Source organism: Drosophila subobscura, chromosome O (genome assembly GCF_008121235.1).
Source record: "Drosophila subobscura isolate 14011-0131.10 chromosome O, UCBerk_Dsub_1.0, whole genome shotgun sequence".
In the NCBI taxonomy this organism is placed as follows: domain Eukaryota; kingdom Metazoa; phylum Arthropoda; class Insecta; order Diptera; family Drosophilidae; genus Drosophila; species Drosophila subobscura.
In genome coordinates this window covers 21,006,451-21,216,171 of record NC_048533.1, presented here as the reverse complement: position 1 = coordinate 21,216,171, position 209,721 = coordinate 21,006,451, and the positions used below count along the sequence as shown (strand labels likewise).

Here is a 209,721-nt window from a genome sequence, read left to right as displayed (position 1 = left end):
ACCGCACACCGCATACCAGACACCGAGCGCTCCGTCGGGGCGTTGTTCGGCGATCCTTGTGCGGCATCATCAAACTGACATAAATCTTTAATGGAATTCATTCATTATGGGGCCACAAAGAAGCCAAAGAGCTCCGCTCCGCTCGGCTCACTTTCGAATTGGCAACAATGGACCTGACGCGGTCCTCGTTCTGGCCATCTTTGCTCGCTGCTCGCTGGTTGCTGGCTTGCTGGTCGTTTGCCAATGTTCTTGCTGTCCTTGCGGGCATTGTAAATTCTCTTTTGTATTTGAGGAGTCCGCAGCCGGGCACCCAGAGCCCATGTTGCGACTAAAGGTTGCAATTATACGTTTATATGGATTACCGCATGTGGAGCGGCGAAAAGGAATAGCAGATCCTTGCCCTTTGTCTTGCGTGTTGCGTTTTGTCAGTTATAAAGCGAAGGCGCTAAAGGATAACACCCTCTTAACACCTCCAGGCACATTGTTTGTGTGTTTCTGCTGCGGTAAATTGAAAGCAAAAACTGGGCCACGAAAAGCATTCAAAAGTCATTGATGAAAAGAAGGAAAAGAATGGAGAAATGGATCGAAAGAGAACAATGTTTCAGTCTGGAGAATGGCGATCGGTAGGGATCGCTGGAGTTGGTTCTGTTTATTTATGTCTTTATTTTATTATGTGTTTTATTCCTCAATGAATTCAACTGAGTGACACTTGGGTGGCGGATTTATAAGGCAGCAAAAGGAATTTTGGATAGGCAGAAACAATAAATATAAATGGAAGGAAACTCTTGGGGTTTCACGGTCACGGCTCACACCCAATATCTGCTTGGCCCAGGGTTGACCAGACCGAAATTCAATCCTTTTCCCAAGTGCATTACTCATTACCATCATCGACTTCCGACCCGGAGCCGGACTCAACCCAGCCCATCCTATGGCCACACAGTGTGTCGGAAACACCTCCCCAGACGTAATTAAGCCGTTGCCTTCAATCGCTGCTCCTCCTGCTCCTCCTGCTCCTCCTCTAATCCTTGCTCAGCAGCAACATCGGGGCTGTGATGGTTGTTGTGATTTCGAGGCGTGAAATAAATTGATAATTTCGGCTTTATTGGATTCTGCGGCATGGCATACCACAGCGGAGCCGCGCATATGTCTGCTGCATGTTTTCGATGCGCTGCTGTAGGTCTCCAAGCCGTACCCAAAGCCATGGCAACAATCTTAGCCCCTTGTCCGTCCGTCCGTCCCATCCTTCATCTGCTTGTGGGCAATTAATCTGGGCGAGCGTGTGCGCTCCATGGAGCGGCGGCGGCCGACCGAGGTGCTGGCAAGGATTAAATCGATTTTATGTAGCCGCAACTCGGTCATGATTTTCGTTTGTTCTCAAATTATGAATTCGTGTGGCTGGGGATTTGGGCTAAAGTCGGAAACATCTTTAGCAGAACGCTTATGAAAATTACAACGCTTCGGGGCCCCCGTAGCACCACAGAACGGTAGCCAGCAGCAAACCATCCAGCGACCATCCATCCACCATCGACCATCCGGTGACGAAGAAACCAATCGAAAAAGCCACAGCAGCCGCCAACAGTTTAGCGCTTTTTCTCTGTTGTTATTTTCTGCTGTTGGTTTATGGCCCCCCCGAAAATGTTGTTTATTGATGGGCACAACGACTAAGCGGATCTGTATGCGCATAAATTGCCTGCCACTGCCCTGCCCTGCCGCACACTCTTAAAAATCAATAAATTCCCAGTCAAATTTTGTCGGCCGGAGCAGTGCGTTCCTAAAAACTCACGTTAAAATGTCATAAACAACTTTGTCATAATTTTGATAATTAAAATTGGCCGCCCGCAAGCGTTGGTCAGCATGGGATGGGAAATCCTTAGGGATGGACGCGTGAGGGAGAATTTTAAGCAAAGAAAAACTCCAGTCAAGATCTGCTGTGACTCTGCTTAAATATGGGTAAATATCTAAGGCAAAAATAAACTTCTTTGCATGAACTCACGCGCCCATCTCCTCTCAAAGTGTTTCAGTCCCTGTAGCTGATTTATCTCACCGCCACGAGGTGTGACTGTGACTTTGTTGTGCGGCTTTATGGTGCCTCCGCTGGGCTACTTACTTACAGTGGTTCAGTGGTTCAGTGGTCGCTGGTCTGTGGTTTATAGCGCCTTAATGACGGCTTTTACAGTTAATTGAATTACTTCTGAAAAGTATCGTTTTTATGGCCGATTGATGAGTAAGAGAAAAGGCCAGGAGGCCAGAGGCAAGCCTTTTGATTTAGCATATTTTAATGGCCAAATGTCTTTTGTTTAGCATCTGCGACGAACGTTGAAACTTGGCCGCGTCGTCTCAGATTAGCACATCCTTCAACTGGTACCAGTTGATCTAAACATATATAATTGCTTGGCTCAGGGGTCTCTAATTGATGCCAATCAAAGACACCACGACAACGATGACGATGACGACTGGTGCCGTTTCCAATTCACGACAGTTGTTGGATCCACTGGCCCAAAAATGCTTCCCGCTCAAAGTCCAAAGTCGTGGAAGAGTCGGAACCACAAGTCAAGAGATTAACTCATTTTGAGCGGTTAACAAACAACAGTTGGCCCGGGGCAGAGCCCCGTCGAATAGAAAGCGGCTGCATTAGGAGTACAAACAATTTAAAAACCATTTGGCAAAACAATTTTCTAATGACGCTCATACAAATGCCGCTGTCCCGTGCATTTTCGTTGCGGTTTCTGAGCGGCAATTTGCCCTGCCATGCCCTGGCAACGGACGGGCAATTAGACCAATGAAATCCTTTATCAAAACAATAGCCAGACCAGCACACACAAAAGGGTTCGTTCTGTGCCCCTCACACCGCTGAAGAAAAGATGGAAAGATGGAAAAAGGAAGGCTGATGGAAAGGGCGCACTAATAGACACAATGCAGCCTAATAGATACGTTTTACAATGGCCATGGCAGAGCGTGCTCAATGGCCATCACACTGTGGCACTCAAACAAACAATAAAAAATTTATTAAAGAAAGGCAGAAGACGGCAGGAGAAATTACACAACGAACAAATTAAAAACAACAGACAAAAACAGACGCTGAAACACTGTGCCGCACAATGAAGCGAAAAGGCAAAGGAAAGTGGCATGTCATATGGCCCAGTGGAACACCCAGAAGCAGAATACCCCGAAAAAAAAGAGAACAGAACCCCAGCCCAGCCCAGAAAGTGAAATATCGCTCGTAGCGGACCCTGGGGGTAATGTATCAATTTTGGGCTCTTTCGGGTGCTTGATTGGTGCGCTTAGGGCTCGCAGCGAACGGAATCATTTAGGAAATTGATATGGCTTTGGTTAAATATAGACGTTCTTGCCACACCGCACGCCAACAACGATTATAAACAAATTTCCGCTTTTGACGCGCGCTCGCACTCTCTCCCAGAGGGGAGGTGCGGTGCTGGGCGATGATGACCTGAGAAAGTCCAGAAACGAATTTGTGCAATTAACGCCAGCAGCCCCAGATCGACATGAAATATGAATTTTATATGGAGAAGAAAAACACTCGTTCGCGCTGCGCGTGTACAAATTATTAATTATACGCCACGTTGGGCCCCTGCCAACGCCCTGCCATGCCCTGCCAATAAGCGCAGACCACACAGAAGAGAAGCCCCCCCATTCGGGTCTCATTTTGTTTGAATGTAAATGCTTACTTGCTGTTTCTTCTGTACATTTGCTGTACAACTTTGACTCGCAATCAGCGCTGAGTCGAGCCCACGCAAAGAGCTTTCATTTTGTACCATTATTCCGTGGTGTATTAAGGGCTGATTGCGAGCCTATTATAAGTACAAACGAATGCTATTTGCGTTTAATTAGATTTTAATATAGGCAGCTCGTAGGGCTGTAAGTGATCTTTACATAATGAGTTGCCTATGCGATTACATCATCATTAGAGGTTGAGGAAGGGAAACTTTGCATACGAGTAATTACACGGAATATGCCAAGGCATCGTTTAGGAGCTCCCATATGGAGCTCTCTGTGTGTGTGTAACATGAGTCAGACCCACTCCCCAGCCACGTGCCGCACCCAGCGGAAATTCAAGACTCAGCATGTGGCATGCCGCAAATTGCAAATTAAAACAAATAAGGCAGCAGCCAGGCCAGAAATTGAACCAACTTAATGATAGATAGAAGTTGGATTCGACTACAAAACGAATCGATACAAGGCAACCAATCAATATGGCGAATGTCAAGTAATTCAGGGCATACTCGAGAGAGTGTGTGAGGCGCTTGGGGTTGCGTTTGCTGGTCGCTCGCTTTAAGCCTATTTAAGCCATTTTCTCACTCGAGCCCAAAGGGGTGGCTCTGTGCCAGTCGTTGAATTTTTCCATTAGTGTCCAGTCAGGCGTTTGATGCGATGATGGGACTGGGACTGGCACTGGGACTGTGACGCTCCTGACGCCATTCTGCGCTGCGTTTTGTTGCCGGTTGCCCAGAACCTGACTGGCATATAAATAACCAGCGAAAGGCAAACGAAATATTTTCGGTAACCGTATTTGGCAAACAACCACAAACACAGATAAACTTAAACTCATTTAACGGTGTGCGAAATTGTAAATGTTTATGTTGGTTCGCGCTGCTAACGTGTCCAATGGACGTGGCTGGTGGCAAGGGATGTGCTACCAAAAAAAGGAGACTGTGGAAGTGGTGGGAAAATCGAAATTTTTGGATGGTCGCCTTTTACAAATGCATTTTATGGCTGTTAAGTCTTTGTTAAATTACACAAAAATTAAGTAAGAAAATGTAATAAAATTAACATTGAAGTTCTTCCAGCTTAAAGCAGAATTTAAGTGCATTTTGGAGGCAACAATAAATGTCATAAATAAAGAACAATTAAATGTTCCACTTATGGTGAGTTTGGGGATAAGAAAACATTTACCAAACTGTAATAAAATAATTTAAAAATCAATGAAAAATCATTCTTAATTCCGCTTATTATTCTCCCTTTCACCATTTCAATCGGCACTCCCGAAATGTGCGCTGTGTTCCACTGTACTTGCACCAGCATCACCTCACCTTCGGGTACCCATCCAGCTCCCTTCGGCGCCATGTTGGTTCTGTTGTTGTCACTCTTATTATTGTCATCCTCATAGTCATTGTTTTGTTGTTGCTGCTGCTGGCTGCTGGCTGCTGCTGCTGTTGCGGGTTGCTATTGTTATCCTTACGCTTCACAACACTTAATGCGGATAAATGGTCTGACAATTACGTTTATGTCAACAATAAAAATTAAATTAAATCGCTTTTCATAGCCCATCCCGCCACACAAACTGTTTGGCTGCCCTTCAGAGACGAGACGCGCCGAGCCACCACCCTGACAGATGTTGGAAATAGATTGAGGTGACGCTGCCACAGACACAAACCAATCAGAACGAGGGCTGCCATGCTGCTGGTGGCGTCAAAAGGGGGTGGAAAAATCAGTCAACGTGTGAAGAGTGTCGTGCCGCCATGCAAACTGTCAACCGGCATGTCAGGCAAGTGTCAGGCATTCGGCTGTGCGTTCAGCGGCGAGGCGCGACTTCAAAGTGCGCCCCCGTCCCGGCTCCCGTCCCAGCGCTCGCCTGTGAGCGGATCGACTGCTGCCCCCGCGTCTAGGACCTGCAACGCACAACATGCGTGACAATTTAATGAGCACCACTCGGGCAGCGCTGTGAGGCAATGTTTTAATCAAAATTGCGCATAATGGATTTTGATTTTATTAAATGCGACTTAAATGACTTGGGGACACACTCGATGTCGCAGTGGAGCACTCGCGAGAGCAGGGTGCGGGGAGCACTGCATGTGCCTGTGGATGAGGATGAGGCAGACTAATTAAGCAGACTGCACTCTGCAACGGCCACGGCGGCCATGCCACATCAGCAACAGCGCCGCCCGTGTTTATGAGGGGTTGGGGGTGTGTGTGTGTGTGTGTTACTTGAGGCTGGGCCAGGGGGGAGGTGTGTGTGTGGAGACCCTGGCGATTTGCTTGAGATCCACTCGGCGCTAATTGCGTTTATATCCTTCAGTTAATGGCACTTAATTAACAACTGTGCCACGGCACTGAGGCGTTGCCACCAAAAAAATATGGGCAAAATGTGCCAAGCAAAATGTTGCCTCTTAGCTGATTGGAAAAGGAAACTACACGAATTATGTGCGAGTGCATATTCAAAGGAAATTGCGGAGATTTATGGCTGTGCCCAAAAGAGTTTTTAGAAAGATCAAACAAAAAGTGGATGGGATTTTTGGGGGTACTAAGATAGAAAGTCGAAGAAGTGCAGAAATGGGAGAGTAATTTGTATTTATTTATTGAATAAATAAATGTAACGGAAACATAAGTATTAAACCGATATATTCACATTTATTAAGTATTTTTAGGGAGTATAATTTAATATATTTTATATATTTCAATTACCAGCTTTCCCATTCCCATTTCTAAATAGTTTTAAAGGGAGAAATATGTGTGCCTGATTCTAGAAATGTATTAAGTACACATGGATCAAGCTCAATAAAATTATTAAACTTAAAAAATGTACTGGAATCACACATCATTAGCGTGCTAAAAATCACGTTCTCCGCTTCACCAGTATTTTACACATTGAAATGCTCTTGAAAAATGTCAAAATACTAACCAAAAATAACTGGAAACTTCTAGACAGACCCCAGTTTGTGGCAGTGTAATTTGGTAGTCTGTATCGCTGTCATTCAGTCTCAATTTGTGCTAATCTTTTGCCATATTTGCTGAACCAAAGGCTGCTAACCAAAGTGAAATGTATGCCAGTTAAATGCGCCAAACACCCGAAACCACTCAGCAAGTCTCGGCAGTGCTCCAAACTGACAGTCCAATTAGCAGCAAACACATACAGATCTACATATATGTGAGTGCTATAGCCCCTGGGTACATGTGTGTGGAAATATCTCATATCCATATCTGGGCCGGATGTCATGAATCGCCCCCAAAGCAGCACATCGGTCAATCCATACATATACTTCATATATGTACAAATTCATGAATTTTAAGTGCCACGCCAACGCCAAAAAGAGAGACCCGATCAGATGCCGCTTCCCAGGCCCCCAGCCAAGCAGAAAGCCTGTGGAAGTCACGCCCCCACGTCTGAGGGGCTGCTCCGTCAAAGACTCTCCTCATTGCACGCATCACTGCCGAATTCTTAGGAATTATACGAAACGTTAACTTTTATTAAGCAGACATCAATTATTTTGAATAAAACTCGAATAAATAACCCCAGACAAAAGGCAGGCAGCGCCACTTTTTGTCAGCCTTTGTTTTTCGCGGGATTTTAAATTTTAACTCGGGGTACAGTTGGCGCCAACTGTCATTCAGTCATTGGGTTATGATTTCTAGTTACCTCAAAGATTGTTGACGAATATTAGTGCTAATTGGCAGCTGTCTGTGGCTGGAGACGGGCCCCAGTCCCAGTGGCCGTCGTCGCCTGTTGCTATGGATCAAGTATGACTATTGTTTCGGCTTAATTGTTTAGCTTGATTATGGCCACGATGCTAATGAAACTCATATGAGAGCATAAAAAACAAACAAGTGACTGGCTGGCTGAGTTGAGGTTTTCCTCTGGAGGAATTGAGGAATGCTGTCTCAGGCCCCGGTCTGGGATCTGGGGTCTGGCGGCTGATTGGGGCGTGATTTGCGCAATGCTAAAATGGGTTCAAGTGGGTTTTAACTAATTCTGATTAGCGGCTTTTTGTGGCTGCAGCACCGACGGGGACGTGATATTTTTGTAAATGTGCAAATTAAAGTCATAGATGTCGCGGACTGGACTGGGACTATTAATATGAATGCAAACAAATCTTAGCCGCTGTGGATATTGAGATTACCATAAACATAATGTGCTAATTGGTGAAACTTTAAACAAATTAATTTGCGCCAGTCGCCACAAAAATAGAGTCCAACTAATTAGTCAGCCAGCCATTAGGCCAACACCAAAAACACAGAAGCTAAAGGCAAAGCCAGAGATAAGGCTTGAAGCCAGCTCAATGGCAAAGTCCAAACAGACTCAGGCTTAAGCTAATTGATTTATTTTCGTGTTTGTCTTTCCAAATCCAACCAAAATGGTCGGTCGTCTTGGGCAGCTGACTCAACTTTCCGTTGCCTCCAGCTCTGCCATCACGAGCATTACGAAGCAGCTGACAAATCCACTTGATAATTATGATGGCTACCACATATAGGAGTATTGGTATCCACACATGATCGAATTAGCACTTTGATTTAGTTTCGCCTTACGTTAACATGACTACAGAACCACACAAAATGCAATTAAGACAATCAAGCCGGGAATGGAAAATGCTGCCTGACTGAGCTATGGTCTCGGGCTGGACGTGGCTGTCTAATGATGCACTGAGCGAAAATGGGTGTGAAAGTAATTTACATTGAAAGATATATTCTTCTTGTATTTTCCTGAATTTTCTGGTATTTTTAGGCACAAAATTAGTGTACCAAATTCTGTTTTTTTCTACCTTAAACTTTCACTCTTTTTTTCTTTCCTTTTTGATATTTTCCCATCAATTTCCCAAGTGGCGTAGTTCTCTCCCGTGACCTGCAACATGGCGGCGCCTGTTTTGTGCCATAAACAAATTTCCAGCAAAGCCTTTAAAGCCGCGCTTTCGAGCCAAGCCAAGCCAAGGCAATGGCCGCCTGCACAGCAGAACTGACCAATCAAAGCGGCCAATATCCAGTTTGCCACTTGCTTGGGCTTCGCCCGCTAGCCAAGTTAGTGCAGCTACAAATGGTGCACTGAAGTTGTGCCTTTTCCTCGAAAGGATTGCCATGGGATAAACCTCTGTTGCTGCACAAAAATTTGCATAAAAGCACACAAAGAGTAGAGGTGGAAGTGGACCCACATCGCCTGACACATTATGTCATTATTATGTCGTTGCAACGTGTAATTGGACAAATGACAAATGCAGGACGCGAAAACATCAAAAAGCCGCCGTCAAGCTTATGAATTACAAATAACCAGGCAAGCAGGCAACCAGGCAATGAAATGGTCCCCGGTGGGGCGAGGCAGCCGCATATGCATACACTACGCCCAGAGCCAGGCCGAAAAAGGAGCAGCTCCAGTGGGAGAAAGGTTTTGCACTGGGAGAAAATACACTCAGGGAGAACTTGGCACAGCTTAACCTTGGATTGCCAAGATTTAGAGCGCTGATTAAGCTGATAACTGGAATTAATAGAAAGCGAAACTATGATTATTTATTCAGTTCATTATGGCCGCAATTAAGATAACATTTCCATTCCAAACTCTGCCAGCAAACTCGTTTGATCAGCTATCTGTCTACACGTAAATTTATTTATCTGCAAAAGATTGTGGCAAGTTTTTCTGCCAGTGTTTTTTTGCCATCCGTCATGGACGCTCGTCTCGTTCTCATTGCGGCTACGGGGAAATGCATTTAGCCAACTAATGCGCCAATTTAAATGCAGCAAACAGCAAAACAGACAAAATATTTAACTTAAATGGCAGTTGAAGTTGAATTGGAAATGAAAATGGAATTGCAATTGGCATCGGCAACGGCAACGGCATTGGCACTGGGGGATGGAAATGGGAATCGGCATGGGGAATGGGGAATGCTAATGGAGTTGAAGTTGGTTTGCGTTCGCGTTTGCTGGGCTCGCTTTTTGTTTAGCGTATGTAATTTGGAAAATGAGATACTTTTGTGAGTACTGCCGGGGCTATAATTAATACGAATACAAATGCACCACGAGGCAGCACCGACACCAACGGGCAACAGCAACAGAAAACATTTTGCTGGCACAATTTCAAATATGGCGGCGGCAACGTCAACGCTGTCATTATATTTATCTTTTATTATTGTTACCACTTTGTTGCTCTGCTGGCTGCCATTGTGGGCTCTGGTTGCGGGTGGATGTGGGTGTGGGCGCTGTTGGCTCTTGAATTAATTGCATTTCACACGGCTTTTGGTTTCGACATTTTCGGTATTTTGCATGAAAATTAATTGCTGTTATTATTTATGTGATTTTTCAAAATGCCATTAGTTGGGGGCAACAACGAGTGTTGCTAGCATTGAATAAAACCCAAAACCAAGAGAATCTCATTTGCTCGATTGGCATCAGGCTACAATTTGTGTTTGCCATTATTATTTTTGTTTAATGGCTAAATTATTCGAATGTAAATTAGGTAGATGAAGGTGTCATGATATGATTGCACTCGATTTTGCCGCTGGTAAACAAATTCGAAAATAAAACTCAGGAAAAACAGCCTGCAGTCGTGCGAAAACTTTGAGCACATGGAAAGGGATTTAAGGCAACTCTAACAAACATTTTCTATTGAAATATTCCCTCAATTCCCTTGCTAATACTCTGCCTCATATTCTCATCAAATCTTCCCTTTGTGCTGCACTGTAAATTGCACAATATTAAACCCAAGTCGACCTTTTCTTTAGTCACTGCTAAATACACATGACACAACTAGCCCATAACGATGATGACGCCTGATGGGATGACGTTATCGATTCGGCTTGTTTGCACTGGCACTGGCACTGGCACTGCCCCTTCGCTGTCTGAGAGTGTCTCCCCAACCAGTAATTACATTGGCGATGCACCAAACGGAGCATCGAAGTGTCACGCGAAGTGGCGGCTCCTAACGTTGAGCCGCCGCAGGGCCTGTGGCTGCGGCTGCTTAGAGGGCCGCCAGCATTAATAAGCTGCCACACGAAAATTCAACAACAACTAGAAAAAAAAAGAGTCAACTCACAATTACGTGTGCCGGACCACAGCGTCGATACGGGCGGGTTGGGGGACTTTTTTCCACTGTAGTTTAATGACCAACGAACGCCTTCTCATTAAACGCTAAATTGCACAGGCACATGACACGAATCGGAGAGACACGCTGACAAAAAACGCAAACACACGAAAAAAGAACACCTCAAATTTACTAAATATTGTTACCAAGTGCGGCACAACAATGTGCGGGCATGTTACACGTTGCATGCAACACCCCAACTATGCCATTTAAGCGCGGAGAATGTTAACGAACAAACAAAGTCGATGCTGGGATCTGGGCAGGCAAAAAGAGGAGAGGGCGGGTCTGGCCAGAGTTTCGTTAGCTGATTTAAAATAGCGCATTGCATGCAAGGAAAACACAATACACAGAGAGAAATTTTGGCATAGTTGTAAAGGGTGCAACAGCCAAGGAAATGCTGAAGTTAAAACTTAATTCTGGGGCATTTTTCCTTAGAGCATTTGCAATATAAACTTATTGGTCTACGATTACAATGAAGTCTGGGCCCGCAGGCAATTTTGTTGGATAAAAAACTCTAGCCTTAGCTCCCAGACATACGGCCAAAGGGAGTGGGGAGCGGGTAGCTGCAACGCATGCAAAAATCAGGCTAATAGACGCTTGACGTTTTGACGTTTACTGCACCGCCCGTCAGCTCTATCATTAGGCATTGGGCATACGTGTAGCTGCGGGGGGAGTGTGGCGGGGGGTTGTATGACAACATGCAATATGCTGATTTCAGTTTTGCATGTCGGACTGGCAACAAACGAAGCCGTCAAGCAGTTGCTCTGTGCTGTGTGGTGTGTGTGTGTGTGGCACTCTGTAATTTGCCGCACAGCAACGTTGCAACAACTTGTAACTCGTAGTTAGCCGTAGTAATATGCTAAATTAATTGGACAATATGAAGTGCGTGATATTGACTGCTAATTAAGCAAGTTATAGCCAAGTTAGTGGCGCTGAAGCACGCGCGAGCACTCGACTCGACTCCCCGAGAGCATTCAAAAGTGCGCCAAGTGCCATCGGAGTGTAACTCCCAGCTCAGAGCCAGCTGGCCGCTCGATCACTCCTCCACAAATAGACGTCGGCATTTCATTCATTGAACCTTTCGATTGGGAGGAGCGGCGGCACACAGCAGGCAACTCGGTAGCCGATGTTGATGCCTTTCCAGGAAGGACAACTGCAGAGCCTCTGACCTGACCCGAGCTGTGAGTGCATTTGGGTGCATTAAATTGCATATAATTATGCAACGTGCACAGTTTTTGATGGTTCACACCTACCGCTGCTCTCCATGCATATCCAATTTCCACTCTCACCCTCGAAAAGCTGTCGTCCAATTTGATGCCTCGGACGCCATTAGAGTCGATAGCCATCAAGAGATGCGTTCGCATGGCAGCCAGCACTTAGAAGCGCAACTTAAGCCCTCGATTAGGCCATGACAACAGGTGCGGCACGTACGGCCATGCAAAAGGATTGGATGGCCAAAGGATAATCGATTTGAGCATCGACAACGTCGCTCCGCGGCGCGGCGCGGCGCCTGCAGCTGCCTGCTCCTAATCTGATGAAGGGTTATTCATGAGTGTCTTTGCCCTGCCAGCTATTGCCTTTATAATGAAATTGTGTTTACCAATTTGTTATTTAATTTGAACGATTCACCCTGGCCCTTGCGCATCCTTTTGTTTGGCCTGTGAAAGTGTGAAGTGTTCGTGGCTGGGATTGGGGCGTGTCCTGATGAGTCGCCTTGGAGCAGGTGCCGCTGCCGCAGCTCCAACTAACGGCTTGCAGACACGAGAAAACACACAAAACTTTTTGCCGCAATTTGGCCAATTTGGAGCCAAGTCAAATGGGAATCAGTGGCAGAACTTTGTGTTCTTTGTGGGCACTCCTTGACCTGGCGGGGGTGGTGGTGGCTAATAAAACAAAATGTTTTATTGCCCAGCAACAGCCGAAACAGCGATAGCCAAACAAACAAATATGGCAGCCACATAATTGGCAGCCATTTTGAGTTGCATTTTCATTTTAGTTCATTTCTTTTTCTGTTTCTGTTTCTGTCTCGCTTTCTGTTTGTTTGTCTGTCTGGGAGCGACACGCGCCGCTAAGCTCGACCTGGAAACCGGTAGAATTGCCACTGCCACTGCAATTCCAAACTGCCGCAGACAATTGCTGAAATGTTGATTACAAACTGGCGCAGCTGTCACCAGTCCATTGGTAAGCAGCACTTCAAATCCCAAGCCCAAGCCCAAGCCCATTTCCGCTCAGCAATGGTGGTGCACTTCCCTGGGTTCCCTCCGCTTTTGGCTTTAATAAGTGCTAATGGGTTGCCGTAACTTTATGCGCTCCAAGACCAAGATAACCGCGAGATTTCGTGTACATATTTCTCGTAAAATGTGAGGATTACCTCAGCACTTGTAGACACTAAAATCTCATAGATCGGAATAGATATATTTCTCCTGCTCTATTTCACCATGTGATGTGCTTGCTCTTTTCCTTGTACTCCCCTTCGAGTACTCCCCAGCTCTCAACTCTTACAGCAAAATCACTTTACATAAATGGTTCCTTCTGGAGCTGTGTTCCTTCTTGGTCTGTGCGCCGCTTCCGCTGGCGTTGGCAACTTTGTGTGAAAAGTGCTCGTTACGATGCTAACCGCAAATAACTTGGCACTGGGCAACGTGGCAGATTGCACCAAAACAACGAAAAGGGCTTTGGGTCTGGGCTGGCTGGCTGCAACCGCAAACTTGGCCGATCAGCATCAATGCCTCATAACTCATGACATTTATGTTGGCCATGTCGCAGAGATCAACTCAGCGCTGACTCATCAATATTTGCATATAAGTTTTGCCTCAAATGTACACATAATAAACGAGTACATAGAAATATATTATGGACTGTTCGTTCTTGTAGATATCTGGGCATTAGGCTCATTAGTGTGGAAGCCAATTAATAAACAAAAATAAATAATTGCACAATTCATTTGGTAATTAGACATGGCTCATAAAGCTGAATTAGGCAAAAGGCATAGAGCCCGATGGCCTAGAGATATCACAGAGATAGCACACGGCCATATGCCGAAGCAGAGAAAGAAACAGAGAGGGACACAGACACAGACACAGACACAAACAGAGCCAGAGACGGGGAGAAGAACTTCATGCAAATGAAATGAAATTGACTAGAGAGACAGCAAATTGAGTGTGTCTATAAGGTACGACGATATACGTACGTACTCGTGTGTACTTATTTCTGTCCCTGCTCAGTGGATGGCAACCACAAGCACACAACCGCAACACCGCCCAATCTCTTCATACACCATATCCATATATGTGCATACAAGTTCGCGTACGTCGTACGTATGTGAACAATTCATTTGTCACACTAAATTTGTTTCAATTCATTTGCTCGAAATGACAAATAATGCGATATAATTACATTTCTGTGACTGTTCGGCCTGCTCGCCTGGCCTCAGTCCCGCTTCCGCTCGCCCAACGCTCATTAGGGGCTCTCGGCTCTCTGCTCTGTGCTCTGGGTGTAGATTTTTAAATGAGATTGTTACTATTTATGTACGTTTTTCCATAAAACTTACGCATGTCTGCGAGCTTACTCTAATTATCATTTCTACCCCATCAGCAGCCAGCAGGGCAGAGCAGGGCAGGGCAGGCACTTCGGTTAGCGAATCAGATCTTGGCACGATTCCCAGGGGGACATGCGGTGGGGCTGTGGGGAGTCCATATCAATTTTAATCAAGAAAGGAAGTAGAGCCTTGAATGGCTTGCTTTAAATATACACCGACTGACTGTCTGATTCCTACAGTCGGAATCTTGTTTGGGAATCTTTATGTGAGCTAAGGAGAATTTATCTGTAAAGCAGAAGTAAGCAATGCATTGACAATTTTCAGTTCCCTTGCTTGAGAAACACCGACTGCTCAGTGGCGCCATATTTGAAATTCCCGCTGCGCCTGTTTATGGAACCTTGGAATTGTTCAGTTCTCAACGTCCAGTTCAAAAGAACTGGACACAGGAGAGGGTTTCCCTGACCATTTACACAGGAGAGAACTTCCCTGGGAGAACCTCCCACGTAGGATTAAAATCGCCGGTGTAATTTACCTGGCGCCACTGTAATTTATCTGACGTATTTACCTGTTGTCGACACCTTTGTTTTTGGTACAAATTTCGCAACATGAAAGCTTTTGCTTTGTTAAGGGAGTTTTGAAAGCTATTTTCCTTTGCGAAGGGAGTTTGAACAGCTAATGAGAACAACTAAATATAAATGAAAATATATTAATATTTGACTATCGACAACACAGTTTATGGTGTTTATTTTTTTATATTTTATATGAAGAATTAACTGCTAATTATGGAATAGGAATAAATAAAAAGCGATGGTGTAAAGCTCCACTAGTTTTAGCCTAGATTGGTGGTAAGAGTCTGTCAGAGTCCCTTTCAGAAAACCAATGGAATTTCTTAATCGCTTTTGTTGTGTGCTCCATTTTTCAAATTGTTCAATGTTATCAGTTAATATACATGTATCTTTTAATAATTTACATACATTTACATACTGTAGACAAAGCTCCCTTGCTTCCAGAAGGGCGGTTTCAATGAAAAATTCAAATACAAATTTGTAATATAAAGGGTCATAAGGAATACAATCCAATAAAAATTAGTATTTAAAATACATCAAATTGATTCTTCAAACGGATTTAATTATTTTTTCAGTGTTAAAAGTCTTTGCAAGCTGGTAATATTTAATAGAACATCAAAATCGTGGAACGGCATTTAAGACTACGGTATATTTACAGTATATTTTGAAGATGCAATGGTATATTTTGGTATATTTTATCGATAAGTCCGCGGGGATCGCGGCGAATCATAACAAAAACTTTTAACAAAACAAAAAAATAAAAACATTTATTAATGATGTCGTGATGGATGTGGACTGGAACGATAATGATGACGACTTGGTGGCGGCCTTGGAGATACACGAGCTGCTGGAGAGCAACGTAATTGCGCTTTAGTGATAACGCGATCAGCCAGAGACTAATCACAATTTCCGTTCCCACCAAACAGGATCAATCTGTGTCGAAGCCGCAGGAACCTTCAAGCCATGCCGAGGATGAGTGCCATGGCTTCGACATGGCCACCGGCCACAATTGGATCTATCCGAACAATCTGCCGCTGCGCGCGTACCAGCAGACCATCGTCCAGGCGGCTCTCTATAAAAACACACTGGTGGTGCTGCCGACGGGCCTGGGCAAGACCTTCATCGCAGCCGTGGTTATGTACAACTTCTATCGTTGGTATCCGCAAGGCAAGATCATCTTCATGGCGCCAACGCGGCCGCTTGTCGCCCAGCAGATTGCCGCCTGTCAGAAGATCATGCCCTTCCCTTCCTCCGACACCGTGCAGCTGACGGGTAAGTGGAGCTAATAGAGAGGCTCAGAGAGTAATTATTTATCTTCGGTTTTATCAGGACAACTGGCACGTGCGAAGCGCATAAATCTCTGGGCCAACAAGCGAGTTTTCTTCGCCACACCTCAGGTGGTGCACTCCGATATGCTGGAGACGGAGGACGGAGCTCATTTTCCATTTTCCGACATCAAACTGCTGGTGGTGGATGAGGCGCATCGGGCGAAGGGTCGCTACGCCTTCACCCAAGTCGCCGACTGCATGATGGCCCACAATCGGAACTTCCGCATGTTGGCCTTGTCGGCCACGCCAGGACGAACAATTGAGGACGTGTCGAGTGTCTGCCAGAACCTGTACATTGCCAATCTGCAAGTGCGCTGGGACAACTCGATCGATGTGCAGCCCTACGTACACAAGCGCATTATACGCACGATTGTGGTGTCCGTCCAAGATAAGATTAAGGAAACGCGCGAGCGTCTGCTGCAGATAATCGAACCCTATCTGCGACAGCTCATTGCCGCTGACGTTCTGAAGGGCACCAAAGGCAACATCAGCAAGAACAATTTGCTGTATGACCAGAAGGCGTTCAACGAACGCTCAGCCAGGGGCCAGCGACATCCGGAGCACAACATTATAACTGGCAACTTTGCCGTGTGCATCAGTCTGTATCACTCGCTGGAGCTAATGGAGCGGCACGGACTGCGTGTCTTCGTGAATAACTTCGATGCGGATGAGGATGGACGTGAAAAGTTTGTCTTATCACGAGACAGAGACCTCAGGAATCTGATTGATCAGGTGCGCATGGATTTGGGTACTAATCCTCTGGATTACACCACACATCCCATGACGAATGGCGAGCTGCCGCCAATGCCAGCAGACTTAGACTTCGGTCATGCCAAGTATGAAAGGCTGCGACAGGTGCTGGTCGAGCACTTTACGGTAAGAAAGATTCCTTAATCAAAGATCGACTGATGACCCTTCTCAATGTTCCAGTCGCATGCCGATTCCCGTGCCATTGTTTTCTGCGAGTATCGTGAGTCTGTGATGCTGATTCATCGTCTACTCCTGCAGCACCGGCCACTGCTGCGTGCGCGATGTTTTGTTGGCCAAGGCAGCACCGCGGGCGCGAGCTATGCCCTCACGCAGAAGCAGCAGATCCAGATCATGGCTGACTTCCGCAGCGGCACCAGCAACGTCCTCGTGGCCACCTCCATTGGCGAGGAGGGCATTGATGTGGGCGAAGTGGAAATGATTGTGTGCTTCGACATTTGCAGCTCAAACCCGACGCGCTTCGTGCAACGCATAGGTCGAACGGGAAGAAAGAAGAATGGAGAGGTTGTGATGCTCGTCACCGAGGGACGGGAGCACCAAGTCCTCAAAGATGTGCTGGCCAACAAGGATCAAACGAACAAGAAGCTGCTCAACTCGTCTGTGGTGAAAATGTCGCTGTATGCGAACAATCCCCGAATGGTGCCAGCACAGTTTCAGCCCAAGTGCGAGGAGACGCACATGGAAGCAGCGGCCCTTGAGGAAAAACCGAAGTCCAATGCAAAGACAAAGGAACGAAAGCAACCAAAGCCGCCGAGTGTCACCCTCCACAAGTTCTTTAAGCCAAGTAGCCAAGGGACGCAGAGCCAGGAAGGAATACTCCAGGGTTTCGAACCTTATCAGATGAGTAAAGCCTCACAGCTAATGATCCAGGAAGAAGTCTCTCGAAGTGTAGGCGTTAAGAACTTGTTCCTAGACACCCAGGCAACAGCCACACTGAGCAACAGCCAGGAGGATGTGCAACGCCTGCGTAAGCTCACACGCCTGCTGCAATCGAACAAGCCAATTGTCAGTGCCTCCCAAGACTTGGTCAGTCATCTGCAAGACAAGGAACTGCCACGACCGCTGAAGCTCCATTTGCTGCGCAGCAATCCTGACTTTGTGCAGGAAACACATTCAAAGATGCTGAATCAAATCCAGATGAACATACCCGAGCAACGCTTGAATGGCAGGCAGCAGCGCACCAGAAATAATTACCAGCTGCTGTTGGATGTTTGCGAGGGACCCGACAACCTAGAGGAACTCTTGCAGTCGGAGCCATCTCTGGCAGAGATTACACTCAAAGATCTGGAGAGTCCACTGGACGAGCAGACAGAAAGAGATTTTAGAGCCACCTGTGATAAGATATTCGACGGCCTGGATGAGCAGGGCCTGAACTCGGACAATTTCGAGCTGAAGCAGCAGCTGCTGGACAAGTTGGAGCTGCGAAATCTGGAGGCGACAGTTCACGAGCAATTTCGTGTCGATGAAGACAGCTGGTCGGAAGATGAATTCGAGCAAGAGGTGGAAAAAGAATGCAATTCCATGTATCAAAGCCAGTGGCTGGATTTTGCAGCCACAGAAGCGGTGCAGCATAAATCCACGCCGCTTAGAGCGAAGCCGGAGAGCAGAGCAAAGTTCGACGCACTCGAGGAGGAAGATGAAGGCGACTCAAGAGTAGAGGCAAGCGATTTGGGTGATAACTTGGGTCGATTAAATTGCCTGATGAGTGTGGCGAAAACTGAGCCGCAAGAAGCGACAGTTGCGGAAGCTACGGCAGAAGTCACTCAAAGTCCACCGCCAGATGTGCAAACGGAGACAAACCTAACGCTAGAACCTGTAACCACTCAGGATGATGACTTGGGAATCGATTTAAATGACTTCCTAGAACCAATGGATGAGGAGGTGGAGCTGATAAGCCAGCAGAAACGATACACGCTCCTTCCTTGTGATGATATGAAAGAGAACCTGCCTTATGCACCCAAATCCTGCTCTACGCCGCGAAATGTTTCACCAGACATATTTGGATCCGACTCCATGTCACCCTGCAAGCCACAAATCAAAAGTTTAGCCGCCAAATTAGCGGCCAAAACCAGCTCAGCTGCAGCCACAAGTAGCTCTCCCTCAAAAGCTTTCAAACTTCAGTCGCCAGAGCATCGAAAGCGAACGACTCCGAGTTCACCAGAGAAATCACCCAGCATTTTTGATCTGTACCTGAATCGAGTGCGTGGACGCGGACGCATGGCCAAGGCAGCGCAGTCGCTGCATCAGCAAACATCAGTGAAAGCCTCTGCTCCCAGCAACCTTGCAAAGGTCATTGAGGAGGATTCACCTTTCATACGGCGACCATCGAAGCGAAAGATCGTCATCAGTTCCGATGAAGAAGGGCAACAGAAATCAATCATGCAGGTGCCGGCCACCCAGGCTGATTTTGATACGGATGAGGGCGAGACCATTCCAGCCACACAAATGGTACGTCAATCGCATAATTCTTACAGTACTCAAATAATAACTCCCATTTATATCAGGAAACGCCACCGCCCAAGCCACTCCAGAAACGTCGAAGGTTCAACTCCTTTATTATGGATGAAGCTGACAAAAGCGGATCTGATCATGATGAGGAGGCCGAGACCACAATAGGCACGTATCTGAAGGATTCTGTGGTCGTTTCCAGCGACGATGAGCACCACAATAACACCACTGATCATGCCATGTACCTGCAGGCAATCAGGTGAGCAGAGAATACTCTTTAATGCGATTACGTTTACTATAAAATCACATTTTCAGGAGCCCCGTGCAACGTCCTGGTGCCTTTAAGATACCCGCCCGCCGTGTATATCACGATGAGTCGCACATCTTCTCGCAGGCCGTGGAGGCAGAAGCCTCCCAGTATATGCCCTCCTCCTTTGTTGTGGACGATGACAGTTTGAGCCACGAGAAGCATGATGTCTCCGAATGCCCGCTGGAGCGGGCGGAACGTATTCTCAAGGAGCGACGGAGACAGCGACGACTTGGCGTCGTAGTGCCACCAGCTGCATCCAACAAGCGTCGTCGTGTGCACAGAGTAGCCAGTTCCAGCGATGATGATGATGTGATCTGTTTGGATTGAAGTCCCAATCGAATACGATATTCAGTGTACAGTGAATGCGGGCAATACATGTGTTCAAGTTCAAATTAATTCTAAGATTATTGTAAATCAAAGCAATTTGTTATAGTTTTTACTCTGTTTGATAATTCATGTTCATTTGTGTCTTTGTGCCATTCCATTGTTAGAAATTATTTTGAGAATTATATTTTCGTCATTCAATCGATTGTGTCATAAATATAATTTATGCAGGCCGATTTCTGCGCCCCTTTTTTGGCCTTCTCGGCCACGACCCACTATGCGCCCATTGTCGCCAAAGTTCCTAAAATTGCCGTCGAAGTTCATAAAACTGCCGACATTTCTACAAGACTTTATTTGACTTCTTACTGCTAGATGGCGCATATGTACAAGAGTTTCATATCTTTCAGCTTTTAGTCACAAAAAGGAGGATGTATATTTCGGTATATTTTGTGGACTGTCAGCACAGCTGTTCGTCAGTTGCGCAAAAATGCGCACATTCGATTTGAAATTTGAAATTGTTGTGGGGGCGGGGAGGAAATGAAACCGACATATCTTTCAACAAATTTTTCCAAAATCATACCTCATGAAAGAGCTTCATGAAAGAAGGTATAAAACCTTCCATTAGCGGAAAGGCCAAGCAGAATTAAACCGGGCTGCAAAGCATTACTGGAACCGTAACATAATGCATTAATTAAGGCCAAGTTGCAGTAAAAATATGTCCATTTAATATATGTCCAGTAACTACAACCAGAGACCCATTACTATACTTCATGGCATACATAAAATTGAAGGTACAGTGCCGATAAAGCACATTCAAATTGCCCGCATCGGGGGGGTTTCTACCAACATTTTTGCACTGCAGTGTGCGCGGCATAATCAATAATTTTTAATTTAACAACAATCGCACAATCGTTTCAGCGTAATAACCATTATTATATTTTCAACAATAACAGGCACAACAACAACAACAATAGTAAAAGCAACAACGAAAACTCAATTCAATTTTAATGGAGTAGCAATAAAACAGAAAAAGCGAAAAAAATTGCTAAAGCCATGCGGCGGCCATAAGCCAGGTCCGGGGGAGACTGTGGACCGGGCCACGGAACGATTGCTGGAGTCAGCCAACCAGACGGAAAAGCGAACCAGTCAGGCAGTACAGTACAATTTTGCAATTGCAATAAAATAATTTAAAATCGTTTTCATCAACATCAACTCAAAGAGTTGTTGTTGCCAGTCGAAATGCAAAAATGATTTTGCGGCAATCAGCAATTCCTGGACCGGCTCCGGCCCGGCCTGGCCTGGCCTGGCATGGCCCGATCAAAATGATGGATGGCTATTTGAAATTGATTCGCTGTGAATGTGAATGCGATTTCCATGCCATTCCCCTGACTGTGTGTGTGTGTCTCTCTCTGTCTTGGCCATCATTTTCATAGTGGCAATCGCCATTGCCAGAGCCAGAGTCCAAGCCAATTGCAGGTTCAGCTGGCTGACTGGGCTGGGATCTGGCCCGAGTCGTCTTTACGGTCTCGACGATTTCCTTAATACGAAACGTGCTTGCCTGATGCGCCGTGTCCAATTTTGTAGTTCGTTCTTTGTAGGGTATGCTAAATCGCACCGCACTCAAATCTGAGCGTTCTCAGAGTTTCACTTTGGCTTTAAGTCTGGCTTTGGGTTTGGGGCTTTGCTTTTATAAATGGTCTGCCTCTAGTGGGCTGGGCCTATCGTTTTAGTCGATTTGCGGTTTAAATTGTCTTGCGAAACAAAACCAATTCCAATTTCAAACAAAACGTTTTGCTAAAATTACGCAAAAGGTGTACCCCGGACGTGCTGTTGCAACGCGATTAAGTTGAAGTTGAAGTCGGAGATGAAGATACAAAAAAACTGCAGTAAATGATCTGCAGAGCTCATCGGAAGTGCTTTTTTTACTGATTGGCATTCTGCAGGAAATGATCTGGTGATTTACGATCATAATGAAGAGCAGTTTCCAGGCCATATGCTTGATTCCTTCCCAATGACAAATCGATTTCAAATTGTTCCGCTGACTCGGGGCAAACACAATGGAAACGCCCACCAACGAGGGTCTCTCTGTGCGATCGCGCTCTATCATATCTCTTGACAAATTGATATTGTCTAGGCCATTTTCGATATGCATATTTATGTTTTCGATACACGACTTTGTTGCCCGGCCTGTTTTTATCGTTTTATAATTTTTCTTGGCTCCCCCCACTCCGTCCTGGGCGTCTTGTCAACACACTCACTTAGGGACAAAGGGCGGGTATAATGGGTTTTTGTGGCGGCCATCGCATCGCCAGCAGAGCGCATCCACATCCGGCCTGGCCTGAAGTTCTTTGTTTTGCCTGATAAGTTTCTTGATGCCCCGTTGACTCGTCTTGTCATATTATCATGTTGGCATGTCAAAAGTGCTAGGCAATTATGGCCTGTCGCTCTCTCGTCTGGGCTCTCGTTTTGTGTGGGCTTCGCATTTGTGTATTTATTTATGAGGTTTTATGGACGTTGTCTTTGATTAATGTATGACAGCGCTGGCCATATGAATATTAAACTTTTGCCTGGCCTGCCGCTTTCCCATTTAGAGGCGACATCAATTAGCCGCTGGCCGAGCTCAGCTCGCGTATAAATACATTAACACAAATCGTCGAGCATTCGGAGTGCCCCAAGCCGCAGGCCCCAGGTCGTTCCCTGCCTCTCTCTGTTATCGCCACTTGTAAATGTCTCAACTATTTGTTAAATGCTAAAGCGACATGGTCATAATGGAAATGACAACTTAACAGCGTCGACGTCGAAGTCGTCGCACAGCCAGGCAAGGAGGAGGACAACGACGACGACGACAGTCCCGATAGGAATGGCAAAAATGTTAAAAGGCTCGGTCAAGTGGCCACAGTCCTCGGCCAGACCTCACCCGGTCACTCTGTGATAACTGTATTGAGAGTGTCATTAACATTTTGATTTGGCTTTGGACACAGGCTGGACGACAGACTTCTCGCTGTAGCTGGACCTGGGCTCTGTGCCTCAACTTCAACTCTATTATGAGCTCCGACTGCATTTCGCTGGCTACTTATCGGCACTTGGGACATGCACATCATTTGTTAAATAAAGTAGAGTGTCCAAGGTGTCCCTGCTCCGTCCCCCCCCAAACCGCACTCCCCTTAGCATGTGCGAGGCAATTAATCAGGGGCGATGTTTTCGCATGCAAAATGAAAACACCTTTTTAAGGCAGCTCGGGAAGAACAGAAACAGCAACGGCAACAGCCTCCGCGACAAGAACAACCACAACGATGTCATCAATCAGTCGACCAAGAGAGACAGAGAGAGAGAGAGAGAGAGAGAGGGGGGTAGGGGTTGGGGTTCCTGGCATCCGTGTGGCGCTTTTCGTTTCGACTGGTGCGGGTGCAGGGCAAAAATTAAAAAGCGTCAATTTGTCACACGTGGTCAGCTTTTGACTTGGCATCTCTCCCCGCCCTCCATCTCATTCTCATCGCAGGTCCTCGTCCTCGCTCGTTCTCGTCATTAACAACGGTTTTGTGGTTGAGTTTTTAATTGCCACCGGGTTCGAGCTGTGCTTCAGTTTCAGATTCGGATTGGGATTGCGATTCGGTTTGGGTTTTGGGTTTGAGTTTTGGCGTTACCCAAGCTGGCACACTTTTAAGGCCTCAGCGATCCATTAAGTGAGCAATTGGACGAAGTTGACAACGTACTGGGAGCGTGGGTGTAGTGGAGGAGGCTGGCCTGACCAATGAGAGTGTCTCTGATGATGAGGAGCGTGGGGGTGGTGCGCGCTACGACGCTTGCACATACATCAGGCTTTGTCACTGGACGACCCTGATTGCCGTTGCTTTCGCGTTGATTTGTGTGAATGATTTGCCGTTGACCATGGATGGCCTGATGTCTGATGTCTCGTTGGTGTTGCACCTAATGGCACTTTACTTTATGGCTGTCTGTCTGTCGATATTACGGGAGGAAGAGGAGTGAGGGAAGTTTCCATAAGCAAATGTAACACAAGGAGCACGTGCAACTACCTCAAAATGGAATAGTTTTTGCATCTTTCCTCCAATTCCTACACCGATTCGTAGCGGACACCCTCCGGTTCAATGTTCATTATTCTTCAGCTAATGACAGCGTCGCCATTTTGAAGTATTCAAGTGGCTGTTGGAGATCTTTGCTCTGAAGCTGTTCTATCACCATTAGTTGCAGTCGGAGTCCCACTCGCTGTTCGGTGTGGCACGAGTACTCCCACTTGACACAGCTCTGGGGGCCAGACGGAGCAGCAAACAAGTTTCATTTGTCAGTTTGGCCAAGGCAATTTTCCGACTGGCCCGCTGGATGCATTTTCAAGCCGACACCTGGACCCGCCCGTCTGCCAGCATAAGGCCATTTGAAATTAATGAACTGTGATTCACAGTCCTCTCTTTTTCTCTTTCTTCTTTGCTTTCTCTTGGGCTCAAGTCCCGCTTCCGGTGCTGTCCAGGCCCAAGCTTTTCTTGTTTTTGTGTTCATTTTCACTCTAAAGTGCATTTTCACATGATGAACGAGACTCGAGCCCGTCTGCAGACACCCCTGAGCGACCTGAGCTCCTGGCTGCCATTTTTAATTGTTTTGGGAACAAGCGGGCCAGCAGCAATGAACATTTTCATTTGTTATACTCCGGCAAAAAATTGTACAAAAAAATGAATGGGAAATGCTAATTTGTGTTTGCCGTTTGAAAAATGAATTTAGATTTCGATTTGAGCTTCATTTATAACACGCCTCAACGTGAGTAATTTTTCAGGCATGTCCCTAGCGGGATGTCCCTGTGTGAGTTTATTCACAAATTAAATATTAAACACCTCAGGCAGAAACTTGTTAATGATTTGCTTGAAGAAATAAACACATTTTAATTAACATTTAAAATACGTTTTAAGCAGAAAAGCTTTTAAGAAACGGCGCCATAACAATAATCATAACAAAAGCACAAAACAAAGTCGCTCACAGATCGATGCATCAAAATATGAGAGGGGAGGGAGCGGGGAACGGAACGAAGAACACTCGGGGGGAGTCTCGACATAAAGATACAAATTTAGTTGTGCACTGAGAGGAATTATTCCTTGAAAGTTTTATGCATTTCAATGTGGAATATAGAAATATTTAATTATGTAAGATCTGTGTAGACTTTTGTCTTAATTTATATTCTACTGGCAAATTGTAGGACTTTTTCCAAGTCAGTCCTTCCAAAAAACTGTATAAATTGTGTTTAAACTAAATTTTTTCTCCAAGTGCAGCTTCGGGCTGAGCTCCAGCTCTCCAGCTCGTTCATTAACAAGCGCGTCAAACTGATAAGAGAGTTCGAGAGTGAGCAGTAAGCAGAGAGGAGCAGGCAGAGAGGAACAGTCGGAGGGTGAGGGAATCGGTAGAGAAACAGGTCACAATGCTAATTGATTGCAGCGAAGTCGTCGTCAGCGGGCCATACCAATAAAATTATTGAAGCCACCGCCAGGAGACACGCATTTCTCGAGTCGTTTTCGGAGAGGCTCGATAAGCAAATTGCATCCCAAAATGTGACCCGGGCCAGAAGATCGAATATGACTCATCCACAGTGCGGGTACGAACCGAACCTCAACAGGTAGGTGAGGTGAGAGGAGAGACTCAGGGGAACAATAAAAATATTCAAGTCGTTGTCTAATGCATTGAGCGCCTGAGCGGTCTTAGCGGATCTCAACGATCTGGTCGCTGTCTCTAGAAATTAAGCAATTAACTTGGGTAGTTGAGATAAGTACGTGCTATACATACATATATAGACAGAGAGATGGAGAGAGTGAAGACGGAGACGGGTAAAGGTGTCGTTTTAATATTTGTAACCCGATCGTGACGATTAAAATGCATTTAGCCAATTTGTTTATGCAAATAAAAATTCCAAACGGGTTGTAGAAATTCCAATTCGAAATCAGAGTCCCGCGAGAAACTTTTACGATCGATCCGCATTTTTAATGCCAACACAAATGTTATAATTTGCTCTCAAAATATCTAATGTCTCTCCGTGTTTTTACTGTTTACTCATTTATGGAGCGGTTGGGAGGCCTCTACTCTTAAAAGACTTCAACGAAAGCTCGACTTGAGGCTGTTTTCGTATTGTTTTGTTTACTTTTAACGACCGTAGCTTATTTAATTATTTTTATGTGCCAGAGAGGCACTAAAATGTTGCATTTCGTTTTCCTAATAAGTTAAAAGAGTTGTTATACAAATTAGTTTGAATGTGCTGAAATTCTATAAAAGGCATTGGGGGAAAAGCGTTCAAAGTTGGCACGGATAATGGCATATAAAGCAATTATAAGACCTGGGAATTTCCAAAGATTATAATAACAGTTAAACTTTCATATTTTTATTAGAGCGAAATCTATTTGTATGGAGAACAGTAAGAAAGTTTCTATTCACACTTTATGAACAGAATACAAATGTCATTTAATAGATCCATAGATCTTCTAAGCCTAATGGGTTATAATCTGCTCTGCGCTTGTCCGTATGTCGGGTTTCGCAGCCTCTTATTCCCCTTTAAAGTCTCCAGCTCTGGCGCCACATTTACTGTTTGTTATTTGCGATTCCCACTGCACATATGTATGTACATACATACATACATACATATGTACATCTGTATGTACACGTACATGTATGTTTGTATATTTCTTATTCGCAAAAGCTTACGCACGTCAGCGGCCGTTCTTTCGTCTATCTCTGCCACCTTCTTCGTGTTTGCACTTCTCTCGCGCTCTTTCGCTGTACCCATCACTCGTGCCCTGCTTAGCAGCAGCCCAAACTGTTCTTACGCTCTCCTTCTATCGCTTCTTTCGCTCTCTGTCGCTTGCATTTAGTGCACGGGCAATTCGTTCCGCCCGCCCTTAGTTTGTCTTATCTGATCGTCATCATTATCGCACTCACTTGTGCAAGACAAATCTCCAATTGTTGATCAAAACTTTATAAGAGCCTCGCAAATGTATCACGCTACTTACTTTACCCTTACTTATCCCACAAGGATTTGCAAAAACACAACATGCACTCGTATATCTAAACAATTACCCTCCGCGTACGTAAATTGGGCAATTTGCCATCGAATTTATGACCCACATATCATACTCCATACCAAAAGCCAACCCCAAACAACTCCTATTCCCTCGGCGCCAAAAAGCCACTTGAAACAATAAAAATCATGACTCCCCCAATGCAGAGTCCACACAGTCTGCAGAGTAGAAAAGAATGATCCATAAATTTGGCGGCTAATCGCACACACTCCCGGGTAACAGTGCTCGGAAATGGTTTGTAATCATACGAAAATTGCCTACAAATGAACTGCTTAACGGCGTGTCGCACATTCAGACAATCAGAATCAGAGCCCCAGCCCTAGCCCCTGCTCCGCGCGAAAACCCATTTAACCCGGCCCCGAAAATTGTGCCAAATTTGCGTTTGCGGGTAGAAATCCTCGACTGGAATTGCGCGGGGGCATATTTAATTTATAAAACAGCCAAAACGGCACCCACCAAATTGGCCTGGAGACCACGGCGGCGCTGGCGAGTGGCTGTGTGGGTGGAGCGCCCTGCTTTTTCGCCTGTTGTTCCGGCTGAACAATGCGTGAAAAAAATCGGTAACTTATTAAAAATGCCCATTGTACATGAAACATACATGAGCCTAAGCACATCCAAGAATATGTATATGGCTACATTAGCGTGCTCAAAGAGCGGGTGTGTGGCAGCATAAAAATCAGTAGCTCCTTGTGGCAGCTGTGGGAGTGGGTGCGAAATTAATTAGAAACACCCTTCAGCCGCTGTACTCCTGGCGCTACAGGCGAATTTACGAAATGGAAGTTCCCAATCAAAGACCATGTTTAATTGAACTTGAACATAGAATCGAATTGGGGAGGAAGTTGCAACAGATCCCAGGTGGTTCCATATGGGGTGGAGAATTTATGGATTTCAAATCTTGCCATATACAAAGTTTTAATTAATTAAATGTTGGAGTAATGGAAGTGGAGAACTTATTTGAAGTAGAACAGGAATGGAATGGGGTGTAGAAAAATCTTAAAATTCTGATTGTAATCAAAGAGTAAGGATGGGGATTTGAATCTATTTTCTATTCCTTTCTACTGCTCCTCCACTGTGATTTTATTAACTCCAAATAAGATATCAAAGTTGCTGTCTTTACAACTTTGATTTGAAAAAAAGGAAGAAAACAGAGGGGAAAGCTTTGTGTTCCTAGCAGTCCCAGCGAAAGGTCAAACGCGTCTTAGAACTCAGAACCCACCATCGAAGCCATAGAGAATCCTAGCCCCAAGGCTTTTCAATAATTGATGCGTTAATTTATCGCTTAGTAAATTGTGTGGCCAATTGACTCACAAAAAGACACGCATAGACCCGAGCCAAGACATTTTGGAGCTAGCCTGGCGCTGGCCCTATCCCTGGCCCTCTAATCGAACTCAAGTGTGGACAGACGGAGCGAATTTCGAAAAACAATCACGACGTCCTTGGTCTAGGAACTTGGAGTTTGATTTTATCGAGAACAGAGCTCCCTCCATGTGTTGAGGGAAATCACTTAAATGGGCGCCAAACCACCCACAGACAGACACACAGACACTCGGTCGAAAGGATATGTCGGGACATGGCGCACACATCTGGCGAACATTTGCCGAAGTATGTCCCTGGCATGTGTGCATTTGAGAGAGATTCGCATAAAGGTAAAACTGTCACCAATAATAGCCAAGCCCTGACCGCACATAAAATCCTCGCTGCGACATCCTGAGAGCACAAAAGAGGGAGGACTGAGACAGAGCCATAATCAGTATTGGCATTTTAAGTGACACTTGCGCTGCCTTCCTCCCACCAGCCACCAACTCAATTCGCGTCATGCGCCGCCATTTGTATATGAGCCAAATAAAAATGCATATGAAATGAAGCTGGCAACGCTGCAGCAGCAGCAGTCAGTCCGGCAGAAAGCTGTAGGTACAGGGAGGAGATATTATTCGGAGGCACTTGCGCCAAACTTTGCTCCTGAATATTCCATGAAGTTGCCAATAAAGTCAAGTGGCAAGTCCTGGCAACGTTGCCAGGAGGCAGGGCCACACATACAATGCTGAAACAGTGCACCAGCTACAGTGCATACACTTGAAGAAAACTTAACGGATTTGAAGACTGATTTTAGGGAATTCTCTGTTAACTGATCATCGACTTCCGAAGCTTCTTTTGGCTTATATTCGTTAACTTAATCCATGTCGCTGCGTAATTTCTTTCAGTGCACTTTAGAGCTCTACACTTAAGCGAAGTTTTGTTTGCCTGCTGCCATCCAGCTGCAGTGCGCTGCTGCATACTAATTTCCATCCACCCTGCCACCAGTGCCACCCTCTCTGCTAGCTCCAGCCTCATCCTCTCCCCCCACTCTCTGCATTGTGGTGGTCTTGGCATCATTCCGTATTCATACCAAGCACCAATTTCTCGATGCTGTTTGCTGTTGCTGTTGTTGTTCTTGTTGCAGTTATTGTTGTTGTCTGCTATTAACTGAAATAAAGGTAAAAATGCAATAAAAATGTTGCCCGCCTCTCGTTTTGCATTAAAATTGCATTACAATTGCCCATTGGATGGAGGCAAATGTTGTTGCTTTTATTATGGCAATTGTACGGGCGCTGTTGTTGTTGCTCTTGCTGTTCAAATGAAATCCAATTAGCCAACTACAAGGCCTACTACCAAGAGCATCAACAGCAGCAGCAACGACAGCGAAGAGCGTACGACGCGTCGTGACTTCTCTTCTTCAGAGTCCTTTCCAGCGACGTGCGTGTGTATCCGTGAGTATTTGTGTGTGTTTGTGTCTCTCTGCCTGTGTGTTTGTGCCTCTTTGTGCGGTAAATTGAATATGCAGTAATTGCTTGTTTGCCTTTCTTCATTTTTGGCCATGATTTTTTCGTGTCTGACACAGAAACATTGTCGGTTAAGTGCAAAAATTAATATTTTGTAACCGTTAGGCATAGGATCTGTGTCCAGCTTAAAGTGGTTCTAATACTCGAATGTACGCTAGAGAATTTGAGCTGAAAATTTGGGCTGGCTTAACCAGTCTTTGCATGGAAGATTAAGTGGCATTAGAAGATGCTTTTAAATGCAAAAAGAATGTAATAAAATAAATATTTAGATGTAACTGTGAACAACTTTGTTTACGCTAAAAGCAGGGGAAGTCAATGTGCAGTGTTTATTGTGGTTAAAAGAAACATAATTTAATGTAAGAATTTACTTCTTCGATAGAGGGAAACATCAGAAAACCTCTCTTCAAGTGAAGACGTTTTATGGGAGATTTTTTCGAGCCAAAGAGTGGTGTCCTCGGACCACAGGTTAGCGAATTTGATTCCAACTTCATCATCACTTCTTGCAGTGCAAAAAGAGCTGCAGAAAATGCGTAATCCACCAGCAAAGAGTTTGCAACTAGTTAGACCCACTCCAGCCCAAAATTGAGCCCCTCTAGCCGCTGAAATTTCCTTCTTCGGCATGACGGGAGATTCGGGTGAAGACTCCTCCTCCTGTGCCACCTGCAAACTAATGAAGAAAGACTACCCCTTGCCACATGCACATTCCAGGCAGCCTCCTGGACAACACCTGACTGCTGATTTGGCTTGGCATGGCTCGTGCCCGAGTCGGCCAAGGAAAACTGTCAATTAACCCACAAGGTTAACTCGGGGAAAATGCCAGAGAAAGATGCTGCCGCACTGCACTCGACACACAAGCCAATTTCCATTTGCATGGCTGGCAAATGGATTGGATTCGTGTGGTTTGGGGATCGGACTGAGGTTGAGTTGGAGTTGCGGCACTCTTATCGCAATCACCGCCTGCCAAATACCAGACGATAGCTGGGGAGAACACTCTTTGCGCTAATAAAGATCTCAGAGCAGGCATTAGAGGAAGTTGCGCACCCCACCAGCCCCCTCTTGTAACCAAGAACTCGCTGTGTGCTTTGTGAACTCAAGCTGACAGAACGCTATTTCCAATTGTGCTATTAATCTGCCACATTTGCGCTTCTTCAGAGCCAGAGCCGAAGCCAGAGCCAGAGCCAGAACCAGGACAGGGCACCAGCCAGCTCCCTCGCACTCAAAGGCGAACGCCGAGCCGCGAAAGCGAGACGGCAGCCGCAGTTGCAAGCGCGAAAGAGAGGCACAGATGGAGAGCGGGGAGTGGGGCGAACGCTTGGAAACGCTTGGCTAACCCGAAAATAGAAACAATCAAAATAAAAATACATTCTCTTCATGCTCTCGTCTAATAAAAAACCCCAAAAGCAAAACGTTTTCCATTTAAAATGTCGTCGCAAAACGCCAAAGCGCGGCGAGCTCCACGGCCCCGTAGACCGTTGGGGCAGCAGCAGCAGCCAATGGCGGCGCGGCAGCACCACGCCCCCAGAGCCAGGCGAAAACCTGTTCCGATGGAGCGAGCCGGAGCGGCGCATGCGCGAGACAGAAGATGGGCGGAGCGGACCAACCACAGCAACCACCGCCGCAGAATGGTGCAGAGAGAGCCAGGGTACAGGTGCGCGGGGCAGCGAGGGTTGCTGCTGCTGCTGCTGGTATTATGGTAGGTTAGGTTCAAACAAGGTGGCAAACAGGCTCGTTAACCGAAAGAGGAAGGAAGTCGACCGACCGACGTCGCAGTCACCGTCAACGTCGCTGCTGCCCGTCACAGCGGGGAAACTGGTTTGACTTGTTCCGGGCGGGGTGAATGTGAATTGTGCTCTTACTCCTGCGGCAGCAGCAGCAGCGGAACGCAGCAGCAGAACAACATCAGCAGCAGCAGAGGCCGGCAACGCGCAGAGGCAATCCTCGTCCGTCGGCACATTTTTTGATTGCATTTATGAAAAGCGTTTTCGCCCGCCAGCACGCGCCCGCTTTCCCAGTGTCTCGTCTCCCAAAGTCCGCAGTTCGGCAGTTCGAGGGTTCACAGTTCGCAGTTCGCAGTCAACGGCAGCGCTTCAACTTTATCGAGTCGAGTCGCGATCGTATAATGAATTAAACATTTTGCCGTGCAAACAATTCAATAACTAAAAGTGATTTTTAGTGTGACAAACAAACAAATAAACAAACAGATTTTGTTGACTGTTGTTGACTTTTGAGGAGTAGGTGAAGTGATAGCAAATTGGCGCCACTTGTTGTCACCATGTCCAGCCACGAGGAGGATGATCACGAGCACGAGCACGCGGATGATGTGGAGGAGCAAGAGATACACGTGGACGTGGACTCCGATTCGCGGATGTCGTGCGGCAGCGGCTCCGATGTGGATATGGATAATGGCAGCTGCTACGATGAATCGGAAACGCCATTAAGGTAAGGATTGAGAGAGGAGCCGAGGGAGCAAAGATAATGCTTTTGGGTTGATTAGAGTAAATGGCAATAGCTGTAATTGATTCGTGGTCATGTGGTTGAAATTAAACGGTCTGTGGGTTCATTTGATGGGGTCACAATAGGTGTTTAACTATTTATTTGGCCGCTTCACTTTGTTTCGAAATTTGGATTAAAACCCGGAACCGGTAAATTAAACGACAATTGCCATAAATGCGCATATTTTGGGGCTATATATTTATGCAATTAAAAGCAGTTGAACTAGAAAAATAACCAACTTTTATTTGATCACGCAGAGTAAACTACTTTGATTATTGTCGGACTTTGTTCACAAACTTCTCATACAAAAAGCTACAAAAAAGCGCACTAAAAATGTAAATAATTAACTGGCTCTATACAGTTTCATTGTAGATCTATAAACAAGGTCAATAGTCAGTGAAAAGCAATTTGTGTACATATTTTCATGGCTCCCACTGTTTTATGGTCACATTTAAAGTCATACATAATAACCCAAAGGCCGATTTTCGATACAAATTCTTTGGCTTAACGCAATTAAACTTTGTGGCATAGAAAGACTCGAACAACATGTTCATTGTCAGAGAATACAACCAACAAAAGCGCCTAACAAGCTGCCAGAATATCGAGCTGGCCGTGATAACTGCTCTCATTCATATTGCTCGGTGGCTGGGGGGAACTTTGGGACTTTGGTTTTGAAGAACGGCGTGAACAAACCTCTTAAGAGCTAATGAATTGACCATACAATGCCACCAGAAGAATGGAACCCCGAACTTACCCATAAAGTTGTGGGTAAAAACCAAAGAAACTTCCTGAATTAACATAGAGACAGACCTGGGCAGGTAATGGCCGTTGGCTATGGGGTATTGGGGATCGCCGCAGACGATAAAACGCACATTAGTAAGGCGCCAAAAACGCGCTCTGATAAGAGCATCCAAATGGACCTAAACGGGTTCGGATCTTGAACAAAAACTCTCTGTCGTTTGTTGGATTAACATTTTAATAGAGCGTGCCATAAAAATGCCATAAAACCCGCGTTCCAGGGAATCTAGAGCAGTGCACCAAAGACAACGAGTTTGAGGCAAAGCTTTTGGTATCCATAATTTGGAAAGTGTTTCCAGATCATTGTTCCGATCACAGCCCTGAAACGAGCGGAGAGCCAACAAATGGTTTTTATTTCGTTGATTTATAAATTAAATGCTGTGCGTGACTTGTTTTTAGTGCGTCAGTTGATGGCATTCGATGATTTATGGAATCGTATTAAAAGGCCTAAAGGCCTGCCTCTAGCTCTAACTCGAATGGCCGTCAGTATTTGCATAATTACTTAATTTCGTACAACATTGCGTATACGCGGCTGTGCCTGATTCGTCGATGATTTCTGCAACTGTCTGACGCTTGTCCGTGTCTTATCCGCTCGCGTGGGCTTTGGAGTTGGAAGTTGGAACTGGAAATGTTATGGATGTTGGGTCTGGGTTGCAGCATTAATTATTACCAATGTTCTCATGCTTTTTCCTCATATCTGGCGACACTTTTTAATGAGCCCGCACCTCTCTCCATCTCTCTGTCTCCATCACAGTGAGTCGCTGCAGTCGGAGCAGACGCGTTCCTCGTCCAGCGAGAATCTTCCCTTCAGCATATCACGCCTGCTATCCAAGCCCTTCGAGACGAACAACAATCACCATCACAGCCTCAGTCTCAGCCTCAGTCACAGCCACCAGCACAGCAGCAGCAGCCCCGGCTCCAGCAGCAACAACAACAACAACAACAACAACAATCACGGGGAGAAGGGTGAGGAGAAGGAGCTGCTTCAGGTGGAGGATCACGAACTGGCGGCCTACAAGCTGGCCACCAGCATCGCCAACTCAACGTACGGAAGTGCCGCGGCCCTCTACTCATATCCCCATCTGTATCCCTCGGCAGCGGCAGCCGCCGCCGGACATGTGCTACGTGTGCCGCCCCAAAGGACGCCCCTGACGTGGGCCCTGCCGCCGCTGCATCATGCGGCGCTGGCACATCAGGCGGTCAAGGATCGACTGGCAGGTGAGGAGTCGAGCCACCATGCGGTGCCGGGTCATGTTTTGATTTCCATTTCACTCTAATGATGGGCACCGGTAGCAAATCGCTACTGTGTGTACAGCACACATATACATATATGCAGCTACACGTACACGTGCACAGTAATAAGCGCGATCAGAGAAGTCTTTTAAGCCAACATGCCTATCGGCATGTCATTGCAGACCCGAACCCAGGGCAAAACACGATCCCCCAGTTCGAACCCAAACTCAATTCCTCATCCCACACACACACAAACACACACACAGTCTGAGAGATGCAGCTCTCTGGGATGCTAAAGTATAAAAACATGTTTGCCTTCAAATGCGCAATCGCAGCTTAAGTTAAAAACTTAACGCTGAGCCACCGCCCAGAAGCGACAGACAAGGAGGAGGAACATTTGCATACGCATCTGGATCTGTAGCTGTTGCTGTATCTGTGGCTGTGGCTGTTGCATCTGCATCTGTATCCGTATCTGTGGGGCTTCCTTTTGGCATCCCCTTTTTGTTAATTTGTTTACATTATGAGCTTCACTTGTAGCTACAAGCGGCAGGCACAGCGCGAGCCTTTTGAAATAATGAGACGGCGTTGATTTTATTACGCCTCAGTAGCTGCCCCAAACAGCTACCATTTTGGTGGCAAAGGGACTTGCTGTGTCTGTGTGTGTGTTTGTCTGGCTATAACTCATAATATTTTGGGCTGTTTTTGGCCATGTGGAAAAGCTGCTTAGCTGAGAGAATGCCGCGTCCTGAGCATGGCCTTTTATGGCCAACATCCGCTCAGTGTTTTGCTTTTATTTTGTGTTTGTTTTCTCTTTTTCTCTTTCTTTTTTTTAGTTATTTTAATGAGCTGGTTTTACATGACTTTTTAATTTCGCGCTGCGCCCGAAAAGGAATTAATTACGCATTGGGCGGTCGCAGGGCTCTACGTCCGTCGGCGGCTTACTATATTTATCGCCGAATGCCGCACTTCACATTTGAGTCCAACTGACATGGTCAGCTTTTAATTAGCCCCCAGCCAGAACTGGCCAACAGGAATATGCATATGAAAAGAGGCAAGAGGCATGGCCATGCCTTAGGGCTAGTCATGGGCTGAGGCACACTTATGAGGCACCGCCAAGGGTGATCCAAAGTCTCGTTTCAGTTCGTTTTGTCAACATCTTCGTTGTCTCCCAGCCACATCTCATCCACTTCTCTCCGTCTCTGTCTGTGTCTCTCTGTGTGTGTGTCTTGTTGCGTTTATTGTGTCGCTGCCTGGTGGCCGATAAGCTGGCGCCTTGGCTTTTTTCATTAACAAGACAAACGAGCGACTCCAGTGGCTGACCGACCCTTTTGCCACTTTGCCTCCCCCCTTCTCCTCTTCGGTCAGCACTCTTAGCGCCATATGATTAATAACCATTGCATGTTAATTTCTGTTATTTTTGTTTGTTTTTTGGGCTTTGACGTCGCAGCAGGCGCCAATTACTTTTCGGGCCGCAGCCCTTAGAGCGGTTTCATGACAATTTCCAGACCAAACTAAGCTCCACTCTGCGGGATACACTCAGTCACGATGTTTGCCAACACGAATGCAAACATTATTCAAATTGAGTTAATTTGGTGGATTTACATGGCAACGCAATTATTAAATGGTTTTTATATTTAATTAGGCACTTTTTTATGTGCCAGGTGGACATTTAAGGAGGTTCTCGCATTCTAAGATTCTGCTCTCTGCTCTTGAGGAAGTTTTAGCTTTCAAGCTCATGCCTTTAACCATTTCTACATCTGTTTTACCTAATGCTATTCATAATCTATAATCAAATTGAGTTACATTAGTAGAAACCATGAAAAAAGTCTCTAAAACATTTTCCTCCCGCTTTAAACTCTTTTTTTGTTCCGAATTTTCTTGTTCCTTGACTTGGAAACGTGACACAGGAAACCATAGCAATGATACAGCTTTTTCTTGGTTTGTTTTCTCCTTTAAAAACTTATAGCAATTCCGAGTTTGTTTTAAGTAAAATTCTCACCCCTTTTGGCAGTGCTTTTCAACTACCAAAAGAGTCTCCCATGCAGTACTCTGCCTCCCAATAGTTACTCCACTTTGCTCCTTAGTTCATCAGGCACAAACTTGCTTCTTAGAATGATGGCCACTTTCAGTGGTTATTCAAATCACTTGCTGGCAAAGGTTAAAGTGTAGCAGCTTCCAATGGGCGGAGTTGGAGCCGAGTCGAGCCCCTTCAGCCGCAGGCCGCCATCAATAATGCATGCTAAAAGCTTTTTGCATTATTTTACGTATTTCTGGCAAGGCGGTGCTCCGGCACACACACACACACACAGGGTCACAGGATATGTGTATCTTGAAGATACTGAGCCAAAATATCATAAATAAACGCAGGAGGCGGAGCGGCAGAAGGCTGCTCGGGTATGGCTATAAAATTATGCTTATGCGGCTTTTCCGCCTTATCCCGCTGGTAACCTTTAAGGATGTGCTGTGTGTGTGGCGGGAGAAAATCATGGAGAAGCTGCTTATGTGGTGCGATAAATGGCTTTTTATTGAAATTGATATTGCTTGAAATATTCAAATGATTGCCACAGCCCCAACACACGAAAGCTGCCGCAAAAGCCATGGGAAATTTATGCCAAAAGATGCTACGAGAAAAAAGGGTTCGTGCAGCTTCCGAGAAAACTTGCAATAAGAAACATGATTTGTCAGCTTAACACCCGCCCTCCATACATTGGGTCTGCCATTTGATGGCTTCTGACAGCCCAGCCACCACGGTGGCCATTTTCCTGCTCTACTTCGATGAGGGTTCTGTGGATTGGATGCCAGTTTCGGCTCTGGCACATCAATAAGCGATGCATATTGGAGAGGTTTTCATAATGTTAAAAGTTCAGTTCTGTAAATTATTGCACATTTACGCTCTGTTAAATTAGTTTTGGGTCTATGGGCGTTTTGGGTTTTTTTAGAGCTTGTGTTTCTGGATATTTCCAGTTACTCCATTCCCCGCAGCAACAACGCTGCTGATTTGTGCATGTTCAATCGTGTCCGCCTCACCTACTCGCAGGCATAAAAACTACCGCAAGAACTTTCAGCAAAAACAATGCACAAGTTCGATCGTGTCCGCGATTGCAAGCTTCTAACTGCTCGTACACAGTGAAAGCTTCCGCTGGAAGCGGAGATAGCTTCGCTCTCAGCAAAAACAACAACAAGGCGCTCACTCTCTACCTGCCTACAAACTACCGCAAGAGCTCGCTCTCAGCAATCGCAACAACCGCTCTCTTTCTAAAACCCTCCCTCTCTCGTGAAGAATCATTCCAGTGGCAAACATCTTGTCTGTGATAAGTTTCTAAAGTCGAAACTTTTTTTTAATCAGCAATAATCTGAAATATTCAACGGTTACGCCGAAAAGCCCTTTTTTAGAGACACTTGAGTATGAAATTTGAGTACCAAAAGTGTTTCTAAAATGTTTAAAAATGGGTCGAATATATGCCTTCCTGAAGAATATTTTTAGAAACAAAAGCACCATTTTCCAGCACCAAGGTTAGTTTTTTCATGGCTAGTCCAGAAATATACATAAAAAGCTGTTACGTAGGCTGCTATTGATTTATTGATTTACAACTAATTTAGTGCGCGAGAGAAGAGGACTCCGTCACATATGTATGTATGTACATATGTATGTATGTACATATGTACATACATACATACATATGTTCAATCGGTGTAATCAAAATGCAAATTCATTAAACACAAAACTTTCTGAATTGGTTTTTGGTTTTCTTTCTTTATTTTAAATTTACTTTTTATTCGAATCATTTTAAATAAAATTGCTTTTGATTGATTCATTAATTAATCTGCCACATTGTCATCTTCGATTGATTTGCTCAGTCAAAAATAAATAAATACTTCTGTCCCGTATAAATTTAAACTAATTTTGCTCAACTTTCAAGACGTTTGCAAAACATTTCAAATGGCTTCTGGCGTAGAAATTTCGCCAGCTCCCAACTCCCAGCCTGACTTCTCGCATGACCTCAGCAAACGGGCAACAAGCCGGTTTCCAAATTGTCGTTGGCTGCCTTTTGGTTGCTTTTGCCTTTGGTGGCGCTGTTTCGGCGACAACATTGCCGGTCGACTGCGAGATCGTTTTAATATTTTGTTGAGCTCTGCGCCGGTCTTATCGCACCCAATAAACAACAAAACACACACGAACACACACGCCAAGGCGACTGGCAGGAATTTTAAAAGGTTCAGCGCCAGTGCATGCGACTGGCCATAGACTGAGAGCCAGACACGGATTGGGTTCGCTGCTGCGATCCATAGCAGAGCCAGAGCCAGACGCAGATCCATCCCCGATCCAGAGCCAGACAGTGGGTCACTTACGCATCGCAGCCCACAAGTCCTACGCGACTTTATGACTAAGCGTCGGCTTTGAATGAAAATTGATGTCGCGTGCGTTGTCTACAAGACGCTGCGTCTGGGCTCTATGATAAGGGTTCATCCTCTATGGCTGCGCTCCTTCATTGCTGCCTGGGTCAGTGGCAATTAGGCGCTTAGCGGTCGAGTCAGTGACTCCTAGGGGCTGCGGCAACTAAATTGATTTCACAGCAGGAAGGAAGGAAAGGGCGGGAAGGTAGAGGCAGCAGCGGCAGTGGCCACGGCAGCGACAGCGCTAAGTAGTTGCAGTCGCACAGGTGCCGCCGCTCAACTCCGGAAGCAAATTTCGGAAACTGGCACTTATCTAGGAGTGAATTTATGGTTTGCTAATTGCTCGCCAGGACACACACAGAGGGAGATCTAAAGAGAGTGAAACCGAACTACTATTAAGTGCTCATGTCTATATCTGTATCCCTTACTGCCATTACAGCTGCCTTCCCCATTGCGCGACGCATCGGACATCCCTACCAGAATCGCACGCCACCAAAGCGGAAAAAGCCACGCACATCCTTCACGCGCATCCAGGTGGCCGAGCTGGAGAAGCGTTTCCACAAGCAAAAGTATTTGGCATCCGCGGAGCGAGCGGCACTGGCGCGAGGCCTCAAGATGACCGATGCTCAGGTGAAGACGTGGTTCCAGAATCGACGCACCAAATGGAGGTGAGTTCTACACGTTACACTTGGCCCTGTTCCTGCCAGCCCTCCTGCCGGCAAGTTGGTGGCAAAAAAATCAATAGCCCATCCCCCATGCCATCGCACATTTTCCCACTTTAGAAGTGCTGACAGCTTGACACCAACCCTACCCTATGTATCCTTTCCCCCCAACGTGTTTTTTGCTGTTTTTTACGTGCCTTTTTAAACTACAATATGCACAAAAGGCTTTTGTTTAAAAGGATTAATAGCGGCAGCAAAGATGTGGGATGTGACGAATGAAGGATGCTCTAACGAAGCAACAAAAAAATCCAACTTATTTGATAGAATAATAGACTAAACATGGGACGAAATTAATCTGAATAATCCCTCGAATATTTTCTATGGGTTCAAATGAATTTTTACCATAGCTATACACGATAATGGGCAGTGCTATAATGACTATAAAACCATCTCTACCCCAAAAAAAGTAAAAAAGAGTAACACAAAGCGTGATGTACATAAACGGGGAGACGGGGAGTAAATGGCTCATTCAATATGCATGAGCACATTAAGTGAAAAACTCGCAGCTCCAATGATGGAGGGAAGTTAACGTTGTATATAGGAACGAGGCTTAGCTGTGGTGGTAGTTGCATTTTGTAGCCACTTTTGTTTAACTAGCTAAATGACAGCTTTTTAACCTAAAGCGTTTCTAGCTAATAACCAAACAAAATGCTTATACAAATACTCACAAAGTTAAATTCACAAAAGAAGAAGCTAATCAAAAATGAAATTACTTAAAATTGAAACAGAATTAAAAGTGAAATTGATGCCAAGAATAATCTCCAAGGCAGTTTGATGAATTTTTCTGCGGCACACAGCTACACCTTTTCTCACACAACACTCCCACACAAATGTGCATCAAAAATGCTAATTTATTTGGAATAAATATTGCTCTCTCCCCCATCACCAGCTCCCAGGCATTTCCCCGCACATGACACTAATTTAATGGGGCATTGATGCGTCGCTTGCGTGTCTCTAATTGTTTTCTATTTTATTATTGCCAACAATGTATTTGAATATACAATTATTATGAGCAGAGGCGCGTCCATATTCATATGCAATTACCGACGATCATAATGCTGCTGGCAAATGGCGGCTAAATGGACAAAGTTTTTCAACTTTTCTCAGGCAAACAACGGGAAGGGGACGCGGGCGAATGGAGTCGCGTTTAAGACGCGTTAATTGCCGCTTAGCAGGCCCAGACCGGCCTGCCTCCCGCTCTTTGCCAGTGCCGCTCCCTCGGCGCTGTGCTCTTTCGGCTTATCAGCCATTTTGGGCCTATTCCCGCTCGTAAAAATTAATGATGTAAAACGCAATTTTGTTAACGGCAACTGCCGGGGCACAGCCCCAGCTCCAGCTACAGCCACGGCTCGTTTGTGGTTAAGTGAAATGGCAATGGCACAGCCACATTATATTATACAAGCGCCATGATTACGGACTCAGCATAACTCGTAAATAGCAGGTACGACTGTGTATAATGTGCTCACATAATTGCCTTAATGCACACTGTGCTGCATTTGCAAGTAATTTGAATAATTAGCCCTGTCCCACATGGCGTATGGGCAATGCGCGTTAAGCAATACAAATAAAGATACCCTCACCCCTGCCCAGTGCTCTTTTCCCTCTTAATAAATTGCAACTTGTTTGTGCCTCATTACGGGCTATGGTCCCCGCCATATTCTCGAGTGCTATCGGATCGAATGGCTCGCAATTGACAAGCAGGAATACGCAGCGGCAGCATAAATAATTAATAATAAATGGCGCGAGCAAATGAATGAATTCCTGTTGCCTGTCAGTGTCTGACAATGTGTTTAGCAAGCACAAAAAAACACAGAGACTAAAAGAAACAATCTGCAGAGACACAGACACAGAGGCAAAGCAGATGGAGAGAAGAAAAATTGTCTGTCATTTGCAGGATATTTTCCTGGTCCTGGTGCTGCTGGTACCCTTGTGACTCCCTGTGGGGGCTGCTAACAAATGGCCAAGTCTAACTGTTGTCTGGCTTCCGGTGGAGCCATTTGGCGTCTCCTTCTGCCATACTTTGGGTACATAATTCAATTAGTTGCCGGCCCATAAATCAACTCTCATTCTCTCTCTTTCTCCGCGCGAGCTAAAACCCTTTTTAATTACAAGCTCGTACATCATCGGAGGCAAGTTCTCTACATTCTGGTAAATCTTGAGGCAGCTTCCACTTTATATTAATTGCCTTGGCATATGCACAACTTTTCCTGCCGAAAGCTGACTAATTAAAAATTTACACACATGCCCAGAGAGAAGGAAAAACTTTTCTGACCGCCAAAGCGAAAAATCAATTTGACTGAAAGCAAAAGTTTTTGCGGCGGCATCAGCCCAAACACAAAAATCAAGTAAAATTAATTACTCGAGCGACGGCCATTTGTAAATTAACTTGGAATCCGGTTGGTCCGCCTGTCTCGCTCCCTTCGGCACGTGTCCTGAAGGGTCTCTGGGAAAATCTTGAGGCACAGGTCCCCGGGGACTTGGCAGCCAGCTCCTTGGGCAGTCAATTAATGGCCTGGCTAAATTGTTATGTCTTGAAAGATAATTACCGCAGGACCTTTTTGGGGCCAGCAGGCTGGGCTCAGCCGAAACTTGTCCCCCAATTTGCCGACATCGTTTGCGTGCAGTGTGTGAAATGATTTTAATTACCAGGACAGCAGCAGCTGGCTGACAGTTTAGTGGCTTTGCTGAGAGGCAAATTTATGTGCCCAGCTTTAATAAACATTTTAGCTTAATGTTCGGCCATTATTTATCTCGGAAAACTTTCCACATCAACGCGATGGCGCCAAGAGACCAACATTTAACATTTGTAAAGCGTTTGTTACATTTTCCAGCGACTCCCGTGCCTGGGAGGCCGAGAGGCAGATAAATTACAAACGCGTATCGTGTGGCTGCCTCCGCCGACTCGTGCCACTTTCGTTTGCCTTTGCCTGTTTTTGTTGGGAGTTTTTAATCAATTTTCGTTGAATTTTTTATGCGGTAGCTGTTCAAAATGTTGCCCGATAAAGCAGCCCAAGTAGCGAGAGGTGAAAAAGTAAAAGCGAAACTCACATAATAACTCACTTTGGGGGCTATACGACTGACAATTGAATTGTTGTGCCAGCGCAGATTACGGACAAACAGGAGGAGGGGATAACCTAACCCAAAACCATCTTTGGGCTGCTTCATTACACAAGTGTCTGCCTGTCTTTCTGCTCCATTTAAGGCACACACATGTCCACCCCCCCCAAAACTTTTGCACTAAATACCTACGGACTAATGCATTTTTAATGGTCTCTCTCTCTCTCGTTCGCATGCGAGTTATGAAATTATAGTTTGAACGATGACATTGCTGATGAAAACCGTAGTGAAAGCCATATTAAACAATAATTATGATATGTGCGGGGCAAACTCGTACGTAGTTGTGGTTATACATATTTATCTACATATATGTATGTATGTATGTATGTGTACTTATGTAGCAGCTCCTGCCGCTTGTCTATTTAGCTGGCAACATAAGAACTTCATTAGCTCATGAAATATTCAAGATGGCGTAGAGCAGAGCAACCCCTAGTCGGGCAGCCTTCCTGTGTGTGTGTGTCCATGAGGGTGGGTGGGACTGGTGGTGGTAATTTCAGCTCCATGGCCACAATTAGAGCAAAATGCTGCGCAAACGCGAGCCGGCACTGAGAGACGGGGCTAAGCTCTGGACAACTGCATCTGCAATGCATTTTCCCTTTGAATAATTCATCGGGCTGGCAGGGCACGGGCAGCAGGCACCGGCAAATCCCTTTTAAGCACAAAACATTTAAAATGCAATTTTACGCAGTCCGGCACTTGGCTCGAAATTAATTTTCCACAAAAACAGCAGCCCCCTGGCTGATTGGCAGCCGTGCCGTTTGGCAGACGGCATATTTGATTTGATTAGTTTTAAATGGTCTTAATAGGCCGCCCACATAACGACTTGATGAGCTTCTGCCACCAACACCCCCACCCGCTTGTACTCTCGCAATGTGTCATTTGGATTGGAATTCTGGCAAATTGCTTTTCCATAATGAATATGCACATTAAGCGATGACCATTCGCAGATAGAGACATCGGTGTATGGTCATCATGCGTATTGATTATATGGCTAATTAGAGGCGTAAGCAAAGGATCTAACTATTGGCAAGATTGCGAAGGCAAAAAATATTATTTTTAACTTTGCAATGAATTTCTAGATGTTTTATTTACATATTTGAACAGTCTTAAATGTATTAAATCATATTGAAGCTTCAAAAGAACTAAAACAAAATATTTTTAGCACTGCAAGAAACCGAACAAAATGTTCATTTTTATGCCTTTTACTTTTAATTTTACTGCAGGACCATTTTCTCTTCGTTGTTTGATTTTCCCGGAACTTCTTCTATTAACTCATTAGCTGCCTTTTCCCTTTAAGTAATTTTTGCCATTCAAAATTCCATAAAATAAAACTAACAAAAGCTTTTCCTCTCCTACCATTTCAGACGCCAAACCGCTGAGGAACGCGAGGCCGAGCGGCAGGCTGCCAATCGCCTGATGCTCTCGCTGCAGGCGGAGGCCATTAGCAAGGGCTTTGCCCCACCATCGGCTCCAATGAGCTCACAGGGCGGCGTCAATGGTGCGCCACTGGCAGCGTTGCATGGACTACAGCCCTGGGCAGAGGCATCGCATGCGGCGGGCTGCTAATCTCGAACCGCATCGAGTGGCGGCGGCAGAAGGTTTATTTGTGATACATTTCGCTCTGTACATAGTTCGATGGAGGCGGCGGGAGAGAACGGACAGTGATCGCAGGCTGTTTCCCACTGTACATATTGGATTGGTTCTCCCCACATCTGTAAATAGCTAGCTTTATTCTCTAGAGACGCTTACCCATCCAATCCCAGGCGGAGGCGGTGCAGCCCGTTCTACGCTTTACGTTTTGTGTAGATTTATCAATTTTTCAGTTTCGTGTTTCGTAGTTGCAGCATTTAGACACCCTTTCCCTTAGTTGTTGTTCGACAGTTTCAACGAAGGCAAATCGCATCTCAAAAACAATGTCGCAGTGAGCTTCAGAGCCACGCTTAGTAATAATGCAAAATAAAATATAAATATAAACATATACATAAATAATGTGTATATGTACGTGCGTAATTGTAATATCTGTCTGTAGAATTAAGGCAAATGGCATTACCTAGTATTATAAATTATAAACGCCTAAAATATGTACGATCATTGAAAATTAAAGAAGAAAATGAATGAAAATAAACACATTACAAAATCAAAGAATACAAATACAAATGGATTGCGTTAATTACTTTTTGATTAAGTGATTAAGTGATTAAGTGAAACTAAACTATTTTTCACGCAAAGTAAGCTATGGTAGACGGTGGAGATCTGATAACTAAGAACTCTTTGCTTGAAGCACTAAAAGGCTCAAAAAATATTGAACTGATTTTAATTTAGAAACAATTTTCGGGAACACAAATTAATGGTAAGAGTTATACATTTGTTTCTATAAAAATCTAGAGATAAATACAGTTAAGGAGAATTTTGTTACACGAGGAATGAACAGAAATTCACAAAAATCAAGCCGTTAGATTCCGTGTTAGGTTTTGGAACTATTTATTAATTAGTTACCATCTTGGACAGTTTTTTATCCATTTCATATTGTTGAAGGGGTGTGAAATAAAACCCGTTCCACTCCACAATTAAACCACATGCGAGAGTGAAGGTTTTCTTTGTAAACATCTGCAAGTTCATTCTGGAAAGTCAGTTCAAAACATGCAATAAAAGGAGTTTTTCTCTGCCATTAAAATAGCTGATGTACCGTGGATCTATTTCGAAATATTCGTATCCCCTTTTGAGCAACTTTGACCTCAAGACAGAGCATAACATAATGCTTATCATTTTCCTAGAATTATGTGCATGCCACTTGCTTTACCTCCTCCTAAGTAAACAAGGACGGTCCCTGGTACACACCCCCTAAACTAGTAAAATCGTTTAACAAGGGAAGTTTTCCTGCCGTACACACACACAAAATGTTTTTGGTTGAGTTCCGTAGTTAAACGTTAGAGTTGCAACCCCAAAATAGTCGAAACCCACCTCGATAAAGATGATTTATAGAGAGTTATTGACAGCCACAGGCGAGTATTGAACGGGTAGACCAATTTCTATAGGAACCTGCAGTTTAACCGGATATATTTGGACGTGCTAATGATTCCGGCTACCAAAAAGAAATCAGCCATATGCTCGCTCGACCCACACGAAAAACCAACAACAATTAGCAAACGAATATCCCCGGGGTCCCGTTCATTATAAATATATTACGTGTTTCGTTTTTTGTGTTTTTTTATGCCTTGCGTTGAAAGCAAAACAAACAGACGCCGCTGCGTTGGATCAGGTATACTAGAGGTATGGGACATGCCCTATACTTAAGGCTGGATCGGGCCAATGCCGCCTCTAAAGTGTTGGCCGCTGTCACATTAGCGCTGAGGTCGGGCTCTGGACTCCTACAAGTTGGCTGGTGGTCTGTGCGGAAGTAAACCATTTTCGTGGCCAGAAGAGTTGAAAGACGGCGCCCCGAAACAAAGTTGCAGACGCCAGCAGCCGATCAAATGCTGCTGCTGTTTATATGGACTGTTCGCAAAGACACCTTTTTAATTTTGCCATTTGCCGCTGCTTTGGCGGAGACGGGAGGGGCGACTCGTTTCTGGGCTACTTGGAAATTCACATAAATTGCGTTTAATTGGACAATTTTTGGTTTATTTCTTTGTGGCCAGCGGGGCCAACAAAAGAAGCAACAAAATGTTGTGTGTAATGAGGCTGTTCCCCCTCTCCCTGCCACAGCCTTGGCCCCTTCGTTTGTGTGGCATTGCATGTGGGGATGTCTCTAATTGGCTGGCACTGCCACTGTCCGAGGACCAACGACCGTTGGAGGCCAGAAGGTTTGATTGATTATTGAGCAAACTTGCGGACAGGCTCCGGGCCGAAGACCGACCAGCAATCTATTTGTGTCCACTTAGTGTAATACAACATGAAACGACTTTGGGCCAAACGGAAATGGGGTCGCCACGGCCATGGCACACGTTCAGACTTTGAGGCGAAGTTTTCGCCCCAAAAAGAAAAACCTCAAACAAAGTGACCAACGAGGATGGACACAGCAGGACGGGCGACGGAGCAGTCGAGTGTCAGTCAGAAAAGGTGGATATGAAAAATACAAATGAACAGCCATGCGGTTGGTCAACAAGACAGGCGCCAGAGATACGAGCTACGGAGAGGCGAACTCTGAGCCTCTTGGTCGCTCCATGGCTCTGGCTGGCTGCACATGTACACGTCAATTTGGATTATGGCAAAGGATTGAAAGGGATTTAGACCATTGCCACAGATAGGCAGAGCTCTGCTCTAAGCACAATTTTTCAAATTAGTTTTTCATCTTTTGCAGCGGCAATTTTCGAGTTGGACAGTTGGCTGTCTGTCAGTCAGTCAGTCAGCTGACTGCAGATAATTAGCGGCCATCGCGGGGACATTTAAATTAAATATGAGTCCGGCTATCTCGCTGCCCATAAAAAGCGCTGTCCAGGGGGTACGGCATATACAAAATTCCCTAATTATGGTACGGACTGTCAACCTGCACATGTCCAGTCATAAAAGCGTCATAAAGAAAGTAATTCTAACTACTGGCTGTATGTCTGCCCCTTGTCTAAGCGGGGCTTATGCGAAGTATGCATAAAAAAGCCACAGAAGGGCAGGCAGACCCAGCCCCAGCCCCAGCCATTGTTCCAGCCAACTGTCATTAGCCGTCTCCCTCTGCCACTCAGCGCACTCTCTCGCTCCCTCTTTTACATGTACATATCGTGGGTATATGGCTATTAAAAATGCTGTATACCAGCACACCGCTAAATGAGTTTAAAAATGGAGTAAATGGAGTGCGCTAATCACTCTGCCTCCACCTCCATCTCCACCGCCGCCTTCGCTCTTTCCCTGCTATCAGTAGAGGGCGGTCGTTGTGCCATACGGTATACCGTTTGCTATACGGTATTCGTATCGTTTCGGGAGCACAGCCAACACACAACTCTAATGGCAGCTCATTTGGGCTGAAAAGTAATCATTAAACTTGTCATTAGCCCGTCCGGCTCGCTCTGCACTTTGTTTGCTTTTAGAACTTCTGCGCTGCTCTTTGTCAAGTTCTTATCGCTGTGGGCATGATAAATCGATTAGTTACTGCTTATGGCTGGTTTTTGTTTACAGTTTTGAAAAGTTCAAAAGGGCACGGGCTTACAAATATGTGGAATTTGCAAAGCAAATTATTTATTCAATTGAAATAGGAAAAATGTAAGCAGAAATGTTGCCATTATTTGTACATTTCCTGATGTAAATTAATTTCTTATGTTCTAAATATAAAATGGAACGATTGGGGAGCTTCTCTCACACTTTTCTAAAAGAAGTAGAAAGACTTCCAGAAGCAAAGACATCAGGCTGCTCATCAACCAAATCTTTGAAACAATTTTCAGGCAGAGCCAAGTTCTGTTCGCTGTCAGCTCAAACCGTATGCAAACCCTTATCAAAAAGGACCCTTATTAGCGGACTTTGACTCAAGCAACTGAGATATAAGATGACAGGAAGTAATGCAATTTAGAAATCCAAATTCTTAATTTTTAAAACGGCTGAAAATAATTGAAACAACAGACACATAAAATTATGTAAAAATATGTAAATAAATGTACGTTTCATCTGCATACTTCATGTAACTATAAAATGTATTTTTAAAGCTATACGCAACCGTAGGAGACACCTGACGAAACGTGACGACAATAAGAGATCATCCGCACTTTGGAGGGGGGGACGTACGGCCAGGAGTACGTTTACCGTAAACAGTCAGCGCACGGCGAGGAGTGGCAAGTCATGTAACTGAGTTTCCCAGGCAATACGACATGAAAATTTAATCGAGTTTCTTTTCAATTGAGTGCAAAATCACATCAGCAGCAAATAAAAATTGTGTAAAGTGCCAGCTCGAAGCTCTACGCCATTCGGTGGTCAGTATTGGCAGCGGCAGCGGCAGCGGCATCGGGATTGGGGTTGCTTTTTTGGTTTTTTTACCACACTCCACAGTGTGGGCCCTCAGCCCACAAAATGTCAACGGCTGGACCTGCCACGTACACGGGGCTCTGATAGAATTATTTTCGTATTTATTGCCAAACACACAAATTTATAACCGACCAATGAAACGCCATAAAAAAAAACCCCAACAGCCAACTGAGCCAACGGGCCAACTGACTTTGACGAGCTGCCGTTGCTGCCAGCCAGGAGGAGTCGATGCGCAGCCCGAACAACATTTCAATTTTATGGCCATGCTCTCCGGCTACGTTCCAAAAGGGCTCATAAAATATTGAAAAGTCTGGAAAATTTATGTTGAATTCCATTAGAGTTATGGCGTGAAAATTGCGCCGCTTGTTTTTTTTTTTATTGCACGCCAGAAATCAATGGCAAACATTAATTACTCGACCTCGTTGCGCAGTCGGAAGGGAATGAAATGAAAACAAGGACCAAGGCAGGATGAGACCAGCAAGAGGGAGGAGCATAAAGCCAATCAAGTTGGCTACAAAATATTCAACGAGAGGCTGGGCTCTTGGCTGTGGGTCTCCAATGTCCTTTTAAGCGGGTGTCTTCCGCTCAAACTTTCCACTCACATAACTTGAGTCTCATTTCATTTCATTTCATTTGTTCTGTGACCCGCTTGGATTAGGTTTTTTGTGCACATTCCCTGATGTCCTTTTCATGGACGTGCGATTTGCATTTTTTATTTGCCACACAACAACAGAAATTTGACCTTTTTCTTTTGGCCTCGGCCTGCCCCTGATTCGGACCTTCTGTAAGTGGTCTTCGGGGTAAATTTTGATTTCTGCGTAATTTCTCTTCTGCCTGTTTTCGGGGGCGAGAGTCAAAATTCGTTGCTGCCACATAAATAATGCAGCTGAAGCTGCTTTTGTCTCTGGCAATCACACAAACAAGCTGGCCAAAATCTTCACGCATTTGTAAGGCAAATCCAGCAGAAAATTGAAATCAAAAGAACTTCATTGGGATGCTCTCCGATGGCCCGAGTGCTGGCCTCCAAATTTCTCCCAAATGCATATTAAAATATCTAACCTCAGGAATTTCCGGCTCCCACTGATTTGCGCTGGCCAAATAAATGTCTGGCTGTAAAAGTAAACGACAAACGAATGGGGCGGCCATAAAAAAGAGCACAAACAACGATCAAACAATACGGAGTACGAGTACGAGGATATGTATCTACATATAAAAAGGACATCAACTACGGGAAGGCAAACGCAAATGTGAACAAGGAAACATTATGTGGGGGGGTGGTGCCGTGTGCCCTGTGCCGTGTGGCAGGTTGTTCATTGTTGACTAATGTTAAACGCGCACAGCTTGTCCTTGTTGATGTTGTTTATGCGTCTGGCCCTGCCTGCCACGAAATCCCTGCGGCCTGGCCTCGAGAGATCCCCTCGGATACCCGTCGGAATTGACGCGCGTGCCTTCGAGTCACGCGTTTGGCAACATTTCAAATTGATGAAGTTGCTGTGTCCGTGCAGGGGGGGAGGGTGGTGAGGGGAGGAAGTCACCCCTTGGCTGGTGTCAATTGTATAATTGCCGAATGTTGTTTTCGAATGTTTAATTGAAAGGGTGTTTTGTCACTGGATTGTTGTTCCAGCAATCCAGACTCCTGGCAGCACATCGAACCATCCATCCTTGGACATCCTGACTCTGCCTTTTCGTGGTTACACGCGTATCCTGTTACAAATCCTTGTGTGTCCTGTGCTGTTTTGCCTGCTGTTTAATATAATTGTTATCCGCTTTTACCGGCGTTGAGTGCATGAAAGTTGTGCTGAGGGGTTGGGCGCTACATGTGTACTTTTCTGTTGTTTGTAGCTTGATTTCCCACTGATCTGCTACTGGCAAGTGTTGAGATTTTCTCTGGCGTTTCTATTGATAACATTCCAGTTGATCCCCAGAGTGATCTTGAAAGCAGTGGATTAAGATAAATGCGTGGAAGAATCCTGGGAAAGCTGCGAAATTTGTTTTGTTTCTCCCCAAAAAAAGTGATAGAATATATCCTTCAACTCTTAGGTGCATCTGCACCTGTGGCACCTGCATAAAAACTTTCTCTCTGACCATCACCATTCCCTCTTCTCGCTGAACGTCCCCTAGCTGCGCTGCACACATCTTTCAGCCTTTCAGCATGTGACAAACTCCACAGCAAGACGAGGCGTTGAAGGCATCTATCAATACAGTTTACGCAGGTCGCAGTGCCTCCCAAGGTAGGGGCTCGAATGTGTTGTGTCATTGACACCTACACTCAATGGCACTCAGCGTGGCAAAGGGAAGAGACAGCAGCAGCAGCACAGCGGAGAACGGACATTGGACATGGGAAAATTCGGAAACGGTGGTCGACCAGCAATTCGAATTGCATTTTAATGCAATTACAAGGATGTCAGTCAGTGCGTTGCTACCCCAAATGGAACGCCTCTTCCCACTCGAACTCCTTCCAGCGATTCACACCCCCCGAAGGCCCACTTGACACTGACAATAAAGAGCGTTGGGCTGGGCTGAGCTGGGCTGGGCTGAAATATGTCCTGCGTCCTTAATTTCACTTTTATTTTTGTGTGCCAGACAAGCAGCAGGACGACGCGGGGAAACAACAGTCATTGCTGCTGTCGCAGATTAAAAGATATAAATTCATATTCCCCAAGCACACAGCAGCAGGACTAGGACCAGAACCATGACCAAAAACGTGCAAGTCGAGTGCCGTGCCGTGTCCATGTACAAGCCACCCGACCCTCCCCGAGGATCGATTAGCTTGTTTGCGATTCAATTTGAAAACAAGCGACTTCCATCTCGTATTTCCTCTGCGTGGCTCTGTGTCATGTATCTTTTTTTTATGAATGGATTGCGTGAATGATGAGCGGGCTTAGCTTTATGGCAGGACGTTTGATTTCTCATGACTCTCCTGACTGTCCGATAGACAACTGGCGGGCAGGTGCACGAGGACTCCGTGTGTGTCCCAGTTGGCGCAACTATCCGCCCGCGCCCTGCCACTTAAAGTAATTAACTGCAAAGATGCTGAACGCCGCTCGTCAACATCTCATCCGTATCCTTATCCTCACTCGCAGCCTCCATTGGCACGAATTTTCATCCCCGAAATTAAGCAAAACAACGAGAAGGGACGTGTGAGACGCTTCTTACGCGTCACAACTTTTATACCCGGCACTCAGTACTACATCTGCACTTTAGCGGTTATTTGTCAAATTTTACATTTTTTCTTCATCTGTCATCTACATCAACAACACTACTCAAGCCAACACGCTCCTTTAGCTCGCCACCCTCCCCTAAAGACACACACTGCAGAGTCGCGGCAGGGGCAGTGGCAGAGGCAGAGGCAGCGGCAGAGGCAGCGGCAGAGGCAGTGACGTGTCAGGGGCCAGGCCATAAACAGCGCGAAGCAGAGTGTAAATGCTGCGGGACGGGGTGGGTTTGGCCACTGAAAATTAATTTCTCCATTGTGGCTATAATAATGATCCAATCGGATCCCAATTTGGTGATCTGATAGATATGGTCATTCCCTACGGAATGGCGTTTTTAGTTTTCTGTTATCTTTAAAATTGGGGATTTGGGAGGTTTTCGCCCTTTTGCGGGGGCGGAAGGGGGCGGGGCTCATTTTTGAAATACACTGGTTTCAGTGTGAGCATACAGCAGTCTGGTGCCAAAATTTGGTGGCTCTAGCTCTTATAGTCTCTGAGAACTAGCCGACAAACAAGACGGACGGACGGACAGACGGACAGACGGACAGACGGACAGACGGACAGACAGACATGGCTCAATCGACTCGGCTATTGATGCTGATCAAGAATATATATACTTTATGGGGTCGGAAACGTTTCCTTCTGTGCGTTACATACAACCGTTATCCGCACAAATACAATATACCCTATTTACTCTTCGAGTACCGGGTATAATGAAGCTGTTCGTGTTTCCATGGACACGGAAAACGTGCCTACAACGTTTTCACATCAAGACGAATAACATTTGTCATAAATGCGCAACTTTCTCTGCTCCCCCCCAAAAGATAATTTAATTGGAACCATTTATTAGATGAGCATTAAATGGACTGAATATGCATAGATCTCCTCTCCAGTTGATTCATGGCTTATAACGCTTCGATTTTGATTAAATATTTGTGCAAATGTTTTGTGGAAAAGCTGTCTGTATATGCTCCAAGGATGCCCATCGATTTTTCATCCTTGCCATCAAATACAACCCGTTTAACGGCTGCCATAATCGACCCCCCACAACCGCAGACTCTGCCAGCGGCACATTGATTGATGATGATGATTCAAATTCGTATATAAATCGTTATTATCAAAGGCACTGACGATAAAATAGATATTCTCCAAACTTGGTTTTGGCAAGCAAACGTCTTGAAGGTCCCGACGGAGTTTCTTTAGATGCTGGAAAGTTGCTCTGGATGTGGAATTTCAAAGTGAAATTCGAAATGATTAATATATTTGCATTTAGAGTCTCATTTTACTTAGATTATTAAATCATTATTTGTTTAGTTCTAGAGACTTATTGCCATATCACGTGCAAAAGTAAACCCCGACCGCGGGTCTGGGGGTATCCTCTTTTCTTTGATTAGATGTAAATGTGCATATGCAGCCTCTTGGATGTTTCAAGGTGTCTTAGCCTTTGTATTTTCATAGTTCTACTAAATAACAATCGTTTCACGCTTTTAAAATTAAATGTGCCACTTCTTCATTCGAATTCGATAGACACTTTGCCGAGAAACCGATTGCCGCAGTGAAGGCTATTAACTGCCGCCATCTGGCAGGGAGCGGAATTCTGAATCTTGCATTCTACATGTAGAAATCCTGTAGAGTTGGATGTAAGCTACATGTGTAGGTACATGCGAACTACAAAGTGAGTTTCACGACGGCCAGCTTTTGAAAGAGTGCATACGCGAATACTCGATTTAGTATCCATAGTCCGATAATTTGATAGCACAACATCAATTTCAAATATTGTCAGCTCTTGCCGACATATGCTATTCCATCGATATAATCTCATCTCTGTAGGCGCAAAGTTTAAAGTGTAATTAATCTCAGTACGCTATAAGAATAACTTCTAAAATATATGTATATACAGCAAAAGCAAACAAAATCAGCTTTATATTGTGTCTCACGTAATTTTGAAAACAGAAATTGAAAACACAATGGGGTATATGGCTGTATATTTTATACAGCTAGGTATATTTTGACGTCGAAATTGAGTCGACGCTACATGTACCGGTATATTTCGACAATTAGTTGGCAATATTAAATAGAAATCAAAATCGAAGAAAATTATTTAAGATTTACGTTTTATGCTGGTGTATTTTGGTATTTTTGGTATTTGGTACTCATTTTTGGTATATTTCTGTAGGATTTCTGTGCTCATATTGAAACGCAAAAATGAGGAGAGAGAAGAGAGGATCTAGCGGACCTAATCCTCTCTTTGCTGACAAAATCTGTTTTTTTAAAAGCTCGCTAATATACAAAAATTCAAATGAAAAGAACAACTAAAATTAAAATAACATATATAAATATTTGATTATAGAAAATAAAAAGTATATAGAAACAAAATTAGCGCCAATTATGTTGTGAAGATAGAAGAACTGCCCAACAAACCACTCCGAGCTATTAAAATTTACTTATGCTCCCTTTCCCTTTCTGAAAAACATTAGAATTTCTTTTATCTTTTGTTGCGCGCGCTATATGAAATCGAGGTATGGCAAGCAGGTAAAAAAGGACGGAACCTGTTGCGGAAATCATTAATAGAAAAAGAACGCCCCCAAACCCCTCCGAGCTTATTATAATATTTACCTATGTTCCCTTTCCCTTTCCCTTGCTGAAAAACGCTAGAATTCCTATTATCTATCACACAAAGCTCGCTTGCTTCCAGAAGGGGTGAATTGAATGAAAAACTCAAATACAAATTCGTAAAATATAAGGTCATAAGGTATACAATCCAATAAAAAGGAGAATTTATAATACGTCAAATTGATTCTTCAAACGGATTAAATTATTGATTCAGTGTTAGAGTTCTTTAGAGGCTGGTAATATTAAATAGAACATCAAAATCGTGAAATGGCATTTCAGACTACGGTATATTTACAGTATATTTTGAAGATGCAATGGTGTATTTTTGTATATTTACGAGGCCCTGACGGTATATTTTATCAGTAATTCCTCGGTAACACTGCTTCATTCCGTCATTCACTCAAAATACAATTCACAATGGGAACCCATTCCCCATTCACAATTGTTGCATGGTGAAATAGTTAATGGTGAATAGTAATTTCACCTTGCCTTGGTGTTCACAATGAATCCAAAACCAAATCCAATTTCGAACTGCGCGGGTCGCTGTGTCGCGCAATCTTATAAAAGCGAATAAAAATACGAAACTTTCGTGCGTGCGTGTGTGTGTGGTGGTGCTGCTATTTGCGTGCGTGTGCTGTGCCTGTGTGAAAGAGCGAATTGTGTTGAATAAATTGAATTAATGGCCTCAAAAAATAAATGCGAAACTGGTCCAAATTTCATTGATTCCCAGTGCACATGATACATAACATAATACAGCTGTTCCCCCAATCATTCTAAACAAATGCCAGCATGGCCCAAGAATGGAAATTTCAATAAGCAAAAACTTGCAGAAGCAGCAGCAGCAAAAGCAGCTGAAGAGATAGATAGTGCCCGCGAGAGAGAGGAATAGAGAGAGAGAGCGCGCAAAGCCCGTTATAATATCAGCACAGCTTTGTTGTTGTTTACTTCGCGTATTCGCGATTCGCGGGAGTGGAGTGGAGTGTTATTGTTGTTGTTGATTTGATTTTGTTCTTGCGGTTTTTCGTGAATGACGGGCAGCACATCCTGTTTTTTTAATTCATCTCGGAACCCCGCCCTGGTCCCCTCAACACACCCCTTGGTGCGGAGCTGGTAGATGGTATTTGTGCTGTGCAAGCAACATGCGGAAGCCTGCAGCTGAGCCGTCACTGACACGGGAAGTGTGATGTCACCACTTGTGCCCCCGCGAGAGAACAACAAATTGTACTATTACTTACCGCGTCGCTCATCCACGCAACGAAACCAAACACTCGCCCAAGAAAAACAACCAACAGCAGCAGCGCAGGAGGAGCAGGAGGAGGAGACACCATCCATCCCATTCCAGCATCAGCTTCATAGGAACGACACAACCGCATGGGGGACTCTTTGAACATGTCTCGCTCCGAGTCCCGGCTATCCCGTTCCCAGTTGCAACTGCTGCCACTGTTGTTGCTCTCGCTCAACATATGTTGGCAGCAGTGTGCTGCCACAGCTGACAGCGCCGACAAGTCAAAAGGTGAGTTGCAGCTCCACATGGATCACCTTTGTTGCATGTACTTCCCCACAGGCCCCGCAAAACTCGATTCATCAGCGTGTGGAAGGGGTTTATAGTGGTCAGAGCTTAGCAAAAGAATGTGGTTAATATTTTATGATTAAATAGATAACAATTTTGGGGCCAAGTGTTAGTCATGTGGCAAATTAGTTAGTGACTCAGTTTGGGGCTGCCATAATAGCAATAATGTTGGTAAATGGTAGAAGCCTTTCATACAAGCTTGAACCACTGTGCCGCCAGTGTAAGTCTCTCGTGTTGTTGAAGCTCTTGCCGGTTTGAACAACCTTGAAAAACCAGCTTCTATTTGGTCGGGAGTCGTCTGCTACTTCCACTACAAAGCTGTTTTAGGGCCGTTTTCCAGCCTGGACAAAGACTAGAGATAGAGGCACGCTCCATAGCTCCTCCCTTGGCCCTTGAGCACTTGGCACTGTCTGGCTTATCAGTGGGAGTAGTTTTTCGCTTTTCGCTTTTCCTTTTTGATTAGTATTACGCTTCTGTTCGGCTGTCTGTGGGACTATTAGCAGCTTGTTTATCTCATTGTTTGGGTCTATCAAAATCTCACGTAGTGCGATAGAGAGGCGCCCCTGGGGATCACACTTTCCATGCAAATCCATTGATTGCCTTCCTCGCACGTACAGCGCAGATCTGCTGGCCCTTCTTCTTGTTTCTTTTCGGTGTTTTATGTTTCTGCTACAGTAAAAATCGATTGTGAATGCAATGGCGTGCTTTACTTTTACTCTCATTGTGGCAGTTTTTTTGGGGTTTTTTTTTTGAGAAAGTTTGGCAACTTTTTCCGTCCACAAAGCGCCGCTCTTTTTTGTGGGTCACACAGACACTTCTTGGTAATTTTTCTGCCGTTCTGAGTTTTTTGTTAATGGCAAGCGTTAAATGTGTTTATATTTGATGTCTTTTCATTGTCATCAGTACGGGCCCCAAAAGGTCAGCGCCTTAAGCGCACACTCGTACCGCCATTCTGGCCAACTCTGCATTTGGCCAATTCGTTTCGTTTCTCGTTTCTTTTGTCATTGCCTTGATTTGTTGTGTGTTGTGTTTGTTGCTAACTGCTGCGATTTCGTTGATGATTGTTTCGGTTTTTTTTTGTATTCTCTTAACAATTTTTATATCATTTGCGCAATTATATGGCAACAGCAGCAGTGGCAACAGGCCGTAATAGCCTTAAGAAACAAGTTGTTCAAGTGAGGTAACATTCATGGCTCAAAAGTGGGCGGGAGCTGAAATCGTTTTGGGGCTGTGGATTCAAAAAAACAAAAAGGAAAGGAGAATGGTGATTGGCAAAGTTCCCCTTAGCTTCTTTTTGAATCGAAAAGCCAAATGGGGTTGTTGCATCAATGTAGTCAGTACTCAGTAGAATCTCATATTAGAATAATTATACAATAATAATTATAGTGTTTGTGTCATATAAATCGTTTCTAGGGCAACTGGAACTAGCTTCATATTTTCCCATGCATTTCATTGACTTTCTTGGGACATCCACGGCTACTGCAACACATACGGGCCACGCCTCTTGTCTTGGGCTTTGCCTGTATCTTGTTTACCCATGTGGCAAGCGGGCTAGCAACCATTACTATTATCTTTATCATTATCACAAGCAGAAGGCAAGACAAGAGGATCATTAATATGCGGCATCGCTGTTGTTGTAGCCTCTCAAATGGCTATGGGACTGGGTGGCTCTGAACGTGGGAGCCAGAACTGGAAACGTTGGCCACAATATATCAGTCTATCGGCCTGTATGACACTTGAAACGTTTTCCCGGCTTTCCAAACAACGTTCTAAGCATGAAATTCTAGAGTGGTCAGCCATCAGTCCATCATCATCATGAGCAAAACTTAATTGAAACCGAACTCAATTTACGGATCTTGAGCTGGGGCACAAGCTTCAAGCTCGACTTGATTGAGTCAGGTCAAAAGAATTTAAATGGAAAGAGCTTCTCTCCTTCTTATTGTATCTCTTCTGTGTCTGTTCTTCGTCTCTAGATCGAATCCAAACGGAAGCCTCTGAGCATGCATATTTTAGTAGACAAAGTCTGGCTGTCGTGTCTCTCCCCGGGTTGGAGAAGGAGGCCTCAGAATTGAACAACATTTGCATAAATTGTGTCGCCTCCAAGAACGTGACAACAAATGGGTAGAGTCTAGGAAATCAACATGGAAAACATTAGTAGAGTGTGGGGGGAGAAGCAATTAAGAAATAATAGAAGAAAGAAGAGGAAATTTACTAAATGTAATAATTCAATGAATGGCCTATTATTTGCCTGGCACGCAACGAGTATTCAAAGGTTCATTCAAAAATTAAATCATTTTGATGGCAATCGATGAAAATTGATTTGCCTGGAATTGTTTCTGTTGTTTGGCGGCCCATTACCATATAATTGTTGCAGAAAGTAGGACACGTGCCAGGATTCACTTTTGACTGAGGCACGTGCTCGGGGCATACCCCTCGATTATAATCGATCAGCCCTAAGCAGAGGGTTGTTCCTTCGAGCAGGTTTCGAGTGTAACCTTAACATTTGCGGAGATTAAGCCTTAAATTAATGCGACCTTAATTAAGGCAGAGATACACAGAGGCACAGCCTGCGCAGGGTGAACAGTGGGATGTATTTTTACCACTCTCGAAGGGCGAATGAGGGAAACACACTTCAGTTATTTATGACTCCATTTCCTTACATGTCTGTGGTGCAGGGTGAGTTTTTGGCTAGACAACCCCAAAATAATTGTCATTGCATTAGTCATCGCGGGACCTCTGCGAGTTGAAGTTAAAGGAAAACAAGTAAAACTTCTGTAGCACCCAAAGCTCTGAAGCTTCCACCACAATCAATGGATGCAATCAAAGAGTTCGGTCCCGGTGCCACTATAAAAGCAGGAAGAATTCTCAACACGTATCAAAGAAAACACTTGAAAAACTTTGTTTATGCCCAGGAACCGGAAAAAATTCCGTAGCAGCAGAAATTTCCTCTAAACAAATGCTAACGAAAGAGATGCGCAGACCTTCGTGGGGGTGTGCGGAGTGGGGGACGGAGAGCGGGGAGATGCATTGCATTCATTGTTGTTATCTCGCTTGTGCAATGCCAATGCAATGCATGATTGAGTAGCGGATGAGGTTGGGCTGGAGTGAAGCAAAAGAAAATCAAAGAAAGAGAAGGACAGACACAGGCAGGGCAGAGAGCAAGGTGAGCGGAGAGTACAGCCCTGACGATGATTAATCAAAATAAAAGAAGCAAAGAGTGCGAGAGGGAGGAAGAGGGCATCAGGTAGAGATGAACGGAGCGAAGGTGAAGAGAAATCCCAAATGCAATCAAGTGAATAAATAATCATAAAGATGGAAGACAAACAAAGCTGTGGCTGGGAGAGGGATCTCAATGGGCAATAGCACTCACTCTCTTTCGGTTCTCCTCTCTTTGGTTAATTTATGCAGAGAGACAGAGACGTGAGACGAGACCCCAGACCTATTGACTAGCATCCGTAATGGGAAGCGACAGCGACAAATATTTGCAACGGAAATGCGACAACACGCTAGAGTGAATCAAGCAGCGGAGCAGCCACCTCTTCCTGGTTATGGTCAGTGCTTTTAGTCTGGACGGGACGGGACAGTGGCTAATTTACCTTCCATTGCGAGTCATTTCGCATACGTTTCCAATGTTGCATTTTTTCGTCATCCAGGGGGAGAGGGTCAGAGAGAGCTTTGGCCACGCACTGAGAGGCACTCTCTGTCGCACGCTTTATGTTCCGCTCTTCGTATGTGTGCGTAGGTGTGTTCGCAGCAAAACTAAACATGAGAGAATGCTCAGGTGCCTCGACAATGAGATACCCAAATATGATGATGCCTAAGCAGCTACGTCGTGTGTTCCTCCACACATTCGAGGGTGCTTGTACACCCTTTTCGCTACGGGGTGTGACAGCAACAGCGAGAGCAAAAAAAACAGCTATCCATCCACTACTCTGATGACGTTCCTGTCGCAGCGGGTCACTGAACTGTAAAATAAAAACCGAATTTATGTTTACGTTTCCGTTATACAATATTTTCTTTTTACATACAAAAACTTTTAAAGTTTTCGGTGGCCCGATTTTACAGGCCTTTGTAAATGCATTGCATATGTTTGTGCATTTGTTTTGGTGTTTTTTTCGGTGGATAATTATTTACACAGTTACAAATTACAAGCACAAAGCTTTTTCAGAAACCAAAGAAAAAAGCGAAAGCCACGAGAACGAGCCGTGTTTATGGGTGGGAGGAGGGAGGTGTTAAATGTTGAGCCATAACGCCTACCATATACAGAGCTCTGTGTATGTATTATGGTGTGGGTGTGGAATAGTACAGTGGAAACACTAATAGTTTGCTGAAACCTCTTGACAAACCTTTCGTTCAATCAACAACAGCTTTTGATTTACGGTGTGTCTATAAAAAGCGCTCCAAGAAAATTAAGGTCAGGCCTGGGAATGGAAACGGATTAAACTCTGCCTTTCTTGTAATGTAGTATCTACAGCACAGTCATTTACATTATAAAATTCGTTTGAATCAATTCCCTGATTTATTAATGTGCATATTTCCAATGACAAATATTCTCAAGAAATGTATCTGAACAATATGTTCCTCAGCATCATTCGAGCATTTCCATTTTTGCAGTCAATGAACTGTTTATCTCGGGATTATCCGCTAGTCTGGCAAAGTCATAAGACCAAGTCTGGCGACTACATAAACGCCTCCACCTCTGACTCTTCCTATTACTCGTAATTTTGTGCTAGGTCATGGTTATTTGTGGTCGCTTTATGTTGGCAATATGCTAAACGGCCAAAAGGTAAACCATCCTCAGTGCGATCAAGCACAATGCCTAACAAATGCCGTCAGTCGTGGGTAAACAAAGCAGCAGCAGCAGTAACAAATTAAACCAAAAATCTTTAACCCATAAACACCGAAAAGAGAAGCAGCAGCGCCAGCCAAGAGCTAATTGAATTAACATCCCGGCGCTAATATCGTGATGCTTTTTCTTCCCGCTCTCTTGATTCTCTCGATTGGTTTCCATTTTATTTTTATCTTTCGAGTGTTACATATTTTTTCGGGAGCTGCATCTTGTATTTCTTTTACCCCTCCCACACCCCGTCATTCTCCTCTCTTGAAAAGCACTCACCGTGTGGGAGAAGCTTGTGAGCTGAGGAGGAGAGGGCGCTGGAAGAAGTTCTACTCGATTTATCTGTGTGCGATAAGCAGATGGCGAAGTCAGACCAGTCACCGCTCCCAGCAAAGCCAACGAACCATAAAGTAGTCTCCCCCCTCGCCGACCCGACCCAACCCGCTAGAAGTGGCTGCAGGAGAGAGCGAAGAGCAGCGCAGACAAAGCACAGAGATTAGAGCAACAACGGAGAAGGAGCTTCTTCTTCTTCTCTTCTTCTTATGATGAGTGGGCTTTATTGTTCGAGCGCGTTTATCAATTAACGAATAATGAATAAAGATAGCAGAGAAGAGTAGAGGGGAATGCGAACAACGGCACACTGAAGGACAAGAGAACTTAATTTTGCTTTTTGTTAACTTGGTTTCCTTATGTATGTTGTCTATAATAATTTTGCAATCAATATTGAGTTTGTAAAGATTTGGTAATGTTTAAAGTACTCCGAGCCCAATGGGAGTGGTGAGGTATTTTTCATGTGGTTACAACTTTGCTTCCCTGCCCCATGTGGTATTACCTAAGCTGTGATTTGCACATGGCACGTGTCTGAATACGAGCATTTCTCTTTGTCCGCGCACTCGTTCACTCATTAACTGGCATTAGTTAATTGCCGTTATGTAAAACATGAAGTTCAAGTAAATTGAAAGTACGACTTCAGTCTGTCTGTTTATCTGGCTATCTGGGGTAATTTTCCTCACTCGCTCACTCTCACTCGGTTCGTTACTGTAATTCTTGCAATAAAACTTTGTTTTATTAAAGCTCCCCATAGGCACAAGATATCCGCCGGATGTGCAGTACATGCTACTCACAAGGCATTTCAAAAGCTGATAAAATACTATTTAACATAAAGTGGGAGAGCGGAGAGCTTTTTCTTATATAGAGAAATTATTTTTCAAGAATTTATGGCACTAGGGTCGATTACTCGTACTTTTACGAGTATGTTCAAGCATGGCAGCACAATGAGTGCGAGAGATCACTGGGGGAAAGTTGAAGAAGGTTTCTGGTCTATTAGCCAGATAGAAAGGCATTACGAGAAGTGCCGTTGATTTATTTTGAGATTGATTACTGGCAAAGGCGATTGCAATGCCCTACAATTTGGTGAAATTAAAGTTACATTGTTTAGGAAATCTGTATTACATCTGTGGATTTCTCTCAGATTTATTTCATTTTGGATTTCACACAAAATGTAAAGCTTGTAGATAATTTGTCTTAGGAAACCAGCTGCTTGTGTGGAAAATTGTAAGACCGCATCAATGTAATTGGCAATTGAATGTTGAATGTTCTAGTGCTAGAAGGCTGTTAGTCATACTTAGATATCATTCGATAGTAGGAAGAAGATTGAATGAAGTGTTTAACCTCAACACATATTAAACTATACAATGGGGCCCTCTACCCTAAGCACCCTAACACCTGTCACAATTCCCTTTGTATATCCTTCCCAAGGCATTGAATGACTCACTAAGCCCCATTTGTATTGCCACAAGCAGTCACACACGCGGAGGGGTGCACGTGCACCGGGTCTGAGCTGGCAACCAAATGGCTCTAAAACGCTTGGACTATAGTTGGAAAGCACAATGAATCACACGAATCTGTGACGTGTGTTCATTGAGAGACCTTTGTATTGTTTATTATTTAATTGCTGAATCGAATACGCCTGACATTTCACAGCCACCGTGCAGCAGCGCAGAGTTGATTAGTTCCGCGAGGCAATTAATGCTGAATTATATAAAATGCCAATTACGCGTTGCAATTGGCGTTGCATCGACGCCTTGCCTTGGTCTCTGCCTGTGGGCTTTGGAGTGCTTGGGAGTAGCATGGGATATAGAGCATGTCGGTTGGTTGCTTTGTTGTTGTGCTCTTTGCTAAGACTTCACTCCCTGATCCGCTCCAATTTCCTGCCTCGAAGCTCTCCTCCGCTCTGCTCAGCTCTGCTCCACTTTTCGCTAATTGCATCGATGGCTCTGCCTCTGCCGTTTGCCTCGCAAGTTCGATAACGAAGTGCCGTTGGTGGCATGAAAATAAACAAATATTCAAGCAGCGTCAAGTTGTCTCCTTCCAGCGCTGCAGTGTTGATTGAGAGGGTTGATTGAACGGTAGACAGAACGGTGGCCCAACGATTGACAAATAAACAAACAGAATTGCGAAATGTTTGCACTGAGAACTCAGAGAACAAGCCTTGGCCTTTATGGATTTCATGTGCGAATAAATATCATAAATATTTTATGATAAATGGCAAAACAATCATCCAGCATTGAGATAGGGTATTCCCCATATATTGAGCTCAAAAGTGCCAATCAATTGGTTCGATTAATGATTCATTTTTCCATTTCGCAATTGAGGCTACAATTTCTGTACAATCTCTACGAAAAATTCAAGTCTTCTATTTGGAGCAAACTTCCTGTCTTGTTTGCTGTGTAAATTGGCTTAATTTGATGATGATGATGATCACTCCACCATAAAGATAATCACTTTAATTACACTCTAGAACAAGGCATCAGTTACGCGTACGCCAAGTATCTAAGTATCTGAGAGATGCGTGCAGTCGGCGATGGTGGGGCAAATGCAAATTGTGTAGCGGGATAGCATATGACAGATACAATTGAAGCCACAGCACAAAATCTAATAACGAGCACAGAAATTGCTCAATTCAATTGGGTCAACGAGGTGCTGCTGCTGCTGCTGTTGTTGCTGCTCCATAGGGCTGCTGCCACTGCCACTTGTGGCCCCTGGGTCTTCCACTTCATTGACAAAAAGATTCATCCATCAGCGAAAACAATATGCCAGCTATACAGAGATATAGATATATCTATCAGAGTTGGCGCCTGACACAGCGATCTCTCTCTCTGTGTCTCATCATCTCATTAGCATCCCCGCAGTGTCCGCTCCGAAGAACATTTCGAAATGAATCATCTGGCGATTCTCGCGAATATATCTTACGAATATCAATAACAAGCAACTGGTCCCTCCAGTACCCCATTATGCCTGAGAGAATTGTAATTAAAATATTTACTCTCTCGGAAGATAGAAGCTGTAGATACTTTTGTAGTGTTTTTTTCAGACTTTTGGGCTGTTCTTAATTGAGGGGAAAAGGCAGAAAGGTTACAACCCAATTAGCTTCAATTTGCAGAGCGGGAAAATCTTCTCTAGCGAGTCATCGCTTTTTCCCTAAGCATTTCCGTCTCTCCAGTGACAATTGTCATGCAATTTTAAGCCGATCAGAGGAAACCTTTTCGGCTTGTACTTCATCTATAGAGTTGGCTTCTTTTTTTTACGCCGCCCGTCATGCTCGTTCGCTTCTGCAGCTTTCATCACAAAAAGAAAGTTGCATTGATTTTTGTTCATTACGTTTTTTACTTTACTTTTCTTTCTCTCTCGAAGATTTCACTTTTTTCCGTGTATGGACAGGCGTCAGACGCACATTTGAAGCTACAAATGAAGGACATTCCTCTAACGATTGAGATCAGACGTGGCCTCGAAAGTTTTGTTCATTTGATAGTCCCTTTGGCTTAGCAAATGATGCACTGCCATTGGGAGCCCTCAACTGAGAAGCTTGCCCTCTACTTTATTACAGAAATCCTCTCGCTTACTTCTAGGAATTGCCTCGGAACACTGACAATACTTTTTGCTTGTTTCTTGTTTGTGTTCTGGTGCTGCTACCAGCTACCAGCTGCACGCGTGCGTCCTTGTGGCTGCAACAGTTCTCAGAATTGTCAGTGCATGCCCTCCACTGGATGGATGGATGGCTGTTGCGTCCCTACCCCTTTCCCTGTGGCCGCAATTAATTTCCAGCCAGAGATTCTTTGTTATCGATTGTGTCAAAACAAAAACAACAGCCAGAAAGGCACGAAACACAGAGGGCGAAGGGTCTGAAGAAAAGAAAAGGGTGTTAATTTTCGAGTCCTTGGGTGTGTGTGTCTGTGTCGTTGTGCTGCGGGTACCCTCTTTGATACCCTCCTCCAGGGTATAGCTAATTACAAAATGAACAAGCACAGAAGTGCAACATATTTATCTTGCATTTTTCCAGCGTTAATTTAAGAGTCCTTGAGAAGAGATAAAACTGCAGATTCCAGCAGATGCATTGACGATGCAAGTCCTTTTCAAATATGCTTTTCGCTCATCCAATCCAACCCTTTTGTCCTTGGAACATGTCCGTGACATGCACCGACATGACCCACCACCCTCCACACCCCTCTTTCTGGATTGTTGTTCTTGTTATTGACGTTGCACAGGCAGAAAAAAAAACAGAATAAAACAGAGAGCGGGGAGAGAATTTGCATATAAGCGAGTTATTTCAAGGTGTGTGAGTGGGGGACGAATGGGAGTGAGGTGTGAGGCGTGTCCGCATTATTTAGTTTACAAATGTTTTCATTGCAAAAATTCTTCGTTTATTTTTGTTGCATTAAGTGCTAGCACCTCCCCAGCCCTTGCAGCACTTACTCCCACGACAGGGCCACGCCACGCCCCATAGCCTAGTTGAGTTTTTCGCTAAGTTTATTACATTTTCTGCTTTTCCTGCAGCCTTGGCTGACGATTTGCTTTTAATATGCTTACAAAAGCTATTCAGATTGTGACTTGAAGTTGGATAGGCAGAGGCAGAAGCATTTTTCTCTGAGCTTTTACCTTTTCTGTAAGAAGAAACAATTTTTAAAATAAATTTTCAAGAGTATTGCAACTTCGGTTGCTCTTTTTTCGTTCCTTCCTTTTTCCTTTTTATTTCTGTGTCGCGCTGCTGATTTATGGAATTTCCTGTGGGAGGAACAGAGACGTTTGCTCCGACCATTCCCTCCCCGCTCTCCCTTTCGCTCGCTTAATCTTGGACTTAAATTAATGTTGCATTTGTCGTCTCCTGTTCCTGCTCCTGCTCCTGCCGCTTGGTTTAATTAAAGCAAACGCATTGACGTAATTAGCAATTAAATAGCCTTAAATACAGAAACCCCTCAACAGACGACCAACCATTCAACCAACCAGACCACGGCTCTTCAGCATCTCTTTTGTGACTGCAATTGAGTTGAGGATTCCGACCATCACAAGAGTCGCCTCTCGTCATCATCAGCCACAGTCGAAGCAATTAGTTGGACGCAAAAAAAAACATTCATACAATACATACGATATAAAAAGTAAATCAATTAAATTCGTTCAGTGAACCCGTTCCGAATGCCTTTTGCGGAGAGCCTGTCTGGGTTGTCTGTCTGCCTGTCCAACCGGATAAACTTTAACGAAACGTTGCCCAAAACTGCTCATATTTTATGAAGAAAAATAAAACTAAATCAAAGCCTAACCACATTCATGACAAATAATTGGCAACACGTTTGCTGTTTGCTGTTTGGCCAAAATTGCTGCTCACCAAAGTGTACAAAAAACTGATTCATGAGGATTCAACAAATTTCACCCATTTTATGCAACATTTTCTTTTGTGCTGTATTTATTATTACTATTTATTAGAGTGTAACGCAATGGAAGCCATATTTTGTTCAACATTTTTATATTTTTAGCAGATTTCTTTTGGCTTCCAAAATTTTATGAAAACAACAGTGGAACTTATGCAGAAGTTTTCTTTCTGTTTTCTCTTTAGAAACGGCACTCAAAAACAGCCAAATTAGAAAGATATAAATAATGAGCAAAATATCTAAATAATGATCTTGTCTTGGTTGCCGAAACACATCGAAAATGGATCATTATTTTTTATAGAATAAATCAGAGATATGAAGCGAACATTTGTGCCCGTTTGTGGGTAAGAGAACTATAAATTCGGAGGGTTTTTTGAGGATGCTTGCCAAGATCATGGATTGAACGCTCCGTGACAGTCGTGCAGAGTACTGGGTGGTGCAGGAAAAAATTTAAAAAAAATCGTGCATAGTATTATTATTATAGCCAATGTCTACTTGCACCTGTGGGTAGATGTACATATGTCTGTACATTTATCTTGAAACCAGCTTCAAGGTCAACCCCATGCAAGTCACAAAATCTACCTTCCACATTTTATTTTTTGCCGGCATGTGGGCCTGAAAATTCAACAAAAAATCTAAAAAATAACATCATTAAAATAAATGTGCTTTCATTTTTCTTCTTCATTTTTTAATATCAAACAAAATTTGTTTGCGCTCTCTCAATTTTTAGGGTGTTTGTATCTCGTGTGTATCTTTCCTCCGCAGCCTCTCCCTGTGCTGCCACTGGCTTCTCCTGTTGCTGCTGCTGCTCGCTCATAAAGTTAATTGGCAAAATTTTCGCTCTTCTTCCATCAACGAGAACGACCGCCAAAAACGCAACTTAACCGCCAGAGCGACCTTGAAATGTTTCAATTTGCGGCCAGACAAAGACTGCGATGCACAGCCACAATGGGAGAGAGTGTAAGGTGGGGGTAGGGGTGGAGCACGGAATGTAAAACCGCCGCCCAAACTTGAAATGCCGTTGTCGTTGAACAAAAATGTTGAACTGAAACCATTTTTCCGCTATGCGATAAATAATATCGATTTCACTTCAAGCTAAACCAGAAACAAGTGGAACGACAAGCGAGACAAAACGACTAAAAGATACCCCTTAATAGGAGGCAGGGGGGAGCTTTATACTCTCTAAAATGGTGTAAGAATTTGTTGAGTTGGAAAACTCTTCCATCCACTGATTACTTACTTTCTGTAACCTTCATCTTATATACCCTTGTAATCCAGAGTAGAGCTCCAAACAATTTGCTAACATTAATTGCCCACAGCCTTGTGTCTGTCTCTGGTGACAAGCTGCCTGCTCTCTCTCCCCACCACCAATCGACCCCAAACATAACCCAAAAGAAAACCCAAGCCAGCTCTCAACTTGTTTCTCACACATTTGTTGTCTTTTGGTGCAGTCTGCAAAGAGAGAGAGTGGAGCTCTCGATTTGTACATACGAATGATGATTTATTTGAGACGCGTGTTCGGTTCGCTTTTGACGGATCTGGGAAAGTTGTTGCTTGTCTGTTGACTGTTGTAGATGCGTTTTAGAGGGCGCCGAAGATGTAGTATTATTGATGGGTTATTAATCATAATGGCAGACAGACCTCCCTCCCGTCTAAGTGCTTATTGCAGTCTGGCTGCCCCTTAAATTTGTAATCCTTTTCCTCAATGCTAATTTAATCATATTTTCCCCTTTCTTTGTTCTTGCAGGTAAGCTCATGACATGCCATAAAACCATACTTCCTGCTCAGACCAGAGCCAGGTCGGGCCGGGCCAGGCCATCGCTGACTCACATCCCATCCACAGCTAAAGAGAACACAACTGAACAGATGTTTATCGCTGTTTTTGAGGGGTTTGCTTTTGTCTTTTATTTAAAATGTGTTTTATTTGGCGAATGACGGGAATTGGCGCTTCGTATTTGTGTCAGCTTTCCGACTGCTCTAACGGGAACACACGGAAAGCACACGCCGAAAATTTTAATGCAACAACACTGCACAGCTCTTATCTGATGGTTGTAATCGCAGTTCTTGGGAAACTCACTAAAATATGTGCAATAAATGTGTGAGAAAGCAAAGGGCGAACCATCCAATACACTTATTAATTCGGGCTGTGGCCTAACCGACAAAAATCGTTTAAAAATGTAAATATTTTCCTTTAATATTTATCTAAAAAAAACCACAAAGTTAACTATTTTAGCACGAAACATACGCTTTAAATATTTCCATTCATTCGCCTTGCCATAGCTCTATGACAACCAAAAGAACAGCTAAACAAAAAAGTAACCAAAATAAAAGTAGGGAAATTATTTTGTGGCCTGAATTGAGTCGTCATCATCTGCATAATCATTGTTACCTCCCTTCCCTGTCACTTGCTGTTGGCCGTATTCGTCGCCGACGACTTGCCTGTCATTTCGCATTATTGCCTTTTGTTTTGGGCCAAACAGCTGTTTGTCATGATACGACTCTGGCATATGGCTATATATTTATGTATTTCCAACAACAAATTTAACCTTTAAGCTGAAACTGTTCTAAAGCTACAAAATGTGGGATTCTCGTTGAGGGTTTTAGCCATTTTGGCTGCTTCTGCATAAATCCTATCTGTGCGAGTGTCAAGTGAAGTTACTTTGAGTCAAAGAAAAATCAATAAACGAAGGATTGTGCTCGTACATGTGCATATATAATACATACACACACATTCTTATAAATATATATGTAATATGCATATAAAGAACCTTCCCCCTGCCACGTTGACAAATATTTACAAATTTTCTTTTGCGTCCTAGTTTTTGTGGCATCGAATTCCTAGGGAGAGCATTTTTTAGGGGGTGTAACAATTGGCCTTGTGCCCTGACGTTTTATGAGTTCTTTGACTTTGCCATGGGATGGCATGTGCCCAATGGATTCCACTGGAATGTGCTAACCATAAGGAATGTTTGGAATATGTTATTTTGCAAACGGAAATAATAACACTCTTTTCAATGATTCGAGAGTGTTTTGGAGTTGTGGCTTTGCCAGATTTGTATTTATTTTATTGCTAATACCAAAAGAATACACAGATTTAAGGTGTAAAGATGTAGTTTAGATGGAGATGGATTTGGGTCTTTGACGGCTAATGGTTTTTCATTCATTAATTGTTTATTCTACTCACAAAATGGAACCCTGCAGGTTCCAATACCAAAATATTCCCTATTCTAATGCTGAGTATCTCTAACTCTCTCTCTCTCTGTCTCTCTTTTGTTGTTTGACAAATTTTTGCCCTCACCATAAACAGAATATTCTCTAACCAAAAATGGCCAAGGCCAAAGCCATGATTTAATGGCCGAAAGTCGTTGGCAAAATTTTAATGAACTCAAACAAATGCTTGACACATTATTCGAAGCCAAAAATGGTTGACCAATTTGGCATGTTCGCTCTTGGCCATGCCATAAAGTGTTCTTGGCATAGCAAAGCAAAGCAAATTGAAAACTAATTAAACCCTTAAACCATAACTGAATAATATTTTATCCAAGGGAAAACCTCACAGATGCACTTAGTTTTAGTTTTTCATACAACTTTTCTCGCCCATAACTTCAAATCCGGTTCCGGTGCCCGAATGTCCAGAGTGTTGGCGGGATGTGACCCAGTTCTGTGTGTGGCTGTAGCAAAATTATGATAATTATTCCTGGCTGAGGCTGTGCGTGGCATAATGGTAATTATGGGTAGAAAAAGGACCGAAAACGGAACTGAGACCGGCAGGAAAATCAACATGAAGGGGCGTGTCTGTGACTCATTGCAACAAATGGATGCACAATGGCAATGCATTTTCCAATACGTTAATGAACAGCCACGCCCCGGGCAAGCCACTAAGACGCCCCTTTATGGCTGCTTGTTTTTAAGTTTTGTTTTTCTTCTTTATTCGCCGCGTTTCCGCTTTTTTTATGCAAACATTTTCTTGTACTCCGCAAACAAAGAGAGAACAATGCCCGGGAAGGACTGAGGAGTGCGTATGCTCAAGGATCATTGACCACATAAAAATCCGTTATGGCCAGCAGCAGCAGCCGCACAGAGTGAAAAGAAAAAGGAAACACCGAGAAGGGAAGCCATACCCAAGCAACCATCGAGTCGTCGTCTTGTGTCCCAATGCATTTTATTTCCTTTTTTGGCGCTGCTGCCAGAGTTCTCAGTTCCCAGAGAACTGCAATGGGCATCCACAGAACAGCCAGAAGCCAGCAGCAACCAACGTCAACCATTCGGACCAAGTTCTTTTATATGGCCACTAAAGGGGTTCGTCCACCTCCTACACTGGGTAGGGGCAGGGGATGTCCAAAAAAAGGAAAGAACAATGTTTATGTGCAATTTTCTCTGCTCGCATTGTGCGTAATGTGGAGGCTGACAATGAAGAAAAGGAAGAAAGAAATCTGCAGTAAAAACAGAGAGAAAGAAAAGGGATATAGAGAAATAGAAGAAGAGCCATAAAGCGTGGGAAAATCTATCTTAAAAGAATTATTTTGCACAGCCAAATGCTGAAGAGAGATGTTCCCCAATGTTTCCTTGATTCTTTGCTAGAATTCCTCAACATTTCAATCAACATTTCAACTCAATCATACAGAAACGAAAACATAACTGCATAAACATAATTCTGTTGCAGCTATCATTCAATTGTGGCGCCAGAGATAAATCAAAATAAATCTTTATTTCGTTTATTGTTTATTGTACAATGCACTCGCGAAACAACACAATTGAGATTTATACTCGTATTTCAGCAATCACATTCAGCTCGTGACTGGTGTCACTCTGTGTCAGTCGGTCAGCAACATCATTATCATCATTATCATACAGCTGTTGCTGTTGCTGTGCCTGCTTATCATCATCATGATGTTGGAATTTCAGTTTATTAGCTCTTGATACATTTCCTATTTACTTTACTTTACCAAACATCGAATGACAGCTATATATTCCATAGATCCCAGCTAGAGATAAGGAATGATGGCGATGCTCAGTCTCTGTTTGAAATGGGATAAATCAAATGAAACAAAGAGAAATACTCAGTAATCGTAGTACTTGTAGGTGTGTAACCAGGAAGTAAATTGTTCAGAAATAATGCGACATTAAAATATGATTAATTGCATTTGAATGCAATCAAAAGAACGTAGAAGTGCATGCTAAGCGGGGTTTTAGTTGGAGATGGTTAAAGGTTAAACCAAAGACTATAAAAATGCGCAAAAATGTTGCAATTCGATTTAAGATCTTAAGAAATACTTTAGTAATTATTACAGAATATTTTCAAATTCACTTCTAGATATTTTTCAAAGGTTGCACCTTTGTCAGTGAACTAAAAATGTTTCTAAAGAATATCTTAAAAACTATTTCTTTTAGGTTTCTTCCACTTTCAAAGACATTCCCATCACAAACCGCCTTTAACCTTTTAGCCACCCACCCACTTGAACGCCACTGAGCCACGATATCTGTTGGTTTAGTGTCAGTTTTCCAATTACGGTATGTTCTCCATCGACTTGTTGACCTTTTGTCCACAACAGCTTTAATTGCTGCTCATTTCTCCATGCACTTTTATGACTTAATGACGAAGGGTCTGGCCTGGCTATGGCTGATATCTGTGCAATCATAGTTCGTTGTTGCTGTTGTTGTTGGCCTTATTCTGAGGTGTTTTTATCAGCGGCAGGTTGTTGGCTTTTTTTATGAGCCAAGCGGCCAGATAATAAAGTTGACAATTTTAATGCCAAAGCAAACAGAGGGCCACAGCGGATTACCGGGAGAGATAGTTACATGCAGAAAGAGAAGGAAATCCCTTTTGGGTTCCTTGTGCAAACAGGATTGTCAGGACTGACAGGACTGTTGTGTCCTGTACCTGATAAAAACCACAGCGGGTGTGAAATTTCACGGATTAACTGAAGAAGTCTACCTGGAAATCGATTGTAGCAGTCCATGCTCCCTGCGCACTTGTGTTTGTCCGTTGTGGGCCTTTCCCTAGATCATCCTGAAACAGCAGATGATGTCCTGGCTCGAGTCACAAAAGGAAAACGACCCATGGGTGGTCCATCCACCTGTAGCCTCTCACCTGAATGATGAGAGGGTGCAAAAATGCCGCCCGCTCGACCATCCTCGGGGTGTTAATTGCTCGAACACTTGACCCTGTGCCCCTGCAGCTGCAGCTGGTCCGCGGGGGATGCAGAGGGACAGCGGGACAGCGCTCTCTGAAAGAATGAAAGTCCTTGTCATTGAAGTGTCCGGGGCAATCGTCGCCCCGCTGTGCTCTGCCGCACTCGAAATGTAAACGCAAAAATGCAAACTACAAAAATGTTTGCTTTGTTTTATTAGACTTTGCAACCGGGTCTGGGTCTGGGCCACCCGTTGGTCCATTGTGTTTTTGCATTCCATGAAGTGCAGAAGGCAGGTGCGCAATCCACAGGATTCCAACTGATCTCTATCTGAGCGAGATGCCTCCATGATTTTGCACAATGCACTCTGTACATTATTGCACATTGATCAGAGTTTTGTGTTTATCTCTGGGTAACGTTTTCCGGGGTTGCAAATAGTCAGGGAGCGGCAGACGCGTATGTGTTTACCTCTCGGGGAGTGCAAATTATCTGCAGCTCAGTGATGTGTGTAGATAATTGACTTGATTTTGATGGACAGCCAGGAGCGGCGATTGTTGGGCAGGCTGTCTACCGGATGGAGGGATCAACAAAGGGACGGCAAAACGTTGCAAAAATTGAACGTGAAAATGGGAATAACAGAGAAAGAATTCCATTTTAGGAGAAACTTATTTTATGCAGCTAATGGGGGAACTATCTACTGGCATGTTCCAATTCTATTTAAACACATATTCCTGGACTGATTTTACATAATTTGTGCATTCCCATACGTGGTAGATATGTACTTTCCATTCAATTGCATTTCCACTGGCTAAAATATAAAGAAATTCGATTTGGATCAAATTTATATTCCAATTTGTTATTCTCAAGGCAAGTAGCCCTCTGCTGAACACCTACTCCTAACCCACTGAAACGACAACAAATACATGGCACAAATGTATGTACATACATACATACATACATATGTATATGTATGTATGGCGTCTGCACAGTGGCATACATCTGTACATATGTATTTACAAATAGGGCCACGGCTGTTTAGTCTACGTCTTCGGCGTCTTCCTTAAGCGCTTTGTTTCGCCTTCTCGAGAGGAGAGGCACAGGCAGAGGGGGAACAGGCACCGTCTGAGGCTGAGCCACAGGCCTGTCAGCGAGTACCAAAGTATTGATTTATTTAAATGGTTGCATTGAGAGCATAATTTATGCACAACGCCAGCCAAAACCTCAAGGCAATTAATTTCCACCGAGTGCCGATTGCCGAGTGTCGGCAGTGGGGGAAGCAAACTACAATAAGAAGAGAGCGAGAAAGCGGGAGAGAGAGAAGTGCAATGGGGCTGGGCAAGAGAGAGAACTCGCGAGTTCAAATTCTATTTATAGAATAGAAAGTGAGTAAATGCAAATAGGGCAATGGATACTTGCAGCAAAAGGCAACCAAATATCTTCATAAAGAGTAAAGAAGATCTCCAGATCCCCTATTTAGATGTCGCCGTATTTTATGGGCTGATCAGTGTCCAGTTTATGGCCTTCTAATGAAGGGAACGTTCGCTCCCTCCCTCTCCCCTTTCCCAATTCTTAAGCAGACCACACAGATGGAAACCGAAAGTCATGCTGGAGGATGCTCAGACAGACAGCCAGAGGAGGGGCTGCAGCTCCATCCATCCTTCGTTTCGACTATTGTGTGTTGATCCCATCGGATCCCCGATCTCATTCTAGAGTTACCTGAATGAATGAAGGCGCCTGGGTTTCATTTTTCGTTGTTTTGTTTGGTAAATCTGACAGCAGAGAGATGAGGATGGTTGTGGCATGAGAATCCTGCTTCCACTTCGCTTGGTTGAGTGCATTTTCAGTGGAAGCCCAACCCAAAGCCCAAGCCCCAAAGACCACAAGTGCTCCATAGGTCCAACACGATTGTCCGTTTGCTCAAGTGCCTTTTCACGCCCCGAATCATGGAATGAAAAGTACGAAAATGGAATGAAACCAACTTGAACAAAGCGGCTTTACCCCCATTATCCCCTTCCCACACTCTCTCTCAAAACACAATGTGACGTCCTTTTGTGGCCCCTCCCCCGCTCTCCCTGTCGTGCACTCAAGTTACAATTTGATTTCTGATTCCGTTTGGCCGCTGTTCTCTTTTGCAGTCCGTGCAGTCTGTGTGCCGTGTCGTTCGTGTCTGCAGTTTGTTGTAGTTTGTTTTGCTTCGTGCCCCTTGGCCAGGCCAAAGTTTTATTTATAATGCACACACACAAGACAGAGACAGACAGAGAGGGAGACAGAGAGAGCGAGAGAGAGAGAGAGTGGCAAAGCGGACAGCAGCTTATAAATAATTCAGGCAATGCCCCCCTTGCCTGCCCCAGGAGGTGCCCCATGGCCATAGACTGCCTTGAGTCGGGATTGAACTTTGACAAGACACGGGTTCTGCCTCTTGCATGGGGAATACTCATATGAGACGGAGCAGCAGGAGGAGTTCGGTCTGTCTGGGACTCTCACCTGCACTGAAATCCATCAACAGAGACGTGAGAATCATGCAAAGTTTTTATTTATAATCAAAGAAATGGAATCAAAAAAATAGCTCTTGGGGCTCATCTTTGGATCTATATTATTGCACATTTGTACAGAGTTATTCCACCATCACCTTGGGATCTTTCTGCTTCAAATTTTCACATTTTAGCGCCTGATCGAAAGTCGTCTGAAACATAAAAGTGGAAACGCTGTAGCTCCACTGAGAGAAACTTGACCATTCCGCAAAAGGTACATAAATAATTCCCCTGGGGAGCTTCCTCCTGGCTCCCTTCCCCTATTGTGCGAGGAGACTCTTGTCTTGCCTTCCTACCAAACTTTTGCCATGTGAAATCGCAACATCTTGGATGCTTATCGTCGCGTTTCGGCGGCGCATGCGCAGTTTTACGCTTAACCCAGATTTCGCATGATGTTCGTGACGCCGCCTGGCCCTGGCTCTTGCTGGATTGCGTGGCATGTTGCATTTTTTGTTGCCTCTGCCTTTTTGTCAGGTGAAAATTGAGGTGAAAGGCGGGTGCTGAGGTGCTACTGTTTTGGGGGAGTAGTGAGATTTTACTTTCCGATTTGGCCCATTTGGTAGTTGGGTAAACGCCGATTAACTCAATTTGTATTCATTATGTGATGATCAACTGTTGGCATTTATTAAGTCGTTAAGATACAATGTTTTCATTACAATTTTGGTGCTCGTTTGGTGAAATTTATAGATAGATCTGTCTGATTCCCTCTTTCTATTTTTATTCCAATTTTATTCCATTTAAATCGCTTTCTCCCCACTTGATTTATGCTTTAAAAGGGCGCACAGCATGGGGGTTCCTATAATATCTCACTGACTACTTTATATATCTCTCACTTCAATAAATATGTCCATACAATCTATTGCAATGATCCAAATTTTCGCTTCTTTAAAAATGTTTTCAATTGAGAAATTCTCAACCCACGAACCAAAAATTGATACCGAACCCAAACAATTTAATTAAATTGTTATGAATGGGTTTTCCTTTTCCCCTACCCCGCTGCCCTGTCTTTTAATTGAGTTTCAGTTTTGTTTTTGGTAAAAACAATTGAACATTTTGTTTTCTTTTTATTATTCAATTATGCTCTCGAGCGTAGAACTTTCTTTGGTTCACGCAAAAGGAAAACTATTCGTGGAGAGAGGAAAAATCAAGCCGTATGCGTTTCCAATTTGTATTCCAGAGTTGAGTCAAAAATTTCCCTATTTGCTTCCTTGTCTTGGTTATCAATTAGGCACACATTCGGTTCGATTTTTGTTTTTCTTTTTTTGGGATGAACGCAGCGACCAGCGAGCAGAGCCATTCCTGCTTCCAGACACGCCCCTCCTATGCCAAGGGGCACTAATCTGTTTATGGCTGCCACATTCTATTAATATTCTCTTTCTATTATTTTTTTCTCCATCGAGCGGTTGGGGTAGAGACTCTGTTAAAGTGTTGGAAACTTTATGGATTCCATTTCCCCCCCGCTCGAGGGTAAAACTTTAACCGAATTGACTTTGAGTCATAATTTAAAATATTTTAATGATTGAAGAATGCATTGGGCCCCGAAGCACTTGAAGAAGGTTGCACATTTCCACATTTTTCATTATTCAAATTGGAAAATATGAAAATTCTCATCCCCGCTTCAACCCCCGCCAACCCGCTTCTTCTATTCGACAATTTTTCAATGTGAAGTTCATTGTGCATTGAGATCTGAACTGGGAATATTTATTGGCTGCATATCATTTTTTATGACACGCTCTCTGGCATTTATTAATACATTTTTATTGTGGCCGCTGTTGATTGTTATACGAGTGTATGAGGGGGGCACCCCTTGGGGTTTTATCAAATGCAGCCACGATTGAGAGAGCCCAAATCCAACGTTTGTCCCACCGTTTGCCAGAGTTAAACAAACAAATGCCAAAAAAAAAGAAAAACAAACCCTGTTTGTGGAGCAGTGCGCATCCTTTGCTTGCCTCTGGCTCTGGCTCATCATCCAAAAGGGAAATAACAAACATCAAAGTATGCGACGACAAACAACCATCGGGCTGTAATTTGTTCCTTACTTTTAGGCTGCTGGGCTGCAGATGAATCTAGTGCATCGAATCTATCGCTCAACACCCGCTCTATAGCTCGAGGCGTTGATGGACAGCACAGCCCCTGGGCCCTGGGCCCTCGGCCTGGTTTATCCGCCATATGTTTGCCTCGAGCTCAAGACTCTGCCTCTGTCTGGCTGTGTGTGATAATTTCCTCTTCTCGAGAGCTCTCTGTATGCTACGAGCACGAGTGTTGTTTGCATTTTTTTGTGTGTTGTGTTCTAGTTTTAATGAGTTCCCACTTACTCGAGCACCATGTTCCAGGACAATGAGTAGGTCCTTGAGGCGCCTCCTGGCGCCATTTGTCCCACACACACATTCACGATTGTGTGTCATAATTTCTAGCTATCAGATTTCCAGTTAACCCACATACTCTGGCTATCCTTATCGCTGTTATCGCTTATCATTGAGGGAATTTCTTTGGCTATTTTTGGTTTATACTTTAACAGCGTCGAAGCGTCTGCACTCATTAGTCTTTTTGCGCCTATCAATCACTCGCAAGTTATTGGGCTTTGGGTTAATTGTTTTCCGAAAACAATAAGCAACAAATAAGGGTTCAACACACACACATGGAAGCAACTTTTGTAGCCTCCAACGAACAGATGCCGATGCCGACACTGCCACACTTCCCCTTCCCAAAATGGTACGAAGGGCAGGAATTTTCATTAGTCTGGGCCAGTCATTAGCTCTGTTTTATGATGTCTCTGCACTAAGTAGTTTTTCCTACACTCCTCCATCCCCCTCCCGTCCCCATCCACCATCACATTCTGAGTAATCGAATGCCCTGTCCCGCCACTTGATGCTTTTCTGGGAATTGAATTTTGTTTTCCAATTTGCATGAAAATATTATGAGTAAACAAATCTAGGGGGCAATTATTGAGCAGAGAGGAAAAACCATTCACTCATGGAACAAGAAAATTCATTCACTTAAGAGTTGGTTATTAAAAAATCTATGACAATGGAAATTTATATAGAAATTCATAATTATTTATTGCGAAAATAAAACCATTTCTTTTGAATGGGAAACGCCATACCATTGTATCCATATTTTGGTGTAAAAATAAATACAAAACCCAATCCAATTTTGGATATTTTTCAGAAGCTTTCTCTGTGGTTCCATTTCCCTTTTATGGAACTGCACATTATCTGTTATTTATGATATGCGTTTGTTTTTCACCTAATAAATGGGGTTAACGCGATCATTGGGCAACTCTTGGGAGAAGCAAATAAGGAAAAAACAGTAAAACAAGAATGCGAATGTATATCTACTTTTTCAGATAATTAAATAAATAAATCTTAATATTTACAGTACCTCAAAAGTCGAATCGAATCACTAGCTTTTATTTTGAGCTTTGTTTACTGTGACCCCCAAGAGCCCTTCGTTATCCAAGAGCCAAAAAGTCTCTCAAAGTCTCAGCGACATTTTCGCCAAAAAAGGAGAAATCCGCTTACAACAAAAACTAAAAAATAAAAACATACAACAAAGAATAAGAGTATATGTAAGAATTTATGTATATACATATAATACACACACTCTCGAAAAACTTGGCCGAGGCTCTTCATGATTTTGCGTTAAACGGCGGCGGGCGTGGTAAAAATAAATACACATTCTTTTTTTTTTTTGTCTCTTTTATTTTGGTACTTTCAACATTTTGTGCCGCGCTGTGTAAAGTCTGACGCGTGTGACATTTGGCGCTGGAAAGTGACTTTTGGAGCAGGTCTCCACCGTGCCAGTGGCTGGGAAAGAGGCAGCAGTCAGAGGCTGGGGCATGCAGCAGCTGAAAAGCAGAAGCGATGAGAAGTTTTTTTCTTGCAGGAGTTTCTTTGTGCATTTTGGATGCGATTTTATTGTTTTCTTTGGGGCAGAGCAGGAGCTGATTGTGTGTTTGCCTTTGGGGTGTGCAGAATCTGCATCTGCAGCTGTAAGATTCTTTTACAAGGAGGGTTGCATGCGTCGTCTGACATCTGCAGCGTCTGTGTGTTTTTGGGGCGCATTAATTGGACGTGTTCTGTGTTCTGTCTGCCCCTCGTACACTCGTGTACATATGGATCATATTTTTTGCTAATTTTAGTCCGAAATGAAAGACCAAACAGATGAGTGGCACAGGTCTTATCTGAGCATCTTAACAAGCCCCAAACATGGCCCACGAACATGGTAAATGATTATCAGACTTCGTGCATTCGCTTCGCCTTAATGTAGGGCTCAAGTTGTCAGCATTTTGCTTGGTGGCCTGTGACTCTAAGCCTATTCGAGACACCTTGCCGCGGCCTTTGTGTGCTGCCCCGCGTCTATGGCGAGGAAGGTGTGGCTGAGTTTTTTAAGTACTTTATAATTAACAGCATTTACATGAGTTATTAATGAGTTTTTTTCTCTCTCTCCTTTTGCAGCATACATCGCGGACTATTTTCCTGCCCTCAACGAGTTCTCCACTCACACTGTGATACGACCACAAGTGCAGCATGCCCACACACAGCAGGACCTGCAGAGCACCCTGGATGCAGCGGTGAGTAGTCGTCGGTTCTGCAAGGATAATTTGTGTGCTTTATAGGGAGTGATGAATGGAGATAGTTACTAAATGCAGTCACAAGTTGGAGTAGTTTGGGGAGAAATAAGAAAGGAAATTAATTTTATTTTTGCATTCACGGAGATTCTCTTTTGACTTTTCGCTTGTGTGACTGAAGAACAAATCTAACAGCAGGATCTTTAGAATATTTTCAAAAATTCACGACTAATGGCAGCTTCCAAATAAATTCTGAACTGCAAGTAAATGGAGGAAAACTGCCCCAAAAATATTTGAAATTTACTGCAAAAGTGCCGCAGGTCAGGGCAGGGCTAATCAGAATAAAACCAAAAATGAAGACCCCACGCGGCGTAGAAATTGCACGCGAAATATTAAATTACAGCCAGGATGAAGGGGAAGGGCAAGGGAGCGGTGGCCAGGCCAAACCCTTTTGTTAATTAGTTTCCACAAGCATCCATTTCATCCACCAGCCACACACACATGTAAAGTTGGAAGGGGGAGAGAGAGCGCCCCTGTGGCGTGGCAGGACTTGACACATTCGCACCTTCGTGTAGTCCCACGCCCACACTTTGCATGGAAATGTGGCATAAAGTAAACGCTGGTTGGAAAATGTCTTAATCTCGTTATCGCTATCTTCCATTCCATGCCTGCAGGATGGCCTGCACACGCCACACATTAGCCTGAGCTACAGCCACGAGGGCAAGCGGGTGCAAGTGGACTTGCAGCGCAATGATCGCCTGCTGCCCGACTCACACTTTCTGCGCTATCAGAACTCCAGCAGAGGGGCAGGAGGAGCACCAGGAAGCCATGTGGTGCGAAATTTCACCAAGACTGAGGTTGATTTATGCCACTATCAGGTAAGTTATGCCCAGCCATTCCCATTGCCTTCCCCAATCTCCTCAATAATTTGCATTTGGCTTAATCCCAGGGTCACATACGCGGCCAACCGGACTCCACTGTGGCTCTGTCCACCTGCGGCGGCGGACTGAACGGCATCGTCTTCGATGGCCAGCAAACGTATTTTATTCATCCCCATGTCGATGGCTCGGGCCGACTGCAGGACCAACACTATCTGCTACGGTAAGCATTGGCTCCGGGATTTAAGCGGAGAATTCAATTCAGAAACGAGGATGGGCTATAATTTAATGAAGGGAATGGCAAGAGCAGAGTTTATCTTAGCAAGAAGAGAAAAGTTTCAACATTTGCTGAGGTACATCTATGGGAATGATTTAAATTTAAATGAAGATATGTTTAAGATACTCCAACAATTGCAACATAAATTTTATTTTTTGTGGGGTATGTGGCTTGCATTTGATGCTAAAACATTTTACTTTGAAGTGGGAAAATATTAATTAAATATTGTTTGGAGTTCCAAAGAATTATCCAAATAAGTTCAGAAGTTTGCGAGAAGTAAATGCTTAAGAAATTGATTTAAATGCTTCGAAACTGAAAGATAAATTGCCTTAAATGTTGCTAAAATGTAGGAAATATTCCATAAAAGCAGTCGGAATCGTTAGTGTCGAGGACTCTTCATTTCAAGTTACTCAGTACTCAGTTTTCTTACCATCCATTTATGGCATATTTTATTTAATTTTATTTATGCCCGAAATCATTTATTCCCAAACGATCTGTTCATGGATACAACACAAGTTAATCCTTGATTCTTCAGCTCCAAATATCCATTTAATCTATATTTCGACTGCTCCTTCTTCAACTGCTGATAGCTGGGAAACCAAAATCAAATCTTTCGATCCGTAGCGACGGTCGTGGCGCTTATCTAATCAGCGAGCGTCTGCTCTGCCGCTGTGCCGCTGCGAAATGTTGTTTGCTCACTTGTCGAGCCCCGTAAATGTTTATGTTTTAAGGGGTCAAGGAATGGGGGTTTGCTGGCCAAATATTTGCCTATTTGTGGGCCACAAATATTTGCTTTAACTGGAACCGAAAAGAGAACAGAAACGAAACAGAAACGAAACGATTGCCCAGCCACTTCCGTTATTAGTGGACAGGAAAATATCGAATTACCTTAGTTTGATTTGCTTTTACAGGCACGCAGACATGCAGCCGCAGAATGCTACCTGTGGCTATGACAGCCACAAGGACAACCACAGCAAGGATGACAAGGAGAAACCTTCACTGCCACATCGATTGGCTGGCGATGAATTCCAGCGCATGTTGCTGAGGAAACGACGCCAGGCCGACGACAGCCGTCAGCTGATTCGAGGTCCGTACAATGCCAACAAATACTCGAGCTACGTGGAGCTGGTCATTGTGGTGGACAACAAGGTGTACAAACACTTTGGGGAGAGCACCAAGAAGGTGCACGAACACTGCAAGAATCTGGCCAACATTGTGAATGCTGTAAGTCGAAGGTCCAACCAGTTAAATGCCTCAACTAATGCTCCTTTCCCCTTAATCCCCAGTTGTATGTTCCACTGAACATATTTGTGGCCCTGGTGGGCGTGGTCATATGGAACGAATCGAATGAGATTGAGTTCTCCAGCGATGGAGATGTGACGCTGAGAAACTTTCTCAACTATCGCAGCACCAAGCTGGTGCTGGAACATCCCAACGATAATGCCCAGCTGCTGACCAAGGAAACCTTCGCCGGTGGTGTGGTGGGCAAGGCCCTGAAGGGTCCCATCTGCACATACGAGTACTCGGGAGGTGTCAGCATGCAGCACAGTCCCGTGACAGCGATGGTGGCCACAACGATGGCACACGAGATGGGACACAACTTTGGCATGGAGCATGACTCCCCGGACTGCCACTGCCCCGATGAGAAGTGCGTGATGGCCGCGTCCAGCACATCGGTGGTGCCTGTCAGCTGGAGCAGCTGCAGCATCGATCAACTGACAATTGCCTTCTCGCGCGGCATGAACTATTGTCTGAGGAACAAGCCGGAGCGGCTCTTCGACTCGCCCACCTGCGGCAATGGATTCGTGGAGCCCGGCGAGCAGTGCGACTGCGGCCTGCCCGAACATTGCCGCAATAGTTGCTGCAATGCCACCACCTGCATGCTGCACACGAATGCCTCCTGTGCCACGGGCGAGTGCTGCGACCTGGACAAGTGTCGGCCCAAGCTGGCGGGCAGCGCCTGCCGCGAGGCCGAGAACGAGTGCGATCTGCCGGAGTACTGCACGGGCGAGTCGGAGTACTGTCCCACGGATGTCTATCGCCGGGATACGGAACCCTGCGATGGGGGACAGGCGTACTGTTTCCACGGCAACTGCCGCTCCCATGCCAATCAGTGCCGCATTCTGTGGGGCCCCACCGGGGACAACTCGGTGCATTGCTACCACAAGAACATGGAGGGCTCGCGGCTGGGCAACTGCGGCTACAATCGCCTCAACAAAACCTTCGTGCAGTGCGAGGCGAGGCACGTGAACTGCGGCATGCTGCACTGCAATCATCTGAACGAACGGCTCGAGTTCGGCATGGAGTCGGCGGCCGTGCTGTCCCACTCCTACGTCAGCCACGATCGCAAGATTGTCGCCTGTCGCACGGCGCTGGTGGATCTGGGGCTGCAGACCACGGATCCGGGACTGGCGCCGAACGGCGCCAAGTGCGGCGAGGACATGATGTGCGTGGATCAGCGTTGTCTGCCCGTCGAGCAGGTGCGACAGCACGGCATGGGCACACCGTGTCCGGACGATTGCAGCGGCAACGGCATCTGCAACAGTCGGGGGCACTGCCATTGCGACGTGGGCTTTGGCGGCGAATCGTGCGCCAAGGCGGGCTCCGGCGGCTCCCAGGACAGCGGCCCAGCCACGGATCCGAATGGTGAGTGCTGCAGGCAGATTTTTGGTGGATTAAAGCCAACTTTTTGTTTCCTTTTCAGGTGCTTTGGGCCTCAAGCGTTTCCTCTGTGTGCTGTTCTTCATGGTGCTGCCCACGGTTGGTGCCTGCTGGCTGTTTTATCACTGCTACAAGAATGGAAAGTTCAGCGGGGGAAAGCTAGCTGACAATATGTATGTATCGACCTCCACATCCTCCAGCAGCGGCTGCCATCCGAGCAGCAGCAGCAGCAGCAGCTGCGTCGCACCCGCACCCACAACCACACCCATGCCCATATCCTCCACTAACACTGCACCCAATCTAACCACTGCCCCTGCCACCATCACTAACATACACGCCACATTGCCGAGAGCACTCAAGTCCAGCAGCAGCAGCGGCGGCAGCCCGGTCGCCGTGCATCCGCGTCCGCCCTGTGTGCCCAGGAGTCAGAGCAGCTACGTGGTGCAGCCGTCGGCGGCCACTATGCGGCGTAAGCTCTCCACGCCGCAGTTGCAACAGCACACGAACAACAACAACAATAACACAGAGTCACTGAACAACAACAACAACAGCCACACGACCAGCAGCAACAACACACTGAGACGCAAGCTGGACATCACGGCACCGCGTCTGCATGCAACCACAAATCCTCTGGCACTCACCGAAGGCGCCACGTACATACAGAGCGACCCCGCGAGGTGCGCCAAATACTAATCACAGCAAAAAACATGAAACTATAAACAGATTATACCAGTTGCAAGCTGCTTCTTATACTGCCACACAGCAACACGCACAACAAAACACAAAACAAAACCAAATGCTGCATGACTTTTGAGCCTTGGCTTTTGGCATTTCGAGTTCGTCTTAGCGATATTCCTGGCAGATTGTAGGGCATGTAATTATTTAAATTAAGGAAGTGTTCCAAAGATCTTAGGTTGAGTGAGAAATTAGGGCCAGAAAGTGCTTTTATTATTAATTGGTGTGTGGGTTACTTAAGGATGTGTCCCGCATAGCCTTACTTAGAAGAGAGCACAACAGAAACCGACCCCTATGCAGATTTTCATTTCTATGAGAGTTTTAACAAACTCGTTTCTCAGTTTATTTCTTAAGTAAATACCACAAGAAAACTGCCAATACTTTAGCGAATTTATAATATTTTGATATTCAATTTTAGACTTAAAATAAGAAAAAGTATCACCCAATGCCTACAATGTTGATTCGTTTCAATTACAACAAATCCTAATCTGCGAAACTCTAATTTAGTATCCATTTGTCGCGTCATGCACACGTCATGTACATAGTTTTGCGTTATTCTCTTGCATTCTCTTTTAAAACATGCTTTTGTGCACCCTGAGTCCAGCAGCACGAAATGTTAAGAGACAAATCGTGAAAATAGTTGGAAAATTTCGAATATAAAACGAACAAATACAATTAGTAAAATGAAAAGGATCTACTGCCATATATTGGTACTCCTCACTGCCATATAAATGTATAATTGATCAAGCGAATATATAGTACACATTGATAGCTTTTAGTCAGAGCAAAACTGTGACATCTGCCAGGGTATCCCCAAACTTCGGTGCACCGAAGAAACAACTTTTCCCCAAAGCTAACCAATCACCCCCCACTCCTTCACACCTGCACTCGTTTGTTGTGTCTAATCAAAGCACTAAACTAATCCACAACTAACGTTTGAAGCTGCCTTAAATGTAATGTGTTTGTAATGTTGAATGGCCCCTTGCCTAGTTTTAGTTTAGTTTTCGTTTTGTACGCACGTTTGAATAAATAATGTTTTTTGTTTTTTAATCCGTTTTGATGGTCTTGTTTTTGCCATTGCACTTGAATGTAACTCTTTTACCTACTATAAGCTTGTATCCTTGACACTTGTCCTGCCCTGCCCCGCCTTGGTGTTGGTTTTGTTGCCCTTCTGCACGATGCTTCTGTTTTTTGGTATGTTAAACACACTCAAATATCCCACAAAACACTCAAATATGCCCCAGTTTTCTCTTACGTTCATGATTGTTAATCCTTTATTTCGCTATCCTTGCAGCTTGAAGACATCGGGCGCCGGGCCGAGCAAACCCAACGCCTCGCGCAACAATCAGAATGGCAGCGGACCACCGCCGGGCAATGGACTGCCCAAGTCCACGCCCAGCAGCACGGACGACATGAACTCGGCGCTGTTGAAGTCGCCGAGCGACTCCAATGATCCCAGCGCCGGCGCTGGAATGTTTGGCAAGTTCCAGGGATTCACGCTGCGACCGCTGAACGCCACCTCGCCGGCGAGCAACTACAGTGGGCCGAATGTGGCCTTTGTGCAGCCCACGGTGCAGCAGGATAATGGAGTGCCGCAGCGCATGGCACCGCCACCACCCGCGGCCAAGGGGGAGACTGTTCAAACCACGTCGCCTGAGAGCGGAAAGAGCGGCGCCACTTGGCCCAGAGCAGCGCCTGCACTGCCGCCACCTAATCCAGGCTCCACGGCACGCCCGATCATCTCCAAGCCCGTGCTGGACTCGAGCACGCGGACGCTGGTGCCGCTGAAAGGCAGCACCGAGGATTTGTCACCCCAACGACAGGCACCCGCGCCGCCCGTGCCGCTGCATGTCGATCCCAAGCTGAATGTGAAGCGGGACGGCACCATACGCCGCTTTGCCTCGTTCCTCAAGAAGGAGGACAAGAAGGAGCCGCCCAAGGAGAAGACCTACATCGATCGGGAGCGCCTGCGTACGCTGGAGATATCCGCACCCATGCCCGTGCCGGCTGCACCGCAGACAGAGTCCTCAAACTCCGATTCGGAGACAACGCCACGCGAGGAGGAGACGAAGAATCTGGTGAAGCGCGCACAATCGATGCGTTCGCCCACGAAGAAGGGCGTGCCGCTGCAGTCCTTCGGCTCCATGCGCTCACCGCCCGGACTGCCACGGCCCAAGAGTCAAGCGAATAGCGCCGGAGGAGGCGCTTCTTCGCGTCCTAAGTCGCCGCCACCACGTCCACCGCCGGTGGTGAAGAAAACAAATTCTGTCAGCTCCTCGGGCTACCAGCGGCCAGTTGTAGCATCCAATCAGATGACGCCCGAGAACACCTACGATGACTGCGAGTGTGTGGAGACGCGTGCATCCACGGACGACATTTACTCGGTCATCGATGAGATACCGCCGGCGGCACAGACGCTCAAGCGCAGCGATCTGGTGGCCAGTTTGGCCAGCAACGGCAGCGGCGACATGGGCCTGCTGGGCGAGATCGTCAATGAGTTTGAGAAGCTCAACGGGGACTCCATTTACTCGGGCAAGCCAGCGGCAACACCCACGACAGCGGAACCCACAACCGTGGACGCACCACGAAGTCCACAGCGTCCCGCGCCGCCCAAGCCGGCGAGCAGCGTGATTGCCATGGCAGAGGATAAATCTGTAGCGGCTGCTGCTCCCACATATCTACGCTCCACGGCAGTCAATGCACCCGTGGCACGTGTGGCACCCACACTCTCCGACATATCCCCGTCGCGCGCCTTCTCGAGCTTCAAGCCAACGCAGGCGAACAGCAGCAAAGCGACACCAGCGCCAGTTGTGGTGCTGCCAAAGCGAACTGGCAGCAGCATCAGCCAGTCGACGCGTCCCAAGTCCTTCATGAAGAGCACAGCAAAAACACTGCCAAATGGAACGACAGCCGCGCCCTCGGCCACAATACAGAAACCCAAACCGCTCTCGGCCAAGCCATCATTCAGCGGTGCCTTGGGCAAGCGAGGGCCGGGCGGTGCAGCCTCTGCGATAGCGCCCACGCCGCCCACAGTGAAGGCAGCCGCAGGCGCTGGCTCAGCGACGCCAAAGTCCAACATTGCATCGCTGACGCAGCGCTTTGAGGCGAGCAAGTAGACTAAGGCATAAGCTAAACTTTTAAGTTAAGAAACGATCAAATTTTATTTGGCACTGACTACGACTACGACGACGCAGATGATGATGATGGGTGCTAGGAGCGTCGTTTTAAATTCATTCCTCTACCGATGTGTGTCCCCCCAATTAGTTAGTTGTTAAGGCTTGACTACTCCACTCACTGTGCTTAGTATAAGTACTATATGTATCTCAATGATTAATGTTTAAGCTCTGCATGTGAAGTGTTTTAGTTGTAGGATCTAGCGTTGTGTATGTCTGTATATTATATTCTCTTCTACTCTCTATCGTAATCCCCCATCAATGTATTTATACGCTATGTACTCTACATATATATATGTATGCTTTTGTAAATAAAAACCAAAGAAGTTCAATTGTCACAACAAATGCGCCGCCTAAATGTGCTAACCGTTTTTTGTACAGTCGGAAAGTGCATGCAAAAAAAAAACGAAAAAAATAGCGAAAATCAATTGTAATTGTCTCAATGTTTGAATGTATTATGTTGTATATCCCCCCTATAAATTAAAAGCCGATATCAAACAAGTATATAAGTCCGACGTTATGTTGAAAAATATATTTAACGAAAAGTAAAATCCAAAAGTTGTGTTTAATTTTTTTTTTTTTTTTTTTGATATTTAATCGCTACAGCGAAATTGGTTGGTTGCAGAGATGAGTCCGCATTAACCAGATACTTCAGTTTTGTGTTGAATATTATAAAAAAATTACTGAAAATTTTGAACTCAAAAAAGAGTTGTTTGCCGAACGAACACTAGAAATAGAAATTTAATTTTTATAGCTCCATAAACTTGTATGGTGTGACCATCTGCGTCAAACTGCGCGTTAGTGAATTATTCTTACCGCCTTCTGTCAAGCGTTAGTGTATTTATTCTTAAAAAAACAATGAGCGCACGAAAGGTAAACAATTTGAATTTAGTTTATTTAAAGCAATTAATATACTAGTAAATGCATAGAAAACATGGATAACCAGCGCTTTCAGCGAGTTTAACTTGACGCCGACCAGCGCCGGTTCGGAAGGCGCACCAGCCAAACGCACGCGAAGCGCACCAAGCGCGGCAATCAAAACTCAGAGTAAACAAAATCAAAATTCAACGCCTACGCTGCCCACCGCCTCAGTGGATCTGACGGCAGATAAAGATGAAGATAAAGAAGGATCAGAGGGCAGCAGCCAACCGCCACCAACGCTTAGGGCCAACTGGATGGATAGTTTCTCCCCCACCAGCAGCGAGGAGCTGGCGGTGCATCCGAAGAAGATTGGCGAGCTGCGGGATTGGCTGCGCCACTGCGAGGCTGTGCGTAGAAAGGCGCCCGCACAGATCTGCCTGCTAACTGGACCAACAGGCGCTGGAAAAACGGCCACACTGCGTGTGCTCGCCAAGGAATTTGGATATCAGCTGCAGGAGTGGATAAATCCAGTGGACTGTGAGGTTGTCAATGCGCTGGGCGATCAACGCTATGGCGAGTCGTATGTGGGTTCCCACCTCGAGGCTTTTAGAAGTTTTCTGCTGCGTGCCTCGCGTTACAAATCGCTGCTGGATGCGCAGAACAAGCGACTGCTGCTGGTAGAGGACTTTCCCAACATTCTGCTCAGCGATTCCGAGGCTAACTTTGATGAATTGCTGGAGTAAGCTCACCAAAGAAAACGTTTCTTAATTGCTAATATCACAACTCCCTTTGCAGGCAATACTCAGAGTCTGGAAAGTCCCCATTGGTGTTCATCGTAGCCGATGCCAAGTCGCGTGGCCTCAACATCAGCTATAAGCTATTCCCGGAGCAAGTGAAGGCCAAACATCGCATCGAACACATAAGCTTCAACTCCATAGCAGCTACGATAATGCAGAAGTCTATGAAGACATTCTGTGCCTTTATGCAGCAGAAGGAGAACAAGGCGCTGTATAAAGTTCCTCCGTCCGCAGTTGTCGATTCGATTGTGGTCGGTGCGCAGGGCGACATACGCAACGCGCTGATAAATCTACATCTCAGCTCCATGAAAGGAGTGCCCAACATGCCCACCAAAGAACTGAACGTGAGCGTCATCAGCAAGGGACGCAAACGCAAGACGCAGTCAACACTGAAGTCGATTGGACGTGATGAGTCCATTACCGTGATGCACGCACTTGGTCGTGTTATGAATCCAAAGTGTAAGTACTTTCGGCTGTAATGGAACCTCTTAATGATTCTTTTGCTTTTTGCAGTCACCGAGGACAAGCGCTTGCAGCACAGCCCCGAGGTCTTAACCGAAGCCTTTCGGACGGAGCCGCGAAACTTTGTCAATTTTATACACGCCAATTATCTGCCGCATTTCCGAGACATTGAGGATGTTGTGCCCGCCATTCATGATCTCGGTCTGGCAGATTGCATGCTCAACGAGTATCGTGAGGATGCGTTATCCCTCATGGGTCTCAATGTCGCTATACGCGGCAGCATGCTGGCCAACAGCGCGCCCGTCAGCGGTTGGATGCCCATACGCGGTCCAAAGCGCATCAATTGGCAGCCGCTGGCCACACTGGCGGAGCAGAAGCTTTTGGGCACGCGATATGCAGGCACCTCAAAAGGTATTTACGCCACCGAATACAAATCCTTTGTGAAGTGCATAGCCGCCAAAAGACCTGAAGAGATGCCAACAGAAATTGAACTTTCCATAGAGGATTAGCTTAGAACAGTTTTTAGATATTTAAGTGCCAGTGAACGTTGATTAAATTATGAAAATATATAAACACAAAAACAATTAAAATTCCATTTGTTATGTGACTGAAATTCACAATTCAACATTTTTATTCATCCACAAATGGTTTCTGTTCGCATTTATAAAAAAACATGCACTAAAATCGCTAAACGCTATGAAGCAACATCTTAAAAGGTGTAGAGTTTGTGTAGATATTAAAAATGTTTGAAAAAAAAAATACAATTGAAGCGTTTACACGTGTCTTAAACAACTAAACAAGAGTCTGTCCAGATGTTCTACCACATATTTTGAGTCATCTATTTACATAAGGAGTGGGGAGAGAGACATGTTCCTCTTTGTTGCTCACTTGCCGTTCTTTGGCTCATCACTGGAGTGGCCATCCTCATCCATGGGATTGGGATCGAGCAGACCGAGACGCTCCTCCTCATTGGCATGTCCGTTGAGATGAATGGGCGAACGAGACCTGGACCGACTGTGACGCCCCTCATGGTTGCTCCGCTCTGCATGGCCGTTGGCAATGTTTAGGCCTGCCACACCCATCTCGTGGGCATCGCTACTGTTCGAGGTTGTGCTGGACGTGGTGCTCGAGGTTGTGCTGCTGCTATCACTTTCGCTGTCCTCGCTGGAAGAGTCCATGGGCGTGGGCTGCTGCGGGGGCTGTTGACGTGCCTGCAGCTCGCAGGCAGAACTGGCAGTGGGTGCAACCGCTGATGGTGGTGATGCCGCAGCTGCTGCTGCTGCCGCCACTGGACCCGCTGCTGTGGAGCACGAGCGAAGGAAGTGAGAACGCAAAACTAGGGGGAAGAAATCATGATATATTAATTGGAAATTGAAATAGTCGAAGGTTATGCCTACTCACATTGATTCTCCCGCGTTAGCTGACGCATTTTTTCATCCAACGAACGAATTTTGGCCCCAAACTCCTTTGCGGTGTTCTGAGCCTTGGAATATCGATCCTCGATTTGCAGACACTCTTGAATGAGGTCCGCTTTGTTCATTGTTTCCAGTCGCTCAATGCGTGCTCGCTCGTACACATTGGAAAACTCCTTGGAGAGGAACAGAACCTCTGTCTGGGAGCCAAAGCAATTGTCATCGGAGTCATCTTTGGGCACCTCGGACATGTGCTCCTCCATCAGGAAACGATTCGTGTTGTAGGGCACGAGCAACGAACGTGAACGGAGCAGCTTGGTGCGTGTGGTGGCTGTCGTTGCTCCGTGATGGATCGATGCCATGTCCAGCTTCCACTGCGGACATTGGTTCTTGGTCTTTTTTGGCACCATTTTCGACTTTTTCCCACGGCGATGCTTTCGCTTGGGCATGGAATTGTGATTGGCCATGGGAGGACCACCGCTACCACTTCCTCCACCACCGCCACCTCCTCCATCCAGAGGCCTCTGCGACGCGCTCTCTGCAATAAAATTCAAATCGAAAATTGTAACGGTCGCCTTTTTGGAGCTCGTCGAATGCAGCTCTGCCTGATGCTTCGCAGCAGCAGCAGCAGCCGCAGCAGAGAAAAAGAAAGAAAACAACGCAGGAAGATTTCGTTTTCATTTTTCCTGAGACCCTGAACCAATTTTTACCTTTTTTTGCAGCTTCTGCCATTATAAATTGGATGCACTGAGACTCTAGACACTTTTTTTGGGCTAAAGTTTGTTTTTATTGTTTTTCTTTTAATTGCAATTTGTCGCGAATTTGTGTAGTTCGTTGCAGTGTGACCGCGGATTTATCGAACTGACATCCCAGCAGACCTTCGGAAATATACCCAAATATACCCTTTAATTTTCATAATATAAGTAAATATACCGTAATCTTAAATCATTTTCCACGACTTTGATCTTCTGTTTAATATTACCAGCTGGTTGGGACTCTCAGCTTTAAAAATGTAATTTTACTCGAATGATCATTTAATTCCCCACAAGATTGGCTAAGTTTCATGACTTATCTTTATTGGAATGATTGCAAATAAGGTTAAAATTAAAAGGGACAACCAAAAAGAAATAGCATTAAAAGATACGTGTGTGGGAATGGAATGTTACGACATTTGGCAATTTGCTGCTGGCCAACCGATAGTATAGTATAGTATGGGCACTTGTGTACCCTAATTGTTATACTATATAGTTCAATTCCATTTTACCAGCTGCGTTGAAAAATGAACAAATGACTTTGTCTTAGACTGATATGCTCTTAACCTTTTCATAGGTGTTCTATGTATATATTAATTTGAGCTATGTATATACCGATCTAGATACATTATCGGTATCCATAATATGCAAAATTTTGTTGAGGTGGCTCATCAACACAGATTGATTTGTTTTTGCTTTGATTGGAGCCAGAGATTTCCAAAATTTCTTCAAATCGAGGATTCTAAAGGTACTAAATGTTGCTTATTCCGTGACAAATGTTGGGGAACAGTGCTGCTCACTTTTGCAGAATGTTGCTGCCATACAAAGTATGTTGCCAACGGTTAAAACGTAAGGAATGATGGAATCGACAAATTCCCATGTTGCGAGCTACATATGTCCTTAAGGCACTTTTGAGAAACATGCGTATGGGAGTTTCGATACCCTATATTGTTGATTTTATGTACCTTAAATCCAGAATATGAAAATGGAAATATCCCCAAAAGTATATAATATACTGTAAATGGACACCCTGTTTGTGTGGTTCGTTGCAGTGTGACCGCGGATTTATCTAACAGATATACCGACGGAACCTCGAACATATACCGACCATCCAAACATATCGTAAATATACCGAGGGGAAACTAAGTTAGCCAACTAAGCCCCCGGTCTATTTTCACAATTTACGCGAAAAATAAAGCAGTCTTTAAATTCTTCTTTAAGATCCATAATATTTCTCTGCATCTATAAAGAAATGACCACCATTTCCAATAATTATGGCACAGTTGACAGGGCGGAGAGTGAACATTAGCGGTATTCCTGCAATCGCTTTATGCACATTCAACCAAAAACGAACTTTTAATAATTATGAAATAAATCAAAGGCCTTTGCTGTATTTGAGTTTTCAACAGAAATTTTCATAAGTATATACATTTGTGTGCGTATGGCTGAATGGTGTTCCACTCATGCCCTCAGCTCGCCATGTATCCAATCAACGTAGGAGGCCACGCGCGTGTAGACATCGGGCCAGTCGGGATTTGGGCATGGAACCGGGCCAAAGGACACCAGGCCACCCAGTAGATAGCCACCATTCTTGTACAACATCAGGGGTCCGCCCGAGTTTCCATGGCACTCGTTGGAGCTGGCGGCGCCGCACAACTGCGAGGATTGGAGATGCAGATTTTGGCGGGCATATTTTTTCTGGCACTCCTCAATGGATGTGATCGTCACCGTGCTCTTCTTCATGCGCGAGCTGGACTTGGCCTGCCAGCCGGCAACCTCGGTGATCAGACCCTCCAGTTCGTCGGCGCGGAGCTGCTTGTTGGGCAGACAAATGGGCTCCACGAACTGGTTGAGAAGGGCTGGCTGGGCCAGGCGTATCAGGGCAATGTCATTCACCTGGCTTACGTCGGTTCTGTTGTACAGCGGATGGCTGACGACCTGCTCCACGCCAATATCCTGGTACACGGGAGCACAGTCGGCGACGTTCGTGTGCTCTTGGAACTGGCAATCCGGATTCGTGCTTGTGTCCCATTCCCCCAGCCGCACGGCGCTAATCTGCAGATTATTGGCCGCAGCGCTGGCCACACAGTGTGCCGCCGTTAACAAGTAGCGGTTGCTTATCAGCACTCCACCGCAGGCATGAATCTTCTCGTTGGACGCTGCAAAAGGTTGAGGAGTGACCATGGCGGACACTTGCTATTTGGGGTAGGCCCCACTCACCCTTTGTATATTCGATGAGAGCCAGCCAAGGGAACTCCTTGATGCGCGTTTCCGTGACATTTGTGCGCTGCCATCTCACGGAGCCACAGTCCTGGGGCAGCAACGGGTGAGTGAGTGCACCCAGGCCATCCGTGCTGGGACAACAGACCTGCAAATCATTGGAGAGATTAAAGCAGTTAAGCAAAAGAGCCCGAGTCTCTGTGTTTACCTGAACATCACGGCCGCGTGCACCACATTGATTGTCGCGCAACAGGATTCGATCGCTTTGGGTCAGGTTGACGGATGACAATATCCTCATAAAGTATTCGCACTCCCTGATGGAGATGCAGTGGCCGGGAGTTCTTCCATTTTGGGTCTTCGATATACAGTTGCCTGTGCTCTGCGCTGCAATTTGACATGGAGATTTCATACAGAGCTTAGTTCACTGACTTCCCGCCCCTCCCGCCTACCGGTCAAGCTCAATGCCAGCGAGTAAATAATAGCAACGCATAGAACCTCCGCAGCGGCTGTGCTTCGGTCCGAAAAAGTTCTCATGGCGCGACGGATTAATCAGAGATCTACGAATATTAATCTGAACCGATGTGGGGCTGGCGATCGACTCGACGGGCGTGCGACAAGACTTGTGACTGAGGCTGGGAATTTGAATTGAGAGTTGTTAGACTTGGGAATGGGAAAAAAACCCCAGAGAGCCCTCATCTAGAGCCAGAGGCTGAGCCAGATCCAGATAACATAATCGTAATTGTGCAATTGGGTGACCCATGCTTTTGGTTTAATGTTGTTTTCTTAATCGCCTGTCCCTCATATAGGCAGAAAGATTATTAGATGCTCTTCTCCTTTGAAATATTTTAAAAACGTTATCAATTTCAGTTTTGACTGCGCGGTACGTTATCGAACCCAGCTGTCTGGCAACTCCGCACACAATCACACCCAAATTACTCACGCACCCATACAGTTGCACAGAGTTGTCCGCCATCTTAGTTGCGTGTTGTCTTCTCTCTTTCGAAGCGAAAATTTAATAATAAAACGCATTTAAAGCGATGCCCAATTAACCAAAACACAAAAAAGTGCTACAAAATATATTTACCTACAGCTGAGAGATCGTCTGGAGTTTGCAACTAAAAGATTTCAAGGCGAAAATTGCATTTGAAAGTGGAATTACAGGGCGAAGAAAAAATTCCCAGGTCTGTGCTGGCGTAATTGGCAATGTGTGTGTCTGTACATGTGTGCGCGCTGTGGTATATGTGAATGTGTCTGTGAGACGCTGCTTAGAGTTGCCAACGTACCGGTAGCTTCCAACGTAAATGCGCTTATCACAAAAAACAAACTGCAAATGTTCTAGCAAAAGTTATTAATAATAACTTTGGTAATTGTTATCTAGACCACTGCATGATTTGCGTTGAGAATTTCAGTCATTTTATGCCATATCGCCACCGTGCGCTCAGTCGACAACCCTGTCGATGGGAAGGGTACTCAAACAACAAAAACCAAGTATATTGCGCGCGTCGCTGCGGCGCCAGTTTAGTTTGGCTCGTCATCAGGTTGGGTAAATTTTTTTCTCGCTCTCGGTGCTCTCTCTCTGAGTGTGTGTGCAGCCTGTGCATGTGTGTGTGTGAGCTGAGTGTTGCGCTGATTGCTGGCAGTGACGCATTCTTGTTTTGCATCAAAGAAAAAGACAGCGCGCATTGATTACTCGGTGTATATGTGCAGATGTGGAATAAATCTAACAGCAATTAAAAATAGTTGATTAAAATCATTCATAGTTATTCCACCAAAGACCCAAGCAGTGCATGTGCAATTACACGGTGCGAATACACAAGTGTACGGTACGGCCGGATAAGGTGGGGGAACAAAGTGAAAAAGGAAGAGAAAACGAGAAAAAGGGCGAGGGCGACACCGCCTTTGAAAACGGTTGAAGAGGAACCAGGGAGAATAAAAGAAATCATAAAAACGCCGGCAACAGCGGTTTTTGAGTGTGCTCCACATATGTACATACATACATACTTTGTACATGTATGTCTACGAATACAATAAATAGTGCGAAAACGGATGACAAACAAAACGCTAAAACGGAATTCAAAACGCGTTCGTCGCGCTACTTCCCCCAAAGTTCATTTACACGGAATTTGTAATTTGTTTTGTTTAGTTTTTGTTGATTTGTTTATTGGCCTCTCCCTCACTCACGCAAATGGGCACATATGCATATGTAAATATGTATGAATACATGCTGGCATCAGATGTGCGTGTGTTGTGCTGTTAATATCGTTTTCCGACAGTCATGATTATCTCCGAGCTGTGTCTGTGCTTTTGCGCGTGTGTGTGTTTGTTTTGCCAAAAAAAAGTCTTGCGGCTCGAGAGACCCAGACAAACGTTATCTTTGGCTTTAACGGAACAGATGTATATATAAATATAAGTGTGTGTGTCTGTTCTCGGCTGTCTGTGTTTTTCCGCTAGTACCTGTGACAGCTGCTGCTTCGTTTCAGCGTGCACAGAAAACAACTGTAAACCTTTCGGAGTTTGGATTACTGTGAAAACGGATCTCTTATATTACACCTTGGATTACACTCAACAACAAAACGGAATAGTTCTCTCAACCTAGTTTCGGAATCACCTCACATCTTGGAATAACTTATAAATGTACGGGGTCATACTTGGGTTCTGCTGGTGCCAACATCAAGAACAGTTTTGTAAACCTGTCTGGAAACAGAAGGAACAGGAAGTTATGAGTCTAACCTCGTTAACCTGGTGGTGGAGATGGAGCAACAGCAACAGCAACCCACCATTGCACCATCCCACCAGGCTCTATCAACAATCTATCCCCACCATCCCCCACATAAATACCGCTCTGGAAGTGCAGAAACCTCAGTGGGAAGTGGACGGACGGGCCTACGTACAGCGCCGCTGAAGTGGAGCCTGAGAGCTCGTCTGGCTTCGCTGGCTGCCTTGCTGCCTGCCTGCCAGCCCGCCTCTTGGTGCTCTGCCTTTTGCCTCCATCTGCCGACGCTGCGGTTTCAGCCTGCCTTTGCCTCCAACTGACGTTCAGCCTGCCTCTGCCTCTGCCTCTGCCCCTTCTGCATCTTCTCCCTCTTCTCTCATTTGGCAGTGGCGGTCGCTGTCGTCATTATGTTATATAGCTTTTTTTTTATATTTAGCTTTACACAATTTAGCCTTCAGTTTCCGGTTATGAAGGAAGCAGCAACGACAGCAAACGGGTTCGGGCATGCCGTCTCCGTCGCCTTTCCTGCATTTGCAATGTGCATTTAAATGTAATTTTAGTTTTGCGTCGACAGATGCTGAATGAATGCTGAATGCTGGATGCTAAATTCCTGAAGGGTCCCAAAGAAGTCTGCCCTTCCAGAGTATTTTGAACTACAAATGTAGTACATATGTACAATCGGTTCAGTCTATAAATGTTCAACTGGTACTTCTATACGTACATATACAGTTGTGTTCAATGAAATAGTAGTGCCGCGCCACACAATTTTCACAACTATTTTTGAGACCCTTCCAGTCTTTCGAATTGAGCAAGTGATACCTTTTTGGAAAGCCTGAAATGTACACATTATAACCCAGAAAGAATCCTGGAACATTTGCATTCCATCTTCTTGTTTTACATGACTTTAGAAAAATACCCATGAAAAATGCTGTTCAATAAAATAGTAGTGCTGGGTGCAAAAATTAAAAAAAAAAATTAAAACAAATTAATTCAATTCAAAAAAGTTACCATCAGTAAGCTTAATTTATATATTGAATATTTTGATGAAAGAAATGTTTGAATATAACGGTACTTTTGTTTTTGGAGCGTAGAAGTAATCATTGAACGGTCCAATATGGGAGACTTAAGAGTTAGACTAAAAACTAAAATCAGGAGGTATAACGGAATTCAAAACTAATTTGAATGTGCTTTTACTGTTACATTAAATAGTTTAAACTAAAAGAAGCACCCTGAAAAATGATTTTTATGCGAAAAAATTGTCTTTTAGTAGATGGTCGAAGATGGTTGAAGGCAAGACCAAGGTCTTCAATATCCTCAAAAGTTATGAAAACAATTTTATATCGCTCTGAAAGTGTTTTGATAGTTAATACACGACTGATTACACATTATTTAGTTGCAAGAGGTCCCCGGAAGCTACGAGTTTGAGAATAAAAGCACATGGGTACACGGCTCATGTTTTGAAAAATGAGGACATGAGGCATGTGGACTGGGCCGTGTCACAGTCCGAAAAATACTTTTGACAGATGAGTGTAAAGTTGTTTTATATGGTAAGGAAGATTCAAAAGAATATGTTTGGCGTTCACAGATATCTGATAACTGCCCAAATTCTAGAAAAAAACAACATTGTGCATGTTGGGTTGACCCTTAAGAGCTACAGCCCATATAAACTCTTACTTCCTAGCCTTGTATTGACGTATTTCATAAAGTGGTGTGTGCAATAAAACTTTTTAATACAATACAGTAATATTACTATTGAAAAATGCCTCGCAAAAAAATCTATCAACAAGATAATGATCTGAAACACGCAAGAAAGCTCGCTAGGAATGGAATTTTATCCGAAAAGGTCGACACTTTTCCATGTCTAGCTCAGTCTGTAGACCAAAATCCCAACGAAATCTTATTGTGGAATGTGAAATGTGTAATTATGATAATAATTCCGACAACTAGAGCCAAGTTGGGCAAGTGGTTTTACAATTATAGTCTCAGATCCTAATTAAGCTTTGGACAGTACCTTATTTACACATGCCAGGTTGGAGAAGGGCCATAGTGAAAACAAATTTGATTAAAAACTACATATTAAACCTCAAGAAACATATAGAACATAAAACATATGCATTAATTCCAATTTCGTTTTTTATTTCGATTTTCTAAAAAAAAACTACTATTTTATTGAACAGCATTTTTCATGGGTATTTTTCTAAAGTCATGTAAAACAAGAAGATGGAATGCAAATGTTCCAGGATTCTTTCGGGGTTATAATGTGTACTTTTCAGGCTTTCCAAAAAGGTATCACTTGTTCAATTCGAAAGACTGGAAGGGTCTCAAAAATAGTTGTGAAAATTGTGTGGCGCGGCACTACTATTTCATTGAACACAACTGTATCTCTGGTTCTTTATGTTGTAAATTTGTAGCTGTTGCTGTAGCTCAGTGAGCGTAACGCTGCAAACGCTTTGCTCTCGTAATTAACCTCTCGACCGGCTTTCTGCCTGCCTGCCTAGCAGCCTGGCTGTAGTTGTGGCTGCGGCTGAGCCTAGGCTCTATAGAGCTCGTTTACCCAGCAGACCTTTCAGCAGACAAAGTTTCCTAAGCCAACAACCTTCATGTGCCAGGGCCTTCATTTTCAACGCGGGGTTTCTTTAACATTTTCTGGCTGCCTGCAGCAATCAGCAGCAGCAGCCAGCATCAACTCGGGAAGTTCTGGAGAAAAGGTTGTTGGACATTTTTCATGAATGCAGCAGAAATACCATAAGTCTCGCATTGTTTTAAAAGTTGTGAAAAACTACAACCATTGCCATGAGTTTTCCATGTTTTATTCCATTCCGTTTCTAGGCCCGCACCGTCTTCCTTTCGACAACAATTAGATATCTTTAAAAGATCTCTGATCTCATTTTCTTTTAAAGCTGCAACAAAAATGATTTGTAAGGCTTCTACATGTTTTTCTGTTGTTGTTTTTGTTTTTGTAGTTGTTTCCTACCCGGAGTCCGATGTCTTGCCACTAGCTTTTCTGCCTCGACTTCTTTTGTCTTGGTGTTCTTTGGTTGTTTTCTTGTATCTGCCTCTTATCATTCGACATTCGAGCATGTTTCCAAGTTGGACGAAAAAAAAAAAAGAGTTAACATTTAAGACCTAAAATGGCCAAAAACCTCGCGACTGGCTTTGCCAGAGATGGAGATGGACAAGAGAGAGAAGAGATAGACAGAGGGAGAGATCGCAGAGGAAGCAAACCATACCAAACAGAACGAACGGCTCGAACAGCAACAAAAGCAAACAATAACAAATTCCCAGCATCGTCATTATTTGCAATTATCGACAGTCTGCTTTCGTGTGGTTTCTCAGTTCGTTCTTTCTTTTATTTGTCTGTTAAAAGCAACTCGTTGTAGTCTTCTTGCTCTTCCTTTCTCTCTCTCTCTCTCTCTCTCTGTGTCTTTTTCTGGTGGATGGACTCTTGAGATCAAAAACCTTTGGTCGGAATTTATTTGATGTACTGGCCCGTGTTTCTGCGTTTCTGGCTTCTCTGGTGCGTGGTGCGTACGAGGTCTGGCTGTGTATTGTGAATTGCGAATGCGTATTCATTCGCTCGTCTTTAACCTTAAAGATTTCAATGCCGTGCGTATCGTGTTGCCTCCCCCGCCCCGTCTCGCCATCCTTCTCTTAGCGCATTCGACTCAACGGTTTTTCGCAATGAATAAATAAAACGAAATCATAAACAAAACTGTCACGTACACTCTTGCACTCAGGCACACGTATAAGAAGTGGGGGAGGTGCTCTTGAATGCCTCAGCACTTTTGGGTGGGGGAGAACGAACTGTGTGTGTGTTATGCAGGGATTCTTGCAAATGCTTTCAAAGTCATTTCCTTCTTTCGCAGAACATGTTAAGAAAACATAAGCAAACAAAGAAGCAGTACACTCCCCCTCACCCTTATCCTCCCCCACATTCAGCGATAAGTTTGATGTTCGGGTATAATCATGAAATGGCTTTCCTCCCCTTAAGAAAACAACGAGGGAAATGGAAATCAATATGTGTGTGTGTGTGAAACTAATCAAAGTGCAATGCAAATGAAAAAACAATGAAGACATAGAAAGTGCACACTGTGACGAACACTTTTTATGAAGAGGGATTCATATTATTCATAATAGAGACACCCTATATAAGGCACCAAGTATAGGTGAAGTCACTCTGCCTCAAAGTTATCTGTATGATGATATGATTTTGCACTGTCATAGTCCAAAAGTCCGAATTTCTGGGAAAGTGAATCACTTGAAACTTCCAGATCAACAATATAAAATCGTTAGTTGGTATTATTTTGTTGCTACAGCAATCTGCCTAAATTATTATGAAATTCTCAAGTTATTGAATGTTCTCTGCTCCTTTATTAATATCGCCTGTCTGTTATTTCCCCGTTGTGTTCTGCGCTGGAAAAGTCCAGTGATATTATCCGCTTATCTGGCTACACTGTGCAGCGTCTCTGACTCTGTCTCGCTCTTTTGCACTTGCGATCCGCTGCGATCCAGTGCTGTGGCGTGTAGCTCCAATAATTGTTGCTTTTCTAAGTTCAATATTATTCATTTATTTATACGCAATTTCTTTTGTTGTTGCTCATATACGGGTCTTTCCATGTGTGTAAATTTGTATGAACGTTTTTTTTATATGCAAATTTTGTGCTCACAAACTGTTCTCTATGCCGTCTAACCGGACTTGTGTGTATAGTATACACACACATATGAATAATGTATATGCATGTCGATGTAGAATGTATTTATCATTTATATACCCTTGCAAGGCAGTATTTTGATTTTGAACAGATGTTTCCCACCCCATAAAACATGTATAAATATCTGTGTTTGGTTTTTCCAGTCTGTGTAACCGGCTTCGGTTAGCATTAGCAGAAAATGTATGAACCATCGCTCTGTGAGGGTATCAAATGCGTCGCAGCCCGGAACCAACCTATCTTTCCTTCTAGTTAATTGCGAATTCGCTTTATTATCAGCATTTGTTATTAGCATTAACGGTGGCGGCACCCAGTGCGGGGGCTGGATGGGGAGGTAGAGTGACTGCGACGTTCAGAGCGGAAGAGAGAGAGAGGCCAAAAAAAAGCAACGAACGAGCGAACGAAACAGATTTATTTATTTTGATTGTAGTTTGTTTTTATTATCGCATTCGTTTCTCCTTCAGTCCCGTCCCTCAGCCACTGCCAATGTGTGTGTGAGAGCGTGTCGTAGAGTGAGAGAGAGCGAGGGACAGTGTGTAAATCAGAGAGCCTTTGTAGGTGTGTGTGTGTGTTTGTGTGGGTGAGAGTGAATGCATGTGTAACTGCATTTTGGAGAGCACGTGACAACGCCCTGTTATGACGTCTCAGGCCGGCTGCTGCTGCTTTTATTTCCGCTGACTTATCGATTCTACATTGCACCCACAGATCAAATAAGAAAAGTGAAGCGACGAACCAACAAAATAACAGGCAAGGCACCAAGCAGCGGCAACAACAGAAACAGACGAGACAGCGGGGACAGACAGAAGAACGAGGAGAGGACAAACAGAAGAGAGCGGCAACGGCTTCACATTGGACATGTCATGTCAGCAAGCGTCCAGATTTCATCCAGCCACAACAGCAGCAGCAACAGCAACACTAGCTAGAAACACAGCCACGAAGAGAATTGCCACAGCAGCAGCGGCAGCAGCTTTAAGCACAGCAGTAGCCGCAACAGCAGCAGCCACGCTGACGCCCGGGGAGAGCGTCGCCGGCAAGACGACGACAGAGGACTCGGATCCGTATGCATTCACAGAGACCGTTTCAGTCGCGCCGCCAATTCTATTCAATGCACAGGTAAGTGCCATAAGTGGGACGCATTGTCGGGCCGGGCTTTTGTAGACAATCCAAACAATGCACCCAGTTGCAGTTATAGTTGCAGAATAGTCCCTGCCCTGCCCCCACCACAGCAAGGGCACGACAAGAGTTGTTAACCCTTTTATTTTTTCATGTCAAACTCTTACACGTATCTTTTGTCTTTTTTCGCGTTTGTAGAAATCGCGAGCCCGCCTAAGCGAAAACAACAAGAGCAACGGCAACAACAGCAACAACAATAGGAGGCTAGCAGCAACAGCTGCTGGGGCAAGCAACAGAAAGGCCACTCTTGCGGCACAGCTGAATGCCACAGCAGCAGCCGTAGCAGCAGCAGCAGCAACAGCAACAGCAAAGGCGCAGGCGTCTTTGGCAACAACAACAGCAGCAACAGCAACAACGAATTTTAATAATGTCACGCAATCTCAGAGACAGCAGCCAGCATTGTCGCCGTCACAGTTGCCGCTGCAAGCGCAAGCGTCACCGAAGCGGGCTACCAACGTCTGCATCGTTCGGCCGCAGCAACAGCAGCAGGAGAAACTAGCAGCAGAGGCATGCCAGCAGCCGCCAACGCCGCCGCCGCCACTGTACTCCCACACGCCCTCGCTGTGGCAGACGCCGCTTATTCTGGACACCAGCCAGAAGCATCAGCCGCAGCCGCAGCAGCAGCAGCAGCATTCGTACCAGCAGCATCATCAGCTCCAGGCTGTGTCCATTGCATTGGTCAGCCCGCCAACATCGCCCGCCTCGTTACCCTCGCCCACACTGACGCCCACTGCAGCTGTGACCGCCATGGTGGCACCGATTGTCTCGCCCAAGGGTGGCCTGCCACTTCCGCCGTCGAAGTTCCATCACACCACCCTGGCCCAGCACTTGCAGAAGGTGGAGTGCCTCAAGAAGAAAAAGTCCTTGCCTCTGACATGCCAGAACAACAACAACAACAATAATAACAACAAGCAACATAACCACATGGTAGAGTCACTGAACAAGACGATAGGAACAGCCACCTACAACCTGACACAGCCGCCACCACTGACGGTGTTCAATACGGGAACAGTCCAAGCGGCGGCTCATATGCCAGCAGCCGCTCCTCCACAAAAACAGAAACATTCCACCAGCACCTTGGATGACAGCGATCTCAACGAGATACCCGTCAATGTTATCTTTCGCAAGCCGCCAGTTTTGATGGCCGGCACGGGAGTGGGAGGAGTAGCAACAGCCACAGCAGGACAAGTTCAGCCAAACGGCGTCAAGTTGGTGTTGCCACTGACGCCGCCAACTCCGCCAGAGGTGACCACGCCACCGCTGCTGGCTCATCGACTGCCGCAGACTGCCGGCGGCATTCCTGCATTGGCGCCCAGCTCGAAAGTCTCTTTGCCACCCGCTCCATCTGCTATGCACGCTGCCGGCACTCTGCTGGTCGTCTCAGCAGCAGCCGGCCAGGCAATGTCTCCGGTTCACACACCCACACCCCTCACTCCGCCCGCAACTCCTGCAACATACATAAAAACAGAACAAATGTCTTCCAAAGTTGCCAATGCTAATGCTGCCGCCAATGCAAACGCTGCGCCAAAACGTCAAACGCCAGGAGCTGCTGCTGGCGGCAGAAAAGGCAACAACAAAACCAACAATGCAGCGAGTGTCGCCAAGAAGAACTTAGCCTCAAAGCCACCTCCGCCACAGGAACCGAAAGTGATTTCCAATCCGAATCCGATTGCAGACAATGCTGAACCTGCTGTCCGGCAGCGGCGTCGCAAGGCCGCCTCCAAGCGTTACTCAGCGACGATCAATGAGAATGAGTTGACGGACAATGCCACGGACTCGCCGTACTGTGTGCAACAGCATTGGATGCACTCCACCGGCAGGGATGTGGTGCTTGACGCTCCCCTCTCGCCCAGCAATCGCCGCGAGGAACGGATTGCCGTCCGCAAGGGCATGCTGAGGCGACAGGCGCTGCAGCTACTGTCCACGCGCTCGCTGCAGGATTTGCCAGTACGAGCGGCCCGCCAGCGTCTACAGTGCGTCCAGAATATGCTGGTCAAATATCAGGATCACGCAGGACAACAGCAGGGCATGTAAGTGCATGTTTGTCTCTTGCTATTCAGCATTGAAATTAATTGAATTTTTATTCTTTGCAGTGGGATTGGTAATCGCTGTCTTGTGGCCACCTGTGGACTGCCCACGCTCACCATGGCCGCTCACTGTGAGCGCCACATTGTGAACAACAGCACACAGCAGCTGTTCCAGCCATGTGCGGCCTGGCGCATGGACGGTACAGCCTGCCTGGCGCCTGTCTTCGATGTTCTGCATACGCTGCCCCTGTGCACCGTGCACAGCCACCTGCGTGCCGGCCTTGAGATGGTCAGGCCAACGGCCAAGCTAACTGCCGCGAATCTGCCCTTGGCAGGAGTGCCACTGGCAGTGGCAACACCAGCTGTCGGCATGGCAGGCAAGCGCAAACGCAAGGCAAATCCCAATCCTGTGAGTCGTCCACAGAAACGGGGCCGGAAGCCGAACGCTGAGCAGCAGATGATGAGCCACCAAATAACCACGCTACCGGTGATGCCATCGGCAGTGATGCAACGAAAGAGCAGCACCACTTCGCTGGAGTCCATAGCCAGTAATTCGCAGTGTTCCTCGGCCAACTCTCATTCCCAGCTGTCCTACACGCCGCCCACAGCCACACCCGCGCCAGTTCCAGTCTCTGTACCACAGCCGCTGCCCGGTTTGCCACACTTGTCCATACCCCCAGCGCTGGCTCCACTTAGCGGTGACTACCAACCGAAGCCACAGCAGCAGCAGACGCCGCTGTTCAAGTTCGAGGCTGATCCGCAGGTGCAGCAGCTGGAGAGTGGCCTCAATCTGCTGGCCAGTGCCAACATCAATATAAAGGCCGAAGAGATTAGCCAAATTGTGGCACAGCTGGCGGCGGCAGGTGGGGATCTGCAGCCGCAAAACCATCAACTCAACAACAATAGCATACACTTTAACAACAACAATATGAGTTACACCAACAACAACAATAGTTTCCCCTCGTTCAACGCGGCCTTTGGCAACGCCATTGGCCAGCCAACGCACAACGGGCAGCACACGGCTCTGGCTCTGGCCAACACTGCGAGTCTGCTGGGCCAGGACATGTTCGGCATATGCGAGAACAGTTCGGCGTATGCCAGCTCCGAGGACACGGGACTGGGTGGCCTGAGCGAATCGGAGCTGATTGGCGCTAACGATGCTGGTACGTACCTTAGAAGCACTGGGTTTGACACTGTGGCTAACTGCTGTACCTTTATTTGATCTTCCAGATGACATAGCATTGAATGGCGCCCACTTGCTGGAGGAGCACGATCTGGTAAATGTGTTCGACACGCTGCCGGACGATGCCTTCAACGAGCTATTTCAATCCGGTGTGTATTTAACAGCAATTTTACTTGTTATGTTTTTCGTTGTACTAATTAATGTGTGCCCTCGCTGCCATTGCAATCGCTGTCCTGTCCGCCTGCCCACGCAGTGCAACAAGCCGAATGCGAGGCCATGGATCGGGCGCTCGAGATCGCCGACAAGAACCTCAAGTGTCTGCAACAGACGATTGTCGGCTCCGAGGACAATGACCTGCTTAACGATTTCCTCGATGATATGTTAGCCGACGGTGTGATTAGCTCAACGAACACGTCCGGCATCGATGCCGCCACGCTGTTCGTCGACAGCAGCAGCGGCGGCGGCAACAGCAGCAGCAACAGCGCAAATAGCAGCTGCACGCCAGCCACCGCCTCCGTGGCGGACATACGCGGCCTGGTGCAGACCTAAGACGCGGTCCCGGTCGAGGACCAGGTCAAAGGCTATAGCTGGCACACAACTAGCGTCACTTTCAAGCGATCTTTCGAGCTATAAACTGAAACTGCAATTCTGAGCAGCTTTCGTGAAGAGTTTTCGTGGTGTTTTCGGCAACATTTCTCACCAGATTCTGGTTCGGCACACACTTCTATATATATATATAGATATATATATGTATATGCTGCTTGAATGTATGTGCATCATCTCCTGCACACATATGCATTATGGAAATCGTATAGATATGGGGTTTAAATGTAAAAAATCAAAACAAACAAACAAAAAAACTACAAAAAATTCTAAAAAAAATTGAGAGAAAAAAAATTTCGATAAAATATTTAATGCAATTTAAACAACAAATACCTAATAAAAGAATGAAACTGTATGGCGAGCGCACACACACACAAGACACATACATACACACACAGCAGTAGCATTAGAAAAATCTTAATGTAAACAAAAACAATTTGAGGATTGTAGAGTGCAGCTTTATTATACATAAACATAGAAATCAAACAGACAGACAGATAAACATATAGAAAGGAATCAGAAATCAGAAAAGAGAAACCCCAGAAGGCAGACAAATTTCGATTTTCAATTAAATTCGTTGGCTCTGATGGAATCAGAAGCAATCAAATCTGTCAATCAATCATCGTGCAGCCAAGTAATCAAATGAATTTGTTTAACCATTTTGTGGGAGCGCATTTACAGCAGAAAACACTTTACACTCGAGATCGAGATCAAAACAAGGAAATACAGAAACAGAAGCATAAGCATAATAATTAATGTTAATTAGTTTTGTGTTTTATAATTGATTTGTACACACACACACAGCTCCATTTACACACACACACACACACACATACAACGTACAAGGGACTAGTTTGAAAACCGCGAATCGTATTACTAAATATACATACTATATACTTATATAAAACATATATAAATATATATATATATACAACAAATAATATATATATATGTAACACCATACAACTTAAGAGTAAGCTTTAATTTAAACCATAAAACTCCCCCCCACACTTCCCCACAAAATAAAACAAAAAAGAGAGAGAAAAATCAACAACAAAAAATAATACAAAAAAACTTTAAAACTCGATTTTAATTTAGCCTAAACAATTTTAAAAAGCAAAATTAGGCTGCCCCCTAAACAAACCCCGAAATCAACGTTTTTGAGTTTTTCTAACTTGCGATTCTTCTGTAAAATATTCATTATAAATAGAACTTAAAAGTAAATTGTAATTTTCTTTAGTTAGTGACACACACACACACGTAATTGATATATAAAAAAGGGGCATATACGAGTATATAGTATATATATTATATTATATATCTACAAATAACGAAACACATATACACAAAAAACAACATGCAAGAAAACTGTTACGCTTTAAAAATACGATATAAAAAAAGGAACTCACAACCAATCAATAACCCCACAGCCGCCCCAACAGACTTATCCCCGAATCATTTCATTCCAGACACAAGCACACAAAAATCCCAAATCATATTCCCCGACATTGTAAGTTTTTCATATCTCATCTGGCGTCTAAGCAAAGTATTAAATGAATGAAAAAAACAAAAGTTTCGTTTAATAAAACCCTGGATAAACTACATTGTATTTGTGTATGTATCACATGCATCGACTTGGCATTATGTTGTAGCATCCATCATCAGAACCCCACGACACACACACGCAGCACACTCATCAGGCTAACCCTTTGGGCTTTGGCCATCATTTACGGGGGAAGTTCTTGAAGGAAGATGGAACTACTTTATTCATAATGGAAACTCTGTAATATATTATATGATATGATATGTGTAACTCCCGCACTCTCACTCTCTATCTCTATATGCATAGATGTAACTGAACTTGTATGTATTCGCTCTTCAGTTAGTTAATTACTTCCCCCCCAAAAAAAAACCCCCTACACCGATCTATTTCGCTGTGCAAGTGACGCGAACAAAAATTTATGTTTACCAAAACTATACCCATGTATTTCTCTATGCTTTAAACTTAGTTTTTACACCACAATTGGTAGATATATTTTGTAAGAGCTCCCTGCCCCTGTAGCCACCTCGTTTCCATCAGTTGACGTTTTTTTTTTATACAAGTTTTCGGTATGAGGTACAATTTCATTTTTGTAATTTATGTGCATTTTTGTGATCTAATTTGTGTAATTATTATAAACGAAAAAAAAAAAAAAAAACAAAACAAAACAAAATACTTTAAGAAAACGAAACAAAAAAAAAAATACAAAAACCAACAGCAAATGAAAAAAAGAATTGATTGATTTTATGGCAACTGAATATTTTACCCTGAAAATATAATACAATATTTTTAGTAAAAAAAAAACAAAAAGAAACCAAAGAAGGCAATTTTTTTATTCATTATTCATTATGGATCCAAGTAGACACTGAGCTGGCAGTCATTATGCGGCAGCACTCGTAAATTATAAATTTCACAGCCACACAATAGAAGAAACAAAACAAGAAACAAAAACCAAACAAGAGGCAATATTTTTGAGACCAAAAGTAGACGAAGAGCTTTACTGACTGTATAAAATATTGTTTCTGTTTGGAGATTTGTGTGGCACGTGGGATCAAGCAGCCTGCAGGAGACTTCTCCTAAAAGCAGGCCTGTGATTTGCCCTTCACTTTGATGCATCCAAAAACCCAACACCTGAATCACATAATTTATTATTTAAATAAATTTTCAAGCTTCTGGTAAGTGTGTGCCGCAGCTCCCTGATCGTTGCCTAAAACTAATGGCAGGCCTTTCATTCCCCTTCCAGTTAGCTCGAATTTATTTATTTATATTTTATCATACCCGACCAGAAGCTGTTTTCAAAACTCAAATACGCAGTAAGTCATTAAGTACTTCAGTAGATCATATATTTACATGGGTCTTAGAAGCTAAACCTAAGTCTAAGCTAACCTAGACTAGTTGTAATAAATAATTGAATGGGGCTGTGGCTACAGCTCCGTTGTCTCCAGCTTGCGTGCCAGTATCTGAGCATTATTCGTTAGCTTATCGATCTGATTGTACAGATTGAAGTGGCGATTTAGATCGTTGCTGTTGTTGAATAGCTTGGCGGTGCCCTTGAGCGTTTCGTGCATGTCCTGCGTGGCCACGGCCAGAAAGTTGTCATCCAGCGAGTCCTGAGCGCCAATGCTGATCAGAATCAAATCTAAATATTAGTTGGTTATTTTGTGGCTTCCTTTCTTTGCTCACCTTGCAGTCTCCTCGTTTTTGAACCACTCGTTCTCGTAGCCCTTCAGCCAAATGGGATTGGAGCCTTGGACGCTGTGCTTGTTGGTGTTTGGCACACGCGTGGCTGGCTCGTTTGTGTGCTGCAGCGACAGCGATGAGTGAGCGCCTGGAAAAAGACAGAACTAAGACATTGTGCCATGGCTATAAATAGGAGTTGAACCTACGAAAAATATTAACTTTAGCGGCTCTTAGCTGCCTCCTGTAGCCATTCCGCTGTGAGGCGCACAGCGCTAGGATCACCACCAGCAGCGTGGCCATGAAAAGATTCGTGAAGACGAGCCACACGAACAGTGGGCCCTTGGTGGGGCCAGCTGTGAGCAGCTGCGCCTCCGCTGGCTGCGTGTCCAGCACATTGAGCTCCTTGAACAGTTCGTCCAGGCTCTCGATGTGCGAATCGATCAGCTTGAGCACATCGGAGACCTCGTAGATGGAGTTATCCTCGCGCTCGACTAGATGCATGTACAGATCCGTTTTGGTCTTGTCCACCGACCCGTCCTTGTTCTCATGCACTTTGATCTCATCGATGTTGACAATGGATTCGGTTATGTTGCCCAAGGTGCTGCAGGGAAGATAATTCATTTTATTCTTTCATCTTTGAAGGCCTTCCCCGCCCAGTACTTACTCTCTGAAAACGTCCACGCGGGAGCGAAGCTCATCCGGCTGCAGTCGAAAGACAAATCGCACCTTCTGATCCTCGCGCAGCAGATAGATAAACACATGGGCCACATCCCGCATGCCCAGCGAATCGTTGGCCAGCACCACAAAGTCAAAGTAGCCCTTCATGCCCTTCTGCGGATCAAAGTTCAGCTGCACCTCACCCGTCTCCGCGTCCAGCAGAAATGGGGCCTTGCGCACATTCTCCAGTCCCTCGGAGAGTGTTTGCCGGATCTCGCCTATCTGATAGTAGCCGATCTTCGCGTTGCTACCCTCATCTGCGTCCGTGGCCTCCACGCGCATAAACTTTAGGCCAAAGTCCGCATTGGTTGTGATGCCGCCCGTGAAGATCTTCGAGCGGAATCTCGGCGGATTGTCGTTGATGTCCAGCACTCTCACCTGAACCCGCACAATCGTGCTATCTGCTTCGGGCGGTGGCTCAACTGGGGGATCCTCCACTGGGTGAGCCTCCAGACTGTTGTCGTAGCTTTCGTAGGACACGAGCTCGGTCTCGGCAGACGAGGATGGAGCCAACTCCGACTCATACTCAGCCGATCGCAGCTGACGCGAGTGCTTGAAGCGATCGTAGCTGGTCGCGCCATGTCGCAGGTGTCCAGCGATCTTGTTATTAATCTCAATGCCCATTCTACGACGCTGATGAACACTTGAGCGATCTTCAGTCTCATTGGCGCAGTTCTCGGTGGCCTTAACATAAAGCGTAAAGTTTGCCACCAACTCGCGATCGAGCTCGCGATCCACAGTGAGGATATGGGACTCGGGATCCAATCGAAAGTAGCCAGCCTCATTGCCGCGCACTATGAAGTAGCACACCTGACTGGGCATCTGCTCGGGATCGTCCAGCTCCAGCTGATCCTTGTCTATGGTGTCGGGCAGCTTAATGCGCTCTGCACCTGGATCCGAGTGTTCCGTAAAATTTACTGATATTTCGTTGACTATAAACTGCGGCTCGTAGTCGTTGACGTTGCGCACATAAACGCTCAGATCGAGATCGGTGCTCAGGGATGTGGGCAGACCCTGATCGTAGGCTTCAATGCGGAGCTTTAAAAAAAACAAAAAAGATCAGTCAAGATCATTCTTCTCTCTTTGTAGGTCCTAGCTTACCTCATGTATCTTCTGCCTCTCGCGATTGAGTGGCTGCCGCAGAAACAACTCCCCCGTGTCCGCATTCATCCCGAACATCTTGTAGCTGCCCAAAGGATCGGGCTTCAGTCGGTACCGCACAAGCGCATTCTGTCCCATATCCGCATCGCTGGCATAGGCCTGTAGCAACAGACTCCCCACTGTGGCATTTTCCGGCACTCGCACTGTGGTGTTGTGCAAAGGCCTCACAAAAACCGGCGCATGATCGTTGAAATCCGAGACGCAAATGTCCAGCGTGCTGTGCACGATGTTAGCTGGCAGACCCAAGTCCCTGGCGGTTATGGTCAAGCTGTAGTTGCCGAATCTGTTGCGCAGACTTTGCCCGGCAAAGATTTGGGCATTCCAAGGGTCCAGCTGACGCAGCTCAAAGATGCCTAAGGGAGGGAGATTATAACAATCGTTTGATTAGGATAAGCAAAGTGCCAACTTACCCTCCTTGTTGCCTTGTGTAATAGCAAAGTTCAAGCGTCCATTGGGCGTGGCTGGATCGTCCGCATCCTTGCCCACAATGCTGGCAATGCGCTCGTGCAGCTCGTGGTACTCCGTGATGAGCACACAGCTCGTGGGCAGGCTGACCTCGGGCGGATTATCGTTCTCATCGAGGATGGAAATGCTGTAAGGCAAAGGCTTAATTATCTCTCTCCGTACCGATCTTCATCGACTACTTACAACACTTGCTTGAATGCATTCCGACTCTCTCCAGCCAGAAATCCAAACTGATAATTGTCCCATGCCTCGATGACCAGATTGTAGGAGTCCTTTGTCTCACGATCCAAACGATCGGCCACCGTCAGCACACCCGTGTCCGCATCTATGGTGAACTTGCCCTGCGAACTAATGCGGTCCATGAGGAATGTGATCTTGCCAAAGTCTCCAGCGTCAGCATCCGCTGCTTGGAGGGTGGCCACCCGCGTGCCTGGCGCTGCCTGCTCGCTGATTGTGTAATTCTTGCTGCCGCCAATGAAGTACGGATTGTTGTCATTCTCATCCAGCACCGTGACATAAACATCCACGAGGGAGGAGCGTGGCGGCAGACCCGAGTCTGTGGCTCGCACGCTAAAATTCAGCCACTGATGCTGCTCGTGATCGATTTTATTGGCCACCACAATCTCGCCCGTTTGGGCATCCAGATGGATCAAGCTGCGATAGGTGGGATTGCCTTCCAAGGCATAAGTGATGGTGCGATTCCTATCCACATCGTAGGCCAGCACATTGACAATCATAGCCCCATTGATGCTATTCTCGGTGATGGATTGGCGGTAGAAGGGCTGCTTGAACTTGGGATTATTGTCGTTCTCATCCAGCACTTGAATGCTAAGGAAACCTAAAAGGAAATGGAAGGAAGAGGGTTTAAGATCCAGCTTCTAGATTCTCCTCTCCATTAACTCACCTTCAACCAACTGCCTGCCCTTGGCTGCTGCCAGATCCTCCACTGTTATGGCCAGCTTGATGTGCTCTACCCTCTCGCGATCCAGCAGCTTGACAACCTTCAGACTACCCTCAATGGGATCCAACTCAAAGGCGCCCAAGTAGTCGTATTCGCTGGGCTTGACCAGTGCGCCCTCCTCGTTGCGGCCCTCACAGTGCTCCGCATTCAGTTTGTAGCGCAAAATGGCATTCTGATCGGAATCCGTTGCCCTGATACGATAGACCAGGCTGCCCACTTGCGTGTTCTCGACGATCTGCAGCGCAGGAAGCTCCGTCAGCAGCGGCAGTTTGTTGTTTACATCTTGAATGCTGATGTTCACAGTGGCGGTGCTCATTAGCTGCGAACTGCCCAACCCACCATCCAGAGCGAGCTGCAAAGGGGAAGATTTCAGAGTTTAAACCAAAAGGAAGATCTGCCAGAACTTACCACAGACAAAGTGTAGATGGAACGCTTGCTGTCGGTCAAATCGGGATCCAAATTGGCGCCCTGTGCCACGGATATCACACCCGATTCCGAGTTGATAATAAACTTATCGCTGGCACCCGTTTGGATGCGATAGACAACAACATTGTTGGGCGACGAACCATCACGATCGACGGCTGTTACTTGAAGCACTGAGCTGCCCCCGGGCAGATCCTCGGGCACTGTTTTCGCATAGAAACTCTTCTGGAAGATGGGCGGATTGTCGTTGACATCCTGCACATAGATGAGCACGGGCACGACCGTGGAGAGCATGGGTATGCCAGAGTCCCGAGCGCGCACCAGCAGATCGATCTCCCGCATGCTGCCTCCCGCCTGCCGCTCACTCCGCCGATCCGTGTCCACCAGCTCCTCAAAGTCAAAGTGATGCAGCGGCTGCAGCAGTCCGCTCTGCGGATCAATGGTGAAGTTCGAGCGGTAGAGACCCTCCACAATCTCGTAGGTGATCTGACTGTTCTCGGTGCCATTCAGATCCAGATCGCGTGCCTCCAGCTGCAAGGGAGTCTCGAATTCTCCTTTATTCTCCAGCAGCTTCGTCTCGTACTGTCGCTGCGGAAAGGTCGGGGCATTGTCGTTGACATCCTGTATGTCCACAATGATCTGCGCCGTGTTTCGATTGCCCTGACCAACATTATCAATGGCCTCCACGGTGAGGTAGTGTCGGGAGATGATCTCACGATCAAAGGCCGCTCCGCCATGCTGCTTGATGGTGATGACACCGGTGATGGGATTCAGTTGGAGTCTGCGGGTGGAAAGGCATTAGAAATCTCAGACTCCCCGTCTGGTTTACTCACAAATGTGCAATGCCTCCCCTGAGGTTCGTGTAGCGTATGCCCATGGTGCCATAGTCGCCCGAGTCCACATCCACAGCCTCCACTTTGGTGATGATCGTGCCCTGATCGCTGTTCTCCAGCACGCTGGCATTGTAGATCGCATGCCCAAACTCCGGAAAGTTGTCGTTCTGATCGCGTATGAAGATCTGCACATGAGCGGAACTGAAAGAGGGGAAGGAAAATCAAATCTTAGACTCCCTCTATCACCATTTCCAATATACAACCCACCTCCAACGACTGGGCTCATCGATTTCCCTTGCAAAAATCGTAAAATTAATCTCCACAAACTGCTCGAAATCCAGCGACTTGGAGTTCTTCACGCGCAGCATAAAGTTGGCCTCATTCACCGCCAGTTCGGGCACAATCTCAAACAGATCGTTGGGCGGATCGAGGAACAGTCGAAAGGTGCCATTGTTGCCTTCGTCGTGATCGTAGACAAAGTTCTGCACATCCTCATCGATGAAGTTCAGCGGCGTATTGGTCTGCGCATTCTCATTCACCTCACAGCGGTACAGCGACTGCCCAAAGGTGGGAATCTCATCGTTTACATCGCTGACAATGACCGTCACCTCGGTGCGAATGGAGACGGGTGCCAGCTGAGTGTTGGACTTGGACAGCTCCGTGGCAGTGATGCGGAGTATGTGAGCTCCATTCACCTGATCGCTCTGCTCCTCACGATCCAGTTCGGTGAGGGTGTGCACGATGCCAGTGTGTCGATCAATGTCAAAGAGATCATTCGCCTCCAGGCTGTAGGCAATGGGATTGTTGATGCCACGATCACCGTCGATCGCACGCACTCGGAGCACCCTTGTGCCCACTGGCGCATCCTCGGCAATGCGTGCCACCGCCTGAACCTCTACAAATTCCGGTGGCTGGTCCTCGATGTCCTTCACCTTGATCAGTATGGCAGCCGTGCCCGTGTTCACCGGTCCCTGGTTGGCACGATCAATGGCCAGCACGCGCAGCTGATACAAACTCTTCGATTCGTAGTCCAACTCCCGCTGGAGCCGCAGCACGCCCTTGCCCTGGTGCGTGGCAATGCTGAAGACATCATTATCCCCATCGAGCTCCTGCAGATAGTAGACAACCTGGCCGTAGGCACCCTCATCGGCATCGGTGGCCTCCAGAGTGCTAATCACTCCCGGCCCGCTGCCCTCGGGTATCTCGATGGCATTCTGATACGGCAGAAAGGTGGGAACATTGTCATTGATGTCCTCTACGAGCAGCAGTAAACTCTGCGTCACATAGCTGTGATCGCTGTAGTGGCTGTCCGTCAGCGTCAGGACTATGGCATACTCGTCCTGCAGCTCACGGTCCAGCTCCTTGGCCAGATACAGCTTGGCCTCATTGCCGCCGGTGTTTTCGATGCGTATAATCTCGCTGTCGTGAGAGTTTCGCTTGCCAAAGGTTAAAGGATCATTGTCCGGATCGTAGCCCTTGAGGGTGTAGATTAGAGTGCCTGGAAAGCGAGGGTTAGGTGGGGTTTTAAGGTGTTGTTTGCTTGATACTCACCCACTCTAGTTTCCGGACTCTCCTTGAGTCGCAGCACAATCTCCGACTGTCCATCAATAGCAAAACGTGGCGGACGATTGGCAGCCGCAAAGCCAATTAGGCTGGTAAAAACTAACAACAGGATGCTTATGTGTCTAGAGTGTCTCCGGTTCTGTGTCCTTTTTAAGCGCACCTTCTTGTAGTCTGTGGATTGCCGCAGCTGTTCGTTGTACATTTTGTTGCTGTTGGTGCTGGCGATGATGAGGAAGTTGTGTTTGTTGTGAGCACCTTTTGGTTACTGCGACTGCCACATGACAGCTTGGAATGACACCAGCCGAGCGACACCTAGAAAAATAGACCAAAAGTGTGGATCAAGAGTGTGTTGAAACCCAGTGTTAACCCATTTTCCCTGCGTTGTCTGGTGACTCTTGGGGCTGTGCCTTATGACCCCAAAAGAGTTTCGCTTGAGAAAGCAAAGACAGCAAGAACTTCAAGTGGAGTGGCGGCAGTGCTTTCGGTTCTGGTTCTGCTCTTGCAACATGGCGGGGACATACACATGTCAACAATTAGGTCGAACAAAAATGTTTCTCAATGGCACCGGGTACTGGCTACTGGACCTGCTCTTGCTCTGCGTGAGAATTGGCCAAATCTTTTTGCGAAAGTTTTATGCGCAAATTAATTAAAGCGTCTGGAGGAATTCCGCTAAAGAAATTTTTATTGACTTGGTTTTTGTGTGTTGTTTGAAGGTTTAACGACCGTAACGTTTTCTAAACTGCCCCGGCAATTATTATAACTCTTTTGCGGAGCACTTTTGTGGGTATTCATGTGCCAGATTTGGTCTCAGTTAATGCCAATAAATTCTGGCTAATCTGTCAATAAATAGTTCTTGCTGGAGTGCAAAGAAAACTGAAAGTTTGAGGGAATAACCAAACATTTTAATGATGTTTCTCCAGAGTTTGTTATCTTCGCTTTGGTTTCTCACAGCGCATCATGGAGGCGTGTGAAAAGTGCATCGCGATGACTGCATCTGCATCTATTTCTGCTGCTACAGATACCATTGGCTGCGGCTTATTAATGCCAGACATTGCCATTGTTTGAGAGTTCAACTTGGAGGCTTTTGAGCCTCATTTGCAATCGGAGCAATCTCATACTTTTCCACAGAGCCACAGCCTGTGGTTCATTGATTTCGCAATCACTTGGCTATAAGCATTGCTTGGGGGGGGATTATTTCTTAATTGTTGGCAATCGTAAATGTCTCTCCGGTCAACAGGTAATTGATTTGTGTACTTGTGGCTGCTGTTGCTCTTGCACAATCCCCAGTCCCCCACTCATCTTTATCGCATTGTGAAAAATCAGCAGACAAGGTCGTTAGTGGATCCGAATCCACTTTTGATTCAAAAGTAATCACAATTTGTGGCTGATTTCGCTTTCAACACGCGCCACATGCAACATCTTTTCTGAGGCACAAGGAGAAGAAGCTGTTGCAGCGGCTTGGTTGGGTTTTTCTCTTCGGCTTTCGGGGGTAATTATCCGTGTGTATTCATGGCCGAGAGGCAATTGGGTTGTTTGGTCAGTTGGCTGCCAGCGAATGCTCGGGTGGCCATACAATTTCATGCTGCAATGCTTTTTGGCCACATCAGAATGGGGCTACAGCCGGCTATCTATCACAGCTCGTCGATCAATTTATCCGAGCGATAGCTGTAGCTGTACCCCGACTGTCAGACTTCCCAGTTATGCCTGGAATTTGTAGCTGTAAGTATTGCCTATCCATACCCCCAATTTTATGGCTATCACTCCACATTAAATGAGGCTATTTAAAGCCACAACTAAATGCAGTCTTAATTAAGTCCATTAGTGGCTGGAGACGCACTTTCCTGTTGGCAATTTTCCACACGGCGGAAAACTCACTGAATTAAAGCAAATTAATAAGTCACGCCGCCGACTCGCAGCAGAGATCAAACCAAGCAAAGTTGGTTGCCATTTCACTTACAATTTATGTAAGTTGAAAGTGGAAGAGTCGCCCGGCAAAAGTCTCAGAGCCATGACGACGGGTGACGACGCTGCCTTTCCACAGCTACAAAATCTTCAAGATCTGAGACTCTTTTGGCTGTCTTTCCTAGTGCTAATGACTCTTGTTGCAAAGTTCACGCTTGGCATGTTCTGCCCTGATCTGGAATGGCCTTTGGTTTCCCTGTCCAAAAAGTGAAATCCTGCACGAAAATAGCTCTACCCAATCCATTGCTTTTCCCACTGCCTTGCCATTAAGTCTTGCGGTTAACCACAAAACAAAACTGCTGGGGGAACTCCCAAGATAATCCCACACAAATGGAAAACTCAATGAACAATTTTTGATTTCGGATGTTGTGCATGATGATGCGACAAGTTACTGCTCCTCCTCCTGCTGCTGCTGCTCCTGCATCTCTCCACTCTGCAGACATAATCGTACGTTGCTACCTGGCTGTTCACTTTCCATGTCAGCCAGAGCCAGGGGTTTCATTTAATTATATTAAAAATGTTAAGCGCGACTCGGCGAGAGAGAGAGAGAGTCAAAGGCAGAGCTATCTCTGTTTGTGACCAATGTTGCCTTCAGTTTCCGGGGCACGAGTGGCTGAGCAAACAGTCGCTGGGGGAGGCCCACGGCTGCTGCTACTCCAATTTGAACACTTCCTCCCTCATATTAGGGCCCTGTTTGTCATGCCCATCGATTCCGCGACAGTCAAGTTCAACGCCAGCAGCAGCAGCGGCACAGCTCCATGCCAGCTATTGTTTGTTGTTGGCTAACAAACAAAAGGAGAGTCGCTACGGAGGGAGGCAGCGCCGTTGCGGTAGCTTGGTTTTTGACTCATAGCCCAGGTTCAAGCGACGCCCGCATCCGTCTCACTTTCATGGTAATGTGCGTAGTCCCTGCCAGCTCTCTGCCGGCTCCAATCTACACTCCACTCTCTAGCCCTGAGCTCCCAAGTGTCGTAAAACATTTGTCCGTTACACTTGGTCTCCTTTTCTAGCTCGTTTTTTGCAACTGCTTCTGCTTCGTTCATCCAAAACTGCGGGTACGAGTATTGCCACATCTCTGGGCCCTTAGACAATTGGTTTCGCATACATGCTGCGATCGACGCGTGACTTGGAAGAGCAAGCAAGTCCTTGACCTGGCCAGTGCGACCTTACATACATTATTGGGCGAAGCGTAACGCCCCTAGAGCTTCTTTAACATTAAAACCAACCCCAGTGAGGAGGGAAGCCCCATCAATACATTACTTACCCTCTAAGAAAGGTATTCCTCTAGCACACACAGAGAGTCAGAAGTATCCTTTCGACTTTTATGTTAATTATTGTAAGGGCGCACTTCCAATGTCTCACTCGATTGCCAGCAGTCGACTGCTTACACAGAACTTTCAAATTTCTTGTACTGACACATTTTCGTAAAGGCTTCTTCTGTGGGCCAGCACAGGCACGACGACCGCGACGTCACTGGTAATTAGGCATGAGTCAAAGAACCCCAGAACTAAATAAACGTGTCGCATGCTCTAAAATTGGGCAATGCACGAACCGGAACTTGATTCCAAACAGGGTAGGTAGGGGGGTACCACTACCACATATACACATGTACGTATGTGAATGATGAGCACGCGGATAGAGATCACTGTAATGACACTTTTGACGCCGCCGACGGAACGTGCTTCAAACCACGCAATGTACTTAGTGCTGACCAGGCAAGCAGGCGGGGGATGGGGGCTGCGTGTTAATAAATCACGATTGCACTTCAAAACTTCGAATACCGTTAAGTGTTTTCGGAACACGAACTAGACGCCAAAAACGAACTGTAAGCTGCGAAAGCCGCAAAACGACTAAGAGCCTACGCTGAAGCTTGAGCCATGGAACGGTGTGCAGTATGGGAATGGAGTTGACAACGAACGGTATGGCAACGCTGCCACACAGAGAGAAAGAGAGACAGAGACTGCACTGCAGGCACGCGAGTAATTACCGAACCGTAAATTCCGCCGGCATGAGTAGTTTGGGTGGGGAGGGGGTCTGATTGGGGGTGGAATTGTTTGTTTACGATCTCGCACCGCTCAAATTGCGAAAGAGAGTGTGTGGTGGACAACGGAAGTGCGTTGGGCTTATGCAATTTTTAAGGTTAGTTTAGCATGTATTAAAGACCAAACAATGTTTAGTGGAATTAATGTTTAAATTAAGCAAGCTTTGAATATTTTTTACACCAGCATTTGTTACACACCACAAGTACATCAAAACTCGTGTAGGTGTTGTTGCGTGTAACAAAGGAAACATTTTTATTTTTGTATCATCAAAGTTTTCATTGAATATTATTTCCAGTACTTTTTACACTACAAATTGTTTTTGTATTATAAATATATCACACAGAACATGTCGCTGAATCGTGTCTCAGGGATCCGTAATGGACAGCTAAGGGAATTGGCAAAGAAATCCAGTTCGTCGGATATGATGCCGTTACTCGTCAAGAAATCAAGCAGAAGCCGTTGCTTCCATTTGCGCTACATGGAGCTGTGCCGTGCCAAAAATTTGACACCCTCGCCGGAAATCCGAAAAAAGTCAAATGACAAAACCAAGCTGGAGCTCTTCGCGGACAAGCTGGCTGTCAACGACTGGATGATGGTCATCGAGGCGCTGCAGCATGACATCGTCCTACAGAGCATTGTGTTGCGCATGCGTCGCCCCTACCCAAAGAGTGAGTAGCCAGGAGTTGGAGCAGACGTACTGCCGGGGAATATAAAATGTGGGTAACTTTTCCTTGTAGACACTATAGAGCCCATCGATACGGAGAGTCGGGCGAGACTCTTTCGACAGCGTCCCGTGGTATTCACACGCTTCATTTTTCGCTGCCTCGTCCATTCCATTGCCAATGCTGTGTCCACCAACAAGAATCTCACAGTGCTCAAGCTGGAGGGTCTGCCACTTTATGATGGCTACATCGAGTCCATTGCCAATGTAGGTATTAACTCGTGGTTCCATTCCTCTACCCAATGTGTTCCCTATATTTCTAGGCGCTAGGCGCTAACGAGAACCTGGAGACCTTGAGCTTTCGAGGCTCCAACATTGGGGACAGGGGATGCGAGATTGTGTGCAGCACGGCCAAGTACCTCCATCGGATTGCATACGTTGATCTCTCCGACTGTAACATCAGCGCAAAGGGAGCCGCTCACGTGGCTGACATGATCAAGGTATGAAGGAGCTAAAAGTCATATCTGCTATTGGTAACTCCCTCCCTCAGATGCAGAAGATTTCCCAATTCACAGAGGGATGGGAAAAGTCTCTGCGGTACCGGGATGTCGATCTTAGTTCCATCTCGGGGCTGCGCACGGTAATGCTAGCAAACAATCCGCTGATCGGTGACCAGGGCCTGCGATGCATTACCGAAGTACTGAAGGAGGATGCCTGGATAAGGGTTATCGACATGCAGTGCTGTGGCCTGACTGACTTTGGTGCCAAACTCGTACAGAACTGCCTGGACTGGAACACTTTCATTCAGGAGTTCAATGTGAAGCACAACAAGGGCATCAGCCACTTCATGCAGCGCAGCATTCGCGAACATCTGGGCATACCACAGTTCGAGAGGAAGGAGCCGGAGTGTGATCTGTCGGAGTTTCTCAGCATCTCCAAGGAGCTGCAGAGCCTGCCCAAGGGCCAGAAGTTTTCCTTCAGCTTTCTACTGGCACACATCAAGGTCCTTGAGCAGGAGCTCTCCTTCGAACGGATTGTACGCAAGAAGGCCGAGAAGCTAACGATGAAGCTCAGCAGTCAAATAATGAGTGAAGGTCAGATGACATCTGAAAACTTCTTGGAAACATCCCTCGTAACATCCCACATGCCCGACGAGTGTCTGGAAATGCAGGAAAATCTCATAGAGTATGTATTTCTCCGCTGTATTCCTCTGTGCATTGTGTATTTCCCCTTCCTCAGATCGCCAACGTATCGGCAGGCGCAGTTCGGCAAGCTAATCAACAGTGCTGTCCCAACACCCGAATCTACGCCGCGCAGCGACTTGTCGACGATGCGAAATGAGACGCAGGAGCAGCCATACTCCAGCCAACTGGAAGAGGAACAAACGGAGGAGGAACAGTCCGTGGCGTCCGTGGAGGTCAGCACTTGCGAGGAAGAGCAGGAGGCAACGCCACGGCTGGTCACACCGGTCCGCAAGGTGCGCAGTGAGATGAAGTACGTGGAGAAAAACGTCAAAGATGCCAACAAGAAAAACGAATCAAAGTCGGATCACGAATTCGCCAACGAGCGACACGTAAGTGATTGACAATCTGCCACAGTCTGCGAAGTGTAACACCAATTTCTATATTCCAGTTCAATCTGAAAACGACGGAGCGATTCGAGCAGGACATAGGGGACAGTGTCCAGGTGAGCGCGAATCAGCATGGGCAGGACTGTCACGAAGGAGGTGGCGATGGCAGCCCAACAAGCAGGAACGACAGCGAGGTGAAGGCGTTGCGTGATGACGAGCAGAAACACCTCAATAAGAATAGACAGGCTGGGGACAGCGCCAGCAACTGGAACTTCAATTTTAGCACACTCTTGGCCAGTAATCGCTTGGAGCGCAAAACAACCCAACTGTCCAAATCGGAGTCCGAATATTTTGCTTCATATGAAAAGAATATGAATGAAGCACGCGAGAAAATGGAAACGCTCATGGGACTGCGTACACCTCCAGTGTCCTCAGAGACGACGGGCTCTGCCTCTGGATCCGCCTCCGGCTCGGAGCTAGATGTACCAAATTCCAAAAGGTTTATCAAAACGCGCTTTGATCCCCGCACCAAGGCGTCCATCGAGCGCCGCAAATGCCCCGTCATAGACTTGAATGAAATGAAACTATTGTCGCCGCATACTGCCTACATGATGTTGAAGAAAAAGAATGAAGAGGCGCGCTCTTCGCGCAGCTCAACAACCGAATAGCAATTTTTACTTCAAATTGCCTCGAAAGAGTAAAATTTACAGTTTTACAAGCATAGCAGTCATGGAGCCTCCAGAGCCGTTGCCTCCGCCACGAAATGATTATTGAATTTGTTGAACAGACTCTGTTTTAATTAAAGATTTGCAATTTGTGATGACTACTCGAAATGTTAGTTTTATTACTGTCACATTAATTAATTGTTTTGTTTAATAGTTATGGAATATGCGTCTGGTTAAGTTTTGCTCAAGTATGTGTTTTGATTAAGTTCTCGATTAAGTTATAGTTTCCAAAGGGTGTTATAGTTAATATGTTTGTCGGTCGGGGTATTATTTAACCACCGAAACCGTACAGGGTACGTCCCTGGCGCTTCAAGGCGTAGACCACGTCCATGGCGGTCACGGTCTTGCGCTTGGCGTGCTCGGTGTAAGTGACGGCATCGCGGATCACGTTCTCCAAGAATACCTATGGAAAGAATGCAAATTTCAGTTTAGTTCTCATATTCAGTACTTTACTCAGTTCACTCACCTTCAAGACGCCACGGGTTTCTTCGTAGATCAACCCAGAAATACGCTTAACTCCGCCACGGCGAGCCAGACGACGAATGGCTGGCTTGGTGATACCCTGGATGTTATCACGCAAGACCTTGCGATGGCGCTTGGCACCGCCTTTTCCCAATCCTTTACCTCCCTTTCCGCGACCAGTCATTTTTAGTTGTTAGCTTTTTACGATTTACCTAGCAAAAGAGAAGAGAAAACAAACGGGATTAATTGCAGACTCAGACCGACGCCATTTTTGTCGGAAGAGACAAAGCATGTCTTTTCATGTCTGCATATGTGCATCTGCACATTACGTTGATGTTCTTTTTGCATTTCTTTTCATTAAAACTTATTTTTTGTTATTTTATTAGGAATCTTACTTGGTGTTTTAGTTAAAAATGTTTTTACGCACTTTGCAAGTGTAGGCGAATTTTTCAGCTGTGTGACCGTCTGTATGAAATATAGCGCATGACCCTTAATTATATACCAAATGTATATCATTCTCATTTGCAAAATATACGGTAAATACCCTATAAATCGTAACTTTGATATTCTGAGTAACATTACCAGCTAGATAGGACTCCAAGAAGTTAACTAATTGTTTTTTTTTTATTCATCAATCAATTCTCCACATGGTTTGCTAGTTTTTATGACTTCTGTTTATCTTAGTTTGTACAAAAGAAGGTTCAAGCCAAAAATGTTAACCGCAAAGATAAGTATAAAAAGTTACTTTAGTGGGAACGAACCCGCTAGGCCTATTTTCAAAATATTCCGAAAAACAACTAGATCTAAAAATACTAAATGGACTAAAACCCCCTTTTCTACGCCAGACACCGGTCTGGTATATTTCACAAATTCTATGGCATGTTGCGGTATACTTGATACATAATTTCGCGGTCACACTGGACAAGACGTGCACGATTAAAAAATTCATGAAAAAATCGCCCACAAAATTGTAAAGTGCATCAAAAGTGCATCCAAGTGCATTTCAAAGGTGTTTGACTAAAATGTGATTGAAAGGAGTGGACGACAGAGCCGCATAACGTTAAAAATGCCCATAGAAATAGCGTGTGGTCAGCGAATTTGCTGCGAACTCAGCAGCATACATACATAGTCTATAGATAGTGGCGTGTGTCCCGAGACCAGACCCTGGAGTGCATCCAAAGAGGAAGTATAGTTATAGTGTGTGCTCGAGTGCCTGCCAACCGACCAGCAAATCGAATCGCCAAAACCCTCGACCTGAAAACTCTGTGCCAAAATAAATCAACATCCTCACCGTAAACCTAACCACAGTGATCACTCGAGCCAGCGCGCATGCTACAGTTACGTATACACTGTACCGTACCGTGTGTGTTGTAAACAAGTTAGAGGGCGATAACGCTTAACAATGTCCAAATACGAATTAGTGCTTTATCTAGCGGCGCAGCTTTTACTGGGTATGTATTTGGTTATATTTTGCATCTGTGTGCACGATGGTGTATGTGTGTGTGTGGTGTACTTATTGGCGCCTTAATTGCGAGTGTCGTAGTCAATATTATTTGCATATTTTCCCCCATATTTTCCCTTGCGCCGCTTGTGCTTTGAGGCTGTAGTTTTCCTTGTGTTACACACAAAGTACATATTTGGGGCTGCTGCGTACAACTCGCTAGTGGTTCCATAATCCTTTAGTAAAACACTACTTTGATATTACAGTACATACCCTATACATTTAGGTGTATTAGTTGTGGGATGGGTGTTTATGAAAACCAATAAGAATTCCAAGCTTAATGGATTTAAGTATTCAACCATATGCTCGCTGTAACCTCATATAGTAAACAAATGTGTGCATATTTGTGACATAACGTTGAAATATTGTGACTTTTCACACTACAGAGTATCAAATAATCGACTCCTCTTCTGCTCATCTACTCTGGCCATGTGTGTGTGTGTGTGCGAGAGAGAGAATTTTTTTGAATGGATTGCGTTGCATTTGAAACTTGTTGTATTGCGGCTCGGGAGCGGGGGCTGAACTCTCTCACTCACTCATTCTTTCTCACTCTCTCTCGCTCACCCACTGCGCTCTCTTCCCTGTTGCTGTTGCTGCTGTTTCCTTTTTCCCCACAAGCGCCACTTTAACCCATCCCTTTCTGTGTGCATAATGTGCCTGCTTATGTATCTACTTTACTATAAAGCATGCATACTTACATACATACACACAGAAAGGCATGGATACATACATATGGATGTGCATGTGCATGTGCACAGGCAGCGATCCGATTACCCCAAAGGACAGTGGGGCATAAACTGGTTTTGCCCTGGTGCTAACCATTCAATTTGTTATATTTTTTATTTGCCAGTGATTGAGAGTTCCATTTTCTGATAGAACTTTATGCACAATAAATAAATGGTGACGTTGAATCGAGCGAGTGGTTCCACTGTGCACGCGTATATCCGTGCGGATACAGCTCGTGGCACGGTAGCTGCATTGGGGTTATGCCCACTCAAAGGCTCTGGGGCTGCTGGTGTGTGGCCAGTGGAGCTAATTTCGTACCAAAATGGGGTTGCTCTCAATGGGGTCGTCGGTCCACGGTCCACGGTGTGCGAGAATGTGATATGTGTACAAAGGATAGGAGGGCGCCTACAAAGAGCTCCGGTTCTGGGGCCTGGGGCTTTGGCTTTGCCCGGGAGGTCCACTGAGCAGCTAAACATTATTTACCCGCCTTTCAAGTTCTTTTAGCCGATAATTCCATTAACTTTGATCTTTGTTTTCATTCCACCCCAACAGCCTGCTGCTGTATGCCCCATGGCATCCACGGATCCATCCTGCCCGAGGGACACCACAACATAAACTGCGAGCACTACGATGAGAAGATGTGCAATACGGAGCAGGACTGCACCGTCCGCATCGAGCGTTGCCAGGTGGAGACGGACAAGTTACCCAGCTGCTATGTGCTGTGGTCCGCCAACGAGGAGACGGGTGAGTGAATTAAATGCGAATGGATTGGGTGACATCATAAAGGCATACTGATTGTGGTTGTTTCTCCCCATCGTTCCTGCAGGCGCCATGAAAATCAAAATGAAGGGCTGCTTCACCGACATGCACGAATGCAATCAGACGGAGTGCGTGACCAGCGCCGAGCCCAGGCAGGGCAACATGCACTTTTGCTGTTGCAAGGGATCGCTGTGCAACTCGGACCAGAAGTGGATACCCACGACGACAGAGGCAACAACGCAAGGTGGGATTTTGTGTTCCTGTTTGGAGATTTGTCATTGCTCTGTTTACCCCAATTTTTTTTGTATATTTTTTATTTTCGTATTTTGCGCAACTTGTTTTTTATTGCATCTTCAAGTTGCGAGGGGAGTTTTGCTCCCCAACCCATCCCACAGCCAACTGCCATCCGAGGCAGCGTTTTTCGTGCTAACGAACTCTCGACGCGAAGTGGCGCCGCAGCACCAGCAACCCCAGGAGCAGCAGCATGTGTTGCAATTTCTGCCCTCCCGTGCACGTTCGTGCGCTCTTTTCATTTTTTTTTATTTTTCATTTCATTTTGGGGTGTTGCTGCTGCCAGGCCAAGCCAGGCTAGGCCAAGCCTTTGCCTCTCGGTTAGAGCGTCTTTTGTGCCCTGCTCTTTGTTGTTTTGTTCTTGGGCATAGCCCTCTTTTATCTCAAACGAAATGAGGGAAAAAGAGATGCAAAATTGGGGGCGAACTTTCGTTTTTTGGTTCTCGTTTTGCCTTTGAGCAGCACACACACCCAGGCCCCGCTCCATGCTCCAACTAGGGGTGCCACTTGAGATGTTGTTCACCTGTGGCAAGCGCTTAAAGCCCCCCTCTTTAATGTACGTTTGCAATTTCAGTGCCCAAGGAGAAAACACAGGATGGAAGCGATTTAATATACATTTACGTTGGCACCTCCGTGTTTACCGTCCTCATGGTCATACTGGGCATGGGACTGCTCCTCTATCGCCGACGCAAACAGGCGCACTTCAATGAGATACCCACGGTAAGAATCCCCCTGCTGCCTCGCAGTTCTGTATTCTATAACAGTTTCTGTTTCTCCAGCATGAAGCGGAAATCACCAACTCCTCGCCGCTCCTCAGCAATCGTCCCATCCAGCTGCTGGAGCAGAAGGCCAGCGGTCGATTTGGCGACGTTTGGCAAGGCAAACTGCATGCCCAGGATGTGGCCGTGAAAATCTTTCGCATGCAGGAGAAGGAATCGTTTACCACAGAGAATGAAATCTACAAGCTGCCCCGCATGCGACACCCCAACATTCTGGAGTTCCTGGGCGTGGAGAAGCACATGGATAAGCCGGAGTATTGGCTGATTTCCACCTATCAGCACAATGGATCGCTCTGCGACTATCTCAAGTCACACACCATCACCTGGCTGGAGTTGTGCCGCATTGCCGAGTCGATGGCTAATGGTTTGGCGCATTTACATGAGGAGATTCCCGCCTCGAAGGCCGATGGCCTGAAGCCATCCATAGCGCATCGCGACTTCAAGTCCAAGAACGTTCTGCTCAAGGGGGATCTGACGGCGTGCATTGCCGACTTCGGCCTGGCCATGATCTTCCAGCCCGGCAAGCCTTGCGGCGATACTCACGGTCAGGTGGGCACGCGCCGCTACATGGCGCCCGAGGTGCTCGAGGGAGCCATAAATTTCAACAGAGACGCCTTCCTGCGCATCGATGTCTATGCTTGTGGCCTGGTCTTGTGGGAGATGGTGTCTCGTTGCGACATTGTGGGGCCAGTGGGCGAGTTTCAGCTACCGTTCGAGGCCGAACTCGGTCAGCGTCCCACCCTGGACGAGGTGCAGGAGAGCGTGGTGATGAAGAAGCTGCGCCCACGTTTGCTCAACTCTTGGCGCGAACATCCGGTGAGTGAGAAGTGGCTTATGCACTGCAATATATTTCATTACATTCTGCTTTCTTGCTGTAGGGTCTAAGTGTGTTCTGCGACACCATGGAGGAGTGCTGGGATCACGACGCTGAGGCTCGTCTCAGCTCGTCGTGCGTGATGGAGCGCTTCTCGCAAATAAACAAATATCCCTCGACACAGCTGCTCATTAAGAATCACGTCAACATTGATGATGCCAAGGAGTCGACGAACTGCTTATAGAAGCGGTACTAAGTCGCAGCCTCGAGGGCAGGGCTGTGACTTGCCGCCAACCACGAATCAAACGAGAGCCTTTCTCTCAGCAGTCGTTAGTTGATAGTTTGATAATTAGGTGCGGCATCATGTTTCGTTTATAGATTTCTAGTTTTGTAACATCATCATCAGCAGATATCACACACTCACGCTCACCCACACACAGCCATGATCTTGCAGCCGTTAAAAGTGAGCTAAGACAAAAAAACAAATTGTAAACTAAGCTAAAACAGAACAAAGCAGTGCGTTAGTCGTTTGCTACTTGCATAGTAGATGTGTTAGTAACTCATCCCACATTGACTTCATTGACTGATAACCGTACATACACTTATATATACATATACATATATATGCATACAGTACATACACGTAACGTAGCTTTTTGTTTATCATTTAGAAAGTAATTTGTTGAAATTATTGTCGCGCCAAGCAGCCTCTTTATTGTTTCATCAGCGAATGTCTCTTACCCGTTAGTTTTACTGTTTATTTCTATTAATAATTTTAATTTTATAAATTTAATTTTTATTCTGTATGTAGTTTTAGTGTTTTTATTTGCCGCACACTACCGTTTTGACTTCAATGTGCGTGTGTCTTTCGATGTTGTATTTTAAATAAACGAAAAATTACTTTTTAGCTGCTCCCTTTTGCCATTTGATTTGCTTATTTTTTTATAGTTTAAATCGTAGTGCCAACGACCCTCAGAGCTCACTAAACGCATGCAAAATGTGTGTGTAATTATCTAATTGTATTATAATTCTACTGGACAGTACAAGCATCACCTGAAGTTTTCAAATGAAAGTTTCTTTTTAACGAGAATCTAACATAAGCGCATATACATTATTATATATTATATATATCTATACATATATACACTCACACACACACACACACAAAAGCATAGGCACATGAAACACACACGCAGACTTAGGGGATTTATTTAATACATAATATGAAGCACACGCTGACAGCATCTACGAGCTAAGTATATCGCTAGAGGAGAGAACTTACCATACAATACGTGTAAAATAAGAAAAAGAATGAGTAAGTATGTTAAATATTGTTAAAAACGAAAGCAAGTCTTACCATGTTACACATAGAGGATGCAGGAAGGACTCACGTATCTTGATCCATTAATATTCTGTATATTGTTTGGCAGCGTTGAATGATTTCCTTTGAAATTCTGTTTGCTCAGCGTCGGAAATATTTCTTCATTCATGTAAGATATCAACTACACACAAAACAACACAAAACAAATCGAAACAAAGCTTCATTACCTGATTTTTTTGAGCAACTTACAACAACAAAAAAATAGTTTATTATGCAAAAAACAAAAGCCAATCTTAATCTTAATAATAGAACAAATTTTGTTATGCTGCATTTAGTTTGTATAATTTCCATTGGTGCTGGAAGATCATTGAAACATATTTAATAGCCAAGACATTAACGATAATAAGTCGAATCAGTATTCAGAAGAGAGCGAGCAAAACATGATATAGTGTATTTAATCAAAGTAGTTTGTTACATATCAGAATGGGTAAAATGAATATACACAGACGAGTACATCTCATAGAACACTTTCCATCGTGTTGCAGTGAAATTTTTATAAAATCATACAAAAGCGAGAACAAAACGCCCATAGAAAATGTTTGTATATCTTGTATGCACTTCATAAAACCATAAAACAATTTGAACATAGTCATGAAAATGTTTTTAAAACATCCCGTTTTTCGAAATATCATCTGCAAAAAGTTTTATTAAAACCTACGTGTAATACAATTATATACGAAAAGAAGTCATGTTAATGTATAATAAAAACGATCTTTGATAATAATGGATTTCAAATAAATAAGCAAATGTTTGATAATGAAACCAAACCCAACCTCCAATCATACAATGAAAAGTCAAGTCGGTTTCCAGCTTTCGTTCCCTCGTTTTTTTATTACAATTTTTCTTCCAATACGAGTATACATGTACATTGTAGTAGTAAATACAGACCATTTGGGTTATATAATTCAACAATACATATAGGAAAAACTTAGCCTTGAGCTACCACATACCACATGTACGAATGAGTTATAATTATTTTGTGTAAGAATTCAAGGGGTTTGAGTAGGATATAATAGGGGGAAGTTTTAGAGTTACATCCCGCATCAACTTATCGAACCGAATCGAACGAATATAGACTGGTTTTATTTTGCAGATAATATAAAATATATGTAAATGTGTGTACGATTATGTATTGTATGTATCTATGTACAATCATCTACGTAGTTTTTTGTTTTTCTTTGACTTTGGACCTTTTCAGTTATAGTTCTACATTCGTTCGTTCTCTGTTCGCTGTTCTTTCATCTCATGTCAGACTTATCCTTATGCGCCACCGTCAGAGAACTGTGTCTCTATGTCTGGGGAAAAAAATCGATCTCTATCAAATGCAAATTGTACGAGTAAAGCATTCCATGTCCTGTGCGTACTGAATGGGTGTCTTACTAAAATATATATGACTATATCTATATATATTATATATGTCTGTATATAGTACTTGCATCTGTGTGTGTATAGTCACCTATGTTTCTTATGATATCGAGTACATACATTTATCTTTCTTTATTGGGTTGCTCTGTAGCTGCAGTTGAGCTGTAACTATGTCCTAGGGCTAAACATATAAAGTTTATATAATAATATATATATTTATATATAGGTTTTAATGTATATAAGTACTTCTTTGAGTTTGTACGATATGTTTGTCCTAGGGAGAAGAGAAAACATTGCAAATGGAGAAGATACAAGTTACAAGTTACAAGTTACAAGAGATGCTTTATACGTGTGTGTTAGGGACGGTTTCTAGGTTCGTAAAGCGGTCACACTAGTGGAGAGACTAGCGGGGCAAAAAGGGTTTCGAGTATACAAGAATATATGTGTGTAGATAGAGCACCGACCCATCTCCAATCTTTGGTACGTTGCTCAGTTTAGATTTGGGTTCCCTCAGTAGGGATCTTCATTGCCGCCGGACGATACGCCGCATTTGGAGCGGAGTATGGCCGCCAGTCGCTGTGTCAGAGGTTCTGTGGGTGACTCCGAGTCGCTGCACGAGGCGGAAGGCACCTTGTTGCCTGTCAAACAGAGAAAAGTTAACGTTAAAATGCGAATTTTAAACCATTTGTTGAGGCACTTACCATTGCTCACATCCAAATCCGTTACCGTGGTGTCCTTCAGGCCAAAGCTCAGATTGACTGGCACAATATCGTCCTCCTCCTCCAGCAACAGGCTCGAGTAGGAGTGCGTGGTGTTGTCGCTGCGTCCGCCTCCACCGCTGGATGAGTTGCGCGAGGAGCCTGAATCATTGTGGCTATGGGAGTGGGAGTGGGAGTGGGAGTGGGGCACGGCCAGGCCATCGACAGCAGCCAGATCCTGTTGCTCATCGATCGGCAGCTCATAATCATCGCCACTGCTGCTGCTCTCCTCCTCACCCTCCACATCCACATTGTCAATCTCATCGTCGCCCCAGCCGTTGTCCTCCTCGGAGCAGTTGTTGCTGCTGTCACTGCCGTCGCCATCGCCATCGCCGTCACATTCAGCATCAGATTCATGCAAGTCCAGGGCCAGTTCGGGTGATGAAGATTTATTGTAGTTCTCATCGCTGTCACTGGATGTGGCCACTGCAGGATGGCACAGAATTATAAATGGAGCCTTAAGGCGGCAAAGGCTGTGCACACTCACCTCCCCGCAGCTTGTCCAGGATGAGCGGATAAAACTCCTTGGCCGTGCCATTGTTGGGCTCGTATTGGAGAACTAAATGGCAGAGGGAAGTATATCTATCATAAGTGCAAGCCACAAATACCTTTTTTCTCTCTACTCACTCAATTTGCAATATTTCAATGCCTTTTTGTAGTCCTTGAGCATGACGGCGGACAGGAACTGCAGGAGAAACAACGCATAAAATATATTTATATATAAAATATCAAACAATAAGCCGAATGCCATCAAATCCCTTTTGAAATTCTCATAACATCTCAACAACAATGGGCTCCTGCTACTGCTCCTCCTGCCCTGTTCCACTGGCCCACATTGGGCTGGAGGACACAAAAGTTGACTCTTCGCAAAGTTGAATGCGCTTGAAAGCAATTTATTAGCAATCAATACGCTGGCATGCAGAGCAGGAGGGTCGCGTAATCCTGCTGAGAAGGTCTTAAAATTAAATCCCCAATCTGTGCTGGCAGTGCAGCAATTTCGCATTTGCATAAGTTCTGTTGCATCTTTGTGCCAGAAGTGTGCCACACTCAGATAGTCAGATAAACGAAGGTACCCCAAGGGCACAAGGAGAGACCAAGGAGAGGCATAATCGCTCGATCTGTGGAGGGTTCTTGAGAGGTAACCTTTAGGGTATTGCGGTGGCATTGTGCAGTTTTATAGATCCATTTGCCTGTGCTCTTACCTCAGCGAGAAACTCTGTGGGCGCGGATATGCTCTCATCCGCATCTGTGTACTCGGACAGGCTCTGACTGAGGTCCTCGCTGGAAGCGGAAGTTGGCAGAGTGGACGCTGATGCAGCTGCTGCCGCAGCGGCTCCATTCATTATGTTTATGTTATTTGCTGTGGCCAACGTTGTCGGGCAGCCTGCTGCCACCCCACCTCCAGCTGCTGCTGCTGCTGCTGTTGTGGTTGTGGTTGGTGCCACACCTGCGCCCAGCATGCTCCCATTATCGTTGTCCGTTTGGCTGCTGTTCGGCTTGACCGCATAGACGCCGTTGCCATTCGATTTGTCCATGTAGAGATGCTAAAATGAAGAGGGATTACGACAGCTCAGATATGGTTTTATAAGACCTTAGGTAATGTTTGCTACTCACATTTGATGCCATGATCGATTTTTGTTCTTTAATTCTTATTTTGCGATTATATTTCTTGCTTTATTCAAGCATTCTTCGTAGTTAATCTGAAAGAAAACGTAAATTAAAGTTAGATCTTGATTGGCGGCTGACTGCAGCAATTGCTTTGCCTCTAATTGGATTGCCTCACCTTCGACCTTTGGCCCCAAAGGAGCTCGGAACTGCCTTTGGTTAAATGTTAAATGTCAAATGCTAATTTCACTACTTTCAGATCAGAGCGCAGACAACTCGTACTCCAACCGCCGAGATAAATTTAGCCAGACTGCAGGCAAAAAGCGAAATCAACTGTGGTCTGGCGCCCCCTTAGGGGGTCTTCCTTTTGCTCAACTAGTTGAATAAGGCTGCCTCGACACGCGAACATATTTGCATGACTGTGGGCTCTGCGCTCTCTCCCTCTGTGTGGCATGGGGCATGTGTGTGAAAAGTGGAAATGCACAGAATTGTTGGCGTTGTTTTGTTGCCCGTTTAATTGGCGCGCGACATGCGCCACGCCTGGAGCTATGCCACGAATGTTTGCCGCTGCACGAGTATCTGTATCTGTCTGCCCCATTCAATAATTGAAAGTTATGTGGAGTACTCCTCTCAAGCCCCCAAGGACTCGTGGCCCATCATTAAAACCAATAAATTTGCTTTACCGCTCGACAAGCTGAATGATTTACTTAACTGACTTTTGGCCAGGGTGCTGAGAGTCTGGCTGGAGTCCGACTGCAAAATCAATATCAATAATGGCATATCTCTCGACGTGCTGGGAAGTCATAGCTGACGTTGCCATAATTGCTTGTTTTCTCTGCTCCATACAGTGCTGTTTACGGTCCAAAATGGCACTTAATTGTATTTTATATCCAATGCATTGAATCCTAATTGCTTCGTTCCTCGTCTGCGTCTGTGTCTGCGTCTGGCGCTGTCTTTCCCAATGTCATTCTGTCCATCATTTGGTCTCCTTCTGGGGCTCTGTCTTTATAAACAACACGTCAGTCACTCAATTGTCTGCGATTTGTTTGCTTTTGCGCCGTTGATCCTTATTCACGTTTTTGGCATTTTCAAACGTCAGACTTGTCTGTGCGACCAGCCGTCAAAAGAACTCTCTAACCAAAAGTGAAATGTTTTCTATGTAGAAATATATGTACATACATATGTATGTATGTATGTGTATGTAGTACATAAGCTACACTGCTGCATTTACCAGTTGGCAAAATCTTTCCCAAACATGTTGCTCTTTAGTTGAGATTGCCAGAGAAAGCTTTCACTTTGGATTTGCCCCAACATGTGTTACAGTTCTCAGGACAGTTTTAGTTTTGTGGTTGTTTTCCCCTGTCCGTGTTTAAGTGTAGCTCAGCTAGAACCAGTAGCCAGTGGAATAACTAATTGCAAATACATGAAGTACCAGTTGGAGCAAAGTTTTAGCACAGAAGATTACTAACTTTATTGCAAAAAGCTGTCGCAGAAATTTACCCCAAATGCTCAACAGCCAGCGAGTTTCTGCCATTGAATCTGATCGAACTTGAGCTTACTGCGTGGCAAAATCATTTTCATTTGCATAATTAAAATGTCTGCGGGGAAATTGAATTTCCTTTGCTGACTGGCCACTCACCTTGCCCCAAGCAGCAGGCAACACACAGTCAGCCAGGCAACCCTTTGCAGAACGAACCAGAATTTAAAGTCAGCGAACCGGAAAGTAATATGTACAGGGTACATACATATGTATGTACATACATATATGTATGAATGTTATGTATTTTGTATGCGATGGGGTCAGTGCAGTAAAATTGCATGAAAAGTCATTACAGTTACTGCAATTCGGGGCTTGTCCAGTTTGAAAATGGTAGCGAATAATTTATAACAAAACACTTAAAAGCGACGGGCGATACGAATCCCAGGCTCGAACGTTTGCCAAATTGCCGCCCCGGTTTGGGGCTTATTTAGGCCCAAAACAACATGCAATATGTAACTGCTTTGCCGATGGCAATCCTGGCACTAGCCCAAGGAACAGGGGGAAGCAGTCTAAACCGTAGTTTCAAGTCCTTGCCATTGGCAAAAGTTAGCCGGGACACCACACGAACACGAGGCGTTAATGAGTTTTCCAATTTAATCAATTTTTTACCACGAAATTCGATGAACAATGTCCCGCTGGCACATCATTGACTGCGTCCTTGGGTTTGCTCAATAAAAAGCGAATTTATGATGACTTTTCAAACTGTAATAACATTTCGTTTTTTATTTATTTGTTGACATATCCCTTGTGTAGCTTCGGCACCTTACGTGGACTTGGAAGCGAGAGCTGGAATGGCGCCCAAATTGCCAGATTATAATGATCGCCCCAGAATGTTGTTATCGTTAGCTGTTAGCTGCTGCTGCAATTACGTTTTGCGGCACTTTGAGCGGCTGCCAAGCGTTGGCCATTGAGCCAGCAGACAGTTCACATATGTGCATATATTGGTACATAAATATACGTAGGACTAAGGCTGTTTAAAATGGCAAGTCGAAGCTGTAACTATAACAATTTTCATTGAATCTTTTACCATTTAGGCCGTGTTGTTGCATAAAAGTTCCTGAAATTTCTGCACATAAAAATATCTATACATATTTTCAATTTGTATTAAACTTTCTACGCCAAAGCACTATCAATTTCTTTTGCTTGAAAATCTACCGAAACTCCACCACCAAATTGAAGTGAAGTGAAATAAAAACTTTTACAACTGTTTAATACACAAAAAAAAAACAAAAAAACTTCTTGAACTGCGTTTAAGTGCTTCCTGTTTAAAGAAACTTTAAGACACGCTAACCCGAAACTCATATTCTGGCTAAAAATGAGAGAAATGTAAAGCATATTCTGGCCAAAAAATGAGAGCAATTTAAGGCTGCACTTTTTGCGGTGCTCCCACTATCATATTTCATAGTTTCATGGCATAGAAATGTACAAAAAAAATGAGCACAAGGGTCCCCGAGTAAGACTCTCCTTGCCGGACCGAAAAGTTGTCTATGAAAAGTTGAATTTGCCTTGCCACCCCCTAAGGGAACCCGCACAGGACGAGGATAATAAGCGGTTTGTTGTGGTCATTGCCTTTATAGGAATTACAATCGATATTCAGAGGCGGTTTGCTTGGATTGCTGGATGTTGGTATCTATTCGTGTATGGCCAAAACTGAATGCGGCTTAGATGGCCAATGAAGCGGAAAATAAGCAATTATGATACATACTTTACATAGCTAGATGGCAAACCATATATGGAACACCTCTGACAGGCGCATACGCAATATTTCCTTGGTTGTGGCTTTGCTTTGAGGTTTGCCTGAATCCACAGAAAATCCCAATGCAAAAAGTGCCCATACAATAGAACCAAACAATGCGGGGCTTTTCAGGAGAATATTGCGCATTGTCAGTGCGTGGTTTTGTTCCACGTTCTAATGGCTTGTACAATGTGCATATGTATGTACAAATATATTATATACTTGGTATATAGTGCACATCGTTGGTCTGTTTTTGTGTCGACTTGATGCACTCAGGCAGTAGTCACCTCCGCTAAGCCACAGCCACTAGGAGCAGCCACTCATACTCGTGTTCATTCACCGACTCACGGGCGCATAAGTCGCTCAAGTGGTAATTAAAATTATACCAACAAAGCGACAGCTCTTGGGCCAAGAAAGACACACCAAGGGGGGTGGCTGAGGGTGAGCGCTGATGTAGCCCCTGGCTGTCACAGAAAGCAAAGCGGAAACGTTGTGACCAAGAGAGTCTCCTCCTGCAGCCGACTGCGACACACACGCTAACAAGTTGCGGCTGTTCACACACACACACGCACACAAACACACGTTCAAAGTGCATACACCAAAAGCCCAGAGAGTAGGCTAAGTCGAGACTCTCGACTATGAAATACCCATTACCACCAACATAACCTGAGATACATTCCCATGAAAGTGATTTTTAAGTTTCTTCAAGTTCTCCAAATGGTAACGAAATCTTATGCACAAAATAATAAACTAAACTAAGTCCAAAGTCTAACATAAATTTGCATTTTGCACACATTTCAGTGATCACAATATACCCTTGTAGCGTGCATAAAAATACATTTACTCATACAACGGCGCTTTGACAAGTTGAAATATTTATGAGCGCCCGTCGACTCGACCTAAAGACGCTGGGGACAAGCCAAGAAGAGCCTAAAACAAAACGAGTACACAGTACACACGGCAAAAGAAAAAAAAAATAATAGTGAAAAGAATACTATAAATTATACTACGTACTATGTGTATGTGTATATTGTATTATTGAATCGTTCCAACTTTTGGTATAAAGCCCAGATCAATTTCATGAAGATAGATCCGTTTCTTGCAGGCTTGCTCACATAGCGCCATAGTCTTATATCTATTCGAGCCATATGCGATGCATTTTAATACTGTTCTTTCACAACGGTTCGTGTCTTCGGTGTAGTAGTATACGACGATCCTTCTACTACAATCTCCCGTGCCAATGGGCTTTTGCACGCAATCGGGACTTATGGCAGGGACCAACAGGGCATGGCAAATCATGAGGAAGATCACCAAGAGTTTCATGTTCCGCTACGTTTCGAGGGCAAATTCAAACAAAACGACTGCAAGATCGACAAGAACTGCTTGGATAAGTAAAACTAATGCTGTGACTAAATTAATGCGCTGACATAACGTTGAATTAGCTGAGATTTTTTCAGAGTTAACACGATACGAGTATTTTGCTTAAGTCTCTTCAACATTCTGCACTCAGTCTCTGCTCCAAAACATCACAGAATGCCTCGGATATGTGGATTCAAACTGGAACTCAGCTTAGCATTATATGAACACCTCTCGGGTTTCGAGTTGATCGTTTAGTGCATCATTAAAAATAATCTACTGTGCAGAAAATTTCGAGTGCACGGCCACCGTTGCTGCATTCGAGTGGCAGAACTAAACCCATACAAACATATGTACATATGTACATATATACAAAAATTATAATTAAATGCGAATATTAAGCAGGTGTAGGTGTAGCTACCGCCAAGGGCGAATCTTAGTGCGTCTGGCCGGGACGGCAGGCAGTCTACCATAAATTGTATGGACTTGCTGACAGGGCAGGGTGGCCTACCTTCAAAATATTTACGAGTTGTGGCACCTCCTTGCGGCTGCGGCCTCAACCAGGTAGTGCATCCTCCAGCTTCGCTCTTCCGCTGCTGCTGCGTTGCTGGCAAGTCCCAGGCTTAATTAGCAGCAAGTCCCCGGACTGTCCTCGAATTAAAGATTCAGCGGTGAGGGGCAAAACTAATTAACGGTTGGTTAGCGCGTGTGTTTTTCTGGGCTACTACGCAGCTGGTGCTGGCAATTTTGCAACTGTACAACTAACTGTTCCTGACTCTCGCTCACCACATAAACACACACACACAAACAAAGCCCTGCGATGGGCTCTTCGGTTTTCGCTTTTGGTTCAATTTGTTGCACAATTTCGTGGAATATAATCTTTGTTGCAGAGGAATATGCAAACACTTTTTCTCTTTGGCTGGCTCAAAATTGTTCCGCCTTTCTGCGTCGCAGTTTCGCTTTTATTAACAGGAGTCGACGACTGAGCGAAATGTCCTTTTTATACACACTTGTTCGCTTTTATTTTGCCAAGGCGAGAGCTTTTGCTGCTCTCTCTGGTCGCTCTCTCAAAAGCAAAGAAACAGTTAACATTTCTCTCGGGGTTTGTTTTGTGTTTCAAGTAAGAAAAGCTCTTTTAGTTACAGGGTGACCCATGCTGAGCGGCTTTTGCACGGTGAAGAAGAGACAATTTACGCAAAATAACAAATCGTTTGCCACGATATCATCAAGAAAATGTTCATAATTTCTGTTAGGCATCGTATGTACTACTATTTATTGCTTTAAGTTTGACCGAGTGACTGAGTTTGCCTCAACAAATATTGAAAACTACACCCAGATTTGTTATAAATCGGATCACCATATCGTTGGATCTTTCAAATATCGATTCATAGTGACAAAATTCATACTTTCATTTGAGATTGAGTAGCTAAATATTTTTAAATTACAAAAAATATATAAATATTGTAGTGAATTGTTCAGATTTCATTTACATTATGGACAAGCAAACCTTTGAGGATCTAAAAGCCTTTGAGCGTCGCTTGGGAGAAATCGTCTCAAGCCGGAGACAGACTGCGCAGTACTGGCGTCCTATCGTCCTCGGTGAAATTGTCTGCAGCGTAATTTGTGCACTCTTCTTGTTGGATAACCCACACAATATTAGTTATCTATCAATGATGCTCCTGTTGGCTCTGCTGGTGCCTATTTTTTATGGCATCAAGCTCCTGGAAAAGAAGATAATTCTAGGACGCTATCGCATGGTGTTGAACGAATATGCCTTGGACGTGAGCGAAGATGGCAAACTTATTATCCAAAATAATCGCATATAGACATATTCGGACCGCGAATTGTTATTTATATTGTTATTAAATTGTTGTTCGTGTTTTCATTTGAGTTTAGTTTTATTTGAAACTAATTAAACGGTGTGTACATTACATTTAGATTGTGTTGCTTTGCACTTGTATCCTAAATATGCTCTCTTTGATGTAGAAATATAAAATCTATATAGTATTTGCAAATCTAACAATCACATTCGACTAAAATCTAACAGTATAAGCGACAGATAAAAACAAAAATCAGTGAGCGACGCACAATTACGATTAAAAACAACAACAACTACAGCTCACTGATTCTCCATTATAGCAGGACGGCCGGCACATTAGATGCCCGGCGGTGTCCGGTTTTTAGTGATTTTTCAAATCAAATATTTCACGCAGCAGAGGCTCCACCTGGGATGGGTTAACATTTAAATAGACATTTATAATGAATTTATTCAGACGCTCCACATCTGAAATCTTTTGGATTAGCTTGATAAACGCATTTTTCGCCTCACAGCCAGAGTAAACACTCTCCAAATATCTTCGCAGAAGATAGTAGTAGGAATTCTGCAAAACCAAAAAACTATTCAAATATTTCTTATATTTAAATACCCAAAGAGGACGCACCTGTTCCAATCGAATCACGTCTTTGTGTATCACACGGGATCGTGCTGAAGTGAACAGGACAATGGCGCACATTATCAATATGATGTTCTCATCCATGCGCCACTTCTCATCAAAGGTGGTTATAAATTTCTGATGTTCCTCATAAATATTTCCTTCGGCGAACTTCAGCAGGTCAGTACGTATGTTGCCCATGTTCTCTTTGGTGTGTGGCACCTGGAAAAGAAAATTAACAATTTATATTCATGGAAAGTCGTGTTAAAGAATTGTCTGCCTTACCTTCCATGCATTGCGATCATCGTCATAGATCATTGCCGAACGCATTATCATCATTTCGGTGCAGCCGCCTTTTAGCAGGGCCACCTGGTCCTCCTGGCACATGTCACGGAATGCACTTATCTTCTTGGCCATCTTGATTAGCCGCTTAATGGCCACAGCCGTCAGATTGATCAGCTGCAAAAGCTTCGGATTATGCCGTGTGTCGTCAGGCTGGGGTTGAACAATAAAATATAACGCACAGGTGGCCCATTATTATCGCACAAAACATTAGAGGGATTGTTGTCTATGATATTGTGACTCAGTCGCATGGTGCGGCACATGCTTATCACAGCGCCAAACACCTGCGTGCTCCACATTTCGTAGAAAATGTATCGTATTCCCTAATTAACAATAATAATGAAATGTGCTAATTGCGATGAATAAACGTTGAATAAACGGTGCGAAGCAATCGTCAGCTGGGTGGCTCATGAGCGCCTGCTGCCTGCTGTTGATAATGGGTGATAATGCCAGGCCATCCCATCGTTTGTCGCTGCCCGCGGCTGATAAAGCCACTGTCTGGTTGGGTCGCCCCAGACTGGAAGAGAACGAGCGAGCGAGCGCGCGAGAGACTTCACTTTTATGGCGAAGATTATTCAATGTTGTGTTTACATTTTGGAGGAGCGCTTTGCTGGGCACACAGAAACACCTCGGAAGTGACATGTCAATGCGATACGCACGGCACTGACTCACGTCTCTCTGTGGTCTATGCCAGGTGCTGAATATATATAGCGAACGCCTCTGGCACTGCACGATTAGATAAGCCGGGCCCGGGCACTGTTAAGAGTTATAACTAAAATAATGAAGGGGTGCTTGGTGGAGCTAATGACTTTGGTGGTGGTAGTGATGGTTGTTCTGGTGCTTTTGGTCACCTTTATGCGATCGTCGCCCATCATCAGGGCACTTAGATCCTCGTCCACGGGATCGTAGAGAGCTTCGCTGGCCAAGCGCAGTTCACGCAGCTTCATTTGCTCAGCTTCGTTCAGTTCGCGGTCCATGTGCAGGCTCGATGGAGCGCAAATTGGCTGCTGTGGCAGTTGCTGCTGCTGGTTGTTGCTTGAGTTCGGATTGCAGCCACTGTACGACTGTCCCCCCATGTAGGACATCTCCTCCTTTATCCGCGACGCAGCCTGTATGCTGTTGAACGCCTGATACTCGATCCGAATGACCTCCGACAGCACAGACTCAATCGAATTGATGCTGAAGTCACTGTCCAGACTGGGCTCATCGTTGTAGTTGGTCTGCATGAACGTCTTGAGGTCAAAGTCTGGGGAATTGGCTATGTCGGGCAGTGGATGGCTGCTCGATGTGCTGGGCTGTTCACTGCCCATGGGGTTCGAGCTGGGCGAATGGTACTGCAAGTCGTGGGGCGAGCTGGCGCTTGTGTGGACTGGCGAGGGGCTCCCGCTGCCCAGCATCGACTGTATAACCGTGTCGACGCGTTCACTGGCTGGCTTCCCAATCCGTTCCGACTCTGGTGCCTTGTCCAGCAATGGCTTGCGGTCCGTTAATTGGGCAGTGTTCGTGCCGCCACTTAAGATGCGATTGACAATACGCAGCGCCTCCGCTGGCGTGTTCATGAACTTGTTCATGATATCAATGGCATCCTCCGGCGAGTGCATCAAGTTCTGCATGAATTCCACCACATCGGCTGGCGAGTCGACAATCTTTGAGATAATCTCCACCCCATCCGTGGGGGAACTCATGAACTTTGTGAATACTGTCAAAGCGTTGAACGGCGAGTTCATAAATTTACTTATGATCTTCAGCGCATCGCCTGTAAAGATATGCACGGGATGAACATTAAATAAAGTGTTTGTCATGGTCTGCACCTACCTGGATAGTCAATCAAGTGGGAGACCAGTCGGAGGGCATCCTTCTGGGAGCCAATGACCTTCTCCATCACCGAAATGGCCTCCTTTTGGGTGCGCATCAATTTATTAATGGCCTGGGACGCACGATCCGGATCGGAGACAATCTGTTCCACGATTTTATCGGCCGTCATCAGCAGCGGATTTATTTCGCTCGAGGACCGTCCAGCCACACAGCCATTGGCGCCGCCGCTCTCCACCGACCCGCAGCTCTGCGAGTCCTGCGATCCGGAGTACAGCTCCAAATTGCTGCTGCTGTCTGCCTGGGCCTTGCTGTCATCGGGATCCGAGGCACCGTCCCCGCCGGTGTGCTCCATCATGCGGCGTTTGGCGCGATTGTTTTCGATTTTGCGCCGCTTGATCAGCTTGTCCTCCTCGGACATGATGTTCTCGCTCTTCATGCCGATGTCCAGGCATTTTTTCAGGCGGCATTTTTGGCAGAAGCGCCTCGTTACCACTGTGATGTCACAATTCTGGTTAAATGGACAGGTGAACTGTTTCTTGGCCAGCGCATTCCGCCGAAAGAATGCCTTGCAGCTCTCGCAGGTTACCGCGTTGAAGTTATAGCCCAGGGCCTTGTCGCCGCAGACGGCACAGTTTTTTGGCGGTGACATGTCACGCAGCACACAGCACAGCTTTCAGCTCTCAATTAGAATTCTGATTGATTTTTTAATTGCTTTGGCTTTTGTTGTGGCCTCCTGCTGCTGGTGCTGGAGGTGGTTTTTGGTGCGGGGGGACTGCCGTAAGGTAAAAGCACTTGAAATTCGTCAACAGCTACAACTGACGCTGCTTGTCAACATATTATGATCTACATTAAATTTATTGATTGCACATAATGGCCCTATAGCACGCAGAAAATCACTAGTATTCGTTATCACCACATAATTTTTTTTAATTTGTCCAATTCTAGCCCAAAACCCAATAACAACAAGCCGCGCGAACACGCGAATGGCAAATAAACGCAGTTGTGAGTAAAGCGAGTGTAACTATCGATAAAGATACTCCACTGCCATCCCTAAGTCGATAATATTCGATTGCATTCGGTTTCGCAGCTGAGAATTTTTTTCCGCAATTAAACAATAAATTATTAATTAAAATGAATCGTGTAAAGACCACGCAGTCGAAGACTGGCGAAATCATAGCCTACAGCGAAGGAGCAATTCGCAACAACATATCTGCCGTCGAATACTGCCGGACATCGATGGCCGCCATCTCGGGCTGCGCCGCTGGTAATTGACACTGATTGGACCCCCACCAAACATGCGCCAGTCCCCATTCATGAATGAATGCAATCTTATTTCTAGGTATCTTGGGCCTGAGCGGAACACTGGGATTCCTCTTCTACTTCCTGTCGGTGTTTGTGCTGTGGCTGATGGTGCTGCTGAAGTCGGGCACGCAGTGGCGCAAATACTTCATTAGCCGCAGCAACCTGCTGACCAACCAATTCATGGGCGGCCTTTGCACCTACGTGCTCTTCTGGACATTCTTGTACGGCATGGTTCATGTGTATTAACTTTGCGCATTCACAAACAAATAGAACAATAAACATAAGATTTGACTAGGCAATACACAAAAAGGAGACACTGATTCTAGGTTTGTACAACCGATGCGGCCGCCGCTGTACCCGAGCAGTCGCACCATGGAGTTTTATTTACATCACAATCAAGCATAATGTTCAGCACGGTTATGTCGATCCCGTCGATTGTCAGTCCCTGCACCTTGAGTATTTTGTACTTGACGTTGTCGAGACCCGTTTTGTGGTCCCGCTTGCGGGTCATCTCCTTTTGATTGAAGCACTTTTGAGTGTCCCGCTTGCGATGATGGCGATTGTGAATATGGCTGTGAAGATAACAAGCAGTTAAATGACATTACGAATGGATTAATGTGGATGTTTGTGCCTACCCAAATGTGTCGTTGACGCCAGTCTTAATGTTTTGTGGTCGCGTGACCTGCAGTCCTGCATCCCGGATGCGCACGAAGAACTCATCGTCCTCCAGACCCCAGCCCCAATATTGATTCGACATGCCGTTCATTTTCTGAAAGTGCTCACGCCGTACCAGCAGTATCCCACCCACAAAGTTGTCGTAGTGATATTTGGGATGCAGCTTTGGCCCGGCAATGTGCAGGGGTCCCAGGTTGCTGGGATATTCGTAGAGCAGATCGTCGTTGCGCGGCAGCAGGTCGACGTCGTGCATGGCAATATAGTCGTAGACCTCGTGGCAAAACTGGAAGCCCACGTTGATGAGGGAAGCGCGATTAAAGCGGAACCTGTCCACCTGATTCAACAGGAATATGTGATGGGCAACACCTTGCCGCTTAAGGAAACCAGTGATATGTGGCACGAACTGCAGCAGCTCCTCAAAACGGTCACGGAACGGCACCAACACAGCCATCTTGTGGGCCGCCGTGCTGTGGTCATGCTCCTGTCCCTTGGGTGCGGGCGTCACAGGCGCTGATTTCTGCACTGGTCCACTTCCCACGAGTTTCGCCAATGGATTTGACAGCGGGCATATGCAATCTATAAAAAGGAGCAACGCCAGTCAGTATTTATAGAATCCATTCATGTCAGCGTGCGACCTACTCACCTGAGCCCAGCGGCATTAAACTTAGAACCGCAATGCCGCCCAAGCAGAAGGACAGGCCGCAAACAAAAACCCAATTTATGGTGGATATATTAACCATTGGAATTAGCTAATTTAGGCTGTCCGTCAAGCTAACAACTGTGTCAAATCCATAGGCACAAGCTAAAAACTATTAATATTTATACAATTTCAGGTGCTAATGATTACTGCCTATCGAATGCAAGTCGAGTATGTATTCGATGACGAGTCAGCTGTTGCATGCGGTCGATAGGCACCATGCCACCTTTTGAGCGACACGTTTGAATACGTGTAACGGTAAGCCGATTCCAGGTGTAATTATTTGATTAATTAATTAATAAACTTCAACACAGTCACTTCTCTCTCCAAAGCATATATTATGGATGAATCTTATGATAAACTAGTGCTACAAACTGCAGGAAGCAATACTACTTCCAGAACTTCTTCACGGACATGTTCTTCTCGGAGTCCTTTTGCATCACCTTGGAGACAGCCATCTCAAAGTCTTCCTGGGTGACGTGGACGCGGCGCTCACGCAGTGCATACATGCCAGCCTCGGTGCAGACGCCCTTGACCTCGGCACCAGAGGCGCCTGGCATCAGCTCGGCGATCTTGCGCAGGTTAATGCCACGTGTGAGGTTCATCTTGCGCGAATGGATCTTCAAGATGTCAAGGCGAGCCTCCTCATTGGGTGGCGGAAACTCGATCTTGCGGTCGACGCGGCCGGGACGCAGCAAAGCCTGGTCGAGGACGTCAATGCGATTGGTGGCCATGATCACCTTGATGTTCTTGGTGGCCTCGAAGCCGTCCAGTTGGTTCAGCAGCTCCAGCATGGTGCGCTGCACCTCGGAGTCACCCCTGCCGGTCTCCATGCGAGACGAGCCAATCGAGTCGATCTCGTCCATGAAGATAATAGACGGAGCGTGCTCGCGCGCCATCACGAACAATTCGCGCACCATGCGCGATCCCTCGCCGATGAACTTCTGCACCAGCTCCGAGCCTGAGACGCGTATGAAGGTACACTCGGTGTGGTGGGCCACGGCGCGTGCCAGCAGAGTCTTGCCGGTGCCGGGAGGCCCGTACAGAAGCACGCCCTTGGGCTGCGCTATGCCGAGGGCGTCGAAGAGCTCTGGATGCTTGATGGGCAGCTCGATCACCTCCTTGATCTCCTTAATCTGCTTGTCCAGGCCACCGACCATCTCGTAAGTGGAGTCCGGCACCTTCTCAACCAGCATCAGTGACACGAGAGGATCCACCTTGCTGGGCAGGATCTTGTGCAGGGTGTAGCTGTCGGTGCGCAGCGCTACGCGGCAGCTGGGCACCACGTCCTTAATGTTGATGTTCTTGTCCACATCCACCACGTACTTGCCCTCAGGGTGCACCTTCACCAGCACCTTTTCCTTGTCCATGGCCTTTACCACTTCGCCCACGTAGCTGCCATGCTCCTGCAGCAGCTGCAGTTCCTCGCGCAAGAGGCGCACTGTCGTGGAAAATCAGTGGAGAATCAGCAGTGTCTCTACCAGCAACTGGACTACTTACCCTTCGCATTAAGCTCGTTGCGCTGCGCCTGCAGGCGGCGCAAATTGGCGTTCTTTTCGGCCACGGTAAACTGCAGCTCAGAAATCTTTTGCAAGAAGTAGGATTGAAATCCCGGACCTTTGTCGGTCTCACAAGTGGCGGCCATAAGCCCAATATCAACATCCATCTTCATCATGACTCAAAAATTCGAATCGAATCGTACAATTGTTTTAATTTGGCACCCAAAAAAAATGTTTGCAAATTTGAGCTGCTGCCCTTTTTTTTCAGATGAGACGACAGTTTTTACTCAGTGTTGGATAATTACTGACAGTTGGTCGAGTGTTAATTAATGTTTTCTTTTTTTAAATAAGCACTGCCCGCCGCAAATCTGTTACCAGAAAATTTGTGGTAGAAAAAATGTCCTAACGGTTTTAGCAGCTAGTACTAAGTCAGATAAAAAAAAAATGTTTCTAGCAGTATGGGCCATGTACATGTTAGTGTGTTAAAGGTGTGTACTGCATGGCGTTGCACCGCTCAAACAGCTGTTTTGGTTTGTTTACTTTGTGAAAACTTGTGAAATGTTTATAAAAGTGACTTAAAAGTGGATGTAGCCAGGAAAATACTTCCAGTGGAATGTTGTCGCCATTAATTTAACCCAGCCGCATGTTAGGTTTTAGTTTTTTGCTCTCCATTTTACAATGTTTATGGTTTGTTTGCCAGCAAGCGGTGGTTCCGCATGTCTGTCAGTGATTTCACAGCGAGTAGTTTTTTTCCCCAATTGAACTCTTTGTTGTACATTTCAATAAAAAGCGTTGTATTTATTTATTAGATTACAAAGAAAAGCTTGCATATATAAATTATGATAAGGTATGGAAACACAAGAGCTGTTCTTAAAAGACATATCAAATAAATAAGATCTAAATTAAAATTTATTTATTTATTTTTAAAATTAAATACTTAGGCCTACAACTATATTTAGAGATTATATAAATCTAATTGATGTTCGTGTGATTGGGTTTCACAGCATACACCGCTAAAGCTCAAGTGACTGAAATTTCAAATTGTGTTGTTGTTGCTACTAATCTATACTACGACCAATGTGTATATATCAGCGCGCGGCTTGCTGATAGTTTAAAAAAATAGTTTACAAAGTTAATTGCTACGTTAATGTGTTCTCCTCTACTGTGTTGGTTTTTTGATTTTCAGTCAGTCGAGCAATAGCGATTGCCGACAGTTTGTTCGTTTCCATATTTTTAGTTTCCGTCTTCAGTTGATCTAAAAAATTCTATGATGTAGACTAACATTGTGACTGTCGCCACAAATGCATTTGCATGTGCGTTGGGGGGTATTGCAAATGCATTGCAGCAAAGTACAAAGTTCATTTCAATCCGTTTAAAAACTATGCAATTCGTGGTTCGTTTCTTGTAAAAATTGCTATAAAAACTAGTTCGTTCGTTTCTTCCATTTTACACGTATTGTATATATAAAAGTATAAAAGCTTGGAATAGTTCATAGAAGATACAATTTCTCTCAACTCAATTCAATTCAATTCAACTGATCTGATCTGATCCTGGGATTGATATTGATCTCATTGTGCGCGTGTTACAGGCGGATTTCGTTGTTCTTGCAACAAAAGAAGACTAGAAGCAACAATTATACACAAAAAAAATAATAATAAAGTGACTAAAATACTATAAAAGCGCATTGAAGAGAAGTACAAATATTGCTATTTTTTAAATAAAAACAAACAAAATGAAACGCTTTGCTTGGTTGTTTGCCGTGGCTCTTCGTAACGCCATTGATTGTGTTTCTGGGGAGGCTTTCTAGTGTTAATCTATTTGATGCTTTGCTTGGGGGCTGTGTGGGGTTGCTTTTGCTTTTTGTGTGTTGAGAGTCTCCTGAAAGCGATTTGTATATGGCGGCGGGCACAATGAACGACTTTACAAGGCACGCGCGACGGTTGGTTGGTTGCTTGGCTGGGGTGTGTGTGTGTGTTATACAAAATACAAATACAAAATACATAAGTAATTCATTTTAAGTGAGCGCGTCTCTAAATTAATTGCACCTATACTATGTATACAGTACAATATCACTGTTTGCTTCGTCACCAAATAACCTAATCCGAAAGCAAATTGCCATAATTTAAATCAAATTGAAACAAAGAGTGCAAAAATATAATTGATTCCTATTGCATATCGATACAGCAGGGCTCGGCACGGCCGCTCTGCCGCGGTGCTGCCGCTCACGCACACTAATACCAATGCCAATGCATTGCAATGTTCCGTTGTGATTGCACGCGTGCCGAGCCTTGCGGTACAGTGTCCCTCATTAGTTTTGGCACCTAGGTATACGTATACATATAGTACATACGTTTTGATAAGGTTCTGATTCTGATACTGGGTTCTGGGGTTTCTCTTTCTGGGTTTCTGTTTCTCTGTTAATTGTGTTCTGGGATTGGTTCGTCTGCTTTTGTTGTGTGATTGTTTGTCTGCAGTGCTTAAACATTAGTTAAAATTATATTTAGTGAGCATGGCTGTTGGTGGTTCATCTCTTGCGGCCCGCCGCAGTGGTGGCCATTATTTGCTGCATAGTTGGACCGGGAATGCACTGCTGTGGATCGCATTGCATCTGGCCATCGCCGCCGCAACTGTAAAGAATTTAACAGAAAGAGAATTAGCAACAGTCTGGCAGCACTGTTTGCTGTTTTTGTACTCACGTGCAGCGCATGCAGGGACCCGTTTTCGACTCAATAACCTGGCCAACCTGGTATGTACGATTGTCCATGAGGCAACCCTCATTGCTCACATTGGTACTGCTGCTTAAGCCTGTAAATAGCGGTGGCAGAGTGGTCGTGGATGTGGTTGTGCTCGTCGTTATGTTGAGCACAGCGGCCATGGAGACGGGACACTCGTAGCGCGGGCAGCAGAAGCCTGAGATGGGCTCCTCGTGGCAGCCGGCAATTGGCGGCGGGCAAGACTGCTGCAGGCAGATGATGTCGCTCCTAAAGCAGAAGCAGAAATCGCAGGGATCGTCACGTGGTATTTGCTGTGCGGAAACGTAAAGTTTGCCAGCGTAGCGACAGGTGCCAGGACCAAACACATCCTCATCATCGTACTCGTCCTCGTACTCGGGCGCATGTCCATAGGGTGGATGTGTAATGGCACTCGCTGCTGTCGTGGAGGAGCTGGTGGTGCTGCTCGTGGTGGTTGGTGCCTCAGTGCTCTGCTTGGCTGTGGTAGTCGCCTCTGTGGCATCTTCCTCGCCCACACGTCCATCAATTGCTGGACTCTTGGTGGAGCTTGGCAGGTGCGCAAACAGTGGATGCATTGTGGTAATAATTGTGGCAAGATCTGCCTGCTCTGTGGCAACATCCTCGCTGGAGGTCTCCGACGATGTCTCATCCAGGGCTGCAGGCGTGGTCGTGCTCTGTGGCAGCTCTGAGACGACTGCAGGCACTTCAGCTTCGGGCTCTTCGGTGTCGGACTTCTTGTCTGTCTCCTCGGACTCCTTGTCTTCGTCCTCCTCCTTCTCGGCCGCCTCTGTGACTGGTGTCTGATCCTCCTCGGATTCAACGGATTCCTCGCCTTCTTCAGTGGAGTCCAAGCTTGGCTTGACAGCGGGAGCTGCCGTGGTCCTGTCCGTTTGTGGCTGTTCAGTTGAGGTCTTCTCGATGACTTCCTTCTCCAGTTCGGGTGACGCTGTTTCCGGCACAATGTCAGCCTCCGTGACGGCGGCTTCAGATGAGGTTGCCTCTGTAGATGAAGCGGCTTCAGCTGGGGTTGCTGGCGCGGCAGTTGGTGGCTTCAGTTTGGCACCAGCTGCCGACTGATCCGTGGTATCCTCAGCATCAGCATCAGCAGCGCTGGTAGCTGGCTCCGTGCTCTCTTCTCCCACAACTTCGGAGACAGGACTGCTGGACTCAACATCGTGATCCACGGGGGAGACTGTTGCTGGCGTCTTGTCATCCTCTGTAGCAGGAGCGGCAGTCTGGGACATGACATCGTCCATGGGCTTCGTGTCGATCTCCTCAGCAGAAGGCACATCGACAGGAGCAGCAGTAGAATCAGCTTCAGGCAGGGTAGGAGCAGCAGTTGAGGAATCAGTTTCGGCTGCGGCTGGAGCGGCAGTTGAGGAATCAGCTTCAGGCACAGCTGGAGCAGCAGTAGAGGCCTCAAGCGTTGCCTCCGTCTGATCCTGTTCTGCCTCGGAAGTGGGCGCTGCTGTGGAGCTTTCAATTGGTGTCTTGGCGGCGTCCTGTGGCGTGCCAGCTGCTTCCTGCTCGTCGGCAAGTGGTGACACAGTGGTGGCTGTCGTTTCATCCTTGGTGTCGGACACAGCTGGACTGCCAGCGGTGGTGACATCAAGCTCATCCTCATCCTCAGCCTCAGCCTCTGACACCTTATCGGCAGCGGGTGTGCTGACGGAAGTGGCTGCTGTGCTCGTTGGTTGCTCAGACTCATCCACAGTGGGTGCGGCTGTTGGGGCAGCTGCCTCATCGATTGGCTGCTCGTCGGATGCATCGGTGGGAGGAAGCTTCGTGCTCGATTCGACTTCCTGTTCATCCTTTTCAGATGTGGCAGGAGTAGCGCTGGCTGCGAGCTCTTCATCGCTGTCCTTGGTGGGAGCAACAGTTGTAGAGTCCACGGATGGTTCCTCCTTGTCGGACGTTTCCTTGATGTCTGTGGCAGGTGTAGCGCTGGGTGTGAGATCTTCCTCCTCCGCCTTGGTAGGTGCAACTGTGCTAGAGGCCACAGCGGGCTCCTCCTTTTCGGAAGTTTCCTTTTCGTCTGTGGCAGGTGTGGCAGCGCTTGGCGTGAGCTCCTCATCTTGCTCCTTGACGGGCGCAACTGTGGTGGAGTCAGCCTTGTCCTCTTCCTCCTCCGCTGCTGGCGCAGTTGTGGCTGTTGAAATATCTTCATCTCCCAGTTGTGGCACTTCCGTTGAGGCTTCAACTTCCGTTTCCTTCTCTGGCTCCTCCGTCGCTGGTTTCTGGGCATCTGTGACAGATTCCTCCTCCTCTTCGCTGGATGGCGCTGCAGTTGTGGGCTTCTGAGTTGGCAGCAGTTTCTTTGTATCGACGGCAGCTTCAGTGACACCAATGGCAGCTTCGGTGCTCTCCTCATCCTCAACGGATGTCGCAGGTTTCTGCTCGTCGGCTGGCACTGAGGCGGGAGCAACGGTGGTGACTGTGCTGTCAGTTGGCACTTCAGTGGACGCTTCGGGTGTCTTGTCCACTGGTGCCTGGGCAGTCGACGAAGGCTGTTTGTCTTCGGGCACCTCTTCAGGCTGGGATTCGGTTGATGGAACAATTTCATCGCTGGATTCGGTGGATCCTTCGGCAGGAGCGGCAGTTGTGGCAGAGATTTTATCTTCGGGCTGGTCTCCAATTTTGTCTGCTGGAGTTGCCAGCTTCGTTGGTGCCTCAGTGGATTGATCCTCCTCTGCTGGGGTCTCGCCTTCGGTTGGTTTCTCTTCATCGATTGGTTTCTCTTCCTCCTCGCTTGGCTTCTCCTCCTCTTCAGAGACGGGGCCAATGGTGGTGATATCCGAATCAATAGCAGCAGCTGGCGCCGAGGTGACTGCAGGTTCCTCCTTCTCGTCCAGGCTGGGAGCAGCAGTCGATTCACGCTCCTGCTCTGTGGATGCCTCAGTGGATGAAGGCAGAACATCGCCAAGTTTTGGTGCATCGGAAGGTGCAGCTGTTGCTGTTGCTTCCTCCTCTTCCTCTGTGGAGGTTGTGGGTACTTCAGGCTTCTGCTCTGCCTCCTGGGCAGGCGTTTTGTCGGTGGATACATCTTCGATTTCCTCGTCAGTCGCTGGAGATGAAGCTGCCGATGGGCTGGCTGTAGAGGGACTGGCAGCTGAAGGACTAGCAGTAGATCCTTCAATGTCAGACTCCTTCTCTACATCTGTTTCCTTTTCTTCCTCGGGCTTCTCAGTGCGTTCTTCGTCAGCAACAGGAGCAGCAGTTGCAGCTGCAGTCTCATCCTGCTCTGGCTCGGAAGTAACTCCAACTGAGGGCGTCTTCTCATCAGAGGGAGCAGCTGTTGTGGCTTCGACTTCAACTTCGGTTTCGGGAGATTCCTCGCTCTCATCAGAGGCGGGAGTTGTCGTCGATTGCTCAGCGGACACCTCCTTGTCGGCAGGAGAAGCAGCAGTTGTGGCAGGAGCAGGAGTTGTGGTACGATCAGATTCAGGCTCGATCTCAGCAGATGTGGAAGATGATTGCTGTTCGTCTTCAGCCTTCGAGGGAATGTCAGTGGTGGCGGTCGGCTCTTCGTCAGAAGTGGGTCCAACAGATGGGGCACCGGTGGCAGTCTCTCCAACGGAAGGAGCAGAAGTGGCAGTCTCTGCCAGCGTTGGGGCACCTGTGGCAGTCTCTTCCTCTGGCTCGCCTCCCAGCAGCGTCTTTTCTGTGCTTTCTGGTGTCTTGTCTTCATCGGAAGAAGACTCAGCAGCAGGAGCAGGCGTGGTCGTGGCATCGCTCTCGATTCCATGGGGAGAGACGGTCGCAATTGGTGTCTCATCAGAGGTTTCCTTCTCACCCTCAGCGCTGGGTTCGGTGGTTGCCACATCATCCTTGGCTGGCTCCTTTTCTGGCTCTGCCTCAGTACTCGTCTCCGCATCGTCGGGCTGTGTCTCTGGCTTGGCGGCTGGCGCTCTGGTGGGCAATGCTGGTGCACCTCCTTCAATCGCCGAACGCTCTGTCGTGGCTGGCAGCTCATCCTCATCATCCGAACTGTCTTCGGCAGAGGTCGCTGGCTCCTTCTCATCTGAGGGAATCTTCGCTGGCGCAACTGTTGTGAATTTGTCCAAATCTTCGATGTCCTCCTCGACGGATGCGCTGGTCGATGGCTCGGGCGTCTTTTCGGTCTTTGGTGACTGCGTGGAGGAAGTGGACTCTGGAGCATGCACTTCCGTGGAGGATTCTGTGGACTCTTCCTCGGATACGGCAGTGGTGGCTGGAGTGCCTGCCTCGACATCAGCAACTGGCGCCTTAGCTCCCAGAATTGCTGACTCTTCGGTGGTTTGGGGCTCTTCCTCGGAGGGTTTCTGCTCTTCTTCCTCTGAGGGTTTCTCTGCCTCCGTTGGTTTCTTCTCATCTTCCTCTGTGGTGATGGGAGCTGTGGTTGTGGCTGCCGATTCATCTTCAGTCTCCTTTTGGGCAGGAGTTGTGGCTGCCTCTTGAGACGGCTTCTTGGTGGCCTCAGCTGTGGTTGGCTGCTCTGTGGCTGCGCCCTGTGGCTCCTTCTGTTCCTCATCATCCTTGGGCTTCTGCTCGGGCTCCTTGTCAAGAGGTTTCTGTTGCTCTTCCTCCTCAGTCTCAGTCTCAGTTGTGCTTGTGGCAGTCGTGGGCTTGGCCTTGTCCTCATCGGACTCAACAGCTGGCTTCTCGGTTGCCTTCTGTGTGGAAGCCTCAACCTCCTGTGGCTTGGCTGTGGAAGCCTCAACCTCCTCATCGGGCTTGACATGCGAAAGTGGCTGCTCGGTAATGCCCGTGGGCATGATGACATCCTTGGGTATTTCCTCGGTGCTGCTGGCACTCGACTCATCCTCATCGATCCTCTCAATGGGCTTGGCAGTCGTCTCCTCCTCATGGCTCTCCTCGCAGATGTAGGTGGGACAGCAGCCAGCCAGCAGATCGGAGGACAGCACACACTTCTCGCGGTTGGCGGGCTCCTTGCACTCCATTTGCTGGCAGGACACCAAACTGCTGACGCACTTGCAGGACACATCGCAGGGCGTGGTGGCTGGCACATTCGTGTTGTTGGCAAAGGTCTTGCCCTCCACCAGGCAGTCGCCTTCTCCGGGTATAGCAGCGGGCAGATCCATGGCGGGCATTGCCTCCGAGGAGCTCTGATCCTCGGCACTGGGTGGCAGGGTTGTCGGCTGCTCTGAGGCCACAGCTGGCACTGTCGTTGGTTGCTCCTCTCCGCTGGGTGAGACGCTGCTCGATGGCTCCACTTCGGCCAGGGGTGTGCTCGTGGACTCCTCTGGCTTCGTTGGCTCCTCCTTGATGGCCTTTTCTGTGGCATCTTCGGCAGTCTCCGTGGAGTCCTTCTCCTCGCTGACAGGTGGCAGATAGACGGGCTTTGGCTTGTCGGTGGAGATCTCTGCGGCTTCATCGGGAGCTCCTGAGGTTGGCTTGATGTCGGCCTTGCCTGGGGCTGCATCGGTGCTTGTCTCCTCCTCCTCCTTCTGCTCGTCCTGTGCCTTGTCTGTGGTCTCCTCTGGCTGTTTCTGCACCTTGTCTGTGGTCTCCTCTGGCTGCTCTTGCTCCTTGTCAAGTGGCGTGCTGGTGGCTGCCTCAATGTCGGCCTCCTCCGCTTCCGTGGAGGTTTCCGCAACAGGCTTCTCTGTGGCAATTGGCTGCACAGGGCCGGTCTTGAAGGCATCCTCGGCAGGACGCTCTGTGGCTGCATCCACGCTGACTTCGGTAGCCTGCTCATCGCTCTCAGTGGCTGTCTCATCCTTGTCGCCAGCAAGTGCCGGTGCACTGGTGGAGCTGGATCCAAGGGCTGCCTCGGTGGATGAGGCGTGGATCGGTGTGGCAGCTGTGGAGGCGCCTTCCTCTGTCTCCGTGACTGGCTCCTCGTCCTGTTCGGCTGTCAATTCAGTTGAATCATCGATCAGCTCGGTCTTGGGTGTGGTTGCCTTGACAATCTCCTTCTCATCCTCCTCCTCCTCCGCACTGACTGGAGTCGTTGGTGCTGCAATCGCCTCCTCCTCGGTGGATGTTTTGTCGGCTGGGGTGGTGGCTTTGCTAACTTCTCCCTCTGTGGAGGAGGCATCAACCGGAGCTGCTGTTGTGGGCTGTGCAATGTCCTCAGCGCCTTCGCTGCTTGAGGGTTCGGCGGTGCTTGTGGTAACCGAAGCGGAGTCGATGTCCTTGTCAGCTTCACCCTCGCTCGTAGGAGCGGGCGTGCTGGCCTTGGCAGTCTCATCCTCCGCTGGCGTGGTGCCCTTGATGAGCTCCTCTTCGCCCTCGCCCTCGCCGCTTGCCTCTTCCGTGGATTCGGTGGGCTTGGCTGCTTCAATCTCATCACTTTCCACCACTGCGGGTGTGGGTTTGGCTGCCTCATCGTCGTCAGAGCTGACTGCTGGGGCAGCTGTTGGCTTGGCTCCCTCATCCTCAGCGGTTTCTGTTGGTGCCCGAGTGGCCTTGACCTCTTCCTCGTCTTCAGTGCTGACTGCTGGAGCAGCTGTGGCCTTGACCTCTCCCTCATCTTCGTCGCTTGCCGCTGGAGCTGCTGTGGGCTTCTCCTCCTCATCTTCAGCGCTGACTGCAGGGGCAGACGTTGGCTTAGCCTCCTCTTCCTCAGTGCTTTCTGCTGCTGCAGTTGTGGGCTTGATGTCATCCTTCTGAGCGCCCTCCGCAGACGCAGGCGTTGGCTTGACTTCATCCTCCTCGCCGCTGCCCTCCTCAGTGGTGGGTGTGGCCTTGGTCTGATCCTCCTCGCCGCTGCCTTCCTCGGCAGGTGAGGGCTTGGCCGCTTCCTCTTCATCGCTCGATCCCTCGGCAGGTGCAGCAGTAACCTCTTCATCGGTGGAGGCTGGAGCTGTGGTGCTGACCTTGAGGATATCTTCCTCGGGACTGGCCTTGGCTGGCGCTGGAGAGGTGACCTTAACGATCTCCTCCTCCTCCTCCTCCTGCTCGGTGCTGTCCTGCTGAGCGGGCGTCGTGGGCTTCGAGACATCCTCTTCGCTGCTGCCCTCGGGCTCGGGCGTGGTGACAATCTTAACGATGTCATCCTCATCCTCCTCGTCGCTGGCTGCGGTGGCGGTCTCCGTGGATGAGGCATCAGTGGCTGCTTCAGTGGAGGTGGAAGAGGGTCCGGTTGCTGCCTCAGTCGTGGAGGAAGAATCTCCAGTGGCTGCCTCAGTCGAGCTGGCTGACAGATCAATCCTAGAGTCCGAGCCAATGCCCGCGGTGGAGCTCTCGGGCGTCGAGCTGAAGTCCTTTGCTGGAGCTGTCGTGGTCGTCGCCTCCTCTTCCTCAACCTCACCGCTGCCCTCCTCCAGTGTGGGAGTCTCCGTGGCCGTCTCCTTGTCCTCCTCCTTCTCCTCGTCATCGATGTGCTCCTGCAGATCCACATCCTCCTTCGGGATCTCGCCGTGAATGTCCTTGGCTGGAGTGGCTGTGGTAAGCTCCACAATCTCCGTGGTGGCGCTGTCATCCTCGCAAATGTAATTGTTGGGACAGCACTCGCCCTCGGCGGCGGGCATGGCGCGGCAGGCGGTGCCATTGGCCGCCATCATGGGCATCTGGCAGTCCTGGACGGCGCACACCATGTGGCCGCGCATGCAGTAGCAGTGCTCGCAGGCATCCTTGCCCCTGATGGAGGCACCGTCCGCATAGATGTCGCCATTGTAGATGCAATCGCTGGACTCTGTCGCTGGCATCATGGTCGTGGGCAGAATAAAGCCCGTGGTGGGTCGCTCCGTGGTTGTTGTCGTCGTGGTGGAAGTCTCCAGGAAGTCCAACTCGTTCTCGTGGTCTGCAAAGAAGATTTGGGTTGGGTTTGTGTAAGTGGGAGTGGGAGTGGCAGGCAGGGTTGGGGTTGTGCCACTTACCGCAACTGTAGCGCACGGGGCAGCAGGAGCCCTTGTTGTAGATGGGCAGACAGCCGTCCACGTGGAGCGTGCACTCCTGCATGACGCACTTGGTCTGATTGTTGATGCAGTAGCACAGCTCGCAGGGTCTGTTGGGGTTCGATGGCACCTGTGCGCCCTCTGGGTAGAACTTCTCCTCAATGCTGCAGCCAAACTTCTCGGGAATGCTCAGCTCGGTGCCGGGCTCCGGCGTGTGGTAGGGCACATCCACGGGCACTGTTGAGGGAAAAAGATTAACCTCCAAGTCTGCGCTGCAGCTGGGACTCTGACTTACCCTCTGGACAGGTGATGATGGGACAACATTGATCCTCCCGCTTCTCCACAATGCAATCGTGGCCAATGGGCTTGGTGAAGGGGCAGACGCGCAGGTAGCACATCAGCATGCGGTTGTGGCAGGTGCAGTTGAGGCACGGCTCATTGGTCATGATGCGATCGCCCTCATTGTAGTGCGCATAATTGTAGTAGCAACCCTCTGCAAAAGAGACCGAGAGAGCGAGAGGCTCACATTACAAATCTGGAGCGCTGCCTGGGAAAATGCAATCACGAGACAATGGCCAGACTCCAAGCTGTTCCCTGGCTAATAAATTCCAGCCATTAGTTATGCATGCAGGCCGTGGCAGTATCAGTAACCACTCCAGTCGGGGGCTTTTGGGCTTGGGTTTGGGTTTGGGATTGGGGGCGGTGCACAATGTATGCTACTGTGTCGTCGTCGTCGCCCCTGGGGGCCATAAATAAAAGACTAAGCGCCAGCAGCTGTCATAATACGTGCAGCTCTATAGACACATTTTTATGGCTCATCAGCGTCGTTAAACGTTAAGAGTCAAGTGCCAGAAGTAAAATATGCGCACGTCTGTCCGCTGTCCGTTGTCCGTTGTCCGCTGTCCGTTAACTGCTGTCCGCTGTCTGTTGGCTGTCTCGCTGCCTAATTTAGTGACGTCCACCCGCAATAAATTCAACATCACATCATTAACACGTTAAGCCCCCGAACACCGCCGCAGACCGCAGACCCCAAGCTGTACCCCGAGTCGAGCGCTGCGCATGCGGCATAGACCATTTTTTTGTTGTTGATTGAAATCTTTGGGGCTCTCGCTCTCACGTTTCGCCGCCCAAACCCAACTCGTAAAAAGTCAGTCTTTATGTTTCAATTTGTGTACATTTTGTGCCTTTTTCACACCTCATCTAACAGGTTAATAATGCTGCTTTATGACAGGAGATTAGCTGCGATTCGATCACTCGCGGAGGCCTAATTAAGCAGCAAATTGTGTGGGAAATACACAGACTGCCTGTGCACCACAGGGAGGAGCATATTCTGCACATTGTTATTTAATTTTAATGTACAAACTCCCAGCAGAGGGCTGGGCCATGAACACCCTTTAAAAATTCCTTTTCCTAGCTGGAAAAAAAAAACAAATTAAATTCGCGGCATGCCATAAATCTGGCAAACATTTATGGCGTCTTCGTGGCAGGGGGAGCAATCTGAGATCTGAGATCTGAGATATTCTTCAACTATTATTTTCAGCAGCGTAATCATCATAAAAACGAATCTAGATGCTGGCTGCTGGCTGCTGGCTGGCTGCACATTTTACGAGTGGTTCCATTTTTTGCCAGTTAATCAGTGGAGATCGGAGGACTTACCCGAGTACTGCTGGATCTCCGTGTATTCCTGGAGTGGTGCTGCAATGAGGAATGCGAAAAGAAATGTTTATTATTTAATGAAATGCCAAGAGTTACACCCAAGCACTTTATGATGGCCATATCCGTTAGCCATGGCCATGACCATAATAAATTCATTTATCTATTGCAGGCATCGAGTGCCGTGGCCTCTAATTGTGGCTGCATGCAATTGAAATTAGGCTCCGGTCCCGCTCCGGTCCGGACGTGGCAAACGGACTTGCGTAGGCCCAGCACCGCCACCACCGCCACTTCTGTTGATAGGCTCTGGCCGGGGTTCTGATAACAGGGTCCAGCAGCAGCAGCAGCTCCAAATTGCAACCAGCAGCTTGGCTTTGTGTGTGCGTGCAACGTGTTATTACCACATAATCAAACTGCAGCCAGGCAGCAGGCAGCAATCCAGCACAGAAATGGCACGTACAAAAGTCGATGCTGAGGCTGAGGCCTGCGAGCTGCGAGCTGCGAGCTGCCTGCGTGTGTCCCACAGCGGCCCCCTGGTTCCTGGCTCAAACAAATTGTTTAAGCTGACAGCTGGCCAGCAAAGTCGCTGCTGCTGCTGGCCACTTGTTGCTGCTGCTGCTGCTGCTGTGGTGGCGTCTATGAGCCGCATGCAACATGCAACAAAAGGACGTCCCGGCACGCCGCATGCCACAAATGATTTGACAAATTGCTTTTTTATGAATTTATGCTGCTTGCTGGCGGCTTTGCTTTTGCTTTGATTAATTGCTGCCAGTTGAAGGGTTGACAATTTGGCGCATATTTCATTCAGATTTTACCTGGGGGGCCCCCACACCGGCATGACTTGCGCTTCTCTGGCCCATACAATTTGGCAGCAAATTGCAGGGAGCAAAGCAATTCTAACGGCATGGAATTTGGCCCAGGCACAGGCAGAAAGGCATGGAGTTCGGTCAAACAAATCAGAGTAGCAATTTCAATTCGTGGCCAACGAACTGCTCCGCTCTCTCTCTCTTAACTAACGGATGTAAATTACATTTTATGCGGTAAGACCGAACCTGGCAACGCATAAAAATTCACACATTAACTGTTAAGTTAAGGATTGTCGACCAGCAAACAGGTGGAGCTTCATGGAGTGGAGTCCACTTGAGTGAACTGAACACTCAAGAGTGCAGCAGGCAGTGTGCAGAATTTGGCTGGCAATGGAAGTCAATCATGCAGCAGAGCCAGAGCCAGAGCCCAGACGACGACGACGACGACAACTCCCCAGTTGCCGGGGACCAGGGACCAGGGACCTGCCTTGTAATGCCAAACTTATGCAACAATTTTTGTGCTGTGCAAGTGCAACAACTAAAACAAGCCACGGACAACAGCAGCATAATGATGATTATGATGATGATGATGATGATGATGATGATGATCGGAGCAACGCATGAGGCTCTGGCTGCTGTTGCTCTTTGCTGGTACACATCAAACATGGTCGTGTCGGTCCAACAAACAGAAGTCAGTCAGTCAGTTAGTCAGCCAAAGTCGGGCTGTGGCTGGTGTTGATGTGGATCCCAGCTAACAACTTGCATCGTGTAGGGGCAGCGTTCGTAGCCGAAGTTGAAGCCGAGTTGTAGTTGTTGGCGGCGGCGTTGGCTGCAGCTCGCTCTTTGCTGTTGCTCTTTGCTCGAGTCGTGCATTTTGTTTATTCTAGGAAAGCGCGCGCGCATTCGCCCAGCCTCTGCCTCAGCCTCAGCCCCTCCCGCTCTGATCCTCCTCCATGGTCATGGCCATGGCTGGCTGCTTGGTCTGCTCTCTGTCGCTGAGCCAAGTTGAATGACCCGTCGCGCATGTGTGCAAAAATGTGTACACAAACCATAAAATACAAGCCACAAGGCACTGAACACTGGCACTGGCTCTAGCACTGAGCACTCGGCAGCTTCACTTACATAAGTAGGCCTAGGTGCTGCTTGGGCCTGTGGCCGTGGCCGTGGCTGGACCAGAGTCACCATAGTCACACACAGGCCCAGGCCAAACCCCAGGCACGCCTTTTGCTGGTTACGCTTTATTATTTAGTGGCTTGTGGGTGGGTGGAGACGCTGGAAGTAGTGGGAATAAGTAGAAGTTTTTCCCCCAAAAATATTCTCGCTGCTGCTGTGCTGTGCCTGGAGGTGCTTCTACGATTTCTTCTTCTTTTTTTATGGCCGCGCTCGATGCGGAAACGCAAGGCGATGCGAGTGAAAATATTTGCCATGCCACAAATATTTCAAAGATTACAAAATAAACACAAATCTTCTGCAGTGTCTGCTGTGTTGTCCCCAAATGCGTTTGTCGTTTGCCGTTTGACTCTCTCGGCTGCTTCTCTTTGTTTTGCTTTTTGTGTACCGCTATTCGCAGCTGCAGCGGTGACAACTTGACCACACCCACCTTTAGTTTCAACTGCAGGCGAGACACAGACGCAGAAGCAGAACCAAACGCAGAACCAAACCAAAGACAATATACGAGTAATAGTAAATACATAAGTTGGATAACGACATACGATTTATTTGCTTATTTATTTGCTGCTGCCGAAATAATTGTTGTAGAAGAAATTACATGCAAATATGTAGTTGCGTCGTCTGCTTGTGCGTACTCACACATGCACGCGTATTCTATTTTTAGATTTCTACGCTCGCATATGCATGCGAGTGACCGAAACGGGGGTGGATTTTTTGGCTTTTCGTCGCTCTTCCAATTCTTGCTTGCAAACTGCCGTTACTTCACATTATATTGTCTTTGCCCAAACACAGCCGAAGCCACGAAGAAGATTTGAGTCTCTGACCATTTCTCACTCTCTGTTTGGTGTGAGCGTGGAGCGTCTTTCGTTTTCTTTTTCTTTTACTTTTCTCTATATTTATCTATCGTCTAATTAGATGCAGCTAAAACAATGCCCGTGGAGACGAGCAATAAATCGATCTATAATTGCGATTCTCAGTAAAAGGCAAAAGGCAGCAACTAGGAAGAATGCAACCCACAAGGAAGGAGAAAAGGCAACTGCCACTTGGCAGCAGGAGCATGCAAATTTTTTTAATGCACTTTTTGTTGTTGTTGTTTGGGGCAAAAACAATTTCCATTTTCCATGGCCTTGATCACATAATTTCCATAATGCCAAGCAGATCAATATGGAGTGAGCGACAAGCTAACAACAACACAGACAGACGGACGGACAGAAGGAGCCCAGAGACTTCCGACCCAAGCCCATGCCCAGGCCCGTATCATGTCCATGCATCAACGCTGAAAGCAGCCGCCAGGCAAGAGCCAAGCAACAGGCAGAAGGCAGAAGGCAGAAGGCGCCCTAACAATGCAACTGCAAACTGGAAGCATTGGGGGCCGCACAGCAAATGAATTTGCGAGTAATTTAACATGATTATGTCGGCGACAAGGTAGCAATGTAGACATCGAAGCTGATGCTGGTGCTGCTGGTGGAGCTCCTGCTGATGCAACTGCTGCTGCTGCTGCTCCTCGATTTGCGGCTACCCAAATTGGACGCAGTTGCGCAAAAGGCTAGGGCTACGACTAGCACTGGGCGCTACCTTGGCGTGACGCTGTGTTTTATTACCAAACTGATGCTGGCCAGGCAGCAGCCTAGACCATGATTCGTTCTAAGTAAATTATGCCCGATGGTCATGATGTGGATGTGGATGTGGATGGCCATGAAATTGCACCAGTCGAAGGTTGTTGTTGGTTGCGGCTGCTGCTGGTTGTTCTTGGCTGCCGTGCATATGAAACAATTACCGAGGCAAGGGTAATATCAGTGGATGCCTAGAACCTAGACCCGCACAATCCTGCCTGTCTATATGTGGACATTGTAATTGCAGGCCCAAGACTGCTCCTCGAGCTCATCTCATATGCATATTTATGGCTGCCTGACTGCCTGGCTGCCTGCCTGCTCGGGCAATGTCATTAGAGAGTCAGAGAGTCTGTTTGTCTGTTTGTCCGTTTGTCAGTTTGCCATTTTGTCAGGTTTGGGGCGAACTTTTTCCCTGCCGCTTGCTCCTGACTGCTTAATAGATAATAATGAGGCAACAGTCGACTGGCTGGCAGGCAGTTGGCCTTGGGGCGCTGTAATTAAGCAGTTAAAGGAGGGGTTCGGTTCGGCTCGGCTCGGTCGCCAGGAATTCTTTCCCACAGTTCGGGGCCCTAGAGTTTTACGAGCATGTGTCCTGTCTTTGATTTGTTTTGATGGCCTTTGCATGGCTTTAATGAATCCTCCGTTCCCCCTCCGCATTCAGCAATCAATCTGTCCGACAGTCAGTGCACTCTTCCCCCGCCAGAGTTGAGGCTAATCACAGACTGGCATTCCTTCCACTAGCTCCACTTTGATCTCTTCTGTTCTGAGTTGCGTTCCGTTCCGTTGCTGTTGCTGGCAAATATATCATAATTTTGTTTGCGCAATTTTAGACAGTGCAAAGCGCAGGCCTGCAGGGAGCAGGAGGATGCCTGGTCTGCATTCAATTATTACACCGCTAGCTGTTATTGATAACAGCGCATTGATTACAGCAATTGCCGAAATAACAGACAAGCCAAAGTCCAACGGCAGATTTCAATGCAGATTGAGACTCTGATTGCTGCAGCAGGAGCCTCAGCCTGACAAGTGATGGATGCATCCATGGCCCGGCCCCAGCAATCAGCAGCGGAGCAGGTGGAGGCAGGAGGAGGCAGTAGGAGCCTCCCAGCGAGCAACAAGTTTTCCACTGCGCATGCGTAACTGTTTATTAATTTGAGTGGTAGCTGGGGAGAGAGCGCAGCTCCACTCTCTCACGCTGCCGTGTCCTGACTCTGACTTTGGTTTCAATTAAGTGCTCGTGGAACGCATCCATGTGGCATTCTAAGCGCTAATTGCTCACCGCCGCCACCGCCATCGCATTGCTGCTGCTGCTGCTGCTGTCTCCAGCTTGTAGTCGATTTGTATCTTCGTATCTCTCTCTCCTCCCACGCCGCATTCGCCTTGGCATTCGCCTAATGATTGGACACTGCAGATAGTGCAGCGGGGAGACTCATTGCTGCAGAATGTTGCGTGTTAGCCGACAGAGGACAGAGCTGGCCAAAAGCCGTAAAATTCAATGGCCCAGTGCTTGCACACACACACAGAGAGGGAGAGGAGACTCGCACACACAAGAGCAGAGGAGACACTGCAGGAATACTCGTACATCATGTGCAAAAGATCAGCGCAAAGCGATAATTATACAAAGTATTAGTTCAAGAGCCGAGCCGAGCTCCGAGCCGAAGCCTGAGTCTGAGTCTGAGTCTGAGCCTGTCTCTGACTTGGCATGACCCAAAGCTCCAGCTGGAGCTGGAGCCATGGACTGTCTGTGGTTGCCATGCGTAAAGGTGCCAGCCGGAGAGTTGATTGAACCCACTGAGGCATTAGAATGGGAGAATACATAGAGATGGGTCTGGGCACAGGGCCTGGGCATGGGCCTCTAGGGTTACACAATTGAAAGACGCTGCTCCCAGGCCGGGTAAGTCATTGCACCTGTGATAGAGATCTGCCTTTAGTTCTCTCTCTCTCTCTCTTCTAATTACCATTCCCTTCGTCTAAATAGTGTCAAAATGAATTCTAACACGCCAACCCAGCTCCCAGTTCCAGTTGCCTGCCTCCAGCGCTGCCTCTAGCGAACCGAAAACATTTTGCACTGGTCAAGCGCTCTGCAGACGGTAGCCGTCTTCGGGTTTTTGTCTTCGGCTTGTGGGTCTCCATCATTGTCTTGTCTTGTCTTGTTAGCGTGCCGGTGCCTTTTAGCTCTCTTAGACAGCGATTAGTGGCCAGCCAGTAGCCAGTTGGGGATTGAATGTGGCGCCAGGCTGAATGTCTAAGTGAGATGCGAAATGCATTTGCCAATTGCCGGAGCATACCACAGAGAGATGGGTTCTTTCCACATCCTACACGTATCATAAGCACTAATTAGCAGAACAACCGAATTGGGTCACAGCGGCTACTAATTGCCATAAATATGAATAAAAGCCGCAAATGTTTTGCCATTTAATTAACATTTTGAACACGTTTTTCGTAGTGGAGCGGGGCAACGTGTTATACAAATCAAAATTAGCATATTCACGGCGAGAAATTGCATAAAATGTCGAACCAAAAATAGACATTCGCCCCGCGACACAGTCCACAATCCACATTGGATCGTTCACATTCACGTTCACGTCCACGACGACGACGACGACAAGTTCAAGTTCAATGACATCGAACAACAATAGGGAAATACTCGTAGCAGCATGCATAATATGAGCTATGATTATGGCATCCACCAGCCACACCAGCAGCAGCCGAAGCACTTTAAGAAACAGATAGAGAGATACAGCGATAGGTGTCTGTGCTGTGCTGTTGTCTTGATGGGAAATCTGTATTATTGTATTACTCAACCTCAGTCAGCTAGCCCAGCCAGCCGGTGTTTTGCTCTACTAAACAGCAGCAAAAGATATTCATTTGCATTTCCCCAAGCAAAAGCAAGAGGCAGAGCAAGAGCGTGGGGGTGGATTGTAAGATTACTGTGTGCAGAGCGCTTCTCTTTTCCTTGCTTTGCCTCTCTTCACGCTGCTGCTCTTTGCGTCTCTTTTCGTTGCTGCTCTTCAAACAGAAATTACAGCAATCATTGAAAACCATTTCATTGTCAAGGTGAAAGGTGGAATGGGGCACTGCACGGCACAGCACCACAGCGTCGAGGCGTTAATAGCCAAATTGTGTAATTGCAATTGTAATTCCATTTGGCTTTGGCCGAAAAAGAAACGGCAGAGGCTTGGGCGGCAGCGGCTGCTGTGGTTTCAGCGCGCGCTCTCTTTTTCCCTCTCTCTCTCTCTCTCTCTCTCTCTGTGGCCACACGTTACCGTTACACTTCAAATTGCCTGTGAGTTAACCGCAAGCGTATTTACTTAAATGAAATTAGCCCCCGACCTTGTCGCAGGAAGTTGAGAATTTAATGCTGATACAAATCAAAAGAGAGCTGACTGCCTGCCTTTTGCCTGCCTGCCTTCCTGTTCTCAGTGAATTTCCGCCTCCGATTCTGGTTCACACGCTGCTCCGCAGTTCTAACCATTTAATTGGAGAATCAAGTGCAACGGCAACGCCAACTGGCGGCCCTTTGGCGGTCTCTGGTCAATGGCCTCGCCCCCATACAGACGCGGCACTTTGGCGTGGGCTAAATCAAAAACCAACTAAGTGGCTCGCCGGAACATTTAAGCCAAACAAATGTATATTTTATGAGTGTCTCAAGCTCATGGTCAATTTATCATGCGCAGAGACTGGGACACAGACGCGGCTTCGCGCCAACTCAAAAAAAAATCTGTAAAGCATTTTCTGACAAATTGATGAACGAGTGGGAAAAGGAAGGGAAAGCAAAGGAAAGTTGTCGAGTTTGCCGCTTAGCATAAATGCTTATTTATGGCCAAGAACAGCACAACATCGACTGCCGATTGGGGTTGAAATCGCAGTTGGGAGTTGCACAGTTTGGGAGTCATGGGGCCTGGCCCATCTAATTGTGTCACCGATGAAAGTTTCTCTCCGCCAATCCGTTTGGCCAGTCTCACGTTCGATGGGTGCCGGCTGCTGCCTGCTGCCTGCTGCTTCGTGCGGGCCTGTAACCCGCAAGTTCGTGATCTCTAACTCTGCGTACTTGTTCTCTAAGTGGCTATGAAATTCCTTAGCCACGCAGCCAGCCAACACATCTTCAGCATCGCCAGCAGCATCATGATCATCATTCTATGCTCATCATCCTCATTGCCATATCGGTCAATGGTCAGCGGCTTTGGCCAGTTCTGTTTGCCAAGCAAACAGCTTCAACTGGGAGTTCTACAGCAACTTTTACTCGTACTTCGACTCTGCGACTCCCCGACTGGGCTGGAGTGCAGACAACAATGTACGCCACGTATGGCTATGGCTACGGCTATGGCTATGGCTATTGGCCCCTGGTGTCAGTATGTTTGCATATATAAAATATTTACGATCGCTGGATGGGCAGCAGCTGAAGAGGATGGCGGTAGCCACAACGGCTGTGGGACTGTGGGCCTGTGGGCAGTGCTATCAACACACCTGATAAGCCAAATCCGCCTTGCCACTTGACATTGAACCTGGTCTATGTCTGGCTTTGGCTCTGGCTCTGGCTCTGGGTTCGTGTCTGGGTGTCTGGCTGTCTGCTGGCAAAAATGTTAATTATATGCGCGTGGCTAAGCTGATGACTGGACAACGCTAAATCTTGATTAACGCTGCCACAGCCGATGCTTCAGAGGCATCTTCTCTGGCCTCAGCCCAGGGCCTGATGACGACGCTGATGCCTGATGCTGACGCTGATGACATCAGCCGAGCCATGCAATTAATATGAAACCATAATGATGTGTACCTCAGACACAGAGCCCGAGCCTGGCCAGAAAAGTTCTGCTGGCACGCACAAAACTTTTAAGCCATCGATAGCGCGGCTAGCCAGATAGTTGGCCTGGCCTGGCTAATACAAGCTAATTAGGCACAGCGGCAAGTGAACATCGCTGACTTCCGCAAAATATCTTTAACTTGGGATACCAGTCCCAGTCCCAGTCCCAGTCTATGGCTGGAGCTGGGTCTGAGGCCATAAAGCGGCGATTTATGTGCGCAATAAACAAAAATATTGAAGATCTTTTGGCTCGCTCGGCGGAGTACTAATGCTAATGCCTTTGTAATTGGTTATAAATTAAGAAATCACAAAAACTCGGCAATAAAATATATTTACGAAATGGGAAATGGCAGATGGGCAGTGGGGAGCTAGAAGCTGGCAGCTAGTCAAGGTTCAGTGACCAACGATCGCAGTTGGTGTAGGTGTCAAAGGAATCAGCAAAGAGAGAACGAGAACACCTGTTCCGCCTGATTTGAGTTGTTCTGTGTTCTTTTCGTGGCTTTAATAAGCATGAGAAAAACGAGATGCGAGCTCACGTTCGAAATTGATTGATGAAAACGCCCCATGAAAAGAAGCGAGCCAGCAGGCAGGCAGGCAGGCAGGCAGGCAGCAGCCAAAAGACGGAAGGCAACGACTGAAATGGAAATTGCCAGCTTCAATTCGTGGCTTATAAAATAATGATTATGTGTGTGCTGGCTGAAACCGTGCCAACGCGCCACCGACCTTGAGCTTGAATTCAAACTTGAACTTGAGGCATCCTCTTGGCAGCTAAATTGCACAACTTGCCCGCGGGCCTGCGACTTACGGTTAAATGTTTGGCCAAGCTCTTGGCTGCCAAAATGTTTTCGATAGCTGCTCAAACAAATGGCAAATAAATAGAGGACTTCGCTTGGAATGGATCGCTGCTTTTGTTATGACGCAAATGCCACTTGTTGTGAAGTGTCCATCTCTGCCCGCTGTTAATCATCTTTGGAGTCCAAGTCCGGCTGACATCAAGCGCTTAGTCCCATTGATTTATTGCTGTAGCATAACCAGAACCAGAACCGCGGAAGGGGCACCGTGTAAGCCCAACTGTTGAGTCATGCATTAGCTGCCAGCTCATACGTGTATTTATAATGGAACAATTCAATTACCAGAGCATGCTGAGAGAACTCAAGCCCAGCCGCGGCACACCAAGTTCATCAAACTCAAGTGGTGTCTGCACATTCAATCTTTCAGTTGGGGATTGGGCTCTGGGCTCTTGCTGTCCATTAGGCCGCTTTTTGTTGCCTTGTTAGTGTAACAGATTTGTGACTGTGTGTAATAATCAATAAATAGGTGAGAAAAATGCCCAGCGGGTGCTCCATGGGTACCAGACTCCCCCCTCTCGCAGTCTTCTCCCATTCACAAAAATTCTTTTCCCATTTCCATATGCAGCCACGACACACGGAGCGTAGGTTTTTGGACATGTGTTAATGAAAATTCCAGGAATTGTGAATGCAAGCAGAGTGTCGGAGTGTCGGAGTGTCGGAGTGGTCGCTGCCGAATGTGGGTCAACGAGCCTGACTATTGTCGCCCATCGTTTTGACTAGGCCAAATCAGTCAGCGAGGCTGGACGACACGTTGACGTTGCAGCTGGAGTTGGAGCTGCGGAGAGTCTCGCTTGTTGCCTGTTTATTGAATGCCCATTAAACAATGGCACGCTGGCTCTGGCTCTGGGCTCTATGGGTTCTCTGGTTATGGCCCCCAGGCTGGATGGAGTACTGCTTCTCGCATACATTTTGGTTTTGGCATTTGCTTGTCTTCTGCCGCTGACCGATATTCCCGAGGAGAGCTTGGGTCTCTTTGGGTCTTGCTCTTTTTGGGTTTATTTGCCTTTAAGTTCTGTTTAAACAAGTCGTTAAATTGAACACGCCTAGAGTCGGGCTGTGGAACCGTTAGGCATTGCCTTTTATTGCCTTGGCAAATGTGAAAGTTAACACATTGCGCTCCGGCTCCCCCTCGAGGCAGTTGCAGATGCAGATGCAGACACAAGAGATACAAGATACAGATGCGTCGAGTTAGCTGCTGATGATGGCACAGACCATTAGCACTTGCTTTTAATTATACGAGAGTACGTAGAGCCCGCAGTTATCGGACACTGCCCGCCCGCCAGTCGAAGCGCAGGACAACAATTGAATTTGGGACCCCCTCTGCATCGAAATGGAACTGCTGCTCTTAATTAAATGCAACAGACTTTTGGCCAGTGATGACCCCTGACCCAGGACAAGCGGCAGAAAGATTCGGCAGCTGGCAATTTGTCACAATGGCCTTTAATTGGACGCAATCGGGGGTCAGTTCCCGGAATTGATGGCAAAAATAATCAAAATAGACAAACAAAATAAAGAGCCTTGCAGATGTGTGGATTTGGCATGGGATTGTGGCACTTCCGAGCTACTTAGCTGCAGCTAAGCATAATTTATGTTGACATAATAAACCACTTACCGGCTTGTGTGGGTATCAGCATTATGGCCAGCAGGGCCAGCGTCAGAGACACCAGCGCCTCGAGTCCCAGCGGACTCGAACGTCTTCTTGTCATGGTTGTGGCTGCAAATGGAGAAGAGAGTGGCGGAGAGTTATTGTTAGTACGTGATTGGCAAGGGAAGAGCGCTAGCTGACAGGGTGGAGAATCGCTTAACCCTTAAACAACAATCAAATCGAGCCACAATATGTTCCTTAAACGACAGCCCAGGCACTTCATTAAAAAAGCATGACAAGGCGCATGCCAACCCGCCTCATGCCGCCTCAACTCAACTCTCATCTCGTGTCGTTTCGTTTCGTTTCGTCTCAATTTATTTCCTTTTCTTATTTTCCTTTTTGTGTGTGCTGAAAATTTTCAATGGCTCTTCGGCTTACAAAAGCAATTTACGTGCACAAACAGCAGAAATTTTGGGTGGCGGGTGGCGGGTGGCGGGACTGTTGACATGTGAACCGAATGCCACGAATGCCACCACCACCACCACCATGCAGCATTCACTGCTTGCACCCCTCCTGCATGTCCTGCTCTGGATGTCCTGGCCAGCACTGTCCTGTCCTGCCCGTGTCCTGCTCTGCCCCTGCCCTGCCCTGCCCTGACTGGCTGTTTTTCTTCAATTGTTTGCGGAAATCACTTGTTTGCCGATTTGACAGATGTGCAATTTTCCCTGACATGCTGCCACTGCCGCCTCCCTGGCCCGCGCCCTTCCAGCACTTCCTTCTGCTTGCCGGAAAGGTCAAAAATCGTTCGGCGCAAAACCTGTGCCCCGAAACTTTTCTGTGAAGTTTTTCTGCTTTCTGTGAAGTTGCTGATTGAAAATGTCAGCCGCACGCCAAAGAAAACTTCTCGAAGTTGTCTCCCAACCCCACTGGCTGCTCCTTCCCCCAGATTACAGCCCTGTGGCCAGTGATCCCATCGTTATAATTAGCGGGTGGCAACCGCCACATATCACAGCTTATCGGTTGACAACTAGCCAACTAAAGTGACTCCTGCCACAGTCCTGCTGCCGCTGCCATATATAACCTGGGCTTATGGGGGGGCAGGACCCGTCGACACATACGTTTCATATTTTCATTTATTAGCCAGAGCTTGCTCTCGGCTTTTATTTGCTTTATGTTGCTTTAATCAAGTCCCAGGAGATGCAACACGTGAGTGTGCCCGAGCGATGCCAAATGGCTTTGATGGGGTGGCTTCAGACACCCAAGAGGGTGAGGTGAGGGTGTCGCTATAAGCAGTGGGCTGGGAGGATGGTGGTTGAGTGCGATGTGGGGTTGGGGGTGCTGTTTTTTGTATATGCCTGGGCGTGGTCGTTGGGTGGGGAATTATGCAATTTTATACCTTTCATAAAGCAATAAAAACTTCCACGCCAAAGTACCATGGGACACAAATGGCAAAAGAAAACGTGAATAGATCTTTATATATGGAAACTGATCGATAGATTTGTATTTGTTGAACGATAGTTAGCAGCACTAGCAGCGATAGTTTATCGCTCGATCGATCGACCTATGTTGCCCACTGTAGCAATTGGCATTCCATTTTGGTTACTCTTCTGGGGGGTCATATCGAGCTCTTTCTCTCTCTCCCTCTCTCCTTCGCCACCCCTGCTGCCTTTCTCGTGAAATCCGAGTGGTTTCGGTTACGGCAATGCTCCCCCTCGGGCAGCTGTTTGGATTTACTCGCTAACGAAACAAGCAAATAAAAATCGGCTAATGTTGGGGCTGGGCTGGGGCTGGGGCTGCAGCTGCGGCGAATGAGCAACGCTCGACGCTCATCATAAATGCGCGAATTGTGCTCATTAAAATGCAGGCAAACTGGTGGGGAGAGGGAATGAGAGAGAGAGAGAGAGAGAGAGCGAAAGCCTCAACCTGCGCTGAGCCACGGGAGTCACAAATATCACTGCTGCGTGCTGCTCGGGCAGCAACAGTAACGAGTGAGGTATGCAACACACGAAGCCGCCTCTCGGTCAAGTTGAAAGATTGCTGCGCAGATGCTGAAGATGAGGCTGGAGTTGGGGCTGTGGCTGTGGCCGATGCCTCTGCTGCTACCATCTCATTCGAAGTCGCGGCATGTTGATGACGAGTTGACATGACGAGCGACAATAACAATAATGATAATCTCACAACAGCCAGAAACAAGAGCCAGCAACAACCTGTACAATGAAGATGATGATGATGATAATGGTGATGAAGATGATGATGATGCTGTAAATGCCGCCTGCCTGCTTGGACTGACAACGGAAGCGACACAAACTGGCTATTAGTTGTTGGCCAAAATGGCACTTGTTCTAAAGCTATTAGCAACACACGAACAGGCGAGCGAGCAAGCAACACTGCAACAGCGGGCAACATGTTGCTACCTAGCAACCTGGCAGCCTGGCAGCCTGGCAACTTGTTGCGGTAATTATATTCCACTGTACTCGCCGTGGCTAAATGGCCAGCAATTTTATTCTTTTCAGCCATAGCATAGCATTTTCAGTATTTGGGTTAAGACCAAATAAAGGGGTGGTCAGCAGCCAGCCAGCCAGCCAGCCAGCTGCCATGTGTCTTCTGCTCTCTCTGTGTGTGTGACACAAATTCAATTTGTGAATGAAAAGTAGTAGCCAAAAGTACACACAGACATCAGGCAGCAGGCAGCAGGCAACTACTTTTACCCATTGCAGTACGAGGAGTACTCTCGCATTTGCCCAAAACGAGGCAGGCGCTTGTTACCAGTGTGCCCAAAGAGGGGCGGACACACACACACAAACACACACACATGTGCCAGCAGATATCGGTCATGGGAAATTTGCAAGATTTTGGAAGAAAAGGCAAGGGCAAGGCCTAAGCCATGCATCTTCATCGTCTGCGATGTCTGCGATGTCAGACCCAGTGGAGACCTGGCCTGCTCTGACAATGGCATGGCCCACTGTTGATATGCGTTATGAAAAATGTATTCAGGTCCAGCAGGAGGAGGCAGCGGCGGCTCATGCGTGAAGTGCAGCGGTGGAAGCAGAGGCAAAGGCAGTGGCAAAGGCAGTGGCAATATTTGCATAGCGTGGCCCTGCCTCCTGCCCACAAAGGGTAGGCACTGGACAGGCGAGCGGCTGAGTCTCTGCCCCTGACCCAACTCTGGGGAATATCCATATCCACTGTACATTGTGGGCATGCGTGGAGGCTGCCGCTGCTGCAAGTTGCAAGTTCCCATTTCCCCAGTTGCACAAATTGTGGCCCAGCTGCAGCAGCAGCAGCAGAAGCAGCAGCAGCCGCAGCTCTAATATAAATGTATGGCCCGAGCGGTGGAAACAAACAGAGAGAAAAAATAAGAATTTACATTTCACAAAGGCAGAGACGCAGACGACGACGACGACAGACGACGGCCTCAATGGAGGGTGGGAAAATTTCACATGGGGCAACCCAGCATGGGCAGCATTTTGACAGTCGGGGCACGAGTCGGGGGCACGGCCAGCGGAGAGGGAGCCGAGGAGCAGACGCTTCGTTAGCATATCAAAAGGTGTCTCTTGTCAGAGAGCTATCTTGTGTCGGCTGTCGTGTTTGTGTCTGACTCTGGACTCTAGTTCCAGCTCTGACTCTGACTCCGACTGTTGTCTGTTGTCTGTTCCTTCGCTCTGCTCTGTCTGTTTGCCTTTTGCTTTTGAAATTTGTACCATGACCCACAAATATACTTTGGGGCACGCATCTAACGACGACCCATCGACAAGATCGCAGTCAGAGATCGATAGCAATTTGCAATTTGCAAGCCGAGTCTCAGGCTGCAGCTGAATATCCAACTCTGCAGCTTTAATTGGATTTCTGGCTGGTATCAAATTGACATTTAGCACACAAGCGAAGAGCCCCAGTGGTAGTCCCCGTCCCAGTGCCAGTTCCAATAGCAATCCCAGAACGATCTCCCCATCAGAGTGCTGCTGCTGCTGCTGCCTGACCCCAACCTCACGCGTCCATCTGGGGATCTGCCTGCTCCTCTCTCTACTCTACCCTCTCCCCTGCAGCTTATCGTATTACACTTCTTCGATTGCAATTGCTGCCACTGCTGTTGTTTGGCGTTAATTTGGTTTTGTGTTCTGTTCTGGCTCTGCCATTTCGTTCTTGCCACTGCCACACATTTAACGGTCGTGGCAGCAGCAATTGCAAATTGCATTTCTTTTCTTTTTTCTTTTACTATTTTATGTTTATGGTATTCCTTTTGTCTGGCCAATTGCCTTGTTCTGCACGTCATCCCCATAAATCCGCGAACGAGCGAACGAACAGCCGCGAGGCCCTCACACACATGTGCCTATCGCCCGATCGCGGCAGATCGACCAATCAGCAATCAGCAATCGCCAATCGCCAATGCCCGTTCGGCAATCGCCAATCGCTCGTCTATCGTTCGCATAGTTGTGGCCAATTGGTAGGCCAAATTGTTGCGGTACAGGAAGCCAATTGGCAGGCATATGGCCTCAGGAATGTGCGACCTTTGCCAAGTCCAGGCACCTCACAAATACAATTTTAACAGCATGGAAAAGGTGCTAACTGCCAGGCAGAGATTACGGCTAGATTTCGGTTTAAATTCTCAGCTTAGATCTGCTGATTAGCCGCACATTATTTGAACTCTAATGCACGAGGGTCTAATGCAAATTTTCGGTTGTGAACTCACAATTGAGCGACCTTGTGGCATCATCAGCGGACAGGCGGGCAGCATCATCTCCAGCAAGCCACTTGAGCCACAAATTGGAGGAGTTTGCTTGAAATTAATAAAGCTCACGGTGCTGCTCACGATCTGCAAACATAACGGTGTCTAGTGGCAAATTTAGGCGGCGGCATGCGGCATGCGGCTGGGAGCAGGGAGCAGGCAGAGAGGCAGCAAACAAGCAAACAAACCCGCGCCAAATGTAAACTTCTGTTGGAGACCGACTGAGTCACTTGTCAGCGCTGCGCTACGGCCACTGCCACAGCCACTGCCACTGCGAGTGCCACTGCCATGGAGCCAATGGAGCAACGGCATGCGGAAGCTGCCCAGCACGACTCGAGCTCCAGCTCTTCAGCGTCTGTCTGTGGCAACGCCAACGCCAAGCCAGCAACTGCGACTGCGACTGCGACTGCCATCTCCAGCAGCGGACTCCAAGTGCAACTCGACGGCAATTTGCCATTTTCGCTGTGTGTCGGCCAGGCCAGAACCAGAGCCCAACTCCAACTGCAACACTTGAACTGGATTAGTTGCCTGCCCGCTTTGATTTGTGACAAATCTTGATGATGCTGGCTACCGTGTGCTCGCCTGCAGCATGCAATCTGCTGGCCATATGTGGCAGTGGAAGTGGCTGCTGGCAGTGGCAGTGGCAGTGGCAGCAGCTTGTGGCTGACCCAACACCAGCCGAAGAGCTGCCGCAGATCGTGCGCTGATTTTGTTTCCTATTTTTTTTTTCGCTTTTTTTGTAGCGCTCTTGCCACAAATTTCTCTTTTTCTTGGGGTCAAGTTTGTTGCCAGCCAGAAGAAGCGTTCTGATTTCACTCGCCACTGCTGCAGCTGCCTCTGCCACTGCGGCATGCAACATAGCTGCAACTGCTGACTAATGAGCTTTGGTTTTGGCTTTGATTTTGGCTTAATTCAAAGCAAACATCCCAATTAGGCATTTCGCCTGGAGCCATTACATTTCTGGCTTCACTTTTCAGCTGGCCAGAAGCGGGCGATAGCCAGGTTTTCCCTACGTGATTGTAAATATGAGACACGACCCACTGGCGCTGCATTGGCCCACAAACTTCAGGCGAAACCGAACTTTAATGACGCCTACACGTGTCAGGCGAATAATGTTATACAATGTTTGAAGCGATTTGCAAATTTCAGTCATAAAACAGACACAGAAAAAGAGCAGCAATTGGCAGCAAGGTGGAAGACAGGGAAACATTCAACGAACCGAACTGCAGATACTCTCGGAATGGCAAGGGGAAACTTGATTGATGTTTGTACAACCCGAAAACATGCACTTCCTGCTGGTACACATCATAATTGTGATCAAACATCCAACATATGTACACAAATATGTAAATATGTACACAATTATGTATCAGCTGGAAGCACCTTCTCCAGCGCTAGGCAAACTGGTTCTAATTATGCCAGAGAGCCTGGCCAAAAACAGTTAGCCGAAATAAACATTAAAGCTCTGGCAGCTACGTGATTTGAGCGCAGAATTTCGCTAAAAGTGGATCAATGAGCTTCAGTTTGAGTTTTTGGCGCGGACTGGGGCTGACTGCTGACTCCCAAATCAAATTCCACTGCTGGCCGGTGGGCAGCCATCAATTGAATCTCATTTATATGATTACTCATGTCTATTGTATGTAATTTTTGCAACGAGTTGAGCTGAAGTGTATGCCAAAATGTGTACAAGTATTTTGCTGGGGGATGCTACAACCCAAAGACAGGCATGGGAAATGCCCGGATACGCATTTATTTCGAGCGCTGTGATGTCATGGGATTGTTTTGCTGCTTGCTTCTGCAAGTCAGCATCGATCATCGACAGAGAGATTCTTCTGCTAAGTGACTCATTGGCCAGTCGCAGATAATTACAGAGCCATGGCCAAGCCAGAGCAGGAACTAAACAACCAAAAACTCTGGCCAAAAGTCAACGCAGCGCTCAAACAGCGTCTGGGCTGGGGGCTCATCCTTGGTGCGAGCCCGCTTCGAGGAATTCACTTGACTTGGCCAGTCTAATGCGCTGCCCAACCAGGAAATGCCAATCAATGAGGAATACATGCGTTCCCTGTACCCAGTCCCCAGTCCCTGTGCCTCTGGCAGCAGCATTGATAGAGAGCGGAGTCTCTCTGTGTGTCTCTGTGTGCTGTCTGCTGTCGCTTCGACAAAACAAATAAATTAAAAATTGCATTAAAATGTAGAAAATGAAAAACGTTGCCTTTTCCAGCTGATTTCAGGTGGAGAAGGAGCAGCAGCAGCAGGAGAAGGCTGTGTCTCAGTGTCTCAGCCCAGTCACTGTGCGAGGAGTGGGAGGAGGTAGCAGGAGTTGTGGAGTCGCCGTAGCTGTAGCTGTAGCTGGGCAGGGTTCATGGCATAGCTGTGCTGTCAACTTGAAATCGCACGTTTTTCTACGCGCTACAAAGTCGCGTCGCGATGCCGATCGAGCAGTTGGAGCCCAGGCAGCAGCGCGACAGAGGACAGAGGACAGGCGGACAGCAGGACAGGCGGACAGGCGGACGCCCTGGCGGACAGGGCAAAATGTGCTAAAATATGCGCAAATAGCAAAAGAGAAGCGGCGGCCTAGTCTGGGCCTGGACGTGGGTCTGGCTTGGTCTGGCCTGGTCTGGCCTGGTCTGCGCATAAAGTCATGGCACTCTGCAGCTGCTGAGACTCCAGCGACGACTCCGGCAAACGCCGCCGCATATGAGTGAGTGTTTTAAATCATGCTGCCTGCCAAAGTCATGATTCATATACCGTTAGCTGCTCATTTCCACACAAATAAATCCCAAAAAGCAGAAAGAATCGCAGGCCAAAGTCAGTCCCGGTCTAGGCCCATTCCCACTTGAGAACGGCAACGAACGGCGCCCAGAGCTGCGCCTGCCAACCAATTTCCAAATGCCCATCGCAGGTGCTTTGTCCAAAGTTGATTCCATTAATCAGATGGATGCTACACAGGCTTCAGGCTACAGGCTGTAGACCCGCATAAAAACACTTAATTATGCATAGAGCGGAGCTGGCTGCTTCCTGGCAACGGAATGTGGCTTCAATGAGATATTTACACGTGCACGATGACGATTAAATGGATGCAGCTCCATCATTAAGAGATGAACGTGAGATTTGGCACCGAAATCTCCACAGCTCCTCCATTGAGCGAAGAGCAAATTGTTTGTCGTCAAGCGGCGTCAAGTTTCACTTTTATTTGCTTTTGTTTTTAGTTTTATTTGCTCGGCAAAGGAAAGTGTTCTGCGAGCGAGAAAACAGTTTAAAATGCCAGGCCATGGAAAGTGTTTGTCCGCCGACTTGATAAAACTCATTCATCCAGCTGAAGCCTCCGCAAACATCGTTTGTGGCAGGTTCCAGCTGCTAGCTGGAGTTTGTACTCAACAGTTCTGGGCCTCTGCCCGTTCAGTGCACTTTACACTTTGGCTGTTCCCAGAAATGATACACGAAATGAAATTGAATTTCATGGCTGGTCAACTTGGCTATTACGCGGGCAGAAGACATGCCAGCGGCCACGGGGGGGCAGGCCCATTAAAGCCTAACCAGTTTTTCGGTTCCTATTAAGCGCGGCGGGTTCTTAGAAGCCCCTCCCGCTCACCGCGCACTCCCCCCTCAGTTCGGGTAAGAGTTTCCGCATTATGATGTTCATATAAATAGTTGCCATAACACTCAGCACTCAGCACTCGTCGGCGTTTTCGTATACCTAATTAGAAGCGCCCAGAGCGGGGGCTCTGACACCCCTCGAGAGTGATGGATGGATGAACTGTCGGCGTGTCAGAGGGGGTGGGAGGTGGAAAACTGATTTGGGGGGTAACGAAATTTTCCTGGGGTTTTGTCGGGCACTCATTTTTTGATCTCAAACATTTTTAATTCAATTTATTAGCGTCTGAAAATTGGCTTTAAATTGATTTTGGCTTCCCATTCCCCCACTCACAGCCCCAGGGGGGTGCAGAGTGTGGGTGTGTGTGTGGGGGGGTCTATAAATAAATTGACTGCTCGATATATAGATTTTTCGGCTTGGCATTTTGCAATCTAAATTATGCACAGCGACATTTAAAACACGAATTTCAGCTCTGGCCATCAATTGTGCAGTGGCATTGTTCTGACCTGTCCACGGGCAAATGGCAAAACATTTATTCTGCATTTCAATTTCAATTAAAACTGGCAAAGTTCGCAGCCAGCGGAGAGTGACACGCTGCAAGCGGCAGTGCGGGAGGAGCGCGGTGGCAACTTTAAGCGCAGCTGCGGCAAAAGGGTTGCAAAAAAGCCACGGGGCCAGCAGGGACTGCGACTGGGAGGCTGAGCACTTGAAGGCAATGAAGTCAAGTATGCAAACAATGCAGGAGCGTCGGAATTTCCCCCACCAGCCCATATATGGGGTAGAGAGATGACAAGGATGTGCCGGATAGTCAACCTGTGTCCGTGCCTTTGCCCTCTTCAATAATGAGCGTCCGTGTCGTTGTGCTTGTCTAAGGCAAGGATGCAATGAAAGCTGCTGCCATGCCACGCTTTATTGCCTCATCAGAGCACAAAGCACCTCCGACGACTCGTCTCTGTGTCTGTTGTCAATGTTGTGTCGAGGCACGCACCTTGTTGGCGGCTTGGCGGTTGCACCCCCAGCTCCAGCAGCCGCCACTTGCCAGCTTCCCTTCTGCATAAATTTAAATGTCAACCCCACAGATTCTGCCTCAACTTCTGTTCTGTTTCATTTCGCGACTCAATTTGCTGGCGTTTTTATTGTTGCAGCGTCGAGCGCATTGCATTGCTGAATTATTTATTTATGCAAATTGAAGCAGTTAAGCAGCAGGCAGCAGGGCCAACAAAAAGTGCAGTCGCTGCTGCAATTCGCGTTTGCTGTCTAATTTATTATTGCATACTTTTACGGGCGGACAGCTTGACGTCTGCATTTGTGCAGCCAAACCAGAGAGCGGCTCTGAACCAATTTGGATTTACATACCTGCAACGAGAGAAGGGAAAAGGCAATCGATTAGCCAAACAGTTGAACGCATCACTCATTAACGTATGTCCAAGATCATTAGTTGACAATAGAACACCCGCTTGAATGGCAATTGAAACGTAATGAAGTGTAAATCATGCACAAGCCACACCAAAACACAAAAAACAAGCAGAAAACAAGAGTTGACTGGGTCGGTATGTGGGTCACACAGCGCGACCAAAACAAATATCCAAAATCAAGTTAGACTGGAACACAACACGATTGAAGAACAGCCAAAGAGGAGAGGGAATGTGCGGACTATTAGTTACTCATTACTGCTGAGAGTTACATGTGCTTTGAGTGTCAGAATATACCCAAGTAAATTACGTTTGAGGGGTGCAAAAAACACAAACAAGTACGTCATCAAAGAGCTGCGAAAGGAACACGCTGCGAACACACTCTGGATATGTGTATTAAATGAAACTGATTTATATTTATGCTCATGTTTACACACAGCGCGGCGTGTGACTAACAAAACGCGACGCTGATTAAACACACTTTTAATGAAAGTTTTTGGCATTTTTTGGGAATTTATAATCGGATGTTTCAGCGCATAGAAATCTTTAGCTTTGGGTAGGCCCATAAGCATGATGAGAACACTCCACTCGATCGATTTCCATATCATCATCATCGCCTGCTGCTGCTGCTGCTTCTCAGACATCAATTTCTCGTTCGTTCATTTGCCACATTTCTGCGCTTCGCGTTGTTTAACTGTAGTTCGCTTTATTGCCTACTTATTTACTCTTCAAACAATGGAAATTAATTTCATTCAAGAAACGTAGAAACATCTTTCCCCTCACTCGCATCTTTCTCTCGCTCCGTCTCTGGCCTCAGGCCACAGCGGCCACGAACTTGTTTTTTGTCGGGGGGGAATTTCTTTAGAGTTTTTTTCTTTGCTCGCTGATTTCTTTTGACTATTCAGCTCGTGGAATGGCCAGCGTCAGAGCCGTCGACGACTTTTCGCATATTTTCACACAAAAGAATCTCTCGATATTTTTTCGACTGATCTTTGTCGCTGATACGATCGCGAGGCGCGTAGAAGTGGCCAAAAAACGTTGCTTTGGCTGCTGCCTGGAGGGCAATTGCAGCCACCACTCGAGCACTCTGGCTGAATCGGGCGATTGAATTAATTTATGGGCTTTCCAGTTGGGTCTGCTCTCTGCTGCCTGCTCTCTGCTGCCTGCTGCCAATTTTTGTGGAACCGTTGGCTTAATTGTGTTAGCCCCATAACTGTATTGGCGCTCTGCGGCTAGCCAGCCACAAACACATTAGTTTGGCCGAGCTAATAAGCTGGCAAAAATATGGCAGGGGGGGAGCGAGAATTGGCAGCGAGCAGCGTTGACACCTTGACCGCATTGATGATGGCTGGCTGGCCCTACTCCAGTTTCAATTCCCATTCCGACTTCGAGCTGGCCTTTGCGCTGTTTCAAATTAAATCAAATGATATTTTCTAGACTTTAAGAGCCATAACTAACGCAGCGCACAAAGCTTTGGCCTCAAAATGGACCCTGGCGCGCCCATCCTTTGGGCCCATAAAAGCGCTGCTGGCCTAATGGCTCGTTGCATTAACACTTTTTGGCTCTATCTCTCTGTCCCTGGGCGCTTGGCAAATGCATTTCGCGAGGCCTGATAACAGGCATTGCGCAGGGACAGGTGCGGGCATTGAAATCGATGTCGCTGGACCATTAGCTCTCCATTGGTTCTGCGCTGCACACTTTTTCTTTCTATCGTCTGACACTTTCTTTGGCTATTGAACTCGAAAGCCTCTATCTGTGTGGCAAACCAGATCGGCGCCCCGAAACCGAAGACGGAGGCAGCAACAGCAGCAACAACAATTTGGGTTAGAGAAATTTGCGCCCCACGACACACTTTAAGCCCGCGAGTCGAGCGGCGTCGCAGCAGCAGCCAGTTCTTGTGGCATGTTCCCCCCTGCCCCCCTTGGTTCTAGACCACGATTTAACCTTGGCGCTGTTTGGGCGTAATGCGAGACAAGTGTCGTTTGGTCGCTTTGGTCGCTGGGCTGCCTCGCTCGTAATGGGCTTAGATGCGCTTACTTTCTTTATGGCCAGAGCAGACACAACTACAACGCTAATGCCGCACATAAACCGATTTACTCAATTAAACTTTAAAAATACAAAAAGACTCGCGAACCGGGCGCAGGGATGATGTTTAGTTTTGGCGCTGTCTCAAGTAGCTTTTTGGCGGGGAAACACTTGGCCCAAGGCAAACTTTTTGCTTGGGGTTTTAGCTGCATTTGCTGGCTGGCCAAATGGATGCTGAATCACTGATCCAGCACATGTTAAAATTTGTTAGATAAACACCCAGCAGGCTTGCCAAAAATGTTTCCAATTAGTTTTTGGGGCGAATCTTCTGCAGGCACTCTCCCACTCGTAAATGCAGATCCATGGCAACAGGCTAAGTGTGTTATGAGCGCACAAACACATGGCCCTAATCGGATTAACTGATAGTCGAGTGTGGCAGTGGCAGTGGCAGTGGCAGCATTGGAGTGCCTCTGCCGGATGTCAGTTGCATGACCCACCCGTCGCCCTGCCTCATTAGGCTTTCGCACAGCTTTTCACTCAATTAGCGCGGCATATCATTTGCATAATGTTGGGGACTCTAATTAGATTATGGGATGCGAGGGCTGAGCCTCTCTTTTCTCGTTGCTAACGGCACCAAATGTTGGCCCAACAATGAGACATTAGCCCGACAGCCCGTCATTATGTAATTTGTCAGTTTCCCAGTGCCAGAATATCTGCAGGGCTGGCTCCTGTCTGTGCTCTGATCCGCGCTCTGATGTCAGCGCTCAGGTGTGTCCGGATCCGCATCATAACTTAAAATAGTAGCAAGAAAAAGCCTCATGCCAGCCAATTAAATATTTTAAAGACTTTTTTCAGTTGCTTTAATCTTTCTTTCTAGAAGACCAAAAATTATAATAAATTAACATAAAGCTAAAGAACATTTTTGCGTGCTGGCCTCGCTTGCAGTGGCTTTTAATTGTTATGATAATTCGCCGGCAGAGCCAGAGGAGCCACCGAGGAGGCTCACAAAGAAAGGTCCCAAAGCAGCGAACATTCCCAGCCGAAACTCGAATGAAATAAATTCGAATTTGATATTGAAAGTGACTATAGAAAGTCGGGAATGTTCTGCCCAAGCGCATGTACTCGGTTCATCAAACTTCTGCACAGCTTTTGGCATTAATCATACGCAGAGTTGGGCCCACCGATAAGCTTTTAAGACTTTAAAACTTCTTTCTGCTTTGACTAAGTTTTTGCGGCAACAAAACGTTGCAAAGTTTCTGCCGGAAGTGCGGATGGTTAAGCCAAATGCCAGCTTCAATTCCTATTCAATTCCCAACCGCAGAGGCAGAGGCAGGGGCAGAGGCAGGGGCAGCAACCGCACACCTTAAAGTGCCTAAAGACGAGGCATTTATGTCATTATTGACATTGCTTTTCCGGCCAGAGCCCCAAGTCGGAGACATTTCAGGCATTTTTAATTAAAATGCTGCAGCAGATGTGAAATGCCAGAAAAAATGCTGAAACCACAGAAACCAAAAAATGCTCAAGGGGGATTCAGCAGGGGAAAAGGGGCTTAGCCCTGCTTTGGGGTTGTGTGTTAGATGTGTGTGGGATTGGGATTGTGGGTTGACCGCAACTAAAACTAAACTCTGTATCGGCTACGCTTCCTGTTGGTCTCATCAATAAATCCGTTGCCATTTTCCTGCTGGCGCCGCTGCAGACGGAAATTCTGTCAGAAATGTTGTTCGGACTGAAATTGTCTATAAATCACACTATTTCCGTTCATGGCCAAGGGACAGTTTACCCGACACACAAAAAATGTCAACCAAAACCAAACACCTGCTGCTGCTGTGCAGTCTCTGTCCAGTCTCTGGCCATGGCCCTTCAATGTCAGGGCTGGCTGCCCCTCACTCCGGGCTGTCTCTCCGGTCTGGCCCGCTGCCAATGAAATCTCTGGCAAACCAAATAACACTCAAAGTCAGGTTGAAAATGTTTGAGGGGCAGACGGGGACAGACGTTCGTTCGGTCACATATTGCGGCAGAGTTTTATTTGCATTTTTTATTGGGCCCCAGGTCCAACACAGGACTCTACCGCACAGGACCATCGTGTAACAACTATAAATATATCGCTTTGAGGCACTTTCTGTGGGTGATGCTGGGTGGGCCGGCCGGGCCAGTAGTTTGTATTATTTATGGCTAACTAAAAGCTTTTTCATTCGGGCCATTTTCGTTTTTACGAGTTTTGACAAATGTCGACGCAGAGCGGCCGCTCGGTCGGTTCTCCTCTTTAAGGATTTCCCCAACAGCTGCTGTGGGCATAAATTCTAATTATGGTTTTTGTAGTTCTTTGGGCAAGGACCAGGAACGAGGCTCGAGAGCGCGGAATGGAATGGCCTTTCATAAATTAAAACACAGGCGAAAAACTATTTTCACAATGCAAATAGCCAAAGGCTGCAGCTGTAGACGGCGTCGCAGACTGCTGCGGCGCGTGGCATTTACGCCTGAGCGTGGCCCGTTAGTTGTGCAACCAGCCGGGGAGCCAGCCATTTGTGAATGAATGAATGAGCCAGCGAATGAATGGTTGCAATTTGCAGCAGCAGCCGACGTGGAGCAGCAACCAAACACTCTTTTTTGTATACACTTTCAGAGGGTCTTTGCTGTCTTTTCTGCCACAAAATGCCATCGTTGGTTCAGCAAATCTTTCCGCAAAAATCTCTATAAAAATGCTCCATTTGTGCAGAGTATCTACGTGTACGGTTTTCCCCGCTCCTACTGCAATTTCTTGTTTATGAATGAATAACTTTGAGGCCGTTTTAACGCCTGGCTGGCTGGGCTCCTGCTTTAATTTGGCTGTAAGCAAATTAATTTTCATTAATTGGCTGCCGTAAAGCTTAAAGCGGCTTATGCAGGCAAAAGTCACTGCAGTTTCCCATCACCCTCCTCAGCTCACAGCTCTCAGCTCTCTCCCCTTTTGCCCACGGAAATGGAGGTCTGGTTTTTGCCCTAGAAAGAGTTGTCCACTGCCCACTGGCGTGAGAGTTGCAAACGAGTCAAGGGAAATGAATAATTATTGAATCAAGTTCAGACAATTGCGCAACAAGCCTCACACACATGTGCATATACCCGAGTTTAAATGATCCGCAAATGAATTATCATTACCCCTAACGATGCCTCCCATTGGGTTGCTGTTAGTCACAGCCACAGTATGAATATTTCTAGAAATTATCTTTGGAAATGTTCTTGCCAGAAATGGGAATTTGTGCACAAATGGGAAATGCATTTCACAGACTTTTGAAATTTAAACAAAAATAATTTGAAGCTTAATCTGAAGTATACTGAAGAATACTGGAAAATATTTGCATCTACTTTAAGTTTGCATATTTTTTGTGGTTTTTGTTTAATATAATTAAAATTAAAATTTTTTTTCAGGTATAAGTTTTGCTTGGATATATTTATCAAATTTTTTTGTTATCTTTTACTATACAATTTTTGCATTAATTCTGATTTTTTAAATTTTGTTAAAAATTTGTTTTAATTTATTTTTTAATTTCTAATTGATTATAGGCTAATTTTTTGTATTTAGTATGTCTAAGTTTTATTTATTTTAAGAAAAAAACAGTCTGTTCTTAAAAAAATTTGTTTAAAAACTCTAAAACTTTGAAAAAATTCTTTTCAAAAAAAAATATTCCTCTATCACAAAAAATCGCAACACAATCGAGCAAAACTTGTAATTTGATTTGCAAAAAAACTTTCTAGACTGTCCCCCTCCAAGGACCCTTTTGAGATCCACTTTGGCAAAAAACTCACCTTTTTTCACTCAATTAACAGCACGAATGAACAAATCTTTCGTTTTAGAACTCTGCGGAGATTCTATGTGTGTGGTGCACTGGTAGCCACTGCGGTGTACTGGCGGTTTGTATCTTTGCGTTTGTATCTTTGGGTTTCGTTTTGCAGTCCTTGCACAGTTATCAGATCCTTGTTGCTGGCTCTTTTTACACGTTGCACAACATTTCGCGCACTTTATTTTGTCGTATTCTCTGTGTTAGTGTGTTTTGTTCACTTTTCGATTTTTTGTATTGTTAACAATTATTTTGGGAATAATCCACTGTGTTCGTTGGCTTGCTTTTTGGGGGTAAAAAGGCAAAAGAGATTTTACAAGAAGATTCTGCTGGTGCTTTTGTGGCTGGTGCGGCTGCTGCTGCTGTGGTACCAACTGGGGGTTCTGTTGGCCGTTCGGTTGGCTGGTTGGGGGGCACCACCAAGATACAACCGCTTCATAAAATTCAAAGAGACTCGGAGCTATTGGGTTCGCGGTGCTTATTTATATAGCCTACGTCGTGCGGCGATTTGGAGAAAATCAAACGAACGAAGCGAGCAGCAGCGCAGCAGCAGCAGCACACCAGCACACCAGCAGCAGCGCAGCAACAGCAGCAGCAGCAGCAGCAGCAGCGCAGCAACAGCAGCAATAGCAGCAGCGAACGTAGAGACAGAGAGAGCGCAAAGAACCTCTCACAAGCACACGCACACACACGCTGAGAGAGAGCGTGCACTCACTCTCCAACACTCACACTGGCACACACTCAAATGCTCATCATTTGGATCTCGCGACGCTGACGCTGCAAAGAGAGCAAAGCGCCAAGCCAAGCCGGCTTTGGCGACGACGGCAACGCCGACAGCGACAGCAGCAGCGACTGCGACGCCACCATGTAACTTTGGCCAACAACTCGCCGCTCATCTCTCAGACGAAGACGACGTCAGCGTCGGCAAGTTCTTGGTCTTCGCCTTCGGACTCTTCGGCTTGCTCTTGCTCTTGGTCTCGTGGTCGTGGTCGTGGTCTTTGCCATGGCCACAAAGAAGAATTCGCGCGGCTCATAATGATGTTTGGCGGGGGGATACATGGAACATGATGATGATGATGATGATGACGATGATGATGACTGCGATGCTGTGGCAAGAGCATCTTCTTTTGGCCACAAGTCAGTCAGTCAGTTGGCCATCAAGCGGCGCTTTGCGGTCGCAGCTGAAGCTGTAGAAGAGCTGTTGGTGCTGCCTGCTAACTTTACAATACAAATTCATGTACAGGTGTTGGGGCTACAGCGCCGCTTCTAATTAAACAACGCTCATTGTTGCCAAACTCCCAGAGACTCGCTCCGCACGCACTCGACAAACTACGACAAATAAGGCATGAAGATGGTTAACCGGTTTTTGGCCCAATGTCCATGTCCATTACCCTCGGATGCGGACTTGGACTCGGACTTGGACTTGGGCTATGGGTGTACTATGCGTGCGTGACGCTAGAACCCCCTCTCCGGGGCTGATTATTGACCTTTCTTATAATTAAACAAAAATCCCTCCAGCGTCTTTTCCTTTGTTAATTGTTTTGGCTTTTTGTGCGAAATTCTCTTGTTTGATTCCAATTAATTATTTAATTACGCCAGAAGTTGGCAATTTCGCACTTGGCTTTGTCTCTGATTCCCACTCCCGATGCCGACTCAAACTCCTTTTTGGCCATAGAAGTCGCGCGCGCGCTCTCCTCACTCACTCACTCACTTCTCTTTCACTTGGGCTCAGGCCGCAACACGGGATTCAAATGGGATTTCAATGCCGCAGAGCTTGCTGGTGGGGCACGTCCATTACACGACGCGCACGTTTCGCTAATGAACTGAACATTTCCGCTTTGACGGCATCCTTTGGATAGCTGCTGCCTGCTGCCTGCTGGCTGCTGGCTGCTGCTCCTTTCGGTTTCAAACAGCATCGGTGGAGGCTGCACTGCGCCGGCGCGTGTCGAACATTTGAGCGTGAAATTTGTCGCATTGCCAGCAGTAAAGAAAGAAGCAAAGAAACAAAAACCCACCCGCTCCCAGCTTCCACTGCCCAGTCCACAGTACCATACTCAATCCCTGTCCCTGTCCCAATACCCAATGCCCATTCCCATTCCCAGTTCTCAATCCGAATGGCAATCCCAGCAATTGCCGGCTACGTGTTGCCGGCATTTGTCGCTGTTGCTCTGCTTCTGCTGCTGTTCTGCCGCCGCCGCCGCCTCTGTCTCTCGTTGTCGTGAAATATTTTTTGGCATTTTTCGCTTTATACGTGCAAATTTTATGGCAACAATTGGTGCGAAATGCCGGACATGCAAAGAGCGCGAACGACACTGGCAGGCAGCCCGAGGATGGGGCACATTCTGTGGGTGGTTTGGGACAATTGAGTTGCCGAGTTGCCGGGTTGCCGGGTTGCCGGTACAGGGTGCAGCAGACAGTGGAGTGAGCAGAAGTTGACAAAAGGTCCTCAAGGGCAAACGCGAAACTGGCTTGTCGCTTTCTTATTGCAAATTTACCGAACGAGCTGAATGAGTGTTGCAGAAATTTCCGCACCGCAAGCGGGATTTTTCGTTCTGATTGTGATTCATATTTAAAATTAACTGAATTAAGCATAAAGAGAAGACCACAGGCTTAATTACTTTTCCAGGGAATGCTTTTTGAGAAGACGTCAAAGAGTTCTTCCCTTTTGGAGGCAACACTTTTTGGAGCTCTCACCCTGTTGCAACTGCCACTAGCCCAACCACAGAGACAACCCTCGCTAAGTGCCATCCATCACAGCAACAGAGCAGGATCAAAAGCAGCAGCAGCAGCAGCCAAAACCAACAACCGAAAACCAGAACCAGGACAAGCAGGGCAAATGCTTGAGTAAATAAATAGCCAGCGACAGTTGCGCTTTGGCCGTGAGCAAGTGAATCGTTGGAGGCAAATGCCAAGCGACAATGTCGAGTGATTTCCATTGTGTGATGTGACAGGTGTCACCGTCGCGTGGACAAGGACAACACAACGAGCAGAACAGGAGTAAAACCAAGACTGGTCCACGGCCAAGACGAGTGGCTGCGAGGAGTCAAAGTCGGAGCAGAGGCCTCATGACCAATTAGCCTTGTTAGCGGGATAAACTGTGGGCATTGGGCCATGCCAGCACTAACGGTAAGAGTCAGCAGGCGACATACATGTCTGTCTGCCCCCCCTTCCTGCCTCTGTGCGTGTGTCTGTGGCAACAATGCCAGAAGAAATGACAGTCCACGCACGCCTCAGTTCAATTGATTTAACATGAAAGTGTAGCCTGGATAAATTGTTTCCCAGAAAATGTTTAACTTTGGCATCGACATCGAGCCAATTGCTGGACTCCACATCGCAGTCATCAAAGTTTTATGCTAGGGCTGGGACTCCATCCAGTTCCCCCCCGTATCACTATTTTGTAGCTCGCAGATACAGATATTTGCAGCCGTATCTGGCCGTAACGAATTGCGTCTGTTTCGCTTGTTGTTTGCCAACAGCAACAACAACAAAGAAGGCGGATAGATATAAAGTATTTTTGGCCATCGTTCTGTGCATATCTGTGCCCCTTGTTGTTGAGTTTCTGGTGCCCTTTTTGCAACCCTCGAGATACGCCGAGGGCCATGCCGTCGCGAGGGTGATGACTGATGATGCTGTCGCGTCTACAATATTTTCTGTCTCGGTCTCCGTCTCCGTCTCCGTCTTGGTCTTGGCTTCGCTCTTGCTCCTGGCCGCGTCCTGGCGTCTGCAACTTTTTCTTGTTGTCTACTTTTCGGGCGCTTTAAAAGTTCATTTGCACGGTCTCCACTCCCGCCACTCCACTCTCTCCTGTGTCTGCCCAGCGATTCATTCTCTTTGCAAATTAAATAATAGGCTTATGGTGGCTTAGTGTCGCAATTGTTGTTGCTGCCTCTTGCCGGTGTCTCGTTTAGCATGCCATAAAGGCAAACATTTTTAATAATATTTATTGCCAGGCCATTCATGTGTCTTTAATGTGCCCCAGACAAGAACGCAGCTCGTGCATAACAAAGAGGCTTGTCATTGTTGTTGTTCGAGTTGTTTTTGTGGCTGCTGCTGGGAGTCTTGTGCTGTGTCGTGTTGCCCCCCAAACCACGCTTCATCTAACTCTGGCCTACGCCAACTGCATTGCTTATGAGCGCCTCCATCTAGCGCCTATGCGAATTCAATCAAGTCATCAGCCGCCTGACCCTCGCCCCGACCCAGACCAGACCCGGAGGACCAGGCTAGACACAGTTCAGGCCAGACCAACCAGAGCTGCCCTCTTGAACATTTCGTGATTTAGATCGTCCAAAAAGTACAAAAAAGTTAGGGGCAAGGGAGTGTTTTTTGTTTAGAAAACAATTTAGAATAAAATATTTATTGTTTCTGGGGAGCGTATGCTTAACGTACTCCAGTCCAGTGTTTCTCTCGGGAATCCTGATGCTCCTGCCCTTAGTTTTAATGCGCTGAAAACTCTAAAAATGGAGGCCATGCGTGGCAGCTGAAAATTAAGTTCCTAAGAATTGAATTCTTCTGTTGCAGAACTTTTCTTAACCAAAGAAAATATTTCCATCGTTTTAAGCAGCTTCTTGCATTTTAATATCAATTTTCAGATGTTTTCTTCTCCCAAAAATCAGCTCTAGAAATCCACAGAAATGTCTAATAATTATGAAAATGTTTACATCCAATTGTGTTTAATTTTCTTCCCTATTTTGCTCACGTGATCGTCTCATGTCCAGCCGCTGTCCAATCACTAACAGTTATGCTTGGCTTTGGAGCTGCCTTTCCCATGCTCAAGGAACACATAATGAACCATTCATGAATCATTCCGTCTATGGAAAATCAAACGATATTTTCCAACAATGATTTCTGCGTTTTCGCACACGTTTTGGCGCCGCCATTTGTTGTTGGCGCCTCGAATGTGCCACGAATTAGCAAGAGCGATCGGATAAGCAAATTACAAATTACAATTTGCAACTGCAACAGCAGCAACAGTGGCAACCAGTAACAACAATTGTCGGGCAATGCTGGCTGCATATGGAATGAGCCGAGGCATACAGAGACTTGGGGTTTAATGAATGACTGCGGTAGATGTAGTTCTGTTCTATTCAGTTTAGTTTTGCTTTAAAGGACTTGGCCCTGAATGCGGCGCCAGGAAAAAAGTTCTCCTCCTGCTGCTGCTGCTGCTGCTGCTGCTCATGCATATGCAGGGCCATATATCATTCCGCGTTGGTGCTCATTCTTATATGCATATGCAAATGTGCCTGACGGGCATTTGTCACACACAGAAGGAAAACCAGCGCTGTGCAGCTGGAGCTGCACCACGCCTTGCCCTGCAAATCACAGTTTTAAGTGCCACGATTTGAGTGTAGTTTAAACAAATTAAACAAGCCGTTTTATGGAGCATAAACTCGAGAGAACTGCCGCCAACAGCGACCACAAAAAATTAGCATCTTTGATTTTCACAGCACAAAGATACACAAATACATAAATACATACATTCGTACATTTTTACATACATTTTTACATACATTTGTACATATGTGTGTGTATCTTTTGGTGTCTTTGGTCCATCTTGACCCAATTAATTTGGGTGAGTAACTCATAAAAACGACATGCGATTGCTTATCAGCCATGGCACAGACCACGACGACGACGACGACCCTTTTGGTATTTGCTTTCTCTCTGGCCAAGTCGAACCCCAAACCAATCTGCTGGATGTTGGCATTAAAATCACTAGAGATACATACAGAGAGACACATATAATTGCAGCTGGGCATCTTCTGCTCCACTCTCCAATTGTAGTTTGTTTGATTTGCTCACTTGACGCGTAATAAGCTTTTGGTCGTTATTTGCACAGTGGGTGTGTGGGATGATGATGGTGGGGCATACGGATTGGATTTGGGAGGGTTGACAAGTAGAACAATCAGAGCTAAAACTGCGGAAATTGCTAGAATAAATAGAAGAAAACGAAGCGCAAGAGCGACAAACACAAACACAAACGACTGGCGATGGTATCGCTTCGGCTTTATTTGATAATCTTTAATAATATTCTCACGCTCTTTATACGGCTCGTTGACTCCCCAGTTTCCCCAGCGGTAATGGGCCAGGCCAGCGAGGTGTTGAAGCAAAAACAGACCATCAAAAAATAATAGCAATAAATAATAAAAAGAACGCGCGAAAAAAAACGCGCGAGAAACGCGCGTTTGTGGCACGTTTTTAGCAGCGTGGCAGGAGGCTGAAATTGTGTAATGAAAGCGCCACCAGCAATACAACAATTACACTGCGCCACACGCTTGGGGGTCAAATGCAAATTGCAACATGTCTGAATCCATGACAGCTGCTGGCTTTTGTGGCTGGATTTGTTTCTTTTCAGGGTCAAGTTTGGGGACTCGAATCTCTTTCAAATTAAAATGGAAATCAAACCAAAAATCAACTCCAATCCGAACGGAAAGGGCCAACCGCGCAGCAACTGTAAACAGTTGGCTTTTGTGCCACTTTTTGTTGGCTCTAATGATTGATGATCGTCGCGTGTCTTGCACCGGACAATGGATCTGTGGATTGTCCCCTTTCGATTTCGACGCATTTCGCCTAACGGCCAGGCGTTTTATTTTCTTTTGTACAAACATTCAGCTTATTGTTAAACAATTTAACACATTTTTGAGGTGTATTTTTATGCTTGGCACCCTCTGGCAACTATTTGCCTAACAATTAGAAGTTATTTAGCCAATTCATTGTCTATTTTTTCTCTCTCTTTTTTGGATACTGCAGTCGCATGAATTTTAATTTTATGCAAACATTTGTCAAAGGCCAACAAACAAACTTCCCCTCCACGTTTAGGCCAAGACAAGTTCGTGTTCGAATCTAAATTGGCATTAATAATTGGCAGCAAACGTTTTGTGTGCATTTTGCATGCTAAAAATGTACTCAAGGTCGCCACGCACTCGCATAATTATGATCAGTGGCTGCTCCCTCCGGCCAGTCCCGCCATTTCCCGTCTCATTTGTCATTTCCTTAAACCCAATCCTTAATCAAGCTGCAGAGTTCATTAAATTTGCATTAATTTTGTCAGCAAACGGAGTCAAGCAAATATAATTTACAGCGCAATTTTCACGTTAAAGCCAACGAGCAGAGAGAGAGAGAGAGGAGCGGCCGCTGTGGACGCTCGACAAATATGTGTGCAGACAGAAATTGACAGTTTGCCAAAGGAAAAAAAATATGAAAAAGTTATCAGAACCGAGCTCTCAGGGATGCAGCAAAAAACGGAATCAATTTTCACACAAAAATGCGCAGCGGGAGAGGCTGCTCGGCGAATGCTCTACAAAAGTGCTGCGAATAAATGTTGTAAAATGAAGCAATGACTCAGGAGTATTGGCACTTCCCACCAACTCTTGAGTACATTTAAGATGCAAATAAGTTATGAGCAAAAGTCAAAGCTGTGGCCCGGGTAATCCCACTTAAGATGACTTTTCGAATGTCCGCCATGATTGGGAGGGAGGCAGCTCCCTTTCGGCTCTTCGTAGCTTAAGTGTTAACTAAAGGAGTTTTTTGCAGCCATCATGCTGCGCATGTAATCTCCATTAGCGACAATGACCTATTCGAAATGTATTTGCCATAATTATGTGCCGCTTAGAGGCCCTTGAACAAAGGCAATCTTATGAAATGGGACTCAAAAAATGTTACAATAGTTAATTGGGCGTGTTAAATGTTTTGACATTTTGCTTAAATACTTGTAAGTCTGGTGGGATTATTTGTGTGTGCTCTTGGGCTACATTTTGAGAGCAAAAGTTGCCAGTTCTGGCACATGAAGCGCCTTCAATCCGGCCTAAGTTTTGCTGTTCAAAATGTAAAATAGCCACAAGCCCTCAACCTTACGCCCTGCGGCATTAAGAACTAGAAACAATAAATACAAGAGGTCACACTGTCTGCGGCAAATGGCTGGCCCAAGCCGGCAGGCCCTGGCTCAGGAGCACGTCTGGCGAGGCAGCACCAAAAAGCAAACACCCCAACAGACACACACACACACGGATAGCAGGAGCAGCAGCAGCTTCGAACAATAATCATCGCACTCTCTCAAACAAAATCGCAACAGCACATCGACAAACAAATAAATTCAAACAATGTGCCGAACGAATGAAAATGTGAAGCATAAATATTTGCCAAAGAGTTCAGAGCAGAGTCGCAGGAGCCACAGCTGAGCTTCGCTGGCAGCGCGACAGGCACGCACATAACGAACTCAGATTGCGCATACGCCCTGTTTGCCGCACACATATTTACGCATGAAACATATCGCCCGTGATGAGCACAAGCAGCACAAGGGCCAGGCCATGGAGCATCATTCATATTTCCAGCCTCAGCCCAAAAACGGTTTCGATGTCGCGACTGGTCGGGCAGTCAGGGGACGAACATCATCATCAAGACTGCAGGAGCAGAGGGTGGCAGCAGCAGGGGAGCAGCAGAGGGGGAGTGGCAGAAAAATCCCCCCAAACGATTTTCATGTCAACGCAGGCGGGAATTGAATTTCGCGCCAAATGACTGGCGGGCAATTTTTCAACTGCTTCATTTTGGGCCATGCCACAACAGAGGCAGTCGCTGCCTTCCCATAGCTATCAGGAGATAGCATACATATATGTACGAATGTATGTAATATGTATACATAAATGTACGTACATATATACATTCCCAAACTGCATACACGGCTGTGCGTCTGTCTGCGTTTGCTCTCGCGCTCTCTTGTCTGAGCAACTTACATTTAATGTTGAACATTTTTGGCTTTTTCGGTGTTCACAGTCTGACGCGCCTCAAAAGCCAACCAAGGCAGAGCCAGAGCCAGGCGCACACACTTCACTTCACTTTACTTGGTTCGCTGGTTGGCTCGGCTCTTTCCCATTAACAATTTTGGGGCTGGCTAGGATCTGTCTGCTGCTTAAGTGCGTCTCGCCGTGCGCTGCCTTTGACAGCTTTTGTTGGCTTGATTTTTGGCGCGGCTTTAAATCTGCCGACGCTGTCGCTGCCTCTGCCTCTGTCGCTGTCTCTGTCGCTGACTTATGATGCGCTGAGACCTGAGAGCCTGTACCTGCTCCTGGCCATCTAGAGTGTAGAACTTTAATTGAAATTTCGCTGGTGATGGCGACAAGTTGATTTTCCACTTGGCCAGCAGCAGCAGCCAGCCCACTGGAGCAGCGAAACGAATTGGACATTAAACGCTACCGTTGGCCAAATTGCCAACAGGCAAACAGCTTGTGCAATTGGCGTTAACAAGCGCATTAGATTTGTTGGCCATGCCAGGCAGCAGCCAGCCAGCCAGCATCCTCATGCCCAAGTCCAAGTCCAAGTCCAACTTCAAGGCAGTCCGTCAGTCAGTCAGTCAGTCAGTCAGTGGCCAATTTGGCAAGGCTGTTTGGGGAATTGGCCTGGGCTGCCGCGTCTTAACCAACTGCCAGTGCAATTTGCTTGCTGTTTGTCAAGAACGTGTCCATGGCCATGACCAGAGCGTGGAGTAGTTGCAGCAGTTGGGCGTCGGGCTGCACGTCTCTGGGTGTTTTTGTATTGCTCATACGAAGTGTGGCCCAGGAAATGCTTGCTCTCGAATATGTTGACTGTTGCTCTGTCTGATATTTATAACAAGGAACACACAAAACCCGGCAAAAACAACGCACAACAAAGTGGCAAGAGCAAGAGCAAAGGCAAAGGCAAACAAAAACTGCGCTTCAACACGCACAGAGTGGACTCCTACCCGATCTTCCTTCTGCCCCATTGCGTGCTCTGCGACTGCTGCAACTTCAGTCTGTTTGTAGTTTGCAAATTGTAACTAGATACAATTTGTAGCGTGGCTTTGTTCGCTCTCTGCTGTGTGCTGACTTATTGCAGGAAGGAAAACAGCAACAACAACAACAACAGCAACAAAAAATCATAGAAAAACCGCTGCCTGCCTGCCCGCCTGCCTGCCGGGCAACTCAATGCAGACGACGCGTCGTTTGTGCCACAGTCGCAGTTGCAGTTTGCCAGCGAATTGTTGGATTGCTGCTTGCACCCAAAGTGCGTACTCGTATGTCTGGTTATGCGCAGTATTTGTGGGCAGCGGCAAGGGGTATATGGGCACTGAGGCAAAGGCTTTAAGAAGGTTTTGTTTGGCTCTCAAATTTGACCAGAAAGTTGACTAATTTTAATTCTTTTCTCAATCAAAATTCATGCAAAAATGTTACCCAAAACACTCGCCAAATGTTTGTTTCTTTATCTTTTATTATAGTTAATTTTCTATTGATTTGTGCTCCCAAAGATCCTGTTTACAGGGCATCCCCTGCGTCCATGTCTTACTCTCCCTCCGCTTGCAACTTGTTTTGGCTGTGGTTCTTGTTGCAGTTTGCTGCCTTCCTGCCACGCTCGACTGCCCCACCACACTGTGATTTGTTGCATTTCTAATGCGACTGCCGCCTCACTTGCTCGTGTGCCCGCCCCAATGTTGCTTTGCCCGCCGCCTGCACTTGTCTCTGCCTGCGATGTGTTTGTGTTTGCTCTGTTCCTCTGGTGCTCCCCCTGCCTGGGCCAATTTCCATTCTCGTGTTTGGAACTTACTTACGTTGGTTTTTCAATTTTAAGCAGAACGCATCCAGTGCGACTCGCAGTGGGGATGGGGGCCAGAGGTTTCAATTACCCCACGGGCATGGCAGAAGGGCAGCAGTTGGAGTCTCAGTCAGGCCAGAAGTATCTTGGGAACTGGCAGAACGAATCTCTTGATGGGTTATCTGCATGTTAGTGGTAAACTAGCCGCCGGTTATGAACAAACTAACGTTAGAATATGCACACAGGAACTTGCCAGCGATTAATCCCTAAACTCAAAGAACTCTCAGCAGGTCCAAGGGTCACCGAGAGAGAGAGAGCGAGAGCGAGAGAGTTATTGCTATGATCGATCGCCTGCGGTGCATGAGCTGAGTTCAGGCATTGATTAATCCAAACCCTAATAGATGCAAATTAGCGACAAATCATCTGCAGATTGCTGCCCCGTCAATTAGCCCCCACTGAATGCCATCCAATTTGCAATTCAATTAACTTTCCCAGCTCAGAGCTGTCAGCACACATTTCCATTTCCAATTCCCATTCCAATTCCATTTCCATTTTGTTCCCCCCAAAATGTTCGCTTCATTAGCGAATTCCCAGAAAATTGCAGTGACCTGCTAACGACTCGGAAGAAGGAACAAAGTTTAAGGAGAGCTCAATGCTCAATGCACATGGATGGGAGCCCAACCCAAAGACAGAGACAGCGAATCTCGAAGCAATCAGCTGCAACTGAGAGGCGGGGGCATGGCCACCCCTAAAGGCGACATCTTACGCTGACGACTGGCTCTCCCTCTTTGGTTGGTCCTGGCAGGGTGAAAGCTTTTGCAGTTCCTGGGCATTAACTGTGGATTACTTAAATGCTTTTTAATTGAAATTTTTCCTAATTTCACTTTGGGGGATCAAGTGCAACCAGCACACACTCTAAGGCTACACAAACACAAACACAGACAGTGGCAGAGTGGCAGCGTGGCAGCGTGGCACAGACACAGCACGCTCTGGCGCCTTGTGCCACCCCAAAAGGGAAGTTTTTGCTTGTCTAGCCAGAAACCTAGAGCGCAAAAAGTGAAAGCCATAAAAACTACAGTAGCGCCAGCAAAACGAAGGCAGAGCCAGGCACTGGCACATCATCAATTCCAATGCCGCGCAAGAGTCGCCAACTGGCAGAACTGGAGATGCCACTGGATGCTGCGATGTTTTTGCCGTTGTCTGCCTCGTTTTTCCTGCAGCATTGTTGGCTCTCCGCCGAGTGTCGCTCTGTGTCTGAGACCGTAGTCTGGCTTGGATTTTGAGTAGAAAATCCTTGGTAAAAGCATTTCACACTGCAGTGCATTAAGGCATTGCCGGGCGGCTGGGGGGGCCCACTTTCTTCTGCAACTTTCAGCCAAATACCCAAACGATGAGGAGAACTCAATGTTGGGTCCATCCATCCATTCTCTGTGTTTGCTTTGCGGCTTTGGATTTCAATTTATCGCCTGATGTTTGTTTGCCTGTGCTTGTGCTTGTGCTGTGTGTTTGCCTATGGGGTTGCTCTCGCACCCTACAAATATGCATAACCGTAATTTGCAGCTCCACTGGCGAATTCATCAGAATCGGAGCGATGTGGGGATTCGCTTTTAGCATGCACTTGCCAAGTGTCGTTCGGGATTGGAACAGCGAGCGCGGCGGCACTGCGGCTGGCTGACTAACCGAGTGCCGTCATTAGCTTATCGCATTGGTCCATCTGCAGGCCCCGAAAAAGTATACAAGTTCAGGGCCCCCGAAAGTGCAACGACACTTGATGCCCAAATCCAACGAAGAAGGAGTAGGAGTAGGAGAAGGAGGAAGTGAAAGAGGTTGCTCTGCAAACGGTTCCTTTTGTTTGCTTATTCGTCCGTTGCCCGGCTTTGGTCGGCTCCAATTTTGCGCATCAGTTGTAATTCATACTTTGCGGCTCTCAACTCTTCCACGAAATTTGCCGGCAAGCTTGGAATTAACATGTTGCGCCGCCGCTGCTGCTGCCGCTGTCTCCACGCGGTGTTCCTCTCCTCGCTGTTCCGCTCTTAGTTCCTCCTCTCCTCGCTGTTCCACTCCTCGCTGTTCCTTCCTTCGCTGCTGCTCTTTCCGCTGCTCCACTCTTCGCTGCTGCTCTCTCCGCTGCTCCGCTGCTCCTCTCTTCGCTGTTCCTCTTTTCACTGCTCCTCCGAGCGTTTGCCGTTCACTGCAGCGATTTAGGATTGAAGAACCGTTCTGTGGTCTCTTTTAGCACACGTCACCACACTCCACTTGTGCGCTGCCCAATTCGGTTTAATTAGCATGAGAAGAGGCCGCTGCCGCCGCCGCCACAGCTGCTTAAGCATGGACGGATGGACATTCGCTGCTTCCGTTGACTGCGCACACGCGCAATTAGACCCGCGCAGACGCCGCCGCACTGTCTAAGAGGTACATGACCGATAGTTTACTTAGAACAGATACAGAAAGTACTTTGGGTTAGAGCCACTGCCACAGCCAATGCCAATTGAAATTCCTTTGCAAGTCGATCGCATTACCGATCGCAGCAGCCAACCAGTTGGAAGCCCAATAAAACCGCCTCGGATTGCAGCTCCGTCTACTATATATAGAAGATGCCAGCTAAAAATAGCCACGTCTTAAATGATTTTTGCTCATTAGAGCGTGCGTGTCCCGGGACGAGACCAAAGCCCAGGCAAAAAGTGACAACAACTAAAACAAAAGCTGATGCTGCGGCTGCTGTGGCAAGTTGCCTGTTGCCAGTTGCCAGTTGCCAGTTGGGGTCGGTCTGCATTTTCTACATGACGCTGCGAATGCCGGGAACATAATAAAATCATGTAATGGACTGCGCATGAAAAACAATGCAAAAAGCGTTGACAACATGGCAATATTTCCCCCACTCCCAACAGAGAGGGACAGGCAGAGAGAGAGAGAGAGAGAGAGAGTGGTGTGTGGTGTGTGGTGTGTGTATCTGTGTTGTTACTATTTTGCAGAATAATGTAATAAAAATAGCATGCCAGTCCAGGCCAGGCCAGGCCAGGCCAGCTAGCCAGCCAGCCATGATGACGATCATGCCGATCGATAGCCGGCACACTGAAGATGGCCCAACAAAAGACTTTGGACACAAACTCACGCAGGCCCGGAGACCGGAGACCGGAGACCGGAGAGCGGCCAGCAACTGCCTGGAATGCCAAGTATCGTGTGTTGAATGCATGCCAAGCATAGTGAATGCTACACCCCCCCTACCCCCCTCTATGCCCTACCGTTGACCATCCTGACTGAGAGTTGTGGCCGCCTTTAGGGCCCAGGGCGCATTGAAGGCATTGAAAACGAAAACTGTTGTGCGACATGAGCACGACAAAGCCATGGCCTCGACTAGGACTGGGAGCCCAGGGACATACATATGTGCAGCCTAATGGCCAAAGCTATGCGCTGCCTGCATTGTTGCTGCCTCAGATACAAAGATACACGCGCCAGATACAGATACAGCTGAAGGCAGAGCCACAGCCGCAGCCAGAGCTCTCGGCAGCGAGTTCAGGCTACATATGGGAGTTGGTTTATGAGTCCCCCACTGCCTAAGTGACACAAAACGGCGGCTAAATGATGTGCAGAAGATAGCTGTGCCGCGCGGAGTTCTATAAATAAACAGATGTCGAGTCATTCCAGACCAGACCGGGCCCGATCCGACCAGACGGCTAATTAAAATGAAAGTTTTGCCGCAGAGATTTATTTGGTGGCCAAACAGTATTTAATCTAACGATTAAAGCCATGAACTATGGCTCCTACACACAAGATGGCAGATAATATGAGCTATGTGGCCCGTGGTTGCCCAAATCATTGCCCCAGGGGCAGCACCTACCAGCTCCAGCATTAAAGTAAATCCTAAAATCATTTCTACAGCTTTTTGCATACACATAAAGCCTGATCACCGCGCTCTCTGTGTGTTTTTTGTGTGCAAAAAGTCACCCTAGAACCCGGAATGGAAATAAAAAACCCGCTGACTAAGCTCCATGCTGCTGCTGCTGCTGCTGCTGCTGAACCGATCCATTAGTCATCATCACAGGTCGATCGGGGCCGTAATCAGTATCAGAATCCGAAAAAGGAAAAAGGTTCTCTTCGTACTTTTTCTCGTGCGTTGCTTTTTTGCACACCCAAAGCATTGGTCGCGGCGAGGCGCTGGCCGACATTTATCTTGATTATGGAGGCTGACGCCAGTTTGTGCTGCCTCTGCCTCGGCCACTGCCACTGCCAAGTGTTCTGAGAGCGACATAATTTATGCAAACCAGGCGATTTATGCTCCCGTCCAGGGAGAAAGTGTGATTCACCTCATTGATACGAGTCGCAGTGTGGCCGAGGCAGTGGCTGTGGCATGCAAAAATCTTTTGTCGCCGGTCGCTTGGCACTTGGCCAGCAGCCAGAGCGAGCGAAGGTCAGTGGAGTTCATCAGCATTGGAATCTGGCAGCGAGTGAGAGATACTTTGGCCCTATATGTGTAGCAAAATGCCAATTTAGAAAGTAAAAACAAAAAATGATTTACCAAAACGTTTTTCGCGCGAGCTCGCGCAGCACTTTCATTCACTTTTGCGCTGCTTTATAACTGTTTTAAAGAGCCAAAAGACTACCTGACTGAAAGCCAGAGTGCAGAGACGACACGGGTTCAAGGCTTTCTGGCAGCCCATAACCACTCCCCATCCGCCGAGCCCAGGCGAAGATCACATATAAAAGATTCTTGCGCCATTTTCAGGCATTCTTTTCTTTTATTTTGCTGCCTGTTATGCTGCTGCTGCTGCTGCTGCTTCTTTTTCTTTTGTTGTATGTTTAAACAAGCATTGTTTGGCGTTATTTTTGTCTCCGGCTAGGAGGGGTCAATGCACGCCCTGTCCAAGCTTCTGGCTCTTCTTCTCACGCAATGGTTTGGGCTCTTGGGCTTTGGGCCAGGGCGCAGCCTCTGTCAGCTAGGGCCAAGCTCGGGCTACAGTTCATCATTAACGAGTTGTTCTGATAAATGATTAATGGCGGGGGGCACTATGCTGGCGTTACGGCATCAGCAGCGAGCCAAAGAGCAGCTTCAGCTCCAGCTCCAGCTCCGAGAGTCACCTGACGCGCGTTGAGGGAAACTTTCTCCGATTTACGATTTACTTTCTGTTTCGCAGTCTTGTAAAACCTAATTTTAGAATCTGGCTTAGGTTCGCGACTGCATTTGGCTACAACTTCACTTTCGCTGCATTAAAAAATAGTCAACGACGAGTGCCAGCATTTGCCAAAATTGTTTTTGATAGTAAAAAAAAGAGTTCAACCCTTTATGGGGGTAGCCATCAAACCAGTCATCAAACGAACGAATTCATCTGCCGAAATTCAACAAGATGTTGGTCTGCGCATATGCAAATGACTTTCACTTCACTTTCGTTCATTAGCTGGGCCATTCATTCTTATTCTAATATGGTGGGGACTGTCTTTGGGGCTCCATCAGCGCGGTGAAAGGTGCGGACTGATTGAACGAACGCCCCGACGCATTCGACACACCAGACACGCCCACCAAAGACAACAGCCAACCTTCCCACAAAGATTTTTGTTGTTTTTGTGGGGGGAGAATGCCTCGGCAAGTGCGCAATTCTTATTCAAATTTCGTGGAAGTGCCAAAAACTTGTTTGGCCTGACAATTAATTTGAAAGAATATTAAAGCCAAGTGCTGGACGCATAATGTTTATTACAGCTGCTGGCTCGTTGGCTGTGCAATTTGCATAATGGCCATAGAGATATGCTTCCAGAACTACTCCTCGAACTGAAGAGCATGCAATTAAGTGCTGACGTTGCACGGCAGCCCCCCCCCAGGGCAAGGTTTTCAATCAATGCCAAAATTTGCCATTTGATTTCACTTGATTGATGTGCAAATAGACAGCAAAAGGAAGCTGTAGTCGTGAGTGTGCACAGATGAGGAAGCGAAAATGTATTCTAGGGAGCGCTAATTAGCTGGCCCCAAACAGGGCACGCAGCTGGCTGAGGGGCAGCTCATCCTGTGAATTGGCAGCCCTGTGCTAAAACTGACACCTTTATGCAGCGCTGGACACGCAGCGCATCAAAGCACCGAATGTGACACGGCAGTTTCTGCACTTGCAACAGGAGTTGCCTGTTTGCAACATGCAGCGACAATCGTGTTCGCTTGTTGTTGGTTCTAATCGATTTCTCCAACAGAGGGACAAACAAGCGACTCTCACTGCACACAAACAACACACAGCAAGTGGCAAGTGGCAAGCTGTGGTTTGGGCATGAAATTCCAAAATTTATACGCGCTTTTTCACAGCTCTCCAACGGTGGGTGCAGCCACCAAAGCCAAGACCCAGACCCCTCGGAGCATGGTGTGTGCGTTTTGCTGTTCGTTTTTTATTAATCATTTGTTCTAGGAATTTACTGCATTTTTATTGAGGCTAACCCAAAGGCTATGACTCGCACTTGCACTGGGGACTGGGGACTGGGGACTGCGACTCGGGCTTGGACTGTGAATCTTTTCCACCTCCTCCTTCTGGCTGTTTGGGCCATGTGCTAAACTCAACAGCAAACAGGTTGCCTCCGCCCCAATCCTGTGGTTTATGTTTGCCAAATTCAAACACACAACAAGAGATGGTCAAGCGATGCTCAACGACAATTGAATGCTCTAACGGGCATTGAAAGATGTGACAAATGGGAGAGAAACTTCAGCGCTGAAGAAAAAGTATGCAAAGTTCCATTCCATTCCGTTCCGAACTCCATTCACCCTGCGGTAAGGTGGCAGACGTGCTCATCTTTGCTGCCTCTCTCCCTCTCTCGCTGCGCCCATCGTGGCAGCTGTTTGTGCTGCAATTTGGGTCATTTGAATCATATGCATAAAAGTTCTCTCGTCTCCAGCTTCCCACAATTGCATTTTGTGCCATGGCATTTCGTACGTTCGATTGGGGGCCCTGTCCGAGAAAGTACCACAGAGTGAGAGAGGGAGAGGGAGAGAGAGCAGGGGGACATGGTAAGGTTTTATTAACCATAAACCAGGCTCATCAACATGAACAGGAAATAGAGACGATATATCAAAATGGTTGCGGCAACAAATTTGCAGCTTGTTGCTGTCAGCGGTTCTCAAACTATCAGCTTGCAGTCAGAGAGAGAGAGAGAGTTCGGGGAGGGGGATGGGATGCAAATGGAAGTGGAGTTGGAGCTGGACTTTGCAGCTTCTTCTTGGTTATCAGATATGCCACGCGGAGCAGAGAGATGTTTCTAATTTATGTGGCAACAACAACAGCAAGACGCTGCAGCGTCTTATCAACAACTAAATGACACAGCCGCTTAAATTACAAACACGCAAAAACGGAAAACGGCAAACGCAGCTTAGCCGCTGCCTGCTTGGGTCGCCAGAGTGCCAGAGGATGGACTGTGGCTGGTCTAGGAAGTCAACTTGGTGACATTGACACTGAGAGATTTCAATTGTGGCGCTCGCATATCGCATATCGAATGTGGAATGGTAACCGCGAGCCGGTAAGACAAGTTTAGCGAATTGCATCAGACTTTGGCCAGAACGGAATGGCGCAGGACAGGGATAGGACAGAGTCAGAGTCAGAGTCAGAGTCCAATATGATGTAATAAGCATTCAACAAGTTGCCTGCAGCACATTAAGAATGTGGCAAAAGTACACAGATACAGCCACAGATACAGCCAACGTGGCACTGGTTGTGGAGTGCACTCAAGCTCAGGCCAGCATAATTTCTCATTTTTTAATAAATGCAGCTCTAAACTGCTGGCTAAAAATAGCCTCGCAAAATGTTGCCTCACTGGTTGTTGCCGGCAACATGTTGCCAGTTGGCAGGGGACAGTGGACAGGGAACAGTTCCGCATGTGAAATCCAGCTCTCCAGCCAGAGGAAGTATTAGGAGCAACCTGTTGCTGCCTCTCCTCTGAGCAATTACTTCAATTTGAGAATGTTGTCTGCACTTTAGATAACAAATAACTGGATGTGTCGGCCATGGGCAGATGGAGATGGAGACTGAGACTCACGTTTATAAATAGCAGATGCGCCGCCGCCGCCACTGATTCAGACACTAAGTGATTACCATTCGCTCATCGAATCCAATTCCATTCATAAACCCCGAGAGCTCAAAGGTTTCTACAGGTTCTCTACGATGTACATCCGCCAAGGCGTCAGCAGGGGAGAGTAATTAATGGCTGGAAATAGCCAAAGCGTGATTCAATTAGATATCCAATTGCTGCTGAACTGTTAATTGAGTTTTGGTGGCGTTTTTTTTTCTCTCGTTTGTTTGCATTTAAATTGTCTCGGGCACAGTCAGCAGTCCCGTCTCCACAGTTCCCACTCCCGAAACTGCCTCGAGCGGCAAACAATTGACACAGAAAGCAAGCCAAAAAACCGCCTAAGCGCCACTTGAATGACCAGTCGCTGGCACAGCCACAACAATGTTGCTGGCCACAAACACTTGTCGACGCCATCGAGCTGAAGAGTTCGCCGATTCCGTCGTTCCATCGATTCCTCGCGCGCACTCCGCAAATGGGTCAACCCCTGCCCAGTGCCCCGCTGCCCCTGTCCGTGTATCCAACGTTTCAATTGCTCCTGCTGCCGCTTGGCTATCTAATGAAAATCTTTAATTTTCAAACTCTGGCACGTTGCGTGTTCGTTGCACAATCGTCAGTCCATAATCTGCTCAAGTTGCCTCTGATTTGTGGCTGCCCCGTTCATTAGGGCATGCGTGAAAGAGCAAAAATTTGCGATTCAAATTTTTGGCACTAATCAATCAGTATTATATTGTTCAGCAATCAAATCTCAAGTCGCATCATTATCAGCCAGCGGATCACATTCCGAAATACATTTCCCAAGACACGAAATGTTGCTATCGATTCTGGCATGTTTTTCCATAATTAAACACAAAATCGATTGAGACTTTCTGCACTGGATTTTGGCCAATTTCGAGAAAGAAAAAAAAAACTCTCATCTAATTGTTGTGCACCAAATCAAACATTCTAACGCTCTCTGTTCGACTTCTTTCCGTGTTGGCCAAACAATTGCCGCGAACCGCGCCGAAACGTTCTGCGCCATTTAGTCATTCTCCATGGCTGGCAAACAATGGAAAAACAACGACCTTCAGCAGTCAGAGAGAAGAGAGAGAGATGGGCGAAAGCTAAGGCCGCTTTCCACGGCTCGGGGCATGCTCCAGTGCAGGCCATAAGCTCATAAGCCTTTTAGCTTTGCGCCCAATTCTGCCACAATTCTGACAACAAAAAAACACACACACACACACCCAAAAAATGAAAGGCTTTTGAATTTGGCTAAGATATTGGATGCTAGACTCGTGGCCTGCTCTGAAGAAGCTTTCACGGCGCGCACACAAACAAAAGGCGCAGAGGCTGTCCGCTCCGGCTGACTAATTTATCTCAATCGAATTTTGTTTAAATTGATTAAAAAAACCATATTGAAATGTATGCAAATTGTGCACAAAAGTTTTTGATAAGTTTCACGCGATTAGCATCTGAAACGGCGACACTTGCTGTAGGTCTGAGATTTGGTTTCAGATTGGCTTTTGGGTTTGGTTTTGCTTTTTGGGTATCTCCAGCGTGACCATATTTGTGACCCTTATCAATGTGTTTAAACTTTAAAGCAATGTTGTGGATATATTATGTTCATCGTGTGTTTATGCATTCATTAATTAAGTTGGCACTTCGGGCAGTTCGTTAACCCACGGCTCGGTGGCAGCGTCATCAGCGATGACATTTCGAAGGTGTTGTCTGCCGTCTGCCGTTCGCCGTTTGAGTTTTACTTTTGTTGATTGTTGTAAATTCGATTTTATGGCTACTAAAAGTATGAGCACGGGTGCATAAGGGTGCCGTTCTCGGGGTGTTAAGTGCCCCGGCCCCGAAGTGCTTAAGAGACTCGTTTAAAACAAAAGACTTAGAACACAAACTTGATGTGCGTTTTATGGGACTGCAGGCCTTTTGTGACTCACTTGATCAAAAAATGCCATAAATATGAGTTCTATTTACAGCGCCAAAAAAAAAGAAGTTCCCAAAAGCCAAGCAAAGATTTCTGCAGGTCGTTAGCCCAGCGCCCAGGTCCAATTATTTGCTGGCTATTACTTTTGGACTGGGACTGGCATTGGGGCTGGGATAAGCATCTGCGCTAAACGGTGCCGGGATGACTCTGAGGAAGTCAACGACTTGCTGTCCCTCCCTCTTTCGGGCGTGTCTGCGATCTAGAACTGTCGCCGGAGTCTCCCCGTCTGTTTGTCAGCGTTTTGTAATGCAAATTAATTTTGTAATCAGTGTATAAATAGCAGTGGAGAGAAGCAAAACGTAACACGCAGCTAGTCGCCGTTGTTCTGCTGACTCATGAGCGGAATCGCCACAAAAACCTGACTCTGATCTATGCAAATCCCCCCGCTCCAAGGCAGCCAGCCCGCCACAAAGAACAAAGTTAATTTGAGAGACGCAGACCAAAACATAACAACAATTAAAGAACTATGAAAACAAATATCTTCATAAATGGAGGCTGAAAACCAGATTCTGTTTGGGGGGGTTGAGTCTCTCGGCTTACAGGGAATCCATTAATTTCTTCTGTTTGTTTCGATATTTTGTCATCCATCAGAAATAACTTTCAACGCACGCCAAAAATTTCAGTGCTCATCCGTGGATGGTTCGGGTCTTTGTGGCCTCTCGGATCTTTGTTTCTTTCCTCCTTCACAACTAATGACTCGACTGCTCTGCGAACTTCATTAATTGTCTTATAAATATGCTAAATTAATTAATTTAAAGTGCCATTAATTACGTTTTAATAACGCATCCAACACACAAAGAAAGTAATCAATCCGCACAGTTACTTGAAATTACCAGAAATACTTTTGTGCAGCAAATAGAATTTGAGAAAGTTCTCGGCGCAGAAAATGCTAATTCCAAAATGAATTCCTCTGCTCATAAATGTTGCTAATGGCAGAATTAAATTGATATTTATGGCAGTGTTTATGAGCTGCCAAGAATAACGAAGAATTCTTAGATCTTAACATTCAATAGCCCTGACCGCAGATGACTCCACGAAGCTACCAAAGCGAGTCTCCCCGAAGAGGCTGAGAGTTTGCAGTCAGGAATGTGGCACAATCCTTTTTGGTTTTTCCTTTATTTGTAAACAAAAATGTGCCATTAAAGCTTTCCACATTTTTATAGAAATCTCTCAGCTAATAGTGAAATTTCCCATAAATCTCTGTGCATCATTAGGGAACTATTTTGAGCGTTCATAATTATGGTATAAATAGCCAACAATAAATACGAATTAAACTGCATAAACATAGCCATGTGGGTAGGCATGTAATTCCTTGACAAACGGCCAGAACCAGAGCCCAGACCCCCAGTCCCCGTCCACTTATCTTTGGGGGGGGAACTTTTTTAATTGCCTGGACTGTGTCTGGTTCGCTGTTACGCCCCCATCTGGCTGCTATCTGCTGGTCGCTGGATGCAATTCGTCTACGTCAGACGCGGCACTAAAAATAAAATGCCTCCGGGGCTCGATTGAGATTCTGTTCTGCTGTTCTGCTGTTCTGACTGGCATCCAGTGGAGATTCATTTAAGACTGATGATGCGCTTGCAGTTAAAGTGACCAAGACACGCATCATTTTATGCGACTTTGGGTTAATTAAGCGGCACAGCCAGGCCCAGTCCCAGTCCCAGTCCCGACCAGGTGTTTGCCAGCTCGAGCGGGAAGACACCGGCGACCCAGTTTCCAGTGTGGAACAAAAGAGCGCGCCACGAAATGGGTTCACTTAAGGCACGACGCCCAAATCGTAAACGTGTCTGTCAGTTTAAGCCCGACAAATGGTTGCTTTCTGGCCAAGATCTCTTCTATGTGAGTGTGGGGGTGGTGGACAAATGTTTGTCAAGCCTGGGCGAGAAATTTCGCAAATAGATTCGCGACAGTCAACGGAAGAGTACGGAAACAAAGCGGGAATTCTTTTAGCTCGCTGAGCGTGGGTCAAACAAAAGTCACTCGAAGTCAATGTTCGTTGGGAAACAAATGTATCTGCCGTGTGGGCTACGAGTATCTACAAGCATCTACGTGTACTCGCAACGCGAAGAGTGAGCCAAGTGAGCCAAAGTGAGCGACTTTGTGTGGCTCTAATTAGCAATGCCAGGCACAGTTTGGTATTTGCTTTGTGCACAGGCAAAAATGTCAGCTGTGGCCTCAGCAGCAGCAACAGCAGCAGCAGCAGCAGCAGCACCTTCTCCGGTGTGCGGACCCTCCCCCAAACTCGCTCTCCCAGTCCATCTCGCTGTCCCTCTCCCATTCCCACTCAGTCCCTCGCGCACTCCCTCTCGCAGTCTCTCTCCCATTCCCACTCAGTCCCTCTCTTCGCTTGATGGCTGACGTCGAAACATACAAATTAGAGCAGATAGCAAACGAATAGCGCGCACAAATAACAAATTGCTTGGCGCATGGTAACAAAAGTACCGTTACACTTGAACTTGTTTTTGCTTCCATTGCCAGAACACGATAAAGAGAGGGGGAAGGAATAGTTATAGGGCCTTTTTTTCTGGATTCGATTTTTACGACTGTTTGAAAGTTTGTGCTGCTGCTGCTGCTGCTGCTCGTCGACGAAGACTGGGTGAAAAGTGAATGGCAGCCCCAAAACTATTTTCGGTCACTCTATTTCTGAGGCGTGAGCAAATTGTCAAAAGGCACACACAATGCAGCAGGCAGGTAGCCACCCAACTAACGCGATTATTATGAAATTAATGCAATTGGCCTTGACAGCCGCATAAATGCGAGCTGCTGCTGCTGCTGCTGCCGTTGGGCATAAATATATTTTAACGCCGACTGCGTGCGTAAAAATCATGTCAATAGGAAAGCCATTAATAATTGAGGCGTGAGCCGCGTCGAGTCTGAGTCTGAGTTGAGTTGAGCCGCGTCGGTCCGCCGGCAATGTGGGGGTGTGGGGGTGCCTGCCATGCCTTGTCCGGCATGTGTTTGGCCAATTAGCGGCTGTCAAATGTTGTTGACTCTTGTCTTGTTGCTTGTTCGTTTTGCTTGTTGTTGTCTTTCGCCCCCTAAACAGTGTGACCCTGACACTGAAGACGCGCCAACGCCTGACAGCTGCACTCGAAACGGATTTTGATGAGGAGCCGCCATGACCGATCAAATGTTGAGTGCATTTCGCCTGCAGTTTGCCTCTTAAGCCTTTAATGAGACACTGCCCGAAAGGAGCTCAGCGGCGACCCAAGCTTATCCATTACGCAGCCGCTTGTCCGCGATGCGGACATTGAACCTTGACAAAAAAAAGAACCCTAGCCAGTGGGAGAGATGGCAAAGAAAATACACACAAAAAGCTGGCAGAAACAAAAAAAGACGAAAAATAAGTTAGAAATGAAAACTGGTTTGGTTTTAGCCAAGTTTAAGAACTTTAAATCCAGCAAACAAAACTCACAAAACTCTCTTGCGAATATTAATAAAAGAAATATGAAAATTCCCCTACGCCGGGAATGGGCCAAGTGGAAGCGCGAATGCGCTGCTGAGAATTACATTTAAAAGGCAATTAAAGTGGGATTTAAACACAACAAAAAAAACTTCTCTAACTGTCTATTAGCCATCTATCTATCTAGCATAGATTTTGAGCATTCCAGCAGACTCCAATCGCATCTCTGATCACGCCATCGATAGAACATTCAGTCACTTACCATGCGAGAGAGATTTATGCACCAATTAAGCTAAGAACTCATCTTCACACAGCCTTTGCGTGGCATTGATATTCTAATTCTGTGATTTGGCTGGCGTGGATTTATGACTTTGGGTAGTCAAGAGACAGAGACAGAGAGAGAGAGAGAGAGCATGCCCTTCCTTCAACCCAAGCGCACACGAGAACAACCAATCTAATGCCTTTCGAGTGGCAGCGTGTAATCATTTTGTGAATCACTAAAGCGGATTCGGATTCTGGCAAACGGAAATATCTGTCGGCAAGCGCCTTAACCTCTCTAGGTA

The 209,721-nt window shown here is 46.4% G+C and overlaps 18 protein-coding genes across 23 annotated transcripts; 9 read left to right on the top strand and 9 right to left on the bottom strand.

Annotated features, from left to right (window-relative positions):
* The first annotated feature begins 15,614 nt into the window (after positions 1-15,614).
* Positions 15,615-20,285, top strand: LOC117897406 (ATP-dependent DNA helicase fml1). Of its 2 annotated transcripts, none has more exons than XM_034806230.1 (6): positions 15,615-15,758; positions 15,826-16,171; positions 16,229-17,103; positions 17,158-19,443; positions 19,500-19,702; positions 19,759-20,284. In XM_034806230.1, the coding sequence occupies exons 1-6, from the start codon at positions 15,684-15,686 to the stop codon at positions 20,078-20,080; spliced, it is 4,107 nt and encodes a 1,368-aa protein (XP_034662121.1). In that variant the 5' UTR covers positions 15,615-15,683; the 3' UTR covers positions 20,081-20,284. The 2 variants fall into 2 exon arrangements, with proteins under 2 accessions (XP_034662121.1, XP_034662120.1); XM_034806229.1 differs by having other exon boundaries at positions 15,616-15,758; positions 15,823-16,171; positions 19,759-20,285.
* Positions 20,286-32,108: 11,823 nt separating this feature from the next.
* Positions 32,109-44,815, top strand: LOC117896555 (T-cell leukemia homeobox protein 3). Its single transcript, XM_034804941.1, has 4 exons — positions 32,109-32,399; positions 34,006-34,469; positions 39,319-39,547; positions 44,083-44,815. Exons 1-4 carry the CDS (start codon positions 32,233-32,235, stop codon positions 44,282-44,284), a joined length of 1,062 nt encoding a protein of 353 aa, XP_034660832.1. The 5' UTR covers positions 32,109-32,232; the 3' UTR covers positions 44,285-44,815.
* Positions 44,816-55,001: 10,186 nt separating this feature from the next.
* Positions 55,002-88,094, top strand: LOC117899441 (disintegrin and metalloproteinase domain-containing protein 12). The gene is made up of 8 exons (XM_034809445.1): positions 55,002-55,999; positions 79,715-79,830; positions 80,502-80,705; positions 80,777-80,928; positions 81,894-82,206; positions 82,269-83,628; positions 83,687-83,816; positions 85,673-88,094. Exons 1-8 carry the CDS (start codon positions 55,858-55,860, stop codon positions 87,492-87,494), a joined length of 4,239 nt encoding a protein of 1,412 aa, XP_034665336.1. The 5' UTR covers positions 55,002-55,857; the 3' UTR covers positions 87,495-88,094.
* Positions 88,095-88,367: 273 nt separating this feature from the next.
* LOC117899445 (cell cycle checkpoint protein RAD17) lies at positions 88,368-90,236 on the top strand. The gene is made up of 4 exons (XM_034809451.1): positions 88,368-88,424; positions 88,481-89,151; positions 89,208-89,668; positions 89,723-90,236. The coding sequence occupies exons 1-4, from the start codon at positions 88,410-88,412 to the stop codon at positions 90,178-90,180; spliced, it is 1,605 nt and encodes a 534-aa protein (XP_034665342.1). The 5' UTR covers positions 88,368-88,409; the 3' UTR covers positions 90,181-90,236.
* Positions 90,237-90,547: 311 nt separating this feature from the next.
* LOC117899450 (protein HEXIM1) lies at positions 90,548-91,948 on the bottom strand. Of its 2 annotated transcripts, none has more exons than XM_034809458.1 (3): positions 91,794-91,948; positions 91,073-91,621; positions 90,548-91,007 (listed from the first exon to the last, which is right to left on the bottom strand). In XM_034809458.1, exons 1-3 carry the CDS (start codon positions 91,813-91,815, stop codon positions 90,556-90,558), a joined length of 1,023 nt encoding a protein of 340 aa, XP_034665349.1. In that variant the 5' UTR covers positions 91,816-91,948; the 3' UTR covers positions 90,548-90,555. The 2 variants fall into 2 exon arrangements, with proteins under 2 accessions (XP_034665349.1, XP_034665350.1); XM_034809459.1 differs by having other exon boundaries at positions 91,073-91,625; positions 91,798-91,941.
* Positions 91,949-93,268: 1,320 nt separating this feature from the next.
* On the bottom strand, positions 93,269-94,686 carry LOC117899448 (serine protease easter). The gene is made up of 4 exons (XM_034809456.1): positions 94,505-94,686; positions 94,264-94,439; positions 94,056-94,203; positions 93,269-93,994 (listed from the first exon to the last, which is right to left on the bottom strand). Exons 1-4 carry the CDS (start codon positions 94,587-94,589, stop codon positions 93,297-93,299), a joined length of 1,107 nt encoding a protein of 368 aa, XP_034665347.1. The 5' UTR covers positions 94,590-94,686; the 3' UTR covers positions 93,269-93,296.
* A 329-nt stretch (positions 94,687-95,015) lies between these two features.
* Positions 95,016-106,721, top strand: LOC117899442 (negative elongation factor A). 2 transcript variants are annotated; one of them, XM_034809448.1, is made up of 7 exons: positions 95,018-95,236; positions 102,183-102,590; positions 102,789-102,957; positions 103,828-104,680; positions 104,744-105,840; positions 105,908-106,009; positions 106,114-106,721. In XM_034809448.1, exons 2-7 carry the CDS (start codon positions 102,333-102,335, stop codon positions 106,407-106,409), a joined length of 2,775 nt encoding a protein of 924 aa, XP_034665339.1. In that variant the 5' UTR covers positions 95,018-95,236; positions 102,183-102,332; the 3' UTR covers positions 106,410-106,721. The 2 variants fall into 2 exon arrangements, with proteins under 2 accessions (XP_034665337.1, XP_034665339.1); XM_034809446.1 differs by having other exon boundaries at positions 95,016-95,236; positions 102,789-104,680.
* Positions 106,722-109,294: 2,573 nt separating this feature from the next.
* LOC117899443 (protein Cep78 homolog) lies at positions 109,295-122,867 on the top strand. Its single transcript, XM_034809449.1, has 7 exons — positions 109,295-109,316; positions 120,154-120,478; positions 120,548-120,738; positions 120,795-120,971; positions 121,022-121,656; positions 121,711-122,044; positions 122,104-122,867. The coding sequence occupies exons 2-7, from the start codon at positions 120,157-120,159 to the stop codon at positions 122,707-122,709; spliced, it is 2,265 nt and encodes a 754-aa protein (XP_034665340.1). The 5' UTR covers positions 109,295-109,316; positions 120,154-120,156; the 3' UTR covers positions 122,710-122,867.
* LOC117899440 (cadherin-23) lies at positions 109,325-119,621 on the bottom strand. The gene is made up of 13 exons (XM_034809444.1): positions 119,033-119,621; positions 115,795-116,118; positions 114,511-115,741; positions 114,244-114,444; positions 113,396-114,191; positions 112,931-113,339; positions 112,210-112,864; positions 111,972-112,153; positions 111,502-111,914; positions 110,348-111,438; positions 109,890-110,284; positions 109,687-109,831; positions 109,325-109,626 (listed from the first exon to the last, which is right to left on the bottom strand). Exons 2-13 carry the CDS (start codon positions 116,006-116,008, stop codon positions 109,428-109,430), a joined length of 5,931 nt encoding a protein of 1,976 aa, XP_034665335.1. The 5' UTR covers positions 116,009-116,118; positions 119,033-119,621; the 3' UTR covers positions 109,325-109,427.
* LOC117899446 (activin receptor type-2B) lies at positions 117,732-129,016 on the top strand. Of its 2 annotated transcripts, XM_034809453.1 has the most exons (7): positions 117,732-117,742; positions 124,457-124,679; positions 126,008-126,199; positions 126,282-126,458; positions 127,080-127,225; positions 127,285-128,100; positions 128,163-129,016. In XM_034809453.1, exons 2-7 carry the CDS (start codon positions 124,631-124,633, stop codon positions 128,340-128,342), a joined length of 1,560 nt encoding a protein of 519 aa, XP_034665344.1. In that variant the 5' UTR covers positions 117,732-117,742; positions 124,457-124,630; the 3' UTR covers positions 128,343-129,016. The 2 variants fall into 2 exon arrangements, with proteins under 2 accessions (XP_034665344.1, XP_034665343.1); XM_034809452.1 differs by lacking the exon at positions 117,732-117,742 and having other exon boundaries at positions 124,126-124,679.
* Positions 122,855-123,672, bottom strand: LOC117899454 (histone H4). Of its 2 annotated transcripts, none has more exons than XM_034809465.1 (3): positions 123,656-123,672; positions 123,233-123,440; positions 122,855-123,169 (listed from the first exon to the last, which is right to left on the bottom strand). In XM_034809465.1, the coding sequence occupies exons 2-3, from the start codon at positions 123,410-123,412 to the stop codon at positions 123,038-123,040; spliced, it is 312 nt and encodes a 103-aa protein (XP_034665356.1). In that variant the 5' UTR covers positions 123,413-123,440; positions 123,656-123,672; the 3' UTR covers positions 122,855-123,037. The 2 variants fall into 2 exon arrangements, with proteins under 2 accessions (XP_034665356.1, XP_034665355.1); XM_034809464.1 differs by lacking the exon at positions 123,656-123,672 and adding an exon at positions 123,624-123,641.
* A 1,256-nt stretch (positions 129,017-130,272) lies between the features above and the next one.
* Positions 130,273-138,833, bottom strand: LOC117899449. The gene is made up of 7 exons (XM_034809457.1): positions 138,350-138,833; positions 133,217-133,302; positions 132,805-133,146; positions 132,230-132,287; positions 132,090-132,161; positions 131,546-132,028; positions 130,273-131,482 (listed from the first exon to the last, which is right to left on the bottom strand). Exons 2-7 carry the CDS (start codon positions 133,226-133,228, stop codon positions 131,355-131,357), a joined length of 1,095 nt encoding a protein of 364 aa, XP_034665348.1. The 5' UTR covers positions 133,229-133,302; positions 138,350-138,833; the 3' UTR covers positions 130,273-131,354.
* A 386-nt stretch (positions 138,834-139,219) lies between these two features.
* LOC117899453 lies at positions 139,220-139,672 on the top strand. Its single transcript, XM_034809462.1, has one exon. It carries the CDS (start codon positions 139,332-139,334, stop codon positions 139,662-139,664), a length of 333 nt encoding a protein of 110 aa, XP_034665353.1. The 5' UTR covers positions 139,220-139,331; the 3' UTR covers positions 139,665-139,672.
* A 46-nt stretch (positions 139,673-139,718) lies between these two features.
* On the bottom strand, positions 139,719-143,411 carry LOC117899444 (nuclear hormone receptor HR96). Its single transcript, XM_034809450.1, has 5 exons — positions 142,428-143,411; positions 141,464-142,368; positions 140,556-140,765; positions 140,280-140,492; positions 139,719-140,219 (listed from the first exon to the last, which is right to left on the bottom strand). The coding sequence occupies exons 1-5, from the start codon at positions 143,074-143,076 to the stop codon at positions 140,019-140,021; spliced, it is 2,178 nt and encodes a 725-aa protein (XP_034665341.1). The 5' UTR covers positions 143,077-143,411; the 3' UTR covers positions 139,719-140,018.
* A 98-nt stretch (positions 143,412-143,509) lies between these two features.
* Positions 143,510-144,032, top strand: LOC117899452 (ER membrane protein complex subunit 6). The gene is made up of 2 exons (XM_034809461.1): positions 143,510-143,691; positions 143,767-144,032. Exons 1-2 carry the CDS (start codon positions 143,559-143,561, stop codon positions 143,973-143,975), a joined length of 342 nt encoding a protein of 113 aa, XP_034665352.1. The 5' UTR covers positions 143,510-143,558; the 3' UTR covers positions 143,976-144,032.
* On the bottom strand, positions 144,031-145,151 carry LOC117899451 (beta-1,4-galactosyltransferase 7). Its single transcript, XM_034809460.1, has 3 exons — positions 145,048-145,151; positions 144,365-144,980; positions 144,031-144,301 (listed from the first exon to the last, which is right to left on the bottom strand). Exons 1-3 carry the CDS (start codon positions 145,142-145,144, stop codon positions 144,052-144,054), a joined length of 963 nt encoding a protein of 320 aa, XP_034665351.1. The 5' UTR covers positions 145,145-145,151; the 3' UTR covers positions 144,031-144,051.
* A 301-nt stretch (positions 145,152-145,452) lies between these two features.
* Positions 145,453-146,831, bottom strand: LOC117899447 (26S proteasome regulatory subunit 8-like). The gene is made up of 2 exons (XM_034809454.1): positions 146,602-146,831; positions 145,453-146,542 (listed from the first exon to the last, which is right to left on the bottom strand). Exons 1-2 carry the CDS (start codon positions 146,774-146,776, stop codon positions 145,491-145,493), a joined length of 1,227 nt encoding a protein of 408 aa, XP_034665345.1. The 5' UTR covers positions 146,777-146,831; the 3' UTR covers positions 145,453-145,490.
* A 1,616-nt stretch (positions 146,832-148,447) lies between these two features.
* LOC117899439 (mucin-19) lies at positions 148,448-185,657 on the bottom strand. Its single transcript, XM_034809443.1, has 9 exons — positions 185,188-185,657; positions 169,677-169,778; positions 158,830-158,868; positions 157,469-157,666; positions 157,156-157,410; positions 156,445-157,079; positions 152,443-156,411; positions 149,297-152,412; positions 148,448-149,227 (listed from the first exon to the last, which is right to left on the bottom strand). Exons 2-9 carry the CDS (start codon positions 169,768-169,770, stop codon positions 149,125-149,127), a joined length of 8,409 nt encoding a protein of 2,802 aa, XP_034665334.1. The 5' UTR covers positions 169,771-169,778; positions 185,188-185,657; the 3' UTR covers positions 148,448-149,124.
* Positions 185,658-209,721: the final 24,064 nt, after the last annotated feature.

Excerpts from the sequence above, each read along its gene's own strand:
- LOC117899451 (XM_034809460.1), bottom strand. The coding sequence starts at position 145,144 with ATGGTTAATATATCCACCATAAATTGGGTTTTTGTTTGCGGCCTGTCC. Across the intron at positions 144,981-145,047 it reads TTTAATGCCGCTGGGCTCAG|ATTGCATATGCCCGCTGTCA; the intron begins GTGAGTAGGTCG and ends TCCTTTTTATAG. Across the intron at positions 144,302-144,364 it reads GGCGTCAACGACACATTTGG|CCATATTCACAATCGCCATC; the intron begins GTAGGCACAAAC and ends TTATCTTCACAG.
- LOC117899440 (XM_034809444.1), bottom strand. The coding sequence starts at position 116,008 with ATGTACAACGAACAGCTGCGGCAATCCACAGACTACAAGAAGGTGCGC. Across the intron at positions 115,742-115,794 it reads GAGTCCGGAAACTAGAGTGG|GCACTCTAATCTACACCCTC; the intron begins GTGAGTATCAAG and ends CTCGCTTTCCAG. Across the intron at positions 114,192-114,243 it reads AGGGGAGGCATTGCACATTT|ACTCCAACTGAATCCCATCA; the intron begins GTGAGTAAACCA and ends TTCCACCCGCAG.
- LOC117899453 (XM_034809462.1), top strand. The coding sequence starts at position 139,332 with ATGGACAAGCAAACCTTTGAGGATCTAAAAGCCTTTGAGCGTCGCTTG.
- LOC117899439 (XM_034809443.1), bottom strand. The coding sequence starts at position 169,770 with ATGACAAGAAGACGTTCGAGTCCGCTGGGACTCGAGGCGCTGGTGTCT. Across the intron at positions 156,412-156,444 it reads CTGAGGCAGCCACTGGAGAT|TCTTCCACCTCCACTGAAGC; the intron begins TCTTCCTCCACG and ends GCAACCGGACCC. Across the intron at positions 152,413-152,442 it reads GATCTACTGCTAGTCCTTCA|GCAGCTTCATCTCCAGCGAC; the intron begins GCTGCCAGTCCC and ends GCCAGCCCATCG.
- LOC117899442 (XM_034809446.1), top strand. The coding sequence starts at position 102,333 with ATGTCATGTCAGCAAGCGTCCAGATTTCATCCAGCCACAACAGCAGCA. Across the intron at positions 104,681-104,743 it reads GCAGGACAACAGCAGGGCAT|TGGGATTGGTAATCGCTGTC; the intron begins GTAAGTGCATGT and ends TATTCTTTGCAG. Across the intron at positions 105,841-105,907 it reads GATTGGCGCTAACGATGCTG|ATGACATAGCATTGAATGGC; the intron begins GTACGTACCTTA and ends TTGATCTTCCAG.
- LOC117896555 (XM_034804941.1), top strand. The coding sequence starts at position 32,233 with ATGTCCAGCCACGAGGAGGATGATCACGAGCACGAGCACGCGGATGAT. Across the intron at positions 32,400-34,005 it reads GAATCGGAAACGCCATTAAG|TGAGTCGCTGCAGTCGGAGC; the intron begins GTAAGGATTGAG and ends TCTCCATCACAG. Across the intron at positions 34,470-39,318 it reads GGTCAAGGATCGACTGGCAG|CTGCCTTCCCCATTGCGCGA; the intron begins GTGAGGAGTCGA and ends CTGCCATTACAG.
- LOC117899448 (XM_034809456.1), bottom strand. The coding sequence starts at position 94,589 with ATGAGAACTTTTTCGGACCGAAGCACAGCCGCTGCGGAGGTTCTATGC. Across the intron at positions 94,440-94,504 it reads GCTGGCATTGAGCTTGACCG|CGCAGAGCACAGGCAACTGT; the intron begins GTAGGCGGGAGG and ends GTCAAATTGCAG. Across the intron at positions 94,204-94,263 it reads CACGCGGCCGTGATGTTCAG|GTCTGTTGTCCCAGCACGGA; the intron begins GTAAACACAGAG and ends AATGATTTGCAG.
- LOC117899445 (XM_034809451.1), top strand. Across the intron at positions 89,152-89,207 it reads AACTTTGATGAATTGCTGGA|GCAATACTCAGAGTCTGGAA; the intron begins GTAAGCTCACCA and ends CTCCCTTTGCAG. Across the intron at positions 89,669-89,722 it reads TCGTGTTATGAATCCAAAGT|TCACCGAGGACAAGCGCTTG; the intron begins GTAAGTACTTTC and ends TGCTTTTTGCAG.
- LOC117899441 (XM_034809445.1), top strand. The coding sequence starts at position 55,858 with ATGGGGGACTCTTTGAACATGTCTCGCTCCGAGTCCCGGCTATCCCGT. Across the intron at positions 79,831-80,501 it reads AGAGCACCCTGGATGCAGCG|GATGGCCTGCACACGCCACA; the intron begins GTGAGTAGTCGT and ends CCATGCCTGCAG. Across the intron at positions 82,207-82,268 it reads TGGCCAACATTGTGAATGCT|TTGTATGTTCCACTGAACAT; the intron begins GTAAGTCGAAGG and ends CTTAATCCCCAG.
- LOC117899447 (XM_034809454.1), bottom strand. The coding sequence starts at position 146,776 with ATGATGAAGATGGATGTTGATATTGGGCTTATGGCCGCCACTTGTGAG. Across the intron at positions 146,543-146,601 it reads CAACGAGCTTAATGCGAAGG|TGCGCCTCTTGCGCGAGGAA; the intron begins GTAAGTAGTCCA and ends TTTCCACGACAG.
- LOC117899449 (XM_034809457.1), bottom strand. Across the intron at positions 132,162-132,229 it reads ATTGAAATATTGCAAATTGA|TTCTCCAATACGAGCCCAAC; the intron begins GTGAGTAGAGAG and ends TCTGCCATTTAG. Across the intron at positions 132,029-132,089 it reads CCTGGACAAGCTGCGGGGAG|TGGCCACATCCAGTGACAGC; the intron begins GTGAGTGTGCAC and ends GCCATCCTGCAG.
- LOC117897406 (XM_034806229.1), top strand. The coding sequence starts at position 15,684 with ATGGATGTGGACTGGAACGATAATGATGACGACTTGGTGGCGGCCTTG. Across the intron at positions 17,104-17,157 it reads TGCTGGTCGAGCACTTTACG|TCGCATGCCGATTCCCGTGC; the intron begins GTAAGAAAGATT and ends TCAATGTTCCAG. Across the intron at positions 19,444-19,499 it reads CCATTCCAGCCACACAAATG|GAAACGCCACCGCCCAAGCC; the intron begins GTACGTCAATCG and ends CATTTATATCAG.
- LOC117899450 (XM_034809458.1), bottom strand. The coding sequence starts at position 91,815 with ATGGCAGAAGCTGCAAAAAAAG. Across the intron at positions 91,622-91,793 it reads GGCAGAAGCTGCAAAAAAAG|AGAGCGCGTCGCAGAGGCCT; the intron begins GTAAAAATTGGT and ends ATTTTATTGCAG. Across the intron at positions 91,008-91,072 it reads GCTAACGCGGGAGAATCAAT|TTTTGCGTTCTCACTTCCTT; the intron begins GTGAGTAGGCAT and ends TCTTCCCCCTAG.
- LOC117899443 (XM_034809449.1), top strand. The coding sequence starts at position 120,157 with ATGTCGCTGAATCGTGTCTCAGGGATCCGTAATGGACAGCTAAGGGAA. Across the intron at positions 120,972-121,021 it reads ACGTGGCTGACATGATCAAG|ATGCAGAAGATTTCCCAATT; the intron begins GTATGAAGGAGC and ends TCCCTCCCTCAG. Across the intron at positions 122,045-122,103 it reads AATTCGCCAACGAGCGACAC|TTCAATCTGAAAACGACGGA; the intron begins GTAAGTGATTGA and ends TCTATATTCCAG.
- LOC117899444 (XM_034809450.1), bottom strand. The coding sequence starts at position 143,076 with ATGTCACCGCCAAAAAACTGTGCCGTCTGCGGCGACAAGGCCCTGGGC. Across the intron at positions 140,766-141,463 it reads TGGGCGACGATCGCATAAAG|CCTGACGACACACGGCATAA; the intron begins GTGACCAAAAGC and ends GTTCAACCCCAG. Across the intron at positions 140,220-140,279 it reads ACGTGATTCGATTGGAACAG|AATTCCTACTACTATCTTCT; the intron begins GTGCGTCCTCTT and ends TTGGTTTTGCAG.
- LOC117899452 (XM_034809461.1), top strand. The coding sequence starts at position 143,559 with ATGAATCGTGTAAAGACCACGCAGTCGAAGACTGGCGAAATCATAGCC. Across the intron at positions 143,692-143,766 it reads CATCTCGGGCTGCGCCGCTG|GTATCTTGGGCCTGAGCGGA; the intron begins GTAATTGACACT and ends TCTTATTTCTAG.
- LOC117899454 (XM_034809465.1), bottom strand. The coding sequence starts at position 123,412 with ATGACTGGTCGCGGAAAGGGAGGTAAAGGATTGGGAAAAGGCGGTGCC. Across the intron at positions 123,170-123,232 it reads AAACCCGTGGCGTCTTGAAG|GTATTCTTGGAGAACGTGAT; the intron begins GTGAGTGAACTG and ends TTCTTTCCATAG.
- LOC117899446 (XM_034809453.1), top strand. The coding sequence starts at position 124,631 with ATGTCCAAATACGAATTAGTGCTTTATCTAGCGGCGCAGCTTTTACTG. Across the intron at positions 127,226-127,284 it reads ACTTCAATGAGATACCCACG|CATGAAGCGGAAATCACCAA; the intron begins GTAAGAATCCCC and ends CTGTTTCTCCAG. Across the intron at positions 128,101-128,162 it reads ACTCTTGGCGCGAACATCCG|GGTCTAAGTGTGTTCTGCGA; the intron begins GTGAGTGAGAAG and ends TTCTTGCTGTAG.